Below are 288358 nucleotides of genomic sequence, written 5' to 3'. Positions count from 1 at the left end.
CAGGTATGTTATTGTATTGTATTGTGTATTGCAGTGTCTGTGGGGACATGGGGAGCCTAAAAAAGTGTTTCTGGTGACGGGTTCCCTTTAAGTTCAAAAACCAATTTGGCAACATTCTAATAATTCTAATAAGTAATGTAGCTCCAGGCATTGCCAGGGATAGTAAATAACTGCTCTTAGCTACAACAAAATAGAATGTGTTAACAAAAAATATTTTATATGCATCTATCTCTCTCTTACTGTCTCTCTCTATCTGACCATCTTTGTCTATCTGTCTCTGAATGATTGTCTCTTCCTGTCTCTGTAATCATTTTTGTCGTTTCTGAGTGTCCCCGTCTGTGTCTGTCTCCAATTGTCTCTGTCTCTCACTGCCTCTGTCTAACCATCTCTGCCTCTGACTGTCTCAGACTGTCTCGGTCTCCATCTGTCTCCGACTGTCTCTGACTCTGACTGTTTCTATCTCTGACTGTCTCTGACTGTCTCTGTCTGTCTCTGATTTTCTCTGTTTGTCTCTAATCATCTCTGTCTCCTGTTTTCTCTCTCTATATCTGTTTTTGTCTCTGACTGTAACTGCCTCTATATTTGTATATGGCTGTCACAGCTCGGAGCTGTGGCTAATAAGTGTGTTTTGGAAAGTGTAGGGTAGAAATTTGCTCAAAACCTAGTCTATGACGTTTCCTGAGTCACAGAGAGTGGCTGCACAAAATTTGGTTATTCCTTTAGATTCCTTTAGCAGACATATAAACATAAATAAATACCAATGCTAACTATGCTAACTGAACAAAAAAACAAATTAATAATATGATCATATATATATATAAAAAAGGCACCCTTCCCGCCTTTTTTGCTTTTTTATTTTTCCCTCCCCACCTTGAAAAATCCATAACTTTTTTATTTTTCCATGTAAAGAGCTGTGTGGGGGATTTTTTCTGTGTAACAAATTGCACTTCATGGTGGCAGTATTTAATATTTCATGCCATGTACTGGGAAGTGGGACAAAAATTCCAAATGCAGTGAAAATTGTAAAACAATGCATTTGCACCATGTCTACTTCATGTCTACTTTATTCTTTGGGTCAGTGCAATCAAGGGGATAATAAATTTGTATATGTTTTATAATGTTTTCATACATTTACAAAATGTAAAACCTGTACAAAAAAAAAATTCTTCATTTTCCCATACTTCGGTCTATGGAGCTGTTTGTGGTGTTATTTTTTGCAACTTTTGATGATGTTTTCAATACAATGATTTGTAGGACTATACGGCCTTTTGATCACTTTTTATTAAATGTTTTAGATTTTTCAAAATGGCAAAAAAGTGGTATTTTTTTATTTTGGGCACTATTTTCCTTTACGGGGTGAAACGCTGGGAATAACCGTTGTTTTATCTTGATAGATGGAACATTTTGGGATGCAGCGATACCATTACATAAACATGTTTATGATTATATTTATATCAGTTCGAAGGATTAAGGTCTTTTTATACAATTTTTTTCTACTTTTTAAATTTTTTTTTACCCTTAGATGGTCCCTAGATGGTCTGGTAGTTCCTACCATATACTACTGTATGGCATTTTTGCACAGTATCCATTATAATGAGCCACTGTAACAAATCTTCAGAAACTAGACGAAGACAACCGATGACATCACGGGGGGGGGGGGGGGAGCAATCGGATCCAAGATGGCAGTATCCACACGGCACCAGCTGCCTCCCGCAGTTTTGCAGGCACCGACTGCGGTTGTTACCGGTGTCACGGGTGCTCCCGTGCTCCTCCTTGTGCCCCCGCTGCTGCCTGGTCTCACTTACCTCTCCCGGCTCCTGCTCTTCCCCGGACTGCTGTGTGCACGCGTCCCCACCTCCTAGGGTGTGCGCAGCTCCTGCCGATAGTTTAAAGGGCCAGCACACCGCTAATTGGTGCACTGGCTGAACACCTCACCTTTAAGAATCCTGCCTCTTTGTTGTGCCTCACAGCCTAAAAGAAAGCTTCCTGGTGATTATTCCTGCGTTCCTGTGTATTCCTCCGTTCCTGTGTATTCCTGCGTATCCTGTGTGCTCCCGAGTCCAGTGTAGCCATGTTACCCGAGTTCCTCCGTGTTGCTGTGTTGCGTGTGTCTGTGTTCCCGTTCCCACCTGCCTGGACCTCCCGTTGCTGACCCCGGATTTGGACTTGACCTTGCATCTCTGCCGCCTGCCCTGACCCCAAGCTGGGACCTGACTACGAGACTGTCTTTTGCTAAGGTACCTCGACTGCCACCGCGGGCTGATCGCGCCTGGGAACGACCTGGTGGTATCCTGCTGCAGCAAGTCCAACCCGCTTTGCGGCGGGCTCTGATGAAAACCAGGTGCCACTTGGATTCCGGTCCCAGGTGTCGGCTAGTTCCATCTCCCGCGGTGGTCCAGAGGATCCACTGATCCTGACAGTAAGATCTGGCCATGGATCCCGCCGAGGCTCCTCCTCCCAGTCAGCCTTTTCTCGCCACCATCGTGATCCACCAGTCCCAGCAGATTGCAGCACAGCGGAATCAGCTAGAGCAAGTCACCGCCATGCTAGAACAGCTACTAGCTACTCCAACATCAGCAACAGTCTCCTGAAGCGGCTGCTGCGACTCCTGCTACCCCGGCTTATCTTCCTGCTGCTGAACCCAGGCTATGCCTCTCTTTGCCCGGCAAGTATGATGGAGATCCCAAGATGTCCAGGGGCATAACCCAGTGCTCCTTACACATAGAACTCATGTCGTCGCAGTTTGCCACAGAGCGGTCCAGGGTGGCATTTGTCCTCAGCCTTCTTTCCGGGAAAGCCCTAGCCTGGGCTACTCCGCTTTGGGACAGAGATGACCCGGTTATGTCTAGCCTCACCGCGTTTCTGTCAGAGTTCCGGTCAGACTTCGAGGAACCTGCACGAGCCTCCTCAGCGGAGTCTGCATTGTTGAACCTGCATCAGGGCAACTGTAAATCTGTGGGAGAGTACGCAGTTCAATTCCGCACCCTGGCTTCCGAACTTGCTTGGAACGATGCAGCCCTCATCGCTACATTTAAGAAAGGGCTCTCTGCGCAGGTCAAGGACGCACTGGCAGCTCGGGACCTTACATCTACCCTGAGTGGCCTCATCACCTTGGCCACTCGAATTGACGTTTGGTTTAAGGAGCGCGCTGAGGAACTACGCTCCGAGTATCCCCAAGGCTGTGTTAGACGTCTTCCTCGTCTGGCACCAGTCTTCCAAAGGCCGCTCCAGCCCCCGCCAGAATCTGCTGCTGAGGAACCCATGCAGGTTGACCGAACCCGGCTCACTCTACAAGAGCGTTCCAGACAACATCAGGAGAACTTGTGCATGTATTGTGCCAGCCCACAGCACTTTGTCGGGACTTGTCCTGTACGTCCACAACGCCTGGGAAACACCAGCACCTAGGCTTCTCAGCAGAAGCGTCCCTAGGTGTGAATAAAGCTTCTCCACGCCTGATTCTCCCCATGCTCCTCAGCATTGGCACCGGTACTCCGGTCCAGGTTTCCGCGTTCCTGGATTCAGGCTCCACAGCGAACTTTGTAGATGCTGCACTGGTCACCGGTGGTTCGTCTTGAGAAGCCCTTGTCCATTGCCTCAGTCAGTGGCCAGATTCTCTCCGTGCCCATCTGGTTTCGCACTGAACCCCTGCTCCTTCAAGTTGGTGCATTACATAAAGAGAGACTCTCCTTTTTTGTGCTGCCACAGTGCACTTCCACTCTCCTGCTGGGTCTCCCCTGGTTGCAGCATTATGCCCCTGTTCTGGACTGGTCTTCTGGGGAGATTCTCTGTTGGGGTCCGGATTGTTCCTCACGCTGCATGACGGTTCCACATCTGCTCCCTGTCAGGACAGCTACCTTGTCTCCCAAGCCTCTGGAGGGACTTCCAGCTCCGTACCGGGAGTTTGCAGATGTGTTTTCTAAAAAACAAACCGAGACCCTTCCTCCACATCGTCCCTATGATTGCCCCATTGACCTGCTGCCTGAATCTTCTCCACCACGGGGTCGGGTGTATCCGCTCTCGGTTACTGAGACTGCCGCTAAATCGGAATATGTTAAGGAAAATCTGCAAAGAGGTTTCATCCGCAAATCCTCCACGCTGGTTTCTTTTTTGTCACTGAAAAGGATGGCTCTCTCCGCCCCTGTATAGACTATCGCGGCCTTAACAAGGTCACCATTAAGAATCGCTATCCTCTGCCGCTTATCACGGAGCTATTTGATCGTCTGCGGGGTGCAAGAATTTTTTCCAAATTGGATCTTCGTGGGGCCTACAACCTCATCCGCATCAGGAAGCGTGACGAGTGGAAGACCGCCTTTAACACCCGTGATGGGCATTTTGAATATCTAGTTATGCCCTTCAGACTTTGTAATGCGCCAGCCATTTCCCAGGAATTTGTGAATGATATTTTCCGGTATTTATTGTACAGTTTACCTCGATGACATCCTTGTGTATTCTGCCGATCTAGAGTCCCACCAGTCTCATGTACGGCAAGTTCTCAGCCGCCTCAGGATGAACCACCTCTATGCCAAGCTGGAGAAGTGCCAATTTCATCAGAAGAGCCTTCCATTCCTCGGCTACATAATTTCTGATAAAGGTTTGCAGATGGATCCTGCCAAGTTATCTGCGGTTCTTCAGTGGCCGTGCCCAGTGGGACTGCGAGCTATACAAAGATTTCTGGGCTTTGCTAATTATTATAGACAATTTATCCCACATTTCTCATCTCTGGTCGCGCCTATGGTGGCGCTTACGAAAAAGGGTGCTAATCCCCGTGTCACCGTGGCCACCAGAGGCAGAAGAAGCCTTCACGAAAGTAAAAACTGCTTTTTCCTCCGCTTCAGTCCTTAACCAACCGGATGCTGAAAAGCTGTTCCTGGTGGAGGTTGATGCCTCCTCCGTGGGCGCTGGGGGAGTCCTTACCCAGAAGGGTCCCAGGGGACGAACACTCACTTGTGGTTTCTTCTCCAAAACCTTCTCCTACGCGGAGAGAAATTATTCCATTGGAGATCGGGAGCTTCTAGCCATCAAGCTGGCTTTGGAAGAGAGGTGTCATCTGCTGGAGGGAGCCCGATTTCCAGTCAGCATTTTCACGGACCACAAAAACCTTCAGTATCTACAGACGGCTCAGCGTTTGAATCCACGTCAAGCCCGGTGGTCCCTATTCTTTTCTCGCTTTGACTTCCGAATCCTTTTTCGTCCTGCAGAGAAAAACATCAAGGTCACATCAGAGGACTCTGCTCCGAGGCATATTGTTCCTCCAGAGAGACTTGTGCTTGCCGCGCCGGTGGACCTCCGGCAGCTGCCTCCCGGCAAGACTTATGTGCGACCTGGTCTCCGAAAGAGGATCCTGACCTGGGGACATTCTTCTCGTGTGGCTGGGCACCCTGGGGTGCAGCGCTCTGTGGCCTTAATTTCCCGATTCTACTGGTGGCCTGATTTGGTCAAGGATGTTCGGTATTTTGTGGGTTCCTGTGCCTCTTGTGCCCGCAACAAGCCCTCACGACTAAAACCTGCTGGTCTTCTGTTGCCGTTACCCGTGTCTACCAGCCCATGGTCTCATGTGGTTATGGACTTTACCGCCATCTTCTGGCAACACATTTATCTGGGTGGTGACTGACCGCTTTTCGAAGGTTTGCCTTCTGCTCCACGTCTCGCCAGCCTCTTCTTCCAGCATATTTTCCGGCTTCATGGTCTCCCTCGGCACATTGTCTTGGATCGAGGAGTTCAGTTTGTGTCCAAATTCTGGAGATCTCCGTGAAACCAGTTGCAGGTGAACTTGGACTTCTCTTCTGCCTATCACCCACAGACTAACGGCCAAGTGGAGAGGGTGAATCAGACTTTAGGTTGCTACCTCCGCCACTTCGTCTCTGCCCGTCAGGACGACTGGGCCTCTCTTCTACCATGGGCAGAGTTCTCTTACAATTCCCTGGACTCCACTTCTGCCGGTTTTGCTCCCTTTTTTATTAACTACGGACTGCATCCTCGGCCTCCTCTTCCGTTACCCATGTCTGCAGATGTTCCTGCTGTGGAGGACCTGGTACGTGATCTGAAAGCCATCTGGGAGCAAGTCCACACCTCATTGCTCCAAGCTACAGCCCAGACCAAGCGTCAAGCAGACAAAAGACGCCGACCATTTCCTGTTCTAGCTCTTGGTGACAGGGTCTGGCTGTCCGCCAAGTATGTTCGGCTGAAGATCCCGAGCTATAAATTGGGACCCGGGTCTTGGGTCCATTAGAAATTCTCAGCCGCATCAACCCGGTGGCTTAAAAGTTGCGTCTGCCTCCCAGCATGCGCATTCCTAACTCTTTCCACGTTTCTTTCCTTAAGCCAGTCATCTTCAACCGCTTCAACCGACAAATTACCCCTCCTCCGGCACCACAAGCTGATTCCACCGATGTCTTTGAGGTGAAAGAGATCCTGGATACTAAGACAGTGAGAGCATGGCTGGCGCTATGGCAAAGTGGGCAATCTCTTCTTTCAAATGAATCTTGAATTGTGTTTCTAGGTGCCATGGATCCAGAGATATTCAGGTTTAAAGTGAGAATATCAGGTGCCATTTTATATATAAAAATCACTCCCAACAGCAGTTTAACAGTTAATATCTCAGTTTTCCTGACACTTAGAAAACAAATTTAGATTCATATAAAAGAGGAGACTCTCTTATTTCATAGGAAAAAAGAATTGAGGTTCTATATGTCACAGAGCCAGAGATATAGCCCTCTGAAATGTAGCCACCCCCCCCCCCCCGCAAGATTCTTAGCCATCAGTCTACAGTACAGGGAGAATCCACTGGACACAGGAGCTGCTGCACCTCACAGATAATGGAAATATTCACTTTATATGTTACTTGATTACTTGTTAGCTTGGTTTATAGATATTTAGTTATTTATTTGGGTTACCATTGTGTAAGAGAGCATACAATAATATATCTGGGTGACGCTCAGTGAAATTTTCTGCAAAAATTTTCTGGTGCCCCTGTGGATTTAACGTTCCCTTTGCAGCATATTTTGGTGAATATAATGGTGTAGGGTCTGTATGATCTCCTCACATCTTACTGTTTTAAGAAAATATATTTTCTTTATATAAGTATTCTGGATTTGTACATATTTTAGAGGAAATTTTACATGTTAATTGCTAAATTCATTCACTGTGGGTATATCGAGAGTAAGATTAGTAATAAAACATAACTTTTATTCATATATACTGATAAAAAGATATAGAGACTACTAGGTTATATATGTGTTTAAAAGAAATTGGAGGTCAGACCCCGGCTTCTGATTAATGTATGTCGATACCTGTAGGGATCTGAGAGATGTAAATGGGAGGCTACAGTAGCTATATAGTGAGACGGAGACACTGGCCTGTACCCGTGCTATTAGGCACTCAAATCGCTAGGCTAGTCTGATAAGGTCTCTATCTAAAGCTAGCACTCCTCATGATATTGTTATGATCCGACGCGTTTCCTGATTTCATTCATCAGGGATCCGATATTAGATGTTATGATCAACAGGTATATCCACCATTTGTGGATGTGATTATGTGGTTGACCACATTATGGATAAGACACATATAGATGGCGTGTCCCCGCATAGATGTCAGCGGCAGCCGCCCGCGGGGAACGCCGGATATATGTTGTTTAAACCCCACCCCCTTCGTGACGTCACATCGCGGTCTCTGACCAATGCGGAGGCGCCTAGAAGACGGGCCCCCCTGCATCAGTACGTCCCCCTTGTGTCATTGGACAATACAGCCAATGGGAGAGGACCAAGCGCCCGCCCGCCCCCGATCATGTGACCGGAGGCGGGACGGAGCTCGGTCATGTGACCGTACGTCATCGGATGGTCCAGAAGGACAGCCCCGACCGCGCGGTGTAGGTTCCCATTGGCTGCTCGGGGCTGGGATGTAAACAAAGGTATGAGGCCGCGTATGCCCAGAAAGTTCGGGCAAAAGGGGTGAAGTATAGAATAACAAATAGGGGATAAAGAGTACGCTCGTCTTAGGGTGTACCTGGCCGGTAAGTATGACGTACACCTGTAAAAGCAGACATTGTATAAATAATGAGATAGGACGACGATACCTAGTGTGATGCACAAATCATCATCGGGTATTGAAATATTGGTGAAGCACAGAAAGGCATTCAAAAGTGAGAGAAGTAGCCCATATTACGTGGGAAGATGATTCAGTGGATACACAAGTGGTTAAACAGGAGAAAGAGTAGAAAGATAAACGGCGACAGAGGAACATCACAAGGGGAGACACCACACCCCTGAATATGCTATGATTCCTGCTGGTAAAGGGCGCTTTTGTCATAGAAAACTCACAAACGACAGGTTTTCATTAAGCCCCTTAGGGTCAACTGAGTCCAGGGTAAAGATCCATTTGGTCTCTTTTTGTTGAATTAGCCTGTCCCAGTTGCCCCCCCGTTTGGGTGGTCTCACTTTTTCTATGACTTGGAACCGTAGCAGTTTCGGATTGCTATTGTGACATGTGGCTAAGTGTCTAGCCACTGTGGTGTTCCGTTGGTTCCTGATGTCCCCGACGTGCTCTTGGATCCTAACTTTTATAGGGCGATGGGTTTTGCCCACATAGTTAAGGGGACATGGACATGTGAGCATGTATACAGCTCCCTCCGTCCTACAGTTCGAATAGTCCCGTATGGAAAACCTTCTCCCATTGGAGGTATTCCCTCCTTGGACCAGAGGGCACACATTACAGTTGCCACATTTAAAAGTCCCGGTCCTCTCTGAAAGCCACGTGCGGGGTGCTTTTGGCGGTTCCAGATGGCTATGTACAAGCCTATCACGCAAATTCTTTCCCCGACGGTAAGTGACTGACGGGAGAGGTGTAAGGACGTCTCTCAAGTCAGGATCCTGTCTTAGGATTCGCCAGTATTTTTCGAGGATCTTTTTTACAGAGTTTGCCTGTACGTCATAAGTGCCAATCACACGTAAAGTGTTATCTCCTTCCTGAGTTTTCGGGACTAGGAGCTCCTCACATCTCGAGGTCAAGGCATGTTGGAAGGCTTTTGTAACTGTCCTTCTAGGGAAGCCCCTCTGTATGAACCTGTCACTCAGATCTCTTGCTTGTGACAGGAAATCCTCCACATGGCTACAGTTGCGTCGAAGTCTGAGGAACTGTCCCTTTGGTATCCCTCTCTTGAGGGGAAAAGGGTGACAGCTTTCCCAGCGCAATAAGCTGTTGGTCGCCGTGTCCTTTCTATGTACTTTCGTCTGTAGACGACCGTCAATAGTCTTGGAGATGCGGATATCCAAAAACGCAATTGATTGTTCCTGGATTTCACTCGTAAATCTGAGGCCCAAGTCATTAACGTTGAGAGCCTGCACAAATTTTTCAAAGTTTGAGGGGGACGATGTCCATAAAATGAGCACGTCGTCAATATACCTAAGCCAGATGGAGATATGTGATGTCCATCTGGCTAATTCCTCTGAGAATACTATGCGGTCCTCCCACCAGCCGAGGTAGAGATTAGCGTAGCTGGGGGCCATTGGGCTCCCCATCGCTGTCCCCCTCAGCTGGTGGAAGAGTTTACCCTCGAAGAGGAAAAAATTCTTCTCCAGGATGAATTTGAGGAGAACCCCTACAAACTCATTGTGTCTATTGAATTGGTTGCCTCTTGTACTCAGGAAACCCTCCACTGCCTCACATCCCTTATCATGAGGGATGGAGGAGTAGAGAGCCTCCACGTCCAGACTGGCCAAATAGGTGTTCTCATCTACCGTAATCCCTTCAATCTGTTTGAGGACATCGGTAGTGTCACGGACGTAGGATGGAAGGCTCGTGACAAAGGGTCTCAAAATTTGGTCCACGTAGAGGCTGATGTTTTGCGTTAGGCTGTTAATCCCAGACACAATGGGTCGTCCCTTCAGGGGGGGAAACCCTTTATGGACTTTAGGCAATCCGTAAAAGGTTGCGGTGGTGGGAAATTTTGGAAGCAAAAACTCATGTTCTTGTTGGCTGATTAGATGATAATGTAGGGCCTCATCCAGGATCCCCTTGAGTTCCTTTAACCCCTTAAGGACGCAGCCATTTTGTAGCTTAAGGCTCAGCCCGATTTTTTGGATTCTGACCTGCGTCGCTTTATATGGTTATAACTTTTGAACACTGTTACTTATCAAAGCGATTCTGAGATTGTTTTTTCCCCACATGTTGTACTTCATTTTGGTGGTAAATTTTGGCAGATAAGTTTTGCGTTTATTTACAAAAAAAAGAAAATATGATAAATTTTTTGAAAAATTTGCCATTTTCGAAATTCTAAATCATTGCGTTTTCAGGCAGATAGATTTACCACCTAAATAAGTTGCTGAATAACATTTCCCATTTGTCTACTTTACATTTTCATAATTTCTGAAATGTTTGGATAATTTATTTTGATGTCACGCGGCTTACAAATAGAATATCGCTTTTCCGGATTTTCAGAATTGACTATTTTGGGGATAAATACAGTTTTGAATGAAATTTTACATATTTAGCATCAAAACTCCCTATATAATCTACCCATTTTCAAATCTGCACCCCTCAAGCTATCAGAAACAGCTTTTACGAAGATTGTTAACCCCTTGAGATCTTCATAGTAATTGAATCAAAATGGAGGTGAAATTTAGAATGGTCATATTGTTCCCTTATACGTTCATTTAGCACTAAAATTTACACATTTCCAAAATATAAAAAGAGAAAACCCACCATACAATTTGTTCTGCAATTTCTCCTGAGTGCAGCGACCCCCCACATGTGGCTGTGACTTGTTTTATGGGGGCACAGCGAGGTGCAGAAGGGAAGGAGGGCGCTGCAGCTGCCAGGATTTTAGTTTCCTCATTGGCCCCTTTTGAAGGCTATAAAATTTTCGCTTTTTCGTTATTGGGGCCATGTGACGGCATTTTTTTTGCGGGATGAGATGCTTTTTCCATTGTTACCATTTTGGGGTTGGTATCACCTATTGTTGAAAATTTAGGAACTTTTTTTGAGGGCAGGAGTAGAAAAGCATCAATTCTGTACTGGATTTTTTACTTTTTTTTTTTGGTGTTCACCGTATAGACTAATAATCATGTTATCTTTATTCTATGGCTCGATACAATTACGGGGATACCAGACATGAATATATTTTCTTACGTTTTACTAAATTTGTCAAACAAAACCCTAATGTGGGGAAAAATCTATCATTTATGTATTGCCATCTTCCAAGTGGCATAACATTGTTACTTTTTTGGCTACGGAGCTGGTTGATGGCTTGTTTTTTGCGGGACATGTTGTACTTTGCACCAGTATCATGTCTGAGTACATATGGTTTTTTGATCGCATTTTATAGCATTTTTTGTGGGATTGAAAAGGTAAAAATCATAATTTTTGGAGGGTTTATAACAGTTTTTTTTTACGGCGTTTATCGTGGGGGTTCAATAATGATTTACTTTTATTCTACGGGTTGTTACGGACGCGGTGATACTATATATGTGGGGTTTGTGTTATGATTTAGACTTTTTTTTGAGTTATATGTCTCTTTATATGTTTTGGGAGTTTGGGGCATTTTTAGTGATTTATGACTTTATTTTTTTATTGAATAACTTTTTTTTTTTTACTTTTTCACTTTTATACCATGGGACATGAAGAAGCAATCTTCTGATTGCTTCTTCATGATAATATTCTGCAATACTGATGTATTGCAGAGTATTATCAGTGTCAGCCTATACACTTGCATAGGCTGGCACTGTGCCAGTAAGATGACGTCACAGACACCATCTTACTGGCAATTCTTGCAAGTAACTCTGGGGTCCAGATCGGACCCCAGAGTTGCTATGGCAACGATCGGCGCCCCCCGAAAACGGTTCGGGGGGGGCGATCGTGGGGGAAAGACCCCCCAGATGCTTGTTAGATGCCGCGGTCGCGCTGACCGCGGCATTTAACGGGTTAAGCACCCGCGATCGGAGACAACTCCGATCGCGGGTGTTACACTGGGGTGCCGGCTATTAGTTACAGCCGACACCCCGTGTTTCCCGATGCCGGTTCGGCTCTGATCCAGAGCCGAGCCGCGATAAGCGCCGTGGCGGATATATCCGCCACTGAGCGCTAAGTCACTGCACTCCGTGGCGGATATATCCGCCACGGAGCGTGAAGGGGTTAAGTATTTTGCTGTGGGGTTAGATGCTAGGACTCGATATCCCTCATTGTCGTGAAGGATATTTACACACATGTTCACATAGTCCATCCTATCGAGGAGGACTATGTTACCCCCTTTATCCGAGGGTTTTATGATGACCTTATCGTTCCTTTCAAGGTTCAACAAGGCCATTCTTTCCTCGGAGCTCAAATTGTAAAAGGGGTCGTGTATCACTCCTTCAAGGTTTTTAGTTCCTCAACGACAAGGTCCACAAACACATCCACATTCCACAGCCAGGTTTTTTAGGCTTCTTTCTTTTAGGGACGTGAAAGGACCCAAGCCTGGTTCTCTCTCGGACTCTACAAATAGGTCCATCATAGTATCAAAATCCCCCAGATCAGATTCATCCACCCCCAACTCAATGCACCGCTTGAGGTCATTACATTTGAAGAACTTTCTCCATTTTAATTTTCTTGCAAATATATGCACATCCTTGACCCATGAAAATGAGTCAAAGCGTACTGATGGTACAATCGACAATCCTTTTTTAAGAAGGCACATCTCTGCTAAATCTAGAGGATGTGAGGACAGGTTGATGATACATTTATCACTATCCTTGTCGATATTCACTTTTTTGCTGCCGGTCCTTGATCCCCCCTCAGTAGGTATCCCGAAATCGGGGGGTTGTTGGCGCAAAAACCCCCCCGGTTACCCCTATTGGGCTCTCCACGACCTCTTGGTCTACCCCTTCTACCACCACGCTGAGTCCTCCCGAACCCCCTCGGCGATTGGGAGCTACCTGGGAACTCTGAGTCAGTGGTGTCACTTTCTGAGGTTGATATCTCTGTTGCTTTCTTCTGTGTGATTGGGACCTGGGCTTGTGACAGGAAGTCGTACGCTCTCCTGTCTTTAAACTCCTGCAGATCCCGTTGAAATTGAAAGTGTTTGCGTTCTTTTATTAGGGATGTAAACCTTTCAATCGACTGCTGTAAGGCCTTATCCTTCCTGTCAAAACCCGCAGAGTCCTTTAGTGTTCAAACGTTAGCTATTTCACTCTGCAGTAGTTCGTTTGTTTTATTGAAAGCCACTTTTTCTTCTTCTAAGAGAATGTTCATCAGGCGCAAGGAGGATGCAGTCACTTCCTCCTCCCACCTGCTCTTTATATTGGGGGTCTTAAGTCGTGGGCATACGCGGCCTCATACCTTTGTTTACATCCCAGCCCCGAGCAGCCAATGGGAACCTACACCACGCGGTCGGGGCGGTCCTTCTGGACCATCCGATGACGTACGGTCACATGACCGAGCTCCGTCCCGTCTCCGGTCACATGATCGGGGGCGGGCGGGCGCTTGGTCCTCTCCCATTGGCTGTATTGTTCAATGACACAAGGGGGACGTACTGATGCAGGGGGGCTCGTCTTCTAGGCGCCTCCGCATTGGTCAGAGACCGCGATGTGACGTCACAAAGGGGGTGGGGCTTAAACAACATATATCCGGCGTTCCCCGCGGGCGGCTGCCGCTGACATCTATGCGGGGACACGCCATCTATATGTGTCTTATCCATAATGTGGTCAACCACATAATCACATCCACAAATGGTGGATATACCTGTTGATCATAACATCTAATATCGGATCCCTGATGAATGAAATCAGGAAACGCGTCGGATCATAACAATATCATGAGGAGTGCTAGCTTTAGATAGAGACCTTATCAGACTAGCCTAGCGATTTGAGTGCCTAATAGCACGGGTACAGGCCGGTGTCTCCGTCTCACTATATAGCTACTGTAGCCTCCCATTTACATCTCTCAGATCCCTACAGGTATCGACATACATTAATCAGAAGCCGGGGTCTGACCTCCAATTTCTTTTAAACACATATATAACCTAGTAGTCTCTATCTTTTTATCAGTATATATGAATAAAAGTTAGGTTTTATTACTAATCTTACTCTCGATATACCCACAGTGAATAAGTTCCAATACAAGAGAGGTGAACAATCCTTATTTGTACACAGTGAATTAATTGCTAAATTCATTGCCTGGTTGTCTGCTTTCAATATTATATAGGATTTATGGTGGCTTTATGTTTTAATCTGTTTTATTGATATATTTTGCAGGTTGTGACCATCTTAAAATTTCTAGCTGAAAAGCAGATATCTAGTTAATTTCAGACTTAGTCATATTATGTGGATTTATTTATGTGAACATATCAATATGGGACATTTGTGAACTCTACAAATGTCCATCTATCACATTAAGGAGATGTGAAGGTAAATATTTTCTGTTTGGAGCACATTTTTTTGCATCAAAGTCAAAGTTTAGGTTTCAGTTTGTTTCAAAATTGCATGAAGGCGCTTATGTCTATAAACTCTTTAATGCAATTTTGAAAATGGGGCAAGTGTCTACTTTCAAAAATTATGTGGTTTGTTGGGTTTTTCTTTTAATTCTATTTGTTTAATTTTTAAACGTCAAAATTGTAAAAATTGCTCTGGTCAATAACAAGACAAATTATCCAGAAATGCTGGGCGGTAAGAGGGTTAATACCCCTTGGTTGAATTCCTGGGTGAAGTTGCATCTATCTGTCTAGTTATCATCTCCTACAATCTAACCATTTACATATCTCATTTTTTCTCTATTTATTAATCAATCTTCTATTTCTCTTCATCTTTCATATTTATCTTCTATCATAATATTTATAATTAATAATTCTTTATTTATAGAGAGCATACAGATTGCGCAGTGCTGCACAGAGTTTGCCAAATCAGTCCCTGTCCCCAATGGGGCCCACAATCTATTCAACCTACCAGTAATTTTTGGAGTGTGGGAGGAAACTGAAGGACCCAGAGGAAACCCACGCAAACACCATGAGAACATGCAAACTCTTTGCAGATGTTGACCAGCGCTGCAAGGCTGTATTGCTAACCACTGAGCCACCGTCCTGCCCATCAATCTCACTATCATATATCCATCTATAGAATTCTCCCATATTAGTTTGTTTTACCATACTAAAGGGAGCCTCTTACTGACTGTGACTGGTCATAAAATAGTTTCATTTTGGGGCCCCACTTTTAGTTTTGCCCAGGGCCCCACTTTGTCTAGAACCGGCCCTGAGTGAGAGGTAGGCGGTTGTTTCTAGTAGACTGGAAAGGATTTGGTCCTGAGGAGAGATCTTGGGAGCCTGAGGATAACATCCTGGACAAGAGCCTGCTCCAATGTTTTCTCAGGCCCAAGAAGAGAGGGAGGAGGCCGAAGGGGGGGTACTGTCACGGGTGCTCCCGCGACCCCTGTCTCGGATCGCGGGCGCATCCATGCTCCTCCTTGTGCCCACGCTGCTGCCTGGTCTCACTTACCTCTCCCGGCTCCTGCTCTTCCCCGGACTGCCGTGAGCGCGCGTCCCCGCCTTCTAGGGCGCGCGCGCGCGGCTCCTGGCGGAAATTTAAAGGGCCAGCGCACCGCTAATTGGTGCACTGGCTGAGAACCTCACCTTTAAGAATCCTGCCTCTTCCTGTGTTCCCTGCCGAATCTTTGTGCCTCACAGCCTAAGAGAAAGCTTCCTGGTGATTATTCCTGCGTTCCTGCGTGTTCCTCCATGTTGCTGTGTTGCGTGTGCCTGTGTTCCCGTTCCCACCTGCCTGGACCTCCTGTTGCTGACCCCAGATTTGGACTTGACCTCGCATCTCTGCCGTCTCCCCTGACCCCAAGCCTGGACCTGACTACGAGACTGTCTTCTGCTAAGGTACCTCGACCTCGGCTGCCACCAAGGGCTGGTCGCGCCTGGGAATGACCTGGTGGTATCCTGCCGCAGCAAGTCCAACCCGCTTTGCGGCGGGCTTCGGTGAAAACCAGGTGCCACTTGGATTCCGGTCCCAGGTGTCGGCTAGTTCCATCTCCCTCGGTGGTCCAGAGGATCCAATATGCAATATGCAGCAAACTCCCATCTTCTATGGAGAGGTGAGCCCTCTTCATAACCCTGCAACCAGCTAGTGATACAAATGCTACCATTCTCAAAGGTGAGGTTGTTATGAATACAAGCAGTTCTTAAGTTGGAACAGCTATACTTTATGATTGTTACTTCAGACAAAGTTTTCTTATTAACAAAACTATAACAGATACCTTACAGCTAATCATTGCAGCTCGGTTTATTTGTTCTTAACTCATTTATCACAACAAGTGCCCTCTATGGATGAAACGTGCAATGCATTTTTGGCTAAGGAAACTATCATTGTGATGCTGTAAGCATTAAACTGATTTAGGCTACATATCAGATGATTTTATATTAGTATCTTTATTAGTGCTTATTTTTCATTTTTATCAAAAAATTGCTATTGTTAACATATAGATAGGTAGATGCTGGTAATGATTGAGGCACATGACATTTTGGCAGGTAACTAACTGTGCTACTTTGATCAGATCAGAGGGGGTCTGACACTCAAGATCCCCCATTGACTAGTGCTCTAGTCACCTTCCTGCCCCATTCTCTGAGGCAGCTAGAGACAGTTGATTGATAAGGGTCATGAGTGTCAATATGATATTGATTTCCTGTCCTATGGATAGATGGAGGGTGAAAGATTTAACTTTTTTTAAACTTCATAATTATTTGGATTCATTGTTTGTAGGTGTAGTTTGCTATTTCTGTACATTTTGTACCAATTAACTATATGGTCTATGGTATTCACAAAGAAGCTCCAGATTTGAGAAACTAATGATAAGTGTGCTCCACAAGGGTATGTTTTCCTGTACATAGTAATAAGGTAAGTAAAAATAAATATGGAAATGACATTTGGTCAATTTCTAATTTTCTCACTTCAAAGCTTTGTATGCATAAAGGAGGAGAAGGTAAGATACAGGTAACACGATTCGAGTTCCCTGACAAATTCTTAATTCTGTTTGCTATGATTGATAGATGCTTAAATCTGTTTACCTTTTTTCCCCCCTTTTAATGTTTTTTATCAGGTCATTTTCCAATTACATAGTATCTTCCACCACATGGAGACTTTCCCTTCGTAATAGAAATGTATGTTTCCTGTGCTGTATTCTGAAAATTTCTACAATAAAATTTGTGTGACAATGAGGTGAATACAGCTGTGAGGGTTACAATTAATTCTATCTATAAACTATGACATCTCGGGATCAAATTTATGTTTAAGTTATGCAGCTGAGGAGGGGCCGATCTTTATTGCGGTTTCTGACTGTTTGGGTTTAATTGCACCTTGGCAATCTCCTCTTGCAGGTCTGCTCTGGTCCATCAATAGTAAATCCGCTGTGACTGAGAGAGCTCTGCTCCAAACATTTGAGGCAGAGACTTAAATGGGTTTACATAAATATCCTGCTCAGATTTAGTTCTGTCTTTGGCATCCAACTTCTCTTCTGTCTAGTGATTCTGTACTTTATTGCTTTGACTTGCCTTGATAACCATTCATTTACCTGTCTGTATTGTTTTTGTAGGGAAGATGTAGGGATGTTTTGCACTTTGGTGTAGGGAAGAACTGAAGTTGCTGGGCACCGTTTAGAGTGGATAGAGTAAGCAGGGCTTGTTTTGGGGGGGGGTCGGGGGGGGTTCAGAAGCACGGCCTACTGTATGTGTCTTTGATTCTGCCATTACCCTATTGCTATGAATGTAAGTAATAAAAGATGGTATCCAATTTGGAAGGCTGCACTACCTGATATGACCTTCTGCTATTGTGTTGTTATTTGATGTTATAACTGCTAAACAAATCTACATTATGAAAGTAGTAAGTTTTACCAAAAACAGAAATAGGACATAGAAGTCAGAAAACAAGCCAGTACTCATAGCAGTAGTCCGTTCATTTGCTTCTCAATACTGACATTCTCTGGATCAGAAACCAAAATTGTGTTAGTTTATATGCCAGTTATATGAACCTTGTTTAAAGGTGAATGCTCCCCAGTTTTCAGGATCTTAACCCATATCTGCTTACCCCTCTAGCACTGCTAGCAGGATACATGCAGTTAACCCTACATCTGATACAGCTATCTCCAGTGCCTGAGTGGGTATTAGGATAATTCTTACAGAACAACAGTCATTATTATTAATGACAATTAGGTGTAGATTTACCTTAAAAAATGGCAGCTGCATTCTTACGTTTAGTGTCATCACTTTTTTGTATGTCAAACAATATTTAGAAGTCGGTAGAACACTTTGTTTATTGAAGCAGTTTAATTCTCATGATAAGAATAAAGATAAATCTTCTAATTAAACCCTTCAGGAACAGCAAGATTTAAAGGATATTAAAAGACCTTCTTACTGCAAAGTAATTTAAGTGGAAAAGTTCAAGTGTAACTAATCCTCCTTGAAAGTTAAGCATAACATATAATGAGATGGAATAATCTGGTTTCAATTAGTGTACCTGTAAAATTAGACATTAGGTACAGTGAACTAGAGTAGGAGGAGGGGATTACAAGGAATTTGACCATTGTTTCATGGTCTTCTTTGCTATGGCTTCTTTGACTTCTTCACTATGGCGTTCAGTTAAAGGAGAAAAATCACTAAAAACGCCATTTTTTTTTCATGACCGAAATGCCCATGTTGTACATATGGGGAGACGGTGGCTTTTTAGGAAGAAAAATATAACAAAATGCTACCTTATTGTGACAGACTTCCAAAACATCTGTAATACAGTCTTCTAATGAAACATTTTGAATCATAGCTTATAAGTTTTGTTTTGCACATCGCTATTGGTTTTTAAAGGATTTTCCATCAGAATATGTCATTAATAACTGACAGATGTGGGGTTTTTCAATGGGATCTCAAACAGGAGCCAAAATGAAGAGGTGTTTGTGTATGTATCACATACATTTAACTTTGCTGTAATTGTACTGACTCCAAGAACACATACCATGAAATTTCAGTTTTTAACTATTCCCCTGGAAACACAAATTACCTGATTAAAAATGAAAACATAAAAAAAATAATCTCTAATAGAGCTGCATTGCATAAAGCAACTTAACTGACCATTGGCCCAGAGAATTTAGTAAACAATTAAAGGTGGACATTTACGAAAATCTAAGAATTCATCCAGTTTATCACATGGTTGATTTTGCGTAAATGTGTGTAGTTCAGTGATAGTATTGTGCAAAATACCAATCATGTAGGAAGCAGGGGTGGGAACCATTTTGTTTGGAGGACAACAAAAAGAGACCAGGTAAATCCCCTGAAAACTACCTAAAATAAATTTTTAATTGAAATACAATGCAAGGCAAGTTCAAGCCACAATTACCATGTAGCACATTGACTTAATTCTTACTGCCACTACATATCTTTGCATCCTTTACTAGGTTTTAAAAACACAGACAACCTATTGGTTGTCAGCTAGCTCACCCGAAACACCCAGCCTGGACATAATCTTGAAAGAGATAAAGGTTACTTAGCTCTGAGATATTATAAACAGGTTTTCTTTATTCACACATTAAAGTGGTTTTCCCATGAAAAAAAGTTAGGCCCTATCCACAGGACAGGGCTTAACTTGCTGATCAGTGGGGGTCTCAGTTCTGAGACTCCCACAAATCACAAAAATAAGGGGTCTGATGGGGTCCTACGTACCTCCATCGGACCCCTTGTCACCCTGTCAGACTAATGAAGAAAACAGCCGCGCATGACCGTTCTGCTCCATTAATCTCTGGTTAGCCATGTGTAAGATGTGGAGCGTGGAAATGCGTTGAAATCAAAATTTACACCACACCTGCTGTACATCTTTAATGTTGGAATAAAGAAGACCTGAAGATACTGATACCGGATAAAGAAGAGCGCCCAAGTGAATGCTGAGTTACCTTTATTTCTTCAAGGTGATTGGTCCTGTACTATCTGTTCCAGTTTAGTACCACCCACCTGACAGTAGAATCTATTTACCGTGTATACTCGAGTATAATCCGACCCAAGTATAACCTGGGAAAACCTATTGACCTGAGTATAAGCCGAGGGTGGGAAATGCATTGGTCACAGCCTCCCCAGTATATGGCCTGCCAGACCCTGCCCCATAATATATAGCCAGCACCTGCCACCCCAGTATATAGCCTGTCAGCCCATATCCCCCAGTATATAGCCAGCCCCCTTCCCCATATAGCGAGCCCCCTGCCCCAGTATATATCCACCCCCCTGCCCCAGTATAAAGCCAGCAAGGTGAGGCTTGATATATTTTTTTTTACTCAAGTATAACCCGAGTTTGGGTTTTCAGCAAATTTTTTTGTGCTGAAAAACTAGCCTTATACTTGAGTGTATATTGTAGCTGGTTTCATGCTGAACTTACTGGTTTCTCAGAAAGAGTGGGAGCTAGAGAAAAATGTTCAAGACATGTTTTTGGTCTTATAATAATATAAAAATATTTTCGGTAGACAATAAAGTTATGGTATTATTATATTATTGTATGACTTGTTTATAGAAAATAATGTTGTGTGGTGGTGATTTTTCATCAGTCTCAGGACATTCTAGATCAGTGCTGGCCATTTACCAGCAGCTCTGGCTGTGTACTAAATATGCAAGTTGTTTCATGTTCTGATAACAGTGGTAAAACAGATGCATTTGACAGAAAAAAGTGTTATTACACCTACGCTTGTCTACTTTATACCTTCATCCAGTGTAATTATTTGTCTGGTACAAGTATTCAGACAGAATATCAGAGAAACAGATAGCATTATAGCATTAGAGGGTTGAGATGATGTTTCATGGCTGTCATGCTAGAATTATCGCACCTGCAAAATGTATGAAGCTTCCAAGATGAATATCGGTGACAGCATGTTTTGTCATCATTCAGAAAGTGTGCTTAAGCTGTCAAATACCCCATATATATTCCACCCCTCGTGAAAGTCAAAAGGTACTTTTTTTTACTTCAAACTGTATTAATAAGTGACATGGATATTTCCATTAAATATATTTATAACATATCTATTGCTTTCTAGGCTTTAGCATGTTGTAATTGATATAACCAAAGTGTAAAAGTCAGCATATCATAATGTAACCTGTGAATTTGGTACACTAAACCACCCACAGATCCTCATGGACCAGTGGTTTTGTGTTTGCATGAAGAAACCAAACATTTATACTTTGTTCGGAAGGTTGTGCCTGGCGTATTACACCCTGTCTTCACTACGTAAGTGCTGTAGGTAATGCTCATGGAGCCAGTGTGTTATCCCAGCTTCTTTTGCAGCAACGTGAGAGGAGGTGCCAGCTAGGGATCTTCAATGTGCCTCATTGGACTTACATCTCGGTGAGTATAAATATTAGTGTTTTTTTTAATTGAGCCCATGGAAAGCATTCATACAGGTCGATGGGGACCCTAAACCATATGGACCTGTGGTTTAGGGTGCTAAATCAATTTAACATGTTCTCTTTAACAAAAATAGAAACACAACACTTTTGTGTTAAAGGAAACCTGCTTCAGATATAAAGATTAAATAAAGATTAAAAAGTGTGTAAACCGCGATACAGCGGTTTAGGACAATAACGAAAATAAGCTCCGGCACCAGGTTACCCTGAGCTGGTGCTCAGTATTTGCATCTTACACCTACCATTTCAAGTGGTAGGTTTCCTTTAAGGCAGACATTTATCATAGGTTTTTTTTTTCTTTTTATAGAGCCTTTTCCCACCACTCAGAAATAGTGGCATAAACATAGAACCACTGCTAGTGCCATGCCATGTATGCCAGATTTATGACTTGCAAATTAAAAATTAACATCACAAAATAATTGCATGATCACTCCCCTCCCCTCCTGGTGTATGTGCCGTGTATGTGTATGTTCACTCATCTTGTGATTATTTAGTGAGTATTTACAAAAATCCCTGCTACCGGTGAGAGATTTATTAGAGGGCCAAAGACACTTTCATAAATCTGGCGGGCATCGGATCTCCAGAGACAGACATTGAACTATCGCAGTGAGCGTTCCTAGTGATAAACAGCCCCCTGAGACTTTTTCTATGTTCATAAAATGCCCTTTCCTCTGTAAAATTGGGGATATTTACCAAGATCTGGTGCATTGTGCCAAGTCTTGTTCATCCTCTCAATGGTACATAATGCACCAGATATGCTTTGGGGCCAAGATGAATTGCGCCAGAACCTAGTATTTCACTATAATCTGTGCCAGGCCCCAGAGGATACATCCATTTAGCATCACTACCAGAGATACTGGGGCTCATTTACTAAGGGTCCGCCGGTTCCGATTTGCACCAAATTGGCCCGGGAATTTGGCACACGCGACCGGATTTTGGCGCATCGGAGCTGGCTTGCACGCAACAGAAACCGGGGTGCGGGCCATCGGACAACCCAAAGGATTTGGACAAACCGCGGAATTTAAAAACGCGATTGTGTCACAAGATCAAGCACTCACATGCACCGGCAAGAAGCAGGTGAACTCCGAAGCGACAGAATTCGGGCGCACGATCTTCATGAATCACGCTGGAACCAAATCCTCGTCGGACAATGCGCCGGGGATCGCGACAGGACCGGGTAAGTAAATCTGCCCCAATGTGTAACCACAAAGTCCCAGCAACTCCACATCCAGCATCTTCACCTCCTAGAACCTGTCAGAAGGTCCGCTGCTGCAACATTCAGTTTGTATAACCAATGAATTGCTGCAGAAACAGGGTGTCCTGTAGTTTGTTGTCAGAAACCAATATACCGTATATACTCGAGTATAAGGCGACCCGAATGTAAGCCTAGGCCCCTAATTTTACCACAAAAAACTAGGAAAACCTTTTGACTCGAGTATAAGCATATGGTGGAAATTGCATTGGTCACAGCCAGTATATAACTAGTCAGACCCCTACCCCCCTAGTATATAGCTATGCAGCCCCTGCCCTCAGTATATAGCCAGCCCCCTGCCCAATTATGCCCAGTGGAAATGTGAGTAATGACTTTTTTTCTTAAAGATCCCTGGAGTGACCTTTTATAGTAGCTGGCCTAAGGCACACTAGTCTCATCAGCAACTGGATATACTATCCCTGTGAGGTAGATGGATAATCTTAAAAAAGGAGCCAAATTTATGATAAATATTTGAGGGAAAAGGGCCTAGAAAAAAGTTGTAGATCTTTGAGTTTTGAGAACTTAGAAGTTGAGTTGATTTTATTAAAATTGTTTTAGCCTTGTAAACTAAATGTGGCATTAATTTTGTATTCATCGTTCATTCCTTTGCCCTTTTAATAATAATCAATTCCTCTCTTAGAATAACTGAAAACCCTTAGCAGGGGGCCCCATAGTACTGATGAGCTACTAAAAAAAATTAAGAAGAGGATGCGGTCCTGAGAATGCTGTTTTTACGATTTATTGTTGCATTACATCAATGAAATGGTCATATTCTAGACAGTATAGATAATACATAATAAGCATATACCACCAGACACTATGCATTTGCATTATCATTTGCTATGCTTTGAAGCTTTAGAATTACCCATGAACTTGTATAACATAAAGTGTGTCTTTGATAAACTGTTCTGTGATATAACTTAAGCTTCACAAGGATATAATGAACATTAAATTTGGATGAATAGTGCTCTATATATCTTCATTTATTCCAGATATTTCAAATTGTTCTATGAATTCCATGATATTTCAACTTACCAGAACAGTGAGTCACCAAACACTTCAACTGAACCTTTTCAGGGCATTATAAACATGTAGATTTTTAAAGATATTTATTGATTTTTAAAGATACTCTCGAAAACAAGGCTAGATGCAATTTTCAAGCACAAGCCATGAGTAAAGATGAGCGGCAAATGGACAACCCTAAGTGGGAAAATGGATGTCCTAACAACTAGCTATGATTAACCAGGGGTATTCTGAACCTGAGCAGGACTGAACCCAAATGCCGAACTTGAATGTTAGGACCTCTAGCCATGAATATTATTACTTTTCTGAAGTTTTGTGTCCCACTTTGCACTTTTAAAAATGACAACAGAAGGTGCAAGGACCAAAGTGAGCCAGGCCAGTAATGCCTCGCTCTGCCAGATTCATTATAGCTTGCTCCAAAAAACTGACATCATAGATTAACTCTATACCAACTCATGTGTAGATTGTGTTCAATTCTGGTATGTGACATGAAATGCAACAGAATTATTACAGATATAGATTACTGTACATAATAAAATGTCTTCATAGAGTTCACTCAAGTATTATAGTATGGGATAGTGTAGAATAATTTAATTATTCCATGTAGTAATTTTATCAAGTTTCTTAACTGTCGCATAATTTTATTCAAATAACGAAAGCAAGTTGAAGAATTCATGACGAGCTCATAATAGAATGTAACAAATTATTTCTGGAAAGTGCCACAATACAAGAAATAAATGCGCACAATCAGTCTGCCAGGGCCTCCTGCGGGTGACTTGTAAATACAAAGGAACAGCTGACACCGCCTGGCAGAATGTTGGCGAATTGCAGGACTCCTACTTCTACAGGATAGAACAATAAGATACAATGGGCTCCACGTGTATATACAGAATTTTCATTGCATTCTACAATTATAACACGCTACATGTGTATGTGATTGAAAACACTGTGACATTAATGTTGTGCTTCATAAACTTCCACTGGGCACCCTGCGGTTTTGCCAATATACTGGGATGGAATTTTCACAGTATGTGCACAACACGGTATCTTAGCATTAGAACTTGGTAGGATGTTGCTAAAATTAGGGAGTAAATTAAAGGTTGATTCAAAGTATTTGACCTGGCATTGTTGACATTTAAGATTGAAGCCATTAAAACAACTGGAAGAAAAAACCTTTTAAAATCAGGGAATAACAGTAGGGATGTTATTATGTGAATATTCATTGTCACCTCAATGGATTTTCTTTCTTTTTTTTAATCACTACTGAAAATGTTTTATCAGGAATTGATGTTGCAGATGTTTCTAAGAAACAATGTGATTTGTTGTACATTAAGCCTCTCCAAAACTGCGTTTGTTTCAGGCAGAGTAAATATTCCACTGTTCCACTATGTTTGATAAAGCTCACACCCTTTGTCTGAAGAAAATACAAACAAGACTTCATCATACCTGGAAGGAACACTGTGTCCTAGCCTGTGTATAAAACCATTTGCAAATAACTGCACCTGAGGAGAACAATGCAAATATATCTAGGATACTAGAAATATTGTTACCTATTAGTATACGTTGTTGTTGGCATTTTTTTTCCTAAAGAAGTTACAATGAAATACATTATTGGTGATACTATGTTTTGTGTTATGTACAAATAAAACTTCAGCAGTATAAACATAATTAACCCTTTCATTTCCAGTCACGATGGGGTGTATGGCGAGGGCTCACAGACCGAGCCCTCTCCATACACTGTGGAGTAAGCTGTATTACACAGCTGACACCCGGTAGTAACTGTCGTGTTCAGGGATGGCTTCAATCGCGGCAGTTAACCACTCAGTTGAATCCGACTGCGCCATCAGACAGCTCTGCTCCTGGGTGCCGCAATCTTTAAATGTCTGATACAGACTGTCATGTAGAAGTAATATATCTACAATATAATGTAATACACTTGTATTGTAGTATATTGTATAAGTGGCCAGACCCACTAGGTTACTTGAGCTATAATAATAAATATATATGTATATATATTGTGCATATATATATTGTGTGTTTCCCTAGAACACACAAAAAACAAATAAACAAATTAAAACTATAAACATATTAGGTGTGTCCCAAAATGTCAGATATATTAAATATAGTATCAAGGTATCAAAATAATTATTTCCCGCCAATGAACTCCATACTGGAAAGTGTTGATTGGTGCTGGCACTGATTGTTAGTAAAAAGTATTTAAAGAAGATCTGTCACCCTCAAAAATGGCACTCGGAGCTAAAACAAACGCAGCAGTGTCACACTGTTAGAAATGCTAACAAAACACTGCCCCTACAATCTGGAATCTTACATTGACCATCACTGAGTGATAGTGGTAAAACAGCCTTAAAACGGAGTAAGGCCACATTCACATGGCCGTACATTTATTTACTTGGAACGTATACATATGGCCGTCATATATACATTGTATATACGTCCCCCCACAGGCCGGTAATGGGGGCATGGCGCCATGCTGCTCCGTACTGTTCAGTACCCGGGAGAAATATAGGACTTGTCTTATCTTTCCCCGGAATACGGCATTGTGTGTCAACACCGATATGGAGAGGGGCGTGGGTGAGCAGTGAGCAGTGCTACGGTACGGTGGGTACATGTTCGTCCTAAAATTGTAAAGTAAGGGGTTAAAAATGATCTTTGTTTTGTAAACATCACTAGGGGATTGAAAATTGAGAATTTTATTTAATGGCAAACCCCTTTAAATTTAGTAATTGTGTGCCATTCATCCCCAAATCCCACAATATAATAGACAATAAAAGCTGGCAGCATCAAAAGAGGCATAACAGTAGTTACATTTTTATTGGTCCCCTAGCTGATACTTACCCCCTTTCTGTGGAAGGATTAAGTGTGGACTCTGCATTTTGGCCTAGTTTCTAGTACATAAAGAATGACAGTGAAATCTCTTGTGTCTTGTTGGTTACCAGAAATCATATTAACCTAATTTAACACCTTCTGAGCAGATTTTCTTTTTAATTATATCCTGATAAAGGGGCCCTTTATGTCTTAGTACAAAACTAAGTCATATAACAACCTTTCATGTGAGCTCCCATATTATTGGTTATAAATTCATTTCTAATCTATTGTGAAGTTAGAATTTTACTTCAGGTTCCTAAATGACATTTTCTTTTATAAATTCCCCACTGTTCATATATTCTTGATATGCACTTTTTTAAAAGCATTGTTGGAAATTTGACTATATTCCTGAGTATTATTAATATGATACTGATTGACAGAAAGTACATCTGCTAGAAGTCAGAAATTGGTTTTCTTTGTTTAATTTTAATTTTGTTCATTGTACAATACAGATTGTCTTAAATCTAGCAAAACACAAGATATCTCAAGAAATCATCTGAAGCTATTTTAGATAGTTGCACACGCTGGATAGCTTCACCTTGTATAGATGATTAATTGAGCATTTTATCCAGATTTGCAGAAATGAATTTGTCATTTAACTATTTGATTCTGCATTGCTTTAGATTTTTTTATGTTTTAGCTTTATCAGCAGTTCAATGCTAAATCAAACTCATGGCATTACTTTTGTAGAAGTGATTGCTGCTAACCTCTCCTCTTCCCCTCGATAAGGCTCCTATGTAATTTGACACTTCAGTGACCTTCTGTCCATCCTTCTAGATGGACAGAATTCAGAAAAAAGCTTTTACCCCTCAAAAGGAGGGGAGAAAAAGGACCAACTACGAGGATGCATATAAAACACAAAGTCTTTATTTATAGTACTTTACATAAAAGTTACAATAAAAACATGAAGTGGTGGTGTACAGAAAAATACGGAGCGATCCAATCTGGACAGGATGGGGTGATATGAGTTAGGAAAAGGAACAGCCTGGATGTGAAATAAGCCCAATAGATATGAAATGACTGTTGGTCAATAGTATTTGTAGAAAAAACCAAGTGGTAATTAACATAAAGGTAATATTTCATCTTACCAGGCGATGTGAGTGTTAGAGATTCACCTGTCCAGGGAGGATCGCGGTGACAGGTGAATCTCTAACACTCACATCGCCTGGTAAGATGAAATATTACCTTTATGTTAATTACCACTTGGTTTTTTCTACAAATACTATTGACCAACAGTCATTTCATATCTATTGGGCTTATTTCACATCCAGGCTGTTCCTTTTCCTAACTCATATCACCCCATCCTGTCCAGATTGGATCGCTCCGTATTTTTCTGTACACCACCACTTCATGTTTTTATTGTAACTTTTATGTAAAGTACTATAAATAAAGACTTTGTGTTTTATATGCATCCTCGTAGTTGGTCCTTTTTCTCCCCTCCTTTTGAGGGGTAAAAGCTTTTTTCTATATTGTTCATTCAGGACCACTGTGTTATTAGTGAGGGGCGACCGTACAGTGTGCCTTACAATTGGCCCCGGTATACACACTTTGGGGACTATTCCCCCAGAACCCCACTACCTGTATCCAACTCCCTATCAAAATGGACAGAATTCAGTAGAGATCAGGTAGTGAGGACTACCGGTAATACTAAGAGCCAGGAAGGTGGAGAAAGAAGCATTTTCTCAGATAAGATAAATTAAAATTTTTGGTTTGTTAACTTGTTTCTTCAAAGTTGGAACAATTTTCTAAAAACATTTCTTGACTGAATTTAAAAATCCATAATTTTGTTTTTATTAATGTACCTATTTCTTGTGGAATATGTTGTATTTTTAAATTGCAGCTATTGACATGAGACTGAGGTGGAAAGCCAAGTTGACCTCAAAATAAAGAAGGAGTAGGTCGGTGATGGAAACAGTTAACATCCACAGCAATAACCAGGCAGACTCAAAACCAGAGGAGGCCAAGAACAGCGAGGGGAAATCCATTAACACTGGCGTTTTTTAAAATCCCCCCCCCCAGCTAGCATTGCAGCGCCTGTGTCTACTAAGAGGCTTTAGCCCCTTAGTAGATACGGGCGCAAACTCCACCAGTTTGAACTTTTTGCTATAGTATCCGCCGGTTTTCCAGAAAATTACTATAGTAAATCCGAAGGGTTGGGTATTCACACATCTGCCCGCCTACCAATCACCTCACTCCCAGCCTGTCCCCCAACACACACAAAGTGGCGTGCGAGTGAGAGAGAGAAGTCAGGAAACTGACTGGAATTTGACCCATTTTATAATTTTCAGTACAAAATCTGTGACCAATGTATTTACCTGCTTAAAGCATGGCTAGTCTTCTAACTAAATCACTAGTGGAAAAGATGAGAAAATAAATGTGGATTGGTTAGGTCTCACCATAGTGTGACATTGGAACTGAAGAGAGGTAAAAAAAGATTGAATCCAATGTATAGTTCTGGTTACAGTTGTTGACAAGTTAAAGGCAGTCAGGGTACTTGGTTCTGAATGGAGGTAGGGTACTGGGTGACAGTAGGACACAGGAGTGCATTAACAGAGAAAATCTGGAACACACAGTTTACCGTTTAATATAAGGACTACCTTCTCATTATTGTGACCCGTAATCCTGTTAAAAAAGGGTAAACACTTTTCATCAGCATTTACATACAATTGGAGAAAAAGTAACATTGCTGTTGTTAATTGGTAATTCTAATAGGGGAACAAATGAAAACAAGTGCTAGAATATTTAGACATCTCTTTGGGGGATATAACAATCAGCTACTCCAAGTCCTTGTACGCCAGTGAGACCCAATAATCCTTTTCTTTTAATCCCTACAATGTAGGCAGCTATTTACACAATCAAGACCAATACATTTGAATCCATATGGGACATGTACACTAATCTACTAATTTAATAACTATGTAATTAGTCATTTTATATTCTTATTTATTCATCACTTGAGCTGAAAATTCTGCTTTTTTGAAATAAATTATATTTTGATTTTAATTATAAAAGTTATTTTAAAAGTCGATGTTCAGCAATAATCAAGTGTAGATTAAACATTATACATTTACTTGTGTCTAGTTCTTCGATTCTTTGGGTTCTTTGGGTTCTTAAAGGGAACCTGTCACATAACTTTAGAAATGTCACATAAGGGCTCTTAGTGGGCTTGGATAGGGGGTTAGTGTGGTGATAGGTTCCCTTTAACCCCTTGCCCTCAATGCTCTTTTTTCATTTTGCGTTTTCATTTTTACTCCCCAATGTCAAAACTATTTTTTATTTTGTGTGAACACAGCTGTATGAGTGTTTTTTTTCTTCATAAAAACTTTTCCTCCTAGTGACAGCATTTAATATTCCATGCCGTGTACTGGGAAGCTGGAAAAAAATTCCAAATATGGTGAAATTAGCAAAATAAAAAACAATTTACGGCATTTTCTTGTGTGCTCTCTTATTACAGCTTTCACTACATGCTCCAAATGACCCCCCCCCCCCTTTATCCTGTGGGTCGATAGGAAGAGGGCCATACCAAATTTATGTATGTTTCATTAGGTTTTAATAGATTTTTAAAAATTAAAACTTTTTGTATAAAAAATGATTTCACCCTCCAGTAAACTGAGCATTGTAAGGTGTAATTTTTTTTGTGGGATGCACTGACATTTTCATTACTTTAATTTTGCAAACTGTACTACCCAATGATCATTTTTTGTTAAAAATCTTATGTGGTGTTTCAATCATTTGGGCACTATTTTCAGTAACAGGGTTTAATTACTTTTATATTTTGATAGGTCTGGTATTTTGTAACATGGTAATACGTAAAATGTTTAGGATTTTTTACATTTTTTTTTAAACTTTTAGGTTTTCATTATTTTTACATTTTTTTTTACATTTTCTTTTTACTATATTTATAGACCCCCTATGGTACTTCAGCCCTGGGGGGTCTGATCCTTCCTATCTGTACTGCAGTACTACTACGGTAGATAGCAGTATATGAAGATTTTCATTCTGATCTGTAACAATGTACCTGTGGTTAGTAATAATTAATGTACTATACAGGGGTCAATTCCCACAAATACAAGTTTCTTATGTGTACTCAGGATAACAAAATAACACATTCTCTAATTCACTGTTATTAACAAAAATACAGCATTTCACAGATATAAGTCCAACCTGTCTCTATCAGTCCTGGTGTACACAATTTCAGTTGCCCCTAGACACGACCCTGTAACTTCTGAGTCACCAGGACATTATGAGCCGAGAGGGAGGCTGCAAATTACAAACTAATAGGAGATAAGTGATCCGGGGGAAGGGGGAGGCAGACACATATCTGTGAGATGTAGCAGAGACCACAGTGTAACAGTGTAAAAGTCTGTCAGCCTGTGTCTGTCAGACTCTGTGTAATTCTATGCATCTCTGATTTGTCAGAAGCCAGATAATACCCTGATAATGTAACCACATTGTCACCCCACAAAACTAGATGGGTCATAATGTGTCTGCTTAGAGAGTCCCCGCTTACACCCTGGGATTTTACACTGAGCAGCTAAGGGAGTGGTAAGAGCTAAAACAGCAATAAATGATCAGGTTAAAATGATCTTTATTGCATTAACATCACTAGGGGATTGTGAGAATTTTCTTTGGTGGGAAAACCGCTTTAAAACTATTTAAAAACAAAATTTCAGCTCAAATCTCTAGAGAATAGAAATGGTACTGCATGAGTTTCATTGCAGTAGTAGGAGCGCAGCTGTATACGAGGGTTACTGCCGGCCTCTGCTTGTAAACAGAAGCTGTAGACAAGCAAAAGCCGGCAGTGAAGGACACTGGACCAGGGGCAGAAGTAAGTATGAGTCTATGAAAAGGGATTATCCACTTTTTATAGTGTCTTGTTGTTATGAGGCCATCCAACTGTTCAGAAAGGGAAATAAAGCTGGAATTTCTAAATCTGATAATCTACTATATGTTTACTTTGGAAAGTGAGAGGATTATATTCTTGCAGAGTACCTGATATGGTGTGAAATGGAGTGGAAATGGACAAAAATAAAGGAAATTTTGTTGGCTTTCAAATTTTACATATGAGTAAATGACATATTGCAGATATACAATCTGGAGATGGAAGCAGTTTGTGATGCAGATTGCTTATGCTGCACATGGATAGGATTTGTCTAAATCTCACCACTTTGCTGCAGCTGTAAATCACAGCGGATTAGCTGCCAATGTATCTGCAAAGGCTAATCTATGGCAATTACATCATGTGAGACCCAGCCATGTACTGTCTCCTGAGATAGTTAATGCTATGGAACAACTTGCATTTCCTATATATAAATGTTTGTTATAGAATAAAAGTCTTCTTGGTTTATGTTAAAGCACAGGCATTTATGTAAAATGTCTATTAGAATAATTGATCAAGCAGCAGGACTGACAGTCTGCCTATTGTTCAGTAATGGATCATTAATCACAGCAATTAATATTCAGTAACACAGGAACATTTATTTAAGCCCCTGTGCCAGTTTTCTGTCAGACTTTGCAAGTTCTTTTCAGTGCAACTGCTTGCACATGTATTTAAGAAGTGTCTGCAAAACAAATGTGTGCACTATACCCGACAAATACATTTATCACAAAAGTGCAGTCTGTACTATGGGGCATATTTATCAGGCCCTGAAATAATTGTAAATGCTAGCTTATTGCTAGCACTTGCCATTATTAGCCCCAATCCGCCACCTTCACACTGGCCCTGCCTGGCGTAGGATAAACGCTTCGCAGCCTCCCGCCCCGATACATCAAGAGGTGGAAGCTGCGAATAGCACGAGCGCCAGCGTATGATAAATATGCCCCTATGTGTAGTTTGCCTGTGTTGTGTGCAAGGCTCGCCAGATTCATCAATTGTGTTGCACGTTCTTTATGAATCTGGCACCCCCTGTACTTCTCCAACAGAGTGCACAACTTTTTTTTGGTCCATCTTAAACATAAAGTGCACAACACACAGGGGGTCATTTACTAAGGACCTGATTCACATTTTTACTGCTGGTTAACCGAATTTTTCCGTTATGCACTGATTTTCCCTGTATTGCCCTGGGATTTTGGCGTACGCAATCGGATTGTGTCGCATCGGTGCCGGCAGGCACGCAACAGAAATCGGGCCGTGGCGGTACGAAAACCCGACGGATTCGGAAAAACCACCACATTTTTAAAAAAAAAGTGTCGCTGGACATGCGCTTACCTTCACTCGGCCCGGCTTGGTGTACTTCAGTGCATTTAGCGCAGCAGCGAAACCTGGTGGACATTGGAGGAACTACCTTAGTGAATCCCGGCCGGACCCGAATCCACCGCAGAGAACGCGCCACTGAATCGCGAATGGACCGGGTAAGTAAATCAGCCCCACAGACTTTGCATGTTAGATGTGGCGCACAGTCCGACTGTGTACCAGAGCGCCCATTTCAGTTGGGTATATAATGTGTCGGGGACACTTTATACATACATGTGCAAGCAGTTTGCGCTAAAAAGAATGTGCAAAAGTCAGACTGAAAACTGGCGCAGGGGCATCAATAAATGTGGCCCAAAATTCTGCACTGAAAGGGGTGATCTGGTGCAGGGTCAAATCGTGCAACACATTTATCATGCAGTGTCCGACAGAATTGTGTTGTACATATTGGCCCACATTTACCAAAAACAGTGCAAACTGCTCTGTGTCCAGTGTGCGCCAGATTCAGTAATTTTGGTGAACTATCATCATGAATATGGTGCCCCTACATTGCACTGGAAGTGTGCACCATTTTTTTTGTGCACTTTGTAAATGCGGCAGATTTGTGGTGCAGACAGAATTGTGGTGCATGGCCTGACTAAGAGGCAACACAATTCATGCGCAAGCAGTTTGCACATTCTTTCTAGAGTAAAGTCAGACAGAAAACTAATTCAAACACTTTGATAAATGTGGGCCTCCTATGTTAAAGGTGCACCAAAAAAAGTTTATGAATCTGGTGCCCTAGATAAATATGGGCCACAGGATATTTTATGCTGTTTTATTTTTATGAGGCCACGTTCATCATGGAAGAGTCTGTCAAAGATCAAGGACTCTAGCATGGGAAAAAGATCTTTATTCCACATATTCAACCACCCAATGGCAACAAACCCTAACAGTAGTCCATAACACTTTCTGTAGTGATGCCCACATAGAGGCAATAATTAAAACCCACATAATGTGGTACTTTACCCCAGCTAGACTAAGTAAAATATTCCCCTCTTCTCCTCCAGGATGCTGGCGTATTTGCAGACAAAGGGGAATCCTATTACACACTTTATGGTCATGTCCTAAAATCCAAGGGCTGTGGAGCCAAGCATTTGTCTTACTCCGAAATCTTTGCATAGAAAATATAGCTTTTTCTCCCGCAACAGCATTACTTCTAATGGACTCAAAGGAAACTCCACCCAAACACAGGACTATACTTGCCCACATATTCCTTGCCACCAAAATGGTACTCACAAGACATTGGAAAGAACCAGCCTACCCAGAGTTGGGAGAGGTGATCATTCAAGTCAACAGGATATGTAAGTATGAAAAAGCTATAGCTATCCAAACAAAGAAACTTAAAGCATTCCAATTGCAATGGCATACGTGGATACAGTGTCCATATTACCAAGAATGATATATGATACACAAATATCTTTAGGCCTTGTCATCTGTTTACTTGTTTTCTAAATTGTTTACTAAAGTTAATGTTATGTGTTAACAATAAGGGACCTTTTATGCCCCTAGGGTTAAATGAGAAATAAGCCGCCTAGGCTGCCCAGACTGCCCAGACTGCTCCTGCAGTCTTACTGGACTGAAACAAATGAAAAATAATACCAAACCAAGGAAAATGTGACTTGTAAATCCTTGCTGTATCTTGATTGTTGCTCATTTGTTATAATGTATGGTGGCCCATTAGGTCAAATTTTTTTCAAAAAAATTAAAAAGGACTAAAAATAGGCTGTATAGACTCCATAATAAAAACCTGACAATCACCAAGAGATCCATGAAGATCCTTGTGTCTATCATAGATTTTCATGTGTAAGTATATATATATTATTGAAGATCTATATGTGTCTGTTACATAGATGACAGGGGAAATTAGTGCTGGCCCTCTCGGAAATTAGACTCTGCAAATTCTGATTACAATGGATGGTTTGTGCAGTGGTTAAAAAAAGCAATTGTCAAATTAAAAGTTTGTGGGAAAAGTCAATTTGTGTTACAATCGTGCCACTTGTTCCCAGGCATGTGTATGAGATTTGGTCCTCATTGCTGGCTCATCTGCATTTATCAACCTTCATTTGTCATTTGACCACTACATCATAGGCTTGTTTTGGACCTTTGTGAAATGCAAAGGGATAGTGAGAACTAACATTAAACCTTCCAAACTGTTCCTGCCTTCTTGATAGTAGACCTAAATAATTGCCCCCAACTAGATGACACTCTCTGCACTTACTAATGTGATGGGGAAGGGAAAAGAAGAACAGCAAATGTCAGCAAGTCAAATAAATACCAGGATTGTAAATCAAAATCACTAACCAAGAAAATGTCCAAATCCACATGAAAAATCACAACTAGAAGAACGTGTAAATTCCTAAATATGAAATCCCCAGAAAGCCACAAACTTTAACAGTAGTCCTACCATCAGTGGCCATGCACATAGACAGGAACCAGGAAATTAACTGGCTCATGAGAAAGGTCTGGGAAAGAATTTATTCAACTAGTAATCAGCTGAAGACATAACAGCCTTGTTTTGTGTCATCAAATTCCAAAGTTTTAACTTTTTATTTCTCCCATTGACAGATAGATACTATACAAGGGTTTGATTTTTGCAAGACAAGTTGTAGCGTTAAATGCTTTGTAAAAGTTTTGCACAGTATGACGAACTCTTTTATCCCCTTAAGGACGCAGCCATTTTGTAGCTTAAAGGGGTATTCTCGTCTGGGCACTCGCGTTCAGTTTCACTAATCTTTCATATATAAACATTTCTTCAATTGGATGTTATTTAAAAAAATGTTCCTGTGTGGAGATAATTTCTCATAAATGTAGTCATACGGTCCCTTAGAAACCAGATGGCTTCCTCGGATACGACCACGTCACACTCTGGCAGCGGTGGCCAGACTTGGGCTATAGAGTCCTGCCTGACCACCTGGATTCAGCAATCACTACCACAGGTTGGCTGTGCAATATGTAGTAACTCCCAGACATTTTATATACAAAACCTTTTTGTTTATTTGTGCAATCCCTCCAGCAGAGGTGGTCGTATCCGAGGAAGCTCGTTTCTAAGGGACAAAATGACTACATTTATGAGAAATTATCTTCCCACAGGAACATTTTTTTAAATAACATCTAATTGAAGAAATGTTTATGTATGGCAGATAAATGAAACTGAATGTGACTGCCCAGATGAGAATACCCCTTTAAGGCTCAGCCCGATTTTTTGGATTCTGACATGCGTCGCTTTATATGGTTTTCAACACTGTTACTTATCAAAGTGATTCTGAGATTGTTTTTTCCTCACATGTTGTACTTCATCTTAGTGGTAAATTTTGGCGGAAAAGTTTTGCGTTAATTTACAAAAAAAAAGAAAAAATGATGAATTTTTTGAAGAATTTGCCATTTTCGAAATTCAAAATCATTGCGTTTTCAGGCAGATAGATTTACCACCTAAATAAGTTGCTGAATAACATTTCCCATTTGTCTACCTTAAATTTTAATAATTTTTGAAATGTCTGGATAATTTATTTTGATGTCACGCGGCTTACAAATCGAATATCGCTTTTCCGGATTTGCAGAATTGACTATTTTGGGGATAAATACAGTTTTGAATGAAATTTTACATATTTAGCATCAAAACCCCCTATATAATCAACCCATTTTCAAATCTGCACCCCTCAAGCTATCAGAAACAGCTTTTACGAAGATTGTTAACCCCTTGAGATCTTCATAGTAATTTGAATGGTCAAATTGTGCCGGTTATACGTTCATTTAGCCCTAAAACTTACACATTTCCAAAAGATAAAAGAAAAAACCCACCATACAATTTGTTGTATAATTTCTCCCGAGTACAGAGACCCCCCACATGTGCCATTACTTGTTTTATTGGCACACGGTAAGGTGCAGAAGGGAAGGAGCGCCCTGCAGCTTCCTGGATTTTAGTTTCCTCATTGGCCTCTTTTGTAGGCTATAAAATTTTCGCTTTTTCGTTATTGGGGCCTTGTGATAGCATTTTTTTTTTTGCAGTATGAGATGCTTTTTCCAGTGTTACCATTTTGGGGCTAGTATCCCCTATTGTTAAAATTTTGGAAAATTTTTTTGAGGGCAGGAGTAGAAAAGCATCAATTTTGTACTGGATTTTTTTTCCTTTTTTTTTTTCGTGTTCACTGTAAAGACTAATAATCATGTTATCTTTATTTTACGGGTTGATAGGATTATGGGAATACCATACATGAATATTTTTTCTTATGTTTTACTAAGTTTGTCAAATAAAAACCTAATGCGGGAAAAATCCATAATTTTTGTATTGCCGCCTTCTAAGTGGCAGAACATTGTTACTTTTTTTGGCTACGGAGCTAGTTGATGGCTTGTTTTTTTGTGGGATATGTTGTACTTTGCACCAGTATCATTCTGGAGTACATATGTTTTTTTGATCACTTTTTAAAGCATTTTTTGTGGGATTGAATAGGTAAAAATCATAATTTTTGGACGGTTTATAACTGTTTTTTTACGGCATTTATCGTGCGGGTTCAATAACTATTTACTATTATTCTAGGGGTTGTTATGGATGCAGTGATACTATATATGTGGGGTTTGTTTTATGATTTAGACTTTTTTTGCATTATATGTCTCTTTATATGTTTTCACTTTTTGGGCATTTATATTGATTTCTTTCTTTATTTTTTATTGAATAACTTTTTTTTTTTTTTTTTTTTTTACTTTTTCACTTTTTCCGTCATATGACATGAGCAAGCAATCATCTGATTGCTTGTTCATGATAATACTCTGCAATACTGATGTATTGTAGGGTATTAGCAGTGTCAGCCTATGCACATGCAGAGGCTGACACTCTGCCAGTAAGATGACGCTATGAAAATAGCTCCATTGAGGGGCTGAAACATCACACTTTTTATTTTGGGTGAATAAACACCTCTTCACTTCTGTATTATATAGTAAAACTCAAGATCAGTTACCGTAAGCGTGGACAAATCTGTACAAATCTGTACAAGGGCATGTGAGCATTGCAGCTTATCACTGGTCTCTGGTCTTGTTCCCTTCCTGCTAAAGCCGATGTAGTGGCCACATGTGCCTGTTCAGCCTGTTGAAGCAATGAAGCAATACATAAGCATAGGTAAGGGGGTTGATGGGGGAGAGGGAAAATGAGACAGGGGGCACTTAGATATTAGTAACCGTACCAGTAACATAACAACATTAACAATAACATGTTCCCGACGCAAGTAAGCAGACTGATGGTTTAATATTAATTGACAAAGAGGTGTCTGAATAAGTGTATCTGTAAAACCACAACTAGTTAATCATAACTGATATAAAAATGAGTCAAGAAGTCTGAGCAAAATAGGTGAGTTGGACATGTAGCAGTCACGCCATTTACCCCATGTGCAGAGGGTAATATGCGTTTTTCCATAAATGCATTGAACTGTACCCCTTATACCATTTTTAAGAGTGATGGTACACAACAAGATTTTAACTTTTTGGCTATGTGCACCATGGTTACTGGTATAATGTAAAATGTTAACATTTTATTTGCATTATTCAGCTGATCCAGGCCCAGAGAGAGAAGGGCAACTTGAGGGCCCTATTGAGGGGGAAAGAGGAGAATTTTTTTTCAGAAACATAAAAATGGAGTGAACCAATTGGGGCATGTGGCTCCATAATTTGGCTTAAGTGGAGGTGCACATTTTGGATAGATGGTTAGATACCACCTGTATAATAGTTTTCTAGAAAAGTGATTAATGTAGTGAGATGATATCGGTACACCTCCTTCCATTATTGAGTTGAGAATGGGCTCTGAAGTTCCCTCTCCCACTTGGAGACAAAGTCACAATTAACCCCCAGATCTAAGTTTTAAAAGAGCACCATAGATCCCTGAAATGGCTTTGCATTTTTTAAGAGAATCGCAAAACAAAGATTCTAGGAGATATTAATCCCTGAGTTGAAGATATTTAAAGAATTCTTTGTTAAGAATGTTACACTTGGTGAAGAGTTCGCTGAACGGAATTATAAAAGGGCCAACATGGAGTGAACCTAAGGTTAACAAACCCTTATGAATCTAAGAGGAAAAGTCTAAGTAAGGGATAATGGGGCCCCATTTACTTACCTGGTCCTTGCGCAATCCTCGAGGAGAGTTGTCCACTGGAATGCCCATCTGCCATGATTCATGAAGATTGTGCGCCCAATTTCCTGCATGTGTCGCTTTCCCGCTCATGTCCGGCGGAGTTCACCATCTTGCATGTAAGTGCATTGGATGCTCTGGTAAAAACCAAGTACCACTTAGACTCCGGTCACAGGTGTCAGCTTTTGTCATTGGCTGTTCCTGAAACCGCTAAAGGTTGCGTCAGAATAGCAAGAGGGACCCTGGCTCTCTGGCCCTTCCACACAAATGCATTCAAGATGTTCTGTAGGCGGGATAAAAAGGAATTGGGTATTACATGAGAAACATTTCTAAATAAATATAGCACTTTGGGGAGAATCATCATTTTAATTGTGGAGATGCATCCTATCCATGAGATGGGAATGTAGGAGGACCCTCTCAGCTCTTTTGAAAATTTGTCTAAAAGAGGATGAAAATTTGCCCCTACTAATCTGACAATCGGGTAGGTTAAAGTGATTCCTAGGAATAGCATGGATCCCTGCAACCAATGCAAGGGGTAGGTTTCCTTTAGAAGTGGAGAAGGAGATCCCCATATTCAAAATTAGAGTCATTGTTTGTAATAGCTTAAAGTACTAAAGAGATGTAAAATCGCAAATGTCCCAGATACTCCCCATCAGTGAGTTCTCTGGGTCAGTTAGTACTAGATCGTCCTCAAATAGGGCAATACGATTCTCCACAAATTCCCTACTTTTTAATTTGTCAAGTGTGTCAGGATTCAGGGGTAGTCGACCCATTGTACCACCGCTGACTATGACATAATCCAACACCTGGGAGCAGAGTCTAAGTGGCACCCAGTTTTTAACAGAGCTGCCGCAAAGCGGATTGGACTTGCTGTGGCCTCGAACCCCAGGTCGCTCCACAGGCCTGATTTTGTCCACGGTGGTGGCCAAGGAGAAGTACAGAGTCATAGCGCAGAATTGTAGGAGACAGGAAGGACAGGCAGCATGGGATTGTAGTCAGTAGCAGAGCAGAATGTCAGGGCTATGAGCAGAGAAGTGTAATCAGGAACAGAGCAGGGGTCACAACAGGAAATCAGGGCAAGGAACAAAGCTTTCTCAGTGGCATGGAAGCACAAAGATCCAGGTAACAACTGGCTGGAAGTTCCCAGTAACATAAAGGAATACAAAACAGATGCAAACTACAAACACAGGCAGATAACATAACACAGTCAAACAAACAGAGTCAAGATGGCATTAACCTCTTAACGCTCAGCGTCCGATATATCGGACGCTGAGCTCAGTGACTTAACGCTCAGCGTCCGATATATCGGACGCTGAGCCGATGCCGGTTCAGCTCAAGATTTGAGCCGAACCGACATCGGGAAACACGGGGTGCCGGCTGTGACTGATAGCCGGCACCCCAGTGTAACACCCGCGATCGGAGTTGTCTCTGATCGCGGGTGATTAACCCGTTAAATGCCGCGGTCATCGCGACCGTGGCATCTAACATGCATCTGGGGGGTCTTTCCCCCACGATCGCCCCCCCCCCCCCGAATCATTTTCGGGGGGCACCGATCATTGCTACGGTATCACTGGGGTCCGATCTGGACCCCAGTGTTACCTGCAGGAACTGCCGGTAAGATGGCGTCTATGACGTCATCTTACTGGCAGAGTGCCACCCTATGCAAGTGCATAGGCTGACACTGATAATGCCCTGCAATACATAAGTATTGCAGGGTATTATTATGAACAAGCAATCAGATTATTGCTTGTTCATTTCCCATGGTGGAAAAAGTGAAAAAGTAAAAAAAAAAATTATTCAATAAAAAAATAAAGTAATAAAATCACCAAAAATGCCCAAAAGCCCCAAAACATATAAAGAGACATATAACTGAAAAAAAAGTCTAAATCATAACACAAACCCCACATATATAGTATCACCGCGTCCGTAACAACCCGTAGAATAAAAATAAATAATTATTGAACCCGTACGATAAACGCCGTAAAAGAAAACTGTTATAAACCCTCCAAAAATTATGATTTTTACCTATTCAATCCCACAAAAAATGCTATAAAAAGTGATCAAAAAAACATATGTACTCTAGAATGATACTGGTGCAAAGTACAACGTGTCCCGTCTGTAGCCAAAAACTTAACAAAGTTATGCCACTTGGAAGATGGCAATACAAAAATGATAGATTTTTCCCCACAATAGGGTTTTATTTTACAAATTTAGTAAAACGCAAGAAAATATATTCGTGTCTGGTATCCCCATTATCGTATCGACCCATAGAATGAAGATAATATGATTATTAGTCTATACGGTGAACACCACAAAAAAAAAAGTAAAAAAAACAGTAGAGAATTGATGCTTTTCTACTCCTGCTCTCAAAAAGAAGTTCCTAAATTTTCAACAATAGGTGATACCAACCCCAAAAATGGTAACATTGGAAAAAGCATCTCATCCCGCAAAAAAAATGGCATCACATGGCCCTAATAGCGCAAAAGCGAAAATTTTACAGCCTTCAAAAGAGGCCAATGAGGAAAGTAAAATCCTGGCTGCTGTAGGGTGCTCCTTCCCTTCTGCGCCTCACTGTGTGCCCATAAAACAAGTCACGGCCACATGTGGGGGGTCTCTGTACTCGGGAGAAATTGTAGAACAAATTGTATGGTGGGTTTTGTATTTTTATCTTTTGGAAATGTGTAAATTTTAGGGCTAAATGAACGTACAACCGGCACAATTTGACTATTCTAAATTTCGCCTCCATTTTGATGTAATTACTATGAAGATCTCAAGGGGTTAACAATCTTCGTAAAATCTGTTTCTTATAGCTTGAGGGGTGCAGATTTGAAATTGGGTTGATTATATAGGGGGGTTTTGATGCTAAATATGTAAATTTTCATTCAAAACTGTATTTATCCCCAAAATAGTCAATTCTGAAAATCCGGAAAAGCGCTATTCGATTTGTAAGCCGCGTGACATCAAAATAAATTATCCAGACATTTCAAAAATGGTGAAAAAGTAGACAAATGGGAAATGTTATTCAGCAATTTATTTAGGTGGTAAATCTATCTGCCTGAAAACGCAATGATTTCAAATTTCAAAAATGGCAAATTTTTCTGAAAATTCATCATATTTTCTTTTTTTTTGTAAATAAACGCAAAACTTATCAGCCAAAATTTACCACTAAAATGAAGTACAACATGTGGGGAAAAAACAATCTCAGAATCGTTTTGATAAGTAACAGTGTTCAAAAGTTATAACCATATAAAGCGACGCATGTCAGAATCCAAAAAATGGGACTGAGCCTTAAGTTGTAAAATGGCTGCGTCCTTAAGGGGTTAAAGTACAAAAACAAAAACAGCAGGCAAGAGAATCATCAAGGAACAGACAAGTAGCAACAGGAGTCGGAGGAATAGTCAGAAGATACAACATCAGGCCCGAATAAATAGATAAGTGAGTGCATGGACGCTGCCCATTCAGCTGATTGGTTTGGGTGTCCATCACTCCGATTAGCAGCTGTTCCCCACCCCCAGTCTAGCTGTCAATCACATCCTCAAGCATAGTATAGCCCCGGGTGTGTGCACAAGAACACAACAGTTAGAATCTATGAATAGGGTTCTGACAGCTATGCATTCTATGTATTCATTGCTGTTTTTTGCTAAAATACATTACAATAAATGTTACATATATCTTTTACAGCGTGCTAGCTAGCAATTAGAAACAATCTGCTTACAATTAACTATGTTTTTTTTACAATTCCTGCATGATTGGTGCTATAAAAACAAAACATTAACTTTTCTATCCTTTTTATAAACATCTCAAAGAAACCCAAGTCAGTTAAAAGCCAACACAGCCAGGTCTGGTCACAGTATACTGTACTGTAACAGAATGCTATGTACCCTTACCATTAGCAGCCAGAAGAGAATTATCATCACATTCATTTGCTAATAAACACCTCTATAAAATGCTATTTTTATACATATGACTGTCACTAATATATCTGCTTAAAATGGTAAAGCATCTAAATGTCTGCCTTATTTCAACAGTCTCTAAATAGCCTTAGCTCCAATGTTTCAGCAATGATAGTAAAAAAAAGAGTTTATACTTACCTCACTTACCCTGCCACCCATGTATTCTAACAATGCCTATTGTTCACTGTACCAATCCTCTTCACTTAGATGTCTTAAATCTATGTTCATACTAAGTTAGACAAATTGGAAATGTAAATGTGTGAATAGAGACCTACAGGAACTGCCCCCACACAACGTTTGTGGTAAATTCTCCATGATTGGTGAAATATATCACATGACCTAAAGGGCAGGTAATTTAAAGGACACCTGTCATCAGGTCTGTGTCACTTGTCCTGTCACTACTACCTATTGGAGCAGCTCACAAGGATCCCATCCCAGCCTTTATCTAGTTATTTCATACATTATTCATTGTAAAATCATCTATTTTTATCATGTAAATGAGGCTGGTCACATGGTCAGAGGCAGTGATGTCACCCCTGTTACCCCTCCCCTCTCCTCCCCCTGCTCATGTCTGTGTGTAATGTATAGTAAAGCATGGCTAGTGTGTGTGCTGCATCTGCTGACATGCTGCATCCTCCTAATATACAGGGGAGAGACACAGACATCAGCTACACATGAATCTGACATGTTCTGCTGTAACATGGCTGCATGGAGCTGCTGTATCTCTCCTATACACACACACACATGCACACACAGGCTGCAGGGGGTGTGGCCACCAGCACCAGGAAGCACATCATTATGCAGCCTCACATCATTATACAGGTTGTCAGTCATGCACTGGGGGTGTGGCTGTGCCTCCCACTCATGAATAAGGTGGACAGCTTGAATATGCTAATGCTTCATTGGACATTTCACAGGTCATTTGCATACAGCTTTAGGACCTCATTGCTTAGGTTTACAGGCATGTAGAGGGACAATGAAGGGATAGAGGCACTGCTCTCTAATGGCAGTTTATGAAAATATATTTAGTTTAGGGGGGTTATTTTGCATGAGGGGTTCTCTTTAAAGACTGGCTGGTAGCAGAATATACCAAGCCATGAATAAGATGTTTTATCGACATGCTAGCTAGCTACAGTCTTAGACATTTGTTACTCTTAGTCCTTTGCCATCACATATGTGTATACTTTTTAAAAGCAAAATAAAGCTGGATGACTAATATTTTTATGATCCCTTTCGAAGCTGGAGGCGTTTTTGTTTTTTCATTCTGATTACCTGCAGCCAGACAGACTTAATAAAGCAGCCAGAATTTTTTATATGAACCCACCTAATACAGGGGTAGAATTCAGATAAATACTTTGAAGGAACTAATGGTCAAGGAATTGAGACTCTTGTGGGACTCGACAACACTCAAATTGTATGTGGACAAAAACATGGTTCAAAGGGACTGCGCATAAAAAAATTCCCAACCAACATTTTTAATCCTAAATTCCTTACTCAGTGGAACAGCATATTAACAGAATGTTCTATGAGATTAATGTCGTTGATTGTTGCACAAGAAGAAAAAGTAATGGGTCAATTACAGGTGGAAATAGAACAAGCTCATGAAGCAATTCAAGTTTTTCTACCTTTCCTACCTGTAACAAATTTCCCATTCTAAATAAAAAATGAAAAGACAATCTATCAAAAGTCAAAGAAGTATCACCCAAACAAATCAAATCAAATTTGAACAGGACACTCAAGACTATTTAACCAATCAGGTATACATCTGGAAAAAAAAACTACCTAATAAATAGTCGTAAAAAGAGAAAATCTATTTTAAAAAATAAACCAACACATATATACAACAAAACTTAAGGGTTAAGAGTCTCCATTGGAACAACATCGGATGATTTTTCAGACTCATCTAATTCACCTGAAAAGAACAAATCTCGAACAACGAAAGTAATAGCTAATGCAGAAACTCATACCCCGGGAAAAAAATGGCAATATTCAAAAAAATACACAGAAGATATCCAAAAAATAACCACTACGCAAGTACAAGTAAATGATTAACCTATTTTTAATTTGTCCAGTTATATTTTATCAAAAGCACAAACGGAACTGTTATCAAAGGGTTTGGCATATTCTCAATCAATTAATTTTGATGTTTACCAAACTATTTTGGATGTAAATACAGGCAGGCCCCCACTTAAGAATACCCCACTTACAGACAACGCCTAGTTACAAATGGACCTCTGGATGTTGGTAACTTACTGTACTTTAGCCTCAGGCTACAATAAACAGCTGTAACAGTTACCACAGGCGTCTGCAAGATTAAGATTTATTGTTAATCCTGGTTCTTATGGCAACCCAACATTTTTAAAATCCAGTTGTCACTGAGACCAAAAATATTTGGCTGGTGTTACAATTATAAAGTATTCAGTTCTGACTATAGAAATTCAACTTAAGAACAAACCTACAGAACCTATCCTGTACATAACTCGGGGACTGCCTGTACACTTGTAAGATCTATTATTTTACACAAACATTTTGCTACAGTAGAAAATAAAGAAGAATCGAGGCAGAACAAAAACCCAAGCCACCTCCGTGTGAGGCACATAATGTTAATACGTTCCAAGAATTGACCAATCTTACTATTTTGAGACAACTCCAAATTGAATTATCAGGAGAAAATACTAAAAATTTAAATATTGAATTTAGAAAAAAAATTAAGTGTTTAAATCTAAACCCAACCTATCCAATTCCGAGTGGAAAGCATTGAAAGACCTGAAGAATAATAAAGATTATGATACTCCCACCTGATAAAGATGGGGGAGTGGTGTATAAAAAGCTTAGAAATGACCCCACAAAAAGCTTTGCTACAGTTCTAACTAAAATTCTACAAGAAGGAGTACAACTAGGAGCAATCACAAAAAGAATAGCGGATTACCTCACTGTACAATGCCCAGTAGTTCCTATTTTTACTCTTTCCCAAAAACGCACAAAGATATATTTCTTCCATTACTAAGACCCATCATAGCCAGTATATGCTCTATCAGTGAAAGATTGGGGGATTGGGTCGACATGTACTTACAACCACTAGAAACTAAACTACTGGGATTCCTGAGAATCCATGTTTATTGGATGGAAGAGAATGGAAACCTGATGAAAACTGGCTAACGTGTGATGTAGTTGTACCCATCACTAAAACATGATATTGCATTACAATGTTTGCATGACCATTTGAATAACTACAGCAATTATGATAGTAACATCAAGAGATTTATTGCAATAGCCATAGCCGTAGGTTTTCTAACCGTATAAACTATGAAAATAATTGGTGATGCCAACTCCGTCTATTACTGATTGGGTCACTGCTGCTGGCAGTAATGTTCTAGGAAGGTATTGTCAGTCACTTTTTACACTGTCAAGTAAGGTAAGTATAGGCACTTTAATTTTTTAATTAATTTTTTAAATGCATTTAACACCCACTGCCACAAATTTTTGTGCAGCTCAAAAATCTGTTTTATATCGACTGTTAAGACAATCTCCCGAATAGATTAGAACTACGGTAAGAGTGTAGGTTTCATTATAAAATATTAGTAGCAGTTTGGGGACTAAAGATCTGAAGTGTGCCATGCCGTTTCAGGCATATGGGAGGGTATTTATCATGCCTTTTTAAAAAGTGGACATGAAGGGATGTGGAAGGGAGTGTGATCCTTAGCCCATCAAATTTGTGATAGCCTTTTCCCAGACTTGATAAATTACCCTATGGAGTTTTAAAGGCCAGACAGTGCTCTCTAGTAAAATGGCTATGCAAATGAGCTCTAAATTGTCCACATAAAGACAGCTTTCTTCCATTTAGATGACTAAATGCTACAGGATGCTAATGGAGAGATGATCTTATATCTTCAAATGCAATAAAACAGAAACAAAATTCTACTGAAATAATTTTTATTTATGAAGCATTGATCTTTCAGTCTGATTTGCATTTGTTTCCTTTTCCTAGATGTTGGGATACATCAGTAGTTTTAAGCTTGAGAATACAAGTATGTCATTTTACAGATGTTTTATAATTTACATGAGCTACATATTGTTCCCATGGAAACCAGTGAAATCTACAAACATTCTGTACTATGACCCTGTTGCATGTTTTATCTATGTATAACCATTTATTAAGGTTACCACCCATGACTAGGTCAGAACTAGCGATGAATACAGGGTCTACCTTATGAACCAAGTCCATTGTGTAAAACTGTCATTGTGTACTAAGGCTATTAAACATGTTCTAAGCAATTTAATTCTTTACTCATATTTACTTTCCAATTCTATTCCTAGAGTCAAATGAAAGATTATTCAGAAGCCACACGTGATACAGTAAAGTAGAGTACAGTAGGTTTCTCTACATGTAACCTGTCACAGTTTGTGAGGGTAGAGTCTCTTTGGAAAGAGTCTGGACCACTCCGGGGGATGGTATGAGACCCGAGGTGGCAGACTAGGTAACAAATGCAGGAAACAGTCACAACCTGAGATGACAGCAGGAATGCAGAGGAACACTGGTAACGCTGGTACGGACTGAGCAGGACCACCGGACACAGACCACAGGATACGGACCACCGGACATGGACCACAGGATATGGACCACTGGACACGGACCACAGGATACAGACCACCGGACGCGGATCACAGGATACACACAGGAGGCTTTCACTTCAGTGGGAAGACTTGAAGATCCGGCAGGGAGTGAAAGGATGCTAGCCCTTTAAGTTCTGAGAAATCAGCGTGCGCGTCCTAGCAGCGGGAGCGCGCGGCATGGAAGGCAGGAGGCGTGCAGCCTGCAAGCCGGAACCCGGAGTGCAGCCAGGAGCCAGGATAGGTAAGTCCGGGGATGGGGGAGACATGTCGCCATAGCGAGGAGCGCGGGTGTGCCCACGATCCGTGACATGGATCGCGTGGACACCCGTGACATAACCAATGCAAATTGTCTGCCATTTTCAGTTTAGAATTTCTTACATCCACAAATACAAGTTCACTATTTATTAATATCTGTGGACATCAATTATCATAACTGTCAAAGTTATTGTAAACATTGTAAAAGATGTTGGTTTGTATTACTATGTTATTTTAGTAAGGCTACACAATGTATGGCAAACCTACGGCCAGGACACGGGCATAGAATACTTTTGGCTGGAGAAACGGAGTGCTGCTCAACCCTCCCCTCTTCATAGCTAGGAGTGTGGCTTGGCTGTACATACAGGGAACGACAAAGCAAGCTCTATTTTTTTTGTCCTCCAATACGTCCATTTAAATGGATGTGGCTATATGCTATCAGTACCAAAACGGTACGCTATGGGTAGCATAAAGCAGAAAATTTCCAGTCATGCGCAAGGGGCCTAATACTGTAGTTTACTTCACAGTGGTGTGGAGGTGGCATATTGATGGAAGAGGTGAAACCAGGAATTTCAGGGCTTGTATGCCAGCTTTCAGGTGCCTGGATTAAAGTACCCCACTGTATATAACGTATATTACAAATTGTGCCCAAGTTGTCAATATTGTTTTGTCACCACCCTTATTTTCCAGAACAAAAGAGAGACAAAAGGGAGAAAAAGTAACAATGAACACTAATAATTAATCAAATCCAAGATTATTTTCTTTAACATAGCACACGTTAACATACATATACAGTATATGCAACGATTACAAGACACAGATATAAAAAGTGTCAAAAATACAGTTTACAGACAGGCAACATGTATAGACCAATAATGTCCAGTATGCCATTAGATTAAACACCATTAAACCTTCCTACTAGCAGTGAGCGGGCCCGAACGGGTCCACAGTTCAGGTCCATACTGAATTTGGCAAGTTCTGCACCCACGGATCCCGAGACTGAACAACTGCTGCTTTTCAGGATCTGTGTCTGTATTCTGGAAAAAGTGGTAGGCTGCTTGATTAACTGCTGAGCAGTTTATCAAGCAGCTTGCAGACCCTTAGCACCTGTAGGCATGTCCTTTGTAGGCATACTTGGCCTGGCTGGACATATGACTCTTTGCATTATAAGAGCTGGATTACATGTGCAGAGGCCATTAATCACAGGAGACAGAGCTAGCGAGAGGTTTCTGCTCTTCATAGGGTTAGACAGATAGGAAGTAACTTCTTGAAAACCAGCAATTGCTCTTTTCAGGTCACTGTTATTATTTTTGGACACTCCGAAGAACTGCATTAGGTTAGTCATAGGCTGCTAAAGTGTAAGGCTTTTCTTACTGCTTTTAGAGGATTATACATTAAGACCAGGCAGGATTATTAGCATTTACTGTATCATCCAGCGTGATCTTGAAGTACCTGTCTCTGTAGTTTTCAGCTCCAGACTATAAAGGTGCTCCTGTCAATTAATAGATTACACTAATACCAAGAGTGGAAAAGCTCTCCTGTCAGTAAATAGGAAGCGTCCAGTTAGCCTCCTCATTCAGTCAGTGTAGCCGCCACATGACCACTTTCAGCAAAGCCATGAGAAAATGGCAGCAGACCATGCTAAAACTCATCTGTCTGGGCAAAAGACCACACACCACCTGGGAGCTGTGCACTATGATCCAGGAGCAGCGAGATGAGTGGTTGCTGTTGCTGAACCTCAATCCTGGCAAGGTGGTGCTCTACAATGGCCAGAATCTTGTAGCAGCCAAGCCAGGCTGATGGCCACCCCATGTGCTCAAGTGGTGGTGGAAAGGTTCCAGGCCAACTAAAAGGAGCTGCCAAAGCTACTTCTTATAGTACATGCTGTGTGTTCACATTATCAGCTTTCCCATCGTGTGGCTGTTCATTGCTGCACTGCTTCTGATATGCCACCAATATGGTCAGCGCTGTCAGCTGTACCATCCCCATCTTTTGTCTGCTTGAAAAAGATCTTCAGGCCATGATGGGGGATTAAATGATGGCAGACAAAGAAGAAGAGGAAGAATAGGTGCAAGGCCAGTCATTGCTCACTGGTTGGAATCTTGGACCATTGGTCTGCTACTGGACTGTTCAGGCAGGGGACAGTTTTGGAGCAGGACGATGAGGAGGACGAGTTGTGCGACACCCAGAGCAGCTCAAAGGCATCCCTGGAGATTAGCTGGGAAGATGCAGAGAAGGAGGGAAGGAGACACTTCCCACTGAGGATAAGTAGTCTTTTTTCTGGGCAGCCTGGCCCACATGAGCCACTGTATGCTCCTATATGCCTAAGCATGGACAACTGAGTTGCTCAGCTACTAAACAGTGCTGAATACTGGGTGGCCACCCTGCTGGATATTGTAGTATCCTTCATTCTAACATTAAAGTGTGAGACTAAAATTAAGGAGTACAAATTCACTTTGGTACAGGCAGTATTGGTGAAGCCCTCTTCTGACTTTGAGGACTCAATAGCAGCATGAGAAGGAGAGGAAGTCGCCGATGCAGCAGGAAAATTTTGAGATGAAGAGAAAGATTGGCTTTTTAACCTCCACGCACATAGTACCAAGAGGCAGAATGTGATTCTCATGGTCCACACGTCTCCTGGTACTAAAGGATGGGTCCTCCCCACTGAAATTCTGGGTGGGAAAATTGGACAAATGTCCAGAGCTTGCCCTCTATGCAGTTCCTGTCCTGTCTTCAGCCGATGTGGACATCCTAACCTTTATTAAGATGAACTTTTCATAGATCTCAAGCAACTTGGTTTCGCCAGTGTCTGAATAAGTTCTGCTGTAAATTTTTATAATTCCACATTCATAGAACTCCAACTTAAAAATTTTCAATTCCACATTCCTGCAGCTTCAACTTAAAATTTTGACCTTCCATATTCCCGAAACATGAACTTGAAATTTTGACAATCTACACTTCCAGAATTTTAATGGCAGTGGAAGGAAGGATTTGTGGTTTTGCATTGTTTTGTTTCCCATTTTGGGATGGGCAACTTGTCTTGTTATTCCCTCCTTTTTTCTTCACTTTAGCCTTTACTACCTCTATTTTACAACCATTTTATCTTGTAAGTTCGGCCTGATGTCTGGGTCTCAAAGAAAACTTTTCCGCAAAATTCGAACAGACCTGCCCAACCCGTATTTCTACCAACCGCTTATCTCTACTCTACACCCCGCATGTAATTTTGGATTTTATTTATTATTGGGGAGATTGTTACCTTTTCTCCTCTAATCTCCCCTTACTGTTGTAAGTAGCGTTTACAGATAGTTACTCTTTGTAAACTGTGAACTCTCACCTTTTTGAGCCATTATTTCCCAGCACTGCCTTAACTTTCTTGGGGAAGGAGTTTCCCAGATTACTATTGTCATGTCCTCCATGACAACATCATAGAGCTGGTGGATGTATCTGATGTTGCCCTCTTCTACCTTCAATTGTAGGGTGCCCAAAGAGATGCTTAATGGGGTTTAGGTCTTGAGACAAGCTTGTCCAGTCCAGCACTTTTGCCTTTAGATTCTTCAGCAAGACAGTAGTTGTCTTGGAGATGTTTGGTTTTGTTATCATGGTGGAATACTGGTGCGGCCTAGTTCCCAAAGTTAGGAAATCATGTTCTGCTTATGTTAAATACTGTATAATAAAAGCTTGCTACAACATGAAAATGAAGTAATATGTCTGTATGAGGTAATGTTTAAGATTACAACTATTTAGTAGCACTTTAACGGAATATACTATCTGTTGGAAACCAGAATATTTTATAAAATGACAAGAATAAAATATGTTGCAGTTCAGTAAACACCTTCCAGAGAATTTGGTCTAATGATACCATTAGATAAAAGCATCTCTTATGTTGTAAGAATACTGAATGTTTGCATTCATCTCATTCTTAAATTATTTAAGGGAAGATGTGTAAGTAAACCACAGGTGTTTTTTCATGGTTTCAAACTATATGTTGTGGTCCTGGCAATTTACTTTGACAATATTCCTTTTTTATTTTTGATACTGCATAAAGAAGATTGTTATAGTTCAAGGACAATGGAGAATTCAATTCAGTCCAGATGGTGGCAACAATAACAAGAAAAAGAAAGAGCAGCGTGGTGACCTAAACAACACATTTTATATAGAAGATTTTTTTATGTAGCAATATTTCAAGACCATGCAGGATTTTCCGTAATATAAAAGAATAATCATTAAGAGACTCAGTAGTATAGAATCTGAAAAGTTTTATATCTTTCCTGCAAATATACACATATCACAAAAAATAGGTTTCAGTTTCGGAAAGTAAAAATATAGAGAAAATGACCTCCCCTAGAGTCAGAAACTGAGCATCCCCACACAATACACAATATGATCAGCCTATTGTTAGGCATCCCCACTAACAAAAGGATTGTCTAGAGGATACTTTATTTTTCTCTCGAGGTTCACAGTATTAATGTGAATACTCGGCATAGCTGCCTAACAGCTGTTGTCCTCATTGTAACAATACTCCATACACCCGTCACCTTAGTACAGTGATGGCGAACCTATGGCACTGGTGCCAGAGGTGGCACTCGGAGCCCTTTCTGTGGGCACTCAGGCCATCACCAGAGATGACTCCAGGTATCTTCCTGCAGTCCCAGACAGCCCAGGTCTTGCTGTGCACAGAGCTATATTAAAGTGACAGTGCTACCTGGGACTATTTTCTGCTTTATTGGTGTCCTCAGGAGCTGGTATCAATGAAAACTGTGACAGAGAAGGGAGTATAAATCACAAATTAAATTTCTGTGTTGGCACTTTGCGATAAATAAGTGGGTCTTTGTTGTAGTTTGGGCACTCGGTCTCTAAAAGGTTTGCCATCACTGCCTTAGTAGATCGGTAATTATAGCTTTTCCCATTCCTAGTCCATTAAAACAACAAATTTTTGGGGATACCAAGAATCAATCCTCCACTAATCTGTTATTTATAATCTATTCTAGAGGCAGGGTATAATTCTTTGTGAGATCCTACAAGCTCTACAATAATAAGTTTAGAATTATTAGACTAATGTTAAAATGAATTAGTTGCAATTAAAGATATCTATTAGTGTTTTCAATTGATAGAAATTATATTGATTTAATGATAAAATATCTGCCAGGTTATAAACATGATAATAGGATAAATACTGGAAAATATATGTTACTTTTCCCTGTGAGAATATAATCCTGCTATTTCTCAGGAACATAAATCTACATGAGCACTTGTGCGTCTTCCAGAGACTAGTCTGTAGCTTCTGTTCTCTGCGGTTGAAAAAAAAATTAAAAAAATAAGTAATTTTTGCTATATAAATAGGAATCAGTGTATGAGAATGTTTAAAAAGCCTGACAAGTGGTAAATGAATGTGCTATATGCTATTTTCTGCTTCTTATCCAGTTGTTTATATTATCTTTTACTTTTGCATCATTCATTGAAGATTGTGTAATTCTGTTTTAGTCCTTTATTAAAAAGATTTCTTGTTACTGGAAAACAAAAGCTAGATGAAAGTTAGATGTAGTAAATAAATGCCATAGGCATTACACAGCAATTCTGAGTGGCATGACATGGCATGAGGCAGGCAAAAATGTCTGACTTCTGCAGCAGTGTTAAGCAATGACTTCATTGTAACAGGGGATTTATCTTTTCATTGTAAACTAAATTTTTAGGCAGGCCCTTGGGACAGTTCTATGATTGTCTTCTGAGCTCCATTGCCCAGAAGAGAATAACCCCTTAAATGTTGCATCCTGAGCGTGCGGTCAAGCAAGCAATCGATAACCAGCAACCAGTGTCTTGTATTTAAAGTAAATCAACCTCACCTGAGCTCCTCTTCATTCCAATTACCGGGGCTAAGCTTGATACGCCGAGATCACCTAGACACGAAAGTTATAAAAAGCAACACGGAGCGCGGGGACAAGATGTCGGCACATCCTCACCATGCTGAGAGAGGGAGGTGATGTCACACGAGGAGAAAAAGCTTGACCCAAAAGCAAAATATGCACCTACAGATTGTATCCTAAAGCTTCATCTAATCTAAAACTTATCTAGTGCAGTACATTACATGCTATTAAAAAGGCATCTGTTAGGCCAGGCTGGAGGCAACCCTGGGGCCCTTCACTGGACCCTGGGTAGCCAGCAAAACTATCAGCACCCTGTGGCGTTTCCTCTGCAGCCGCTTTGTCACCGGGGTTCATGTTTGACCGTAGTGTAAAAGGAGTTAAACACTCAGAATAATGGTGTTTCCAATCCAGATTTTAGTGCAGTGTTATCTGCACCAGCAGGATGCAATGTCCTACAATCTTCTTCTGACAGGGGAACCATTGAAAGGCATTGTATTAGAAGAAGTATCCTTGATGGTCACCATAAAAATACAATATGGCAGTCATTAACGGGCTAATGAATTATAAAACAATACTGCTCCACACTAAATAATTTCCCCCTAATTGTGGTCACCCACATCATATAATGTTGCTTAATGTGGCACCAAAGTCCTCTAAATGTGCTTCTCATACTGCATGATAAAAAGAGAAAAATAAAACTTATCTGTAACCAAAATAGAATACCCAATATGCAGAATCTTCAAACCATCTTTCTTCAGAAAAGAGAACTACCCCTCATTTAGAGAAGGGAGGGGTAGTGAGCTTTCCTCACCCCTCCCCTCTCCATAGAAAGATGAGCGGGTTGGTCACGGTGCGGTGCCATAAACTTCTATTGTGGCCCTGGTCTGGCCGCATTTAGTGGAGCCAGATCACGATCACTATTACGTTCGTGTGAACGGGGCCTAAGTTAGTACATTTTAGCGTTTACTTTATAATACACAATGCAACACACTCTGAAAAATGTAGAGCTAAATATCGTAGGTGCCTATAAATAACAGGAAGAACTACAGATGTAAAAGCAAAAAAGTTGGCACTATATCCTAAAATATTTAATGCTACATTTAGTTTAGCAATTCTGTGTGAAAGATAGGTACATTTTTTTCTCTTTTTTCCCAACAGTGAGGAGTTAATAATTTAATGGCCTTTTCAATAGAAATTAAATTAACAAAATGGTGGTCTCTGACTTTTTCACAGAACTGTAGTTAACTATCTGAAATAAAATAAGGTATCTGGAGACCATAGATTTAGCCGACCAAACACTGTTGTGCTGTAGGAGATAACTGTTTAATGCATTTTAAAGCTGTTTATAAAGGATTATGAAATGACATCAACAGAACCTCGGGCCTTTTTATTTTATCGCCACTATATGTACAGAGCTATACATCGTAAATACAGGTAATTAAATGGAAGCAAGAGTTATAAAAAATCCAAGTGCCAATGTACACAGCAGGAAATCTTTGAAATATTGAACATTTTGCCGAATACCTTACTCTCATTAGCAATTTTGTATAACTGTATTTCCCTATGGTGAATTAGAAATATGTAGAATTGTACAAATTAAGACTATATATATATATTATTGCATGGATGTTACACATTGGAGGAAATGACTCGACAAATGCAGCAGTAAGCCATGGTATACAGAAAATGTAACATTTTGCTGAATACCTCACACTCATTAGCAATTTTGTATGACTGTATTTCCCTGTGGTGAATTTGAAATATGCAGAATTCTACAAATTAGGACTTTGTCAGACATGTCAGTTACTCATTACAGAGATTTACTCTAAAATTGCAGCAATAAGCCATGGTATACATAAAATGTGGACCTGGTTTTGTCAATGTATACCCATACTTTTTCTATGCAGATCTACCACTGACAATATCCAAATGTGTTCAAATAAAACCAACAGAGGGGCACATTTACTTACCCGTCCCGTTGAGGCTGCCGATCCAGAATGTCTGACGAGGATTTGGTGCTGCCGCAATTCACCTACAGCATGCACCTGATTTCTTGAATGTGTCGTTTCCCCGCTCAGGTCCGCCGGAGTTCACCATCTTCTTCCTGGTGTATGTGGGTGCTTATCTTGCGACACAATTTGAATTTTAAATTCCGCGGTTTGTCCGAATCAGTCGGGTTGTCTGATGGCTACACCCCCCTGATTTGTGTTGCATGAAAGCCGGCGACGAAATGCCACAATCTAATTGCGTGCGACACGATCCCCTGTGCAATTCAGCGCAGAACAGAAATAGTCGGGAAACCCGTCAGAATCGGGTAAATGTGCCCCATAGTGCTAAAATGAAAACATGAAGCTGTTCAGATCTCCTTTTCTGATACCTACATATGCTACTACACAGATAAATCTTAGATTAGCAGCACCTAGGTAATTTATAAAATCTTAAGTTTATTACAAGTTTTCTAAAAATTAGCAACTACTCACTAAGGAGCGAGATGCGTTATGTCTTCTTATTTGACACCGCTACTTTACTTTGTCAAAGAGATACATACAGATAGACAAAACGAGTGAACAAAATACGGCTAACAACAAAACAGGTATGTATATATGGGCACAAAAATGCTAGGTGGCAGATAATGTAATTGTGAAGAGTTTAACAGCCTCAGGTTGGCTGACATTATACCTTCAACTGATATATGTTGTTTCTTACCTTACCAGCATACGATACCCGAGGATGATGTAGGGCTGGGTGGGAGCCTATCGTCATTACAGACAGGAAGGTGTAGGGTTCTAAACAGTCTAACCCTATTACCCCATGACCCCATGACAGATAAATCTTAGTAGGAATCCATAAAAAAAGTTTGAAAAAAATCAAGAAATTGGCCGGCTTCTAACAGTGCATACAAGAATATGTGATGTGCAGCCGCACTTAAATATATATACCTCAAATACATCCATATGCCTCTGATGACACAGCGCCCATATAGGGGGGCTGTAGAAATGCGTCAGGCATAGGGTATATTAGGCAGAGCAGGCAGAACATTATGATCCGCAAAAGGATTTGATTGTAGCCTAGCTATTCTTCTTTTTTCAAATAGTGTTCCAGTGCAGTGTGCTTGGAATTGATGAGAGCGAGATCTTGCGAAACTGGTTATATCTAAATCTCGCTGATTGACACACATGCCCTGAACCGACTACTGTTTCATATTAGCACTTTAGTTCAGCGTGGGGGCAATATTGTGACAGTGGGATCCGATAGGATTCGATTATCCTGGGTCTCATTTTCCCCTATGCACACTGAAAGCCTGAACTGATTGTTTAGTGACTGAAGAGTGGCCCTTATTTTAATAGAGTATAATAAAATTTAATTTTAAGTGTTCTACTTCAGGCAGATATAACATGTACTCACATGAACACAAACCTTCTATCTGATTCAGAATTTTCCAATTTGCAGTGGTTGTACAATTACCAAATGTACCACATGATTTATTGTGCAGTTTATATACATTAATATATTGAAGCTTTCATTGCTTGCTATAGAAAGAAAGGGGGGTGTATATTAGGGCTTCTAGGCCACCCATTCTGTGCTATGGGTAAAGGGCATTTAGAAAAATAGTGGAAAGGAAAGGAAGATTCAATAGTTTCAGCTCCTTTTTATTGTTTGTGGTTATAAGCATCTATTACTAAAACCTTTCCCTTGTTTTTGTTCCACATTATAATTCTCTAGTCTGCAAATTATATATCCAGGGTTAGAAAATGATTGCTGGGTTCTTCAAGGGGTTGTCCACTTTAAACACATTCCAGCAAATAATTGATGTTATTATTATACAATTTATAGTATTAATAATAATAATAATAATAATAATATATAATAATAATATTATTATTATTATTATTATACAAGTTATACAATTTTCCAATGTACTTTATGCATCAATTCTTCACTGTTTTCTGTATGTCTTCTTGCTGTTGTGCAACAGGAAGCTTCATCGTTTACTTCCTTTAGATAGTCTATGATCATATGATATCACACAACTGCATGGCTCATTATATCACACAGTGTAATCGAAGCTGTGTGATGCTAACAAGCCATGCACCTTTGTGACATCACATGATCATGGACTAGTGTTTATCTACAGAAGTAATCAATAAAGCTTCTTATAGCATGACAGCAAGCAGAGATCTAGAAAACAGTGCGGAATTGATACAGAAAGTAAATTGGAAAATTGTACAACTTTTCATTCCACAAACAATATCAATTATTTGCTGGAACGTGCTTAAAGTGGAAATCCCTTTAAACAAATAAACAGTGCCATATAACCATCCAATGGTTGTATGTGGTATTGCAGCTTAGTAAAATAAATTTGAGATGTCAAAACTAACCCATAGACAGATACAGTGCTGCTGTTAAAAGAAGAGACTCATATTATAATTGACAAAATAACATCGAACATGGCTAGAAATATGGTTGAGGTTACTATGTAGTGTGCAGAAGAAAAGACCCCAACCTGTGGATTTCACCATTCCTAAATTCCTGCTACAGTTTAGCTGTAGCTGCATCTAGCTGAAGGGTTTGATGAACTCACATTGCTTGTCCCAGGTAAAGTGATATTTTGTTCTTCTGTGCTAATAAATAAGACCTATGAGGAATATATATATATATATATATATATATATATATATATATATATACACATATATATATATATACACTCACCGGCCACTTTATTAGGGCATGTAGACATGGTCAAGACAATCTCCTGCAGTTCAAACCGAGCATCAGTATGGGGAAGAAAGGTGATTTGAGTGCCTTTGAACGTGGCATGGTTTTTGGTGCCAGAAGGGCTGGTCTGAGTATTTCAGAAACTGCTGATCTACTGGGATTTTCACGCACAACCATCTCTAGGGTTTACAGAGAATGGTCCGAAAAAGAAAAAACATCCAGTGAGCGGCAGTTCTGTGGGCGGAAATCCCTTGTTGATGCCAGAAGTCAGAGGAGAATGGGCAGACTGGTTTGAGCTGATAGAAAGGCAACAGTGACTCAAATCGCCACCCGTTACAACCAAGGTAGGCAGAAGAGCATCTCTGAATGCACAGTACGTCGAACTTTGAGGCAGATGGGCTACAGCAGCAGAAGACCACACCGGGTGCCACTCCTTTCAGCTAAGAACAGGAAACTGAGGCTACAATTTGCACAAGCTCATCGAAATTGGACAGTAGAAGATTGGAAAAACGTTGCTTGATCTGATGAGTCTCGATTTCTGCTGCGACAATAGGATGGGGACCACAATGTACCCAACATCTGATGGCTACTTTCAGCAGGATAATGCGCCATGTCATAAAGCTGGAATCATCTCAGACTGGTTTCTTGAACATGACAATGAGTTCACTGTACTCAAATGGCCTCCACAGTCACCAGATCTCAATCCAATAGAGCATCTTTGGGATGTGGTGGAACGGGAGATTCGCATCATGGATGTACAGCTGACAAATCTGCGGCAACTGTGTGATGCCATCATGTCAATATGGACCAAAATCTCTGAGGAATGCTTCCAGCACCTTGTTGAATCTATGCCACGAAGAATTGAGGCAGTTCTGAAGGCAAAAGGGGGTCCAACCCGTTACTAGCATGGTGTACCTAATAAAGTGGCCAGTGAGTGTATATGTATGTATGTATGTATATATATATTTTATTGCTGTAGAAAACCTACAAATTCAATGTGAAATTTATGTGGATGACCCCTTTATAGTAATACACCCGTTGTCAAAAACCAATCAATGTTATTATGTGTCCCTGGGGTTGTATTGTAATTTTTATAGAATTCTGTCTTCCATATTACAGTTGTTTCATTTGTTTACTCCTTTTACTAACATAATAAAAAACAAGCTACCTGCTAAATAATCCAGTCTTCTGCACTGGTCATCGTTAATATTGATGCGTAGAACTTATATATCTTCTAGCGAAACGGCGCTTTTTTTTATCATGGTGGAATAAAGAAACACTTGTTTAAGGAGTGCTGCTTCGCTACTGTATTTTTCTTGTGAACTTTTGATGCGTCTGGATCAGCCGCTTTTGAAAAGCCATGATTGACCTATACAAGAGCTGCTCCAATTTTCTCTCATTTTTCTATATCTTATAGCAAATAAAGTCTACTTTAGAATTTATTCTAACAGCACATATCACACTATTATATATATACATACATAACATAGACTCCAAACCTCAGTCTACCCACATTTATAGAAAATATTGGGGGATTAACACTTAAAAACAAGGTACAGAAGTCAATTTTAACCCCTTAAGGACGCAGCCATTTTACAGCTTAAGGCTCAGCCCGATTTTTTGGATTCTGACTTGCTTCGCTTTATATGGTTATAACTTTTGAACACTGTTACTTATCAAAACGATTCTGAGATTGTTTTTTCCCCACATGTTGTACTTCATTTTAGTGGTAAATGTTGGCTGATAAGTTTTGCGTTTATTTACAAAAAAAAGAAAATATGATAAATTTTTTGAAAAATTTGCCATTTTCGAAATTCTAAATCATTGCGTTTTCAGGCAGATAGATTTACCACCTAAATAAGTTGCTGAATAACATTTCCCATTTGTCTACTTTACATTTTCATAATTTCTGAAATGTCTGGATAATTTATTTTGATGTCACGCGGCTTACAAATAGAATATCGCTTTTCCGGATTTTCAGAATTGACTATTTTGGGGATAAATACAGTTTTGAATGAAATTTTACATATTTAGCATCAAACCCCCCTATATAATCTACCCATTTTCAAATCTGCACCCCTCAATCTATCAGAAACAGCTTTTACGAAGATTGTTAACCCCTTGAGATCTTCATAGTAATTGAATCAAAATGGAGGTGAAATTTAGAATGGTCATATTGTTCCCTTATACGTTCATTTAGCACTAAAATTTACACATTTCCAAAATATAAAAAGAGAAAACCCACCATACAATTTGTTCTGCAATTTCTCCTGAGTACAAAGACCCCCCACATGTGGCTGTGACTTGTTTTATGGGCGCACAGCGAGACGCAGAAGGGAAGGAGAGCCCTGCAGCTGCCAGGATTTTAGTTTCCTCATTGGCCCCTTTTGAAGGCTATAAAATTTTCGCTTTTTCGTTATTGGGGCCATGTGACGGCATTTTTTTTGCGGGATGAGATGCTTTTTCCATTGTTACCATTTTGGGGTTGGTATCACCTATTGTTGAAAATTTAGGAACTTTTTTTGAGGGCAGGAGTAGAAAAGCATCAATTCTGTACTGGATTTTTGACTTTTTTTTTTTTGGTGTTCACCGTATAGACTAATAATCATGTTAGCTTTATTCTATGGGTTGATACGATTACGGGGATACCAGACATGAATATATTTTCTTACGTTTTACTAAATTTGTCAAACAAAACCCTAATGTGGGGAAAAATCTATAATTTTTGTATTGCCGTCTTCCAAGTGGCATAACTTTGTTACGTTTTTGGCTACGGAGCTGGTTGATGGCTTGTTTTTTGCGGGACATGTTGTACTTTGCACCAGTATCATGTCTAAGTACATATGGTTTTTTGGTCGCATTTTATAGCATTTTTTGTGGGATTGAAAAGGTAAAAATCATAATTTTTGGAGGGTTTATAACAGTTTTTTTTTACGGCGTTTATCGTGGGGGTTCAATAATGATTTACTTTTATTCTACGGGTTGTTACGGACGCGGTGATACTATATATGTGGGGTTTGTGTTATGATTTAGACTTTTTTTTTTAGTTATATGTCTCTTTATATGTTTTGGGGGTTTGGGGCATTTTTAGTGATTTATGGCTTTATTTTTTTATTGAATAACTTTTTTTTTTTACTTTTTTACTTTTATACCATGGTACATGAACAAGAAATCCTCTGATTGCTTGTTCATGATAATATTCTGCAATACTCATGTATTGCAGAGTATTATCAGTGTCAGCCTATACACTTGCATAGGCTGGCACTTTGCCAGTAAGATGACGTCACAGACGCCATCTTACTGGCAATTCTTGCTAGTAACTCTGGGGTCCAGATCGGACCCCAGAGTTACTATAGCAACGATCGGCGCCCCCCGAAAACGGTTCGGGGGGGCCGATCGTGGGGGAAAGACACCCCAGATGCTTGTTAGATGCCGCGGTCGCGCTGACCGCGGCATCTAAAGGGTTAAGCACCCGCGATCGGAGACAACTCCGATCGCGGGTGTTACACTGGGGTGCCGGCTATTAGTTACAGCCGGCACCCCGTGTTTCCCGATGCCGGTTCGGCTCTGATCCAGAGCCGAGCCGGCATAGGCGCAGTGGCGGATATATCCGCCACTGAGCGCTAAGTCACTGCGCTCCGTGGCGGATATATCCGCCGCGGAGCGTGAAGGGGTTAAATCTCTTGTGACAAAATAAATTATATGTTGTTAGTAAATAGGACATAATTATCATCAAGGTGGATTTCAACATATAATAAAGGTTGGTTTATCATTGCAACTTCACTAACAAACATAAAAAATGATTGGAATACTAATGAAGCCACTTATGCGTATGTATATTGAATATCAGTGTCTGAGCTGGGTGAATATTTCCATTCATTATAAATTTATTTTGGTTATATCTGCAACTGGATTGGGTTCAATGTGCAATTGCCAGAAATAGTTTTGCAATAGCAGTGAAATAGTTCTCAGAGGTGCTAAGCACTTGCTGCTTTCCTTCCCACTGTCATCCAGTTAATCCCAAACCATCTCAATTCCAATGATATAGTGCTTCATTGCACTTCTTTTTAGTCAAATAGCCCGTACATAGGCTGCAGGTATGTTTGAAGTCCTTGCCCTGTTTATTGTGAAAACCATCAAGGATTTATCTTTTCTGCTTCTCACAAAGACATAGTAGTTGGAGCCACTGAAGACTGAAGAATAGATTTCTACTGGTTCATTGTCCTTTTTTTGTGTCTCTTGGCCCAAACAATACTCCTGTTGTTGTTGTTATTCTTCAGTAGTGGCAGCAATTTGACCGTATAAACCTGCTTATTGTGATCTCCTTTGAACAGTTGATATTAATTTACTAATTTACAGTTAATTTACTTTTCTGATGAACCTAGCTTTTGCTAAAAACTTCTTTCACTTTTTTTTGGATTGACAAATAAATTTCTTAAAGTAATAATGGACTGTTGTTTCTATTAACTTGAGTAGGGAGTTGAGAGTTTCATTTTGAATTGATGATCTCAAACACATTATTGATCTCAAATTATTTGATCTTATTGTACAATCACTAATTGGTTTATATACATTACATTAAGACAAATACGAAAACTATAGTGATCCAGATACAAGTGGTCGGAGAACCCTGCCCGTGAGGACTCACAATCTATATGGATGGATAGATGGAGACACGAGGTGAAGGAGCAGAACGGCGTAGTTATTGTGCATTGTACGCAATGCTAAACAGATTGGTTTTCAGAGTGCGGTAGAAGGATTGGAAGGTGGAGGGACAATCTGATACATTTTGGTTGAGCATTCCAGAGTATGGGGGTTCATGGCTGAATTCCTGGAGACAGTTGTAGGAAGAGCGGATGGTAATAGAGTGAAGCGATCATGTGTGGAATGGAAATTACGTGTAGGATGGTATTGGCTGATGAGTTCAGAGATATATGGAGGGGACAGCTTGTGGAAGGCTTTCTAAGTCATGGTTAGTATTTTAAATTGAATTCTCTGTGCAATGGGTAGGTAACCAGTGGAGAGACTGGCAGAGAGGAGAGGCACAAGAGAAACGAGGAGACAGGTGGATAAGCCTGGCTTCCTTGATTTTTTTCACTAATGCCTTACTGAACCAATTTTTTCAAAGGGCTTTTTCACACTTTTTTTCCACTCATCCAATGTTGTTGATGAGCACAAAAGTACAGGGCTCAAAATATTTTTCCACTGACCAAATAACTTCAGTGAAATATCACAGATGTGAAAAAAATGCCCTAACCTGAAAATGTCAATTCACCGTAAAATATCAAGAGAGTTCAAAGCTTTCATCAAAGTGAAATGAACTGCAGTCATTTGTAACTAAAATATCAAACTTATTTAAAAAAATTGTTTGCTATTTTATGGAAAATGTGTTTCTTTGCACTTAATATATTTTCAATATACGTTTATAATGTAGAAGAAAAAAAAATGGAATGAAAAAGTGTTCTTCATATGTCTAATGGGTCCATAGAATATGGTTGGGAAAAGGTATTCCAAAACATTGCCACGTGCTAGACCAGTAATGGCGAACCTTTTGGGGATCGAGTGCCCAAACGACAAACGAAATCCACTTATTTACCATGAAGTGCCAACATGGCATTCTCGCGGTAACTTATTGCTACCAGTTCTTCAACATCTTTCAATCATATCAGCCCCTTGAAGCCACCAATACAGTTGAAAGAAAGAGGGCAAATTCAGCCCATAATTGTAGCTTCTTTCCAGGGTATATCTAGGTTATTGGTGGTTTCTCTGTAGCAGTATTTTGTATATTGTATCTTGTTCTATGATTCATAACTGATGTTTTACCAATTGGCCTCTTTCAGCATTCACAAGCAATTCTTGCTTCTTTTATCAATATCTTTACAGTATCTTATATATTGCCTTCCTGAGCAGAATTTGATTTCACAGAAAACTATTCATGCTTTCTGATAAGAGATGGCAAGTTGTATCGATCAAGAGATAATGTAAGTTCTAGACTGGTTCTTGGTAAGGATATTAATTTTGCATATCTAAAACTGTTATTGATTGCAGTATTTAAGTGGTTAAAGATTGATTTTGATCAGCTTAATATAGGAAGTAAGATGCAGTTTTATGAATGAGCATACATAAGGTGTAACAAAGATAAAAACATTAAATAATATAACAATAGGGGTTTCCTTACAAATACACGTCTCTGAAAAACCTAGCTCAGAAGCTAATATTACATGAAACACTGTTCACATTTAAAGGGGTATTCTCACAAAGAAAAGTTTATCATATGTACTCAGAATAACAAAATAACACATTCTCTAATTCACTGTTATTAACGACCCTGCAACCATCTTGCCTGATGCTTAAAGGAGCTTGTCTCTCTGTCTCTGCTTTCTGCACCCTAACACCACCCCCCTTCATTTCAGGACAGAGCTCTTACTGACACATACACTGACGTCCTAACGGCAGCAGCATGAGAAGTACTACAAGCTACGGGTACTTCTGCATCTGTCTCATCTCTCTTTCTATGTGTCGGATACTAGTACAATGTTCAGAAGGTAAATGAAAGTGTATATACACCTTGTACCCTGATAATCTAACCACATTTTCTGCTCACAGAACTAGATGGGTCGTAATGTCTCTGCTTAGAGAGTTCCCGCCCACACTCTGGAATTTTGCATCGACCATCACTGAGTGATAGAAGCTAAAACAGCAATAAAACTGAGCAAAATTGTGAAGTAAAGGGTTAAATATTTTCTTTATTGTGTTAACATCACAAGGGGGTTGAGATTTGTGAATTTATCTATACTTTGAGTTTTTGTCCTGTTTCTACAACATAAAGACCCCCCCCCCATAGGACATTTTGTGAATGAAGTGAGGTACAACACAATTTCATGTTCCACTACTGATTCTAGAATTGTGTGTAGAAAAGTGAAATTTACAAATGACCTTGCCTATCTGACATAAGCCAAACACATTCGTAGTGAATATTTCTTGAATATAATGGTTTTACAAGAAAAACTGGTCACCTTGCACATGGAAACACTACTTGTCTAAGAAATGGGAATAACTAATATGGTTATTGATTTTTTGCTACTTCAAGTACACATTTTGAAATTAAGTAATCGTTCTAATAATGTATTTTAGAGATTTGAGTACCGTATTTTTCGGACTATAAGGCACACAAAAAATCCTTTGATTCTCTCAGAAATCAAAGGTGCGCCTTTTATATGAACCGCACTTACAGACAACAACTGCCTTGAGATATGCACAGGTCTGCCACCTGCTGGTCATTCATCCTTATAATCAGGTGCGCCTTATAATCAGGTGCACCCTATATATGAACCTAGACATTTTAGCAGGCATTTAGTGAAGGTGCGCCTTATAATCCGGTGCGCCTTATAGTCCGAAAATACGGTACTGTAAAATAAAGAAAGCAAAGGGGTGTAACTGGTGATTGGGGCCCAGCCATATAAACATGACCATCAAAGGATGAAATTGCGACGTGGCCGCTCAAACACAGTGCATCCCAAGAATAGTAAGCACATAAAAATTGCCATAAATTGCCAGCAAGGACCTTATATTTAGACAGAAGTAAGTACAGGTACAGTCCTACATGTAACAGTAATTCAGATGTGCTAACCACCACAAGGAGACAAGTATGGGAACTGTAATGAGATTTTCTAGAATTCTGCAAGAAAAAGATAATTGTGGAGGAAATGCTGTGCACTTAATGTTGTACATCCTTCATCCCACACTACTGTGTATCAGCTAGTTTGTGCTGCTGGGCTCCACTGACACTTTGGTCTCCAGAACAGCCGCTACTCCTGCCCTTATCAACGGACCTGTTAAACAGACCAAGTTGAACAGACCACTAGTGATGAGCGGATCTGAAATTCTTTTTGGACCCCTAACCGAAACGGCACATGAGTAACACCTGCTATTGCTGATCATAGATGTTAACTGTTTAATTTCCACCAGCCGCCACCATCTCCGGGATAACACACTCACCCAGTAATGGCCACCACAAGTTGTTAGTTCACTGGTTCATCTGGGGGAAGTTCTATTTAATTCAAAATACAATGGGTCAATCATATTTTCTATTCCTCCTGGTCTCTGTTCCTAGTCTTCTGGTAACACAATGCGTATGCTTGGTAATTGCAGGCCAACTATGCTCAAGATCTCTAACTTTGCAAGTTTGGCCTTTGCCATCCTTCACGTCTATTGGAACCTTTTTGTTCTGCAGACAGAATGCTTCTTTTTGAGCTAAACTCTATGCTGTCCTCTCTTTTCAGCATCACAGAACACAGGTGAACACCATACTACATAACATCTCTTCAGTATCAGGTTCTACATGGTACTGTGTGCTTACTACCACGCCCACCTCAGGTGCCCCAATTCTTTCAAGGGAGTTCATCTACAGAATCCGGCCCGTCCACTGCTGCACACGTGCTACTGCCTGAACTCCTGTTGTAGCGGTCTTACGTCTGTGGTTAGGATTGAGCACACCACTGTAGGGGAAGTCAAGCACCGGAGGAGGTGTTTATAAGTAGTTTTTTGGTTTTTAAGTTAATTTTTTTGTATCCCTGGACAAACCCCTTTAATTCATTGCTTTTATATACCACTGTGACAAATGCAATTTTTTAGAACATTGGTAGCCATTAACTTATACCCCTGTTGTTCGCAACAAAGTTTGCATCAGTTTACTATTTTCTATTTTTATACAGATTTTGAGAATCATTTTCATAATGAAATGTGATAATTAGAGATTTATATTTGCACGCCTTGGTGCTTTTTGTTAGTACCATAGGATCTACAGTGCTAAGAAAGAAATGTTATACATTAACAAAAACTTGGCACAAAAGGTTCTTAAAACATTGTGCAAAGAGAATTTACTACCATTGCTGCAAGGACATTAAAATTCATTGTACTTTATAAATAATTGCCAGCTACTACTGCAAATGTGCAACATTGTCCAAATATTAGTTTTTTGTATATATTTATTGGCTTACTGTTACAGTATTATTCAAAGCTACAGGTTTCATTGGGAGATATCTATTTACGATTTTAAAGAAGATTTTGGTTTTGTAATGTACATTATTAATAAATACATTTAGTATAAAGTTTTTACTATATGTTGACTGTATTTCATGTATTAGAAAAGTTTATATTCACAGACTGTACAAGCTTTCTATTTAAAGCACTACAGGATAAATCTGTTGGTCCGAAACTGAATAACATATGTATTTCAGATCAATCACCATTCCTGAGTAAATGTCACACTCATTGTAAAAGCGTGAAAATAACACTGTATCACCTCAAAAGTCAATAAAATATGGAGGGGATAGCATTCAATGTAACAACATACAAGCCTTAAATAGCAATATTGCTTTTGCTCATAGCTCCTTTCTGACAGCTACCTGAATGATAGAATCTGAAGGCAGCTGTTAGATTTCTTTGACTTATGCTTGCATTATAGTATTAGCTGGTAATCTTTTCGATTACGGTAAGTTATACTTTATAATAATTCTATCCATATGGCACTATGCACGACTTTCTTAATGCTTTACCTAATACATGGCATTTCTTTCTTAGTAGTTTAGATTCATCACTTTAGGAAAATAGGATTAGGACAGTATTGTTTAAACATGCAAAACCCTATAAAATATAAAAATATATAGTATATCAACGTCCACAAAAGACAGGGGAATTGCAAATCCAGTGCATAAATATCTAGTATAAATGGGGCGCCATCTGCTTAAAGAGTTTGTCTTTTTGCGGCAGGAAATTTTCTTTAGAACAGCTTTTATGGTAGACACCAGGCCTACAATGAATAACGTCGAAGATTAAAGGAAACCTACCATTTTATTTCATGCATTATGAAGCAAACATACCTTGAGAATGCTGTAGCTACACTGATGCAGGAACATATCATGGTTAATCCCTGAGCTGAGTGGTTTTGTTGATAAAACAGATATAACATTATGATAATGGAGCTCTGTCCCTTCTATGGCTCTTCAGCACTAGCTTCCATGCTTCTCCTAGCATGTGAACTTTTCTTGTCAAGAAGACGATGCAATCACTCTTCTTCCTGCCAGACAGAATAATCAATTGTTGCACCATCCCCCAGCTGCTGTGTATGAGTGCTCCAGTTCAGGTTGATTAGTCATGCTTAACTAACCTTCATTTGTAATTACAAGCTCAGTGTTGATCAAGGCAGCCATACTGATCCAGCTTTCCCAAGGTCCTGGATGTTATAATTTTCAGGAAAACCACTCAGCTCAAGTATTAACCAAGATATGATCCTGCATCAGTGAAGCTACAGCATTCTCAAGTTATATTTGCTTAATAATGGATCAAATCAAATGGTAGGTTTCCTTTGACTTAGAATTAGAATGTTTATTTTAACACCTCTGTTGCATTGCCCTCTGTTTATGGTATACAGCAGAGGAGGTGTTAATTGTACATTTGTGCAGGGATGTAACTACAGTATTACAGGACTGATTCTAGCTTTTTTGCGCCCTGAGGTGAAAACTGAAATGCTGCTTACCCCCCTCCCCTCCCCCCTCCAAAAAAAGAGCCTAGCCCTGATCTCCTCCTGTATTCATCCCACTGAATTTAAATTTGCAACTTTAAAAAAGCATCTAGAACCTGCTTAAAGTTTGCTGACAACATTATTAATAACATCCTCACAAAGTGCCTACACAGGCTGACGGTGCCTCACCTACTAGTATCAGTCAGTGACACCGACATTAGTGACATCGGTAACTTACAGGTGATGATCTGCTCCATCAGGAAGAGGACTTCCATTACAATTTCTCCCCTCCATGTCAATCACTAGTGAATTCATGGTCAGATGTCTTTAGCTCCATGCAGAATCTCCGCACTGTACCCATAAAAATATAGCAATCACTTACAATATGTCACCTGGATAACAACACTTTTCTCCTAAGTACTACATATCCCAAACTAAACAATTTAATATACAGCCCCTAATAATTTAATTATTAGCTAATTATTAACTAGTTATTAACTAATATATAAAACACCACCCTAATGAACTTATATACAGCCCTCCCCGTTATTATATATTATATACATAATCCCATATACAGCCTCCCTGTACTTAAAATTCCTTAGATGGAACCGCCAACTTTAAAGGGGTTTTCCCACAAAGGAAAGTTAGGCACTATCCACAGGATAGGGCCTAACTTGCTGTTCAATGGGGGTCCCAGTGCTGAGACCCCGCAGATTGCGAAAAGGAGGGGTCCGTCGGATTAATGGAGCAGACGGCATCACCGTTCTGCTCCATTAATCTCTATGGAGCTGACGGAGATCAGTAAGTGCGGCATATGGCAATTTTCGTCAGCTCCATAGAGATTAATGGAGCAGAGCGGTCAGCTCCATTAATCTGACGGAGCAACGAGGGGTCTGACGGACCTCTCCTTTTTTGCGATCAGCAGGATCTCACCACTGAGACCCCCATTTATCAGCAAATTAGGCCCTATCCCGCAAGTTAGGACCTATCTGTCTGTAGTTTTTAGAGTAAGTCTCTACATGCTGCTTGCTAGCAGGAAGTACCTGTGTCTGAACTGCTCTTTCAATGCAGAGGGGAGGGGCATGAGGCAGAGAGCACTTAATCGTGCAGACAAGAGAAGCTATTCATGAGAATAATCTGACTATAGTCAGAAGATTAATGGTTGTATCCAGGGACAACCAAAATTGTAAACATCAGTACTGATGGAGACAGGTTGGAATTATATCTTTGAAATGCAGTATTTATTTTAATAACAGTATATTAAAGAATGTGTTATTTTGTTATCCTCTCATCTTCATGGGAATACCCCTTTAATGAAGAATGTACCAAAGTTTTCTGAAGATAAAGGTAAGTTTAACTCATCTGGGGCGGCCTGCTGACTTTAGTTGTCTCTGCAGTTTTCACGCTAGCCACAGGAACAGGACCCAGCCTCTGCATGTCAGAGACACCCAGAGACCCTAGGGTGAAGGGAGATGCGGTTTGTTACCACTTCTCCTTCCTCCGCTCCTCACAGCACCCCACATGACCCCCGGGTCTAAAGGAGTTAAACATAGCCGCTGGGTCTAGGTAGACCCATTATGGCTCTGATCAGAATCCCCAGTCACAGGTGGTCATTTCCCTTGTAACTGAGGCTCTTACAGATGCAAGGGAAAACTTGTAAAACAGAAAAACGGGTTTAAGTGGTTAAAATTTGAATATAGGCCACTGAAACATGGTGACTATAGTTATATATTGCTTAGAGGTAGGAGACTTGTTTTACAATGATAAATATTTGTCAGTTAAATTATAGATTTCTAGAAAGATAAACAGAAAAATTGCACAATTCTGGAGAAGATGTTCCAAAATTGGTATTGTGTAACAATGGCTACTTTTCTGTTCTGCTTATTCGTATTCTTCTCTGTTGAAGACTGACTTATGGCCTGTATATGGTCTGTATATTGGACTCTGACCTTTGTCATTTGGATTCTTTAGAAAAGCTCAGAAAGCTTTCAGAGGTCCGTCCACTTCAGACAAAGGCTAAAAATTAACTCTTTACATACCTAGAGTATATTTCCCTTAATAATTCATCTGAGGAGATTAATTTATCCAGTGACTGTAAATTATAATAATACAAATCATAGGGGACATATACAAATATAATATTGCATTACAAAGTACGAATAGTCATATGGAACAATAGGAGTGAAGGCCCCGCTCGCAAGAGCTTACAGTCTATGAGGATGAAGGGGGTGACACAATAGACTTCTTTACCTGTTAGCGGAGTAAAGCACAGAAAGCTGATTCACATAAATAACTTAAATACAGAAGAAAGATGGGGGACAAAGGAATTTCTTTAAATCATATTACAAAGTTCATTTGCACTTTTCATTTATACAAATTTGTCAAATGTTTATTTTAGATAATTTGCTTAAAAAAACATGTCAGGACTAATTTTTAAAGAGAACCCGTCAGGCAAAATAACCCCCCTAATCTAAATATATTTTCATAAACTGCCATTAGAAAGCATTGCCTCTATCCCTTCATTGTCCCTCTACATGCCTGTAAACCTAAGCAATGAGGTCCTAAAGCTGTATGCAAATGACCTGTGAAATGTCCAATGATGAGTCATCATCATATTCAAGCTGTCCAGCTTATTCATGAGTGGGAGGCACAGCCACACCCCCAGTGCTTGACTGACAGCTGCTCCATGTAATAACTGCTCCATGTGCTTGCTGGTGGCCACGCCTCCTGCGGCCTGTGTGTGCATGTGTGTGTGTATGTGAAAGATACAACAGCTCCAGGATGCAGCCATGTTATAGCAGAACATGTCAGGTACTTGTGTAGCTGATGTCTGTGTCTCTGTGTATCAAGAGGATGCAGCATGTCAGCAGATGCAGCACACACACCAGCAATGCTTTACTATACATTACACACAGACATGAGCAGGGGGAGGAGAGGGGAGGGGTAACAGGGGTGACATCATTGCCTCTGACCATGTGACCTGCCTCATTTACATAATAAAGAAAAGATGATTTTACAATGATTAATGTATGAGATGACTAGAGTAAGGCTGTGATGGGATCCTTGTGAGCTGCTCCAATAGGTAGAGGTGACAGGACTAGTGACACAGAGCTGATGACAGGTGTCCTTTAAGAGTATGTAATGAAGTAATCCCAACGTGCCCTTAGGAAACTATACATTTGTCAGTAGCAAGTTGTGCAAGTTGATGTAACCACCATCCAGTTAGAGGTAGACTAAGGTATGTGTAAGATGCCTATCCCGGACTGACTCCTCTACATTGTGTGATTCATTTGAAAATGTTAGTGTTAATAATATATATGATCAGGAAGCAGAAAGTGGAAAGAACGGCTGAAAATCTTAATAACCTAATTCTTTTCAAAACCTGAAAGCAACCATGTGCGATAATTGTTTCATGGGCAGAGGTGAGCTGAGGAGATTGGGCATCTAGGGAGAATTAGACACTTGATAGACAACTCTCTTTTTGCAAGACATTCTAAGATGTAGCTTAGGAACTGCATTAACTGCAACTCAGTTGGTCTTCTAAAATTTGTCTTTTAGAGGGGTAATTGTGTATATCCACATCCAAGTTGAGTGACTCGCAGTAAACAATACTTCCCAAAGTAAGCAATATATGTCCTGATGTTCTATAGAGATTCCAAGATGGTGCTTATAAATTGTCACCTCACTGCATTTGTGACCTTCATGGATTTTCAATTAGAATACAGTATAGAATATATATACTATGAAAAAAAATCTGAAAGGCTTAGAAAAAGAATGGCTTGTATTGTATTTCATACATTTTTGTTGAAGCATTTTTAAAAATCTAATATTTTATTTCTATTGTATTAAATATCTACTTATGAATTTCCTTTACAGGCAAATTTAAGCTTAAACTGCTGCGAAGCCTACAATTCATATATTTAAACACCTACATAAAAAAGCCAGACTTCAACAAAGCAATATATATAGCAATCATTGAACATATAGGGGCACATTTACTAAGGGCTAAGATTTTAGTTGGACTTTGTACATTCTTTCTAGTGCAAACTGCTTGCACAGTTTTGTGGCGTAGATGCAATAGGAATCATGTGACACAAATTAGGGGTCGCTCCGGTGCCCAGTCGGACCGTGCGCCAGATTTAACATGCAAGTCCGACGATGAGAGCGGTTTTACGTCCGATTTTCGGCCTTTGCATCATAGCCCAGACCTGGCATAAACACGCAGGATCAGAAAAACACAAATCCCAGGTGTTTATCCCTTCACATGCCATGTATTCCCCCTGCATTGGACTGCCTGGTGAGCTTACCGCAGGATCCGATTCTTCCTGCTGCGGCCCCAGGGTACAGCGTTTTCCCTGAGGCTGGGGGGTCCTCTGTTCGTTAGGTTCTGCCTCCTGGTCTTGTCTGATAAATCCAGCTGTATGATAGCCTGAAGCATTAGCTTCCGTCATTGATAAGAATGCTTTTCTTTCAGCTTGGAGAACATTATTTTAGATAAGAATGGATCCTCCTTTATGTTAGTTATGGCTGGATTTTAATTTTCTCTATAGGTACTCTTTTATTACAAATGTCAATTATTGATGTGTTGGGGGTTATGTATAGCATTTTTATATGCGGCATATGTTGTTGTATCAATTTACATATATACCTTTCATAGTAAGCTGATTTAGTGGCATACTGGACATAGGTAACATGGTGATATGTAGTTTATGAAAGGTGTATATACCTCTTATACATTTTTATAGTGACATTTTGCCACATTACATTTTGGCGGTGGCGGCATGTTCCCTTCCCCTTCCTCTTTTTAATTCAATACATTTTATAGATTATATGCTATATACATATGAGCAGGCCCGGCGTCAGCACCCGGCTGACCCGGGCAAGTGCCGGGGCCCCAGAGCTTCAAAGGGGCCCACCCACCACGGTCTATTACTTTCCCGGGGGCCGATCCCACTACCTCCCCTGAATGTAGGCCGCATAGGAGGTGGGCGGAGAGGTAGTGGGACGGGCCCCCTGCCCTACCCACCTCACATGTGACCTGCCCCAAGCTACCCACCTCTCCTGTGAAGCAGCGAGTCCCGCGCCTCGCTTCAGGCCCGGCCTTCGCGCTCCGAGTCCTGCCGGCCTACACACCTCGCGTCCGGGCTGCACAACTCGTGCCTGGCCGGCCTGTGTGCCTCATGTCCGGCCTGGCCCGTCCGTGTGCTGTCCACCTTCTCCTGTGCAGTCTCCTTCCTGAGCTTGCCACCACGTTCCCACCAGGGTGAGTATAATTGCAACATATGTAAATACATGTATATGTGTTTGTGTGTAAATGTGCTGTATATGTGTTTTTTTGTGTATATATGCTGTATATTTGTGCTTATATGTGTATATATGCTGTATATCTGTGCATATGTTCTTTATACTGGATGTGTGTGTATATATGCTGTATATCTGTGCATATGTTCTTTATACTGGATGGGTGTGTATAAATGCTATATGTCTGTGCGTATGTGTTGTATATACTGGATGGGTGTGTATACATGCTGTATATCTGTGTGTATGTGTTGTATATACTGGATGGGTGTGTATACATGCTGTATATCTGTGCGTATGTGTTGTATATACTGGATGGGTGTGTATATATGCTGTATGTCTGTGCGTATGTTTTGTATATACTGGATGCATGTGTATAAATGCTGTATGTCTGTGCGTATGTGTTGTATATACTGGATGGGTGTGTATACATGCTGTATATCTGTGTGTATGTGTTGTGTGTATATATTGGATGTGTAGAGTTCACTGTTAAGGGGCCCACTGAGGCTCTATCGCCCCGGGGCCCACTGAAACCTGGAGCCAGCCCTGCATATGAGGAACTGCTGAACACATAGCTTGTTCTTTTACATATGAGGAACATGTGATGCACAGCACTTTATCTCACTCCACTTTCAACTAGCACTTTTAATTTATTGTTTTTCACTATCCACAATCTTTTTTAATATTTAATCCATGTATCAACAGATGGTCCTTTGTAGGTTTATTAACTATTATACCTACTTGTGAGTACATGTCATTTATTTTAATCATGTCATTATGTCACTGTTATTTATTCACTGTCACAATGTATTTTATATATGTATCATTGTCCTATTGTATATGAATTATTGTCATATTATCGGTATTACATTAATTGCTGTTTATCGATAGTGACACACTGTATATCAGCAAGATGTAACATCTTTTATGCTAACACTAACAGAATTGTTGCCTGTTTCTATGGTGACAGGTGTACCCCTTTGAGAATATTCATCCACCTCTTATGTGGGTTGATGCTGTGCACATGTGCGGACTGGCCTCCCTTCTCCGACATCTGGATCTCGCTGTAAAGTGTGTGTCACGGGTGGTCCTGCGACGCATATTGCAGGCTCACCCCTGCTTCTCTGCCCCCGACAGTGCTTCGCCATCGCTGCTTACCTCTCCAGGCTTGCTCCCTTCCGCTTGCGCGCGCCCCTGGATGCTAGGGCGCGCGGCAGCTTCTCAAAATTTAAAGGGCAAGCGTGCCATTAGTTGGCGCTGGCCATTTCGCAAATGTGTACTTAAGCCTGCCTCTTCCTGCACGCCTCTGCCGGATCTTCGTGCCTAGCGCCCTAGAGAAAGCTTTTCTGATGCCCTGTGCTCTTTCTGTGAATTCCCGTTGTGACCCTGGTTCCGTTTCTGACATCGCTTCTTTGCCGCCTGCCCTGACCTGTTGCTGCATCTCCGACTCCGATCCTGTGCTGCATGTCCTGACCTCCTGCCTGTCCCTGACTACGAGATTGCCTGCCGTTTCTGTACCTCGACCTTGGCTGCCACTGCGGACACGTCACGCCTGTGGAACGACCTGGTGGTACCACCCCGCAGCAAGGTCAACCCGCTTTGCGGCGGGCTCTGGTGAAAACCGGGTACCACTTAGACTCCGGTCCCAGGTAGTGACTTGTGCCATCGTCCGCAGTGGTTCAGAGGATCCACAACCTCTAAGCCTGAGTGTGTATCCTGATGTAATGTGTGGTGTGCTTGTGATGTGATGTGCTTGGATCACATGACCGGAGTGATTTGGTGGACGGGCCATTATTTCTTATACACAATAGGTGAGAAAAACTCACCTAGTAGTCCCGGGCATACCCTGTCTTGTATGATTATCTCTTCTACTAGGCTCCTCCTGGCCTGCATTCTCTACATACTCTGTTGTAAGAAACTAGAAGAAATTGAGATAATATTTTCTAGAATACCAGCACGGCAATATTAGGCAATAGGGCATAGGTGACATTAGAACCCAGCCCCTTGCAACACCATGTGGCATACTGATGCAAGTGCCTGGGAACACCATTGCTAAAGGGCCCACTGAGGCCAGCGGGAGACTTCAACTCTGGGGAGAGATGAGGGGGTATGGGGAGAGCTATGTAACTTATCTATATTACTTTTTTATTACAGAGTAACAAGGAAAGGCGGTGAAGGGCTACAATATCAAGAGGCGCTGGGAACTGCAATATCAGAGGAAGATGGGGGCCTCAATATCAAATGGAACTGCTGCCACAATATTAGGGGAAGATGGGGGCCACAATATCAAATGGAACTGGGACCACAATATCAGGAGGTGTTGTGGGTCACAATTTCAGTCGGGCTGCAATGTATAGAGGAGATGTAAGGGCACACCTTCAGGGGGCCAGTTTATGAGTGGGTCACAATATGAGGTTGCGATGTGAGGGGAACACAATGTGCAAAGGGAGATGGAGGGGGTACACTGTGAGGGAGCCCCAATATGAGTGGGAGCTGTAAGAGTCAGAGGAGATGGGGGCATAATGTAAGAGGTGCCACAATGTGAGATGCAGTTAGGAGAGGGCACAATGTGATAGGAGATGGGGCACCACTTTATGTGGGGTGGGCTAAGGGCAAAAATAATGTCATCATATTTCAGTGAAGGAGGCAAACTTAGGCTTTGTTGAACAGAGTCCTACTTAAACCTAGAGCTGGCATTAGGTCAAAATATGTGAGTGTTGGTTCATTCACTAGTTTGGGCTGCTGTGACTTCTTAATTCGTAGTCCTCCATTTTTATGCAAAACACCCTTAATTATCTAACTATACATACATATATATATATATATATATATATATATATATATATATATATACATATATATATATATATATATATATATATATATACATATATATATATATATATATATATTAAGTAAGGTTCAAGTCCGCACAGTTAAAGCTCCTCAGAAGGAGGGGTGCAGCGCCCCCAAAGCTCCTGGCCAGGTCCTTGCATGGGTATACAAATAGGGAAAAAGCGGGCAGCACTCCAAAGTTCAGATCAAACGTTGGTGATTTTTATTGGAACAAGTGACGAAGCTTCGGTGTAATACACCTTTCTCAACCCTGAACTTTGGAGTTCTGCCCGCTTTTTCCCTATTTATATATATATATATATATATATATATATATATGTAAAGCTGTGTGTGTATGTTCATTAAAGGAATCTGCACCATGTTTATAATCTCCAAATTTTGCACAGCCGCTGCCTGTGACTCAGGGAACATTATAGATTAGATTTTGAGTAAAAAAAACTTGCTTTCCAAAGTACATTTATTAACCATCATATACAGGAGCCATTGTCTGCTGACAGCTGGGGCAGTTAGAATCTGAGCCACAAGCGGCTGCTATTTGGCCACAGGTGATTAATATGAGCTCTTAGCTTTGATTGGTTACTATATGCAAGACAGAGTATAAGACAGCTTATGTGTGAGGTTATATGGATAGAGAGACATAGACAGAGAGACAATCAGACACAGAGAGACAGTCACAGACAGTCACAGACAGTCAGAGATAGACCATCAGAGACAGGTTGAGACAGTCAGAGAGAGAGAGAGAGACAGTCAGAGAGAGAGAAATAGATACATTTAAAACATTTTTGTTAACCCATTCTATTTTGTTATAGCCAAGATTAATTACCTTATATACTCGAGTATAAGCCTAGTTTTTCAGCACAAAAAATGTGCTGAAAAACCCAAACTCAGCTTATACTCGAGTCAAAAAAATAAATATATCTAAACTCACCTTTCCGGCGACCCCTGTATATCTTCTGTGCAATCTGTCCTGCAGCGGCGGCAGGCTATATACACTGGGGCAGGGTCTGTCAGGCTATATACACTGGGGCAAGGTCTGGCAGGCTATATACACTGGGGCAGGGTCTGGCAGGCTATATACACTGGGGCAGGGTCTGGCATGCTATATACACTGGGGCAGGGTCTGGCAGGCTATGTACACTGGGGCAGGGGCTGGCAGGCTATATACACTGGGGCAGGGGCTGGCAGGCTATATACACTGGGGCAGGGTCTGGCAGGCTATATACACTGGGGCAGGGTCTGGCAGGCTATATACACTGGGGCAGGGTCTGGCAGGTTATATACACTGGGGTAGGGTCTGGCAGGCTATATACACTGGGGCAGGGTCTGGCAGGCTATATACACTGGGGCAGGGTCTGGCAGGCTATATACACTGGGGCAGGGGCTCGCTGGCTATATACACTGGGGCAGGGGCTGGCTGGCTATATACACTGGGGCAGGGGCTGGCTGTCTATATACTGGGGAGGCTGTGACCAATGCATTTCCCACCCTCGGCTTATACTCGAGTCAATAGGTTTTCCCAGTATTTTGTGGTAAAATTAGGGGCCTCGGCTTATACTCGGGTCGGCTTATACTCGGGTATATACGGTATTTCCTATCCCAGGCAACACCAGGAGCTACAGATAGTATAATACCAGCTGCCTGTTTACATAATGAAATTGCTTCGGGTTTAGAGCTATCGGAGAAATTATCACAAAAATATTTCTCTTATATTGCAAAACCTACCCCTTTGCTATCATCACGTCATTAGCCAATATTCTGAAAAGAAGTTTCACCAAACTTGAATTCTGTTTTATTATCAGTTCCAGCTTAAAGGGTTTTTATCAAAAGGAATTGATGAGAAAATTGCTTTGAATGGCAAAGGTCACCATACATTTGAATAAAGTCAGAAGTAAATGGACCATTGGTTTTGTTTTAGCACATAAAAAGCTTTCTATAAAACACACTAATATAAGTATACCTGGAAGCCAAGATTCTCTGAACAAGATTCAACCTCTACCATATGTTTCCACAAATCTTTTGCAGCAGAATTCGCAGAAGAGGTTTGAACCACGGTTTTCCAATGTTGGCTGTGGCTCATCACATAGAATTAACCTTATAGAAAAAAATGCCATATAAACATTCTGTAAATAAGCGCAGTCTCTTGCCACTTAACAAGCACACTGATAACACATCCTCTACATCTTACACTTTTATAGAGTCCTCCAGATTGAAAAGACACTACGATAGTTTTCCATGAAGCCACACTTAAGTGTGATGACCCTGGAGCATTGCAGTGATACATTTTATATTGTTCTGGTAACCTGTTACATGAGGGGTTAGGACACATCCTTTAATCACTAAGAATCTGTTACATGCACTTACACCACCGCTAATAGTCTGTGCTCAAGTCAATTTACAACTTTCACAGACCTGACCATAAGTAAGGTAAATCTTTCTTCATATTATTCTGGTATTCGCCCAATCTCCTCCCCCTCACTTCTCCCTCTCTTCTCTTTTCTTCTCTCATTCACTTTGCTATGTGCATGCAGTAGGGTCAGAAAGGAGACAAGGAATAAGGAGCAATTAAAGAGGTAGCTGAACAAACAGAACCAGAGGAGGCTAGAGAGGGAGGGGGCAGATTGCTGTGTGAGCTCTTGGTGCTGCAGCCAGAAATACTGGATACTAAATCCACCAAACGATCTGCCTTCTAAACAAGGAAGACAGCCTATCTTCTACTCAGTCCCCACTGCCTGACAAATATGCTACCAGGATTCCTTATCTATCTAGCTTGGATTATTGGAATGAACTGTAAGTAAATTTTACTATATTATGTATCATAAATAATTTCTTCTCCATTGCAAATCATATCTATCTGATTCACTCATTATTTCGGTTCTAAAAATCAACTTAAATGTTGCTATAACATAAGAAATAAGCCTAGTTTTACACATTGGAATGTATGTGAAGAAGGGATGAAGCAATTACATAGAGAGAGTAGGAGTAGATTTGCAGATAATTGTGTTACATGGCTCTCTGGCTCCTTTGATCAGTAGCAATGTTTCGGAGGTTGAAAAGTAAAGTATATCTCACAGCTGTTTGTTGAAGTGATATACTATTTTTTACTGTGGAAATGAATGAAAGAGGCTTAGTTCAGTTGCAAATCATGTATTACCATTTAAGTGAAAAGTGAAGCTCCTATAAATGGGATAGATAATCGTATATGGAATATTTATTGCCATTTGACTCTATGAACTTGTACTTTCTAGGTTTTCTATTAGGTGTTTGTCTTTTATGAGCAGTGATCTTTTGCTGATCCAGGAGATTACTTTCATGAATGCCTTGTTGGAAGTCGGCTCCTCACTAGAAATATAGGGTTTATTGTCATGTGTGAAAGTAATACTCAACTGACAGACAACTGACGACTGAAATGATAAATGATGTTGTGTATAATAATCAATATCGCCAATTCACTATAATATTTGACCTTATACATCCACCCCCATAACTACTTTAGTCAAGCTCAGTGGTGAAGAATAATGAATTGTTTCTTTTTATAAATTTATGTTTAACTCAACTACATGACATACAGTTGGGTTTAATAGGCTATATAAAGAAGTTTGTTTCTGGTCCTAGTACTGTCCCCACACTGTTATGGGGGCTTTAAATCTTCATTTGTGACTTGTTGTGAACCTTGACATGAATATCAGTTCATTTGTGAACATAAAGTATTTGAATGCATTCACTGAGAATGGAAACAGCTTGGGATAAGATGTTGAAGCCTCATCATTAAATTTACTCAACAAGGTAACATCACTCTTCTGAGAAGAACAGGGACAGTCACACAAGACTACCACACCTGACTTAGCTATAAGATCTGCTTGGTGGTAATAGTAGGTAAGGTAAAGCCAGAAAAGCCAAATGTGTATTTATAGTACTGTAGTTAAAGTTTTTTTTTTAATATTTAAAAATGCTTTCTAAAATCACATTATGTTATACAAGTGGCATTAGCCTTATACTGCTTCATTGTTTCAGCTTACTTTTTGGCATGAACATTTAATGCAGGTTTGCTTGAATCTAATTACAAACCTAATGCCATGGAATAGAAATGTACAAACTTTGTTCTGCTTGTAAAAAGAGACAAGTGACTACGTAATGTTCTTCAAAAGTTTTATGTTAAAAAAATGTTTAAATTCATTTTTAAGTTTTCTTTAGAATTTTGTCACAAATATTCAAGTTGGCTACTAAGCAGAATAATAGTCCTGACACTTCCTTTTGTATAGTGATCGCTTCTATTACTCATTTAGTCATCATAATAGCCAGAGTGACAGTATATATATGTGTATATATATATATATATATATATATATATATATATATATATATACTCTTTACACAATCTAGCTATAAGAACTGAACAAGCATTTTGTTCAGTATTCAGCTACAATAATTGTAAGCATAAACAGGAGTGGAATCTAAAGATAGAAAGTATCATTAAAAATGTTTTTAAATTTCTGTGTTTTGGACCTGCTTTTGGTTTCCAAATACTGATACAAAGTACTGCCTAAACACTGAACATAGGAAAATCACATATAACTCTGTCTTAGAAGTTAATGTCAGGTTTCTATGGTGGAATTAGCACCCACATTTCATGTGCAGAAGTTAGAATTTAAAATCACAAAACCAAAAAGTTTGATTTTAACCAGTATAAAACAGGTGATCGGGTCCTTTAAAAGCTGTAGGCAATTTTAATTTAGCCTTCCTCATATCATACGATAGCCATATCTACTCCCTCAATTATAATGCATATTTTTGTTAAATGGCCATTTGTTCTTGAAGCCAGTCCAATCCGCTCTAATATGACGTGATCATTACCACGCTGCTAAATTATACACAGACAGAACATGGGTGCTTGTCTTTTCATTGATATAAGCTGCTTACTCCAAACGATTGCCAAGCAATGGTGCTAAAACTGATTTTCTTAGTATTAAAAACAAAATGTTCTATCTTTTGTAAAAGAAGGAATGATGGGGGTAAAACATTATGTAAAAACATATCTAGAAGTCTAACAGTACATTATGATTTTAGCAAAGGTAAAATAATACACATGAGTGTGGAAGAAAACAGAAAACCACCATGAATTAAGTGAAGGAGAAGGGAAAGCAAGCACCAAGTCACTCTTGAGGCTGGCAATACCAGAAGTAACTAGTTCTATTTTATTTTTTGATATTGATGACCTATACCTAATATAAGTTTTTAGATCCAACATACAGCACTTCCATGATAAGCTGACATTAGCAGAAGAAAACAAAGTACAGATTAGGCAATACATGGTATAGTGGGTGACATTAGTAACTACAGCTTGGCTAACATTCAAGTGGGCAAAAGATACTATGTAAATTTTGAAATCCTGGAAAACCTATTTAATCTATATATACCTATACACACTCTTTCTCTTAGATGTCAAATTGGGCAGAGTTATAATGTGTTTTAAGTAAAATGGGTCATTGAAGCATTTTGTTTCCATCTGTTCAATGCTTCATGCATTTGAGGAAAAGAAATAACATAAACAAAACATTATAATAAAGAAGTTCATAGGATTAAGGCAAGACTAGAAAGTTACACATAACATTTGAAAGCCAATCAATAATGCGGAGGTGTGAGGTGTTAAAATTATATGTGAGTATTTAAGGAACTTACAGTGCTAGTGTCAAGTATGTATAGTGTCAAATCATTACATATGCCAGATCTCCATGAAAAAGGTAGCAATTTTTACAGCTTTTAAAAGAATGTCTTATTGAGTTTTTCAGCAAACAAAACTTATGCTAGGGGCCAGCAATACAATCAAATAATACTCATTTTTGCTACTCCAGTACTGTAGTTCCTGGTCCTCTATAAACTGCACTTCCTAGATGGTTCAAAACACAATAGGGGGGGGGGGCATCAAAACACAATAGGGGGGCATTTATTATCGCCTTTCAAACGGATAACTGGTAGAATTTTTTTTCCTTGCTGCACCTCTTGGGCCTTATTTATGAAGTGTCAGCACCACAATTTTGGTGGTTTTCCGGCACTCACGACTAGTTTTTTGGGGGGCCACAAAATTGTGGCACTGCATGTGAATGTGTCACTTGTTTTGTGTTGCAGTTTTAGACCAACAAAATTAGAGCAGCTAATAGCTGCTTGAATTTAGAGTCAGTTCTTCACCTTTTGGTTTGTGCACCAAATCTTTAATCCCAAATCATAAAGACCCCCCAATGTGGGAGGTGTATCAGTAAGCATACACCAGAAAGCTGGAGTAAGTTGCACCTGAAATGCATCACATTTACCATCTTCATGCTGTTTTCCTACTTGTCTGTGTAACGGGTCACACAGACAATGGAACTAAAAGTCTCTATGGGAAGAGTCCGAAGGGAGGAGTCTGTGGACCAGTGGACCCTCTGGACCACCGCAGGAGATGGTATGAGGCCTGCGGTGGCAGCCAAGGTACAGGGAAGTGCAGGAAACAGTCCAAGCCTGGGATGACAGCAGCAACACAGAGGAACACTGGTAACGCTGGCATGGACTGCAGACACCGCTAGACTGGAATCCTGGGAGGCACAGCAGGAAGCACGGAGGCAAACTGAAGACTTGACACAGGATGGCAGGAGCACACAGAGGTACCCTGGTAACGCTGGAGACAGGACACACCAGGAGCGTATGGGAATGCTGGAGACACACAGGAACACAGGAAAGCGTCTGGAAATGCTAATGGGCTTTCTCTTCCACAGGAACGGCTTAGGGAAGCCTGGCATGGAAACCATAGGAGATCCTAGGAGAAGATCCGGAAGCGAGTGAAGGGAGGTGCCAGATTATAAGGGCAAGCTGGATTAGCAGGAGCCAATCAGGAGGACTCTGGCCCTTTAAGGCTTGAGAAGTCCGCGTGCGCCCTCTAGTGGTGAGAGCGTGCGACTGCAGGCAAGAAGGAGTGCGGCCTACACGCCGGGAGCTGGAGCACAGACAGGAGCCAGGAGAGGTAAGTGAGGGCAGGGAGACGGGAACCGGCAGGCAGCGGAGCACGGGTGTACCGTGGGTGGGTTTCCTACGGTCCTCTGGTTTCCTCCCACACTCCAAAACATACTGGTAGGTTGTTAGATTGTGAGCCCCATTGGGGACAGGGACTGATTTGGCAAGCTCTCTGCAGCGCTGTGTAATAAAGAAATTATTATTATTATTATTATTATTAAGCCAAATAGCCCAAATTTACCTTACTGGGTAATCATGACTAGAGCTCATTAGGTGAAAATTGTGTTTATTATACATCAGACGCAGACATAATGTTATGGTCAATGGTCATAGATATAAACATAAGGAATTCTTCTAGTCAAATATTAAAGGACATCTACCACCAGGATAAAGGATTGCAAAACGAGCACATTGACATAATGGTGTGTACCCCCTTTGGCATGATCCACTCTCCTTTAAGCCCTTAAGCTTCATGTGCTCTTGTTAAGAAAAAAGGCTTGTTAAGAAAAAAGGCTTTAAAAATTATGTTAATGGAACTGAGGGGTTAATGGAGGTGTTAATGGAGCCTGTAGCCCCTCTGACTCATTTGCATAATTTTAAATGCCTTTTTTTTAAACCCAGGGCATAAGAAGCTAAAAGAAGAGCAGATCCTGCCAGAGGGGGCACACACCAGTATGTCAGTGTCCTTGGTTTACAATCTTTCATCCTGGTGCTAGAAGTTCTCTAAGGGGTCCAAAACAGAGGTTCCAATTGAAGCCTCCAGTGTAGATTTGCATAGAGGATTAATTCTATTTTATTTTGTATAATTATTTTGTATAATCTTTTTGGCATAATTTGTATAATCTAACTTGTTTCATAACTATGCATTTTCTTAAGCTGACCATGCACACCAGGTAGCTGTTTATGGCTGGTTGCTGGGAAGGAGGGCTCTTGAGAATCTCAAAGGCTGCGGAAAAAGGGGAAGTAAATGGGACAAAAATGCAACAGACTAAAGTGGAGCAATATAACATCAAATTCTACTCACAATATAGGAGTGACTCTCACATTTTGTCTGATATAAATAGGCATTTCAGACTTTTCATCATATAAGGATCTTACCTGATGAAGGCTCTGCTACAGAACCAAAATGCTTTGTAAAGAAATAAAAAGAGGTTTTAATACAGAACTGCATCCGGTGTATACAGAACATTCTTGTAGACAAGTTCCAGTTTTGTGTGGTTACCAGATAGCTGTTGCCAATCACTTTTGAGCTATGCCACTTGTTCAGCCAAAAGTTTTTATTTTTTCAACATCTCTAGCCTTTTACTCCCAAATCCATATATTTCCATGGCAACAAGTCTAGCAGCACTTTATCTCCCTCCAGAACAAAAGGATCAGAGGAATTGGAATTTATGAGCCCAATCTCTATCCCTCCCTGACAGTGGATGTAGGAAAGCCCCATTCACATTAGATGGCAAGTTGAACTGGCAGAAATGAAAAACAATGGGTTCATCCAAGATAATGGAATGTGTATGACTAGCTTTAGTGCTCAAAAGCACAGTCCATGTCTCAGTAACTAACTACTACTTGTTCTTAGATGGATATCCTCAACAGGGAATGTGGACCACTGAGTCATGAGAAGCAGAGCAGATGCATCCAGGAGTAGTCATAGCACGACGACAGCTTATTAGACTCTCTGCCATCTGTACCAACTAGTGCTTACTGTATTTCCAGGGACCTGGTGGATGAACTAATTGGTCACCACAGCTACACTAGAATATCAACCTTTGAAGCAATGAGAGTTTTATAGTACAGTATAATTTAGAAGTCCACATAAAATGGGCATTGTATATTCATATACACAAAAAGAGCTAATTATTTATTATTTATATATATATATATATATATATATATATATATATATATATATATATAGTGCACATTTGCATACTATTTTTCATTATATTGTAGGACACTGTACTGAGTGGACATCAAAGCTGCACATGTACAGTGGTGTAAAGTATTGGCACCCCTGCAATTCTGTCAGATAATACTCGTTTTCACCCAGAAAATTATTGCAATCACATATTCTTTTGCATTAATATCTTCATTTATTTAGCTTGCAATGAAACAACACAAAAAAGAATGGAAAGAAAATCAAATCATTGATCATTTTATACAAAACTCCAAAAATGGGCTGGACAAAAGTATTGGCACCCTCAGCCTAATACTTGGTAGCACAACCTTTAGACAAAATAACTGCTTCCGGTAACCATCAATGAGTTTCTTACAATGCTCTACTGGAATTTTAGACCATTCTTGTTTGGCAAACTGCTCCAGGTCCCTGATATTTGAAGGCGCCTTCTTCAAACTTCTGAGATCTCTCCACAGGTGTTCTATGGGATTCAGGTCTGGACTCATTGATGGCCATTTTACCAGTCTCCAGTGCTTTCTCTCAAACCATTTTCTAGTGCTTTTTGAAGTGTGTTTTGGGTCATTTTCCTGCTGGAAGACCCCTGACCTCTGAGGGAGACCCAGCTTTCTCACACCTACATTATGCTGCAAACTTTGTTGGTAGTCTTCAGACTTAATGCCATAATGCCATGCACACAATCAAGCAGTCCAGTGCCAGAGGCAGCAAAGCAACCCCAAAACATTGGGAACCTGGGCCATGTTTGACTATAGGGACCGTGGTCTTTTCTTTGAGGGCCTCTTTTTTTCCTGTAAACTCTATGTTGATGCCTTTTCCCAAAAAGCTCTACTTTTGTCTCATCTGACCAGAGAACATTCCCCCAAAATGTATTAGACTTTCTCAGGTAAGTTTTGGCAAACTCCAGCCTGGCTTTTTTATGTTTCTCTGTAAGAAGTGGGGTCTTCCTGGGTATCCTACCATACAGTCCCTTTTCATTCAGACGCCGACGGATATTACGGGTTGACACTGTTGTACCCTCGGACTGCAGGGCAGCTTGAACTTGTTTGGATGATAGTCGAGGTTCTTTATCCACCATCCGCACAATCTTGCGTTGAAATCTCTCATCAATATTTCTTTTCTATCCACTTCTAGGGAGTGCCATGGCTTTACACTTCTTGATGACACTTGGCACGGTAGACACAGGAACATTCAGGTCTTTGGAGATGTACTTGTAGCCTTGAGATTGCTCATGTTTCTTCACAATTTTGATTCTCAAGTCCTCAGACAGTTCTTTGGTCTTCTTTCTTTTCTCCGGGCTCAATGTGGTACAAACAAGGGCACAGGACAGAGGTTGAGTCAACTTTAATCCATTTCAACTGGCTGCAAGTGTGATTTAGTTATTGCCACCACCTGTTAGGTGCCACAGGTAAGTTACAGGGGCTGTTAATTACACAAATTAGAGAAGCATCACATGATTTTTCAAACAGTGCCAATACTTTTGTCCACCCCCCTGTTTGGTGTGGATTTATATACAATTTGGCTTATTGACAATTTCTTTGTGCTTTTGCATTGATGACAAATTAAATGAAGATAATAATTCCAAAGAATTTCAGATTGCAATAATTTTTTGGAAAAAGCTGAGTATTATCTGACAGAATTGGCCACCACTGTAAAAGTGTCATAGTGATAATTTCTGTACATATCACGTTTACAACCATAGGTCCACATGACAGAATATCAGGTCATGGCAAAGTGTAGTTATTCACAATAACAAGGCCGAACTAAAATCATATTTTAATTTAGATATGGGTAGCTATATGAGGTATTTATAAGAAAACCTTTACTTCAGGTTAAGAGCAGGAGGGTGGAGGGTGGTTTCCCAATTTTTTACATTTTTGGTGAGGCAGCGAATGTGATTTGTGAGGTATTTTTGCATGGTGATCCTTTCATAAAGTATATCAGGTGCCAGGTGATCAGTAATTTACTCCTCACATGAGTAGTTCTTCCTGCATCTAGTGTGTGAGAATTTACAACTCCTGTAGTTGTCAAAAAATAACAAAATATACTTACTCACTCTGTGTCCCTGACCTCTGGGACCTCCATCTGAGCGATGATGCTCCAACTGAATGAAATTTCATCACTTATCCATTTATTGGCTAACTTGCTGGTATGCCAGCTGCAGGGTCCTTTAAAGAGACCAGTCACTAGATCCCAAAATGAATAAAGAGGTAAGTAAGCATATGTTGTTCATTTTGACATCTACAGGACTTAAAAAAGGAATTAGAAAATGATTAATATTTGGGAGGTCAAGTGCTATGGAATGAATTCTCCTATTTTATTCAACTAATCTTTACCTATTATCAACGGTATGAGATAAATGTTCTCGAGATTTGTGTATATGCCCTCTGTGATTCTTTAAAGGCTATTCTTCCCATATACCGATATACATGTACATGTACAATTATCATGGCCAAGTATGCATGTGTTTTCAATGAGGAAAAGGGAAACAGCGAGAGCCATAATGCCCCATACACATAATTGTCTGGTCCAATCAACTTTCTTCTCATGTGCATTGGAGTCTTGCCCCAAATAACTATACTTTGGTAAAATAACATTTATTATGTTATATTTAAGTGTTACTGTTAAACTTATGAAGCCAAAGCACATTCATATATCAATTATCCTGCTCTTTTCATTGACAATCATCAAGGTTTTCCCATGGCCTTCAATAGCATCTAAAACAGGTAATAACTTAAGATTTTACACAGCTTGAAGACTAAATACGACAATGATAGTCATATACAACCTAGAGCAGAGCTTCTGGAGACCCATGATAAAACCTTTGATAAACACACACCACTTAAGCTTAAGGCTGGAATGCCTTTTATTCCCCTAATACCTTCAGAACAGAGATTATTATATTATATAGTAATCTACAGTGAAAAGAAAGAATGAAGGACACCGGCCAATACAAATACACAGGATATTTTAATCTATGAAATAGAATAGGCAGAGGCAGAGACACTTCTGTAAGCATTTTCTACATTCCTAGATAGATGAGAATAAAAATGTACAAGTGATGCATAGTGTGGGGGCAATTTACTAAGATTTCTATGTACAGATTATTGCATTTTATGCATATTTTGTATTACAATATATATATATATATATATATATATATATATATATATATATATATATACACACACATATATATAAATATTCATATTGATTCAGATTATCGGCTTGGCAAACACTTTGAAAAAGCTATATCAAGCACAAAATTGATAAAGTGGGACAATGGTACAGATCCTGGAAGACAATAATGCAATTTACATTCATTTTGCCTCACACGTTAGATTTCCATAGTTCATTTTAATGGATGTGTCAGATAAGCTAGAGACACCATTGTTTCATGATATATTGGAGTATGGTCTTTGTGCTGGACCGTGTGCTCTTGAAAAATAGGGAGTAGAGTACTTAATCTTAACCTAATTCCTTTATTTGTGTGTACATCTATCCGCTACAAACCTATAACACTATTTCTGGGAAATTTATTAGGGTTTATGGTAAGTGTAGCCGTGATACTCTATCACAATTTACATAGAACTGATGAAGCATTCTGCATTTACAATGATAATCAGGAAATGAAAAATACTTCATAAAGTCTACAGGAACTTCTGAGCTTTTTACAAGTTTTTCGTTTGCTTTTGGTTATTGATGGAAAATAGGATTTACGTCACTTTGTACTTTGTGTAGCCGAGGAGGAATCAATACAATCAAAACTGAGAACTGACCTCCTCACATTCTCAACAAAGTGATTTGTATTAGTTTCTGTATTATAGCTGACAGTTTTCTCGGTGAACAGTTTATTTAACAATATGTGAAAAACCAAGAAATGCCAGAAACAAGTTTATATTATACTAAAATCTATTCAACACATAAAGAGACAAATGATTGTTAGGATACTTTGGAAGAACTTGAACAATAAGGCAACATTTATGTCAGGTTTTTGTTTATGCTGAGTGTATATGTCAGGAAAGCTCCTGGCTGTGTGCATACATTGACATATACTGGCAGATGGATGCATTCTTTTTGCACAGTATACATTGTATTCTGAAGGAAACTTAGGATGGAAAGATGCAGCAAGCTTCATCTGCTGAGAGACATACACACTCAATAAAGACTTAAGAGTCTATGATGGTATTGCATCCATGCCCCGACTTCCGCTGAGCATACATTCACAGAGGTATATGGGACCCTCCTATTCAGGTGCAAGCACGGTGGCGCACATGGTGCGCGGACCATGGTGCGGGGAAGCTAGTTCAGATATAAAGATTAATAAAGTGTTAAAACTCTTTAAAAACGTTTAAAAACATAACAAAGATAAGTGCCGGCACCAGCTCACCCTGAGCTGGTGCACGGCATGTGCTGCTTAGAAGCCCTATCCGAAGTGGTAGGTTTTAACAACACAAAAATATTGTGAGCATCAATGCCTTCAGTACAAATAACTAATAGTAAACCAAGTGGAACATTTCAGGAGAGATGATTTTGTATTGTGCTAATGCTTGCCATGTAGTCATGTACTTATAAATAATATGTCCTCATTAATGAAGTTCTTTTTCTGTGAACATCTAATGGCTGAGCTTCTTTTTGCCTTTTAATGATAAAGTGAAAGTATCATGAAAAGCCATTGTAAAAATGACAGTAAATTAGGAAATCTAATGTTAAGTGGTTGTCTAGTGACAATTGGCACTTGTATTGCCATCATCAGCACCAGTGCAGTGCCTGGTTAGATAGCAGACTACTCCTTGGTAGCCAGGGTAGGCGGCATTTTTAAGTAGCTGTTATAGGTGACTGAATGGGTAGCACTTCTGCCTTGCAGTGCTGGCATCCTGGGTTATAGTCCCACCCAGGTCAACATCTGCAAAGAGTTTGTATGTTCTCTCTTGGTGTTTGCATGGGTTTCCTACAGGTACTCCAGTTTCCTCCCACACTCCAAAAAATACTGGTAGGTTGTTTAGATTGTGAGCCCCATGGGGCCTGGGTTTGTCATGCATTGTGCAGCGCTGCATAATCTGTGTGCACTATATAAATAAAATTATTATTAATATGTATATCACATGATGATCAGTCCAATTCATAAGTGGACATCTTCGGTTCACCAGAACATTAAGTTTTCCTCTACTGAGGCAATGGGATATTTGTGTAGAAACAGTGCATAGACCTATTACCATATTTATGGATACTTTAAGCCATGTTCTACAACAAGGGTCGATTCACATTGGCGTGCATATTGCCAGTTGGCTGCGCATCTGTTGCTTTTTCTCTGTTTTGCTTCCATTTTTGTCCGTATTACGTGATGCCGTTTTTACACATACACAAACAAGAAAGCAGAAGGTGTTTAGCAAAGTTGCCTGCTGCATTTAAATTGATGCGATGTTAAACAGTTAACGCTTATAAAGAATTTATTTTTCCCCTAAATCCATTCCTCATCAAATCCCTTACCTTCCTTGGTTGAACTTGATGGACATGTTTCTTTTTTTTCAACCATATAAACTATGTAACTATGTAACACCTGTAATCGGTGCTAGGATTCGGAAGAGGTTTTCAAGTTCAGCCATTTCTGCTTTTGCGTCATCATTTTTTACTCCACACATTCCTAAAGAATTAGGGCTTGTTTTCCTCAATACAAAATGTTTTGCATAGTGGCACTATTTACTATTCCATGCACTGTACTGGGAAGCTGTAAAAAAAATCCAAATTAGGTGCAACTGTGGTTGCAATTGTGCCGCCCAAATAGCACATCCCCTCATTTTTGTTGGCTATCACAAAGCCATGGTATTTCTGAAATTTTAATACCATAAAAAAATTTAAAACTTTTGAAGATTTTTTTTTTTTGTCATGCTCCATTTTGACACACATAACTTTTTACACTTTGAGGTACATGAAGTGTATTGGATATTTTTTTTTTTTCTCGATCAACTGATGTTTTCATTGACACCATTTTGGATACAGAAGACAATTACTGTATTAATGATATATGGGTGGAAAAATGGCTAAAAAACTTTGATTTTACATTTAGATGTTGGCATCCACAAACAACTGTAATAGATCTGGAATTTTGGATGTGGATGTTCCTATTTCCTACAAAAGTAGGGGCAACTGCAGATATGCAGAAATATACTGCGTCATACACAAGGTCTTTATTACCCAATAAAATAGTGTGCAGTTATCAACAAGTTAAGATCGTCTTGACTAATTATTAAACTACTAAATCTGCCCCTGCCCCTGGATTTATGAGTAAGTGTCCCTGGTTTACCATGCTTAATTTTAAGGGTAGATTTCCTTTAGAGGCACCCCCTTTAATATGTATATTTGAGAGGCTTCTCATATGCAAAGCCCATATATAAGCTGTACAATTTCAATGATATTCCTACTTAGACATGAAGAATAAAGATAATCTACATTGTAGAAATATATGTTAATTATGTAGAACAATTATAGATAAAGATTCAATAAAAACATTTTACATTCTCCAATGTTAAGGTTACCACGATAATTCCTACATTTTAGTGATCATTAGTCTATTACCTGTGACACAGCAATTTTCTCAAATTTATTACACAATTCTCCAAAATGGGTCTCCTGGGGACAATTTTTATTTGACCTCTGACATTGTTGTAGCTACATTACAGAGTTCAACTGTATTAAAACAAGGCCCTAAGCATGAAACGCTTTAATAATGTATTCAATAACATGGCATGCAACACAGATATTCCAATGACCTGAAAACGGCTGTAAATTTCTGTAGTCATGGTGAAATTACAATTATTATGGCAGGAGAAATAATACCTTTGGATGTTTGTTTGGGTTGGCATGCTGACATGTTTTTGTGAAATCAAACACTACAGGCTAGAGTTCAAGACGTAGTGTGATTTTATTCAATGGCCAAGTACATACAATAAAACAAACATAAAGGAACAGCTCTGTAGCTATTCGCACATATCGTATGGATGCCAGAAAAAGACTTATCCAAGATGGTTTGCATGATAAACAGTAAAAAAAATCTATATAATGCACTAAATAGACAAATGTAATGCAACAATTATACTTGTTGGAGGTATTTTAGTATTACTATTTGTCTTTGACTTGGTTGTCTATGTTCCATTCCATTTTTGTTTTATCTGAATTAAAAGTAAGTCTATGCATTAGTTTTTTTTGTTTGTCACATAATATTGCTTTTTTGCGCACATGTCCCTCTGAAAGGCAATTGGTTTTGATAAATTTGGTAGTGGATATTGTCCTATTTCTACGTAAAACATAAATGCATAAAAGCATGACATAAGCAAAGACAAAATAAGGAATTTGGGGCAAACCAGGTCCACGTCAAAATCCCTTTGAAATGGTTTATTTCATTTGTGGCAATGAAAAGGCGCAACAAATCTGTGTAAAAACCCACTTGCGTTAAAACAACGCCAAACATAGACAAAAATACTAATGATAAATTACCCCCATTGACTTTTATATGACTTTTTTTAATGCATCAACAGATTGATAATTTACCATTTTTCTATATGTATTACACTTGCAGAATTATCCTACTTAACCTAATTGGCACACAAATTTGATAATTTTTGGAAGCATAGACATAATATACCTCCAAGAAGTATATACCTAAGTAAATACCTTATATAATTAGAAGGGAGCACATTAAACGTTTGCTTATAGGATAAAATGAGTCAAAACATTGCATCTTAATTAGACTGAAGACGCATGTAGAAAGCGTCTGAATCATATTACCTTCACACATCATGTTCTAATAATTAAGAACTTTTGTAGCGCCAGTTGCCAAGTGTTGTCACTTAGTGGTTACTATGGCTTAAAATATCAATGTGAGGCTGATTTGTGTGTCATGGGCTTGTGAATGCAGGTCTGTCAATGTGTTCTTTTCAATGATAGCAGAATAGAGAACATATTTTTACAGACAACCAGTGAGTCTTTATAGGCGTAACATCTTTATGCCCAGACATATCCTTTCTTTTAATTCACAACAAAATGGGGGTCATTCATGTTTGTTCTGGACATTCGTGCATGTCTTTTTTTGTCCAGGTTTTGGATTTGTTTCATTAATCTTAGGCAGCTTAGTCTGTAGGGTTTTTTACCTCTATGTTTTTTTAAAACATCACACAAAAGTTGCAAATTCTTCTGCAATCCCATCTAAACTTGTGCCTGCTCAGGACTGGAGTTGCTTTGTGCCAAAGTTACAACTTTGTACCATGATTTGCGTACCCTTACTTTTTCATTCTTCCACATCTTGATTTTAAAAATATATCCGGTGCAACAATGAAAAATTCTGACAAGTGGAAAAGTCACAAATTTAGGCGCATATACAATATATAAATTATATATTTCTAAAAAATCCAAATATAAGAAAGAGAAAAAGAATAGCATAAGATGAAAGATATGTTTATGTAGTTTATATATGAATATGTTTATATTGTTTGTCTGTATAGGCAAAAAAAAACATGAAAAAACTAATTATGACTAAGATATAGACCAGTTAACCAATCAATTTTATTTTTATTATTCTTAGTGAGAAGCAGATTTTAGATATTTCTTATTGCAGGAAAGTAAAGATAAAAGTGTCATAATTTACATACAGTACTTTGTTACAAAGTGGTGTGAGAGGTGTTTAAAGTGTGCAGTTTTAGGTACAAGACTGGTTTGGTTTCATGAATGTTTGATGTACATGAAAAAAGACTTTTCATGAATGTTAATATGGCAAACTAAATGAGCCCAGGGACCATTAGGACCATAGTAAAACGTAGTACACTTTAGTAACATTTTAAGATATTGATTGACCATAAACTTCTTTTCATGGGACTACACTTGGGAATAATACATGCTTTAGGTTCTTTTATAGAAGCCAATAACAATGGGAGTAATTTATCTTAGCATTTTCTCCTTTTTTTCTCTTATTTTTGCGACTTTTTATAGCACATTTTATATATTTGTGTCTAACTTTGCGACTTTTCCACTTGCCTAGCAAAGTTTTCCAGTGTTTTTTTGGTGCTTATTCAAAAGTTTTTTTTTTATATGCTAAATGTGTTCAATATTGTTCATGTTTGTGTAATTTGGCACAAGTCCTTTGATCAAAAAGCCACAATTTGCACCTTTGTGCCCTTTTTACCACCTTTACCACCTTTTACCCCACCATTTGCACCAACAAATGGTGCAATTCAAACAAGTACTTCAGTCCTGCTAAGGCAAATAGGAGAAACCGAACAGAAAACAACAATTTTGTACAACCTGTTGAATAGGAGCAAAAAAGACACAAAGGGGCATATTTATCATACAACGGCACCTGTGTATCGGTGAAGGCACATATGAAAAGTCGCTGACAGCAGCCAGTGCACCGGCGTGGGGACAGTGACGCCCTGCGCAGGTCCACTCCCACTCAGGCCCCTTCACGCCCCACTGACGGGAAGGTGGCGGAGAGGGCAAAATAATAACAAGTGCTAGCAATAGGCTAGCATTTGCGATTATTTCTGGGCCTCTACAACCCTGACGTGGCACAGAGGCCCTGATAAATATGCCCCAAAAAGCTTAAAAAGGAAATGGAGAGAAAAGAAAGAAAAACAACTTTGATAAATGACCCCCAAGATATTATAAACTGAAACTCTACCCTTTTCACCCACTAAGAATAATACATTATGGAAATGTATACCAGATTCTCACCACAGACCAACCAAAATATACCCTAAAGTACAGGCAGTCCCTAGGTTACGTACAAAATAGGTTCTGTAGGTTTGTTCTTAAGTTGAATTTGTATGTAAACTATATATTTTATCATTTTAACCCCAGCCAAAAATGTTTTTGATCTTTTTGACAATTGGATCTTAAAACTTTTGGGTTGCTATAAGGACCAATATTAACTATTAATATTCATTGCAAACACCTTTGATAACTGTTACAGCTGATCATTGTAGCCAGAGACTAAAGTACAGGAAATTACAAATATCCAGAGGGCTGTGTGTAAATAGGGGTCATCTGTAAGCCGGGTGTTCTTAAGTCGGAGACTGCCTGTATGTCAAGGTACAATTTTATATCTTCCATAAAAATGCTTTGCATAAAAAAAATAGCTGTCATAGACACTAAAAATCAAAATACGTTAATGAATACCCCACTAGTGCAGTCAACTAACTTGTCCTGCACTCTTTCTATTGATTTGTATGGGATACATAGAATTGCCAAAAGATGGTCCTATTCACTAAAGAGCAGATCAGACCCCAGCAAACAGACGTGAACCACTATCCTGTGTCTTTAATGAGAAGGACCCATTACATAAGTTTTTCAAGTATAACAACATGCAAAATATCCAGGTCCCAGCAACGTGCACATTCAGCTGCTCACTCGCGCACGCAGAATATATCATCTTGAGTCCATAAATAATTTTATCACTCAACTGTTTAAGGCTTGAGTGTAGCGTTACCGTGCATGCACAACATCGGCATCTGCCATGTTAGATGAAATAGAAACACAAGTGATGTATATACATTAGAACAAATGTGTTTGTATTGATGAGGCAGTCATCCAAAGTACTGGGAATATATTAATATTATTCCTGTTACTTCTAATAGAATAGTGATGGAAAACAATCTATAACTCATTTGCATGCACGTGCGTGACAGATCATAAACAATACAAAATAATATCCTCTACGTGCCTGGAAAAAAACAAAAAAATTAAACAAACAATCCCTTGAATGTCTGCATACATGAAAAATTATTAAAAAGGAAAATTATCAGCATTTTTTAAGTTAAAAGCTGTTAAATATGACATGCACCAATGTTTAAAGCACCTAATATCCCAATAATACTGTATAGCTAGATAATATTATCAGAAAAGCATAATAAAAATAAAAATCTAATAACAGCATCCAAGTAATTTTCCACATGTATGTGCGAATATCCCAATATTCCTGGGGTCACCGAATCTGGATTATATAAACTGATACAGAGTAAACAAATCCAATTTGTCAAATAAATCCTAGCATAATGGGTGACTAAAACAGAATGGGGGGGGTAAGTAATTTTGCTGCTAAGCTCATTTTCCCCTTATTTTTTGGATCAATAATGTCATGATATGTTATGCCTTTTATGTCACTTTTCTTTTTATTATTGATAAAAGACTTATGCCACCCAAGCAATGGGCTTGCATTGCATAATTACAGGACATCTATCATCAAAATCCATAAATTAAAAATCCATACATTCATAAAAAAATAAAATCCATACATAAAAAACTCTGGATAAAACATTACAATGATTCAGTAAAAATATGCAAGACCTAATTGCATTAACCCTTTCCGCCATATGATATAATAGCACTCTATGGTGGGAGGTGCGTTCCCGCATTATGAAGTACTATTACGTCAGGCTTCTGGCACGGGCTCCTGAACGGAGCCGGCACTGGAAGCTGTGGGTGTCAGCTGTATATTACAGCTGATACCTGCCTCTGACAGATTCCTCCAATCGCAGGTGTCAACACATTACATTGAATGTCAGGTCACCCATTAGTGAGAATGGGAACCCTGTTCTCTGGATAACTGTGGGGGCCATGGCAGCCAGACAATCACCAATCGGCTTGTTACCGCTATCCAGTAGATAACGTGCAAAGTGGGTACAACCCCTTTAACAAATGTGTTAAAAGACATGTTGGGAACAATTGTAAAAATAGAATATAACATTCCTAGAAACCTTTCTTGGTTCACAGAGAAACTCACCCTACCTTGTATCACAACAGAGAAATGTTCCTATATTCCATGAATTAAAAAAAAAAGCTTTCTACTTTTTTTCTTGGGAGAATATTCTTTAAGAAATGGGCTGTACATTATGTTCAGATTCATGTGTGGGAGGAGAGTAAATTAAATCAGTAGATAAAGTTTTCCTCAGGGAAGGCCTTTTGGACTGATATGGGAACCACATAGTCTGGAAGCTGCTGTCTGCTATTACTTTAATTTAGTTAACCATTGATTTCTATAATATTCATGACATCATAACCATTTTATTTGATTAAAAATAACACCCTTTCGATCCTGTAGCTTGTTTCTCTAAAAAGTGACAAATAGCTACACATAGACATACATTGTTTTTTATCCTCAATTACTCCCTCTGGATTTCTTGAAACATCTTTGCTTCTTTGAGACGACATTAAAATTGTTAAACAGCTGGAAACATGTTTTAATGGAAATCTGCAGAGAAGTGATATTGGCTTTAGCATTTCAAAGGGAAGTGTTAGCTGGTGAGTTAGTTTTTTGCTTTTTCGTATATTTTGTAAGTAAAGGCATCTCAAAAGATTCTGTGTAATCTTCTTTCCTTGAGAATGTACCTGCATTTAGGAACAAGGTGAAACTATAACACTTAAATGACCAATAAAATTTGAAAAACTTGCCAGAAATCAGTAGATCACGTGAATGTGAGAAACTATGTGATATATATCGTCTCCGCTTATATGGTTCTCTCCCTTCTCTACTAAACTGACATTAACCCCTTCCTGCATATATACTATTGCTGTGTTGCACAGCAACTATTAAGTCCATGGATATGGCACCCGATTCTTTGCTGTGGCAATCAGTGATAATTCTAACTGTGGGTGTCAACCCCTTACATTCTGTGGTCAAGCATGACCTTGCTATGTAAGGGGTTCCTTTCCACTCACAATGTTTCCACAGACCCAGAGTTTGATCAAGGACCCCTGGGCTGACCGATGCCAATGCCTACTAGTGGAAGCTCATGCGTTAGCAAGAGCTGACAGCTTCTCTACACTCTTGTACACCAGCATTGCAATGTATTAGCTTGAACAAGTGTTCACACAATCATTTGTTCAAGTACAACAGTGTGAAAAATGTAAACAAAATCTTAAAAAAAAAACATACTTGGTATTACCACGTTCACAATGATCTATACAGAACATCTGGACTAATACTGGATCCACATAGTGATTGCTGTAAGAAAAAATTTAAATCTGACAAATAATTATGATTTTTCATCTCATCCCTTCACAACGAAAGTTATTAGAATTGATCAAATAGATATGTGCCCCAACATGGTACCATTGAAAGGAACAACTCTTCTTGCAAAAAATAAGCCCTCAACCAACTATGTCAACAAAAAATAAAAATATCTGAAATATGGAGAATCAAACCAAATAAGGATTATTTCCAATTTTGGTTTTATTCATAAAACGTAGGCACATTTTAAAACAAAAAATGAGTTATCACCGTGATCATAGTAAACTATGTAATAAAGATTACATATTATTTTTATGGTACTGTGAACGGCCAAAAAGTCAAAAACATGAATTGATGATTTTCTATTTTTCCACTCACAAAGAGTTAAAAATTAATATTGACACCCGAAATGAAGTACAGGTGAAATGAAGTGTTCTACTTAAGAACACTCGACTTACATACGACCCATAGTTACAAACGGACCACTGGATATTGGTAATTTATTGTACTTTAGTCCTCGGCTACAATAAACATCTATAACAGTTATCACAGGTGTCTGTAATGAAGCTTTATTATTAATCCTGATTCTTATGACAACCCAACATTTTTAAAATCCAATTGTCACAGAGACCAAAAAAAGTTCTGTCTGGGATTACAATGATAAAATATACAGTTCCGACTTACATACAAATTCAACTTAAGAACAAACCTACAGACCCTATCTTGTATGTAACCCGGGGACTGCCTGTAACTGAAAGTGCATCATATTAAGAAAAATATAAACCTTATTATCTCCACAATTGCTTGTATGATGTGTACGACGTCTGCACTGGTGCTCCTTTTCTTCATGCCCAGTTGTGTTTACCACCACATACGGTGTAATGGCAAATTGCACCTCCATTTTGTATTAACCTCTGTGAAACGCTTAGAGGGCTAACAAACTTTCTAAACATTGGTTTACATAAATTGAGAGTGCAGTTTCTAAATTGTAGTAGTTTAATAGTTTAATACTCCTCTCCATGTCTCCATGCAGGCATGCTGTGATTTCATTTGGTCAGATATATGCATGGTGTACAATTGATAATGTGAGGAGGCTAAAGAACCTGTGATGATGTCAGACCCAGGAGGGCATCTCCTCCTCTATAGATATCCCTTAAAAACAGGTAAAATAAAGTTGATTATATGGGGATCTGAGGGAAACAATTTGATGGCGCTATATAAATAAAGATTATTATTATTTTTACATATTTTTAGCCAAAAGAAGGGTGTCCGTTAATTCATAGGGCTTTATAGGAACCTGCCATTAGCTGTATTTGTGAAAAATGTGGTGACAGGATCCCTTTAAGTGTGGCTCTTTCATATAGCAATAAATTTGGTTGTCCGGCTCCACCCATACACTTTGGAGACATGTGGGTCATCTTTATCATTTCTTACATGATGCTGCTGCTCTTAAGGAAATTAGTAACATTTTCTCCATGTTTTCTCAGAGTAGCTGGTCCTCACCCACTATTTTATGGATTGCTGTGTAATAGATACAGAGACAAGGCAAAATACATGGCAAATAATAGACAAAAATGTGGTGATGTATCTTTGTTTGTGGCATTATTTTGGCCCATCCTTCTTTTGCACCTAAACATACGCCGATTTGATATAGAAATTTAGAAATGTCAGAAATTGTTTTGTCAAATTCACCATTGCCTTAACATATTTACATATAGTTAAATACTGTAGTTAGTATGATTGAAAAAAGACATATGTCTATCAAGTTCGACCAAGGAAGGAAAAAGAAGGGATTGGTTGAGAAAGGGATGTAAGGGAACACAATTCTATATCATTTAACAGTCAATATTATTTTCATGTTAGAAAACATCTAGACCCTTCTTGAAACTCTCTGTTGTCCCTACTGTGACCAGCGCCTGAGGCAGGCTATTCCACAGATTAACAGTTCTCACAGTAAAGATTAAACCTCTGGTGATTAAACCTTGTTTTCTCTAGACAGAGACAGTGCTCCCTTGTCTTTTGATTTGATTTAACCAATATATGGACCATTTATATATCTAAACAAATTAATCTTTTTTGTGACTGAATAAATCTAGTTGTTTTAATCTTTCCTCATAACTGAGATGCTCCATACCCCTTATTTTTGTTGCTCTTCATTGTAGTCTCTCCATGTTTAGGGCATCCTGTTTATGGTCTGGTGAGAACAACTTAATGGAATATTCCAGGTGAGGCTGAACCAATGCCTTGTACAGTGATAATATTACACCCCTATCCCAAGAGTCCATGCCACTTTTGATAAATGACAAGATCTTGAGATTGTAAGCTGTTACTGTTCTATGATCTACCAGGACACCCAGGTCCTTCTCAACAAAGGACTCTCCAAGATTTACTCCCCTGAAGATATATGTTGCATGTGGATTATTAGCCGCCAGGTACATAACCTTACATTTATCCACATTGAACCTCATTTGCCAAGTGGATGACCAAACACTCAGTGCTATTAATTCGAACCTCTATATCATGATAAATATATTAAATAATAGTGGGCCCTGAACCTTGTGCTACACCACATATAACTGGTGACCATTCTGAGTAGTAATTGTTGACCACAACCCTCTGAATATGATCCATTAACTAATTTTGAATCCAATTGCAACCGATTGCTGCCAAACCAGTAGACCTTATTTTACCCCCCAGGCATCTATGAAAGATAGTGTCAAATACCTTTGCAAGTCCAAGAACACAATATTTACAGAAGCTCTGTCCAGACATTTGCTCACCTCTTCATAAAAGCAGATCAGGTTTATCTAACAACTATCCTTAGTACACCCATTCTGGCTATTACTTTTTTACCATGTGATGTGACATACTCCTGTAGACTTTGAGTAACCTTCCAATTTTTTCCCCACAATGGAAGTTAAGCTTACAGGCCTATAATTGTTTGCTGTAGATCTAGAAACCTTTTAAGTATAGGCACCACATTCACATTGTGCGTGTCACTTGGCACCGTACCAGTCATTAGGGAATCTCTGAAGATTTTAAACAGGAGCACCCCAATAACAGAACTAAGTTCTTTAAAAATTGCATTCACAATTATGTACTTCAAGAATTTGGGGGGATTTTGTATTATAATGCCCTGTAACAAAATAGCATTGAACTTTGGACATTTGTGGACATTTCAATATTTCCCCTATGCAAACTCAGCAGTACTTTATTTTATATCATGGGTTAACTTGCATTAATCTATAGTGTTTTGTTATGTACATTCTAGCATTATTACTGTATCTGTATAGACTTGTAGAAAGGGTTCATGAATACTGAGAGACATTTCTGACTGAGTATTTCTATCTCTCAGAAACCAGTAATTCCCCTCAGGTTGTTTTTTAGAAGAAAAGAGCAGACTTGTTTACCAGACAAGCAGACAACTTGATCTTTAGAAGGACAGGTGCTGTCTGGAAACTTGTTTACACTTTAGAACTTTAGAATATTTTGGGGACTTAATGTACATCTATTGGAAAATGCCTTGTCATTGTTTTTGTGTTAAAATGCAACCACTTCTCCCCTAGTAGAAAGTATGTAAGGAGAACATCCTCAGCCCTTAGTGTCTTACAGTTAGGGAACCAAGCTTGGAGAAGAAGACTGACAGTCTACCTGAGAAACCAGAAGAAGAAGCTGAGATGGGGATACCCTGCCATTGACCCTGGGCTCCTAGGTTGTGACCACAGTACCAGCCTTATGAGAAAGCGAGGGACAGCTAGCGCAGGCATTTGCTCAGCACTAATCCTTCTTCGGCCAGGGATTGGATTGAAAAAGTCAGCCCTTTGATTTGCTTGTATTGGTTTTAATCTGAATCTTTAGAAGGACAGGTGCTTTATGGAAACTTGTTTACACTTTAGAACTCTATAATATTATGGGGACTTAATGTACGTCTATAGGAAAATGCCTGGTCATTGTTCTTGTGTTAAAATGCAGCCACTCCTTCCCTGGTAGGAAGCAGGTAAGGAGAGCAGTCCCAGTCCTTAGTGTCTTGCAGTTAGGGAACAGAGCTTGGAGAAGAAGACTGCCAGTCTACCTGAAAAACCAGAAGAAGAAGCTGAGATGGGGATACTCTGCCATTGACCCTGGGCTCTTAGCCTGTGACCAAGGCACCGGCCTTATGAGAAAGAGAGGGCCAGCCAGCCCAGGCCTTTGCTCTGCACTAACCCTTCTTCAGCCAGGGATGAGATTGGAGAAGTGAGACCTTTGATTTGCTTGTATTGCTTTGAATCTGAATTTCCTAAGTAAAGAAGAAAACTGTTGACCAGAGACCCTGACTCTCTGGACTTCTTTCGCATTGGGGTGCACCATCACTAACCATCCCTCCCGGAGAGCAACTGATCTATTGCCTTGACCAGATTTATCATTTCTGTTTCGGAGCACAGTTTGTCTCAAACTTACTCCAGTGCCCCGCTGGCATATGTGTTGCGAGTTTTTATGTATTTTGCGTTTTTTTTGTTTGTTTTTTTAAAGTGTGTATAGCATAAGAAGACTGGGGTAATGTATCATTAGATGGTCTCCTTGTGAGTTTTATTACTGTCTTTGGAGCATTGTTGCCCTCAGATTTATTAAAGTGGCTGTGGCCCTTGGATAAATCTGTTTGCAGGGATTTTATGCTTGTTGTTCGTGACATTCAAATACAAAGTTGCCGCAAATTCACTGCTTAGGGTTGGGGAGTCATTTTGCAACACATGAATTCAGTTCTTTTGTGACAAATAGGCTAAACCAGTTTAATGAATTTGCCTCGAACAGGGTCAGTGTCAAAGTCGCTTTGAAGTGGCATATGTAATTTGGTCCAATGGAAAGTATCAAAACAGCAACTGTACAACAACACCACCAAAACAACGCCACATATAAACAAAAAAAGAAAATGATACATCATCCCCACTTTAAACAGATTTATTAAAGGGCCAAAGCCACTTTAATAAATCTGACCGGTAGCGGAGATCCAAAGATAAACATGGAATTGTCCCTACCTAATGATAAATTACCCCCAAAGAGTGTAAATATAGAGACTTTAATGTGAATGTTGACCTTCATACAGAGCTCCAAATATGTTGCTTAGGCATAGACAACAAATGATTCAGTTTTGTCTCCCTGCATTACTGAAGGGCACTTGTGGATGATTTACTGTAAATGTTTTCCTTTTATTCAGAGTATTGCATAAAAATATATCCTGAGTTCTTATGGAGTGATATAATGGTGTTACTGTATTTGACTGTGTACTGGAATAGTTAGAAAAAGATATAACATACACGGGGGGGGGGGATGTGCTAAACATTCAGCAGGTATCTTACACCAGCTGTTATGAGTGTGTTTGGGCTATTTTAGATGATTTGTGTGTATCAGATTTATCATAGGGGTTCAGACATCTTCAGACAACTTTGGTTTTTATTCCACATATTATACATGCTACTTTATTTCCTGTTCTTAAATTCTTGTACCTCTAGAGGAGTGAATATTAACCCTGTATCCTTTCAAAAATTCATACTTCATACCAAGGGCATAACTTGAGGGGGTGTGCAAGAGGCTAGGGGGCCCATAAGGTGTCACTTTCCCATATAAGAAGACTAGTACTATACCGTACATCACAGTTGGCGGCCTGGCATTAGCCCCCATGAGCTTCGAGTAATGCCATGCTTCATACATATTCTTGTCTTTAAAATCCCAATTTGTGTTTTTTTAATCCCCTCCTGAAAGAGTTAATAAGATTCATTCAATAGCTTATAGAAAAGATATATTGCAAAATAAAATAAAAAAGTTACATCTTTTAGAACAGGATATTTATAAACAGAAAAAATTGCTCTTTCCTAAAGGCCAAACTCCTTTAGGGGTTTATACAGAAGATTGAGCCCATGTAACATGTGTGTAGGAGTTGTTTTTGTATTAAGAATATATCTATTGTATCCTAGAGGCATGTTCTACTCTGAATGATACACTTATCAAATATCATATATCAAGAGTACCAAGGACTAAAGCAGTGGAAAAAAAACTGCATACTTTCTGAATAATGTCTAGAAATGTATAGATTAAATTACAGGAAAATGAGACATCTAAAATTACTAAGTCTTTCTTTTACACTTATGTTTTAAATACTTCAGATTTTTCAAGATAAACTTTCTCTATATAATTATCATGACTATCATTTCTTCCAGCAAAGTGAAGACCCTGTAACTACAGACATAAAGATGTCACAGCTGCTTCCCTGATATAATAATATGTAAATGAGATGTAAACATTTTCCATGAGAGAATGTGACCGTCTAGATGTTTTTCCTTCTAGTAAGGTTCTGATAGTGATGTAAGGCCACATTTAAATTAATGTATGCCCTCCTGGCGCTGGAGAGCGGGGGTTGACCCCTCCCCCCTCCATAGAGAAGTTCGGTGCATGACCATGCACACAGGGAAAGATAGGACATATGCCCCCCTTACGTTCATGTAAATGCAGTCTTAATGCTGTGTTTCTGTTAATTGATATCATATCATTTTTGCCCTTATTTCAGCCTTAGCACTGCACACAATTAAATCTGTGGCAAAACCTTGCAAACCCAATAGAACCTACTATCTATTAAGACTGTCACTTTGTGCGTCAATCTTAATGATCAGAGCATCTATGATCCAGTGCGCCATGTGTCAGAATTAATATGAAGTTTCGATGAAGTGATTTTGCGTTAGCACTTGCTTAGCAGAATGCAAATCTACACCAGGTCAGGGCTGTATATAGCTTGCATGTATCCTTTGCCAGTTTTTTGTTAGAATACATGTTAGGCTTAGTTAACACTACAGTTCAGATTTACGTTTGTAACATCTGCCTAAAAAAGTAAGAAACTGAAATTGAACAGATATGTTATATTCCCATTGAAGTCAATGCAATTTTTAATGCCATCCGTTGTCATCTGTTAGACAGTCAATGGTTTTTCTTCCATTTTTTTTGGACGGAAAAATTGACAGAGTTTGAAGTACTTTTTTTCAATAAAAAAAACTGATAACTAATGGATGATGCCTTACTGATCATAATGGATGAAATAAAAGGACATCTACCACCAAGGTAAAGGAATGTAAACCAAGCACACTGACCTACTTTCAGTGTGTCCCTTCTGGCAGGATCTGCTCTTCTTTGAGCTTGTTATGCCCTTGCTCTTAGCAGTGGCAGTGGCTTCTCCTGGAGGGGGATCCTCTGGTGCTTATCTTCTGCTGCCCGGCTGTAATTCTGGCCAGTATTCCTCCTCAGAAACTTATGTGGTCATCCTGCTACACAGGAATACTTCTCTGTCCTGTCTCTTCCTCTCTTACTGCTTTTCTATCCTACTACACAGGGATACTTCTCTGTCCTGTCTCTTCCTCTCTTACTGCTTTTCTATCCTGCTACACAGGTACACTTCTCTGTCCTGTTTCTCCCCCTCTTACTGTTTTTCTATCCTGCTACATGGGGACACCTCTCTGTACTGTCTGCAATCTCCCCTACAGACTTCTTTTCTATTTTGCTTTGAGCTGCTGCTTTTGCAGATAGTTTGCAGGTAGCATCTGGCTGTGCTCTAATGTACCATACAGAGGATATAAAAAGATAGATAAATAGATAGATAGATAGATAGATAGATAGATAGATAGATAGATAGACAGATATATAAGCTATAGCTTGATGTTTTGAAAATTAAAGTAAAATATTTGTACTGTTAATGGAAACTGTCATCCTTAATGTTCAGTGGTATTACTGTTTATTTACCATACGTAATATTTTTGTAACAGAGGAAAATAAACGGAAATCCTGACAGTAGTATAAACTTAACTTTACAGTAAATATGGCTGACAAATACTGTTTAGTAAATGTATGCCATTCTGACCTGCCTTGTTCTTTTTAAATAAGTGTTGCAAAAAGGCCGTAACGTGAACCCTAAAATTATAATCCTAGAACTCTCTTACTTAAAGCACCTTTAACATCAGATTCACTGATGTTAGACTGCCCTAACTTTTTGGCTCTGTTCTATAGGTGCTGGAATAGTTTTTCTTATGTTCGGGAAAGGTAGCATTCTTCAAAAAAGATTTTATAATAATATGCAAAGAGCCAGAGGCCCTACTGCTTATGTGACTGGTCCGACTAATAATATATGCACACCCTCACCCAGAATTTTAATCAGGTTCCGCTCACTGATCTGCAGACAGCCAAGGACTTGTCTGCACGTCCCGTGATCATACTTTCATTGCGCTAGTCTCTAGCCGACTGCTCAAGCAAAGTATGATCGCACATGCGCAAGACTTAAAGACAGACGGGTGACATCGCCATCTGCCTTCGGCAGGCAGGGCCTGACTAATATTTATAGTAGGGGCATAAATCTGATGAAAGATGTCCTTTAATCCACCAATGTAAATATAATATCACAGTGTTTTCCTTGTGGATGTTTTTTTAGATAAATGTGTTTTTTTTGTGACATCAAAATACATGTATTTATAGGATTCTCAAAATAGCAATCCATTTAGAAAACAGTGTTCTCTCTAGAGAGCAATTTAAGAGGGAATACAGATATTTAAAGAGGTCAGTTTTCTGTTTATAATCCATCTTGACGGTTTTAATAGTTGTAAATGGTATAAATGCAATTTGTGAACTATCCCCGGATGGACAAATGTAAAAATAGATATATGGAAAAGTACATTTTATGTGTATGATTAATCTAAAATGGTGTATAGGGCAGAAATAAGCATTATTGCCGAGATGCTAAATGCATCTAATAGATACAAAACTGAGAGTACTTGAAGGTATTTACACATCAAATATCAATACCAGAAATCTAAAGAAGACCTTTATTAATATTATGAAGATGTTTCTAAAATGCCATCAGGTTACAATGACCGTAGGTCTCAATATTCTCCATTATTCTACATTTCATTGTAACATAAACCACATTCAATATCAGCACAGCATCACACTGCAGGCAAGTAGTATGTGGTTATGAGAGGTGTCTTGGTGTCTCTTTGAATTAGAATTACAAGTAGATACCCTACACTGCTGTTGAATTTTACAACCTGTTGTATAGTGCTCTCTTCAAATACATGTACTGTTACAGTTACCTCTATTATCTAGATTTATATTAAATGTACTTAATGTACTGCTATATACCTCAACATAATGTACTACTATATACAGTACATTGTACTGTATGTTCGATAATATTTTTCAGAGTAGTGAACAATTTATCAACACAACATATACTGTACATTGCTCATTTTTTGCTGTGATAAATGTGTATAGTCTCATGTTTGTAACTTTTTTCTGTTAACCAACAAAAAATATGGAACAGATTAAAAGAGGGATGCCCATTCATATTTGCCAGCTGGGATATTTCACATAGAAAAATAAGTACACTTTTGAAAAAGCCACACTACCTCCTCTCCCCTGTAAGTTCTTTCATGTCTGAATTAAGGATGAACCATGAACATGAGTGCCGTGCCATTCATTTTCATACTACTGTGCACTATTGTGGTTGTTTGGAGCATACAGCATAACCGTAAGGCCACATTAACTTTGCCTCCCACAAGCCGGGGGAATTTATTATTGACTTTCAAACAGATTTTTTTTCCCTTGCTGCACCTCTTTTGGGCGCAAAATTGTGGTGCTGCTGGTGAATCCGACACTTTCTGCCGCTTTTCTGACTCATTTTGTGGTGCAATTTTTTGCACACAATTAGAGCAGTTAAAGGCTGGTCTAGGAAGTTCTATTTCCCCCGTCGTGAATGGGGAGAACGAAACCTTATTGTTTGGCGCCAAATCATTAATCCATTGCGCCACAAACTTACATCCAACTGAAAATTACTATCACAACAGATTGGGATCATCATTTTAAACTTACCTAGTTTTCTTCTTATTGTCATAACCATAATACTAACTTCTTGCTATATTTCTTGCTTCCTCATCTGCCATAGCTTAACAAGCTGTATGACCCTATTAGTCTGTATTAGATCAATAAGCACAGCTGTATTCCGGGTAATAAAAATGTATTAAACACAGTAAATGTCAGCAAAGTGTTAACATGGTAATAAATAATGGCAAAATTGATGAGAACCTAACAATTTAAGATAGGTGATTCTTATTCATGGGATTTTTATGATAGTAGCTATTCTGTCCTTGAACAATGTGGATCATTTATAGACAGCTGTAAAGCCGAAACTAAATTAGATATATGGAGCTCTGGGTCTGATCCGAATACTAGGCAAAAATATAACATGGACATTTAATATATAATGTCAAAAGAGAGGATATGGCTTTCAATCTATGTTCTAGTTCATCCCAAAGGTTTTTTTTCGGAGATGAGGTCAGGGCTTGTGTGGAGCAATCCAATTCTTCGCCATGAAACTTGCTCAGTCATGAATGTATGGTTCATGCTTTGTGCACTAGAACACAAAAGGGTCTTCCCGTCTCCTGCATCCAGTGCTTGGCATAGTGTTTAGTGGTGGAAGGCCTGGAATACCATGTCAGCTCCCAGCGCACATTATTGAGCTGATGTTATTAGAACAGTAAGTTTGAAATTCTGACGTAAGGGAATCATCAGAACATTGAAGACTTTTTTGCGCTATGCACTTCTGCAATTGTGGTACTTAATGTGGTCCCCATTTTAAGGATTCTTCACAGGGGAAAAAATGTAATGAATTCACTTGTTTCAATGATAGCATCCTGCATGGCTAAGCTAGCATGTGTTCTGATGGGGAGTTACAGGGGAGTTGCACCCCTGTAGCAAGAACCAGAAAAACAAAAGGATTAGGTATATTAAAATCCAACATTCTGATCTTTCAGTCTTCATACATCAGTCATTTGAAGAGACACAGAAATCCGCTATGCACATTAGATGATAGGCCATTAAAGGGGTTGGCTGTTTACAGGAAATTCTAAAAGTGTAATTATAAGAGCCTAAAAGGGTCACCAATATTATACTTAAAGGGGTTTTTCCCATGGGATAGTTCCTCATTTGCTGATCAGCAGGGATCTCAGTGCTGAGACCCCCACAGATCGCAAGAACGAGGGGTCTGACCAACCCCTCCCGGCACCTCAGACTTATGGAGCAGATGGCCGTTCTGCTCCATTAATCTCTCGCCCTCAGCAAAAATGTAGCACTCAAGAAAACAAGGAAAAAAAAGAATTTATTGCCCTTAAACCAACATATACGAAAATTCAGGTTCATGAACCTGATGAAGCGCTTGGTACAAGCTCGAAACACGTTGTTCTAAATATACTTTTTTATCCTTTTGGAACTTTTATAAAAAAAAAAAAAAATTTAAAGAAAATTCCAAGCTGACTGGGCCTGGGCCACTTTCAAGTGTTCGAACTTGGATGAACACCATACATGGGTGTCATAGACATGGATCTTCTGGAATCTGCCTATCCAACAATGGAGGTTAACAACTGGTGCTTTTGGAAAAGAGAAATGAGGAGATATTCCTATGATAAACCCTTTGGTTACTCTTACAAGTAGGTCAGTGTGTTCCTTGTGGGCACAAAGAAATTAAAACTTGCTACATACTGATATTCAGTTCACATACTGTAAAGTACAGGCAGTCCCCGGGTTACATACAAGATAGGGTTTGTAGGTTTGTTCTTAAGTTGAGTTTGTATGTAAGTCGGAATTGTATAATTTATAATTGTAACCCCGGACAGAATATTATTGGTCTCTGTGACAATTGGATTTTAAAAATGTTGGGTTGTCATAAGAATCACTATTAACACTAAAGCTTCATTACAGACACCTGATAACTGTTACAGCTGATTATTGTAGCCTAGGACTAAAGTACAATAAATTACCAATATCCAGAGGTCCGTTTGTAACTAGGGGTCGTATGTAAGTCGAGTGTTCTTAAGTAGGGGACCGCCTGTACTATAAAGAAATACCAGGGGGAAAAATGCATTAAATAAAATGTGTTCTTATTCTTTTAATAATTCTGATCAGGTCAGTGAATGACAAAACAAAAAGTCAGGAATGAAATCCAAATGGAGGACGGATGTTTTTGTCCAAACTGTCATTTTTTCATTTTCTAAAATTGTACAGGTTGAAATAAAATCTAAAAAAACTGACCCACCGCTTAAATTTTTTTAAACCATAATTGTATTGGTCTATTGGAAGTGTAATGTGGGCTTGCAGGCTTCTAGAAAGTGTGATTAGTGACCACTAGAGATGAGCGCACAATCCAGACATTTATCACCACTAGCTTTTTGCCATGATGACCACCAATTCGGCAAGATGAATGGGTTGTGCGGTCGAACCTGAGCTCAAACAATGGGTCCTCTCATCTCTAGTGACCACACGACAGCTCCACTGTGTCTGCAACATCAATGATAACAATATTACTGATAGATGACCGGGGCCAGGACCATCACTTGGTATAAACAGGTAAAAACCAGCACCCATAGTTTCTGGGGGCCCAACTTGACTGAGGTAAAAAAGAATATCATATATATTTTTAGTGGCATACCACCAATGGTGGCAAACTATACGGGGGCTATAGAGCCGGTTAAAAATAGTTTTTCCGATCCTTATTTCGGAGAAATCAGTGATATTCGTTTCAGCACTTATTAGGTGGGTGGTGGTACATGCTCTCTGCTTCAGCTCAGGACCTCCCACCTGACAGTTAGGAGCCTAATAAGCTGGGGCTAAAATCTGGGGCTAAAATTAACATCACTAATTGCTTGGGAAAAGTGGTGCTGAAATCAGTGGCATGGCACCTACTTTGGGATGCAAAGAATTCAATGTGGTATTAAAAGGTCCTCTTTAATGTTAGTGAATAATTATCTGCAAAACAAAGGTTAACATTTAAATGAATACGCTATGCATAGCTAGTGGGTAAGGTTTTTTTTTTAAGTATAGATTCGCTTATCCTGGTTTTCATTTTTTTGGGAAATTGCTTGTCATGGTTATGGCAGAGTACACTATAGGAAGGCAGCTGATCTCATGAGCAGGCGAATTTGGGAGTTAAATGAAAAATATTACATCTAAAATAGATCTGAAAGTATAGAAACAAGAAACATAACAATAGGAGAATAAGAATAATAACAATAAAATAATTTCAACCGCTTCTCGTACATAAAGGGAATACACAGTTTTGACCATACAAAGCTGCAGACAGTGTTAGGTAGTCCTGGAGAACTGTGAAACCATATCTTTGTATGTGTTGTTAGAATCAGCAGGATTGTGAGAAATGCATTTATATTCTAGGACTGCAGCTGGACTTGGAGTGTTCTGTTGTACTGATGTGGTAGGTCATTTCACTGAACACAGCAAACCCAACCCCTCTGCCATGAGTCACTGCTGTAGCAATAACAGTTACTCAAGGGGAAGTGGCTGTGCTGCGTTCATTGAAAAGATCTCACACAAACAGGATTGTGCCTATAGCATCAGTTACCAATGGGTATTCTCAGGAGGAGAAATGTTTGGTTTTTTTAGCTTTGAAAATGTATTTAATCTAATCCTAGACCAGATAACCACTATAGACTGAGAGTAAGTCATAAACTAGAGGATAAATCATCACCAACCTCGACTGGGGTTAATGGAGGGAATGTGAAATTCCCTTTCTAAATGTCTTTAAGAGTTGGACCATAGGGGGGGTCATATTATATAATGGTTCTGACACAGAGTTTCATGGACTATTAGAGTAAGAAGAGTTGAAGTGGTTGCACAAGGGGTTATAGTGCATTGTAGTGAGGAATAATGGGATAAATTCTATAAGAATGGGGGTACATTTGGTAATAGTCATTAGGAGTGGGATGTCATCTATGTCATCACAATCAATAAATATCGATGAGAGATAATTGTCTAGTGTATATAAGCTTTTAATGGGAGTGTGTCCAACCCTATTGAGCTAAATATACATCCCTACACACGAGCACACCAGACTGCTCTATGTCCAGTTACGATCCTTGAATATAAATTTTCACTGTGCTGCTGCTACTAACAACAGGTCTGGTTACACAGATCTCCAGGGCTTCTAAAAAACACTATCTGCAGATTTATATGGTGAAACTGCTGTCAGATTCCCTTTAAGCCATTTCCCTTCAGCTATCAGAGCATTATAAACCATTTGTCACACATTCCATATTTATCACTATTTACATTTACAAATATTTAGCAGGTAACAGAGGGAACTCTTTTTATTTGGAGGGACAGATAATTGTAGGCAGCTGTAACTGGTCCCTAACTTATTACATCTTATCTGCCATCTGAGGATTTCTTTTCTCATGTATTTTGCAGCTGTTCTTGCATCCTGTTCTACGACACAATTTCCCACAGTACTATGTCAAGCGGACATGAGACTTAATCCAGCATCATATATCAAAGTCTCCTTTTTCCCTTTGGACATGTTGTCTTACAAATTTAAAAAACAAACTTTGTTAGTAATTCAGGTGGTGGAAGATTTATTAAACTTTGTTCTTTAGTGGAAATGCAGAAACATAAATCTATAATTATACATTTACAGCCACAGCACAGATGCCTATGATCAGGAATCCCACAAAACATGTAGAGATATCGAATACTCATTGAGATTTGCATGCAACTGAACTACATTTTGGCCATTTTAGCTCATACTATTTATGGACCTATTGCATTACCTACCATTGTAAAGAGGGGGAATGGGATAAATTGTGTTAGAATTTTAAGAATTTTAGCATGGTTTGACTTTTTGTAATTTTCACATGCCACCTTGCTACACTGTTCCCCAGGGTAAAAACATAAAAATCATGATAACCTGATTTGGTTTTTATGGTTAAATGGAACCTGTCACCAGGAGACACATTTTTAACACCCCCCATTAATCATGTGACTACGTCACCTCCAAGCCATGTTGGTATGGAGAGAGTGAAGAGGGGGCGTGAAGGAAGGGGCTGCTGGTGGAGCTTTCCTGCCCCCAGACTGATGAATTGAGCCCTCTTCAGGCCTGAATGTTCACTGATTTTCATGGAAAACTGTGGCACGACGTCCCATGCCTGGTCTTGCAATAGAGTTTCTGAAACATTACTTCCACTTTTTTTGTTGCACACAGAAAGAAATTATTTATTTTTTTGAAAGCAGAATGTTCTAAGTGTCACTTGAAGTGGTACAAAAGGGTTCTATCACAGATGGTATATGACTTGTTAATTGGTACAAAGGTATAATAGTTGAGTTACTCAGGTACACAGCTTAGTGGTTTACAGTATGTCAAAGTTTATGGGCAAAAGCTCTTAAACAAAAGAACAGCTCTCGTGAGGCTTTATGGCTTACCCCTAAGATGACTGACTGCTGTTACCTAAATCTTCTGAATCATCTACCCCCACAGATCAAAGGGAGGCTGCCCCTACCATCACCAGGCATACACTGTATACTGTGGGGCACATTTACTAAGGGTCCAAAGAGCGCATTTTCGTGGGGTTTCCTGCCTTTTTACCATTTTGCCCTGATTTGTCCTGGGTTTTTGGCGTACGTGATTGGATTGTGGCGCATCGGCTTGCATGCGACACAAATCGGGGGGCATGGACGTCGGACAACCTGACTGATTCACAAAAACCGCAGAATTTAAAAACGGAATTGTGTCGCAAGATCAGCACTCACATGCACCGGAAACAAGAAGTTGAACTCCGGTGGACCTCAGGGGGGAAGCGACGGATGCAGGAAATTGGGCGCACAAGCTATGTGAATCGTGGAAGATCCGAATCCTCGTCGGACAATGCACAGCGAGGATCGCGACAGTAAGGATAAGTAAATGTGCCCCTGTATGTCTGTTTTTTCAGACCAGAATGGTTGACTGCTAGTATCTGATTTTTCAATGCCACTGTTATTAGGGAGGCTACTCCTATCACCGCAAGGAATATAAGTGACATCTGTATGTATGTATGAAGATAGCGTGATCCCACTTGCAAATTTTACAGAGCAATGTCTATTTTAACAGTTCAAATGCACAGCAGACACGCAACTTCCTTGCTTGATACAGTACTTTGTATAAAGGAAATCTACCAGCAAAATCCATAAAGATAAACCAGAGACACTTACTCATGGATCCATGGCCTCCCTCCTTCTAGAATCAACATATATATGTTGATGATGCATATAAAATTCTCATGAGCCTAAAGGGTGTTACTAGAGCCCCTTCATACTGCAGATTCACAGGCTGTTACAGTGTCAGAAGACTTCCCTATCCAAATGTGTGCTGAAACTTCCTGCATTGCAGTGAGATTATATCAGACAGTGGGTGGGAGAAGATAAGAGGAAGCAGAGGGGAAGGTGGAGAAAGCAAAACAGATGGGCTCTTCCCCAGAGCCCTTCAGGCTCCTAAGCATAATTTTTTGATTATAGAAGGAAGGAGGCCATGTATAACACATATAAGAGGATTACCACAGTGTCCCTGTTTTCTCATGTTTGATCTTGATGGTAGTTTTCCATTAATGCAGATACTAAAAAGTATCAGAATTTTAGTATCAGGTATTTTTTCACTGTATAAAATTAACATTAGATGTTTAAAGTATACCTTTGTTCAATATGACGTCATTATAATAACTGAAGCACTGCAGGAGCCCAGTTTTGCCTTTCTAAAGTGACCCTGTATAGAACCATTCACAATCTACATAAAGAATATTGCAAATGCATTTCCTGAATCTCCCATTCTGCCTTTCTCTTGCCTATTATTTCAATAAATTAAAATGCTTTCATACTTTATGCTAATTGAGAATAATAGCCGCAAGGTTTGAGAGTTACTTGCACACCTGAGAATAGAGATATGTGGTAGGTGAACTCTAAGTGCCTGAATTATCCACTCACACAGCAGGAACATGCAGTATGTCATAAGGATAACCAGAACTCCCATAAAACAATGTAGTCATTTTGCCATTTAAGAGCCGAGCTGGATTATTGATGTATTATTTTTATAAAACCCAACTACCGGTATTTTATCTATATAAAAAAATTACCAATGAACGTTTTTTTAGGGGAATTTTTTTTCTTATTTTAAATAAAAGGCATTACAGTAAATGAAAAATTGGCCACCAGATTCACCTGTAATATATTAATGGTATAGAACTAAACTATTAATGATCATGACACATCTTGATAATTTCGAATGTGCCAGTGTTGATAAATAACCCCCCATATAGTATATATACATAATATACAGGGCGGAATTTATCATATGCCCATGCTTCAGCCTATGATAGCAGTACTCTCCCCGTGTCCTGGTTGATACACCTCTTGATGTATTTGCAGGGCGAAACTACACCAGGTCCAACCTAGCGTTGTGTTGCGTACAAACCTTTGAACAGATGTTTGCAGGTTTTTGAAAAGTACACAGGTGAGAGGCAGGATTGCACCGTACCCCTCACTCTGCTGGTGACCGCACCCCTATACATCCCCTAAACGCCCACATGGCAAGGAGGTGGCATAATAGCAAATTCTTGCAGTGTATGTCACCTTTCCAATGCACTCATCGGCACACATTATGATGTCAGCAAGCAGCTGATGTCATGGTATATGCGGGGGCTCCACACAGGGACCCGAGTCGAAGCTTCAGAAGATAGAAGAGGAACTGCAGGGGGCGTTGGTGAGGTGAGTACAGAGTTTTTTTTTTTAATAGGCTGAGCATAGGGGATTGCTGGCTATATACGAAGGAGGAGGCAGGCACTGGCTATATAGAAGGGGCAGGCACTGGCAATATACTAGGGGGCCAAGGCTGCTGACAATATACTAAGGGGCAGGGGGCTAGCTCTTTACTAGGGGGAAGGGGCTGGCAAATACTAGGGGGTATGGGCTGCTGGCTATACACTAGGGGGCAGGTATTGGCTGTCTACTGGGCGGCTTCTGGCTATATACTGGGTGTAGGCTGTGACCAATGCATTTCCCACCCTAGGCTTGTAATTGAGTTACTAGGTTTTCCCAGTTATTTGTGTTAAAATTAGGTACCTCTGCTTATTCACGGTCAGCTTATACTCGAGTACATACAGTATGTATGGGATGTTTCAGTCAACAAAGTGACCCTCTTCAGACACGGATTGCAGATCCATAAAAGGAGTTGAATAATAGCAGAGTTTGGGGGTTCAGAGACCACAGGAGAGAATATAAAATCTAAAATATTACATATTTAATTAAATAGGTTTGTAATTGTTAATTATTACACGCTGTGCTATCTTGTATTGTTCTCTGTTAAAAAGACGATAAGCTTCTTCTAACCACTATCACAAATTTATGGTCAGTTGTGCCAAATCTACATGGTACTGTTAATTGAACTCCTTGGCTTGCTTCTTGTGTACATTAGTCTCAATATACTGCTGTCTTCTATGATATATGTTCAGTTCACCTTGGATAATAGAGGTTGCCTTCTGTAACTCTTTTCTTCTCTTTTTTCTGGTTCTCTTTTCATACTTCCAGCATCTAGATTTCTTCCCACGCCAGCAGCAGTATGGCAGTTACCATCACCTACCCCATACTTTGTCTATGAGGTTAGCTTATTAGAAGCTGGAAGCTATGGCAGTAAATATCCTTATAACATTTACAGCTGCTCCTTCTGCATAATACTTTCTCTGCCTACCTGAAGGATTTCATTCACATTCACTAACCTAGTTATGAGGTTATAGGTATAGCAAGGCCATACATGCACCACCAGCTAGTAGATTTATGAGTAGAGATGAGCGAACACTAAAATGCTCGGGTACTCGTTATTCGAGACGAACTTTTCCCGATGCTCGAGTGCTCGTCTCGAATAACGAACCCCATTGAAGTCAATGGGAGACTCGAGCATTTTTCAAGGGGACCAAGGCTCTGCACAGGGAAGCTTGGCCAAACACCTGGGAACCTCAGAAAAGGATGGAAACACCACGGAAATGGACAGGAAACAGCAGGGGCAGCATGCATGGATGCCTCTGAGGCTGCTTAATCGCACCATTATGCCGAAATTATGGGCAACAGCATGGCCATGACAGAGTGACAGAATGAAGCTAGATAGCATGTAAAACATCCAATAATTGACCCTGACACTATAGGGGACGGCATGCAGAGGCAGAGGCAGCGGCAGCAGGCTAGAGAGTGGCATGGCGACATACCCTAATTGGACTCAGGCTTCAAACCAATGGGTGTCAGAGAGGAACCAAAGGAGGTGAGCAAGAAGCGCTCAAATAATATCGGTACATGATAAAAGTTTGCCAGTATATTTTGTGGATTACACAGCAGGGTGGCGACAAAGTTAACATGGAAGCCATGAAAACAACCCAAAATTCTGCCTGACACAGCTCGTTTGATAAGGGGACCATGTATGCTTACAGTTCATGCCAGTCGCTGCACTGGCTGCCAGTCTCCTTTCGAATACAGTTTAAAATAATAATAACCCTCATCCATAAAGCTCTGTATAATGCTGCACCCCCCTACCTCTCCTCTCTTATCTCAGTCTATCGCCCAACCCGTGCTCTTAGATCCGCCAGTGATCTTAGATTAACCTCTACCCTAGTGCGGACCTCCCACTCGCGTCTCCAAGACTTCTCTAGAGCTGCACCAATTCTATGGAATGCTCTGCCCTGGACTATCAGACTAATACCTAACCTCCAAAGTTTCAAACGTGCTCTTAAAACCCATTTCTTTAGGCAAGCCTATAACACTCATTAACTGCATGAAGTTTTAACTCTTCTACTAACCCGTCCTGTGTCGTCCTCCCATCTGTTATCCAGCAACCAACAGGCACCAGACTTCTCTGCAGTCCCATTCACCCTGGACCTGGTATATAAGATGACGGCTGAGTGGTTCAAGCGACAGCAATTCCATTTATTATATTTTTTTCTATTCCCTAAGAAGAATGGCTTGACCATTAAATATTCTTTTACCTCGTGTTACCCCATCATCTTCATAAACCGTAAGCTCTGGCGAGCAGGGACCTCACTCCTGTTGTTCCATACAAATGTTGTGCTCTGTTACATTACATTTGTATTTGTTTCCTATGATTTGTAAAGCGCTACAGAATATGATGACGCTATATAAATAAAGATTATTATTATTATTATTATGGAGGCAGTGAACTAGTAGTAGATTAAAGGTGCTGCAACTATGTTAGTTGGATCTTGGGATGGAGCTGGCGCTCTGCAGCCAGGCGAGCTTTTGCCAATCCAAGCCCCTGTCTCTAGGCTACTCCCCAAACAGCACTTCTAAGAACCTTTTGTATAAGATCAAGTGTAGTAGCGTTCTTATAAGTTTAGGATATGGCGGGTGAGGGGAATGTAAACAGATGCGCAAGAAGCGCTGAAATAATATCCCTAAATGGTAAAAGTTTGCAAGTATATTTTGTGGATTACACAGCAGGGTGGCGACAAAGTTAACAACTTTGATGTGGAATGCCCTGTAATAGCTCTTGGGCGGTGTGCCTTTTATCGCCTAGGCTCAGCAGTTTCAGCACCGCCTGCTGTCGCTTAGCGACGGCACTGCTGCTGTGCCTAGAGCTACCGACTGATGGCGCCATGCCCACGGATGGTAATTCGGAGGAGGAGGAGGTGGAGGAGGGGTGGGAGGAGGTATAGTAGGCCTTTGAGACCTGGACCGAGGTAGGCCCCGCAATTCTCTGCGTCGGCAGTATATGACCAGCCCCAGGGTCAGACTCGGTCCCAGCCTGCACCAAGTTAAGTGTAGTAGCGTTCTTATAAGTTTGGGATATGGCGGGTGAGGGGAATGTAAACAGATGCGCAAGAAGCGCATGATGCGCATGGAGCTGGCGCTCCGCTGCCAGGCGAGCTTTCGCCAATTCAAGCCCCTGTCTCTAGGCTACTCCCCAAACAGCACTTCTAAGAACCTTTTGTATAAGATCAAGTGTAGTAGCGTTCTTATAAGTTTAGGATATGCCGGGTGAGGGGAATGTAAACAGATGCGCAAGAAGCGCATGATGCGCATGGAGCTGGCGCTCCGCTGCCAGGCGAGCTTTCGCCAATTCAAGCCCCTGTCTCTAGGCTACTCCCCAAACAGCACTTCTAAGAACCTTTTGTATAAGATCAAGTGTAGTAGCGTTCTTATAAGTTTAGGATATGCCGGGTGAGGGGAATGTAAACAGATGCGCAAGAAGCGCATGATGCGCATGGAGCTGGCGCTCCGCTGCCAGGCGAGCTTTCGCCAATTCAAGCCCCTGTCTCTAGGCTACTCCCCAAACAGCACTTCTAAGAACCTTTTGTATAAGATCAAGTGTAGTAGCGTTCTTATAAGTTTAGGATATGCCGGGTGAGGGGAATGTAAACAGATGCGCAAGAAGCGCATGATGCGCATGGAGCTGGCGCTCCACTGCCAGGCGAGCTTTCGCCAATTCAAGCCCCTGTCTCTAGGCTACTCCCCAAACAGCACTTCTAAGAACCTTTTGTATAAGATCAAGTGTAGTAGCGTTCTTATAAGTTTAGGATATGCCGGGTGAGGGGAATGTAAACAGATGCGCAAGAAGCGCTGAAATAATATCCCTAAATGGTAAAAGTTTGCCAGTATATTTTGTGGATAACACAGCAGGGTGGCGACAAAGTTAACAACTTTGATGTGGAATCCATGAAAACAACCCAAATTTCTGCCTGACACACCTCGTTTGATAAAGGGACGATGTATGGAGGCAGCTATATGGACGACTTTTGGAGGTAGCAATGGAGACAACGTGTGGAGGCTGCTATGGAGACAATTTAATTTGGATAGTGCCTGTATGTGGCAGTCCCAAACATTTTTCAAACCAGAGGAGCAGGTAGGTGGCCCTCCAGTAAAATGGAATAGATTGAGTGCCTGTATGTGGCAGTCCCAAAAATGTTTCAAACCAGAGGAGCAGGTAGGTGGCCCTGCAGTAAAATGGAATAGATTGAGTGCCTGTATGTGGCAGTCCCAAAAATTTTTCAAACCAGAGGAGCAGGTAGGTGGCCCTCCAGTAAAATGGAATAGATTGAGTGCCTGTATGTGGCAGTCCCAAAAATGTTTCAAACCAGAGGAGCAGGTAGGTGGCCCTGCAGTAAAATGGAATAGATTGAGTGCCTGTATGTGGCACTCACAAAAATTGTTTCAAACAGAGGACCGGGTAGGTGGCCCTCCAGAAAAATTAAATGCATGAAGTACTATAGCAAGAGCCAGTGGGCCCTGTCAAAAAATAGCCATTTTCCTCTGCTTTACTGTACAAAGAGGAGGAGAAGGAGGAAAATGAGGAGGAGGAGGAGTGGATCAATTATTCAGGTTGAGCTTCCTTCACCTGGTGGAGATTGGAAATTCTGAGAAATCCAGCCTTTATTCATTTTAATAAGCGTCAGCCTGTCAGCGCTGTCAGTCGACAGGCGTGTACGCTTATCGGTGATGATGCCACCAGCTGCACTGAAAACCCGCTCGGACAAGACGCTAGCGGCAGGGCAGGCAAGAACCTCCAAGGCGTACAGCGCCAGTTCGTGCCACATGTCCAGCTTTGAAACCCAGTAGTTGTAGGGAGCTGTGTGATCATTTAGGACGATGGTATGGTCAGCTACGTACTCCCTCACCATCTTTCTGTAAAGATCAGCCCTACTCTGCCGAGACTGGGGACAGGTGACAGTGTCTTGCTGGGGTGACATAAAGCTGGCAAAAGCCTTGTAAAGCGTACCCTTGCCAGTGCTGGACAAGCTGCCTGCTCGCCTACTCTCCCTCGCTACTTGTCCCGCAGAACTACGCACTCTGCCGCTAGCGCTGTCAGAAGGGAAATACTGTTTCAGCTTGTGCACCAGGGCCTGCTGGTATTCATGCATTCTCACACTCCTTTCCTCTGCAGGGATGAGAGTGGAAAGATTTTGCTTGTACCGTGGGTCCAGGAGAGTGAACACCCAGTAATCGGTGCTGGAATAAATTCTTTGAACGCGAGGGTCACGGGATAGGCAGCCTAGCATGAAATCTGCCATATGCGCCAGAGTACCAACGCGTAAGAATTCACTCCCCTCACTGGCCTGACTGTCCATTTCCTCCTCCTCCAACTCCTCCAACTCCTCTTCTTCTGCCCATACACGCTGAACAGTAAAGGACTCAACAATGGTCCCCTCTTGTGTCTCACCAACATTCTCCTCCTCTTCCTCCTCATCCTCCTCCACCTCCACCTCCTCCGATATGCGCTGAGAAACAGACCTGAGGGTGCTTTGGCTATCAACAAGGGAATATTCTTCCCCTGTCTCTTGTGACGAGCGCAAAGCTTCCGACTTCATGCTGACCAGAGAGTTTTTCAACAGGCCAAGCAGCGGGATGGTGAGGCTGATGATGGCGGCATCGCCACTGACCATCTGTGTTGACTCCTCAAAGTTACTCAGCACCTGACAGATATCAGACATCCACGTCCACTCCTCATTGTAGACTTGAGGAAGCTGACTGACCTGACTACCAGTTCTGGTGGAAGTTGACATCTGGCAGTCTACAATCGCTCTGCGCTGCTGGTAAACTCTGGATAACATGGTCAGTGTTGAATTCCACCTCGTGGGCACGTCGCACAACAGTCGGTGAGCGGGCAGTTGGAGGCGGCGCTGCGCTGCCCTGAGAGTGGCAGCATCTGGGCTGGACTTCCTGAAATGCGCACAGATGCGGCGCACCTTCGTGAGCAAATCAGACAGATTGGGGTATGTCTTGAGGAAACGCTGAACTATCAGATTTAACACATGGGCCAGGCATGGCACATGTGTCAGTCTGCCGAGTTGCAGAGCCGCCACCAGGTTACGGCCGTTGTCACACACAACCATTCCCGGCTTGAGGTTCAGCGGTGCCAGCCACAGATCAGTCTGCGCCGTGATGCCCTGTAATAGCTCTTGGGCGGTGTGCCTTTTGTCGCCTAGGCTCAGCAGTTTGAGCACCGCCTGCTGTCGCTTAGCGACGGCACTGCTGCTGTGCCTAGAGCTACCGACTGATGGCGCCGTGCCCACGGATGGTAGTTCGGAGGAGGAGGTGGAGGAGGGGTGGGAGGAGGAGGAGGCATAGTAGGCCTGAAACACCTGGACCGAGGTAGGCCCCGCAATCCTCGGCGTCGGCAGTATATGAGCAGCCCCAGTGTCAGACTCGGTCCCAGCCTCCACCAAGTTAACCCAATGTGCCGTCAGCGATATATAGTGGCCCTGCCCGGCAGCACTCGTCCACGTGTCCGTGGTCAGGTGGACCTTGTCAGAAACGGCGTTGGTCAGGGCACGGATGATGTTGTCTGACACGTGCTGGTGCAGGGCTGGGACGGCACATCGGGAAAAGTAGTGGCGGCTGGGGACCGAATACCGAGGGGCGGCCGCCGCCATGAGGTTGCGAAAGGCCTCGGTCTCTACTAGCCTATAGGGCAGCATCTCCAGGCTAAGCAATCTGGAGATGTGCACATTAAGGGCTTGGGCGTGCGGGTGGGTTGCACTATATTTGCGTTTCCGCTCCAGCGTCTGGGGTATGGAGAGCTGAACGCTGGTGGATGCTGTGGAGGATCGTGGAGGCGACGATGGGGTTTTTGTGGCAGGGTCCTGGGCAGGGGGCTGACTAGCAGCTGACACAGGGGAAGGAGCAGTGGTGTGCACGGCCGGAGGTGAACGGGCTTGTTGCCACTGAGTGGGGTGTTTAGCATTCATATGCCTGCGCATACTGGTGGTAGTTAAGCTAGTAGTGGTGGAACCCCTGCTGAGCCTGGTTTGGCAAATGTTGCACACCACAGTCCGTCGGTCATCCGGTGTTTCCTTAAAGAACCTCCAGACTTCTGAAGATCTAGCCCTCGCCGCAGGAGCCCTCGCCACGGGAGCTTCACTAGTTGACACATTTGGCGCTGATGCACCAGCTCTGGCCCTGCCTCTCCGTCTGGCCCCACCACTGCCTCTTCCAACCTGTTCTGGTCGAGGACTCTCCTCCGTCTCAGAAGCACTGTGTTCACCCGGCCTCTCAACCCAGCTTGGGTCTGTCACCTCATCATCCTCCGATCCCTCAGTCTGCTCCCCCCTCGGACTTCCTGCCCTGACAACAACTTCCCCACTGTCTGACAACCGTGTCTCCTCATCGTCGGACACCTCTTTACACACTTCCACTACGTCAAGAAGGTCATCATCACCCACAGACTGTGACTGTTGGAAAACCTGGGCATCGGAAAATTGCTCAGCAGCAACCGGACAAGTGGTTTGTGACTGTGGGAAGGGTCCAGAAAACAGTTCCTCAGAGTATGCCGGTTCAAATGCCAAATTTTCCTGGGAGGGGGCAGACTGGGGGGGAGGAGGCTGAGGTGCAGGAGCTGGAGGAGTGGCAATTTCGGTGACATGGGTGGACTGCGTGGAAGACTGACTGGTGGTGGACAAATTGCTCGAAGCATTGTCAGCAATCCACGACATCACCTGTTCGCACTGTTCTGGCCTCAACAGTGCTCTACCACGAGTCCCAGTAACTTCAGACATGAACCTAGGGAGTGTAGCTCTGCGGCGTTCCCCTGCTCCCTCATCAGCAGGTGGTGTCTCACCCCGCCCAGGACCACGGCCTCTGACCCCTGCAGTAGTTGGACGCCCACGTCCCCGCCCTCGTCCTCTACCCCTAGCCCTCGGGTTAAACATTTTTAAAATGAGAGTTATAACTTTATTTTTTTTTTTACTTTTTTTTGTTTTTTTTTTGTGTTTTTTTTTTTTTTTGTGTTTTTTGTTTTTTTTTGAGTTTTTAAAACCAAACAATGCTATCCTATTGCTATGGCTATTTTCTAGCCAAGTATCAAAGCACACTACTATGCCAGATGAGATGACACTGAGTTAGTGCCTAACTGAAATCCAACCCCTACTAAATTTTCCCACTTCGGTCTTTGCTATGGATATGTGCGTCACTAAGCGCAGAACACAGCGGTCGCAAGTCTCACTACAAATTGCTCAGAATTGGCTAGTACATGCACTGCAGAAAGTACAGCCACCAGCAGATCAACCAGAAATCAAATATATAGAACGCTACTGTATGCGTAAGTAAGCTCTTTGTATTCTCCTATGGCTATTTTCTAGCCAAGTATCAAAGCACACTACTATGCCAGATGAGATGACACTGAGTTAGTGCCTAATTGAAATCCAACCCCTACTAAATTTTCCCACTTCGGTCTTTGCTATGGATATGTGCGTCACTAAGCGCAGAACACAGCGGTCGCAAGTCTCACTACAAATTGCTCAGAATTGGCTAGTACATGCACTGCAGAAAGTACAGCCACCAGCAGATCAACCAGAAATCAAATATATAGAACGCTACTGTATGCGTAAGTAAGCTCTTTGTATTCTCCTATGGCTATTTTCTAGCCAAGTATCAAAGCACACTACTATGCCAGATGAGATGACACTGAGTTAGTGCCTAATTGAAATCCAACCCCTACTAAATTTTCCCACTTCGGTCTTTGCTATGGATATGTGTGCCACTAAGAGCTAAACACAACGGTAGCAAGTCCCCCTGCTAATTCCTCACAAAATGGTACTAGATGCAAATTAAAATAAAAAAAGTAGAACGTTATTGTAGCCCTAAGAAGGGCTGTTGGGTTCTTTGAGAATCACTCCTGCCTAACAGTAAGCTAATAGAACACCCTAACGCTTTCCCTGACCAGCAGCAGCTCTCTCCCTAGCGGCATCCAGACACAGAATGATCCGAGCAGCGCGGGCAGCGGCTAGTCTATCCCAGGGTCACCTGATCTGGCCAGCCAACCACTGCTATCGACGTGTAAGGGTACCACGTCATGCTGGGTGGAGTGCAGAGTCTCCTGGCTTGTGATTGGCTCTGTTTCTGGCCGCCAAAAAGCAAAACGGCGGGAGCTGCCATTTTCTCGAGCGGGCGAAGTATTCGTCCGAGCAACGAGCAGTTTCGAGTACCCTAATGCTCGACCGAGCATCAAGCTCGGACGAGCATGTTCGCTCATCTCTATTTATGAGATATGTTTGACAAATAACATTATGTCAGCACTAACAAGCATTTAATGTTTAGGAAGAAAATTTACAAGCTGCATGAATTACACAGTTTCCTTGTAGTCATGTATGCTACTGTCTGTTTCAATTTTTTCATGAAAATTATTTAAAATTGGACAGTGTCAGGGTAATGGTTATAGTGGGATAAAAATGGTGACTGGGGCACATCTAATGGAAATGTGTATTATGGCACTGTGGGTGGCTTGGACCATAAGCATATGTACAGACATTTGTCTTCATTAAAATGTACATAGACAAAGGGTTAATGTTAGATTGTGGGCTAACTGTAGTACTTACATTAGGCTGTGAATTGAATTACTGCAATGCTTATTGAGGACTGACTGCAGAGCTAACACTAACTGTGGAGTGCCTGTACAAAATACAGTTTTATTGTGGAACAAGACAAGGACCCGGGCCAGATGAATATCAAAACTGAATCATAGAACCACAAGATGCACTACCCCAAACAAATATGTACTTCCTATTTGTATGCAGTGTGTCATTTTTTCGGGGCCTGGAGCCAGCCGGCGCCCAGAATACCGGATGTCACAGTGCTTGGTATGGGGACCGGAGGGCTGTCCTACAGCCTGGCAGGTTTCCAGCAGGTGGTGTATGCAGGAAATATGGAGGGAGAGGCTGATGTACTGGTTCTCCCTGGGGCTACCCCTGAGTGTCTGTAATATAAGTCCCTGGGTAATGGATGGGGAACCCCATGGTGGTGACAGCCATATCCAGGAATCAGACGGAGGCAACGTTGTGCAAATCAACTCACGGTTCTTTATTGAACAACAGGTAGCAGGCAACGGGCCTAAACGGACAACAGCATATTCTGGTACTGTAGTGGTCGTGGAGAGTGGTCCTCATGAATTGTGCACCAAACTGTGGAAGCTGCAGCTCTGGATTAGAGTCTTCTGACTCTGGTCCTGGGGATTGGATTCTGTGTCAGTACTGAAGGTGTACTGAACACTGTCTCTCTCTTCACTCTGTCTCTGCAGATTGGACTGCTGCTACGTGGAAAGACCATGAGGTCAGGACCATGTTCTCCCACTACACAGGGGTTTAATACTCCCCCTGGTCAGGTGGTACAGCCACATAATTGGATAACACCTTCCACCCATTTAACTATTGCCTGTTCAGGCAGAATCTACAGCTGCTATTACATAATGACAAGGTTCCAGAACCTTCATAAAGGGTTCGTGACTCCCTCCATCAGCTCCTAAACTAGAGAGAGCACTATTTGCAACTACCAGCCTGCCTATGTATTGGCAGGGGTGTTGCAGTATCAATGTATAAGATAATAGGGTAAGCATCTGCAGACAAAGAGTGAGGAAATAGAATATCAAAAAACAGAAATTCAATAATAGAGTCACCATACAACATACAAGTGCAAAGTCTAGGATATAGATGTGTCTGTAGCAAAAAAACCTAATTAGTTTATGCCTATCAACTGTTGTCTGAGGCTGAAACCTCATGGTGTATTCACCGGCTATGCTGCACGGCAGAACAAACTGCAGGTCAGACCTGGTGTTAATTTTTTTTCATTGGTGAATGTTCACAGTTTTTTTGGAAGTGCGCTAGAATACCGTGTTCCAGGCTCACTATGCCAGCAGCTACGCTCCTTCACCCCCACATGGCGTAGAGGTGGCGTAGTCACATAATAAATTGCAATTTGTTGTGCAAACCAGAAAACTGGAGTAGAAGCATTGATAATATAGTACATATTATAAGGAATGAAAAGAAATACAGTATAGACATGTAGAAATATAAAAACTATAAAAAAAAGGTTGATAAATCTTTGCATGATACTTACAGGTATATGTACACAAGTATCTATGTCTTGGTGACTGAGAACCTGAGCCCCATTCATATATCTACTAGGAGCAACATCCTCAGGGGAGGTTATACTAGACTGTAGACTGACGGCAGTAGATTTCAGACTGTTTTTAGTGCTAAAACTATACTTTGTACTCACCGCGGTGATTATACTAGCCAGTGGAATGACTGATGGTAGTGATTGTACTAGACTGAGTACTGAGATTGGTGACAGTCATTACACTAAACTGTGGACTGGTTTCAGTGCTATCACTACAGTTTGTGTTTGTGATAACATTACAAGAACATTGGGGCAGATTTATCAAGTGTCTGAAAGTCAGAATATTTCCAGTTGCCCATGGCAACCAATCACAGCTCAGCTTTCATTTTAGCAGTGCTCATGAATATTTTAAAGGGGAGATGTGATTGGTTGCCATGGGCAACTGGAAATATTCTGACTTTCAGACACTTTGATAAATCTGCCCCACTGTATTCCTTATGACAATGAATGCAATAAAGAAATGTCAGTTATTTGTACCTTACTGGCTGATCCTCAGCATTGGATTATTAATCTTCATCTCTAATTCCATCATTCATCATCACTGTTCATTAACCACAATGTGCTGCAAGCCTTTCTTGTAGGGATGTATTGCTCAAGGTTGTATACTATAAATCCAATCCCCATTTTACGGTGTAATTTAAAGGGGCTCAAGAAGACTCAAAAAATTATCTCCTCTGCCCCTAATCATGTGTGAAACTGTATGTAAATCAGAGCTTGTAGGTAAACATTTCACATTCCCTTTAATAATAGAGAATTATGGTTGTACGCTTTTTTGTTTGCAATATAACTGACATATGATATGTTTACTCTGGATTGTACCTAATTAATTTTTGTCACACTCCTGTTTTTTGTTTACTTTACTTATAAATTACAATGTCAGGAGAGGGAATATTTTCTGCCCCTTGCTTATATCAAAGAACTGAAGTCTGCAACCAACCTGCTGATTTACAGGTGGTAATCCTTAAAGAGTACTGTTAGGAAAGCACAAGGGCATAACATGATTCAGGAGTAAGACTACAGAAATAACTATACTGAATCACAAAAAATAACTAAAAAGAAACAAAATATTAAGCCTGTGTCCACCTCCTATTTCATTATATTCACTAGGACAGAACATGTCTAAACTCCAGACCGGTTGCACACGTGAGAGTTTGTCTTGTAAAACTTGCTTCCTATGTATGTTGGATTAACTCTTAGCAGCTGGACTGGACTGACATGTTGGGGCTTATTTATCATACGCCACTGCTCTGGCACAGCCCAATACATCAAGAGGCCCCAGCGAGTCCTGCGCTGTGCTTATCTCTACACCAGGCCATGTCTGCCATAGAAATAAATGCATGTGAAAATGTGCCAGCTGCAGAGAGTGCGCAGGTGTGGGGACAGTAATACTGAATTAGGGCCACGATCTTAGAGTAATTGTTATATATTGCCTGAGTAGAACTCTTAATAACAATTTTATTCTCATAAAGTTAAAACAAAGTGGGTCTTGTCACACAACAATGCCGGGAGGTTGGACTGATGATGTGTGTTTTGCAAAAGCTGCTCACATTAGAAACTACTAAATGATATATGCATCCCTGAGTAAACATCCTAATATACAATAAAGAAGAAAAACATCAGAGACAGCACACAGAATAGCCTAGTACCTAGATGACACCCCAAATCCAGCAGAGATAGTGTTAACTTGAGACAGGTGTCAAAGCATGTACAATCAAGTGGAGGATTGCATGGGTAATTTATACTTGATGCCTAGTTACAACTACCTATTCGAAACAGCTGGCTAATGCCTAAATTTGAGAAAAGTGGGACTAAACATAATCGGGGGAATTCATTGAATGGAATTTTAAACTGTGCCAGTTTTGTCTGAAATGGCGGAGTTTCCTGGTGTAGTTCCCACTGGTTTCCTGCTCCCCTCGTACCCGTCCAACAGCCTGCCAAGACATGCCCAAAATAGCTTGCAGGTTCAGATAAGCCAAGAAACAGGCAGGGAGGGGGAGTTTTATGTGCCTTCTCTGCCAAAAAGCTGGCAGAGGACGCATAATGAATCTCCCCCAATATCTTTTAGATGTATAAGAATAAAATATTATTAGGTTCTTCTCAGGCAGTATTTATCTATGTTTTATAAACAATGGTGATCCTATCAGGGCTAGACAACATTTCTGCAGCTAGAGGGAAAATTTGAGTAGCAGCCACCCATCCCCCATAAAAAATCTGCAAATATATTGCACTTATAAATATATACTTGCAGTGTACAAAAGGTACACATCAATATATACCTGCAATGAATGTGTTGCAAATACTGTACACCACACACTTGAATAGATACCAGAAATGAATATACTCTCAATACAAATATATCAGCAGTGAATAAATGACACAGGAATGTACTGCTTAAACCAGTAGCCACTGCTGCCTTCTATTTCAGTGCTAGCACAGTCTGTTATGGTCATTATCCTTATGACAATTCTTCTCCAGCAGGTTAAAAATTGTGCAGGCTTAATCTTCTGCCCAGGCTTCTAGTGAAGAATGCAGCAGTGGAACAACATTATTGTACCACCTGCTTCATAGACAGTCATGTAGAATTGATTATTTGCAGAGGTGGCTAGCGCCAGGGGCATTAGCTTCACTGCAGTCCTCAGGGATACACAATCTGCTGCGGAGGCAAGTTGCTCAACTCATATCTTCGCAGAGTAGACAGAACACAAATTTAACTTTAGAAGAAGTCAGGAACTCCAACTGATTCTTTATAAAGTTCACAATCACAGCAGGTACATAATATCAAGGGTACATTTTCATGCAGGTCTTCAAATGCGGTATAGCTTATTATGTGTGAACAGTGTCCCACCACAGGGGGAAACATGCCAGAGATTCCATCAGCGCAAGAACTCGTACCAAACTGATATTAACAACAGAAGGAAAGATCTCTCAGTGGCTGCACATTTCTCCAGAGTGGAATACACCATGAAGGATTTGTGGATTACAGTTTCAAAGCACTGAAAGAAAGGAAATAATGGGAGTAGAAATTAATGCAGAGAACACCTCAAGAACACCTCAAAAGTGGTCTTAATACTCATGCCAGCTTCATGACCCTCTATCTCTGACCTGGAGGCCACAAACTAGATAACAGTTAGAGTTCACTTGTTACACCTCTCGTCTCTTTTCAGCCTGTTTATTACCATCCTGTTGCAAATAAGATTTCTCTGTATATATCATTCTGTTGAAGAGAACTAATATTCTTGAAAGCTCACCACCAAATATACCCAGCTATCACTTGATTTCTTCATTCTACTTCTCCTCTCTATGGCTAACATGGTACAAATCTACACTACCAAGATATCAGACAGATGGGGAAAGAGAAAGCAGCCTGATCCTCAATAATATTTTGGACCAATTGGTCCTTTGTACTTTTTATTGTCAGGCTAAGAGGTAGTAGATCCTCTGAACCACTCCGGACGATGACACAAGCCCAGTGGCGTAACTAGAAGCTGATGGGCCCCAGTGCAAAGTCTGTGCCAGGTCCCCGTCTGTAATGTTTATAGTAATAGTCTTCTCATATGGGAAAGTGACACCATAAGGGCCCCCTAAACCTCTTGAGCCAGGGTGCGATTGAAACCTCTGCACCCCCTCAAGTTACACCCCTGCACAAGCCACTACCAGGGACCGGAGTCTAAGTGGCACCCGGTTTTCAGCAGGGCCCACCGCAAAGCGGGTTGGACTTGCTGTGGCGTCATTTCACAGGCATGACTTGTCCGCAGTGGCAGGCAATCTCGCAGTCGGGGACAGTCAGGAGGTCAGGACAGGCAGATAGAAGTCAAAGACATGGCAACACATCAGGGCGGGCGGAAAAGGGGCAAAGTCAAAAACGGAACCGGGGTCACAATGGGAAATCACAGAAATAGTGCAAGGCATCAAACACAGCTTTCTCTAAGGCACAAGGCACAAAGATCCGGCAGGGTTTGCAGGAAGAGGCAGGCTTATATAGAATTTTGAGGAAATGACCAGCGCCAATTAATGCCATGTTAGCCCTTTAAATTTAGAGAAGTCGGTGCGCCCTAGGAGTCGGAGCCACGCGCGCACAGTGGACGGGAGCAAGACAGGAGCCGGAACAGGTGAGCTGTGCGGGCAATGCAGTGGTGGGGGCAGAGGAGCACGGTTGAGTCCGCAACCTGCGACAGCCGTGACAGTACCCCCCCCCCCCCTTTGGCCTCCCCCCCTTCCTGGGCTGGAGGAATCTCTTCAGGAGATCACGGTCCAAGATATTGTACTTCCAAGACCTATCTTGCAGCCCGAACCCCTTCCAGTCAACCCAGAAGAACCGCTTCCCCCTTACAGTCTTCTTGTCAAGGATCTCCTTTACCTCATAGTTGTCAGTGGAGTCCGTCACTGGAGCGTACCACAGGTACCACCCGTGACACTATAGTTATAATCAAAGAATGCAGGAAAAGTGATATAGCACAGGATGGAAATGATTCTAGACAAAATGAACTAAAAGTTCTATACATTACTGAATCAACTTTTCACGAAAAGGCCACTGAAAAGTTGGGATGCTCCGCAAGTTCTTTGCACCTTTATTCTAAGTATAAGCTGTGGAGGGTATTGCACCTCTTACATTTACATAGAAGATAAAAAAAAGAAGGGCACAGATTCAAATCGCCCAAAGATTTAACATAAGTGGCTCATTTTAAAGATAAACCCCAAAACCTCCAATATTTTCCTTCCTGTTCTAGGTACCCTCAAAATTGTTATTTTAATTAATTAGAATAAACCTCAAAATCAAAACCTTTAAAAGGCAATTTGAAAACACATATCTATAAAATAAGCCTTTATCCTCAACAGTTTCTACCCTTGAATAACCTCTACCATCTTTCCTTATATTTTAAGCCCTCATAGACAGGGTCCTCCCTCCCAGTGTAACAGTTCCGTCATTTTGTTCATGTTTATTGTACTAAATGTATGTATGTAAATCTTTTTTTACATGCATAATTGCATGTGATTATAATTAATAATACTGTAAATTCTATGCTCATTAATCATTACCATGGAAACAACATTGATTATTATATCCATTCAGTGCAAAATCCTGGAACAACAATGTATGTAGTTGCCTGTTTGTTTTTGTTACTTACAATAAATCAGATTTCATACAATTCCCAAGCAGTGTATTATGGTGATCTCATACTGTATTTTGTGATGAGGACAAATAATTTTTTTATTTTTGTAGTAGAAGTGTTTGTTCTGAGCTGATGTTGAAATTTCCACTATTGACACTGATGCTTTATACAAGGGGCCCAGCCATCAAAAGTATATACAATTGGTGTTGGTTGGGTAGGGATTTAAGTTAAGAAAATAACAATGTTCTATTTGTCAAGGTTTCCATTCATTTGGTATATGTATAAAGAAATGCAAGACAATACTTGTAAGTATCTGCTTTAATAAAGTTTATCTGATTTAAAAAAAAAAAAAAAGAAATTGTGTTGTTCATCATGAACATATCAGACTATTGATTTGTGCAAAATATGGTTTTAAAAAAAAAGGTTAGGTAGGCTTTAAATCAATGGTAGCCATTCAAATTAAATGTCAAATATAATATTGGAAAAATTCAATGTTTAAAATATGTCAACATTAACAGAAAACTACCACTTGCATGGTAGTCATTTAAACTAATTATAGTTACTGCTCAGCGTCCTTCTCCAGATGCTGGCACATATCTTCATTAGGCTTGACGAGCCATGGAACAAAGATAAACAATTTTTATGGTAAAACCCCTAAACCAAAATTAATAATTTTAATTTTTCAATCTTCAATCTATTTATCAATCAATCAATCAATCAAATTTTATCAATAAAAATTAATAAAATCTCATCAAACACTGTGGCACTTTTTGTCTTTTAATTCATTTAATGAAATTTATTCATTTTTGGAATATATGTATTGTCTAAAAAAAAAATTAACATTTTTAAATTCCACCTCCATTTTTATTTAACCCCTGTGAATCACCGAAAAGGTTAACAAACTTCTTAAGGTTAGTTTTATCAAGTGGTGTAGTCTCTATTATGGGGTAATTTATAGTTTTTCACATAAAAATGTGAAAAAATGCACTCAATGGCCCACATTTACTAAAAACAGTGTATTCTGTACTATGTGCAGTTTGCCTGTGTAGTGTGCAGGGGGCACCAGATTCATGATTGGTTGCACCCATTCTTCATGTGTCGTGTGTCCTCTGCACTGTTCTGACATTTGTTTTTTTTTGGTGCAACTTTAACATGGGGCATGCAACATACTTCTGTCAGACTCTGCATAATAATCATGATAATAATCTATTATTAGATTATTATTAATAATCTATTATTATTAAATGTGGTGCACGGTCTGACTGAGCACCTGAACCCCCATTTCAGTGCAGAATTTTTTTTGGGTATAGTGAGGCTGTGACACAAATGAGTCTCGGACACTTCTTAAATACATGTGCAAGCAGTTTGCACATAAAAGAACATAAGGCCGAAAAAAAACTGGCAAAGGGGCTTTACTAAATCTGGGCATATATTCTCAGCCTCCTAACATCTTAAAAACATGAGAGGATGCAGACATTTGGAAAATGTTGGTTATGAAGGTATTTGGGTGCTATGACTATCTGCCTGAAAACAGAATGTAAAACTTTGAAAAAAAAAAGCAAATTTTTGCCAAATTTCAGGTTTTTTCCTAACTAAACGCAAAAGATATCATCATAATTTTTAATCTAATTTGAAGTGCAATGTGTGACGAGGAACTATAGCGTTCCAACGATTCTAAAAATGTGGGTTGGTCCTGAAGGGGGTAACATGTAACATATAAGTGGTAGATTTCATAACTATTTAGAAATTGAAACAATTACACTTTGTATACATTGGATTTATCTAGCTTTCATAATTGTCATATCTATTAATGCAAAAAATCACTTACAGAACATGTGATTAACAACAATTAATCATTGTAGCGAAGACATTCAGCATGTTATGCTATTCTGCTTCAGTAGCTCAAATTGTTTCTAATACAAACCCAGTCCACTGTGCAAGAGAATATTAATGGCTGTTATTTTGTTTGTGAAATTTTAAATGCAAATTTGTATAATGCTTGCGATGTTATGAAATATTATATATATACACTCACCGGCCACTTTATTAGGTACACCTGTCCAACTGCTCGTTAACACTTAATTTCTAATCAGCCAATCACATGGCGGCAACTCAGTGTATTTAGGCATGTAGACATGGTCAAGACAATCTCCTGCAGTTCAAACCGAGCATCAGTATGGGGAAATAAGGTGATTTGAGTGCCTTTGAACGTGGCACGGTTGTTGGTGCCAGAAGGTCTGAGTATTTCAGAAACTGCTGATCTACTGGGATTTTCATGCACAATCATCTCTAGGGTTTACAGAGAATGGTCCGAAAAAGAAAAAACATCCAGTGAGCTGCAGATGTGGGCGGAAATGCCTTGTTGATGCCAGAGGTCAGAGGAGAATGGGCAGACTGGTTCGAGCTGATAGAAAGGCAACAGTGACTCAAATCGCCACCCGTTACAACCAAGGTAGGCAGAAGAGCATCTCTGAACGCACAGTACGTCGAACTTTGAGGCAGATGGGCTACAGCAGCAGAAGACCACACCGGCTGCCACTCCTTTCAGCTAAGAACAGGAAACTGAGGCTACAATTTGCACAAGCTACTCGATATTGGACAGTAGAAGATTGGAAAAACGTTGCCTGGTCTGATGAGTCTCGATTTCTGCTGCGACATTCGGATGGTAGGGTCAGAATTTGCCGTCAACAACATGAAAGCATGGATCCATCCTGCCTTGTATCAATGGTTCAGGCTGGTGGTGGTGGTGTCATGGTGTGGGGAATATTTTCTTGGCACTCTTTGGGCCCCTTAGTACCAATTGAGCATCGTTGTAACGCCACAGCCTACCTGAGTATTGTTGCTGACCATGTCCATCCCTTTATGACCACAATGTACCCAACATCTGATGACTACTTTCAGCAGGATACTGCGCCATGTCATAAAGCTGGAATCATCTCAGACTGGTTTCTTGAACATGATAATGAGTTCACTGTACTCAAATGGCCTCCACAGTCACCAGATCTCAATCCAATAGAGCATCTTTGGGATGTGGTGGAACGGGAGATTCGCATCCGACAAATGTCGGATGTGCAGCCGACAAATCTGCGGCAACTATGTGATGCCATCATGTCAATATGGACCAAAATCTCTGAGGAATGCTTCCAGCACCTTGTTGAATCTATGCCACGAAGAATTGAGGCAGTTCTGAAGGCAAAAGGGGGTCCAACCTGTTACTAGCATGGTGTACCTAATAAAGTGGCCGGTGAGTGTATATATATATATATATATATATATATATATATATATATATATATATATATAGGAAAAAAAGTCTTTTTGCTGCACAGTGTGAACAAGCCCCAGTGTGTGGGGGGGGGCAAAACAAGGCTGTGATTTATAATACCTCTCTGCCCTCTCTGGCCATCCTTAAAAACATCCATAGATTACAATTTTTCTGCTGTTAATGTTTGTTATTATTTATATTACCAATAATTGGACAGTGGCAAGTTTGCCAGTGAAAGATTTTGTAAATCTTTCAAACAATGTTGGTATGGCAGGTTTGTATTAAATCCCAGAGAAAATGTCACAGAGACTACAGGCTGTCATAGCAATGGATCGCCGTCCACTTGATGACCTAATAGGGGGGTTACAATCTTACCCAAGATGGTGGCTTTAAAGGGAACCTATCACCACATTTGCCTATATACAGCCAGTGACAGGTCCCTATAGAGCTCTAATAACTGACACCCTTCTTTTAGCTAAAAATAGTCTCTCTAGCGGGAGACCCCGCTCTACTTATTACTCCCAGCGCTGCAGCAGTCATAGCACTGCACTTCTCCTCTACACCTCTTATACCTAGCAATCCGTGCCTGATGAAGGTCTGAATTAAGACCGAAACGTTGCATAAATTGTTATTTGGATTGCTCTTCTCGATCAAATCTGAACAAAAAATAAAATAAGATTTTCTGATTTCACAAAAAGGAGTGCCAAGTTTTTCTTCATTGATGAACACGGTTTGGTAACCTACTTGTGCACCCATCAAGCTCTAAAGACTTCAAGTGACGTGTATTCTTTGCACAGTCAGAATAAGGGGGCATGGTTTACTGTCGGCTTGAGAGAGAGAAGAGTCACAAACACCAGACATGAGTCACAAAAGCTCATTTGCATATCAGAAAAATGTTTGTAATTAAGGTACAGTGCCCCAATGGCAGATAATATAGGTGATATGGGAAGGACTTGTAACCCTTTATCAGCAGACATTGTTAGTCAGGGTGGTCAAAATCTAGTGAAAGGTCCTCTTTAAAACAGTTGACTTCCCTAATCGGTTCCAGCACTGACCATGGGTTTTAGGGGAAAAAATGGCTAGAAGGTTGGAGGAGTGTTTAAACTAGAGACTTGGGGGGAGGGCAACTACACTTGTGCAGGGCAAATAGACAGTGTACATAGAGAGCTGGGAAGAGTCATAGTCCATGGGGGAGGAAGGGGGGCTGGAATGAGATTGGGGAATAAGGACAAAAGGAATACGGACAGGGAAAACCATATAAAGTGTATGTACACAAATGCCAGAAGCCTCACAAACAAAAGGGAGGAACTGGAACTCTTGATGTTGGAGCGGAAATATGATATAGTGGGTATCAGCGAGACATGGCTGGACAGTAGCTATGACTGGGCTGTTACTATAGATGGTTATAGTCTTTTTAGAAAGGATCGTATAAATAAAAAAGGTGGAGGGGTTTGTTTATATGTGAATTCTTGCCTCAAGCCCGTCCTGCGAGATGACATCAGTAACGCAAATGTGGAGTCCCTATGGGTTGAGATAAGGGGAGGGAAAAAGAATAATAAAATATTACTAGGGGTTTGTTATAAGGCTCCAAATATAATGGAGGCAGCAGAGGAAATGCTGATAAGTGAAATGGATGCGGCTTCAAAGCATGGTGAAGTACTTATCATGGGAGACTTCAATTACCCAGATATCGACTGGGGGGCAGAAACCTGCAGGTCCTTCAGAGGCAGCAGGTTCTTGTCAACAACAAAAGACAATTACCTGTCGCAACTAGTCCTGGAGCCAACAAGAAGGGGGGCACTGCTGGACCTTATTCTGACCAACAGACCTGATAGGGTATCAAAACTACAGGTTGGGGGGAACCTGGGGAATAGTGATCATAATATCATTGATTTTGTATTACGCTTTACTAAGAGCGTTAGTGAAGGGGCAACCAACACTCTAAACTTCAGGAGGGCAAATTTTCAGCAACTAAGGGAAGACCTTAAAGGCATAGACTGGGATAATGTTCTCAAAGACAAAAGCCCCCCCCCCCAAAATGGGACTTTTTCTCATATATTCTGAAAAAGTCCTGTGAGAAACACATACCTTATGGGAAAAAACATAAAAGGAACAAGAAAAACCCTATGTGGCTAACTAGTCTTGTAAGGAAAGCAATAAGCGAGAAAGATAAAGCGTTTAAGGTGCTAAAACGTGAAGGTAGCGATGAGGCATTACAGGATTATAGAGAGAAAAATAAATCCTGTAAAAAGCAGATAAAGGCCGCAAAAATAGAGACTGAAAGAAATATTGCCAGGGAGAGCAAAAATAACCCCAAATTATTTTTCAAGTATATAAATGATAAGAAACTAAAAACAGAGAGTGTGGGTCCCCTTAGAAATAACATGGGGGTCATGGTGGAAGGAGATGAGGAAAGGGCCAATCTACTGAATGTCGCCTTCTCAACTGTCTTTACCCAGGAAAATCCCCTGGTGGAAGACACAATGAGGAATAATGTAAATTCTTTTTATATGTCAACAGTTTAACCCAGGAAGAGGTACGGCGCCGCCTCGCAACCACTAAGATAGATAAATCACCTGGGCCAGATGGCATACACCCCCGGGTTCTGCATGAATTATGTACGGTGATAGACAAACCGTTATTTTTAATATTTGAAGATTCACTGAGGACTGGTTATGTTCCACAGGACTGGCGCATAGCAAATGTGGTACCAATATACAAAAAAGGATCAAATAGTGATCCTGGAAACTACAGACCCGTGAGTCTAACTGCTGTGGTGGGGAAAATATTTGAGGGGTTTATTAGAGATGCTATCCTGGAGTATCTCACTGTGCACAACCTTATAACCCAGCGTCAGCATGGGTTTATGAGAAATCGGTCCTGTCAGACTAATCTGATTGGTTTCTACGAGGAGGTAAGTTCAAGACTGGATCTGGGGGACGCTGTAGATGTTGTATATTTGGACTTTTCAAAGGCATTTGACACCGTGCCACATAAAAGGTTGGTATATAAAATGAGACTGCTGGGAATAGGAGAAAATCTGTGTATTTGGGTAAGTAATTGGCTTAGTGATAGAAAACAGAGGGTGGTCATTAATGGCACATTCTCAGATTGGGTTGATGTTACCAGTGGAGTGCCACAGGGGTCAGTATTGGGGCCACTTCTTTTTAATATTTTTATTAATGACCTTGTAGTGGGTTTACACAGTCAAGTTTCAATATTTGCAGATGATACTAAGCTGTGTAAAGTAATAAATACTGAGGTCGATAGTTTAGCATTACAGAGGGATTTGTGGAAGCTTGAGGGATGGGCAGAGAAATGGTTGATGAGGTTTAATGTAGATAAATGTAAAGTTATGCACTTGGGCCATGGAAACAAAAAGTATAATTATGTTCTAAACGGTCAATTACTTAGTAAAACTGAAGCTGAAAAGGACTTGGGGGTATTGGTGGATGGTAAACTTCATTTTAGTGACCAGAGCCAGGCGGCTGCTGCTAAAGCAAATAAAATAATGGGATGTATCAAGAGAGGAATAGATTTTCATGATAAAGAAATAGTTTTGCCCTTATACAAATCCCTGGTCAGACCACACATGGAATATTGTGTACAGTTTTGGGCACCAGTGTATAAAAAGGATATAGTAGAGCTGGAACGGGTGCAGAGGAGAGCAACCAGGATTATTAGGGGAATGGGGGAACTAGGATACACTGACAGATTAAAAAATTTGGGATTATTCAGTTTAGAAAAAAGACGGCTGAGGGGAGACCTCATTACAATGTACAAATACCTGAACGGACAGTACAAGGATCTCTCCAAAGATCTTTTTATACCTCGGCCTGTGACCAGGACAAGGGGGCATCCTCTACGCCTAGAGGAGAGGCGATTTTACCATCACCATAGACAAAGGTTCTTTACTGTACGAGCAGTGAGACTATGGAACTCTCTGCCGCAGGAGGTTGTTATGGCGGACTCTATGTACATGTTCAAGAGAGGCCTGGATGACTTTCTGGAGAGAAAAAATATCACGGGTTATGGGGATAAAACATTTATTTAATTCTTAAAGGTTGGACTTGATGGACTTGCGTCTCCTTCCAGCCTTATATACTATGATACTATGATGGGTGTTAGCAGCAAGTGTTTGCTGCATAATACAGCACACACACAATGTATGGAGAGGGTTCTTCCATCTCCTGACTATTACATTATGGGTTGTTAAGGTGTTAAAACTAGGGTAATGGAATTAAGTTAATTGAGAAACAATAATATTTGTGATGTCTTTTTATTTTCAAGTTGTATTTTATTGCTAATAAATCCCTTACTGTTTTCTATGGGTTACTGTCCATTCTGGGCTGTGTTCTTTAGTAGCCACCACAGTGCATTTGCTTTGTTTTCATCTTGGCTATGTCCTCAGTACTAATAGGTGCACACTAAATAGCACTATTGGGCTACATTCAACTCTATATTCTAGTTGACATCTTTCCAGTGTGTAGACATGTCCTGAAATACTGGCACAGGAGGAGTTTCAAGTGGCACCAATAGGACTAATAGCTTAGTAAAAAGATTTTTTTGTAACACATTGTCAATGTAAATTAAATTCAGCGATTGCATGCAACTTTTAGGATGTACAGGCGGTCCCCTACTTAAGAACACTCGACTTACATACGACCCCTGGATATTGGTAATTTATTGTACTTTAGTCCTAGGCTACAATGATCAGCTCTAAGAGTTATCTAAGGTGTCTGTAATGAAGCTTTAGTGTTAATCCTGATTCTTATGACAATCCAACATTTTTAAAATCCAATTGTCACAGAGACCAAAAAAGTTCTGGCTAGGATTACAATGATAAAATATACAGTTCCGAATTACATACAAATTCAACTTAAGAACAAACCTACAGACCCTATCTTGTATGTAACCCGGGGACTGTCTGTATATAACTTTTATCTAGTGTTCACCTGCCTCATCTTATATGTGTATTTTTCTTTGAATTTTGTGATCTGACTATGTATGTAACAAAAGAGATTGAATATTGTAGGAAAGGTTGAAAAGAAAAACTTTCAAAATTTCTTCCTGTGAATGTTTACTGTAGTCAGACAGTAGGTGTTCTTCTTAAGGAGACAATGCCAATTAAGGCCACCTTAAAGACATGTGGAGACTTAAAGCCATAGATGCTCCACTAGGGAATTCTGGGAAGAATGCAAATAAGTTTTCCAAGGTGTTAAATGGAAAACAATACCTCCTTTTGCTACCTTGAAAGGCAGCCCCCTTAACATCAAGTATGACCTACAAGAAGTCTAAAACCATGATGTGGGATTAAGCCAAACCAGTATATCTACTTGGTGACAGTGGAAGGGGTAGATACTGGAAGTGTGATGTGTGTTAGCAGGCTTGTAGAAACCAATCACCAGTACCTAAGTTGTAAAATAGCAGACAATGATAATAATTTATAGTTACAGATGGAAAGATCCGCAGGACAAACTGTAGATGGTGTACATGAATATTTAAAGGATTTGCCCACAAACAAAATTCTCAAATTATTGTTTACACAATAAAGATGATTTTTAACTCCTTATTTTACAATTTTACTCAGTTGTATTGCTGTTTTAGCTCCTATCACTCAGTGATGTTCAGTGTAAAATTAGAAAGAGAGATAAGACAGATCAGAAATTAGATCCATGAGATGCATATTGCACACAATGACACAGTCTGCTCTATCACACTATCCCCCTCCCTGGATATGGAATTTTTCTGTCAGTAGCTTGTAGCACTCCATCCGCTGTTGCTGTTGTTTGCCACCAGGAAGTCAGTGTGTGTGTATCAGTGTGAGCTCCTCTTGGAATGCAGGGGAAGGGGACGCTGCAGGTAGCAGAGAAGAGCTCAGCTACACAGCGTCAGGCAAGATGGCTGCCGACCCTAAAGCCAGAAGATACAGGGTCAGAAATCAGGGGCAACTGAAATTGTGTACACCAGGACTGATAGAGACATGTTGGAATTATATCTGTGAAATGCTGTATTTTTGTTAATAACAGTTAAATAGAAAATGTGTTATTTGGTTATCCTGCATATATTTAAGAAACTTGTCTTTGTGGGAATACCCCTTTAATATTGTGTAAAAATAGTTTTTCACAGGACCTCAGCATTAGGTTGTTTTAGTGTATTTATGCTGCTCATTTTTCCAACATATCACTAGAAGTATTATAATCATATATTCACAGGCTGCAGATTTTGCCTTACCATCAAGTGTGAGTTTCAGGAAGCCTAATAGGTAGTAAATAGTGGCAAGATACAGGACGGGGAGGAAGCGCTAATAGTGTAACATCATTGAGACTAGATGTAAATGTGGGGGTGGAAGTGTGCTCAACGTCTGTGGTTGTGCTGGGATAGGCACAACGCTATTTTCAACTCCAAAGGGGTATTTACTGGTGCTGCCGTCAGATAGAGATCTCCTGTGCAAAGGATAATGTTTGTAGTTGTGGTCTAATTAAATGCGCACTCAGAAGTGAAAACTAGATTTTTATCGAATATCAGGTCTTAATGTCACAACGCGTTTCGGGGTAGAGTACTCCTTTCTTAAGTGTAAGACAACTGATGCCAAGGATAAAGATTAAATGGCTTTTGGGCCATCCCAGGATCTTCTGAGTGTGCCATTCAATTAGACCACAACTACAAACATCAGGATGCCTAATGAGCCTTTAAAGCCTTTAAAGCCAACGAGTATATCTATTCCAGAAGGAACAGATTCCCACCTGTAGTCAGCACTGCTTCAACCTAGTTGCATCTACAGCGTAGGAACCTGGTTTGATGCATACACTAATGAATAGGATTCAATTTGCATGGACCAACATTATATGCGTCCAGTTATTTCTCAAGAAAGAACATGCATAAGATAAATAGGACAGCAGTACAATTTTCAGCAATTGTGAACTTCTGTACTAAACAGTACTAAAAAGTTGCATTTTGGGCTCTGAAACATTTGAAAATTATAACATTTACATTTTTGATGTTAAAAAGAAACAATTCAAACTGAATATGTAATACTGTATATTCTGAAGATGGTAAAGTAATATATTATCTATTTCATTCATTTTAGTTTCGCATAATGAACATTTCCAGATGGTTTTTAACTAGAAGAAGAAGCTCCCTAAAGATATTCTTCACAGTAATGTTAATGTATGTTTAACTTGAGCAGTGCTATAAATTAGATTATTATTCCATCCTAGATTGGAGAAACCTCAAAGAGTTGACATCAGATTTTCTGCTGTGATGTACATATTCATAATAGGTTCAGAATAGGGAAAGATAAAATGACTCTTGTCTCTGAAAGTGCATCATCTTATCAGGGTACAATATACGAGTTATGTAAGCCTTAATGTATTTCAAAATTGTAGTTATTTTAACTGTATCTACAAGGCTAACAGAACTTTGATTTTTAATGAATTTGGTATATATAATCTGCAAGATTATGTCCGAACATTCAATTATTTTCTATTTTCCCCAACATCATAAATTACTTCTCGGGTCAACTTAATAATTTGTTGCAACATTTTTTCACTTTTAAAATCCTTTCATATAAAAATATTGGAAGCAGAACTTTCTAAAAAGATTCTATGAATATAGGCGCTATGTAGCACAGAAGTTATATAAACCGAAGATTACTCATGTAAGTGAAGAAAATGTCAAGAAAACCATGTCTAATTTTAATCCTCTATACTTTCCATAATGTCAAACTATTAGTGACTCATCCAAGTTGTTTTAGCTCAGCTATTGAAACCAAATGAACAATGAATATGAGTATTATGAAGCTGAAAGTGAAGAAAATGTATTTACCGTGTTTTTCGGACTATAAGGTGCACATAAAATCCTTTGATTTTCTCAGAAATCAAAGGTGCGCCTTATAGTCTAGTGCGCCTTATATATGAACCGTACTTACAGACAACAGCTGCCTTGAACTCTGCACACGTCTGCCACCTGCTGGTGATTCATCCTTATAATCAGGTGCGCCTTATAATCTGGAGCGCTATATATATGAACCTAGACATTTTAGCAGGCATCTATTGATGGTGCGTCTTATAATCCGGTGCGCCTTATAGTCCGAAAAATACTGTATGTATTGGATAGGTTCGCTATTAATGCAATAGGATGAAATCACACAAACTGTTTTTGTGGCATTATTTGATGCTGTTTAATGTCAATGGTGGATATAGAAAAGTTGAAGGAAAGGTTTATACCTAATAAGGATAAGCTGATAAGTGCCAGTTTGTTTCATGTTTTATGAGCAGATTTACATGGCTTCCTATGAGCAGACAGTGAGGGAGATATATTAAAGTTTTGGTGAATAGAGTATAAGACTTAACAGTCTTATTCTGCACCAGGTAAATCATGCTAGATGAGGTATCTGGAGTAGTTTAGAACTGTGGGCATGCTGTGGTAACGGGTCTTGGTATGGTGACTGGAGGGCTGACCTACAGGCAGGCAGGTCTCCAGCAGATGGTGTGTGCAAGAAATATGAAGGGAGTCTGATGCAACCTCTGAGGTGTCTGTAGGATGAATCCCTGGGTGATTGATGGGGAAGCCTGTGGTGGTAAGTAGTCATATCCAGGGATCAGACGGAGGCAACATTGTGCAAATCAACTTACAGTTCTTTATTGAACAGCAGATTCTTAAGCTGGAAGAGTCATGGAGAGCCGATCCACTGGATGGTAACACGCTGCCTGGTAGAAGGTTCAAACTGGGCAGGTGCAGATGGAACTGAGTCCGGGTGGTGGATCTTTGTTTTGGGCTTAAGTCTCCGGACTTGACCTGGGTGCTAGACAGTAGACCTGAGGCACCTGGAATTAGGACGCTGGCTGTGGCAGACAGACCATGAGGTTTGGTTCTGTCTGCAGACTCTATACAAGGACAGACTTACCATGTTTTTCTGCCCAGCAGGGGTTTATATACTCCCTAGTCAGGTGGTAGCATCTCTCCAATCAGCTTCCAGCTTGTAATGCAAGAACATAATTGGACAGTCACATATCACAGTGTTAACTGTTGCCTTTCCAGGCAGTGGAAATACAGAATAACTCAGTATTCCAAGACCTAGAAACTTCTAGAGAGGTGATCAATCTCCCTAACAGCTCCTGACATGGAGAGGGCGCTATTCATAACTACCACCTTGCCTATGCGTTGCATAACCAGCAGCAAGTGCTCCAAAAAAAATAACAATTAAAGCATAAATTATTGTCCTCACTACTTGGCTCAATATCATTAACACTTTTGTGACCAAAGGTTTGATACCTCAATGTCAATGTCTGGGAAACACAAACTTTCTGCCAACAAAGTCTGCCTTTGTAGGCATTTAGAGACTTACAAACTATGATGCTCCACTGGGGAATTAGGGGACAATGCAAATATTATAAGTTCTGTCTCCCTGCAGCTCTTTCTCTGTTCTGCCTGTGGCTGACAAGCTTGATGGGGGAACACTTTAAAAGGTTATATCTTGGTATAGTACCTTTAATAAGATATCTGAGTTGTGTTTCCAGGTGTTACAGAACTGGAGATATAAATTCAACTTTAATAGTGGGAATCTCTGATTGTGTGGTACTTACAATCCAGATTTCATACTTTTGTGTTTCTAGGTGCAACAGTTCTGAAAATATAAACATTTTAAGTGGACCACTGTCTAGACCACTGTGTAAAAATCTTGTATCATCACTGGGTATGTGATGTGCAAATAGAACTTGTATAACCATGTGGGAGTTATGAAGGGGTTAAGGTCTGGCAGTGAATCTCCCCACTCTCCAACTCAACCAGGAACAACTAGGCCAAATGTATATACAGTATATGAAAATGGTGTCAGGAGAAATACCTTTGGGTTGATTGATGGTTCAGTTGACAATAGTCAAATTTGTAGACTCCTCTTCAACATAATAATATATACAGAGCACAAAATGCTACAGCGCAGTGCCTGCACATTACCGCATGTTTAAACATGCATTAGTCATCCACTACCATTAACAATAGTATATAATAGACAGTTTATAAAGTATATGAGCATACAGTATATATAGTATGTCCATCCCTACGGTACACTACCACAGTCACAATAGATCAGTACTTCTATGTACTTGCTTCCGCAAAAAAGTACAATATACTTTTACACCATTCCTATATACTCTTTTACTTAGACATACTGTGCCACAGCTGGCATCCGCACCGAGTGGCTCTTAAGACAGAGATCACCATTATATTGATACCTTTTAACCAGGTCTTGTATCTGTGTTGCTGATCCCCTGACGAGTCACAGCATGAGAAGCGTAGGCTTGATGTAAGGCTTATAGGGACACAGTCAATATACAAGTAACAAAGTTTTATCCTTTCATTTTGTTGTTTAACTCTTTTTTTTTTATCTGCAGTTTCTTGCGACTCTATCCGAAGGGAAGGAAAGATTAAATACATGACTAGATCAGGTTAAACAAACTGTATATCTGTGCTGGTGGAATTATGCCATTTAGGAATCATAATCGCTGGGGGTCATCTTAGGTTTTGTTGTTTTTTTCTTTTGTTTTTCTTCTTTGTTTGCTACTTTTGCACATTTGTTTTTTTTGTGCCTTTTTGTGCTTATGTCATAAGTCTGCCTCAAGTTTGTATTATTTAGCTTAGATGAACAGATGTGGTTGTTTGTGTTTACACCAAAAAAAGCACAAAACTATTCAAGCTCAACCTTGGCGTCAGCATGTTTATTTCACATAAGGAGGAAGGGCTACATTTTAACTGTTGGTGATTGGCTTGCGTATAGTCTATACCCTTATGTATGCTTTGAATGAGTGCTGCATTGAACTTTGTGGGACTTCTTTGATACCATAGATACTGCATCTTATTGTCTATTTTTGTATGTACTAAACTGGACCGTATTTTTACATATTTTGCCTAATTTTAAATACTATGATATGAGTTTAGTTTTTATTTCTAACAAAGTAAGGTAACTCTCTCTTAGCGGATACAAAGCTTCTGACGAAGCCAGGAGGCGCCTGATTGATGTAGGGCTGAGCGCCTCTTGCTCATTAGCATATTTTTTAAAGTTCATTTTTGGGTGTAACAGACATTCAAGAACATAAGAAAACCGGTACCATTGATGAGCATGACATTGGTGATAGCCTACCCCCAGTAAATCTGCACAAGTTGTACACACTGCAGACAGCAACTTCTGTGTCCTCCCCTGTGCAATGTTTGTTCACCTTCTTCATACACCTGGGTGTTATTTGCAACATTTTTAAAAGAGAACATGCACTTTTTTAAACAAACAGTAACATAACAGTAATAAAATATCAACATTGAGCATTGAGAAAAAAAACATTCAAGAAATCTACCATCAAATAATGATAAACTAGGGACACTTACTCATAGATCCAAGCCCCGTAACTGTGGTCATCTTCTTATATTTGTTATCCATGGCCTCTTTCCTTCTAAAATCAGTGTTTATCTCCCCCTTGCTTACTCATCACTTGTACAGTGAGACAGTGTAACAGTCTGTAAAGCCAGGTAGGAGGCCATGGTTAACATAAATAAGACTATTACCACAGTCACGGTAGCTGGATAAGTAAGTGTCCCTGTTTTATCATGTTTGATTTTGATGGTAGATTTCTTTCAGGATAAATTGGACACAAAAAAACTCAAAAAAGAAAAAAAAACATCCAAAATAGAGAACATGTAAAAATAAATATAATATACTAATCTGAGCGCAGATATGAGTGTGAATTTGAATATTGATAACAAGAAGAATAATATATATGAATGTGCAATATGATGTCCCATGATGTTGCTTATGGAAACAATTTTTGCTTAAATGCTACTTTAGGATATGTGGATTTATGGAAGAAAAATATCCATCTCTATATAGTCATCTCTATATGTGTCATGAATTGTTTGGTCCCACTATGTCATCATTGGAGGTTTCACGAGTGGGATCACCAAACCTTTATCTTCTCAACATGGTATCAGTTTTAAAGAAAGGTGTACCCAAAAGGGGTTTCTGCTTTTACAAAACTGGGTACGTATAAAACCCTAATAGGTCGAAAAATTTGGCCTTAGTCGCCAGCAGCCACAGGACACGTGGCCCCTAGGCTGCAGGACTTGGGACTTCTGGTTGTGTCTTGTGTGGTTTCCGGCAGATGCAGTCATGACTGTCTGATACACAGATCATTATTAATAGATGAGTAGATGAAGGAAGTTAGATGTGATAAAGCTTACCTATCACATATCATCAATTTAACTTACTGTATCTACAAATTCAGTTAAAAGTTCACGTATAAACTATATATGAAGTTGGACATTATTGAGATTTGTGAGTCTTGTTGAGATAAGTCATGAACTGTTTTGGTTTATTGCATGGTAAAAAAAAACCTGTTACAGTATTAATGTTCTATAATATATGTGAAGTTTGTATTTTACAGGAATATAAGTACTTTTGTCTTTTATTTTAGTTGCTTATTCGGAAAGTGAGAATTCAGAAAACACTTGCCCTCTTGGATTCTTCCCTTGTGGTAATATTACAAAGTGCCTTCCACAGTTTATGCACTGCAATGGAGTGGATGAGTGTGGAAATCAAGCAGATGAAGATAATTGTGGTAGGTTCAGAGTTAATTTTCTACTTCATGCATTCCACTTGTATGTGTCTCTAAGTGAATGGGCTGTCTCTGTATCTTGTATTGTGTTTGCGCCATGCTTAAGCATACAGATTTTGGAATGAAGAGAACTTCTTGGAATTAGAAAGTGCTTTATAGGAGGTGGTCTATGCAATAGCTTAATAAGGAATATTCAAATACATTGTTCATGTTGGAAAAAGGAAAACTATACATCCAGTGCTACCTCTCCCTCTACATCAATGTCTGGCTTTCAAGAAGCCTAGCGACATGACTAAGGATAGTGACCAAACCTTTATCAACAGGAATATAATCCCAGCTAGACAGTGCTGCTCCAATGTAAAAGACAAACAAGGAAACTGGTTTGGTTGGGTGAGAGGCCATTGATATGGGTCAGGAAGGTATCCTATTTATACATGACACCTTTTCAGGCATACAGTCTTGAGCAATTTGCATGTTCCTTACCCAGAATTTCCAGCTGAGAATACATTTCCTTTGAGGCTTTCTGTACCCAAAAAGGTGGCCTTTAAAGGCAATCTCCATTAGGGGAATAAACTCCTTCTGGGCCTTAAATAGCTTTACACATTTGAAGACCTAAAAAGGAAGAACATGACCAGTAGTGGATTATAATATAGGTATAATATAATATACGATCTCCTTGGTCTATGATACAGGAGGGAATGTGGGATGCTCTACCTCTGTTTGCTAATGCTTGGGAAAGGGACCTTCAAAAGTCCTTCCAACATGAGCAATGGCAAAAAGCTCTCATCTTAACTCATAAAGCTACAGTTTCTTGCCACCTTCAAGAACTAAATTACAAAATCGTGTCTCAGCGGTACAGAATCCCTACCAAACTGCATAAAATGGTGTCATCCTTGTGCTGGCAGCGTGAAGACACAGAGGAAAACATGCTACACATATCTCCCCCGATATTTAACCTCTGAAGGGAGATTTTCAACCTATATAATGACATATGCCCACCAGGAATCCATCCCTCACCTTAATTGGCATTACTTTTAATGTTTCCTGGGACTATCCCTAAATTCAAAAAGAGTCTGCTTCGACACTTCCTTATGGCAGCGAGGCAGATAACCCCAAGGTTGTGGAGAGCCCCTGTCCCCCCTACTAAGGCACAGTGGGTGGAGGCACTCAGTGTAATACTGTATCTGGAGGAGCTGAAGGCTAGTGATGAAGGCAAACACAATCTTTTTCATAACACTTGGAGCCCCTGGCTCACTTTCAAAACCCTTCCGGCCATGGAAACTTGGCTAATAGCTAGTGACTGTACAACTGGTGTGTTATTGCTTGCCCTACCCTCTTCTCCTAAAACATTATCCCCCCTTTCCTGTTCCCTATGTTGTCTTGTGCCACTGTGTCGTTCACATTAAGTTAATTGTGTTATTGTTCAAGGTCCTTCATGGACTGTTTTAGTTTCTTGATTTGTATGTTCCAGAACATCTGACATTATAATGCACTTGATGTTGCCAATCTAATCATCACACATACCGGAGCTCATTTACATGATATGATTGTCATAACTCACCACGTTTGTTAAAGTGCATATCTTAATAAAATTATTATTGAACCATAAAAGAATGGCAATGAAATTTTAGTAAAAAATTTGTACTGTAGACACAACCCATACTATCAGTTCTGAATGTATCTGTCATTTATTAATTCCAAAAAATAATCATTTACAGTTAACTGATTTAGAAACAGCTGCAAGATGTGAAATGTGGTGACATTAGTAGCTTTCAAGTGCCAGGTAAACTGATACGATAATGACATCAATCCAGAATATTCTATCCCTTCCCTTATCGTTCATAGCCAGCCTCTCTCTGATTTATGTTTCAAAACAAAATGCGCCCCTGTAACAAAAAGACAGATGCCTTATTAAGAAAAAGGGAAAGAATCTCACTGTCTGACAACCAACTACTGAAGACTTAAAAAAATTAAGTGCTGCATTTTTTCAGAAGAAATGTAATTTGTGCTGAAAGTTTCCATATTCTGCAGAATTGTGATGTGAGTAGAAATCAGGAAATAAAACTCCTACAATGCAGGTAAGATCACAGGAGAGTTTAAAGGGCCTGTCGTTCACATTGCTCATAGCAATTCTCCACATCTATTGGGACTTCGAAAAGGGAACCCAAACAATATAATAAGTAATAATCTGCAGACAAAGCATCTTTTACATTGAGACAGTTCTAGACAAAGTACATATGATTAAACATGTGACAAATTTGTTGAAATGTTGTACCAACAGCAGAGTGAACTGCATTTAGTCAGTGTGATATTCTGTATATTTTGGATGTTGTCCGTGTCATACAGATCATGCAGACAGGTTTATAACTTTTCTTTTTCATTATTAAAAGGGCTTTCCGGGAATGGAATATTGATAATCCATCCATTGGAAAGATCATCAATATCAGATCAGTGGTTGTCTGCTGCAATAAAGGTTGGAGCCAGAAGTACTGTTCCATTCCCTGTGTAGTAGCTAGGAACTGCAGCTACAACTCCAGTTTACTTTAATAATACAGACAAGAACAAGCTCTATCAGTCAGTGACAGGTGTATATTCCCTCTATACACCGACCAATACAATAAATCATACAATGTGGTGAGAGACCAGTTCTAAACAGGGATTTTCAGGCAATGAAGATAATACAGAAGTGATCCAATATAGTCACAGGCAGATTACAAATGACAGCTAAGGCTGCATTCACACAGCCGTATGGGGGGTGTATATATAGGGACGACGTATACACAAGGAAAAATACATCCCCCATAGGATGTAATGGGCATACGGCGTGGCACTTGTGCTACACGGTACCATTCCATATCAGGGTAAAATATAGGATATGTCCTATCTTTCCCCGGAATATGGCGCCATGCCCCATGTTTCTCTGTGGAGAGGGGTGGAGGTGAGCAGCGCTTCCTCCTCTCTCCGACACTGACGTGTGCCTGCCGTGCTATGGTACAGCGGGCACACGTTAATGTGAATGTAGCCTAACTCAGCAATTCATAGGTGAATTCTTTTCTGTTTTTCTTTATGCAATTTTCCACTTTTTTATCTTAGTAGTGGACAAAATGGGGCTCATTTACTAAGGGCCCCACGGACCGCACTTTCATCGGACATCCCGACGATTTACACTTTGCGCTGCTGGGACAGGGATTTAAAAGGGGTTTTTGGCACACACAATCGGATTTTTAGCCTTGATCCCCTGAGGATGCCACGGCATGTGGCGAAACATGTCGGGGGGGCTAGTCTGTTTTAATTCAGAGACGGACAGCTAGGCAACCTAGGGTGAAATACAAATAAAAAGAAAAAACATAGCTAGCTAGCAACTGGCATCACCGCAGTATTGAATATCTAGACTACTAGACAGAGGACATTGGCATGATATACATAGCACCATGGGGTTGATACCTTTGTAACACTGGAGGGCTAGATCTGTGATCCCAAGGGCAGTATGTCTGGACATCAGTTTATACTTAGCCGTGACAGTCCAACACATAAGTGGGTCGTAGTAACCTAGAGTGAATTGAACTCAATAAATAAATATGGATCCCCTCTATAGTGTGAAATACAGTTATGGTGCCGTATTCCTATGTTCGGTGACTATGTACACTGCCGGTTCCCTATATCTATCCGGAGATGATGTATACTGTTCGATAGTCCTGATCACCCCACTATGGTGAAAGCTGCTGTCCTCTGCCTTCTGTAAAATTTTAAAACACAACATTGGATGAAGCCTTATCCATCTTTTAAATAAATATCAATAAAAGTTACTTTTTAGTGACCAAGGGGTTCATGTGTCCCAATTGGACAATTTTTTTTCGGTTTACATTTGATCTAAACCCAGTAACAATGTGGTCTACATTAAAAAAAAACTTTTCAAGTTGTTTTGCATGCAATCGGATTTTGGCATCAGGGGGGCGGGCTGTCAGACGATCCAACGGATTTGGACAAACTGCAGAATTTAACTTCAAAATTGTGTCGCACGCCAAGCACTTAGATGCACCAGGAGGAAGATGGTGAACTCCGGTGGACCTGACCGGGGAAGTGACAGATGCAGGAAATCGGGTGCACAATCTTAGTAAATCGCGGCACAGTGCATTTTGGACGGACAATGCACTTTTGGGATCTCCAAGGGACCAGATATGTGCCCCAATATGTCAACTGCAGGAGCAAACAATGACAAAAGGGTAGTAAGAGGTTCAAGACAGAGGTCCGGTAGCAGAAGAAAATCAGTAAAACTAACAGAACAAATGTGTATGAAGCCAGACAGATAAGGTCATGCTCATCTGTAACTATCCTTAGCATTAACGTTTTCAATGCTGCCATTTTTAGGAGTTTGAAACCTTTTGATCACTTTTATCAAATTTTTTATATTTTTCAAAATGGCAGAAGTCCCATTTGCGACCTTGGGCGCTATTTTTGTTACATGGTCAAACACAGTGAAAAACTGTTCTTATATTTTGATAGATCGGGCATTTTCAAACGCAACAATACCTAATGTGTTTAGGATTTTTCCTGTTTATTTATATTTATATGACTACTAAGGAAAGGGGGGTGATTTGAATTTTTAGTTTTTTTTAATAAAATGTTCTTTTTTACTTTTTTTATTTTTACTATTTTTCAGACCCCTTACAGTACTTTAACCCTTGTTTGTCTGATTGATCCTACCATATACTGCCACACTACAGTATGGCAGTATATGGGGATTTTGCAAACCATCTATTACAGTGTGCACATTGTAATTGATAGCCCAAAACATTATAGCCTCGGATCTTTGTGTGACCTGAGGCTGCCATGGCAACGGATCGCCGCTCCCTGATGACGTCACCTTTGCCGATCAAAGGGTTAACACCCACGTCAGGTTAGTGACGTGTGTTTGCTCCAGTGTGCAGTGTCACGGGTGGTCTCGCGACCCACATCGCGGGTCGCGGGCTCATCCGCGCCGCCAGCGCATCTCACCCGTCCCGGCTCCTGGCTCGCTCCCCTCCGCTGTGGTGCCCTAGCAGTCGGGGACGCGCGCAGCACCTTCTCCAAATTTAAAGGGCCAGCGCGCCATTAATTGGCGCTGGCCATATTGCCCAATTCTTCATAAGCCTGCCTCTTCCTGTTACCCTTGCCGGATCTTTGTGCCTTATAGCCTTAGCGAAAGCTTCCAAGCGATTATTCCTGCGTTCCTGTGTATTCCTGCGTTCCTGTGTATTCCTGTGTGATCCCGCTCCTGTATCCTGTGTTACCCGAGTTCCTCCGTGTTGCTGTGTTCCGTGTGCCTGTGTTCCCGTTCCCACCTGCCTGGACCTCCCGTTGCTGACCTTGGACTTGGACTTGACGTTGCATCTCTGCTGCCTGCCCTGAACCTGTGCCTGGACCTGACTATGAGACTGTCATCCGCTAAGGTACCTCGACCTCGGCTGCCACCGCGGGCTGGTCGCACCTGTGGAAGGCCCTAGTGGTATCCTGCCGCAGCAAGTCCAACCCGCTTTGCGGCGGGCTCTGGTGAAAACCAGGTGCCGCTTGGGCTCCGGTCCCAGGTGTTGGCTAGTTCCATCTCCCGCGGTGGTCCAGAGGATCCACTGATCCTGACATGCAGCAAGCACCCGTTGACTATGAAGAGGGCTCAGCCCGTATCAAAGGACAATATAATTCTTAATTTGTAACTAAACACAATTTCATAAATCAATAGTGCAGATAAAGACTTAACTGTTTACAGACACAAAAAATATACAGAATAGCATGTTGGATTGTAACCTAACTGAAATAACCTATTGGTTTTACTTAACACCAGTATTCTTCTTGGTAAAATCACTTAATGTATTCTTGTAAATAACATTACATTTTGAGCCCTGTTCAAAAATAAATTGAAGGAAATAAAATAGTAATAAATTAGCTCAAACTTGCACTACGACATAGATAGTATCGCTGAAAAAAGAGCAAAAGGATAACAACAAACAGCTCCATCAAATCACAACATGAAATGAAAAAGGACGTCATTCCTGGAAACCCTGCCTGATGGAGAGATAGCATATGGCATGGGAATGCAGCTTCTTTATCACACTTTACAATAAAAGCACTGATATGTAAAATATTGTTTGATAATGTCTGCTAAGTCAATGCAAAGATATTTTCAAACAAGCCTTGCCGCAGACTTCTATAGTTTTCTAATAATTGAACATTAACTTGTGCATCATTTCAACCGATAACATTAACACCTTGTCACTGAGGCCCTTTTTTCTTTTTGCATCTCCATTGTTTGCTCCCATCCTTCCATAACATTTTAACATAGACGAGGGCTTGTTTGTCGCAGAACAAATTGTACTTCCTTTCGTCTGTATCTAATATCCCATACAATGTACCATGAAGCTGGAAAAAATTCCAAATTCCATTTTCTTGTGGGCTGTTTTTACGGATTTCAATGTGCGGTTAAAATGAAAAAATCTCTTTGTTTTTCCGCCATATTCTGACAAATAATTTTTTCATACTTTTGTGTACATATCTGTGTTCAGACATTTGGACATTCTTTACCATAATGAGGCCCAACACAGAGAGTAATCATTTTTGATAGAGGCATTTTGGGACACAGGGAAACAACATATTGATAAGAATAAAAATTAATAATTCCTTTATTTATGCAGCGCTGCACAGAGCTTGCCGAATCATTTATGAGGTGGTTATGTTTGTTTAATGTTTCTTTGGTTTTATTTTCTTTTTACCTTTTTTTTTTTTTTTATATATTTTTTTTGGCCCCCTAAATTACTGGAACCCTTATTGATTTGATAGCTCATAAAATATAATTCTGTTTTAATAGTTTTTATTGATTTAACAGATTAAAAGCTCAAACATCCAGTACATTATAGCACATATTAATGAACAAAAATACGAGCATGCATCTTAAGTCTTACATTTCAATTACCAGACACTACATGTTATCTTAGGAGTTATGCACATATTCTGGTTTGTCCGCAAGAGTTCAATACTCTTCTATAATATTATATTCAATATAATTCAATACTACTTTGTAGTATTCAATACTACTGTTTAATTCAGATCACTCTGGTACAGGCCAGGGAGTCTCGGGGAGTAGTCATGCCAACAGCATTTATGTTCCAAAGGCAGCTTTGTCCACGGCACTAAAATAGTTAACACATGTGATTGGTGTATAATACAGCAAACGCCCAACATGTATGGTGAGGGCTCAGCTTGTTGTTAAGGTGTTTACGTTGACCTGTCATCTCACCTGACATGTCTACTTTAGCAGAGGTGTACCTTACAACATATATGATATGGGGCAAGATTTCATCGTGTGTACCTCTAACGATTCATATTATATATAATTTTTATAATATTATAAATTATATTACATACTACATGGTAATAGTAACAAACCTAACAATTATATATAAAATTGCCCTCCTCATGAATTATTTTATACATTTTATAGTACCCTACATTCTACAAGGATAGGTGGGAGACTAGATACATATTGGTTATCAAAAGCTATAAAGAAAAAAAAACTTTATTATTTTCCTTAGAATGAAAATACAAAATTAAGTTCTGTCTTATTGTTGGAGTTAAAAATAGTTCTGTATAATAGGGTTGACGTAACTATTCTCCATCCAATAATGTCGTTTTATTACAGTGTTAACTGTAAACATTGTCACTTCGTATCTTTGTATTATCTAAAGATGTTTCCTCTTCTTTATAGGAGGAATATATATATACAGGCGGTCCCCTACTTAAGGACACCCGACTTACAGACAACCCATAGTTACAGACAGACCCCTCTGACCTCTGGTGAAGCTTTCTGAATGCTTTGCTATAGTCCCAGATTGCAATAATCAGCTGTAAGGTGTCTGTAATGAAGCTTTATTGATAATCCTTGGTCCCATTACAGCAAAAAATGTTTAAACTCCAATTGTCACTGGGGCCCAAATTTTTTTTGTCTGGATCTACAATTATAAAATATACAGTTTCGACTTACATACAAATTCAACTTAAGAACAAACCTCCAGACCCTATCTTGTATGTAACCCGGGGACTGCCTGTATATATAAATGACAGGTTTAGGAGAGACAAGCGCCTCTCACTATGGCTGAATAATCAAGGCTTTATTGAGCCCATAAAAGGATTTTGAGTAATAAAAAATATTTTATTACTTGCCGAGTTTATGTCATTGTAGAAGCCAGCAGCAGACAGATGTACTGATACTAAGCAGAAGGAGAATATAAATCTTTTGGGATATTTAGTTCAATCCAGAATCCAGATTTTGTCCTTACGTAATCTCAAGTGAGGTAAACTGATATGCGTACTTTCCTAGTGATCTAAGGAAGCAATGTCACTAAAATTTAGAGCCGAACAGTAGGTTGATATTTGATCCCTCATTGTTCTAATCTATAAAGGAGAGGTGGTCTAGAGTAAATAAGTGGTAAAAATTGAATCACCTGGTTAGAGAAACGGAAAAGTATTTATGATTTTCATTTATTATTAGCTGTGGATTCTGGTGTAAATAACGGTTCTTAGTTATAACAAAATAGAATCAGTTAACAAAAACATATTTTATATCTATGTATCTATTTCTCCATGTCTGTCTTACACTTTCCCTGCCTGTCTCTCACTCACTCTCCTTGCCTGACTCTCTGTCTCTTACTCACTCTCCCTGCCTGTCTCTCTGTCTATCACTCACTCTCCCTGCATGTCTCTCACAAACTCTCCCTTCCTATCTATCTCCCTTCCTACCTGTCTCTCTCACTCTCCCTGACTGTCTCTCTGCCTGTCTCTTACTCTCCCTGTCTGTCTCTCTGTCACTCACTCACGCTTCCTGTCTGTCTCTATGTCACTCATTCTCTTGCCTGTCTCTCTGTCACTCACTCACTTGCAGGTCTCTCTGTTACTCACTCACTCTCCCTGCCTGTCTTTCTCTCTCACTTGCTCACTACCCTTGCCTGTCTCTATCCCTATCCATCTTACCTCACAGATAAGCTGTCTTATACTCATTGCCTATAGTAACCAATCGAAGTTTAGAGCTCATATTAATGACCAATCACGGCTCAGCTTCTTACTGCCACAGCAGCAGCAGCAGCAGACCATGGGGCTCAGTTACTAAGGGTCCGCGGACCACATTTTCATTGGGTTTACGGCCGATTTCCGTTTTGCTCTGCATTTAACAGGGGATTTTGGCACACGTGATCGGATTTTACCACATCGGCGACCGGCTTGCACACGACACAAATGGGAGGGCAGGCCGCCAGACAATCCAACGGATTCGGACTGCCCGCGGGATTAAACATTTGAATTGTGTCACAAGACACACACTTAAAAGCACCAGGAAGTAGAAGGTGAACTCCGGCGGACCTCAGCGGGGAAGCGATGGATGCAGGAACACGTGCATGAGCCACGTGAATCACACCGGACTTCATCTTCATCGGACTGTCCGAATCGGGGATCGCGAAAGGACCAGGTAAGTAAGTTTGTCTCAATGGCTCCTGTATATGGTGATTAATAAGTGTATTTTGGAAAGTGGGGGGTGAAAAGTATGGGTCTCAAAACCAAATCTATGACATTCCCTGAGTCACAGAGAGTGGCTGTGCAAAATTTGGTGATTGTTAACATGACGGTTCAGTGATAGATTTTTCTTTAGTGGTTAATACATATGGGAATAGGGTGAATCAGAAAGTTTCATTAACAACAAATGGAGCGATTGTGGTGGCTGACTGCATGAATTGTAGATCTTCTCCTATTTAACTGACATCAAATATAAAGTTCTACCTTCCACATTTATTCAGGCCCTACAGGTAAATTCTACTGCTGCTATAAGCTGCTCCAGACTACATGTGTTTCATCTTCTCAGTTGGATTTAGTGCATGTAGCAATAAACAGGCCATGCTGTGCGGGTGTCCATCTGTAATCCCTTGCTAGTACAGCCCTAAAGAAAAATTGGAGTGGGCCAGTAAGTATAACTCATTTATTTTTTTAAGCAGTTATGTCTCCTACTGTTTGCAACAGAAGTGTCTATACCTCCATGGATAGTGGACCCACTCTACCACTGCAGACGATGACGTAAGCCAACACCTGGGAGTGGAGTCTAAGTGGTACCCGGTTTTCACCAAAGCCTGCCGCAAAGTGGGTTGGACTTGCTGCGGCATGGTACCACCAGGTCGCTCCACAGGCAAGACTTTGTCCGTTGTGGTGGCCAAGGCGGGGTGCAGCATTGTGAGGCAGAGACAAAGTCAACGACAGACTTGAGGTCAGGACAGGAAGCAGGGGATTGGAGCGAATTCAGGTACGGAATCAAGGTCACAATGGGAAATCAAAATAAATGCAGAGGACATAGGACACAAGCTTTCTCTAAGGCACAACGCACGAAGATCCGGCGGGGCATAAAATAAGAGGTTGGCTATTTATTAAGTACCAGGTGGCCAGCGCTAATTAGGGGTTTGCTGGCCCTTTAAATTTTACAGAGCCGCATGAGCGCCCTAGGAGGCGGGAAGGAAGAGCCGTGGGAGACACCTCTGGAGCATGGAGGGGTAAGTGAGACTGCACCCTACAATGGCACACGGAGGCGCATACGACCCGAGACATCAAGCGCTGGGGCACCCGTGACAGTTAAGATCCCATTAGACCTGCAGAAGTGTAATACAAGTAGCAGAATCACATGCAATTCTAATTGTAAAAGTTATCCACTTCATTTATACAAATACCATTGTACAAGAAATACTTCTCTTTTATCAGTAATACCTGGCTGTGATGACATTCTAAACCTAAGACCTGACTTATATGTCTTGACAAATCACTGCTGTTGCATGGCAGTCATACAGACAATTTTACAGAGTCTTTTTGAGGCTAATAGAAAAAAATAAAGCATTATTTTAAAATAAACTGCTGTTTTTTGAGGATATATATGGTATTGGTCAATTAGTTGCAAATTACTTCATATATTTATAATATACATATTTTCATACAGTATCAAGAAATATTAATGTATGTCAATACATAATGTAGTGCATTACTTAAAACTCACCAAACGCAAATGGATGGTGCCAAAACACATAATATAGAAATATACATAAAATGAATAACAGCACATCCGTGCCATTGCTTCTTTTCATATCCTGTTTTCTATTTTTCACATTCTTTTCGGTTTTGTACAAATTCCTCAATTAGATGCGTGTGTTCTTGCCAGGTGTTGGTACAATGTTCTACTCTGGTGAATAAATACAATAGACTGTTCATGTACCCATCAGTCCAGTTTCTTTGCAGCATTCATGTCTTTTTAACCCTACAAACCTACACGTAAAATGAACAAACATGTTTCATTCTACTATTTTAATAAAATAGTCTTTTATTTTTAAATATTACTCCCATTTTTTCACATCCATTATTACATGTTCCCTGCTCCTCCATGTGATGGAGGCTGTCAGGTTGTTACCATATACATCCTGTATGTGCACTGTGTAGTGTTCAGTGGATTTATTTGTGGGAACCTAAATGCATTTAATGCTAAATTACTTTGAGAGAGAACACAAGGCATCCTTGGATCTGTGGGCAGGTTGAATTGGAGTCAACTTCATGGCATAGCCAGGTAGTTAGTCGTTAGTCTCCGCCCACTTCACCTCTGGTAAGAAAGATTTTTGTCAAATACTTGAACAGAAAATGCCATAGCTTTGGAAAGAAAAGTCCAAGCACCACAATATAAGCATTGTTCTGTTTGTTTTTAAAGTGTGGATCACATATGAGAATTTGATAAAATAATTATAACTTTACAGTTACACTTTAAAAGGATTTCTTTAGCAATGTGTGTATAAAAAAGTCCAGTAACTGGTGCTTCTGATTCTGATCTATATCAAGATTTCCCCTAGCCACAGGACAGTAAGATGGGTTATCCTGAATTTATGACGTTATCCCCCATCCACAAGATGATTATTGTGGGTCCATTGGGTGGAACTACCACTGATCACAATAAGAGGACCCCCAGCAATCCGGAGAACAGAGGTCCTGTAACTAATGTTTGCTGAAGGTTAGCCATCTGTAATTTACCAGTGGTTCAACTTCGTGGTAGAGAAAAGGAACAAGATGAAGCGCTAACTCAAAGCGCGAAACGATTCGTCCCTGGTGATAGAAGGCATCCTCCTTCGCTACCCTCCCCTGTTGTGTATGCCGAATTTTAAAATGGATTAATAAAAGTGAAGAATTTTACTAAAGGTGGTGAGTGCCAACTTTTGTTCCTTTTCTCTACCACGAAGTTGTATACTAATGACCTGTTACTGCAGTTAGAGCACCACACCGAAATCTGTATTCCTACATTTTTGTCTCCATGCAAGCTATACGCTGAGGTTTTGTCTCCTCTGACGATACAGAAGTTACTACAATAGTGCCCTCGAGCACCCTCTCGACTATAATCTCTTACCAGTGGTTCACCTTCAACCACTGGTGCAACCTCCTCTGATCAAAATGGTTGCACCAGAGGACTAGTAAAAGCAAGATTACATGGAAAGGAACTGCCTGCATAATCCCCTTGGCTTCAGACTCCTAACAAACAGCTAGCAATGCTGCAGATTCATAATCATCAGAATGACTATTTTTTGCTGCAGTTTCTGATGCAGAAATTAACCTCTGCAATGCCCCTCTACTGCAGCACAAACTCAGCATAAAACCACAAGAAACTAGCTGTTTCCTGATCTCGGCTTTTTTGACACTTGTGTTGGGGTTCTCGGCAGACCCTCTGCTGTAAAGTGTGTGTTGGGCACAGTGGGGAGGCATTTATCAGGGCTTGCGCACCAGTTTTCTTAGTCTATTAGTGCACTACCAGCAATTTATTTCTTCCTTCAAGACACGTCTACAGCAAATAAGCATAGGGGGGTAAGAAGAGCGTCTGCCAGGGGCCTGATGTAGAAATGTATGCCAGTGCAGCCAGTTTCCAGATACATTAGATACGTTAGCCTCCTGATATATCTGGCATGGTGGAGGGGCAGATTTTTATTCACAGGCTGGAGCAAGATGTGCTAGTGTATAATAACTTATCCCCAATCTGTAGACTTAAAGGGGTACTCCCATGGAAACAAGATTCTTAACCCCTTAAGGACGCAGGGTATTTTCGCTAATTTCTCGCTCTCCATCTTCAAAAATCCATAACTTTTTCATTTTTCCGTGTATAGAGCTGTTTGAGGGCTTATTTTGTGCGTAAAAAATGTTACTTTCCCATGATGTTATTTATTATTCCATGCCATGTAGTGGGAAGCCGCAAAAAAATTCCAAATGTGGAGAAATTGAAAAAAACTGCATGTGCGTCATGTTCTTGTGGGCTCAGTTTTTACGACTTTCACTCTGCGCTCCAAGTAACACGTCTACTTTATTCTTTGGTTTGGTACAATCGCGGTGATACCAAATTTATACAGGTTTTATTGCGTTTTAATACATTTTCAAAAATTAAACGAATATGTACAAAAAAGAAAAAAAAATTTTTGTCATCTTCTGACGCGAATAACTTTTTCATACTTTGGCGCACGGAGCTGTGTGAGGAGTGATTTTTTGCGAAATGAGCCGACGTTCTCATTGCTACCATTTTGAGGACTGAGCGACATTTTGATCATTTTTTATTACATTTTTTATGTCACCTAAAAAGGTGTAAAAGTTGCGTTTTGGACATTTGGGTGCCATTTGCCGTTCCGGAGGTCACCGCCGTCAATTACCGTTTTTATATTTTGATGGATCAGGCATTTTGGGACGCGGCGATACCTAATGTGTCTGTGATTTTTACTTTTTATTATATTTTATATCAGTTCTAGGGAAAGGGGGGTGATTTGAACTTTTAATATTTTATTATTTTTTTACATTTTTTAAACTTTTTTTTTCTTTTTTTCCCCACTATTTCTTAGACCCTCTAGGGTACATTAACCCTAGATGGTCTGATCGCTCCTGCCATATACTGCAATACTACTGTATCGCAGTACATGGCATTTCTGCTCACTATACATTACAATGAGCCACAGGCTCATTGTAATGCATGTGCAGAAGCCATGTATCCTCGGGTCAAACGAAGACCCGAGGCTACCATGGCAACCGATCGCCGCCCCCCGATGACGTTCGGGGGAGCGGCGATCGGAGGTAAGATGGCGGCGCCCATGCGCCGCCAAATTTAAAGTGCTGCCGGCGACTTTGCCGGCGGCAAAGAAAAGGTTAACACCCGCGATCGGTGCCAGCACCGACCGCGGGTGATAGCGATGGGTCTTTGCTGCGATATGCAGCAAAGCCCATCTCTGTATGAAGAAGGCTCAGTCCGTGAGCCTTCTTCATACAACCTTCACAGCTCCATGGCGGATATATCCGTCACGGAGCGTGAAGGGGTTAAATATACTCAGGATAACAAAATAACAGAATCTCTAATTTGCTGTTATTAACTAAAATACAACATTGCACAGATATAATTCCAACCTGTCTCTATTAGTTCTGGTAAACACAATTTCAGTTGCCCCGGCTTAGGGTTGGGCAGGACAGATTCTTCTCATGAATAGATTCTCCTGTCTCACACTGCAGTATCTCTGCATCGCTTCCTAGACCAGCTCACACACAGATAGCTGAGCTAGCAAGAGAGCTGAGAGTGTTATTGTGAGTTATATGCATCTTATGGATCTCATCACCTTTCATCTCTGATCTGTTTCATCTCTCTATTTCTATGTGTCAGATACTAGTGAATGTTCAGAAGCTAAATGAAAGTGTAAATAAACTAGATGAACTAGATGGATCATAATGTGTCTGCTTAGAGAGTCCCCGTCCACACCCTGGAATTTTACACTGACTGAGTGATAGGAGCTAAAACAGCAATAAAACAAAGTAAAATTGTAAAGTCAAGGGGTAAAAAATCTTTTTATTGTAGATACATCACTAGGGGGTTAAAATTTGAGAACTTTCTTTCATCCGCAAACCTCTTTAATGAGCACAGGCAAACAGAACCCATCAGACACTATCAACCAAATGTTATGGTCTAAACAAGTACTTTCACATATGTATCAAGATGTGATGAGCCTATGGAGTCAACCCTGCTAAATCTGTGTTACATTTATACTGGAGTATTCAGAGAATGCAGAAAGAGAAAAGTAAGAATGATACAGCACCTGCAAATGACACAAACTTCTAATTATTTGATTAAATCAGCCGGCACAATTCAACGCAGGCCCCAACTGATAACAGAATGTTCCTCTAGGTCACATGCTAGCACACTTTATCTTTTACTATTCAATTCTATCCAAGAAATGGGAAATTAAAGAAACATCACCATGAAAATACAGTCCAATCTTCTAACAGCAAACCATTGAGCAGGAAGAGCTCAGCATTTTTTCATAAAAACTCCTTCACATTTTGGCATTAAGAGCCACTCACTCTTGTCATGGGGACTAGGGGCCAATGGACTTCAAACCCCTTAAATATTAATATTATATTTTACAGAATCTTTTCCCTCGTGTGAAAGAGCTCAAGAGAGACAGACCACTATTTATAATCTGCTCCACTCCTCCTGCTCTATTACGTGCTGTCTGACAACAGGGCACTTTGTGGAATCTAACCTGCTCTGTCTGCTCTATAACATACTGTTTACTGATAGGTCACTATATACAACATGTTCCCATGCTGCCCATAGATCAGATTGCATTTCATGGCTGTAAGTTCCCTTCAACATTTTTACAGTTTCAATGTTCATGTCATTCAAAAAGTGATAAAATATAACTAAATAATGTGTTCCAAATTCATGGTTGTCTCCATGGCGAATCTCACATCAGCTCAGATAACTGGGCGTGAATAACCAATTATTGGTTTGACCTCCTGTTAATCATCTTTAATACATAATCTGTGACATTCACACACTTGGCTTCAGGAGCTCTAATTATATTTTACTGAAAAAAGAATTGTTAGAGCTGACATCACAATGGGCTGTCTCCACATATACAGGAAATCACTCCAAGCTCTTATCTATGGAGAAGCCCTGGGGCATATGATATCAGGAGCTTGTTTGCGTTAAGAACACCATGTTCTTCTAGAGATAAGTACAAGAATACAGCATATATCTTCTAGTGCCCAGATTATGTCAGGGTCCACATCCCTTCAGTGTTGTTCGGAACTACTGAAGTTTCACCCAATTATATTCATTACACAAGAAAAAGCTTATATCACTAGAATTGACAAAAGACAAAGGCTGCCATCATGAAATTGTATTCTTTCATTTACATTAACTTGTGTGTAGATGTGGGGGTGTCACTCCAATGGACTGGACCAGGTATGTGGCCACTCCGGCTGGCAGGACGGGGCACTTGTATTTATTAGTTGCTGGACTGAACTGGACAGGACTGTTCTAGTTAAAACATTAAACATTTAAAGGGGTTTTCCAAGCAAAAAGTTAAACTGGGACAAACGAATGACATGAAAGACACTTTGCTTTTGTAATGTAAGCAATTCTGCGCAATTTCCAGCTTCTCTGGTGGGTCATGTGATCTCTCCTGACCCTGATTGCATCCTGTGATTTCTGCCTCTTAGTTTCTTTAAATTGAATGCAGGGGCTGACATATCCAGCTCCCGCTTATAGGAGGAGATTTATCAAAAGACTGTCAAGGGAAAGCAGTGCACAGTTAGTTAGACAGGTTTATGGCACCCTTTTCTGATATGAACAAGACCATGATAGATGGTGCAGTGTACAACTAGATATTCTTTCATAATGATAAATCTAGTGCAGTTTAAGAATGTCTAGTCATAAACTGCACCATCTATTATGGTCTAGTTCAGAAAATTGTACAAAAATTTTCCCACATCCCTTTTGCCATACTAGTTGGAAAAGTGCCTAAACTGTCTAAAATCCCTAGGCAACTTGCCCACCTTATTGTCCAGTTTTCTTTGCTGATATACTTCCATTTGGCTTACGTTTTGGATCCATCTATCTATTTTTAATTGACAAATTGCATCCATCTGTCAACTACTGTTTCAACTGACCCATTGTGGCACATGTATCATAGTTTTTCTGCTGCCACTTTTTCAAGTTTCCTGAAGTTGGCCTACTTAATCATTGCAATGTATCTGAAGTCCCAAATAGTAGGCGCAAAAGTAAGCCTAGGTTTATGATGCTCTGTTTTGCAACTTATTAGGCGCAAGAATGGGACAATATCAGTGCCCAAAAGTCACACAAGTTGAACAAGTTTAAAATGGTTTCTTAGGATACATGAAAGCCTCATAATACTTTGTAGATTTCAACTCCTTGCTTATGAATCTACAATTGGGGCCTTACAATACTTTTAGGGGGGTTTTGGAGTCAGAACGCCAACAAAATAGGTAGGTATTAGACAATTGGCCTAACATATCGTAATGGTGTTTGGTAGGAGACCACTGGGAGAAGACATGATATTATTAGCAAATATGTCCCCAACCTTGATGCATGTATTGCCATGCCCATCTCACATGATAAAGGATTGGAATTAGGTAGATATTCAAAAATAGCATACCAGCAACCACTCAGGGTCAGACTCCAGAGAAAGTCAGTCCACTTTGCAGAGCTGCCCAGGATTTCATTGGTTCTCTTACAGGGATCTCTCTGCCAATCTAATTAGTAAGAGGTCTGTTTTTCTTCATTTTATTTAACAGTTTTGCTTTTACATATGTCTATTTATTTCATAATTTTTTTCTAACCTGCAAGCATTGTGCCTTTGCATAGTAAACAGTCATTTAATATGTTTGCTGTGTGTTGCTCTATACAGTCCTAAATCTTTGGTATGAGGTCAATTTCTGTTGAGCCGTGTTGCCCTGTGAGAGTGTGTGTGCTAGCAGTAGCTTGCGTTCTGCTTTAAGACATGTGTGTCCAGGTGAAATGTACAGTAACATACAAAAATGCAAAGCACAAAATAGGAAACCAGCTCACTTTAGGGACTTTAACCTATCAACTGCTAAGACCTTCATGGTGGTAAGCTAGAAATGAGTTTTTCATGAGAATAAGACACCATCCATGTTTGAACTTCCAAATAGTACATCCAACATACACTTTTCATAACAAATCAAATAGATGACGTGACTTGTATTATAGTTCAAATATGTATAAATAGAACAAGATTGATTACTGCTGTAAGAAGAATAAAACACATTCTTTAAAAATATATTGGCAAAAATTGCAACAACTATGGCCACATTTGACCAGGTGGGTCCACAATTTTTACTTCCGATAAAAACGTTAGCTACAAACGAGCTACAAACAGTAATGCCTTGTGTGGAAACAAAGACACATTGCTGATCTAAGATGTTGCTGACATAAGGATCTTTAATTTCAGAAAGAAAAGATGATTCTTAATAATGGAGACAATCTCCACATAATCATAACTATATGTTTTACTAAATACAACCCCAGTCTGGGCACAAGCATTAACCCTATTTCTATTTTTGAGTAATCTTCTCAGGATATACAGACAGTCCCCGTGTTACGTACAAGATAGATTCTGTAGGTTCGTTTTTAAATTGAATTTGTATGTAAGTCGGAACTGTATACTTTATCATTGTAACCCGAGTCAAATTTTTTTTGGTCTCTGTAACAATGGATTTTTAAATGTTGGATTGTCATGAGAACCAGGATTAACAATAAATCTTAAATTGCAGACATCTTTGATAACTGTTATAGCTGTTTATTGTAGCCTAAGGCTTAAGTACAGTAAATTACCAACATCCAGAGATCTGTTTGTAACTAGGGGTCGTCTGTACGTCGGGTGTTCTTAAGTAGGGGACCGTCTGTACTAGATTTTTAGCTTTGGTTAGTGTATGAATATTGTATCTACGTTTAGATAGTCTGTAGTCTGTAATATTATATTCTATCATATATGATGTATCATCTTAGCAACAACGTTTTGTTGGAACTTATTCTCCACCTCAAGATTTCGGATAATGTATATATATATATACATATTATATATATTATTTTTCAGTTTTGAGCAACTATTTATGGATTTTTGTACTTTTAATTTCCTGTTTGTTGCTGTTCATTGTGCCTGTCCCCCACACCTCTTCCTTGGTGTGAGGATTTGTAGGTCCGTCCCTTGGCCCTTTTATCTTTATATGTTTTGTGAATATCTTTACATGAACAGCCATCCGAAATTATTGCCAGCTCTACCATATTTCATCTGCACAAACTTTAAACTTTTGGTATAAAGTCTGAATTTTTGTTGGCCACACTGGAGAGCAATTTTTTTTTACACATATTTCTCTGCTGCTGATCACTGAAGCGGCGCGGCCTACATCTCTCTGTGCCTGAGTCCTGCCTTTTCCAACTGCTTTTCCAGTCTGTGAAAAACCGGTGAGCTGGTTTTCTACCTTGTGCTTAGCAAAAATGTACGTTACTGTACAGTTCACCTTGACACACATGTCTTAAAGCAGAACACAAGCTACTGCTAGCACACACACACTCACAGGGTAACATGGCTTAACGGTAATCTTTTGGAATAAAGTCTGGATTTTTATTGGTCACAATGCAATTTTAATTTTGTGTATTTTTTTAACTGTACAGTACTTAGAAGAATGTGTAACTGGGTGTATATGTAAGTTGCTGGTGTAGGCATTCTGCAGGCTATAATCAAAAAGTGGTTGCAGCGAAAAATTAGTGTATAGAAGAAGCGTGATTTTATCATTGAGTGTCGTTTTCATGACAGATGTCTATTTTTTATAGGGTTCTCCTAACTCTGCCTTAACAGCATATTCTTTATATGGAAAAAATTGAATAATTTTACATTCTTCTGTGTCTGGCAACTACTTTGTCCCCTCTCCCAGTAGATTCCAGCAAAGAAGCCGAATGTGTATGTTTATGGGGGCAATGGCTGGTATAATTATTAGCAAACACATTTTTTACCTAAGCTATTTGCATGTATTGCAAACTTGACATGTGAGCATCTTCGTTGTTTTGGATACAAAAACTATCACATATGGTTGTCATAAAGACATACAAATAATAAACCATTTAAGACATATTAATCTGGCTGTCCTCCTTTGTGCTTGGGGGATATTTAATAGACACAACATTGAATCTGCTCCTATTCTGAAAATATAAAAGTAAATGTAGCATATGACTCTGTATCCTAAGGCAAAACACCACATGTTCTCAGTCTTAAATTGTATCAGAACAGTCTGGGCACTGTGTCTGAGTATATAATCTTTGATGTAGGAAATGTTTACAATTTAAACAAAAATTAAATTGAAAGTGAAATGCAGTAGAGCAGAGTATTATAGAAACAGCAGAAGGAGCAAGTGGTGAGGGACTACCGGCACTTTCAAATCCCCTTAGGTGCTTCCTATTATTAAAGGAAATCTACCACTAGCTAGTAGACGTGTTAAACTTCAAATACTTACCTATGCTCCTCTTGATGCTGATTGAGGCAGGGTCCTTCTCTAAACTTTACAGTAACAAGATGTTTGGTGCTCCGAGCTGCTAATTATGCACGCCTCCTGCGTGACATCACCTCCTTCTCCAACATCTTGTCCCATGCTCGTTCTGGGCTGCTTAATATAAGTTTCTTTTTTAGGTGATCCTGGCATGTCAAGCTTATAGAAGGACACCACCGGCATCAACATCAAGAGGAGCGTAGGTAAGTATTTGTAGTCTAATATGTCTACCAACTATAACTTGCAAAGATGTAAGACGCCAGTAGTCAACTAAGTAATAAGTCATTGAGCCAATGGTTTTTCATTTCAAGACATAAAAATAATCAGGTTGTGTTTTTGCCTACCCACAAGCCTTTGCCAACCGCTGAGGAATTGACCAACGTTTGTTGCCAGGCAGGGACAAGTCCTGTTACATTGGCTGCAATGACTCTCCAGGAAAATCCAGGCAAGATTATAGTGAGTGCCTGAATTTTCTTCAACTGGTTGGCGGAAAAATTAAGAAGGCCCAATTATAGAAGCATATATAACAACAATAAATCACAGCCAAGGTTGTTAGCTACAATTCTCTACACTGCTTTACAGCTCACTATACTGGCAGCTAGGAGTCTATAAGAGGATGCTAGGTCTGCCAATTGTTTGTTGGTATTGAAGCCGGTCTTAAACCCCTGAGGGCATAGGAAATATGAGGGTAAATTGCTCCTTGCACACTGTAACAGCCTGTGAATCTGCAGCATGGAGGGGTTCTGGGAACTGCCCCTGTGGCCCTTCAGGCTTATTAGCATAATTTTAGGAGTAGATTTTAGAAGGAAGGAGGCCATGGATAACAAATATAAGAAGATTACCACAGTCACAGTGCCTGGATCTATGAGTAAGTAACCCTGGTTTTTTAATGTTTGATTTTGATGGTAGATTTCTGGAAGATCCTACCGCGATCACACTTGCCCTTGTACCTCATCCCGAGTTGCGGTATTGAGCTGTCAGCGGTAGTATTGCTATTAGTTTCCTTTAAGATACATGTGCCCCAATTTTATTTTGGCTGCACAGTGAAAGCAATAAAAAACAAAACTCATAAGTAAAGAGCATGACTTTGTTTTCCACATTTTTCTCAGGGCTCTGTACCAAATTTTAAAAAATGCTTTGATTTTTGAAAGACAGTATAAAACATGAAACGTCAAGAAGAAAATTGTCTGTTTTTTTTTGTTTGTTTCTGCATTTCCGTGTGTAGTGTCCCTTTAAGCTGTAGCTTAACATATTTTTGACATAAATCATTCTAATTTTGCTACAAAATACATAATAACCTAAATAATTATGATTTCCATTACCTGCTGATGGCAGCATCTGGACAAAAACATTTTCCACCATAGATAATGAAAACTATTTATATACAGCAACATAACAAAAACAGACAAATGTGATCTGCCTCATATTTCACTATGTGACAGGTTCAGGGGTCAAGGAGATGAATTTCTTGTTATGGACATGAGTATATGTATATGTCGACTTTAAAGACAATCATGAAATGAGACTGGTGATACTCATGACATGTAAGATTGATGAAATGCTGCTCATTGTAAATGTAATTCCAGTAGGGTTCATTTCCAGACTCCCCTTTACAAGGTGTCTGGATGCTGGTAAAATGAGAATAATTAAATAAGTAAATGAAATTGTTGTCCTAAAATAGCAAAAAAATGATTTCTGTTGACATACAGCAAAAGTGGCAAAACCGACAATCAATCAAAACAAGGAAGATATGTTTATTGTACATTGGTTTAACCTTTTCTTATTTGCTTATTTCAGAATTAAGTTTTCAGGTTTGCATTGCCAAAGCTACATTAAACCTTTTTATACACTCATCTTATTTTATCATTTTCAGTTTAAGTTATGGGGACAAAAATTATATGAAGATATTTTTTATTGCATTTGGTATGCTTTCGGTTAAACATTTTTCTATTTTTTTACTTATTGTGCTTCTAAGTACTTTTTTCCCTTAAAACTATATTGTAATACTTCTCCTCTCGATAAGTGCAAATTGCAATCATGCTACAAAAAGGTTATAGCTTTGTCCAGCCGCACAATTTTTTTCAGTAAAAGCCAGAAGTAAAACTAAAAGGAAATTAAGGTAAAGACATTCAGTTTGAAGCTATTGTAATCTCTAAAATTTGATTAAATAGTTTCATGTTAAAAGCTGTATTAATGCTGCTAGGACTCCTGGAGAAAGTCAGTCATGTCTTCATTCACCAACACTCTGCTGATAGGGAGTAAATTCTGCGTGCTTTTATCTCGAGCATGCCTTTCTCATGTATGTGAAGACACCAAACAGTAAAGACCATTGGGAAACCAGACACAAGAGGAACAGGGAGAAGTATCACTTTTAAATGTTAGGGCCCTATGTTTAGTGCAACCGGCTGCTCGAAGTACGACGGGGTACAACAGATAGATCATGACTGTTTACCAGAGATAATTTTTCATACTAACTTCTTTCCTTGTTCTCATTTATCCTGTAAGATTCTTATCACAGTTGTTCTTGCTTTTCCAATATTTCTAGGAGACAACAATGGGTGGTCTCAGCAGCTTGACAAGCACTTTGAGAAGCAGTACGAGAAGTTTGGTGTCAATATCTATGATTCGGAGATGAAGGAGGCAGAGTGCTGTAAGTGGGCATTTAATTATACCGAAAATAACTGGAAGTAGTTTATGTTCAGACATCTATTGTCTTGTGCTTCTGTTAACATTTTGGGACAGTATGGTGGAGAAATCAGCCTGCAAACCTTTTTATATTTTTGTTTTATTTAGAGAAACAATAGGAAAGTATTATACATTGTTTTGCCTAACACAGATCCTGAATTACTTCTTTTATTACATAGCTCCCTAGCTTGGGGCTAGTGTCAAACCAGTGCTCTAGTGTAAAACTGATTAAACAGATTATGGTTTATTTAATTATGTGTGTGTTCCTAAACTATGAAAGAAAATGTGCCAAAATTTGACTAAAGACATGCCAAAAGTAAGTCACTGAATGTTAGTATTTCCGACCATTTATGGTGCACAGGAGCCTCGAGATGTGCCATAGCTAATAATGCTCTATCACCTTAGGGCAGTGGTGGCGAACCTATGGCACGGGTGCCAGAGGTGGCACTCAGACTGCTCTCAGTGGGCACTCAACTCTGGGGCAACAGCCTAACAAGACAGGCATTAAAGGCCTCCGTGATGAAACCCCATGGATCACAAAAACGGGGGGTCCAATGTATGCGCATGGTCTGTGAAGCTGACAGACATTGATGAGCGCCATACTTGGTAATCTCTGTCAACTCTATAGAGTTGACCGGAGCAGCCCGGTCATCCACGACGGCTGCTCCGGCCATCTAAGTGGACGCCCATTCTAGTGATCTGTGGGGGTATCCTGGTCTACCTAAGACTGCAGGAAGAGAGAGAAGTTGTGAACAGGGTCAGATTATCATTGGACCTCTTGCTTTGGGCCCCATAAAAATCCTCACTCAGGGGGCTCCCAAGAGAAGCTCCAAAATTTCCCCTTTTGCTTTCAGCAATATTGGGGTTCTCAGGACCTTAAGAAGAAGGGAAAAAGTTACAGCCTGAATTGCCGCATTGGCACTTTGCAATAAATAAGCAGGTTTTGGGTTGCAGTTTGGGCACCCGGACTATCAAAGGTTCGCCATCACTGCCTTAGGGCCTCATCACCTTTGGAAAACAAGTACAGTTGAGTATTGACAATAAATTGTCAGTTCAAGTGAACTCTGATTGCAAAACTCTCAAAGCAAGTGTTGAATGCTTCAGACAAGTGATATTTTAAAGACAGTAAAAACAGCCATGTTTTCATGCTGCTGCTAATGCAAAAATGTGGCAACACTGGAATATAGTGATAAGGTACCTAAAGTTTGGGTTAATGCTGTCTGTGAGTAACAGCTCTAATGTAAAGGTTGAAACACATCCATAATACGGTTGGTCTAAAAAATCGGACTCACTACACCTCAGTTAACTGTCATGTCATTTTTGAGCCATTTATTTTTATTGTTTCTTTTTCTTCTTATAAAAGAAAACCTTCCTTCAATGTTCACCATGGTCAGTTTTTCTGCAGTTTTGTCATAGTTATAACCTGATTCCAGATCTTTTTTTTTTAAGAGTCCACCAAACACTCCAGCCCTAACCAGAGTAACAACAAAACTGTGGTTCTTTGCAATGTAAAAAAAGGGTTGCAAATTCACTAAGTAGTTCACTCCCCAAATGCTAGATGCAACAAAATCTAAGATACATATGACTAGAGAAAAATCAGGAAAGAAACCAGATGCATGTACGCTATTGTCTTTCTTTGTTTTTCTGTTTTAGAAAAACTATTATTACTAATATGGACATTGTAATATATGACTCTAATACTTAACTTACAAAAAAGTATAAAGCCATGTTTTGCTGATAATGGTTCGAGCTACTTATAGAAAAAGTTCTACTCATTAGGACAAAACAGTTTGAATTGTATTGTTCCCTGCTAAGATTCTCTGTTAAAATGAGAAAGATTCAGGTCTCCAATTTAAGATGCTGCACTGCTAATAAGAGTACACGACTGGGCTGAGAATAATAGGTCATTGTTGATGTTCTTTGCCTTTTTAAGCACTACACAATAATACATTATGCAGATTATGTTGGTGAGAAATCTGTTTTAGTCATTTCTATATGCCAATTTCCATAACCTTATCAAAGCAACTTTTTAAAATAACACATTATTTTGTGATTATTTGTAAGTAGTACTACTACCAGCACTTGGTAACATACTTACCGTACCATACAATGCTTAACATACTTGAAAAAGGGTGTCTGATTTAAGGTAAGAAGGAAATTGGTTGTTTTAAAGAGGACCTTTCACCACCCACAACTTTTTAAATCTAACATCCGAGAATGTGGGGCTTGCACACTAATTCAGTGCACTTTGAATTATATTCCTGGCCTCCACCGTTAATGAGATATGAGCGCCATTCTGTGACCATTCAATGTACCCGATCGTTAGAGAGGAGGTGCTGCAGCAGGGGTGGGGGCGTGTGTGTATGCTAATCTTTTCTGAGACAGTCCAATCAGTGGCGGATGGTGTCAGAGAAGATTTTCCTTAGGTCCCTGCTATAGCACCTCCTCTCTGATGATCCGGTACATTGAATGGTCTTAGAATGGTACTCATATCTCGGTAACAGTGGGTGCTAGGAATACAATTCAAAGTGCCCCTGAATCAGTGTGCAATCCCCTACATAGGATTAGGGAAATACAGTTTAGGGTTTAGAATGTCACTAGGATCCTACCATCAGATCTATATTAGAAGGTAGATTTCTGATGGTAGGTTTGTCTTTAAAACAATGCAAATTACCCCCCTTTCCCTGGAATACACAAGATAATAAACAAAGATAATCTTAAAATAATAGATATCTTCACATCCCAAAATACATGATATATTAAAATATAATTATTAAAAAAAAATTAAATCATTTATAAAAAGTCTGAATCAATGCTTTTGCACACATATGTCTTTAAGAGAGGTGGCAACTAAAAGAAAGGGAGAGCAAATATTAAATTCTACTGTTTCCCCAATATTGTGATGTATTTGACTGTTGGGATTGAACATCTCACATCTAAATCAAGGAACTCCACAATATGTGTGAGATAAATATTATTTTAGGGATTTTTTTCACTGGTGGAATGCTATTAGACTTTCGTATCCTATCACACTGTTGTGTTATGTCTAAATACAAAATAGAGCCCTTTAAAATAAATATGAGATAAAACTTTGATTTCCCCAAAATATTGATTTGTTCCACTAGGTGTGGGTGTGTGAAAGGAATGCTTGATGACGAGTATCGGTATGTTTCTGAAATAGTTGAATTATTAATAATGCCTTAGCTTCAGTTTTGGAATACATTATAACATCCAAGTACTGTCAATGCATCAAATACAATAGAACAGTAAAGCTCACAGTGATAAGCAGTATGTTTGTTTTGATGGACAGCTAGCAAGACAACAAAGAGCATACGTTCCATTTAAAGCTTATGTTCTCCTTTTAACAGCATTTTGTAGTTTATGCATAAAATCAGTCTACATAGAGAGATGAGAAAGTGTGTGAATGCATAAGATGATTTATTGAATACTAATAAATAAAAACTACTGCATATTGAGATAACAGAACAGATTACTTATTGGACACGAATGCTCCTAGGAACAAAATTGGCCCAGGTGGGATTGATAACTCGCAACCAACAATAAGCAAATGCCTGTATGCATCTCTTATACAGCATACCACTTTGTTGCTACAAGGGATGTCCCTAGGTGATGTACAAGATAGGTTCTGTAGGTTTGTTCTTAAATTGAGTTTGTACGTAAGTTGGAACTGTATATTTTAGAATTGTAACCCAGGCTGGAATTTTTTAAGTCTCTGTGACAATTGAATTTAAAAAATGTTGGGTTGTCCTAAGAACCAGAATTAACAAAAAAAAAGCTTAATTGCAGACACCTTTGACTAATACAGCTGATTATTCTAGACTGGGGCTAAAGTACACTAAATTACCAACATCCAGAGGGCCGATTGTAACTAGGGGTCGTCTGTAAGATGGGTGTTCTTAGTAGGGGACTGCCTGTACTTCATGAACTATTAGTGATTGTGGTTTAAGTTGTGGAAATACTTTTTCTCATTTTTATTCACTTACAGTCACAAACTTAGATGCATTTAATTTATACTTTGTAAAAGTTTATGGTTTCGTAAGTTAAAAAAGGGAGGCATGGACATGTATGCAGCCTTCTTTGAATCAAGACATTATCAACCACCTTCAGCTGCCATGACAGCTGCAAGTATGGTGGGATATATTTTTTCCAGCTTTGCACATCTAGTGGCTGGAATTTTGTGCCTTCATCTTTGCAGCATAGCTCTAGCTAGTCAGATTGATCGGAGAGCATTTGTGAAATGCAATTTGCAACTTGGGATGCAGATTCCTAATGGGAGTTAGTATGGGTTTTACTGGGCCTTTATAACACCTGAATAGGTTTTAATTTAAACCATTCCATTTGTAACTTTGGCTTTATGTTTAGGGTTGTTGGCCTTCTGGAAGGTGAACCTACACCCCAATCTCAAGCAGGGGTTTAACTAGGAGAGGCACGGCCCACAGCAGACTTCTGAATAGGGCCCTCTTTGCCACTTAAAAGATAAACATATTTGTATACTCACACATGCGAGTGACAATTACACATTTATTCACTTGCGCACATATAGAGCATATACACACATACAGTGCCATATACAAATGTACAGCATATATGCACACATACTGTATAATAAAGATTAAACACACCATATACTGTATACATGTACATCACATATGTTATATACATAATATTCTGTACAATGAGCAGCATAATATGTATATAATGGTGCACATCCTCCACAGATTGGATTATGGGGACCCTTGACACTGTGGGGCCCCATAGCAGTTGCTATCACTGTAATTATGCCCCTGGTCTCAAGTTTTTTTATGTCTATAACAGGATTTACAGAATTGTCCTGCATTTAGCTGTATCCAACTTTACATCAACTCTGACCAACTTCCGGGTCCCTACTAAGAAAAGCATCCACACTCCGTGATACTACCTCCATGCTTCATGGTGGCGATACTGTGTTCAGGCTGATGTACAATGTTAGCTTTCCTCCAAACACAGAAGCTGACAGTTTTGCGAACAAGCCATAACACTTGTAGTTTGTAGGGACACAGCAAGTATATAGAAAAAGGAACAATGGTCAAATTAGACAAAAATGTAACTTTTTGGCATAAATATCAATATGCCCTTGATATCAATAAACTTCTAACCCCTTAGCGCTCTGCGCCGTAGCTGTACTGCGCTGAGTCCCGCGAATAGCGCTCAGCGCAGTACAGCTACTGCGCAGAGACGATGCCGGTTCAGCGCTGTATAGCAGCCGAACCGGCATCGTTAGCCGCGGGATTTCAACGGTAATCTACCGTTGACATCCCCGGCTAACACCCGCGGTCGGAGTGGGCTCCGATCGCGGGTGTTTAACCCGTTAAATGCCGCGGTCAACGCGACCGCGGCATTTAACATGCCTTCTGGGGGTCTTTACATCACAATCGGCCCCCCCGCACCGTTTTCGGGGGGGCCGATTGCTGTTTTGGCACCTCTGGGGTCCGATCGGGACCCCAGAGAAGCCTGGAGGGTTTACCTTTAAGATGGCGTCTGTGACGTCATCTTAAAGGCAAAGTGTCAGCCTATGCATCTGCATAGGCTGGCACTGATAATACCCTGCAATACATTAGTATTGCAGAGTATTATCAAGAACAAGCAATCAGATGATTGCTTGTTCATATCCCATGGTGGATCATGTAAAAAATGTAAAAAAAAAATGTTTTTCAATAAAAAATTACTTTATAAATCACTAAAAATGCCCATAAGCCCCAAAACATATAAAGAGACATATAACACTCAAAAAAGTCTAAATCATAACACAAACCCCACATATATAGTATCATCGCGTCCATAATAATCCATAGAATAAAACTAAATAACTATTGAACCCATATGATGAACGCCGTAAAAAAAAAACGTTAAAAACCCGCCAAAAATTATGATTTTTACCTATTATATCCCACTAAAAATGCAATAAAAAGTGATCAACAAAACATATGTACTCCAGAATGATATTGTTGCAAAGAACAACATGTCCCGCAAAAAACAAGCCATCAACCAGCTCTGTAGCCAAAAACGTAACAATGTTATGCCACTTGGAAGACGGCGATGCAAAAATGATAGATTTTTCCCCACATTAGGGTTTTATTTGGCAAATTTAGTAAAACATAGGAAAAAATATTCATGTCTGGTATCCCCGTAATCGTATCGACCCATAGAATAAAGATAACATGATTATTAGTCTATACGGTGAACACAAAAAAAAAAAAAAAAAGTAAAAAATCCAGTACAGAATTGATGCTTTTCTACTCATGACCTCAAAAAAAGTTCCAAAATTTTCAACAATAGGTGATACCAACCCCAAAATGGTAACACTGGAAAAAGCATCTCGTCCCGCAAAAAAAATGCTGTCACATGGCCCAAATAACGGAAAAGCGAAAATGTTATAGCCTTCAAAAGGGGGCAACCAGAAAACTAAAATCCTGGCAGCTGCAGGGTGCTCCTTCCCTTCTGCGCCTTGCTGTGCCCCCATAACACAAGTAATGTCCACATGTGGGGGGTCGCTGCACTCAGGAGAAATTGTAGAACAAATTTTATGGTGAGTTTTCACTTTTTATCTTTTGGAAATGTGTAAATTTTAGGGTTAGATGAACGTATAACCGACAAAATTTGACCATTCTAAATTTCACCGCCATTTTGATTCAATTACTATGAAGATCTCAAGGGGTTAACAATCTTTGTAAATGCTGTTTCTGATAGTTTGAGGAGTGCAGATTTGAAAATGGCCTGGTTACATGGGGGGTTTTGTTGCTAAATATGTAAAATTTGATTTCAAACAGTATTTATCCCCAAAATAGTCAATTCCGAAAATACGGAAAATCGCTATTCGATTTGTAGGCCGCGTGACGTCAAAATAAATTATCCAAACATTTCAAAAATTATGAAAATGTAAAGTAGACAAATGGGAAATGTTATTCTGCAAGTTATTTAGGTGTTAAATCTATCTGCCTGAAAACGCGGTGGTTTTGAATTTCGAAAATGGCAAATTTTTCTAAAAATTCATCATTTTTTTCTTTTTTTTGTAAATAAACGCAAAACGTATCAGCCAAAATTTACCACTAAAATGAAGTACAACATGTGGGGAAAAAACAATATCAGAATCGCTTTGATAAGTAACAGTGTTCAAAAGTTATAACCATATAAAGAGACGCAGGTCAAATTTCAAAAAAAAGTTGCGAGCCTTAACCTGCAAACAGGCTGCGTCCTTAAGGGGCTAAAGTTTGTGACTGAAACGTTTCAAATAAGGAAATGCATTATGAATGTTTTCGCAACCCTAGAGCTTTGGTTGTGATATTTTAGTGTTGTTTTTATCAAATTACACCACAGAGATGGCATTCTTGGGCAACTTTTATGATTATGTTTCTCCCCACCCACCCCATAATTCTCCCAATTTAATACCAAAAGAGGCACAAATCGAAACACACCACATAAAATAAAAAGCGTCATGCATGCTTTAAAATGCAAACATCCTTATGACAGGTTAAAACTATGTGGAGGAGAATATCAAGGCAGCTTTATTCAGAAGCATCTTCAGGGACAAATAGGTTTCTGTTATCTGGCAATGATCCAATGTAATCATCTGATATTTTCTCATATGTCCCTATTGTCACTTCCTGATAAAATCTGATTCTGGGTGTCAATTTTAGAACATAGTTTTGTATTGAATAGATTTTAATTTCATTATCTTGATATCTGTGATAAATACATAGAAGGAGATTGTTACTTATGTTCTCTTCTTACAGCGACAGAAAACTGTAACATTTGTTAAGAGCACTGTGAACAGAATGTTCTTGTAAATGTCCATTAATAATGACAAAAGTGCAATTAAGTACAGTACACTGAAAACAGCATGGAGAGAACGAATCCATGAACATTATTTGTAACAGACATGTAGGGATTGTAACCAAGAAAGAGCACAATAACGCCTCCAACAAATCTTTGTTTTCACTTACACTGTGTAATTTATATAACATTTTACATAATTCTTTGGTCATTTGGAAAATAACATATTAGTGTTCCCTCTGCAGTGACATTAAAAAGTAAAACCTAACCGCAATAATTACGAACAGTAGAATGACAAGAAGAAAAGTGTCCGACTATTTACACAGACGTTACATGAACAATAATTTGTGGTGTAATTATCCAGAACTCTTTAGGAAATGTTGTTATATAAACCTTCTATACCCTTGGCAGTGGGAAAAATTAAAAACTATAATAAAGCTGTTCATTATTAATGTAGTCAATCAGGTAAATATTGTGTATATTAGATATCAAAACACAGATGGGGAGTTTATAAAGGCTTGTCCTAGCATAAAAGCCTTGAATAAATCACATTTGTAACTTTACTCCACCTCTACACCAAGTAGGATGGAAGGTGCCCCAGAGTAGGCCAGGCTGTGGAGTGGGGCAGGTGCACTACACACTGGCACATTAGCCATTACCCATTAAATTGAACCTTTTTGGGAAGTCTACTACCTCCCCATGATCATTAACAAATACTGGCACTGTGTTTGACCACATAACACTGATCCCAAACATACCGTTTGCATGTTCATCCATAGGACAGGGGGACCAATTATCTCTCGCAATTTGAAGAATATTTTAAAACATTCGGTGAAGGAAACACCTAGCATGAAGATGGCATTGCTGGGTGTTTTAAAGTGTTTCAAAAGGGGGAATCACATATAATAATTTGGTAAAATCACTATAACTTTACAGTTATGATTTGTGCTGTTCGCCCTTTTCTTTCCAAAGTTATGGCATTTTTTGTTTTGAAAGTGTTTGACAAAAATCTTTCTCACCAGAGGTGAAGTGGGCGGAGACTAATATCTGTCAGTCTATGCCCTCAAGCTGAGGCCAGTTATCCAACAGATCCCATGTTCCTTGTATTCTATCTCAAAGTAATTTAGCAGTAAATACATTTAGTTTTCCACAAGTAAATCCACTGTACGCTGCACAGTGCACATAGAGGATGTATATGGCGACAGTCTGGCAGCTTCCATCACATGGAAGAGGGAACATGTAATAAGTGGTAAAAATAATTAGTACATGCAGTCTATGTATGTGCTGTGTAAGCACTAAGAGTTAATAGCTTATCTGCACAGAGCTGATACTGTCCATGACAAGGTGGGGGAAGGGAGCAGCATGAGGTGCAGAGACAGAGAGAGAAAGTTCTGTAGAATCACAGACTGGGATGGAGAGACTGATAGGGAAAAGGAGAGACCTTTTACCTCACTATTCCATGTAGAAGACATCTGTATGCACAGTCTTGGACACATCCAACTCTGCTGCATTCACTGTCACATGACCTCCTCCTCTGTGAACAGTGAGCAGAAGCTCCTACCCTCCCATGAAACTGACTGAGAAACAAAGTATAAAAAAGCACAATCTCCAGAGCTTATCAGCACATGGAGAGGAAGCAGCCAAAAAACTGCTGCAAAGAGGTAACAAAGATAACAGGCAGTCGTTTTACATACCAAGAGCTATTGATTTGTGGAAAAAAAAACCTTTACAGTTACCCTTTAAAGAAAAACAACATGGTCACAGAACCAGTCCTACAACTCAGATGTGTGACGAGGAGCAGAATGTCACCTCACTATGCCAACCTGTTCATGGCCAAACTAGAGGAGGAGTTTTTTACAAGCTGCACCACTAAACCTATAGCACTTCTACAACATTGACAACTTGCTCATTATCTGGTCAGGATCTGAAAATGATCTGTCATTCCACAGAAATTTCAATTAATTCCATCCAACCATAAAATATACACGGACCTTCTCAAAATCCAAAATACATTTCCTAGACATAACCATTTACATGAAGAATAATACCATCTAAGCCTCAATCTATCATACTGTACACCCACAGGTCATCTAGCAATATCTATAGAAGGACAGCAAATATTCCCAGAATAACCTCTCCTTGCTTACAAACAACCACCAAACATGAGAAGTTTCCTGGTCAGAAGTCCCCTATCAATACCAACAGAGATGGACAACTTTCCCAGCAACAACAAAGAATGAAAGACTTGTGCTCACGTTCTGTTATCAAGCACAGTTCACATCCCAGACCCACAACAGGACAGTACCTGTCCCATTCTCCTGTACATCTTCCAATGTTGTATATATGATACTGTGCACAAGGTGTTCCAATAATAATATATACATTGGGGAAACTCAACAAAAACCTCAGGATGAATTCACACATGGAACTATTGACAAGAATATGGAGACACTTGTAAAAAAAAAAACTTGGAAAAAAACTTCTCTGGATAAGGCACAGTATGAAAGATCTAATCTGAAAGATCACTTCAAGAATGTCAGACAGAGAAAAATCTGGGAATTCGAGGTGATGATAACCTCTCATCACTGACACAGGGATTTAGTATTGCACCTGGGTTTATGGCCAATCACCCCTATTGCCCTTCATTGTGTAACAAAAACTTTAGTATTATTTCCTCAGTTTATCTTAATGATGTGTAACTACATGACTTAAATGTTGTGTTTTTCTACACAACCTAGCCTGATGAAGGGACCTGTGTGCCCTAAAAGCTTCCAAAAAATTTTTTTTTTTCTTAGGTATCCTTCCTTAAGCACTTTTTTTTACAGAAAAGCATTTAACATCACAAATTTTTTTACAAACTTTGGATATGAGACTTTTCAAACTTCATTTGTGGAAACTGAATTTTTCCACAGTCTTTACCACATTCCGAATAAAAGGTCTATTAAATGTAGGGTTCTATAGTAAATGATGCCTGGAACAGTTCTGAGACATTTGGTAAGTAATAACAGATTTTACTGTACAATACTTTAACAACCTAGACTGTACCATTGTTTCACATAAAATGCCCTTGTTGCTAGTGACAAGTCGAAGAGACTATTTGTGAAGTCCTTTGGGAGCGGAGTATAGCTAGGTGACCTTTATGCAACTCTGCCAATCTCTTTCTATTTCATTTTATCCAGTACTTGGGGAAGTTCCAGCTCAGTGTTTGTGCCGTGGATTAGAACTTGACTGTGATGGAGCCAAGTTACGGAGTGTCCCTTCTGTCTCCTCCAATGTGACCATGTTGTGAGTAAAGCATGACAGTCTCTTTATACAAACAAAAAAAACAATATACAATTCTATTTCATATACAAATTTTTGTTTTTATGCAAACTGTTTATATTTTATAAAGATTAAATTCAGAAGTCTATAGATTGTTTATACAATATGCAAATATGATTCTAAGTATATAAATTGCAGAAACATTGGGGGGGATTTAACAAAGTGTCTCAGGTTCCGCCAGTCTCTAGCTGGAAAACACTAGTCTTTATCACTGGGATGATGAATTCTGGTGCAGTAAAAGAATGTAGTTTCCTATTTTAGACCTACTTGTAGTTGGTCTAAACTGTGTGCCTGAATTTTAGGTGCACGGACGATTTCCTGCAAGGCACGTCCCTTTCCCGTAAGGCCACTCCCATTTCTCTGAAGGCCAAGTTGGAAAAGTGCCCAAAAAAGGTCTAAAAGCCTTGATAACTGTGGTTAATTTTGGTGCAAAACCACCAGAATTGTGGCACAAGTGCGTTTATAAATCCCTCCCATTATATGTGCGGTTTAAGTAAAATAAGGATGATCTGAAAGTGATCATATGTTTGTAAGCCAGAGATTCACATAATGACTAAAACACAAGTAGGCTAAAAAATAACCATTCTTACCTAAAACTGAAAGAGCCAGTGTAACAGTATAATACATTACATTACATGAATTAGTGATACTGATATCTTGAATGTTCTGCCTCTTCTTCAAAAAAAATGTATCTCTGACACAACAGTAAATATTGTCCCATCCTGGTGATACCAGAGACAGTGTCCTGTAAGCACTCACACTGCTCTTGAGATAACCATACATTTTACAGGCAATATTTAAAATGTGAGATGGATTTGAACGTTCCACCAGCATAGTGTAGGCTGCTTCATCTATTTCCAGGCATACTGTTTCTGTTTCCCAGCAAACTGCCCTGCTAGGGAAAACTATATTTTTATATTTATGCATATGAGCTTCTTGGCGCAGGAGCATGCACCAGCACTTGATCTCAACCTTCTGAACTTTATTTCTACATGAGATGTTAATACATGTGTAGAGGGTCGTAACCAGGTATTTATCAGAAACATAACAAGAGGAAAACAGCTGCACTAGCACACAGACCTGGCCACTGGAGGACAATTAAACTTTTTTTCACTAAAACTGAAGATTTATGAAGCAAACATACCTTGAGAACACTGTAGTGACACTGATGTAGGATCATATCTTGTTAAATCCCTGAACTGAGTGGTTTTTCAGAAAAAACATTCATAAAATTATGATAATGAGGTTCTGTCACCCCTGTGGCTGCCCACACCCTCACTATGCACTGCTCCAGCCTTGTCCTGCCCAACATAAGCCGAGAATACTCATCTCTGTGTTGTCCCTGACAGGCAGAAGTAATCAATCACTGCACCATCCCCCAGCTGCTGTGTATGAGTCATCCAGCTCAGGTTGATTTGTCCTGTCTGGACAGTTCAGGCAGCTCTTTTATGCACAGAAGAGAGTCTGCACCCAGCTTTCCCAAGGTCCTGAATTTTATAATTTTTTTAGCAAAACCTCTCAGTTCAGGGATTGAACAATATATGATTCTGCATCAGTGTAGCTACAGCATTCTCAAGGTATGTTTGGTTCACAATATATAAAATAAATGGTAGATTTCCTTTAAAAGGTACCTTACATATTGCTGTCCTAGTTGCTTATTTACCTCACTAATTTGTGAGGTGACAGACTTCCTTTTAATAAATTTAATGCTACCATACAAAGTAAGTGCTAACAAATTTCTGCCAATACTGTACCCCTGATGTTATTAAACTGTTATCAGACTACAGAGTGCTTACACCAAAAATGTGTTTCAGCATAGATACTGTTGGAGATTTATTATGCCTTCTTTCCCGTTTTTTTGAGCAGAAGATATGAAAATCCCCTGTTCCCTGTTAGTTTCGGGGCTTTTCCGCCCTGTGAGTGGTGTGAACACCATGGCCCACGAGCAGAGACTGTGGCTGAAATCTCCACCGGGTAAGACTTGGTCTAAACAGGCCTGACCTGGCGGAGATTGCGTCCGCATCTACTAAAAGGCAGGAGCCTTAGTAGATCCGTTCGGTGTGGGGAATTTTAAGACTTGTGTAGCATGTATATGAGCATGACCAATTTGTCACAGCGTATATATATATATATATATATATATATATATATATATATATATATATAGCTACTATTGTTATAGCTTTAACTAATCACAACAATTGATTGTTACTGTGAAGTAAGAGTGGCTTGAAAACTTAAAAAAACATTTATCATTTTCAGGTCATTGCAGCATAACTTATTGAAGAAACTTGGCCCTGATACGTTTTACCAGTACCCGGACTTACGTAAATTGTAAGTATGTTTTTCTATTTCACTTGCTTTGATATCACTCTCAACTTCTGTCTCAGCACTGTTGATTTATTAAATACTGTGAAGTCAAACCTCTACAAAGCACCGGCAGCCTCTCACGTAGACCACTCTATTTTGTGTTCTTTCCAGTCCAGGACCAGTCATGTAAAAGAGCTTTAAAACTCATATTTCCCAATGAATAATAATGTGGAGCATCTTTACTTACGGCTTTATGTTTTACCTATCCTATTCTCTCTTGAGGGGTATATTAGGGGTATAGGGCAGATTTAACATATTAAAGCTATGGTCCATGAGAACCGGTGGGTAGTTTATTGTCCCATATTGTCCTTACAGGTTCCATTTAAACAGTCAATACTAAAACTTATGTGTCAGCAGATGTAACGGGTCCACTTTAAGATGACCATGATGTGACATGTAATCTTTTTTATCTGTATGTTATATATTTACTTGAGTGATTTGTTAAATGTGGAACAATTTTGTATTTAAATTTTCCTCTTTTAATATATATCCATGAATGGTACTTATTCTCTATTCCTTTATTATGCAGGGCATATTGTGTAGTTTGAAGAAAAATTTAATGCGCATTTTAATGACCATTAACAAAATGTTTCCCAATTAGTAATGCTCCCGCTCAGTTAATGATTTAGGATGACTCAGTTGTTTTTTCTCCTGGCCTTTGCAAAGTCTTATTTTAAATTCTTGTAATCTTCATTATTCTTCAGAGAGTGTCAGTAAGTACATTTCAGTGCATTTAGGGGACGCATGCTTACAGAAGGCAAAAGCTAAAATGTAATTTGTCCATGCGAGAAACTATAACCAAAATACAGTTTCAGTATAGAATAAATACTGTAAAAATATGTAAAAGCTGCAGTGTTACATAACAGAAACAAGGCTCCAGAATTCTCTAGCTACACAGTAGTCCCATACTGCAATTTGACGTATCATTTTATTAACCCTTTCATGTGCGATGGTTAATGGTATCTAAATGTTTAGGTAAGCTTTTATACTCTTCTTTCAACGGTGATTGGAACAGCTTCATAATTTGCATAATTTGATACTCCATTTTAAAATGACAGCAGAACTGTTTCTATGTGCCATTTTGATCATTGTTTAATTCAGTTTTTGGGAGGAAGTAAAAAAAGGAAGCATTTTTTTAAATGTTTTTTTTTTCAGGGAAATTTTGGAACTTAAAGCTGTTTTAAAAGTTTGTTTTAATATTTTTCCAAAGTTTGTGTGTCAGTTGATTAACTGACAGACATCCTATTAGATGGCTGATTCTTGGCATGGACTGCATGTATGTATGATAAATGCGTCATGTGTTGCATTAATGCCTAGCCATACGTTTACACCGTTGGTCAAAAAGGTTATATATTTCAATTTTCAAGTCTGCCCTGCCACTACAGCTGTCATAATTGCCTGTCAGATTTCCAATAGATAGTGACAGCATTTAATGACAGGCAACACTATATCTTATACACTGAGATAAGACTGTACATAGGGCTATAATGCATCACCTAATGGAGACTTTTTGAAAATACGGTAGCAAGTTATTAATAAAGCTTTTAAGACTGCTTATGGCTCTGCATTGTTTGTAGGAAACCTATCATCAGGAAGGTCATATTTATATGACAGGTTCCAATAGCCCCTGGCATGTTGATTCTAAAAATGCCTTTGTCACACATCTGAATAGTTCCAATGCTTTTTAATAGGTTTTTTAACCCCTTTGTGACAGATGGTCAGGGGAGGATAAAGACTGCCATGGGCCCTGGGCTGTATTAATATTATAGCCCAATACAATTCTGGAATTCACTTCCTACATATGGTACTAAAATCAAGCTTCTTGGGGAATGAGAATGCATCCCTTCTACCTGCTTTCAATCTGTGGTTTTAGAACCTTTGGAGGACCTTCAAAGGTCCTGAAATGTCTCTTGTGTACATGTATATTGGATATATAACTACAAATATCAATGGGTGCATGTACTTCTGCAATTATGCAAACTGTAAGCTAAGTCTTTCCTGCAGCTTTTTCTACATTCTGCCTTCAGAATGTAGTTCTGCCTGTTTGTGTAAGGAAAAGTTATCAATATACATTATTACATTATAAACATTAAAAATTATTACAATATACCAGCCAGCCCCCAGTAGTATACAGCCTGCTAGCCCCCTGCAGTATTTTCAGCCAGTTCCCTGTAGTATACAGCCAGCCCCCAGTTATATACAGCCTTCCAGCCCTGAGTAATATACAGCCTGCCAGCCCCCATGTAGTATACAGCCAGTTCCCTGTAGTATACAGCCTGCCATCCCCCTATAATATAAAGCCTATCAGCCCTCTGTTTTATACAGCCTGCCAGCCCCCTGTAGTTTACTGTACTGTAAAAAAAAATAAACTCAGTACTCACCATTCTGACGGCCCGGGCAACTCCGCTTCTATCTTCATGTTCGGGGCAGGTCCATCTCCAAGTTGCGGTCCTGGCGCCGGCCTGATGAAATTTTCAGCATAAAAATGGCTTATACTCGAGTATATACGGTACTATCTGTATCAATTCCTCATGGGTTTCTAGATCTCTGCTTGCTGACCTTCTATAGAAAACTTCTATCCTTGCTTCCACTGCATAGAAATCTGTCCATGGTGATGTGATGGACAGGCAGCTGCACGGTTCTTTATTATCTCAGAGAGTAATCAGAGCTGTGTGATAATAATGGTTTGTGCACATGCTTGTCCATGACATCACCATGGACAGATTATATCCACTTGAAATAAAGATAGAAGCTTTTTATGGAATGACAGCAAGCATAGATATAGAAAACCGAGAGTAATTGATACAAAAAGTATATTGGAAAATTGGGTAACTTTTCCTTACACATACCATATCAAATATTTACTGAAAGTGGATGCAACATCCCCCACCAGGGCCTAGCCTTTTATTGGTGGCCGGGGCCCTGAATACTGGAGTGGCTGGCTAGTGCGGCCTAGGGCGTGCTGATGTCATGGTGCTAGGTATTGGGACTGAAGGGCTGACCTACAGCCTGAAAGGTCTCCAGCAGGTGGAGTGTGCAAGAAATAAGGAGGGAAAGGCTGATGTACTGGTTTCTCCCTGGGGCAACCCCTGAGTCTCTGTAGAATGAGCCTTTGGGTAATGGATGGGGAAGCCCATGGTGGTAAGCAGCCGTCTCCAGGGATCAGATGGAGGTAATGTTGTGCAAATCAACTTGCAGTTCTTCATTGAACAACAGGCAATGGCCAAAACACGATTAACAGCAGATTCTGATTGCTGGGGTGGTCATGGAGAGTGGCCGCAGTAAAGGTGCACACAGACTGATAGTAGATGCAGGCTGGACCGGTTCAGGTGGAACTGCGTCCAAGTGGTGGAAGCTGTAGCTCTGGGCTTGAGTCTCCAGATTCGCCCTAAGTGCCAGGCAGTAGGCCTGAGGCACTGAAAGTTCCTGGGATTGATTTATGTGGCAGCACTGGCATGTGCTGCTCACTATGTATATTTCTGACTAACTGAACAGACCATGTGCTCTCAGCCAGCAGGGGTTTTTATACTCCCCCTGGTCAGGTGGTAGCACCTCTCCAATCATACTCCAGCTGACATAAAAGCCACATCAATGGATGATTACACACACCAGTTAACTGTTGCCCTTCCAGGCAGTATCTATAGCTGCAATTACCAATGCCCAGGTTCTAGAACTTTCCTAGAGGGTTTGCGACTCCCCCTAACAGCTCCTGACCTGGAGAGGGCGCTATTTGCAATTACCAGCCTGCCTATGCGTTGCCAGGGGTGTTGCATGGACAACCCCTGTAACCTTTCCAGGAAAAAAAAGCTTCCAAATACATAAACATACATAAATATAGTGAACAGTATGTAGGGCAGTTTAATTCTGGTAGATTTAGCTAAATAAATCTTTTTTCTCATAATGGTTTCCTGAAAAAAATGAAAAGCAACGCTCCTCTAAATCCAAAACCTCTCAGTATTTTACAAGTTCACTGACATAGAAGTATACTTCAGTTTCTTGATGTTATCTTTGCACTGGTAATGATTGATTCTTTTTTTTTACACTCTCTTTGCTTCAAGCTTTGACAACAAAGGTCTGTAAATAACTCTCTGTACACCTTTGTCAATCAATAAGAACTATTACAGCTTACACATCTTCATTACCACCCACTCCACCTCCTCTGCCTATAAGAAATTGAAGCAGTTACAGTTAAACAAAGTGGGTGCATGTTAACATGTTTAAAAGCTAATGGCATTTATTTCAAGGCAAGTTTTAGAGGGTAGATGTGCCATGCTCAACTGAAAGTGAATTTGTGTTGGATTGTGGCCAATATTCTGTGGTGTACTTAGGCAATAGGCACAATTGATTAATGTTGCATCACAAATGGTGCAAATACACAGCAGCTCTTAACAACATCATATCCAACTCCTGGATAAGACTGCAGCTATGGATGTGACTGGAGTATCACATATGATGTGAGCAGTGCAATTGAAAACATATTACTACACACATAGGCTGCCTTAAAAATGATAACGGCAGATTGATACTCCAGTCACAGCAAGAGCATTGTAACTGAGAACATATTGGGGCAGATTTATAAAAAACGTCCTAAGGTTAGACAGGGCAGAGTTAGACTAGACAGTCTTATTCTGCACCAGATTCATAAAAGTGTCTAATGCTGGATGATAAATCTGTCCTAGTATAAGGCTGTCTAGTCATACTTTGCACCTCTTATTAGTTGGCTTACTTTACGCCATACATCAAGAGGCTTCCGCCTCTATTCTATTCTATTCTCGTCTCTGATGCAAGCATAGTGATAAACTTTCCAAGGTACTGAAAAAAGATTGTACTCGCTTCTCCCTACTCAGTAGTCCATGCGCATTATAAAAGTGAGTTTGTCCAGAAACATTTCAAAGGGGGGTGCAGAGGGGCTGAGCCAGGTCTTGAGGAGTCTTTGCGACCTGCTGCTGCCACTGCTGTCAGCAATCGCAGAAACTTTTGGTGCCACGCTGAGTTTCTGTATCCACAAACCCACAGATTTCCCACAGTGGGTCTCCAGGGACATAATTCGTTAGATGTTTGGTAGTAAAGGCCATAATTAAGTTCCAGAAGGGTTGGATGACCGGACAATCCAACAAGAAGTGATAAAGGCTGGCGCCCTCACCATGGCACCGCCAGAATGGGGTTGTTTCATATATGCCTATGTGAAACCCTCTAACAGTCGTGATGTAAGAGCAGTGCCACAGCTGGAGGCACATCTCCTGGAAGCATGACAAAGGCACAGACCTGTATACATTAGGGAGCTGCAATGGGGTGATATAAGATTCTCCTGTTGCCACTTAGTCAGGGAGGCTAATGAAGTAGCATAGTCTGGTGGAAGGAGCATATAATTTTGTGAGATTTATTTGTAAGGGGCATGAGCCCTACTCAACTAGGCATGACAGATGAGAAAGCCGACAGCATTCTCTCAGTGGTTTGCCACTTGAAAGGGAAATTTACTGTCCAAATGAGTCTCGCCAAACCTCTTAGCAAAAGCACATCCATTTTGTCTAGATTTAAGGAATACCCAGACAGTCTCCACACCCTCAGTATGTCCTCCAATAGGGATTGCAAGCATGTTTTGGGATCAGAGACCGCAAGCAATAGGTCATCCGCAAAAGACGATCTCCATAGTGCCTACATTGTCCCTGAAGCTAGGCGTGGGATGTAGGTGGTAAAGCAGGGGGTCTAATGATAAGAGGGGAGAGATTGGGCATCTCTGTCTTGTCCCCCTAAAAATATCTATCTGCGGGGTGTTTCGCCCGTTGACCGTGATTCCAGTGTGGGAGCCTGTGTTTAAGAGGTCAACTAAGTTAAAAGAATTTTTTAGAATCAGCAACACATAGGTTATTGGAACCGGTCATGAGTTAAAAATGACATTTCTGTTGACAGGTTTACTTTAATTTCTTACACACTACTTCTGCATTTTACCCTTGTTATTGTTAACGACATGGTGGTACAGGCAGTTCCCAGGTTACATACAAGATAGGGTCTGTAGGTTTGTTCTTAAGTTGAGTTTGTATGTAAGTCGGAACCGTATACGTTATTATTGTAACCCTAGTCAAAATTTTTTGACACTAAAGCTTCATTACAGACGCCATTAATAACTGTTATAGCTTTTTATTGTAGCCTAGGACTAAAGTACAGTAAATTACTAAAATCCAGAGGTCCGTTTGCAACTAGGGGTCGTCTGTAAGTCAGGTGTTCTTAAGTAGGGGACCGCCTGTATTTGTTTATTCCATTGTTTTTTACTGCATTGAACCATTCATTTTAAGGAGCATATACTTTTGCTTTTACTGTATAAAATACAAATATACAAAATTAGGTTTTACTCAAATTTTCATAATACACTCCTACCCATTGCACAGCAAATTCAATTTAAAATACTAACCATGACTACAAAGTCGTCCACAACCTGTCCCCTCCATATATCTCTGAATTCATCAGTCAATACCGTCCCACACGTAATCTCCGTTCCTCACTGGACCTCTAGCTTCACTCTATTACTGTCCTCTCTTCTCACAACCACATCCAGGACTTCTCACGTGCAACTCCCATACTCTGGAACTCTCTACCAAAATGTGTCAGACTGGCCCCAACTTTCCAGACCTTCAAATGTAACCTGAAAACCCACCTGTTCAGGTTCATTAACTGCACTGCTCTGCTCCTTCAGCTCATGTTTCCATCTCCCCCCCCCCCTTATAGATTGTGAGTAGAGATGAGCGAACACTAAAATGCTCGGGTACTCGTTATTGGAGACGAACTTTTCCCGATGCTCGAGTGCTCGTCTCGAATAACGAACCCCATTGTAGTCAATGGGAGACTCGAGCATTTTTCAAGGGGACCAAGGCTCTGCACAGGGAAGCTTGGCCAAACACCTGGGAACCTCAGAAAAGGATGGAAACACCACGGAAATGGACAGGAAACAGCAGGGGCAGCATGCATGGATGCCTCTGAGGCTGCATAATCGCACCATTATGCCAAAATTATGGGCAACAGCATGGCCATGACAGAGTGACAGAATGAAGCTAGATAGCATCTAAAACATCCAATAATTGACCCTGACACTATAGGGGACGGCATGCAGAGGCAGCGGCAGCAGGCTAGAGAGTGTCATGGCGACATACCCTAAATGGACTCAGGCTTCAAACCAATGGGTGGCAGAGAGGAACCAAAGGAGGTGAGCAAGAAGCGCTCAAATAATATCGGTACATGATAAAAGTTTGCCAGTATATTTTGTGGATTACACAGCAGGGTGGCGACAAAGTTAACATGGAAGCCATGAAAACAACCCAAAATTCTGCCTGACACAGCTCGTTTGATAAGGGGACCATGTATGGAGGCAGTGAACTAGTAGTAGATTAAAGGTGCTGCAGTTAAAACTATGTTAGTTGGATCTTGGCATGGAGCTGGCGCTCCGCTGCCAGGCGAGCTTTCGCCAATCCAAGCCCCTGTCTATAGGCTACTCCCCAAACAGCACTTCTAAGAACCTTTTGTATAAGATCAAGTGTAGTAGCGTTCTTATAAGTTTAGGATATGGCGGGTGAGGGGAATGTAAACAGATGCGCAAGAAGCGCTGAAATAATATCCCTAAATGGTAAAAGTTTGCAAGTATATTTTGGGGATTACACAGCAGGGTGGCGACAAAGTTAACAACTTTGATGTGGAATGCCCTGTAATAGCTCTTGGGCGGTGTGCCTTTTATCGCCTAGGCTCAGCAGTTTCAGCACCGCCTGCTGTCGCTTAGCGACGGCACTGCTGCTGTGCCTAGAGCTACCGACTGATGGCGCCATGCCCACGGATGGTAATTCGGAGGAGGAGGAGGTGGAGGAGGGGTGGGAGGAGGTATAGTAGGCCTTTGAGACCTGGACCGAGGTAGGCCCCGCAATTCTCTGCGTCGGCAGTATATGACCAGCCCCAGGGTCAGACTCGGTCCCAGCCTGCACCAAGTTAAGTGTAGTAGCGTTCTTATAAGTTTGGGATATGGCGGGTGAGGGGAATGTAAACAGATGCGCAAGAAGCGCATGATGCGCATGGAGCTGGCGTTCCGCTGCCAGGCGAGCTTTCGCCAATCCAAGCCCCTATCTCTAGGCTACTCCCCAAACAGCACTTCTAAGAACCTTTTGTATAAGATCAAGTGTAGTAGCGTTCTTATAAGTTTAGGATATGCCGGGTGAGGGGAATGTAAACAGATGCGCAAGAAGCGCTGAAATAATATCCCTAAATGGTAAAAGTTTGCCAGTATATTTTGTGGATAACACAGCAGGGTGGCGACAAAGTTAACAACTTTGATGTGGAATCCATGAAAACAACCCAAATTTCTGCCTGACACACCTCGTTTGATAAAGGGACGATGTATGGAGGCAGCTATATGGACGACTTTTGGAGGTAGCAATGGAGACAACGTGTGGAGGCTGCTATGGAGACAATTTAATTTGGATAGTGCCTGTATGTGGCAGTCCCAAACATTTTTCAAACCAGAGGAGCAGGTAGGTGGCCCTCCAGTAAAATGGGATAGATTGAGTGCCTGTATGTGGCAGTCCCAAAAATGTTTCAAACCAGAGGAGCAGGTAGGTGGCCCTCCAGTAAAATGGAATAGATTGAGTGCCTGTATGTGGCAGTCCCAAAAATTGTTCAAACCAGAGGAGCAGGTAGGTGGCCCTGCAGTAAAATGGAATAGATTGAGTGCCTGTATGTGGCAGTCCCAAAAATTGTTCAAACCAGAGGAGCAGGTAGGTGGCCCTGCAGTAAAATGGAATACATTGAGTGCCTGTATGTGGCAGTCCCAAAAATGTTTCAAACCAGAGGAGCAGGTAGGTGGCCCTCCAGTAAAATGGAATAGATTGAGTGCCTGTATGTGGCAGTCCCAAAAATTGTTCAAACCAGAGGAGCAGGTAGGTGGCCCTGCAGTAAAATGGAATAGATTGAGTGCCTGTATGTGGCAGTCCCAAAAAATTTTTAAAACAGAGGACCGGGTAGGTGGCCCTCCAGAAAAATGGAATAGATTGAGTGCCTGTATGTGGCACTCACAAAAATTGTTTCAAACAGAGGACCGGGTAGGTGGCCCTCCAGAAAAATTAAATGCATGAAGTACTATAGCAAGAGCCAGTGGGCCCTGTCAAAAAATAGCCATTTTCCTCTGCTTTACTGTACAAAGAGGAGGAGAAGGAGGAAAATGAGGAGGAGGAGGAGGAGTGGATCAATTATTCAGGTTGAGCTTCCTTCACCTGGTGGAGATTGGAAATTCTGAGAAATCCAGCCTTTATTCATTTTAATAAGCGTCAGCCTGTCAGCGCTGTCAGTCGACAGGCGTGTACGCTTATCGGTGATGATGCCACCAGCTGCACTGAAAACCCGCTCGGACAAGACGCTAGCGGCAGGGCAGGCAAGAACCTCCAAGGCGTACAGCGCCAGTTCGTGCCACATGTCCAGCTTTGAAACCCAGTAGTTGTAGGGAGCTGTGTGATCATTTAGGACGATGGTATGGTCAGCTACGTACTCCCTCACCATCTTTCTGTAAAGATCAGCCCTACTCTGCCGAGACTGGGGACAGGTGACAGTGTCTTGCTGGGGTGACATAAAGCTGGCAAAAGCCTTGTAAAGCGTACCCTTGCCAGTGCTGGACAAGCTGCCTGCTCGCCTACTCTCCCTCGCTACTTGTCCCGCAGAACTACGCACTCTGCCGCTAGCGCTGTCAGAAGGGAAATACTGTTTCAGCTTGTGCACCAGGGCCTGCTGGTATTCATGCATTCTCACACTCCTTTCCTCTCCAGGGATGAGAGTGGGAAGATTTTGCTTGTACCGTGGGTCCAGGAGAGTGAACACCCAGTAATCGGTGCTGGAATAAATTCTTTGAACGCGAGGGTCACGGGATAGGCAGCCTAGCATGAAATCTGCCATATGCGCCAGAGTACCAACGCGTAAGAATTCACTCCCCTCACTGGCCTGACTGTCCATTTCCTCCTCCTCCAACTCCTCCAACTCCTCTTCTTCTGCCCATACACGCTGAACAGTGAAGGACTCAACAATGGTCCCCTCTTGTGTCTCGCCAACATTCTCCTCCTCTTCCTCCTCATCCTCCTCCACCTCCACCTCCTCCGATATGCGCTGAGAAACAGACCTCAGGGTGCTTTGGCTATCAACAAGGGAATATTCTTCCCCCGTCTCTTGTGACGAGCGCAAAGCTTCCGACTTCATGCTGACCAGAGAGTTTTTCAACAGGCCAAGCAGCGGGATGGTGAGGCTGATGATGGCGGCATCGCCACTGACCATCTGTGTTGACTCCTCAAAGTTACTCAGCACCTGACAGATATCAGACATCCACGTCCACTCCTCATTGTAGACTTGAGGAAGCTGACTGACCTGACTACCAGTTCTGGTGGAAGTTGACATCTGGCAGTCTACAATCGCTCTGCGCTGCTGGTAAACTCTGGATAACATGGTCAGTGTTGAATTCCACCTCGTGGGCACGTCGCACAACAGTCGGTGAGCGGGCAGTTGGAGGCGGCGCTGCGCTGCCCTGAGAGTGGCAGCATCTGGGCTGGACTTCCTGAAATGCGCACAGATGCGGCGCACCTTCGTGAGCAAATCAGACAGATTGGGGTATGTCTTGAGGAAACGCTGCACTATCAGATTTAACACATGGGCCAGGCATGGCACATGTGTCAGTCTGCCGAGTTGCAGAGCCGCCACCAGGTTACGGCCGTTGTCACACACAACCATTCCCGGCTTGAGGTTCAGCGGTGCCAGCCACAGATCAGTCTGCGCCGTGATGCCCTGTAATAGCTCTTGGGCGGTGTGCCTTTTGTCGCCTAGGCTCAGCAGTTTGAGCACCGCCTGCTGTCGCTTAGCGACGGCACTGCTGCTGTGCCTAGAGCTACCGACTGATGGCGCCGTGCCCACGGATGGTAGTTCGGAGGAGGAGGTGGAGGAGGGGTGGGAGGAGGAGGAGGCATAGTAGGCCTGAAACACCTGGACCGAGGTAGGCCCCGCAATCCTCGGCGTCGGCAGTATATGAGCAGCCCCAGGGTCAGACTCGGTCCCAGCCTCCACCAAGTTAACCCAATGTGCCGTCAGCGATATATAGTGGCCCTGCCCGGCAGCACTCGTCCACGTGTCCGTGGTCAGGTGGACCTTGTCAGAAACGGCGTTGGTCAGGGCACGGATGATGTTGTCTGACACGTGCTGGTGCAGGGCTGGGACGGCACATCGGGAAAAGTAGTGGCGGCTGGGGACCGAATACCGAGGGGCGGCCGCCGCCATGAGGTTGCGAAAGGCCTCGGTCTCTACTAGCCTATAGGGCAGCATCTCCAGGCTAAGCAATCTGGAGATGTGCACATTAAGGGCTTGGGCGTGCGGGTGGGTTGCACTATATTTGCGTTTCCGCTCCAGCGTCTGGGGTATGGAGAGCTGAACGCTGGTGGATGCTGTGGAGGATCGTGGAGGCGACGATGGGGTTTTTGTGCCAGGGTCCTGGGCAGGGGGCTGACTAGCAGCTGACACAGGGGAAGGAGCAGTGGTGTGCACGGCCGGAGGTGAACGGGCTTGTTGCCACTGAGTGGGGTGCTTAGCATTCATATGCCTGCGCATACTGGTGGTAGTTAAGCTAGTAGTGGTGGAACCCCTGCTGAGCCTGGTTTGGCAAATGTTGCACACCACAGTCCGTCGGTCATCCGGTGTTTCCTTAAAGAACCTCCACACTTCTGAAGATCTAGCCCTCGCCGCAAGAGCCCTCACCACGGGAGCTTCACTAGTTGACAGTGGCGCTGATGCACCAGCTCTGGCCCTGCCTCTCCGTCTGGCCCCACCACTGCCTCTTCCAACCTGTTCAGGTCGAGGACTCTCCTCCGTCTCAGAAGCACTGTGTTCACCCGGCCTCTCAACCCAGCTTGGGTCTGTCACCTCATCATCCTCCGATCCCTCAGTCTGCTCCCCCCTCGGACTTCCTGCCCTGACAACAACTTCCCCACTGTCTGACAACCGTGTCTCCTCATCGTCGGACACCTCTTTACACACTTCCACTATGTCAAGAAGGTCATCATCACCCACAGACTGTGACTGGTGGAAAACCTGGGCATCGGAAAATTGCTCAGCAGCAACCGGACAAGTGGTTTGTGACTGTGGGAAGGGTCCAGAAAACAGTTCCTCAGAGTATGCCGGTTCAAATGCCAAATTTTCCTGGGAGGGGGCAGACTGGGGGGGAGGAGGCTGAGGTGCAGGAGCTGGAGGAGTGGGGATTTCGGTGACATGGGTGGACTGCGTGGAAGACTGACTGGTGGTGGACAAATTGCTCGAAGCATTGTCAGCAATCCACGACATCACCTGTTCGCACTGTTCTGGCCTCAACAGTGCTCTACCACGAGTCCCAGTAACTTCAGACATGAACCTAGGGAGTGTAGCTCTGCGGCGTTCCCCTGCTCCCTCATCAGCAGGTGGTGTCTCACCCCGCCCAGGACCACAGCCTCTGACCCCTGCAGTAGTTGGACGCCCACGTCCCCGCCCTCGTCCTCTACCCCTAGCCCTCGGGTTAAACATTTTTAAAATGAGAGTTATAACTTTTTTTTTTTTTTACTTCTTTTTGTTTTTTTTGGTGTTTTTTTGTGTTTTTTTTTTTTTTTTTGTGTTTTTTGTTTTTTTTTGAGTTTTTAAAACCAAACAATCCTATCCTATTGCTATGGCTATTTTCTAGCCAAGTATCAAAGGAAGCACACTACTATGCCAGATGAGATGACACAGAGTTATTGCCTAATAGAAATCCAACCCCTACTGAATTTTGCCACTTCGGCCTTTGCTATGGATATGTGCGCCACTAAGCGCAGAACACAGCGGTCGCAAGTCTCACTACAAATTGCTCAGAATTGGCAAGTACATGCACTGCAGAAACTACAGCCACCAGCAGATCAACCAGAAATCAAATATATAGAACGCTACTGTAGGCTTCAAGAAGCTGTTTGTATTCTCCTCTGGCTATTTTCTAGCCAAGTATCAAAGGAAGCACACTACTATGCCAGATGAGATGACACTGAGTTATTGCCTAATAGAAATCCAACCCCTACTGAATTTTGCCACTTCGGCCTTTGCTATGGATATGTGCGCCACTAAGCGCAGAACACAGCGGTCGCAAGTCTCACTACAAATTGCTCAGAATTGGCAAGTACATGCACTGCAGAAACTACAGCCACCAGCAGATCAACCAGAAATCAAATATATAGAACGCTACTGTAGGCTTCAAGAAGCTGTTTGTATTCTCCTCTGGCTATTTTCTAGCCAAGTATCAAAGGAAGCACACTACTATGCCAGATGAGATGACACTGAGTTATTGCCTAATAGAAATCCAACCCCTACTGAATTTTGCCACTTCGGCCTTTGCTATGGATATGTGCGCCACTAAGCGCAGAACACAGCGGTCGCAAGTCTCACTACAAATTGCTCAGAATTGGCAAGTACATGCACTGCAGAAACTACAGCCACCAGCAGATCAACCAGAAATCAAATATATAGAACGCTACTGTAGGCTTCAAGAAGCTGTTTGTATTCTCCTATGGCTATTTTCTAGCCAAGTATCAAAGGAAGCACACTACTATGCCAGATGAGATGACACTGAGTTATTGCCTAATAGAAATCCAACCCCTACTGAATTTTGCCACTTCGGCCTTTGCTATGGATATGTGCGCCACTAAGCGCAGAACACAGCGGTCGCAAGTCTCACTACAAATTGCTCAGAATTGGCAAGTACATGCACTGCAGAAACTACAGCCACCAGCAGATCAACCAGAAATCAAATATATAGAACGCTACTGTAGGCTTCAAGAAGCTGTTTGTATTCTCCTATGGCTATTTTCTAGCCAAGTATCAAAGGAAGCACACTACTATGCCAGATGAGATGACACTGAGTTATTGCCTAATAGAAATCCAACCCCTACTGAATTTTGCCACTTCGGCCTTTGCTATGGATATGTGCGCCACTAAGCGCAGAACACAGCGGTCGCAAGTCTCACTACAAATTGCTCAGAATTGGCAAGTACATGCACTGCAGAAACTACAGCCACTAGCAGATCAACCAGAAATCAAATATATAGAACGCTACTGTAGGCTTCAAGAAGCTGTTTGTATTCTCCTATGGCTATTTTCTAGCCAAGTATCAAAGGAAGCACACTACTATGCCAGATGAGATGACACTGAGTTATTGCCTAATAGAAATCCAACCCCTACTGAATTTTGCCACTTCGGCCTTTGCTATGGATATGTGCGCCACTAAGCGCAGAACACAGCGGTCGCAAGTCTCACTACAAATTGCTCAGAATTGGCAAGTACATGCACTGCAGAAACTACAGCCACCAGCAGATCAACCAGAAATCAAATATATAGAACGCTACTGTAGGCTTCAAGAAGCTGTTTGTATTCTCCTATGGCTATTTTCTAGCCAAGTATCAAAGGAAGCACACTACTATGCCAGATGAGATGACACTGAGTTATTGCCTAATAGAAATCCAACCCCTACTGAATTTTCCCACTTCGGTCTTTGCTATGGATATGTGTGCCACTAAGAGCTAAACACAACGGTAGCAAGTCCCCCTGCTAATTCCTCACAAAATGGTAAAAGATGCAAATTAAAATAAAAAAAAGTAGAACGTTATTGTAGCCCTAAGAAGGGCTGTTGGGTTCTTTGAGAATCACTCCTGCCTAACAGTAAGCTAATAGAACACCCTAACGCTTTCCCTGACCAGCAGCAGCTCTCTCCCTAGCGGCATCCAGAGACAGAATGATCCGAGCAGCGCGGCCAGCGGCTAGTCTATCCCAGGGTCACCTGATCTGGCCAGCCAACCACTGCTATCGACGTGTAAGGGTACCACGTCATGCTGGGTGGAGTGCAGAGTCTCCTGGCTTGTGATTGGCTCTGTTTCTGGCCGCCAAAAAGCAAAACGGCGGGAGCTGCCATTTTCTCGAGCGGGCGAAGTATTCGTCCGAGTAACGAGCAGTTTCGAGTACCCTAATGCTCGACCGAGCATCAAGCTCGGACGAGCATGTTCGCTCATCTCTAATTGTGAGACCTCAAGGGCAGGGTCCTCCTCCTACTTGGATAAAAACTGTCAGGAAAAAGGGAAAGGTATTCTCCAGCAAATTAATTAAAAACATAAGAGTTTTATTCCATAATCGATTTAAAAAACATGATAGTGTAGACAATGTCAGAAAATAGTTGACGCGTTTCGGACAGGACACCGTCCTTAGTTGTAACCAGTCGAAAAAATCAGTCCATGTGATGTGATGGACATGTATGTGCACAAACCGTTATTATCAGGGATCAATAGGAGTTGTGTGATATTAATGGCTCTTGCACCAGCGTTCCCATCACATCACATGGACAGAATTCTATCCACTGGAAGTAAAAATAGAAGCTTTTATAGCAGGACAGCAAGCAGAGACCTAGACAATCGTGAGGAATTGATACAGGAAGTATATTGGAAAATTGTATAATTCTTCCTTTCGCAAATCATATCAAATATTTGCTGAAAGTGGACAACCCCTTTAATGGTCCTGTATAAATAAATAATAATAACTAGTTGCACAAAATTCTAAAGTCCCCACACGGAATGTTGAGACATAAAAACACCTAACCCAAAACTGTACGTAGGTCAGTACATTTATCCTCATACTAACCTTACAAAGAAAAACACAAATGAACATTGTCAGAATTGTTTTTTTTTTTTTGTCAATTCACTTATGTCCCGATGGAGTAAAGAAAATAAATATGGAGAATAAATAATATGTGACCCTGTAAAAATTGTTTGTGGAACATATTGGCGCAGATTTACTTACCCGGTCCCGTCGTGATCCCGTGGTGCGTTGTCCGACGTGGATTCGGGTCCAGTGCAATTCAATGCGCGGAGGTCCGCTGGAGTTCACCTGCGTCTTCCTGGTGCATGTGAGTGCTTGATCTTGCGACACAAAACCTTTTTTAAATTCTGCGGATTGTCCGAATCTGTCGGGTTGTCCTGGTCACGCCCTCTACCCCCCCCCCCCCCCCCATTTCTGTCACGTGCTAGCCGGGACCAATGCGCCAAAATCCGATCGTGTGTGCCAAAATCCCGTGGCAATTCGGCACAAAATGGAAATTTTTCGGGAAGCCCAACGAAAGTGCGGCGTTTGGACCCTTAGTAAATGAGCCCCATTGTTTAGGATTTTTTGCTTATCTTTAAAAATGTTTCTATGTCCCCATCTATATTTATTAAAATAACAATATCCTACAGTTTGTACTTTGAAGGACAGAAGTAATACATTTCAATATCTTATTTTAATAAGTACAAGGGAAATTGGTAAAACATCCTATTTAAAAATTCAGATTGTCCTGGAAAAAAGAAGCCAGACTGACAAAAACATAAAACTTACTCTCTCAGCATGCAGAATTGTACCAAAAAATGTGCAAGAAATACATAGGTGTCATAAACTGTATTAAGGTATGTAGTATAATATGTATAGATCATTTAATATGTATGATATGTTTTGCTGGTTTATAAATACTTCACACTATGTAAGAAATCGTTGTATAATCTGTAGCACCATCTAGTGTTCTGCAACATATGAACAGCTGCTATATTTTATAACAGCATGTCCTCTTTTAATAGGTATCTTCAGCATAACAGGATTAAAACCATATCAGTGAATGCATTCAGAGGACTCCACAACTTAACAAAGCTGTATGTATCTGACTTATATTAGTGATGTATAGAAACATTTCTTACCCAGTCATTGTAAATGGATGTTTTTTGTGTTTTTTTTAGTTACTTAAGTCACAATTTAATAACAACACTTAAGCCCGGAGTATTCCAAGACCTTCATACCCTGGAATGGTTGTAAGTTCTTTTACTTTCATGTCAAAATCTTACTTTTTCCAGATGTTCAGACGCTTTGGAAACATTTGAATGTTTTTCTAATACAGACCACTGCCGTGGTCTGTTCTTACCTGTAGACCAGGTAACAGCAGGGATGTATTTATACAGGCAATCTATAATCCTTTATGTAAATAAGTCATGTTTCACCTTTGATATTTTTTCCCACCTAATTAACATGACCTTTCCTGTGCCTCCATGCCTATGTACCTCTTCATATGTTAATACGATGACCCCCTATTTCCTACTACTAAACTGTATTACTGCCCAAGCTACGAAGGATTTTCAGCTCATCTTCCCATTGAATTTATTGCCAGGTGTGAAGGGAAACGGCACGGGCCACCTTGCTGCTCAGGCATAAAGTATTCCATGGAAAGATATATATGTTTGTCATGATTAAGGGCATGACATTCCGCCAGAAACGCGTTGACACTTTTGAATTGTCTAATGGTGTACTGTTGAATAAAGATGTGTGAAACTGGATTCTAAGGCTGGACCGTGACCTTTTTCCACGGATTACTGCCCAAGCTCCCTTCCCTATATCTTTCTGTCCAAAAAAAAATGTTTATGTCCCCACTTATGTAGACCTCTTCTCTACATGTCCTCACTTCTTTACATCATGATACTTCAGCAACCTCCCTTCTATATGCTAAACCCCAACTCCTACCGTTTATGACACATGTTAGTCTGTGTAGAAGGTATGGTCAGGGAGCCAACATTTTTAATAATGAAAAAAAATATATATATATTTTCTACTACATTGGATGCCGACCCAACAATTCGATACACTACGCTGAGGACCTCCAATATTAGTAGCAAATATGATCCACATATAACCAAACATTTAGTTGATGCAACTAAGACTAATCTATTGACAGTCAATGGATTTGATGCCCATTATCACTTATTGGTGTTATTTTTATGCTATGCATGCCAATGTTTTCCAAATGTATAGCACCATGGAATTAATGCTGCTCCATAAATAAGTAATAGTAATAACGTGATCTTCTGGAAATTTTAGAACTTTGAATTGTAGTGTAAATCTACTTTATATTATTGATATCTTTATTGTCAGATTGAATGTACTATATGTCATTTTACAACAGAGTCATTGAAAACAACAAAATAAGTCGGATCTCTCCTCAAATATTCCAAGGATTAAATTCACTCATACTGTTGTAAGTGACACCTTTATATACTTTGATGTTAAAAATTGTCAAAATTTTTGTCACCATGCCACACATGCAGGAAAAAAGTAGACAATTTAGTTACTATTAGGTTTTTTACAAATGAAAAAATATTTGTGTGCTTTCCCTTTGACCTAATACAAATAGCAAAAGTCATTAATTGAGGAAGAGATGCTAAGGGATATATAATTGGGGGAACTTATCACCGCGTTGTCTAATCTTCTTGTGCTACTTTTTAGCTCTGTTGTGGCTCAGTTAAGACATGGGGCACATTTACTAAGAGTGGTGCGAACTGAACTTAATCCGGTTTGTCTGTGTAAAGTGCAGGGTGCACAATATTCATGAAGAACGGGCACCAGAATTCATGAATCAGGTGCCCCATGCACTGCCCCGAAGGAGTTTACCAACTTTTTTGTAGCGCATCTTTAACATAGGGAGTGCGACAGACGAAACGCCCCCTAATGTGTCTAGCATGATCCCGAGTACAGCTGCGCCACAAAAGGGTCGCAGGCGACCCAATTGTGGTGCAGACACTTCATAAATACCTGTGCAAGCAGTTTGCACCTAAAAGAACGTGACGTAAAAAGTCTGCCACAAAACTGGGGTAAAGTTCTTAGTAAATGTGCCCCAATGTGTTAATAAATCAGCATCCATCTTTCTATCCCACACTGGCTGAAAGTTCAAGACTAGTCAAAAATTGACAGGTTCCCATCAACCTAATGAAAGGTTTCAATAGCTTAAAAATCATATATATTTAAAAACAATATATTTTTCTCAAAAATTTTTTGAGTGCAATAAAACTTTTCCAAACACAGCAGCCACTAAAGGATTAGCCCTAAAAAGGGCTACGATGGCATTTATTAGCTGAACCTACCACTGGATCTACCTTAATAAATAGATCCAAGATGGTAGGGTTTTTTTAAAGATTTTTGGGAGAAAAAAAGGTGTGGTTTATGGCTGTTGTAAGCTATAGGAACATTTAAGTTAAAAAACTGATGACAGGTTGTTGTTGTAATATAAATATACCAGTGTCTTTAACAAAGGGTTTGCACTATGATTATAATTTTCATATTATGAAAGTAGAAACAGATTAGCCAAGATTCAAGATAAAAAAAAAAATCAATGTTTGTTCTCTTATGTAATTGTATGTGTTAGAACAAATTTTGTCAACAGTTTCTTGGTGGGTTGGGATCAAAGGTGAATTGTGAGCTTTCTTTGCTTATAAAACATTATATTGTTGATAAAACACTGAAAAGAATTATGATACGCTGTGGACATTTCTGCAAATAATGTTTAGTAATATAACCATTATGAAGCATTTTTTATAAATCCTACTAATAAATTGACAAGTGGGTCTCACTTTTCCTTTTTTCAAAGTTGTATACCTTACATAGTTTGTCAACACTGACTGGACAAGGTCAGACACACAATCAAATGGTAACCTCCAGCTTTCAATTAATTCATAGATTAACAATAAATAAATAATAAAGAAATTACACAAAAGTTTTATGAAATTATGCTTTAGTACACTGGAAAGTACAATGTTTACAGAAACATTTGTGCCATTAGAACATATTATACATCCTAGTAGAGAGCTAGTCTAGTCTCTTTCGCAGTTTCATGATTTTTTCCACTGACAACGGGTCAGTGAAAATACAAGCCAATGTGAAAACACCAATATAAACAAATGGCTTTGTGAAGAACCCGTGGAAATCACTGAACCATAGACGTCAATGTGAAAGAGCCCTAAAGTGCAGTAAAACAGTAATGTCATGTTTTACACCAGTTGTACACTAGTTGTAAGTGTTAGAATTAAAATTAAAGTATTTAAATAGCTTGTCTACTTTCAGAAAATCAATATAGTATGTGTAATCAGGTTCAGCTCCAGGTTTAAGTAGACCCCTTATTGGGCCCCTTTTCAGTAAACTCAGGTCCCATCGACACACTTCCTCTCCCTAGTAGCCACACTGTCCCTTTCACAGTAGCCACACTGCCCCCCCACCTCTCCCGCAGTACCCATGCTGTCCTCATCCCCTCTCCCATTAGCCACACTGTCCCAACTACTCTGGGGGAAAAAACATTTACTCACCTTTCCTTGCTCCCCCTTCTTTCTGCAGCAGGAGGGCTGATAACAAGAGGAGCCAGAAGGTGATCATTAGTACCACTGTCTTAAAGCGACGCTGGTTTAATTGATCCAGGGGGGGCAAATAAAAAATTTCCTACCAAAGTGGGCCCCTTTAGCATCCCTGGGTTAGACTTGTCCAGGTAAACCTGCATGTAATGAAAAGTTATACAATTTTCTAATATATCTTCTGTATTAATTCCTCCCAGTTTACTAGATCTGTTTGACAAGATTTATCAGAAAACTTCTTTCATTGTTGCCAGTGCATAGAAACCTGTCCATGTCATAAGATGTCACACAGGCGCACGGCTCATTACATTTACAACACAGTAATCAGAGTTATGAGCTCTGCACCTGTGATACATCACATGACTGTGGACCATTTTTTATCCACAGGAAATAAGCAATGAAGCAATAAGCAAGTAGAGATCTAGAAAAACTAATTGATACAGAAGATTGACATAGAAAGTATATAGGAAAAGCGTATAACTTTACTTTACAAAAACTATATCAATTATTTGCAGAAAGTGGACATCCCCTTTAAAGACACATAAATGACTTGAGGAAATGGTTGGTCAAAGAACTTGTGTTCCATCTTTTGCTTGGCCAAGTATCTATTTTACATTCATTAAAAAAGCAGGTAACATTGAATGGTTTACTTTTTTTTCCAGGGTCATGTTGAATAATTTCTTGGGTCGATTGCCAGACAAACCTCTTTGTCAGTACATGCCAAAACTTAACTGGTTGTAAGTATATTTTATGGATGGTAAAAAGGAAACTATTCCACAAATCATAACTGACATCCACTCATCTTAAGCTAAGAAATTTACAAAGACTATTGACAGCTAGTGGTATAAAAGATATGTTTATGTAATTTATTTGGGTGCTGACTTAAACGATTACTTATTCAATGGGGTCATTTATCTTTAGCCAGGCCATATGTGCACGTCTTTTTTTTTTGCTATTCCTAGGCTTTAGACTTGTTTTACTTATCTTAGAGGATGATATATCAGGCATGTGTGTCTGTTGGATCCTTGCACCTTTCTTTTTTTAAAAGTCTTAAAGGGGTATTCTCATCTGGACATTCACATTCAGTTTCATTAATCTGCTATATATAAACATTTATTCAATTGGATGTTATTAAAAAAACTGACCTGTGTGAAGATAATTTATCATAAATGTGGTCCCTTAGAAAGAAGACTGTGGTAATGAACAAGATGCTTTTATTGTAATGTCACGATATTTTGTGCCTACAGCACACACTGTACTGTATCCTACATGTGTTATTTTAAAAAATAAAAAACAGAATTACAAAAAAAAAGAAGAAACAAGACTGTCCTTGGATACGGCCACCTCTGCTAGAGTGATTGCACAAAAAAACAAAAGGTTTTTGTATATGAAATGTCTGGGAGTTACTGCATATTCTACAGCTGTCCTGTGGTAATGATTGCTGAATCCAGGTGGTCGGGCAGGACTCAGTATCCAAGTAAGCGATCCCGTTTTTAAGGGACAACATGCCAACATTTATGAGAAATTATCTTTAAACAGGTACAAATTTTTAATTGAAGAAACATCCAATTTGAAGAAATGTTTACATATGGAAAATGGAATAAATTCAATGTGAATGCCCAGATGTGAATACCCCTTTAAATTAATCTGTAACCCTCTTCAGGACTGGAGTTTATTTGCATTTATTGCACCATTTTACTGCCATTTGGGCCTTTCTCATACCTACACATCCGGTTTATAAATATATCAGATGCATCACTGAAAAATTCTTGTCTGTCTTTGCTAGGCAAGTAGAAGTCACAAATTTATCACAAATATGCAAATGCACCAGAAAAAGTCACAATTATAAGAGTAAAAAAAGAAAAAAGCCTAGGATAAATGACTCCCAATGATTTATATTATTCCAAAGCTTTATTGCCCCACAGTCTAAAGCTATTAAACTATGCCTATGGCCTGTGGAACACCGGCAGATTTTGTCAGACCCTCATTTTTTATTAAAATCCCTAGCACCGTGTAGGGCCCTGATTGGCTAACAAAGGATATCTTTTTATTCCATGAAAGGGTAGGTGCCCTATTATTTTTTTCTGGTTATGCTGTAGGTTGAGTATAGTGTATGTATGCTGCAATGTTTTATTTTACCTTCTGGTAATAGTTTCCCGTTTAAATGTGATAGAATCTGTCCACTTAGTATAGCCTGCTCCTTCTCTTAGGTTTTCCTTCTCTTACATTGCTAGGTTCGGATGAGTCTACTTTCCTGTTCTCTTTATACAGATCCAGTGCCTGACTATGTCCCTTGTAACAGAGAGCACTCTCCTGCACTCATTTTGTCAATGTTGTGATGAGAGTGATTCATGACAGGGGGATGGACAACTTCTAAGTGTCAGATGATTGGTGCGCTGGGAGTGCACCCGCAGAATCATGGGTGCTAAAGGGCAGCCTATGTGATGTGCTGTGTACTGGCAGATGTCATTTTCCCCACCCCTGCATTTTGAAAATGAAAACTTTTCTGAGGAGCTCAGAGAGGAGGCTGCTGTGGGGCCAAATAGGTAGGAAATAGGTAGAGGAGTGCAATCCCCTCCCTGTGGGACAGGAAAGGGTTGTCTAGGGCACTTACCCTTTAAACTCACCAGATGGTGTGCTCATTATTGCCTGGTGCATGCAATGGATTACAAAAGCCATTGTATGTACACCTACGATTTACCGATTTTGTTTTTGGTTACCCTCATTTGTGGGGTCGATGGAATGAGAAATGGGAGCCTAAGCAGTGATGCAACTGAAGGAATCAGGGACCCCTATTCATATGTTAATGTAACATGACACTTTATATGAAATAGTTTAATCAAATACATATGCTTATAACACTCATTTTCTGATTTTTTGATGTGTGTTGTTTGTCTTATCCTGTTTATTATAATTTATCTCATAGAGATTTCGAAGGCAATTACATTCCCTCTTTAAAGAATACAACATTCAGTTCATGTGCTACATTAACTGTTCTGTAAGTATTTGTTTTGGCTTTACATTAAGACATGGATTAAATAATTAAACAGAATGTATAAATGCATACAGTGTCATAAAATATAGTCAAATTCGTTTTCACTTAAGTTTTATTAGTATTTCCATGCAAACTTTTCAATACTGATATATTTATCTAAAGGGAAGATACAACAATTGCATGATATGTTGTATAAATTATATTTTAAGAAACTCATCTCCACCTCTCATCCACATGTGTCATCCTAGGGAATTATATTCTATTCCAGTTATAAAAAGAAAGTAATAATATACAGTATCTCCCAAAACAGTGCTGTGGGCAGTGGTAAGATCCTTTGATTTTAAAAATATCAAGAGGCATTTACAAAAGGGTGGGCTATTGCTTTAATTTTTCTCATCAAGGAATTTGATAAATAAAAGAACCTAATTTATCCATAAATGTATTCATTATGGATTCTTTACGGAATCCCGCTTCCCTACTTTCCAGGTGAATGTACTTCTCTACTAGGAATTGAAGGCAGCATTAAAAATACATCTAAATAATTATTTTGGTAAATGAAGAGCAATGTCGAAGCAAAATTGTCAAGCAAGATAGTTGAATTGTGTAGGAGACACCAGTGTAAAAATAAGACATAAAACTGACTTGAAAGAAAAGTGGACTCATTTACCTACCCAGCTAGTCAACGTGCAGTTACATTCAGTCCAGCAGAAGACAATTGGAGCAGATATGATGGCTAAGCTTCCTATGTTTGTCATGTTGCTCCCTTGGTAAGCCCATAGTAACCCTGTCAAAATATTAACCTCTGTCATTACCCATATCATAATTCTTTAATTTATTCTGATACTAAAATGAACTGTCTACAAGGAGATATCATTCTGTTTTGAAAAAAATTGCTGGCACGTCAAAGTATATAGCAGTTAATGCTCTATTTTCCATACAAAGCACATAATCAGCACATACTAGGCTGAAATCCTATTATTTTACATAATGAAGGCTAAGATTTTAGCAATGGATTTGCCTTCTTAGATAATCCTTCAATATGTAAGGGCTCTGCATAAACTGTATTTTGCATACATTTTATATTTAGGAACTAAGTATATTTATCCCATTAGATGACTGTCAGTCCACTTCTTCTTTTTCCTATTTAACAGATGAAGCTGTAACCTCAAATGTAAAGCATAGATTCATTTATTCTTGTTGGTTTTCACACAACAGACATTGCATAAGAAATGTGCGATCACGGGTGTGGACAAGACCACTATAAGAACCTTTTCCCCTTCCCTATACTATGTCTGCCACATTGAAAAGTATATTCACATTTTTTCAAGTATCCCTCAGTGGAGCATCAATGGCTACAAGTCCATACATAAACATAGAGAAAGATGACGGCACTCACCGGTTCCAAAAGCAGGAAAAGCGTCCTTTATTGGTGGGGAAGCATGCAGGGGGGTAAACAGACAGGTTCCGGCAACGGGGCCGTTTCACGCACTGTGGTGCTTTCTCAAGCGGCTTCAGTGCGTGAAACGGCCCCGTATGATTTTTCATCATACAAACATTAATTTGCTGCAATGGGAACACCCATTCAAATTTCTTCCTCATCACACCCTTCCCTTTCCTTCCTTTGTTGAACATGATGGCCATTTTTAAACCCTATTAACTATGAAACTACTGTATATATATAGCAAGTAACATGCCACAAAAGTAACAGTAGTTCTAGGATAGCAATGTGAGTCACTGTAACACATTTCTATCTTGAACAGTCCTGTTCTTGGGCTTTATTTGTTGGCTAAATCATTGGTTCCACCTTCAGGAATACACCGATTGGGATTTTTCCCAATTTCACTGTATTTGGAATGCTTTTATTTACAGCTTTCCATTACACTGTACATAAAATTAAATGGTGGCACTACAAATTACAATTTGTACCTATGATAAATAGCTCTCCTTTATCTCTGTAAATGAGGGGGGGGGGGTTAGTGGCATACATAACTAGGAAAGGCAGGGCCCCATAACGGATATCTGAACGGGTCCCACTTACCCCTTAAGAAATATACATACAGTATATACACTCCATATGTACACACATACATACACTACCATATACATAGACATACAGAATATACACATCACATATGCAAACACATTTAGAGCATATACACGAATACATACATATAGCATATTCGCACCAAATACCACAGTTGTCGGGGCTTCCTGACACTGTGGGCCCCATAGCAGCTGCTATGGCTGCTACCCCTGTAGTTACACCCCTGGGGGAGGGAGTTATCTCTTTTATGAGATGATGAGTAAAAACTGGAATTGCAAAAAAAACAGGAGGTTTGCTGTGTTAAAGGGGTATTCCAATTTCAGTAAATAAATGTTATTGTTTGTATAATGAAAAGTTATACAGTTTTGCCAATATACTTTCTGAATTAATTCCTCATGGTTTTCTAGATCCCTGCTTGCTGTCAATCTATAGAAAGCTTAATTGTTTACTTCCAGCGGACAGAAATGTGACCATGGTCACGCAGGTGCTAGGCTTGTTATATCACACAGCTCTGACAATACAATTACAGCAAGCAGAGATCTAACTGCTGAGGAAAACTATAACTATGAGGAATTGATACAGAAAGTATATTGAAGAAATTTATAATTGTTCATCTTGCAAACAATAACATTCATTTGCCCAGGGGCGTTGCTAGGGTGGAAAAACATCCGGGGCATGGGCCCCAATGCATGTGTATCAGACTTTTAGTAATGCCCCCCCTGTACATAACCCCCTCACATGTGCTTGTGCCAATAACAACTTTACTGACAGTGTATACAGCTACAGAAACCACAGGAGAAATCCCTACTTTTTCCCTCCAGTGACTGCAGGTGACGTCTCCTCCATCTTCTCTATTAGACATCACCACATCTTATGTTCCTCATTGTCCCTACATCTTGGACAGTGTTATCTGGCTGCTGCCCCCAACAATCTCCCCCAAATACTGTAAGGCTTGCATTTAAACACCAGGAGCTTGTTACCCATCACACTGGTCTCACTAGAAACGCAAATGAGATCAAACTGAGGCCTATTCTAGTGCCACGTGTGAACACGCCCCAAGAAATGTACCCCACACAGCCCCCCAGTAACGTGCCCCACACAGCCACAAATCAATGACCCCCATACATCTACCACCCCCAAAATGTTCCCCACACAGCTACCCTCAGTAGCTAATGTGCCCCCACACAGCTACCCTCAGTAGCTAATGTGCCCCCACACAGCTACCCTCAGTAGCTAATGTGCCCCCACACAGCCCCCCCCCAGTAGCTAATGTCCCACACACAGCCCCCCCAGTAGCTAATGTCCCCCACACAGCTACCCCCAGTAGCTAATGTCCCCCACACAGCTACCCCCAGTAGCTAATGTCCCCCACACAGCCCACCCAGTAGCTAATGTCCCCCACACAGCTACCCTCAGTAGCTAATGTGCCCCCACACAGCCCCCCCAGTAGCTAATGTCCCCCACACAGCCACCCTCAGTAGCTAATGTGCCCCCACACAGCCACCCTCAGTAGCTGTGTCCCCACACAGCCCCCCCAATAGCTAATGTCCCCCACACAGCCCCCCCAGTAGCTAATGTGCCCCCACACAGCCCCCCCAGTAGCTAATGTGCCCCCACACAGCCCCCCCAGTAGCTAATGTGCCCCCACACAGCCCCCCCAGTAGCTAATGTGCCCCCACACAGCCCCCCCAGTAGCTAATGTCCCCCACACAGCTACCCTCAGTAGCTAATGTGCCCCCACACAGCCACCCTCAGTAGCTAATGTGCCCCCACACAGCCACCCTCAGTAGCTAATGTGCCCCCACACAGCCCCCCCAGTAACTAATGTCCCCCACACAGCCCCCCCAGTAGCTAATGTCCCCCACACAGCCCCCCCCCCCCAGTAGCTAATGTCCCCCACACAGCCCCCCCAGTAGCTAATGTCCCCCACACAGCCCCCCCCCCCCAGTAAGTAATGTCCCCCACACAGCCCCCACAGTAGCTAATGTCCCCCACACAGCCCCCCCCAGTAGCTAATGTCCCACTTACCTCAATGATGCAGGTCTATGTGTTCACTGTGTGTTTCCCCGGCAGGTCATGTGACCATCCATGACATCATCACAGGTCCTTCAGAGCATTATTCCTCCAGAGGCTGCAGCCCCTGCTGGGGAAAACAGTGACTGCACTCCTTCTCATCACGATCTGTGGAGATCGTGATGAGAGAGAGGAGAATGCGCAGGGGAGATCCGGGGCTCCAGCCGGCACGAGCCCCGGATCTTTTGACCTAGCGACGCCCCTGCATTTGCCGAAATGAGAAAACTCTTTTAAGGAGGTAAATAAGGACCAAAATTGACATGTGCTGTTCCACAGAATAAATGAAGATATCAACATTCCACATTTTAACTTAATGATTCACTTACTTAGAATGAGCTGCATGAATTTTCCTTATTGTTGAATCTCACTGCACTTACAAGTAGATTATTTTCTAAATAGAAATATCGAAGCATTGAATTTTCAGGTTAATAATGTCAGACAGTTTTTTTAATACAACTGTAGATAGAGATTGTTTGAATTATAATCCTTTGTTTTGTAGAGTTTTGCGAAAGAATAGAATCCTGACAATAGGTGATAACACCTTTTCATCACTCTCTAGACTGGATGAGCTGTAAGTATTGCTTGCCTACATTGCCCACTAGCAGGACCGGCGTCAGCACTGGGCATACCTGGGCAAGTGCCAGGGCCCAGAGCTGCTATGGCGGGCCCATATAAGGCTGTACATAAGAAATCAACAGTGGGTGAGGGGGCTGTATCTAATAAATCCACAGTGGGTTAGGGGGCTGTATCTAATGAATCCATAGGGGTAAAGGGGGCTTTTTTTTTTATAAAATAACCATGAGGGGGCTGATTGGTTAACTAGGGAATATTTTAGGGAACAGGAGACTGATTTAGTTTCTGAATTTTTAATGTTGCCACGTCAGTTCACTGCAAAGGGGTCAACTGAGGCTCTGTCATCCAGGGGCCTTCTGAAACCTGGAGCAGACCCTGTCCACTAGCGTGACAAAAAGAGATGTATGGGAAAGTGTACCATGCAGAGACCTGTTTATGTGACTTTTTGTTGTTATGGAAAGATTCTCTTCTATTCACAAAACCCTCCTTTTGAGAAACCCTTTTGAGAAACTGATTTATACAAATTCTAAAATACATAAGTAAAGGGGGAGGGGTGAGGCAATATATTTTTTATTTGTATTTTTAATATTTGTTACTATTTTAATTCATGTTTTTTATGCCAAACTTGAAAGTTTGAACCTGGTATAACTTTATTAATACATTGCATAAGATTGTATTGCCCATTGTATTACATTTCGTATTGTGCAATGCTATACCTGTCAGTTTCACACTGACAGCCAGTCAGTTAGACTAGTACCTAATGGACTTCCATAGGTGGATAACCCAGATAACCCTCATCAACTATGTTGTGGAGGTGCGGTGGGCAAAATGACTGGATCAGTGTGCTGCTGACAACATGAAGGATCTCCATGTAAATATATTTATCATTAAACTTTAAAGAGGACCTGTCACCCAAAAATGACCCCCACAAAATGTGCCCCCCCACTCCTCACCCCAGCCCCTTTCTCCCCAAACAGTTTTTAAAAAAATGTATTTGTGTTAAATTGCTTTAAAGCGATACAACCTCTTACTAAATAAGAGGTCGGATTCTCCTATCTTGTGCCCAGGCAGTCGGCCTTATTCATTAGGGGGGCGGCCGACACACCCCCTCCACGCCCCCTATCTTCAGAGACCTGTAGGAGAAGCCAGCAGGATCGCATGTATTGTGTAATCACTGCCGGCTGTGACCGCAAACTTTCTCCTATACATTGCTGGGGCGGCCGCGCCAGGCCTATTTACAGCGCCGCATCTGGGGAGAAAGGGGCTGGGGTGAGGAGTAGAGGAATCCACTATCTTTAAAACCTTCAAGCTTTGATTATGCAAAAGAGGATTCTTTATACAACATGTCCAATACACTAAGGCCCTATACTAAATAAAAGTTGCAATTTATATAGTAAACCAACACCTTTCGAGCAGTTTGCTTTGTCAAGCAGCCTGAGTAGGTATCTTTTGGTGTTTGGATTTAAATATATCAGTCTCCATTATTTGTAAGAAAGGGTCCCTTGATGGACATTGGAATGTTACTCTTGGAGATATTCATATTATGCACCAACATTCTGGATCATGAATACTTTTATCCTGGTCAATGATGGTCCTCTTTTGTGATGAAAGTGGACTTCAGCAACACAACGATATAAACACACTGAAGTGTTGTGCCTATCTCAAGAACAATGCCCAAAAGTGAGTTCTCTGATTCCTCGGCTGCCCCTCGGGCTCTGCCGCATACATCAAGAGGCTGGCCGTGCTCCCCTTCACACCTCCCCGTGGTGTGGAGGTGGTGGAAAGGGAAAAATTAATCGCATTTGTGATTATTTCAGGACTTCAATACCACTTTTGTGGCATAGAAGTCTTGATAGATACCCCCAATGTGTCCTAAGAACACTACTAAGTCTCTATTGTTAGATGTAAATATTATACAATTGGAAAACAAAGTAAATAATATATTTGTATTAAATCAGTTTACTAAATGCATCATTTTTATTTTGACAGAGACTTGGCTAACAACAGAATCGAAGCATTTTCTCCAACTTTACTTAAGGACATGAAGGAATTATCCCAACTGTAAGGCTATGAGGTTTTTGATATTACGGTATATATTATCAATATAACATAATCATAGTAAACACTGTAATCTCTAAATATACTAAATATACTTAATGCATAAGTGGAAGCAATAGGACAATAAGATTTCCTTATGTGATTAATGAATTATCAATTAATTGTTCTGTATCTTGGTGAGGAAACTGGGTGTTAAGGAGAATCTTCTAGTTTTAAAAAACATTGGACTAAAATCTTTATGGCACAAGCTTCGAAGAAAAATAACTCCAAAGTTCACCTATTAAATATTCCAAAAAATCATATTAAAAAAATGAGTAAAAAGTTTCCCTATTCCGAGCCTATATAAATAAAGAAATATGTCTCGAAATGTTGTTAATAATATGTAAATAATATGTTAAAATAATTGATTAAGATAATAATTGATCCAGAGGAAAACTGTAACTCTTAGGTTATAGGGCCCATAAACCTGGGTGTATGTACTTTATATGTAGTTGTCTTGCCGCAATTGTCATATAATTGTCCCAGTTGTGATCTTAAAATAGTGTATTCTTCTACCAAATCTGTTCAATATCTCTAAATATATCTAAAATGAATATTCCTATTGGATCAATCCGCTGGACTGCAGTTTCACAGTTTTGCACAAGTTTGTATTGTCCTGGTATTATGTCTTTTTATATATAGACAGATCTACAGTCGTATATATAAAGTTTTAGCCAAAATGGCAATTTTCATAAACATCTAATTTTAGATGGATAGATTTTGTCTGTGAAATATATATTGGTGGACAGTAATGGATAGTGATTGACAGAGGTGGATAATGGCACTTGCAATACATGGCTACCTGTTGTCCGTGGACTGTGGTGGAAAATGGTGGACAGGGGTTGGCACTCACTAATTTCAATGCAAGGCTTGCCATTGCCCTAAGGATTTGAAATTCACACTTCTGCTGGTTCAGCATCCCGAGTAACTTGCCTGTCTCTGCTCATGCCAGCAGCTTGGTAGAAGGATTTTAGTGCATGCATATATATAAAAAATGGATCATCAAAGTAATATAAATCCCAATTTGGAATGGATGCAGGCAAGAATGGGTTCAAACGCACCATCTCCCTTATTCAAGGGTGCCAAAAACTTCCAAATCAAATTTCAAATTCAAATATTTTCTTCAAATATTTTATGCCCTAGACATTTTACTTTCTCCTTTTTAATACAATTGGTGTTTGCGGAGTTAAGGTCTTGCATAAATTAGCAAATTTTTAACAAAAGTAGCTAAAATGTCTCCAAAACATAGCAAACAGCTCTAAGCTCGTTCCTATGCCTGGTAGGGGGCACATGTGGACATGTGCCAAAATTTGCAACTTTTTTGTGATTGTTTTAAAAAGTCCCAACTTAACATATGAAATCGGGTGATAACTCAGGGAACGCTGCAGAAAACTAGACAAAGGCGATCTTTAAAAGGAAGACTGTCTGGGGCACAAAAAAAGTCACATTAAAAGTTGCAAAAAGGAAAGAAAATACCAAGCCAAAAATTAAAAACATGTGCCCCCAAAACAACATGAGAGTAGAAATCTACAAATGAAATCAGTTACACCCGCCTTTTACCTTTATATACAGGAACATTTCCTACAACCCTTTACAGAAGATCCAACCGGACCAGTTTGATTATGTCCTTACACTAAAATCCTTGTAAGTATTTCAATAAAAATTGTGCATTTAAAATATTAAGCAAATGTTTTATGTTCTTAAATATGTTACTAAAGGGGTGTTCCAATTTCAGCAAGTAATTGATATTTTTTAAATAATTTAAAGTTATGGAAATTTACAATATACTTTCTGTATCAATTCCTTGGTTTTCTTTTATACCATAGAATGTTTCTTTCTTTACTTCAAGTGGACCGAAATCTGACCATGGTCACACAAGTGCCGCGTTATCACACAGAGAATAATCAGAGCTGTGTGATATAAAGAGCTGTGTACTTGTGTGACATAACATGACTATGGATAGATTACTGTCCACTGGAAGTGAACATAGAAGCTTTTTATAGAATGACAGCAAGAAGAGATCTAGAAAACCGCGAGGAATTGAAGTATATTGGAAAATTGTATAATTTTTCATCATACAAACAGTAACATTAATTTGGCGAAGTGGAAATAGACTGCTCTCATAAATCCCATGGCAATAAGGTAGAAGGTGTGTGTGGTAAAAGGGTATTTAGTGTCATATTAGATATCTGCGACCAAGTGAGACAGCACCCTCTGCGCTCCCGTGTGTATGGAAAAAGACTACTAACAAGTGCATTATTATTTTATGCTTTAGAAGTCTTGAGGGAATAGAAATTCCAAATATTCAAAGAAGAATGTTTATGCCGCTCAGAAATCTCACACACATGTAAGTAATGTTCTTTTATTATTTCATGGCATACTTATTTATTAAAAGTATCTAAAAGTTAGCCAGTGTAAAGTTAGAGAGACAGTGGTATTAGTGTTATAATCCTAAATGGTACATTTTTGGCCAACTAAAGCAAGATTATAAACTAATCCTCTGTTTTGCAAAGTTACTCCCCTTTGTCACATGAGTAATAAAGAGTCTAAATATTTTCTGAAATTCTTGAAAAGCATTACAATAGCCATGGGACCGTTTGTAGGTGCACATTATGACAAATTTTGGTTCCAAACCAATTCATATAAATGGACCCAGTATGTGCTTACCATCCTACAAAGGATGTTTTCGAATATTGTCTCATCTCTTAGGAAAGGATAGATAATGAGTACAGCAACATATTATTAAATAGTGTTTGCTTGTTGGTCAGCTGATCAGTAGCACAATTAGGAAATTATTAGGAATGAACATTCACAGTAATAATTGTGGTCAATAATTGCAGTCATATTATTCATTTTTTTTATACATAGACATACCTTTCTTGTTTCTAAGCCATCTATCATTTTAGAGAAAACTTACTTTCTCTATGCAAATGAGCTTACCGATGCACCACAGGTAATGACTGTGCCTTCTGGTGCACCCTCTCTATTAATTCTACAATAACTTTTTAGAAGAGGTGTCAGTCACTTTGTTAAGAAATGCTGCTGGTGGCTGGTGCTGGGCAGCATAGAAAGTAGAAAACAGTTGCTCTGGCAGAGACAGACCCATTTATGGTACACAAAGAAGCTCACTGCATAAATCTTAACAGAATATTCTTTAAATCTCTATAAACCAATAAACTCTAATAAGAGGCTAAACACATTGGGGGATTTATAAAGCCACCTTGTGTAATGTGTGGCAAAAACTGCCTCCTGACACATTTATAAAGGCTTTTACACCATTTTCCCCTTTTCCAACTTGTCCACCTAGCCTTATGGAAAGGGGCATGGTGGACAGGTTAAAGGGTTGTTTCTCGTAAAAAATAACCATTGCGCCAAAAAATTACACAGTTAAAAGCAGGTCTAAAATATGTAGAACCCAACAGCACTGTCTGACAGATTAATAAATTCCCCCAAATGTGTTCAAATTACACCTGAGACAAATTTAAAATATTGGGGCACATGTATTATATATATTTTGCTTCTATTTTTCTTATTTATTTTTCCAATTTTTTAGGGTGCAGTGGTGAATTTGTATCTTAATTCGTAGTGGATTACGACTTGTGTGCAAGTCACACTTTTTGAAAAAATCACAAATTTAGGTGCAAATCCTTTACAGTCCCCCATTGGTGCAAAAAAAAAGTAGTTTGAATGAAAAGGTGTATTTTGTGTAACAACAATTTTGAGATATTTTTCAATGATTCACACACTCGCCTCCCACTGTTTCTGATTGACCATGATGAAAAGCCATTTGTTTTCTTCCACTCTTTTAATAAATGTAGCAGATTGTGTTTTTTCCTATCAGTCTTTTCTTGTGTTTATAACTTTTTTTAATGTCCGCAGATATTTTAAGAAATTTCAGTACTGTGGCTTTGCCCCTCATGTGCGAAACTGCAAGCCAAACACAGATGGCATTTCTTCACTGGAGAATTTGCTTGCCAGTATAGTACAGCGAGTGTTTGTGTGGGTTGTTTCTGTGGCTACCTGCTTTGGGAACATTTTTGTCATCTGCACCCGGCCATACATCAGATCTGAGAATAAACTCCATGCTATGTGCATCATTTCCCTTTGTTGTAAGTAAATATTATGTTAAATGCACAATCATTAGAAAGCCTACTATATTACATTCCTATTCCTATATTACTGTGTATTACTGTATATTATGTTCTTCAGATAAATATAAAAAGTGGGAGAAATGTTTATATAGATCAGAGATCTTGCAGCGTAATTATGCTTGTAGTTTTCCAGTGAGTACAGTAAAAGATACAGGAAAAAGATATATATGGGGAAGAATTTATCACTCCCATGTTGTTCCATTGCTTGATGTAAACCTTGTCCCTTCTGTCGCACCAGATATATAAAGCATCTAGAGCAGTGATGGCTAACCTATGGCACTGGTGCCAGAGGTGGCACTCGGAGCCCTTTCCCTGGGCACTCAGGCCATCACCAGAGATGACTCCAGGTATCTTCCTGCAGTCCCAGACAGCCCAGGACTTGCTGTGCACAGAGCTATTTTGAAGTGACAGCTCTACCTGGGACTATTTTCTGCTTTATTGGTGTCCTCAGGTGCTGCTATCAATGAAAACTATGACAAAGAAGGGAGTATAAATCGCAAATTAAATTTCTGTGTTGGCACTTTGCGATAAATAAGCGGTGTCTTTGTTGTAGTTTGGGCACTCGGTCTCTAAAAGGTTTGCCATCACTGATCTAGAGGCTCCGGCTTTTTAATATATTTGCAGGATATCTGAGGAACGCCCTGCGCCAGCACACACAACAGCCAGGAAATGCCCCTTAACTTAATGCCCTTATCTAATTTAGCTTATCTCCTTCTCCCTCTGCTCAATGCTCAATAACGGTTACAGAGCAGGGGTAGAAAACGCTAACATAGAAGTCAAAAGGGTCCGATCCGTCTCAAGGAAACAGCAAGTGGCTAAGTGGTCAAAGCCAGAATTGCAGGATATTTGTAGTTGGTTGTAGTATTCTTGCACACTTGTATTAGGCCCCTCTTACACTTGCATTTTTCACACTCTTGTTATGCGCCTGCTTTTGATGCGCAGAACTTGCATTGCACTCTGACCCATTGTAATCAATGGGTTTTTTCTGACTTTTTTTCACACACAAACGCACTTTTTTTTATTAACACTTGTTTAAATCTCAGCATGCTCTACTTTTGCAGGTCAAATGGGTGAAAAATGCACCATACAAGTCTATGGAGATGCATCAAAGAACGCATTGCATTCTGAGACACATGCAAGTCCAATGCAAGTGCACTGCATTTTTAACTGATCAATTGCCATAGAAAAGATAGACCACAGTCCTAGGTACTTTTCACGTGCGTTATCAGCGCATGAAAAGCGCATTGAAAAGACCAAAAAAAAGCATGTGAAAAACTGAGACACTAAACAAACGCTGACTGAAAACTGATTGAACTCTGATGAAAAATGTCAAATTTTCACAGACCAAACCCTCATTGCTCTCTGCAACACAAGTGTGAAAGAGGCCTTAATCACAGATATTGAATATTGAATATTTCTTTAAATGCAGTAGATCATTTTACTCACATATATTTTAATATTATTCCACATTTCTAATGACCATTATCCATCATTTACATTCCCTTTGTTTGTAATGTAGGTGCTGATTGCCTGATGGGAATATACTTATTTGTTATTGGATACTACGATGTGAAATACAGAGGTGAATACAACAAGAACGCCCAGGCCTGGATGGACAGTACACAGTGCCGGCTGGTTGGATCATTAGCCATACTTTCCACAGAAGTCTCAGTTTTACTTCTTACCTATCTGACTTTGGAAAAATACATTTGCATAGTGTACCCCTTTAGGTGTCTGAAACCTGGAAAATGCAGGACGATAACGACTTTAATACTTATATGGATTATTGGTTTTATTATAGCCTTTATACCTCTCAGCAATGAAGATATTTTTCATAACTATTATGGAACAAATGGGGTCTGCTTCCCCCTACATTCAGAACAACCAGAAAGTGCTGCAGCTCAGATATACTCAGTAATTATCTTCCTCGGTAAGCCACTTGTATATTAATAATTCTCACACATAAAGCATATGAATATATAGATATTCTGTACTTTTAATCTGCTGATATTCTTGTTATTAAAGAAGTTTCCATGGAATCTGTTAAACCCCCTAGGGGCCCAGTTCAGGAATAGGGACAAGAAAAGAAAGAATACTTACTCTGCTCCAGCTGCTGCTCCCCACTTACTTTTTCAGCAACGCGGCTGGTTAGAAGTGCTTAGCGTTATGGGAAACACTTTGGTAAATGAGAACACTTCCCAGACGACGTGAGATCACTGACGTGAACCATGTTGTCCCTAGGTCCGAGGAGCCCACTCATTGACCAAAGCTGGTCTTGTGAGCATGACACAATAGGTCCCCTTGCCTACTCGACAAAGACCCTGAATGTCAGCCCACAACTGCGCAATGTTCTGCCAGGGTCAGCAAGTTGAGCAAGAGGATATGTCAGAGACAGAATTGTAGTCAAAGAAATAGACAGAGGTACAAAGTGAAGAAAACACTAGAAAGAAATGCAGTAAAGAATCAGGGAGCAAAACTTGGTCAGGACATATATCAGAAGTCAGGCATCTCAAATCCAGTTTAGGCCATGTAACCGAGCTATTGTAGGTGAACCAAAATCAGCGGCAAAGAAATCAAGCTCCAAGGATAGCTTTATAGCTGGCTAATAAGATAGTAGAGAGGCAGCTAAGCAAATCACTTACGGTTTAAACCCTCTACATCGAAGACCAAGGAATCTCTCAGTTTAAAGAACACAATTTAACTTGCTATGGTTTTTTAGATTAAGAGTACAGAAAATTGTATGATTTGGTAGTGAGATGGAAGAATTATTTTACGTATAAAATGGCGTCACTAGATGATTGTAATTGAATCTTTTTAAATGACTGGATAGAAAATATCCGATTTCCTGAATGTTTTGTTTTGGCTTTAACTACCCATAATCACCATCATTGTTACACTGATAATAGCAGATAACAATATGCAGAAAATTCCATGCTGGAGGAGGAGGATTTCAGGAAATAAAAAGCAGCAGTTGATATAAAATGGTTAAAATGAGAAGAGCAGCTGCTAAGCAAATATCCTAATGTCCATTTCATACATTATAGTAATTTCTAGAAATAATGTTCTTTTTAACACCTATAGCTTAAAATAAAACAGAGATATTAGGGAGCCCAAATACCTCACATGTAAGGTGGGGAACCTTTAACATATTGGGAATCATTTACTAAGAGTCACACTGCTCACTTTTGTCGGACTTTGCACCTTTTTTGGGGATTGCCTGGCTTGGACAGGTATTTAACAGGTGTCTGCGCTGGCTTCCATGCAACACAAATTGGGGGGCGTGCCATTGGACTTTCAAATTGTGTCGCAAGACAATGCACTTACATGCACCACTTAAAAGATGGTGACCTGAGCACAGAAAGCAACACATGCAGGATATCGGGTGCACGATCTTAGTGAATCGTGGCAGAGTGCATGATCATCGGACAACGCACTTTGAGTGAACACCAGCGGATGAAGTAAATGTGCCCCATTCTGTATTGTGTTTTAGGAGCTAAGGACCCTTCATGGTAATATACAACTCTGATGAAATGCTTTGTTTCTCTAAACGAAATATCTATACACTGCCTGTATAGGAAATGTTAAAAATGGATCTTTATAAAAAAAATATAAATCTGCATCATTAATTAAAACATCCAACAGGCATTGGCCAGCTATAAACAAACAAAGGTACCTCTAAGGTATAGGGAACACTATATAGTATTGTGAAATCCTGGATGAAGATTATTGTCAATCTTTATTTAGTCCAATACTGAATGCTCTCATGTCATCTCCAATGATAGAAGGTCAACCCTATCTCCCAGTTTGGCATGCCTCTAGTTTATGAGGCTAAATCCCAATGTTACTGTCTTGTTAGGATATAGGATTAGCTCTTGACTATATACTTTATATCTGATAACAAGTGAAATCCATGATTTACAGCTAGCGCGTTTCTGCATCATTTCATTACTTTGTAATGATGCTTCCTCAGAGGTGATGACTTTTACATATACATTAGTGTAATCCTGTTGCAGATTAAACTGGCATAATTTCTCCTGGGGTTTTAAATGCCTGGGATTTTAAATCCATATCTCCTCCCCTTTAGAGGGAGGAAGTTATTACATATTTGCAGTATACTACCCGATATACACTGGCAGATAATAGCTATTGATCAACCCCCTGATCACTCCTATCCATAAGGAGCACATCATAATGATCTGCCTACCAGGGGCATGGTCACATCAAGGATCGTCACATGCATATTCCAGTGACATCGGACCACTCATTGGGGCAGGATATGCTCCCGGTTAGACAAACCAGAAGTCAGTTTGGTTACCGTTGGGACGCATTCATGCATCTCATTTGGCAATATTTGTAGGGTAAGTATGGACACTCATGATTGCTCACTGTAGGGGAGTTTCTGGGACAGGGTTCTACCCCCTCCCAATTCCAAAGAGTCCGATTACAATAATTACTACAATTCGGGTAAGGATAAGGACAAACGAAAACCAACCTACTAGATATTGATGGCCATCCAATGATTAGGTATATAGATAGGATAGGTGGTTGGTTGCATACACAGGAAGCTACAGATTCATGTGGGAACCAAAACATTATATGCAACATGCATAGGGCACATAATCATTAAGGTCTTGTTTTTAACATTTGTGATCCATCATTAATGTTAGTTTTTAATGTTTGTGACCCAGGCAGGGTATAGATAAATAGTCACACCCCCTTCACACGCCTCTATGCCCATTTAGCATGGAGGTGGTGTAAGAGGGGAAATAGGCGCAATTCCTGGATAAAATTGTGCCTATTCCACGGCTTGTACAACAGATTTCAGATGTAGAAGCCCTAATAAATGTAGCCGTTGTCTACTACGGAAAGGCAGTGATGTTTTGCTTACTAAACTAGCCTTTATTGTGTATACTACGGTGCTAGAATATCCACAAGACTAAATTTGGACCTTCATCAAATGATCCCTTTTAAATGTTTACTCTAAGAAGGATCATGGGTAACATTTTGCTGTAAATATTTTGCTGTGCACTTTTATAGTTAGAGCTTTCTGCCTGTGCCAAAATGATAAGGGGGTCATAGCTGTGTTCTCCATCAGAACGAGCTCAGTGCTTCCTGCGCTTCTTCTGAAGGCTTAGCAGCTTCACTTCTGTAGTCAAGGTAAAGCCATAATCTTTTGAGTAGCTTTAAAAGAAAATTATTGATCAGGATCTGGATTCCTTATCAGAGCTCTCTCTGGAAAATTTCCCTACAGTCTGATAGTCCTAGGGTAGGATTATATGTTGTCGGAGATAACTTAAAAGTATTCATATGTTGCACAGAGATCACATAAGAAGGTGAGAAATTAACTGCTGGTTTATCAGGAGAGTGCAGGTAGCTCAATGCCTTCTATCATTAGCAAAGAACTTCCATCAAGACATTTATTGCAATACACTTCATGAATATTTTGAAGTAGGTAAATTTACCATCAACTATGTCATTGTACTAGTTTATACCTGGCATCTGTTCATTTCATCTAGCACTGGACTTAGACAGGGTCATCGATTCACAGATAATTCTGCAGGACATACTAGGACCTTGATTTCTGTAGTGTAATGGATAAAAGTGGTTGTCAAACAGCTAAGGCAGATTATTAATTTTGGAGAAATGTATGTGAATGTATCTCATATCATATCATTAATAATAACTCAATGTAATTTTTCAACAGAATTTTTAATATTACCGTAACAAAAAGTGTTTGTTGTTCCCACAGGTGTGAATTTGGCAGCATTTGTCATCATTGTGTTTTCCTACAGCAGTATGTTCTATAGTATCCACCAAACAGCAATTATGGCGACAGAAATCCACAACCACATCAAGAAAGAAATGACCTTGGCAAAGAGGTTCTTCTTCATTGTCTTCACAGACGCCCTATGTTGGATTCCGATTTTTGTACTAAAACTTTTGTCCTTGCTTCAAGTTGAGATTCCAGGTAGGTTTCTTTTCTGGGTGATGTGGGACTAGCTGAGTACTGAATTGCCCACATTCATCATATTCATCATACCACAGAGGGGAAGTCATTAACTATTGCTTGATGTTCGCTGAATATCTAGAAATAACCTCAAGTGGATTTATTTTCAATCTCTAGCAAAAGTTGGTACATGTGTCTCATTATTATTATTAACAGATTTTCCAGGTTTATGAAATTGACTAATCTTCTGATTTGGAAATAAGGGAAATAAGCTGCAGTAGCACAGCACAGCCACTGCAGAGTTCACAGAGCCATCAGTGCTGATCAGTGGGTCTCCCCCACCTATCTGAATTTAATGATCTAATAGGTCCTAAATATCAGCCTGAAAAACTTGTATTACAATGAACCATCTGATGCAGATAATTTGTTATCCTTGCTTTTTCATCATCATGATAAAGCAAGACCTAAAATGCCAGAAAAAGGAATCCTTACTTAAGGTGAAATAAAGCTAAATTAATTTGGGGCATTTGAATAAATAAGAAGACATTACCCATCAAATGTTTCGACTTGCAAGGTCAAAACATTTTGGAAATAACTCAATAATTCGGGCAATTATAGCATAACACTTACACTTAAACGAAAGAGCAAGCAAAAGAGTTGTTTATAATTTTAGAATAAGTCGTGCATTGGAGGTCGTTGGAGATCTGGCATGGGCCCACACACATCAGCTATTATTAGCAGAGTGTACAGAGTCAGAAGCAGCTCTCCATGAGCAAGACAGCAGCCGATCTGCGCAATTACAGCTCCGCTCCCATTTCTTCAGCATGGGAACGGAGACACTGGGGTTTATTTACTATGGGTTCGTGGCCGCACTTTCGTCTGATTTTCCGAGGTTTCGGGGATTGCACGGCTGTGACAAGTATTTAGAGGGGGATTGTGCACGCGATCGGATTTTGGCACAGCTGCGCTGGCTTTCTTGCGGCACAAATCTGACTGATTCGGACTGAGCTCAGGATTTAACATTCAAATTGTGTCACAATCCAATGCACTTACATGCACCAGAAAGAAGAAGGTGAACTCCGTCAGACCTGGGTGGAGAAGCGACACATGCAGGATATTAGGCACACGATCTTAGTGAGTCGCGGCAGAGTGCATGATCGTCGGACAATGCACTGCAAACTCCTCCGGACGGGTAAGTAAATGTTCCCTACTGTACGCTCAATGCATTATCACAGGAGTTAACATTTTAAATGCTGCTGGTGTTCAAATTTATGAGGTGTGCACTTGCGGGCACTTACAAGCCAGTTAAGCTGTGCACTGCCATTTTTAAGAGGATTGGCGTCATGGGTAGTGACGGTCCTCCACAAAATAAGAATGTGCATGGCCTCATCAATTTAAATGCCTTTGCAAAGTCTCAGGAGGCAATTGAATCGAAAGTGGCTTTGCCGCAGGTTTTAATAAGGGTGTGGTTCAGGTTCAGTACCCGCACCCAAACAGATTTTTAAGAACTTTTTTCTGGTGCCGCTAATAACTACTTCTTGACAGCCCATTTAACAACATTTTTCTCTAGTTAAGTTTTCCCAATATTCTTTTATTCATTGTCTCAGTTTACCGTCAGTATTGGAAGCCTTTGTGTGCATCACATCTGTGACTCAGTTTAGTCCTCTGTGTTCTGCCATCCCCCAGCTGTTCCATGTGATTTTGCAGATGTGAAATAAGCAGCAGTTTATCTTAGTTGGGAATAGAACAATTCCATGAGGTGTTTGAAGCGGTTGCCAGTACACAACAAATCAAGAAGCACAAACAAAAATAAAACACCTGTTTGATGTGATGCTTAACTCCTTAGTGACTGGCCTCATTTGGCCCTAGATGACCAAAAGCATCTTTTGTATTTTTTTGCATGTTTCTTATTATTCGATCAAAGTAACAGTGTACTGTATGTATATGAGGGCATTTTGGAATAGATGTAACTTTTAATGGCACCATTTTGCGTTACATGTATATAAGTGATAATCTTTAACACTTTGGAGAAATTATTTAAAAAAGCACAAATACTGCCATTGTCCACCACACCGCATATATTACAAGATAGCTTTATTGTATGTGCCATAACAAGCGTACAAAGACCCATATCATTTTTATTTTCCCATGGATGAAGCTACAGCAAAGACTTGTTTTTGATTTATGCCTCAAGTTGTAGTTCTTATTGTCAGCGTTCTTTAAGATACAAAATAGACTTTTTTGAGCACGTTTCATTTCACCATTTGGGAGGTGCATGGTCCAAGAATGTCAATTGTTGAATTTTTATAGGATTTTTTTTACCATGTTGCCATTGAAGTAAAGTATTTATATAGGAAAATGGAGAAGTGTAGCGGCTGAACCTGGGATTTTTTTCAGGGACCCAGGTAGTTTCTGAACTAGAGCAGTAGTGACCAATGAGAGGTATTGTTTATCTATTTTAGAAACTTGTTTAGTTCTTTTTATTTCTCAAGAAAACCCCTTTAATTGAATGGAGAAGACTTATTGCTTCAAGGCTATAAAGCGACTTCTTTCTGTCAGAAAGTTAATTGCTGCATTTAATGGGCAATTTGATTTTAAGAAAAATGTATATATAATTGAACAGTTATCACAAATGGGATTTAGGTTAGGAAATGACACTTTGTACCCTCTCATTTATCAATGTCAAATCTGAAATTCTAATTTAAAGCTTTTAAGTAATTTTATTAAATGACTTTATGACTTCACTGCTTATATTTAAGCTGCCATAGCTAATCGCTAATCCTGAAAATTCTATGACTATTAAAGAGATAAGTGGTGATGGAATGAATTGTGTCTTATGATGTGTTTTATCATGAAAGCTTCCAGGTGGGATAAGTTAATATTTTAATGTGGACAACTATGCATAATATGGCCTGTTTTTCCAAGATAATATGTTAATATTCCTGCTATCTAAGAAGATCAGTTGGCAGATACAAATGCTTCTTACATGAGCTTGAGAATGATGTGTCAATGTATCAGAATCAGCGTAGCGGCTGAACCAAGTCACTACCGCTAAGTTCCTATTCAAATGATTGGGAGCTGATCTGCAGCAACCTGGAAGCTGTCTGTCTTTATTTATATAGCACCATCATATTCCACAGCTCTTTACAAATCATCGGGGACATATACAAACAAAAAACAGAGTACAAACAGTCATATGGAACAATAGGAGTGAGGGCTTTGCTCACAAGAGATTACAGTCTATGAGGATGAGATGACACAAGAGCGTACAGTCTATTAGGATGAAGGGTGACACAAGAGGTATAACAGTTTGTATAATGGTCCAGCCATTCTTTATAAGGGAATGGAATAAGATAATTTAATAAATAAAAATGCTGCTGCTTGAAGCAGTCATCAGACGCCATCTTATATACAAAGTCCAAAATTAATGGGACTGTAGAGAAACCTGTAGGATTGTATCTATTTGGTGTTTGCAGGAGGACACAGGATGAGTTAGCAAAACGAGAATTGAAATTTCATGCAGTTAGGAAGTGCAATAGGCTTGTCTAAAGAGATGGCTTTTAATAGCATGTTTGACACTTTGGTGGTTGGGTATTAGTCTGATATCCGGGGCAGGGAATTCCAGAGAATTCAAGCAGCTCGAGAGAAGTCCTGAAGATGAGGTCCAAGTTTATCAGCTGCTTAGAAAACCCGATCTGTGGGGCCGCTGGGTTTGGACCCCCACAAATATAATATTGAGGGTCCATTCTATAAAAACCTCTTGTCCCCAAACATTATATTACATCAAAATGCTATATAGGCAGATATATTTATATTTTTACTTATTGAGATGTTAACTTGCATAAAGAATATGTCACATATTGACATTGAACAATGGAAGCCTAATAAGCTTGTTGGGCATACAGCTAAGCCATTCAACGTTCCAATACACAGGCACATCCAGTCTGACCAAGCAGGCTCGTTGTTTTTCAGTGGATAGTACTGAGCAGGCTGCTCTCAAACAACATTTGGTGGTGCCATTTTTCCTTTGAGAAATTTGGCACTTTGTAGGAGAGTCGGAAAACCCCTTACACAATAGATGCTCCACATGCCCCACTAAGTCATTTGTTTCAGACAGTAATCTAAAATATATGGCCAAACTCATCCATTAAACATCATCAAGATCATCAAATTATTGCTTTCATTTTTAACATAGATTTGTTCAACAAAACTAACAGAGAACTAACAAAACACATATTATTTTATCAGTTCACAGATTAAAATAAAAAGCAGCACCAAACTGATCAGGGGCACAGCAATGAAACTTGGTATACCTCTTTGATGGACAGGAGTTTTTGGTTGATGCTCATACATGAAGCTGTAAGGAGTAATAGATTTCTTATTGTGTCCTCCAGGTTCCATCAGTTCTTGGGTGGTGATCTTCATACTGCCAATAAACAGTGCTTTGAATCCTATCTTGTACACTATAACAACTAGACCATTTAAGGAAATGATTGGTCAGATTTGGAACAACTACAAGCAACGACGTTCTGTTGGGAACAAAAGCAGACCAAAGGTCTACTCACCATCCTTTTTCTGGGTGGAGATGTGGCCTCTACAAGACATTTCTCCAGAAATGATGAGACCTGGTCTTTATACAGACTCTGAAGCATCAGTAGCTACCCATGCAACAAGACTGAGCTATACATAGTAGCAGGCAACAGGAACAACTTTGTATTATTTTTTTAAAATACAAAAAAGCGGGTAAGTGGCCCAAGGAAACAATGAATCTGTCTTCGGAGCTCCCTACTACTGACTGGGGCTCAGCAATGAAACAGATGACAGTATGTTACTGTTTGGACTCCTGGCTCATGAATTATCTATAATAAGTACAATGTGGACAGTTTTTTTAGATTTTTGTATCACCATTATAATAATAATAATGTTATCTATGGGCCATCCCTTCGACTGGAAAATGGACTGGTACTGAAGCCTGCGTATTCACAGCACATTCATTTTTTCCACAAACCCTGCGTGGGCAGTATGTGTTTGCTTTTGAAAGAGAAAGAGATATTATGGAATAAAGATGTACGAAAATGTGATTTGGACATTGGGGGTGGGGGTGCAAAATAAAAAGAATTTTGCCCATTAAATTAGTGGAAAGTCTTCACTCTTTGTAGAGCACAATCCTTCATTTATCAGATCCACAGCAATTTAAAAGAAAAAAAAATCTGTGATAATTACACTAAAATAACTTTTGCATTGATAATACAATTAATGAACAAAGATATCAAATGTAAGAAGATTACAAGAGTCACGGTGCCTGGATTTATTGTTAAGTGTCCCTGGTTTATCATGATGGATTTTAATGGTAGATTTCCATTAAGCCAAGCCGCCCTTGGTGTGTAACACTCTCTGCCCCATCTCCTCTACCACATCTAGCAGTGCCAGTAGCTAAAAAAACTAAATGTTATTTGTTATAAATTGCTCTATTGTACAGAGGAGAGAGTTAAATCAATATCTATATCTACATAGTAGCTATGCTGTGTGAGTGGTGGCCTTAGGCTGCGTCCTCATTAAAGGTGTTTGCCCATTAAAGAAAGTTCTCAAATTATAACCCCTAGTAATGTTAACTTATATAACCCCTTACTTTATAATTTTATTGCTGTTTTAGCTCCTATCACTTCGTGATGGTCAGCCATAATACAAACTTCATACTTTTCTGCTATATGAATATAGTAACGGTCCCCCAACAATACCCAATATAGTGAAATAGGCCTCACAGTAGCCAGTATAATTACAGTGCCTCCACAATAGAAAATATATCAACATGGGTCTCACTGTAGCCAAATTATAGCCACAGTGGGCAAGTCACAGTGCCACCCCACAGTAGCCAATATACAGGCGGTCCCCTACTTAAGAACACTCGACTTACATAAGACCCCTAGTTACAAACGGACCTCTGGATATTGGTAATTTATTGTACTTTAGTCCTAGGCTACAATGATCAGCTGTAACAGTTATCAAATGTGTCTGTAATGAAGCTTTAGTGTTAATATTCATTCTTATGACAACCCAACATTTTTAAAATGCAATTGTCACAGAGACCAAAAAAGTTCTGGCTGGGATTACAATGATAAAATATACAGTTCCGACTTACATACAAACTCAACTTAAGAACAAACCTACAGACCCTATCTTGTATGTAACCCGTGGACTGCCTGTAGTCACATTTCCCCTTACAGCGGCAAACACAATATTCCCTGCACTGGCACATGACACAACTTTAAAAGGACATCTACCAACAGGTTTACTCATGGTAGATGTCCACTTACATACTCGTCCTTTAATCAAGGGGATGGTAACGTCTTTGATAGCTTCAGGGACACCTAGATTAGTTTAAAACATGTCTTTATGGGAAGAGCCGCAGGCGCTCCAGCTACATCCCCAAAGCATCTATAGGCTCCACCATATGATTATTTAAGCGCACACTCCCCACTATGTATTTTGCTGCCTGGTTCCGCCTGTTGATCATGAAATTGCTCTGTCTGCAAGAGGGACCGGCGGGAACTGCAGTGAAGTAGAGTGGGGAGCATGCATAAATAATCATATGCTAGAGTCAAGAGGCTCTCTGGTGAGGTGATGTAGTTGGAGCACTTGTGGCTCAACTACATAGTTTTTACACTAATCCAGATGTCCCCAAAGCTAGCAAAGACATTGCAATTCTCTAGATTAAAGGACAAGCATGTACCTTTGAATATGTACCATCAGTAATCCGGATGGTAGATGTCCTTTAAGGAGGTCCTCAACAGTATTCTGCCACAGGCTATAGTAAATTCCACAGCCCAAGATATATATTAAAACACTTTTGTATTTTAACTTCTTATAGCTTAAAAACATAGGCCCCATATGAGAATTTTCAAACTAGTATGGATTCTAGGAATACCAAATGTTGGAGACCCTAAATCTCCAAATTCCAATGTTTTTAGTAGTGTATACTAATCAGCATTGGCAGTATGACTGGTCTGCAGTAAACTACAAGGCAGTTTTCTTTTAAAGACACCATTAACTTTTTAAATTAGTACCATTTCTTCTGTGGGATCGAAGCTTGATTGTATGGACTTAACACCGTTTGGGGATGGGAGACCAAGTAGCAGAGTAATACATGATACAAGGAACCGTTGCGAAACCTCTGGACAACAGAGGTTTGGTTAAAACACATTCTCACTATGCAGTACAGGGATGATGCTTGGAGTCTTGTCCTCAGAACAGTGTTTGGTCCATGAAATGCAGGCACTATATGGGCCATGTTTCACAGACCAAGCACATATGTGCGTTTTAGCAGCTACACGTATTCACGTTCAATCTGTGAACTTAGAGCAGGGGTCCCCAAACTTTTTACATAGGGGGCCGTTCACATACCCTCTCAGACCATTGGAGGGCCGGACTAAAGTTTAAAAAGAAGAAAAAAAAATTCTTCTGTACACTGCACATATCTTATTTTGTGGACGGACGGAGGCTCCTGCCCTACTGCCGGATAAAAACGGTCCACGGGCCCCCTGACCTAGAGTATCCTTGAAGGTAGCAAAAGCTACTGAGCAGGAACACCACACGAAACACCCATTTTACAGAATATTAATATTTCCTTCCAAAAGAATTTACTATAAGAACTGTCTATTCATTTAGTACCTTAAGAGAGATTTTTACGACAATCATATTCTGAAAACAAATCTATCCCTCGGAGCCATATCCAGGCTTATTTATGTTAAGTCACTTTGGTGGATGCAAGCTATTTGTTGACTGATCCCATTTGGCGAAGGGGGGGGTGGATTTGGGCCAATGCCCATCTGAAATTGTGTCTATGCAATCCTAAAATAAATAAAGTAGAAAAGCATGTTTTATTCCATAAGCTTTGTAGTGAATACTACAAGTAGAACAATTAGCATCTTCTACATAGATGAAGTAACACTGTACAATGTAAAAGTGCACTGTTCTTAGTAACATAGTTTCCGAATTGGGCTAAACAGATGTAAAAAACGTCCATAAGCTAAATATTGATAGTGTAGCTGAAGAACCGCAGTTTCTTGTTTGATAAAGCATTTTTGTAAAGGACCTTCCTCTACAAAGTGATTTAAGGTGAAATATTGGGTTGTAATGCCTGATATCCCTCCTTCAGAAGGTCTCTCCAAGCTTTCAGGAAGCGGGCATTTTCTTTCCATTTGGCAGCTAGTTCTTCCACTTGAGATGATACAGCAGACGTTGCTTCCAGAAGCTTTGTCAGTGAAAAGGCGGCCTGCAAAAGAAATAAGAGGTATAAAGTACTCAAGTCAGAAACAGCAAATAACTGCACACCGACTGCCACAATCAGGAACAGCCAGAGGTCGCACTAACATTTTTCCAGAAGGGTAATAATACTCCTTTCAACATTTTTGAGGAGGATTTTTAGCCAAGAAGGAGTATGAAATTTTCAGTAATACATATAAATAACTCCTATGAAATCACAGCAACCTCCATGAAGGAGTAGAAATCCATGGAAGCATGCTGTGATCGTGCCATGTGATCAGACACATACATGGGGTAAGCAATGCAAACGTAAATGGGTAAAGGACCTTAGATGACATCTCCCTGGTCACATGACATGCTGAGAAGAGGCTTGAGACATGGGGAGTAGATGGGAGGGAGCGGCCAAGAATGACACACCCCCTATGATGCCAGTTATATATAACAGTTGATTTAAGGGGATGTAAGGGAAACAATATTTGGTTAAAAAAGGGTGTCAGTTTGTTAATAGGTTTCTCTGGGAACCTGTCACTAGATGCATTTGTGAAAATGTGGTGACAGGTCTCCAAAGGGGTATTCCTACGAAGACAAGTTTCTCAGGATGCCAAAATTCATGGTTATTAACAAAAATGCAGCATTTCACAAATATAAGTCCAACCTGTCTCCCCTCGTTCTCCCTAGACACGACCCTGTAACTTCTGACTTTGGGTCAGGCCGCCATCTTGGATTTCTGTGTAAGATCGTGCAGATGAGATTTGTCACGCTCTGCTCTGTGCCTGTAGCCACACCCCCTGAACGGAGCTCAGAGACTCTCATATCCTGCTAGGAGATCGTGAGCAGAGAGAGGCTGCAAACTACAAGGAGATAAGTGACCTGGGGCAAGGGGGAGGCAGGCACATATCTGTGAGATGTAGCAGAGCTAAAAGTGTAACAGTGTAAAAGTCTGTCAGCCTCTGTGTAATCTCATGCACTCATCTCTCTTTCCACGTGTCAGTACAATGTCAGTAGCCAGATGAAAGTGTATAAACACCTGTGCCCCGATAATCTAACCACATTGTCACCCCACAGAACTAGAAATTATGTGTCTGCTTAGAGAGTCCCCGTCCCATGCCGTAGCCAGACGGGCACACATGAGAAAATAGTAGCGGCATGGCCGTCAATACAGCAGGCTCTATCTTTTAGAGGCCAAGTCTTGGTACGGTGAGCGCTTGTTGTGCCATAGCCATCTATGAAGGACATGTGTTTGGCCGCAAGCTTGCGGCCGTACATACGTCCCCCTGACTGTCGAGTCTGTGAGCCCTTAGACAGTCTTCATAGGAGAGCAATCTGATCAGTGGGGGCTGAATGCTTGATCCGGCTAATAAATTATCATACAAGTAAAAAAACACTATTTCTCTCACAAATTAATGGAGTGGCAGGTTAAGCATTAATCCTGCTCCATTGACTGTTTATGTGTGGGCCACACTGTGCCAAGCCCATTGCTCACCTATCACCACCACTGTCAGAGGATCACACAAGTGCCGGAGATACTCAGAACTGTGGAGGTCAATATCCAAAACTATCAAAGTAACGAATGGGGCAAGTAGAATGCATGCTTGAACTAAATCTCCATTCATTCGCGAGAACTGGACGCAGCTTTTGTTCCCCACTAATCAGATTACTATCCTGTAGTAAACTTCCCATACTTTCTTCTCTCCTGCATTCTGTTCAAGCATGAGTCTCCTGGTTGCTGTTTGCAGACAGAGGCTGCAGGAAATGTTGATAGCAAATGGCCGCTGAAGCCTCATATTTACCTCCAGTAAACACCTGAGGCCAGCAGCAGACGTCACATGCCAAAGACAACGCCACCTGAGGTATACACCTGAAGCCAGTAGTAGACTGCAGCAGGCCTAGAGCTAGAAGCAGCTGCTAATTACCAAGGGAATATGCCATTGTGGCACATTTTAAAAAAAATATATAGAATAAAGTTATATGAAATAATAAAAATGAAAAAAAAAGCCTCACATATGCTTCTGAATCTTTAGTAAAAGGAACCTGTCGCCATTTTCTCTAAAGACAGGTTGCAAAAGCCCATTGCACCTGCTTTGTATATATACCTTTCTGCCGCCTCTAAGCATTCTCATTACAATATGATGCATTTCACTTACCTGCCAGAATCATGTGCCAAGTCCCAGTGGGGCGTTGATTTAGATGCATAAAAAAAAAAAAACACAACAACAAGGATTCTGGCAGGGAGCCTGGTAAGTTAAGTAAGCTCAGAAAAAGGACAAATGCATCTTTGCAATGTCAGTGTGCTGGGTGTTTGCAACCTTTCTAGTGAAAATGAGGTCCCTGGTGACAGGTTTCCTTTAAAACATTCCCTAATGGGGAATTACCTAGCCTAATATGTGGAAAACAGGTGCAAATAGCACAACCCCACTTGGAGGATAACCCCTTGACCTCTGTAGGGACAGGAATCATAGAAGTTAATTACCCCACCCCCTGCATCTACACTCCAGTGACTACCAAATAACTACAACAGCAGCGGATGTAACCCAATTGATTGCATGTTCAATCACATACAAATAACAGGTAATATAGTACAGCAACAGTACATATTGTGGGAATATATATGGCCAGTCATGGTGGTCTAATGGAAACCGAATTAACAGTGAGAATAATTCTTATTTTCCATTGCGTCCCCCATGACGGCCCCACTTGGAGACATAACAAATTATTCACAATTTAGGGAGGGACAACAGCTTGTAACACTTTTCTACCAAAGGCTAATTCTTTTGTGTTTTGTATGTCTAGCCTACAGTGCTTTATGAAGGTGAGCTGACTAGACCACGTTGCTTCTCTACATATCTCTTTCATAGAAGCTCCTCTTTTCTGAGGCCATGAAGCTGCCATAGCCCTAGTAGAGTGAGCTCCAACTGTCCCTTCGCCACCTTTCATTCACTTACAGGTAATAAAGAAGAATTCTCCTGACGTCCAAGGAGTGCCATTTCTTTTCATGCGTTGAATTCAGATTCTGACAAAACAGAGGCAAGTTTATTTCTTGGCTCAGATGGAAACTTGAGGAAACCTTTGGGACAACATTTTTATCAAACATTAAAGTAACCCTGTCTTCAGACACCTTCAGGTAAGGTTCTTTAGTGGAAAGTGCCTGTATTTCTCCCAGGCACCTGCATGCTGTTATAGCAATAAGAAAGGTTAATTTTAATGTTAGTTCCCGGATGTTTTTAAAGGCAAAGTCTAAAGGCTCAAATGGAGGACGAGTTAGGAAGTTTCAGACAATAGATAAATCCCAACTAGGGATAGCCGGGGAATCTTTCACCACGTTTTTCACAAATACAGGTAGTGGCAGGTTCCTATAGAGGCCTAGTAACTATAGAACCCCCTGCTTTTAGCTAAAAGTAGTTTCCCTCAGATCCACATAAAGTCAGAGTTATACTCTTGCCTGGTATCTATGCATCTATGGAGCGAGTCGAAGGGGTGAGGCCTAATGTCATGTGACCTGGGTGACATCAAAGGTCCTTAAGCTACTTAATATTGTTGGATTTTAAGCCCTTGTCAAAGCCTGCTTGAAGGAAGTCTAACAGCTGGGAAATATAAGGGGAATGTTGGTCAGGCCCACAAAATGACACAAACTTTTCCAGATGCCAGAGTAAGTAAGCATAGCTAACAGGTTTACGACTTGCCTTTAACCCCTTAACGCTGAAGCCACTTTTCACCTTCCTGACACGGAAGGTGTCACTACAAGTGGTTATAACTTCGGAACGCTTTAACATATCCAAGTGATTTTAAAATTGTTTTCTCGTGACACTTTGTACTTCATGTTAGTTGAAAAATTTTGGTGGTATGTTTTGCATTTATTTATGAGAAAATCAGATATTTTGTGAAAATTTGGAAAAATTCTTGATTTTCGAACTTCAAAATGTTCTACTTTTTCCATACATAGTCATAACCGCAAAAAACGTAATAACTAACATTCACTAAATGTCTACTTTATGTGGACATGTTTTTTGTGCATCCTCTTATTTTTGTAGGATGTTATGGGCCTTTGAACGTTAGGTGCGATTTTTCACATTTGCATAAAAAACGCAAAATCCTGCTATTGAGGGACCTGCTCAGGTTTCAAGTCACTTTGAGAGGCCTAAATAAAAGAAAACCCCATAAATTACCCCATTATAGAAACTACACTCCTCAACGTACATAAAACAACTTTTATGAAGTTTGTTAACCCTTTAATTGTTTTACAAGGGTTAAAACAAAACCGGATGCAGTTTTGAAAGTATAATTTTTTTGGCTAAATTAATGTGTTTTTCAAAAAAAATGTACAAATTCTCAATGGATAAAATACCAAAACGCTACACAAAATTTGATACCCAATCTCTTCCGTATATAATAATACCCCATATGTGGTGGTAACCTGCTGTATGGGCACACGCCAGGGCATCGAAGGGAAGCTGCACCATTCAGAGCAGATTATGCATTGTCACTTTTTACTGGCTATACAATCTTTATTTTTTTGGCAATTTGGACATATAAGGGCTTATTGCTTATTATTAGCTTATTGATGAGATTTTATTAACTCTTAAATGTATGGGTAAAAAGAAAATTGTCAATTTTGGTTTACTTTCTTTTCGTATTTTTTGGGGGTCGTACACTAAAAATATTATATTATCTTTATTCTATAGATCACTACGATTACGGTGATACCTCATTTATATAGTTTTTCATTTATTTTTACAATTTTACTGGATAAAAACTAATATACAGGAAATCTCATTTGTTTTTGCATCGCCATCTTTTCGGAGACGTAACTTTAATATTTTTTGGTTGACAGAGCTGGTTTAGGACTCATTTTTTACGTGTTGAGTTGTTCTTTTCAGTGGTACCATTTTTGCGCACATAACTTTTTTTGATCACTTTTTAGAACATTTTTGTGTAGAGATTTTATGAAAAATGTACATTTTTGGCAAGTTTTTCGGGTTTTGTTTATACGGCGTTCAATAATATTTCTGAGTTATTGTACGGATTGTTACGGACGCGGCGATACCAAATATGTGGGGTTTTTTGGCAATTTTGTGGGTTTTTTTCACTTTATTGCATGTGTATAGGGAATATTTGTGTTTAGGGGACTTTAAAGGGAACCTACCACCACAAATCTACCTATAAAGGTAGATTGGGTGGTAGGTGGATCAATGGGACGTGAGGATAGCCCTTTTAAGGGCTAATCCTCACGTCCCTGCACTTTTTTAATAACTTTAATGTGGTATTTATTCAAATTTACTTATGCGGCTACCGGGGCGTGGAGTAGCCGCATATGAGATTACATGAGGCGGCTACTCCACGCCCCGGTAGCCATTTTACCCCTCCTACTCACCCATCTTCGGCGCGCAGCTCCGCGTAGCTGCGCGCCCTCGTCCGGCGATCCTGCCGTCTGCGCATGCGCAGAAGAGCAGGCCCGCGCCTGCGCGGTCACAACTCCGAAACAGGCGCGGGCCTGCTCTTCTGCGCATGCGCAGACGGCAGGATCGCCGGACGAGGGCGCGCAGCTACGCGGAGCTGCGCGCCGAAGATGGGTGAGTAGGAGGGGTAAAATGGCTACCGGGGCGTGGAGTAGCCGCCTCATGTAATCTCATATGCGGCTACTCCACGCCCCGGTAGCCGCATAAGTAAATTTGAATAAATACCACATTAAAGTTATTAAAAAAGTGCAGGGACGTGAGGATTAGCCCTTAAAGGGCTATCCTCACGTCCAATTGACCCACCTACCACCCAATCTACCTTTATAGGTAGATTTGTGGTGGTAGGTGCCCTTTAAAGGACACCTGTCATCAGGTCGGTGTCACTTGTCCTGTCACCTCTTCCTGTTGGAGCAGCTCACAAGGATCCCATCCCAGCCTTTATCTAGTTATTTCATACATTATCCATTGTAAAATCATCTATTTTTTATCATGTAAATGAGGCTGGTCACATGGTCAGAGGCAGTGATGTCACCCCTGTTACCCCTCCCCTCTCCTCCCCCTGCTCATGTCTGTGTGTAATGTATAGTAAAGCATGGCTAGTGTGAGTGCTGCATCTGCTGACATGCTGCATCCTCCTAATATACAGGTGAGAGACACAGACATCAGCTACACATGAATCTGACATGTTCTGCTGTAACATGGCTGCAGCCTGGAGCTGCTGTATCTCTCCTAAACACACACACACATGCACACACAGGCTGCAGGGGGCGCCAGCACCAGGAAACACATCATTATACAGCCTCACATCATTATACAGGCTGTCAGTCATGCACTGGGGGTGTGGCTGTGCCTCCCACTCATGAATAGAGTGGACAGCTTGAATATGCTAATGCTTCATTGGACATTTCACAGGTCATTTGCATACAGCTTTAGGACCTCATTGCTTAGGTTTACAGGCATGTAGAGGGACAATGAAGGGATAGAGGCAATGCTCTCTAATGGCAGTCTATGAAAATATATTTAGTTTAGGGGGGTTATTTTGCATGACGGGTTCTCTTTAACTTTATTTAATTAATTATTTTAATTAAAAAAAATTTTTATGTAATGTTTTTAACATTTTTTATTAACTTTTACAGGTTAGCTTGAACAAGTGATCCACTGATCACTTGTTCAAGCTCTTCTTCACATTACACAGTGTAACACAGCAGCCGGAGGAGGATAGCGCAGCCCCGGACACCAGCAGTCCTTGGGCTGCGATCGGAGCATCTTCTCAAATGCCCCTTGCACGCCACGGTCAGCGCGACCGCGGCGTGTCAGGGGTTAACACCCGCTATCGGAGAAATCTCTGATCGCGGGTGTTAGAGGCAGGTGTCGGCTATAATATATAGCTGACACCTGCAGCTTCTGGCGCCGGCTCAGTTCAGGAGCCGGTGCCAGAAGCATGACGTAATAGTACTGCATTTTGCGGGAACGCACCTCCCGCAATGCAGTACTATTACGTCAAATGTCGGGAAGGGGTTAAGGTAGATATGACCTTGTGAGACAGTCCTTTGGCTTTTAGCAACTTCCTCCCAGGATCCAGGCCGACAACTGGAGAGCCTGGGGATTCGGATGAAATACTGGTCCTTGAAACAGTAAATCTGAGCAGGGAGGAAGGAGAAACGGTTCTTCTAAGGACATTTTTATCAGTGATGGGAACCACATTTTCTCCGGCCAGAAGGGAACGATTAGGATCCCCTTTGCCTTTTCCCCCTCGAATCTTCTGCACCACCTTTGAGATTATGGGAATTGGTGGGAAGGCATAAATTAGTGGCGCGTCCCAATGTATGATCCAGCCTAAATGTTGGAGAGTAGAAATCGTAAGGTCTCTGTGTTGGATCAACTCTTGCTCCGATCTTGCGACAATCAAGTGATCGTCCAGGTATGGTATTAGGACTACTCTTTTGGTCCTTAAATAGGCCACTATTTCGATGACAATTTTGGAAAAGGTCCTTGGAGCCAACGAGATCCCGAAAGGAAGGGCTTTGTATTGGAAACTGTATCTTTCCCTCTGGGGTGAGAATCACAAACCTGAGAAATTTTTTGGAAGGCATCCTTCAAAACGATTGTGCACATGAATACTTCTGGATGGATTTTAGTGATTGCCGAACCTACTGACGCCATTTTGAACTTGATGTATAGGATATATTGATTTAGGTTTCTCAGGTTGCAGATCATTCTGAATGAACCGTTGGGTTTTCTTAAAGAACGGAGAATAGTGACCTTCCTCTGCCTGCGTTGTTGGAACTGGGATGACATCCATACTTAAATTTTTGAATTTCTTACCACAAATTGGAGAGTAAGTTCTGCTGTTTCTTGGCAAGAATGAATTTTTGGGGAGGAAGTGATGTCGGTTCTAGCCTGTATCCGTCTTCCAGCAATGTCAGAATCCAAGGATTCTGTGTACTTTTTTGTGCCCCTTCTTTCACGCATCTGCAACAAAGGTGGCTGCTGATTTGAGCGTGGGGATGTATTCTAAAAGTACATCTCTTGGTGTCCCATCCTTGATATGGTTTTCTAGCTCCAGAAAAAAGGGTGCAATGTTGGACTTCAAGTTCCACATGTCCGATTCTCATCGTTTCTTTAGCAAACTATCTGGCTTACAGTCCATGGGATCCTTAAGCTGAATAGCATCCTTAAAGGGAAGATCCATCTTCTTTGCAATTTTAGTAACTTGGACATCACTTTAGGGAAGGAGTTCCATGTTTTTGTCTCATCAAAGGACAGTCAGTGTTTGAACTCTCTTGATAGCGATATTATATTTTCCGGTTCTCTCCATTCTGCAAGAATGAAATCTTTTACAAGTTTTATTCATGGGGAAGACATGATTTTAGAAACCCGAAAAGTTCATTCTGAATGGATTTTGGCTCTTCTATGTCCTCAATTTCCAGAGTGTCTCTCATAGCCTTTAGTAATGGTTCTAGATCCTCTGATACAAACAAGTATCTTGACTACATTTTTATTGCCGATTTTGACGGGACGGGACCAAATCTAATGAATCTGACCTAACCCACTTCTGATTCTGCCTTATTTGTTAGGGCTCTTGGGGCATGAGGCTAGCTATGGAAGAAGCTAATGAACATTAGGTTTTACCTTTAATAAAGGTTCTTATTTCGTCCATCAAAAAGGATTTCTCCTCCCTTAACAGGTTGTCAATACAGTCCTTGCAAACTGCTTTTTTATAGTCATTAGATAACTTATTAAAGCACATATTGCATCTAGGGGAGGTGACTTTTCTCTCCCCTGTGTCCTTTGGAGTCTGATCTTTTGGATCCTTAGGTTTCTCCTTCTCTTTAGGTTCAAGAGGTATAGTCGGGGGTTCCACTGAAGCAGCCTCCATGATGTACGAGTCAGCGTTGCCAATGATTATACACAGCTGCTATATTATATACATGCAGTTACATACATTATGCATACAGTTAGCATAATTCCATATATAGAGCATAACCCTCCTTCCGTAGGAATATCAAGTCTCATACTTGCCTTGGACACACAGAATCGTGAGGTAAGGCACAATATCAAAGGTGGCCAAAGGTACACTCTGTAAAATATATAGTATTTTCTAAAATAAAATATTTTCTAAAATACATAGTAATTTCTAAGATGCCGCAGTTTTTATGAAAGGTAACCACTCCAATCGGTATAGGCTTATCCTTGAGCGCCGAGCATTCAGAATCATTAGACCTCAGATCATAGTGCGTCCCCAACATGGATTCTATTAAACTTATCGCTCCACGCTCCTGCGACTCCACACATCATTTTGCGCCGCCGGAAGTTGTAATTCCCGGCCGCAACAGTGTGTTGCCGCTTTTGTTAAAGTCTAGGTGTCGTTAGCCTTGCGGGGCAGCGGAAAGGGCTTGAACTATCGGCCCACAAGGAAGGGTCGTCAGCACCGATTGCTGTCCTGGACTTGGGGGTAAGAGGAACTATCCTTGCACCACGCACGCCAGAAAACACAAGGCATGATAAGTTCCCCCCACTGACTCCAGGAGGAGGACCTTGTAATAAATGACTATTAGCTGCTGTACTTATGCTTTATACACAAAGCATGTGCAGGTTGGGATGTACGGTGGGCCCATTCAGTAGTATGAGTGGAATACAGTAACCCCACAGATGCCAGGGAGCAAAAGGGCATCATAGTAAACTACACAAACAAGGCCATGTCGGGCCTACACACAGACCATACGTGCCATCCAGAACACGTCCATGTGCATAAGACCAAACAAAAAAAGGCAAGACTTAATAATGAAACAACTAATTACGGAGATATCACAAGTATAAAAGAAAGCTGCTAGAGCAACAAAAAAATAAATAAATAAATAATAGAAAAGCTAAAGGACCCGAAGGAATGTGAACTGACCAAGAAGAATCCTGTCTGCTACATTGTACACCAGTATAATAGACTGCAGACAGTATGTGTAGCTGAGGTCTATATAATGCTGCAATGCGGTCCTTCTGCATTATGGGAAATAGTCATTTCTCTAGGAGTTATGGGGGAATCACCAATTCCCTATGAGGTTGCTGAATAGTATAACTGTTCTGGACCTCACCACTAAGGTGCGCATAGGCCCTTCCCAGTACAGGCAGTCCCCTACTTAAGAACACCCGACTTACAGACGAATCCTAGTTACAAACGGACCTCTGGTAATTGGTCATTTACTGTACTTTAGCCCTAGGCTACAATAATCAGCTATAACAGTTATCACAGGTGTCTGCAATTAAACTTTATTGCTAATCCTGTTTCTGAAGACAATCCAACACTTTTAAAATCCAATTGTCACAGAGACCAAAAAACATTTGGCTGGGGTTACAATTATAAAGTAAATGGTTCCGACTTGCCTACAAATTCAACTTAAGAACAAATCTACAGAACCTATCTTGTAAGTAACCCGGGGACTGCCTGTAATGGGACATATCTCCTGTGGAGCCGCTACACCCCATGACTGGTGAGGTCCCTGAGCGTTAGGGAATGTAGTGACAATCCTCCTTACATCATCTATCTGCAGCTCCACCTCTTCCAGCATCTCCTGCGGGTCGCTCTGCACCGGCTGTGCCATGGCCCGGAACCTATGAATATGACACCGATGTCGCGGACTTCAAAACAGGCGCGGAGCAGAGCCAGGTGTCCTGCCACAGCCAATCACAGAGAAGAATTTTTCTCACCAATAGAAGACGTTTTCTCACCGTACAGTTTTTTTTTTCTTTTCTGAACTAACTTTATTCAAACGGAATGTTCGGATGACAAATAAAGTGACAGACGCTGGTTTGTTTGCTTTCTCATAGACTAGCGGTAGAGGGCGCTATGTATAATCATTACAGCTGTGATCTACGTCTCTGCTGTTACTGAATGACAAGACTTGCACTACATTTCCCGGCGGCCTTTGCGCTCTGTTTGCGCAGGCGTAGTTCGTGATTTTGTGGACTGAGCTGTAGTACGCAGTTCAGACCAGAGAGTAAACTGGGAGCCGCAGCCCCAGGATAGTCATCACGATGTTATCCGTCTGCAAGTGTACAATACAAGGTAAGCGGGTGATTGATGTGTTGTTTCCTTCTTAGCAGCTGTCATTGCATAAAACTGCAGGGGCTGAAGCACTACAACTCCCAGCATGCAACCTCACCCTCTGCCTGGCATGCTGGGACGTGAAGTGTCATGCTTGTGACCCTCTGTAATGCATGTGTGCGGGGGGCCATTTGTCAGCACCGGTGACCTGAGTGCAGGGGTCAGTGCCGTAGACTAGGACTGGGATATCACTACACAGGAGTTGTCCTTGTAGTCCTGTCTCATATATAACATTGCTGCTGCTCAGTACTGCCCCTAGCGGCCACGCTGGAGATGTAGGGGAAAGGTCACAACACATAACATGCACGTGCAGTCACACTGTACACACTCTGCGGTACCGGAATGCTTATCCTGGCTGTGGGCCTCACCTAGTAGATGTATATATGTGTCTGTATCATGGGAGTAGTAGTTGCACAACTGTGCATCCTGCAATACAGAAACAAGCAAACTGACACCTAAACCCCATCCACAGCATGTCCTTAAGTGCCCTTTGTCTTAAAGGGGTATTTCCATCATCTGTGCACACACCTAATACTGCTCTTTGCTGAGGGATTTTTTCATGCATACACATATGTAAGACCTGAAACTCTCATCATGCTCTACTTTTGTCACATGCGTGCAGAATGCCCTATACAGCACAAGTGTTTGGGGGCACATCAAGAAAACGCCTCACATGCTAGTAAGTGCAAATGCATTTTTCACTGATCTATTGCCATAGAAAAGATAGAATACAGACGTCGGCCTAACCCCTTCCCACTTGCGTTTTGGATGCATTTAAAACACAACAAAAACGCCATGGGGGAACCTGCCGGGAACAAGCCGCCGGTGTTTTGCGTTAATTTAACGTGAAACACCGGCGGCTCGTACCCGATCGCAGGCGTTTCCATAGAAACGCCGATGCGATCGGGCCGAGGCCCGCCCCGGTGGGCGCGACTTTGTCTGCGTTTGCATTTGCAAGCGCAGACAAAGCGCCCTGTGTGGCGCTGGCCTTAGCGCTTTGATTCCTTTTTGTAACAGACTCAAAGCAGACTGGGTTGGCAATCAGCGCCTGGTGTCTTGAATTTCCACAATACAAGACGCTGTTTGGGCTCCACTGTGATGAATCTGAAGACAAGAATATATGCAGTTATGTAGTGGAAAACTAAATGCAAATGTGAAAATAACTTTTGTGTCACCAGAGCTTCCTTTAACAAAATATAGTTAAAATGCCAACACAAATTTAAAGTTCCTTTTTTAGGAAAGTGCTTTTATGCTGGGAAACATCTTAAATATATTGGATTCCAAAATTATCTACAGCTTACAGACATTGTCGTTATTTTAGAGAAGGCAGTAAAAAAATCCTCCATGAAGAATCCTTGTGTTTCAGCGGTCACCTACTGATTACCTTTTCTGAAGGACATTGGTAGGAAAGGACTTGCCCTCTGTATTTACATATGAGATTGATTAGAGTGACTTCTACTTTATGGTTGTGTTCACAGTGGAACAATGCAAAGGGGCTCCACAGATCTTATAAGGTCTGTTTTTATGGATTCTGCAATGGAGCTTTTGGAGTGGTTTTGAGTCCACTGTCTAACATGACTTCTCTTCTCATTGTCCTTATGATGCATGATTAAATTAAATTGTAGTCACTGGTTTGGTGCCTGGTTTCTTTTCATTAGTGTCAAAGGCTGAACTTTAGAACAGATGTAAGTGTAGATGACGTCACTAAGGGCAGCCATACAAGTACACGGTCTCTGATTCTGACTCGAAAATCCTACAATCTTTCAGTGATGGGATAATTTTCCAGTTTTTTTTTTTTTTTTATAGACAACAATTGTCATTCTAGACCAGTGATGGCGAACCTTTTAGCAGCCGAGTGCCCAAAAAGCAACCCAAACCCCCCCTTATATATAGCGAGGTGCCAACCAAAAATTAAAGCAGTAACTTATTGCTTACTGTTCTTCAACAACTAACCCTAATCACATTGACCTCCTGAGGACAGCAACACAGTAGAAAGATGGAAAATTTGCTCATCTTAGCTTCTTTCCAGTGTCCCTCTGTACACAGAGAATCGTGGTACCAGCAGGGGATCCTCCAAAAATAATTTGGCCCTGTCTAATTCTCCCTCTTTCTACAGTCCCAAGTAGCGAAGTAAGTATGAATATATGACTGAAAGCCGCATCTTTTAAGTTGCTTAGAACTTCAGGAAGATTCTTTGAGTCCTGTCTGTTGTTCTGGGGCGATGGCCCGGGTGCCCACAGAAAGAGCTCTGAGTGCCGCCTCTGGCACCAGTGCCATAGGTTCGCCACCACTGTTCTAGACAGTTGAAATGCTTTTTAGAACAATTCTTATGCTATTCTGTTACAATAGATCTCTAGATGGATTACCAGAAAGTAAATGACAAATGAACTCTTCATGAGCCATACCCAGTTACAGTGAATGGTGCATTTGGAGGCAGGAAAAGCTTGACTTCAGTGTTAAACTCTGTGCCTAAGGCAGTGTGCTCACCCCCACCCCTCTCAATAGGGATGTATGGCCCACGGCGCCATAATACGGGAAAAGATAGGACATGTCCTATCTTTTCCCGGGGTATGGAGCGGTACGGTGCTGTAGGCGCCGTGCGCCCATTGCCGTCTATGGGGGATGTATATCGGCCGTATATATGTCCCCCATGCGGCAGTGTGAATGTAGCCTTAAGTTGATTTTCTGGATGATGCCACCACACCATAACATGAAAGAAACATGATCTAGAAGCTGTTCAGCTGCTTGATAACATACTGGTAGTGGTTTATTTGGCCAATTTCTGATGATTGGTTAGCTTTAAATAGAAGCCACAAGACATAAAGTATTAGACATAGCATTTTCACTCTTTTTAAAGTCTATCTAATAAAATGAGATGCTAATTTGTGCATATATAACGTGTATATATACTTGCTTAATAATATGTATGTACACAAGAATGCTGCCTACATGAAGTGCAGCTTTCCTAAAAGAAACAAAGCCCCATACAGTTATATCGAATAAACTATTATAGCTGCTGCAATTAAATAAAACAAATGACTGTAGCCCTGGTGTCCACACTAGGGATTAACAATGTTCTGTTTCAAAATGACATGTTTTTTTTTCCTACAACAGCACAACAATGCTTACATTACCTGAAACCACTGCAGACGTACGTACCAGCCTTCTGCTCCAGAAGATGGTCATCCTCCTCTGTACCACGGATCACCACACATTATACCATCCACCCCCGTGACAAGGACAACAGATGGGAAGGTATTGACTGTAGTTATACTAGAGTAAGGTCTCATTCACACAAACAATGGGGGACATTTATCATACGCCAGCACACATTCACTGGTGTATGATAAAATCCCTGCCGCATTACCAGATACATCACACAGTGGGGTCGTTGCGTGTGAATACAATTCTGTACCAGGCCCTGGCTGGCTTCTAATTTCACCATAGACTGCAAACTTTCACTTATGAAAGTCTTCCACCCCCCCCTGTAAGCCCCCATACGCTCACTTGGCTTTGAGGTGGCTTAGAGGGTGGGAATAATAAAAAAAAAAAATAATCGTGGTTTGCAAGTAATTCTGTTTATTTCAGGGCTTGTATCCCAAAAACATTGTACAAGTCATCATAAAGGTTCCACAAATGTTTTTGTCTGTGTGTTGATCCAACAGATAGCCCATGGATTTATTAGTTCCTAAAGGGTTTATTCGTTCCTTCTTTATTGCTGTCATCGGCATATGCCAATGACGCACAGATGTGTTGTTCGGAGCCTGTGATATGCACACATATGTGTACACAAGGCCTAAAATTGTAAATTCCTATTATTGAAATGTGCCTATGTAATGCACATCTGCATCTCATGTGTAATATATTTGTATGTCCGTATTACTAACTTGGTGCTGACTATATCATTTATGTATAATTCTTTGGACTCTCACACTAAGCACTGTGTAGTCTTGTATGTGGCCTTGTATTTGTAGGTAATAATTACTAAGGTCTAATTACTAAGGTATGTATTCCATGTATTGCATGTTCCACTTTATATACATAGTTTATTAAATTTAGACACCTAACCTTCTTTGATTATCTAGAGACACTTTACATTTCACCTTAGGTGTCAGCATGGAGAGGTTTGCAGAAGAAGCTGATGTGGTGGTAGTTGGTGGTGGTCCTGCAGGTCTCTCGGCAGCCATACGGTTAAAGCAGCTTGCGGCAGAGAGTGGTAAGGAGCTGCGGGTTTGCTTGGTGGAAAAGGCATCCCAAATCGGGGCTCACATCCTTTCTGGGGCCTGTCTGGAGCCAAGAGCCCTGGAGGAACTATTCCCTGACTGGAAGGAGCGAGGGGTAGGTACATATGTGGTGTGCTTATGCCAGCAAATAAACAGAAAATAATGCAATGTGTCCAGAACATCCACGGAGGACTTAGATGAAGATTAAAAAGATGATAAATTGTATCAAGCCAGGAGATATAAATAGCATGGTAAATAGAATGTATTTATTTTCCCTATATAATATTTCTAATAATTATGCCCCCTTTACAAAAAAGGTCCAGCAGTACACCCTTTTATGATAAGATGGTAAACTTGGTACTCTCCTCCAGCGATCACCCGGTCATCTTGTCACCACATCTTCCGTCTTCCGGGCAGTGCCGGCAGATGCAAGTCTCTGCTCACTGCCCTCATGCACAAACTATGACGTGGTGTGTCACATGATGTCACACCGCGCGTGCGTACATGCAGAGCATGGGGTGGATAAGACACACAGGGTGAGAGGAGGAAGCGGGAGTTGAGTTGTAATATTTTTATATATATACCCAAGTATAAGTCAGATATAATAATAATTTTACGCTCCGGATCTGAATTTTTGCTTACATTTAGAATTATAACCATTAAGACACTGAAACGTAACAGATGCCAACCATGTTGTGTTAATAATTTAAATGTAAAGTTACATCACTTTTTTCTGAATTCTAGCTCATTACCAGCCTTTCAGCAATTGTGTGTTTTTGTTTGTCTTTTTTAAATCCTTCATAACATTATTTTACCATATGTCTTTAAAATACCCCACAATAAGATGGACTCTCAGGCTGATATTTCTTTATTTTGCCAAATACATTGCACACAATTTTGATCTCACAGGCCCCACTGCACACAAAGGTGACTGGCGATAAGTTTGGAATCCTGACGGAAAAATATAGAATACCGGTGCCCATAATCCCTGGTAAGTGTGTTACAAAGTGTACGTGTGTTAGTAACCGTCCCTGTGGACTCTGGAGTAAATATTTCATGACGTCTGGCCCACCGCTGTAGGCAGGGCTGTGAAAATCTATGGCTGAACAAAGTCCACATAGGTCACTTTGGTTTTCATTTTTAAGCAAAGTTCAGGTGTGGCTGTAAATGACTCCAACATCCCTTGATAGGGTCTAATAGTGCAGAGTAGCTTTAGTCATATTTGTTCTATCTCAGCTTCCATTCTTACTGTAAAGTATGTGCTTTTTTTGTCTCACGTTGTTAGAAATTAATATTAAAGGGATTTTCAAGGCTAGAAGTGTTCATAAAATTGCTTAGCATGTGACACAGATCAGCTGCTCTTGGCAGTGCATAAAGAATGAAATGGAAAGTAGTGTTTTTATTTATTGTATATATGAATAACATTTATTGTTCCTATATAAATGTCACATATCTAACAGTGAGTGTTACTTTATTGATATTACATATGCTTACTGCAGAAACTAATTTACTTATTATTTATGTGTATTTAGGACTTCCTATGAATAATCATGGCAACTATATAGTAAGGCTTGGACACCTAGTCAGCTGGCTTGGTGAGCAGGCAGAGGCTCTTGGCGTGGAAATTTACCCTGGATATGCAGCAGCGGAGGTAAGTTGCTTGTTAATTTTACCTTCTGTATTTTGCTTCTTGTAGTAGCATCTGTTGTAGTTGCCGCCTTATAACGTCCAAGTCTATAGATGGATTTACTCCGTCAATTTTATGTTTTCAGGTACTTTTTCATGAAGATGGCAGTGTTAAAGGAATAGCCACTAATGATGTTGGCATTCACAAAGATGGCTCTCCAAAGGTAATGTGGAAAAACGTATATCACAGAAATAACTTTCTCTTGTTTTGTTTTCTTATATAACTATGCAGGCATGTAATGTTTTGTGAATATTATTGTATGACCGTATTCTGTCTTTCAGTACAAAGCAATGACATTCTACTTTTGCTTCGTTCCTGTAGTCCACATTTGAGCGAGGCCTGGAACTGCATGCCAAAGTGACCATCTTTGGAGAGGGCTGCCATGGGCATCTTGCCAAACAGTTGTACAAGACATTCAATCTTAGAGAGAACTGCCAATCACAGACCTATGCAATTGGGCTCAAGGAGGTAAAGACGTGGGGTCTCTCCATTTTTATCTGTCTGCTATAGGAAAGTGTAGTCATCATTGAAATTCTGATAGAATTTGAGCTAGGAAAATTTTATTATCTTCTGCTGTTATGTACCTCTGGGAACAAAACAATTGTAGTTGTAAAAGATATTGAACCACTTGAAACCGTTGCTTATGTTCATAGCTCATATCTTAGTATTGTATTATTGGTTTGGTTATTGCAGATAGCTTGATGAACTGACACTTCTTTTTTTTTTTCCTTTTTTCTACTCAGCTATGGCTTATTGATGAGAAAAAGTGGAAGCCGGGGCTTGTAGAACACACTGTGGGTTGGCCTTTGGACAGACATACCTATGGTGGATCATTCCTTTATCACTTGAATGAGGGAGAACCACTTATAGCTCTTGGTTTTGTGGTAAGTTTAAAGCTTGTTGGTCTGCCAAATTGGTTCTGTACGTTTGTGGGATTACCTGACCAGAAATTCCTGAACTTCTGCTCATGTCGGTTCCGTTCTGTGATTTTTAGTTTGGTCCAGTAAATCCCACAAAAGCGCAGTGCGAGTTTGTCTGAGCAAACTCACTCGGGGGCAACAGGCTGAAGAACAATGTTTTAAAGTTATATACTATGGAACACCGTAGATATTTATTTGTCACCATTTGCCACCGCTGTGTAAGGCTCCCATCCATAAATATGACATTTACATAATGGCTTGTTGTTTTATTGCAGGTTGGTTTAGATTATCAAAACCCATACCTGAACCCATTCAGAGAGTTTCAGAGATGGAAACATCACCCCAGTGTGTCCCCTACTCTGGAAGGTGGATCCCGAATTGCTTATGGAGCCCGTGCTCTTAATGAAGGTGGTTTCCAGGTATAGCTAACCTATTTTCTTGTATTTTCACATACTGCTCTACTGTATCACATTATGTATTAGAGCACACTTAAAATCCACATTTGTGCATCTAAAAGATTTGGAATCAAAATAGCTTTTGATATTGAGACATTATCACTGTTTAGCATCTGGAATTTCTTTGTTCCCAGTCCCTGCCAAAGCTCACGTTCCCTGGAGGTGTTTTGGTTGGATGCAGCCCTGGCTTTATGAACGTGCCCAAGATTAAAGGGACTCACACAGCCATGAAAAGTGGTATGCTGGCAGCAGAATCCATCTTCAAGCAGCTTACTGATGAAAACCTCCAGTCAAGTACTCAAGGTATTTAGGACATCATATATGTCACATCATCAATTTTCTACAGATCATTCAGCTTTCAGAACCGTTTTGAACACACCATATCAATTTATTTCTCTCTCTTCTGGGTTTCTAGGTCTTCATGTTCCAGAATATGAAGAAAACTTACAAAAATCTTGGGTTTGGAAAGAGCTGTATAGTGTGAGGAACATAAGACCTTCCTGTCATGGACCCCTGGGATTTTATGGCGGCATATTATACACTGGTATTTTCTACTGGATTCTTAGGGGAATGGAGCCTTGGACATTAAAGCATAAAGGTAACTGTATGTTACTATTTACTACTGTATTTACCAACATATCAACCATACTGAATTAATCTGAATAAGATTTCACATATAAACCTACTAATCCCATTCAATATTACAGATTTTTCAGGTAAGGCTCACACAAGTATCAAATTATTTTCAATTCTGAATGTTTGAAGCTCTGACTAGTCCAAACCTCAAACTGGGTTGACATATAACACATGATTCATTTTATTGGCAACTGCAGCATTGATCCTAATGAAAAGAAGTGAAGTTGCCCATTGATAAAATCCAATTCCATCTGTTTTTTTCACTGCCAATTTTCTTCACTGAGCTTCATTGGATCTTCCAATAGAGCAATGACCCTGAGGATACCTCAAAGTCCAAAAACAATTCCATTAGCTCAGTGCAACTTATCTAATTATCTCCCAAAATGCTACTTTTAAAAGGACACTATCACCAGCTTTTGCATCACTTAGCTACAGCTCCCTCAAGTAAGGTATAAAATGTCCTTTTTTTTTCAGAATTACCTCTTTTATGTAAAATTTCACTTGTAAGAATTTCTTACAAAATTAGAAGAAAAGAGTCAAGGATTGCCTGCGAAAGGTTACTTTCTGCCTTCAGTCATGGTTAGAAATGGGAGGGGAGGTATGACTCCAGTAGCCCATTTCTTTGAGTTCTATACTAGCTAGTACCATGCTTATGTTTTTAAATAATACATGACTCATTTACATATGACTTTGAAGGTTTTTTTGAAGGGGCAAAATTTGACATAAAAGAAGCAATGCTTCTTTCATGCCCTGTCTGAGAATGCTAGTAGTTTAATGGGGAGAAATCTGGTCACAAAGTCCCTATAATTTAGTTATTCAACCCCTTCATGACAAACATCTTTAGTATATTTGCAGCTCCTCTGTATATTTGTTAAAAATAAATAAATCTTTATACCGGGCCATCATATTCTGCAGCGCTTATTAGATCTTGGGATACTGTATATACTCGAGTATAAGCTGAGGTACATAATTTTGCCACAAACTGGGAAAAAGTATTGACTCGAGTATAAGCCTAAGGTGAAAAATGCAGCAACTACTCTTTTTAAGAGAATGTCACCTTCTCAGCTCTGTTCCGCCAGTGTGGGGAGAGGCATGTCAATGCTCTCTTCCTGCACGCCACGCACACATCATGAGGCGGCATCTCGTCGCCTGATGACGTCACGCCGCGTGTGCATGTGGGCAGAGAGCATGCACATGCCACGAGAAGAGGGCGCTGTTGGTGAGTAATATATATATATAGATAGGTGTCTGTGATGAAGCTTTATTCATAATCCTTGGTCCCATTACAGCAAAAAATGTTTAAACTCCAATTGTCACTGGGGCCAAAAATGTTTTTGTCTGGATCTACAATTATAAAAAAAATATACAGTATCGACTTGCATACAAATTTAACTTAAGAACAAACATCCGGACTCTATCTTGTACGTAACCTGGAGACTGCCTCTTTCTTTTCTTTTCTTTCTTTCTCAGCACCACAAAAATTGTGCTGAAAAATGTGCCTTATACTCGAGTATATATGTTACATAAACAAAATAAAACACAATCAAAACATACTGGAGTATTATGAAATAATAGAAGTCAATTTGTCATATTTGGTCATTCAGACCCAAGAATATAAATGAATGAAAGTAAGGAGGCTGTGGCCACCACAACAGAATCTTACAGGACTTCTAAAGCCCTAATTCTTTGCCACCTATTAGAGACTGAAACCTGTCACTCAGCACCTGAAAAAAAGCATGGTGTACAGACCATTTCCCCATATTCTGGATACGGGGGCGAAGCTTAGCCATTGGTGCTATTGGCCGCTGGCTTTTGTACACTGTTGTCTAGCCTGGGCTGCGACTGCTGAGCTTATCAGGGGATTGATGTATGTCAGACCTCTCCATTGACACCTGCTTGCAAAAATTTCTCCAGTCGTATGATTTTGGCAAATTGCTGGATCCCTTTCACTATATTTTGTTGTATTGTTCCTCAGAATGCACTTTCCAGAACGTTTCATTTTTTTTCCCATTTAGGTTTGGATAGTAACCAGCTAAAACCAGCAAAGGACTGTACGCCCATTGAATACCCTAAACCTGATGGCAAGATTAGTTTTGACCTGCTCTCATCAGTGGCTCTAAGTGGTACTAACCATGATCATGACCAGCCAGCGCATCTGACCTTGCGCGATGACAGTATACCAGTCAACAGGAACCTTGCTCTATACGATGGCCCAGAGCAGAGATTCTGTCCTGCAGGTAAGTGACTCATCTAGAAACCTCACACCATGGTCCATCAGACCTAAAGCTTCTGGTACATAGCCCTTAAACATATGAACAGAAGGCAACTTCATAGATATAAAATATAATCTGATAAAAGATTGAGGGCAATTCCTGTTATTGTAATGTGTCTTATCATAGACTGTGACATGATTTATCTACATAAGTATTCTTCATTGAGTGTCTTTGGCTGTGATAATACATAACAGATGTTTTTTTCAGTGTAGGGTTTAAAATATAATGTTGTGTCTTGCTATCAATTTTATGTAGTCTACTATTGACTCTTACTAGGGAAGAGATGTTTATTTAGGCACAACTTGCTGCATACAGCATACATAACCGCTCATCTTTATGCAACCCCATGACTATTGCAAAAAAGTCCATGTATATTAAGCAACCATTATGAGTTGGTTCATCTTGCCCCTTTGATTTATTTGGGAGTTGATTTAGCGCTGATCTTTAACTGACTGAACGCAGTTACAGTAAACAGAATAGCTCTATCTACATCAGTTCAGCGTTTCCTCATTTCATCCAAGTGCTGTCCATCTTTGACAGTATTTGCTGTATTCATCAGTTTTTTTGATGCTTCTGAAAAACTGATGGAAATTGGAGGCAAAACTGACATTAAAACCTAACTTGCTTAACAGGATTTGATAGAACATCATTGGGGTTCACTGATGATAGTTAGTTTCTGCAACAATCATGTGATACCACCATGTATCATTTATGTCTAATTTATGTATATTCAATTGCTAGTTAAGACATTTTGTTTTTCTCTCCAAATTAGCTGAATGTTTGCAGTGCACTAACTTGCATTTAACGCGGGCACTGCTGTTTAGCCAGAAGGGACTTCTCTTATCATCCAATCCAACCAGTACACAAAGCGATTTCCACAGACTGAGCACTGTCATGTGCAGCTAGGCCAAAACCTTATCCAGTGCTGCACCAGCACTTGATGTTGGCTGAGCCATATATTAAAGGGAACTTGTCACCCCTGTTTGCAAAAATTAAATCGTGGGTAGGTTCCCATAGAGCCCCTATAGCAGTGGTGGCTAACCTATGGCACTGGTGGCAGAGGTGGCACTCAGAGCCCTTTCTGTGGGCACTCAGGCCATCACCAGAGATGACTCCAGGTATCTTCCTGCAGTCACAGACAGCCCAGGACTTGCTGTGCACAGAGCTATTTTAAAGTGACAGCTCTACCTATTTTCTGCTTATTGGTGTCCTCAGGGTGCTGGTATTAATGAAAACTGTGACAGAGAAGGGAGTATAAATCACAAATTAAATTTCTGTGTTGGCACTTTGCGATAAATAAGCGGGTCTTTGTTGTAGTTTGGGCACTCGGTCTCTAAAAGGTTCGCCATCACTGCCCTATAGCATAAACTTTTTTCACATTAAAAAAATCTCTGCTTAGAAAAGGATAAAATTAACATTAATTCTCCGTCTGGTAACCAAGCCGACAATCTAGCGAGTCGAAGGGGGCGTTGTCCATACGCATGAGTCTGGCGTCTTCCTCTCACCTCCGTAGGAAATCCACACCTTTTTTCCCTTCCCTTCGTCATCCGGCTTTCATGCGCAGTGTGGCCGTCTCATTGCGCAGCTTTACTGCTTGGATTTGTTTTTTGCTTAGTGTTGCCAAGTAGGAAGCCACGCATGCACAGTGAGTCGGCTGGCAGTGTAGACGACCCCTCCGACCCTTACTGTGCAAGGCAGCCAGATGACGTAGGGAAAGGAGGTGTGTTTTTCATTAATTTCATTTAATTTCATTAATGTTCATTTTATCCTTTTCTGAGCAGAGATTTTTTTTATGTGAAGAACAGGTGCCCCTGGGGGCTCTCTATGGGAACCTGCAACTACATTTTTGCAAACAGCGGTGACAGGTTCCCTTTAACGCATGGCTCCAGCCCAGTGGCGTACCTAGGAGAGGCTGGGCCCCACAGCAGATTTCTGCATGGGGCCCTCTTCACCTTAAAAAATATATATACATATTTGGCGCCAGTTGGCATATTCATGAGAATTCACAATTATGTCACTGCTTCTATGCCAGGAAATTGGCATAGAAACTGTGATAAATCTCCCCCATATAGAATTTATGTACATAATATACTTATACATAAAATATATACAAACCCTATATATACACATACATACAGTTTAAACACACCATATACACACATACTGCATAAACATACACGTAGCATAGAAATCATGCATATAGTATATATACAGCATATACAGACACACATACAGTATATACACACAATACATCATTTACACACACATATACATACACTCATACAGTTAATACACATCATACATCATTTACACACATACATACACTCATACAGTAAATACACATCATACATCATTTACACACACAGATACACATACAGCATATTCACATCATACATCATTTACACATATAGTATATACACCTCATACATCATTTATACACAGATACAGACACACATACAGTATATACACATTATACATCATTTACACACACAGATACAGACACACATACAGTATATACACATCATACATCATTTACACACACTTATACAGATACACATACAGCATATACACATCATACATCATTTACACACACAGATACCGATACACATACAGCATATACACATCATACATCATTTACACACACAGATACAGACACACAAATATACTTACCAGAAGATGTTTCCTCTCTGCAGCCTCCTCCGATTATAGTTTGTGCTGCTCACTCTGCTCCTCACTCCCCGGGAGCCCATAGTTCTCTGGACGGCCTGTGTTGCATGCTGTCTCCCTAGGGCTGCTGCTTCCTCAAGGCCCCAGAGGCTCAGCAGCACAGTGTCCATACAGTACAGCAGGGAGCAGCCCGGGCATCGCTGCTGCTGTATGAGCACTGGCAGGGAGAACAGTACTATAGGGAGGAAATGAGCCGGCTGCAGGAACTCACGGGGAATTAGAGCGTACGGACTGCCGGACCTGTGCCAATGTATGTGGCCGGGCAGGGACCATAATCCACCTCTGCCTGAGGCTAGAGGTGGCGCACTCCCTTCTCCTCTCTGTAGTGCATCCCAAAGTGAAGTTGCGGCAGAGTCAGGCGCGGGAGCGCTACAGCTGCTACTGCTGTAGTTACGCCACTGCTCCAGCCTCTTGATATATATCAAAGTGGGCACATACTTGTGAGTCCATCACAGGTCCTGCCAGGTGTAGAAGTGCACAGCCTATAGCTAGTGCTTTCCCGCCCAAGTGGTCTACAGGGGGATTTCATTACAATTTCTGACTTTGCGCCAGGAACTGTATTTAAGTCACGGCTTGTATGCTGGTATATACAATGATAAGTCCTCCCCCTTTAGTTTTAATTGAAATAAAGCTTTAGTATTATGCAGATGAAAGATGTTGTATTGCCATTTTCTTCTAGCTGTCCAATGTGTCTGAATGGACTCTTGTTCTCTTTTTCAGGTGTTTATGAGTATGTTCCTCTGGAATCGGGTGAAGGGTCTCGGTTACAAATCAATGCTCAGAACTGTGTGCACTGCAAGACCTGTGATATTAAAGACCCCAGTCAGAATATCAATTGGGTTGTGCCAGAAGGTGGTGGTGGTCCTGCTTACAATGGAATGTGAGCCGTCCTTAGGAGCAGTATTTTTTTCTTTTTGTTCAGTGACTGACTGGTACCAGTGGTACTGACACCAGAAAGTTATTATTGGGCTTTAATTGAATGTGAGCGTGGGGCTGTGGAGTTCCACTATAGCTTGTGGGATTACACTAACACACTAATGTAGAACCAGGCATCTGATTTCTGCTTTGGAAAATGGTTTATTGCGCCAGTGAATCGCCTTATTGTATCTGGTTGAATTGAAGACAACTGTGAGGCATGCTCAACATCCACCATGGACAATGCCTTATTTATACATATAATGTATAAAAAAATCTTTGTATGTTCCACATTTTTATGTGAAAAAGAACAGACCTTTTTACAAAACTTGTTTTCTTTGTGTTCTGTTTAGAATTTACGAGAGATCTATCCATTTAAAAAAGATCTGTCACCAGAATTGTATCCACAACACCAGTAATACCTGCTGGCAAAGGGTTAAAAGTCCTCCCCATATCAACTAAAATGATCTACCACTGAGGCACTGTACATTAGTTACAGCCATTTTTTGGATATGCAAATGAGTAGTCTTGAGTCAACCTCTGAAGAGAAGAGTCACACTTCCTCCTGGGCTGCCAGTGAACCTGCCTCTGTGACAGCTCTGTGCCTCTTCAAATCTCCAGAAAATAAATCCTCTTCCTGTCCCTCTCACTGGGTGGTGTTTTTAACATTGAGCACTGTGTGGAAACTGCAGGTCTCCTCACCATTTCATGCACCCCATGATGGGTGGAACAAAGTGGCTGTGAGCAGCACCAGCCTAGACAATGGCATAAAAAGTTTGGGGAAAGATTTTACTGGTGGGATGCCCTGCACTGCACTTTTCAACAAAGGTACAGTGAGGGGTGGGGGCAGGTGAATAAGGTTTATTGTGCCTGTTCTTGATGACAGGTTCTCCTTTATGCAATGATGGCATATTGCTTGAGTATACCACCTTAAAAATGAACAATATGTGATTAATAACAAATCATCTAGGCACATTACAGATTTGTATAAAAATCTGTGACTTATTCCTATCCATTAAAGTTAGCCGGGGTTCCATGGAAAATGGAATTTTGGCACTGTCACTTAAAACTTCTGTCTTTATTAATTCATCTAAAACTTCATTAATTCCACACCGCACTACTCCGTACCTGGGGAAAAGATAGGACATGTCCCATCTTTCCCTGGAATATGGCGCCCTGTGCCATGTTTCTCTATGGAGGGGGGAGGGGACTAGCAGCGCTTACCCCCCTCCTCTTCCAGGTGCTGGTGTGTGGTGGTTTTAGTCCCACGACTGCATACTGTGTGTGTATATTTATATATGTCTATGAAAGCTTATCTATTAGTCAGAATGGGGGATTATATTTTGTGGAGTGACGCAGAAGCAGCAAATCGGACCACTGCTGCTGCCATGGAACATTCTCCAATCAGTACAACGCTGTATGAGGTCCCCTGCTGTGTGCCAGCATCTTGCTCTTAGTGTATTTTGAGGCTGCCCGAAGCAGTGTCCATTTAAACTCCATGCCATATTTTTGGTAGGTGAAGCAATTTACTATTCTTCTCAACCCACATTGTCCATGAAAACACACACGTACGTATACACACACACCATGGAGCCAGCGGTAACATCTGTGGTTGGTGCTCACAGATTTGCCACAAGCAAATTTGTAATAAAAAGTGCTCAAAAGATCATACAGTCCCTAAAATGGTAACACTGAAAAAAAACCGCTCTGTATACCAAAGTATAAACACTTATCCTACTGCTGTCTAATTTTATTGGTATCTATTTTTATTTTAACAGTACCTGTGACATTTCCAACCCTAGGCTTATACTCGAGTCAATGTTTTCCCCATTTCGTGGGTACCTCGACTTGTATTTGGGTCAGCTTCTACGGTAATTGTGCCAAGATTCCATTTTCCATGTTTTGAAGTTTCCTGCAGCAGTTCAGATTAAAATCCAGCTGCCGTGAATGTGTCAGTGGGAGAACAGTGTTTGACTTTTGATTAATTCAGCTACTACTTATGGAGAAAATAGTTTTTCACTTGTGGGGACTGGTGGAAACAGCTGAGTGCAGTGCTCAGCCATCCCTTAAAATTGAATGGAGCAGCAGGACAAATATGCTCACTGAGGGTCCCAGCGGTTATGGTGTATACTCGCACTACGTTTAACCCATGCGTTTCAAAACCTAATGCAACAGCTGAAGATTTGCCTAATTGATAACATTTGCATTTACAAAATGCGACCCATAACGCAATGTTAACACATGCAATCATTTTGGAAATGCAACTGTTATCAATTAAATTAGGCAAATCTCTTCAGCCTCTCACCTAGATACTCCCTCTGTGTATAACACTACTTTCACACTGCCATGTGCTTGCCCGGGCGAGCACACAGCAGTGTGCTGGCAGCGTTACCCCTCTTTTTCCCCCGGTGGCACAAATGTGAGGTCACCATACAGCAGTTGGGCGCATTACAAACGGGCCCAAGGGATCTAATCTAAAACCTGCAAAACTAGTAAGCAATGAAGAGTCTAGCATGACCTACTCTAAAGAAATCCCATCTGCAACTGTTATATCAACTTCTACAGACCATGAGGCAGTGCTTTTTTTTTTGTAGTGAGAAACTGATTCAATGCAATGTGTAGATTTCCACTTGTAGGAGCAGTAGCCTTGGTCAAATTCAGCAGAGCAGGCAGCTAGGTGAAAGAGTTACACAGACTCTACCGTGACAAAAGTTTGATATTTTTAGGTTTAATGAAAACTATTAAAGCTTCTTGATTTTTGCATTAAGGAAGCAAATAAACAAAAAAGAAAAACCAAAAACACTTCATTCAATGGTGGTTACAGCCTTTAAGTGTATGACAAGCAGAAAACAGATGAATGACAGTAAACAGTTTTAATCTAAGGTTATGAAAGATGCGACATGAAGCGATCACACAGGATAACTGCTCCTCCTGTGATACACAGAAAATATGCTTGTGCGAATGGCGGACCAAGAATACACAGCTCAGTGACAGTGTTATCAGATAATGGTAGTTTATCCTAATATCTGCTACAGTGCAAGGCAATGATTTTACTAGAAAGACAGTTGTTTGGGTATGCCCATACTTTTAGCTTTGTAGCCCTAGCCTTAAGAAATACAATACTGCTTTCACTGCTGGAGACAGAAGCCTATCCACAAAAAAAAGATAAAAAAATTACACTGCACATCCCACTAGTTGCATAGTTCATGCAGTGTCACATGGGACAAAAAAAATTTAAAAATAACTAAATAAAAAATTGTAAACGTTCAAAAATACTTAGGTGAAATCACACCTGGGTTCAAAAACTTTTTTTTTTCCTTTTTTGGTTTAATATCAGACAGAAGTTTGTTCTGCAGTTTTTCTTTGCGCCCAGATGTTCTTGTCAGGATACTGCAGGCCAACTTTAATGTAAACATTCAGGCAAACATCTTTGCATAGACCGCCTTCTCCTTTTCCTTCTGTTCTTTAATCCTCTGCTTGACTCGGAGGATCTCGCTGCTGATAGCTAAGAAAAGAGATGATGTGAGCACAGGACATAGCAGCCATTACAGTAACATTTCCCAACTGGTGTATATGAAGGATAAACAAGACATCTATCTGAAAGCCATCAACACCAGCGTCCATAAACACAGGGTCACATTTCCAGTGTAACCAAAAGGAACATCAAGTTACTGATCTACATGTTTAATAGACGACAAGTTGTGTACACGGCCTGTTAAAGGGATTTTTCCACAAATAATAAAATATCTGTAGGAGGCCCCATGCACATGACTGTACGGGGCCTGTGGTCCGTGGATCAGGTGTTTTTTTTTTTTTTTTTTTTTACTACTAACAGGTTTAAAGAGGTTAAAGTTGATAACAAACCTCTAACACCTAAAAGGAAATCTACCATCAAAATCAAGCATTGATTAACCAGGGACACTTACTCATAGATCCAGGTACTGTGACTATGGTGAGCTTCTTAATTCTAAATAATATTAATCTTAATTACTGAATGATCCTGAAGGGCTCTGGTGGGAGTTTCCAAAACCCCTTTATGCTCTAGCATCAAAGGCTGTTACAATGAGAAGAGCAGGGTCTCCCCTTCTATATTACACTGGCAGAGGGAGGATGAGACATGATCTGTTCAGTTTAACAGCATGTGAAACTGCATCACTGAGGGGCTCTGGTAACACCCCCAGAGTAGTTTTGGTTCAGTGGCATAATTTTAAAAGTTGATTTTAAAAGGAAGGTGACCATGGATGACAAATATAAGAATATTACCACAGTCACAGCATCTAGTATCATAGTATATAAGGCTGGAAAAAGACGCAAGTCCATCAAGTCCAACCTTTAAGAATTAAATAAATGTTTTATCCCAATAAACCGTGATATTCTTTCTCTCCAGAAAAGCATCCAGGCCTCTCTTGAACATGTACATAGAGTCCGCCATAACAACCTCCTGCGCCAGAGAGTTCCACAGTCTCACTGCTCTTACAGTAAAGAACCTTTGTCTATGGTGATGGTAAAATCGCCTCTCCTCTAGGCGTAGAGGATGCCCCCTTGTCCTGGTCACAGGCCTAGGTATAAAAAGATCTTTGGAGAGATCCTTGTACTGTCCGTTCAGGTATTTGAACATTGTAATGAGGTCTCCTCTCAGTCGTCTTTTTTCTAAACTGAATAATCCCAAATTTTGTAATCTGTCATTGTATTCTAATCCCCCCATTCCCCTAATAATCCTGGTTGCTCTCCTCTGCACCCGTTCCAGCTCTATTATATCCTTTTTATACACTGGTGCCCAAAACTGTACACAATATTCCATGTGTGGTCTGACCAGCGATTTGTATAAGGGCAAAACTATGTCTTTATCATGAGAATCTATTCCTCTCTTGATACATCCCATTATTTTATTTGCTTTAGCAGCAGCCGCCTGGCTCTGGACACTAAAATTAAGTTTACCATCCACCAATACCCCCAAGTCCTTTTCAGCTCCAGTTTTACCAAGTAATTGACCGTTTAGAACATAATTATACTTTGTTTCCATGGCCCAAGTGCATAACTTTACATTTATCTACATTAAACCTCATCAACCATTTCTCTGCCCATCCCTCAAGCTTCCACAAATCCCTCTGTAATGCTAAACTATCGACCTCAGTATTTATTACTTTACACAGCTTAGTATCATCTGCAAATATTAAAACTTGACTGTGTAAACCCACTACAAGGTCATTAATAAAAATATTAAAAAGAAGTGGCCCCAATAATGACCCATGTGGCACTCCACTAGTAACCTCAACCCAATCTGAGAATGTGCCATTAATGACCACCCTCTGTTTTCTATCACTAAGCCAATTACTTACCCAGATACACAGATTTTCTCCTATTCCCAGCAGTCTCATTTTATGTACCAACCTTTTATGTGGTACGGTGTCAAATGCCTTTGAAAAGTCCAGATATACAACATCCACAGCCTCCCCCAGATCCAGTCTTGAACTTACCTCCTCGTAGAAACCAATCAGCTTAGTCTGACAGGACCGATCTCTCATAAACCCATGCTGACGCTGGGTTATAAGGTTGTGCACAGAGAGATACTCGAGGATAGCATCTCTAACAAACCCCTCAAATATTTTCCCCACCACATCTGGATCTATGAGTAACTGTCCCTGGTTTTTCATGATGGATTTTGTTGGTAGATTTCCTTTAAAAACAAAACACTTTTCCATGCTCACCTACCAACTTTTTTTCTCTTTTTTATCTGACAGTCTTATGGGCTTTTTTTTTTTACTGCAAGAGTTTTATTTTCCCAATAAATACATTTTTAGGGTAAAAAAAAAAAAATCATGATAAAAGTTATTTACTCTATATACAAGATATTTTCAGAACAATTTTTGTGGGTAAAAAGCCCCACTCTGCTTATATTCGGTTAAAAAAAAAAAAAAAGTTAAGTGTTCACCCTACAGCGCTGACCCCTGGCATCCTCTTTCTCCAGCACCGGCAGATGCACGTCTATGCGATCTGCCAGCACAGAAACTATGACATGGCAGTGTTGCCACTTGCTGGGGTCATAGTTTATGTGGTTGCAGATCACATAGACGTGCATCTGCCTGAGCGGGAAGAGGATGCCAGGGGTCAGCACCGGAGGGTGGCTACAAAGTTTATTTTTTGAAGTGGGCACTGCTGGACATTTTATTGTTGAAGGGAGACTACTGGACATTTTATTAGAGTGTAGCAGCTGCATTTCCCACCCTAGGCATGTACTCCAGTCAATACATTTTCACAGTTTTTTTGTGGTTAAATTATACTCGAGTATAAATGGTGTTCTTTCCTTTGGGGTAGCAGCAATAAAACTGCTATTCTGCTAAAGGCACCATACAGTGTCCCTGGGAATCATTTCTCAAAGTATTTTGCCTCTCGGTCCTCATTTTGGCCCATAGCAACCATTGTTTCCAGCTCTCAAAAAAAACTACAATCAGCAAGATGGAGGGACAGGACCTGCCTCCTGTCACATCACAAGCACACGCTACTTACCAATGAGACCATATCTATCTAATAGCTATGTATCCATCTCGTATCTATATCTTCTATCTAATATATTTCTATACATTTATGTATATCCTATATCATGTCTATCTATATCTATCATTCTACATATGCATCTACCTAAGTAAAACTCCAGCACAGCACATGATGGGACAGCTTGAAGATTTGGAGTCTCTCCTGCCATTTCCTGCTGTGGAGTGTGAGGTGAAGGTGGTTTGGGGGGGGGGGGGGGGGTCTCTGATCTCTATGCATCTTGTGTCTGTGTGGATTATTTGTTTACATACAAGCGTAGGGAAAGCTGAGGGAGAGAATTGTAGTTGTTTGGTTACTACATTAGTTAGGGCTTCTCTCTGCGCATGACTGACTGCTGGAGCAGCGAGACATGAGCTAAGTCAGCTGTGAGCAGAGGACAGGTGGGCGTGTCTCTAGCTCCGTAGTCAACTCCTCTGTGACATTAAAACCACCCCCTTTCCCTAGAACTGATATAAATATCAGTAAAATCATGTTACTGTGTCCTAAAATGTTTGAATAAAATTGAAACAATAAAGTAGACATGTTATTTGGGGTGCACAATTAAAGCTGTAAAATCCAAGCCCACAAGAAAATGACACAAATGCATTTTTACACCAATTTCACTGCATTTGGAAAATTTTTCCCACTTCCCAGTACATGGCGTGGAATATTAAATACAGTCACTATGAAGTGCAATTTGTTATGCAGAAAGCAGGCCCTCACACAGCTCTGTACATGGAAAAATAAAAAAAAAAAAGGTTTTTTTTTTTTAAAGTGGGGAGTGCAAAATGAAAACGCAAAAACAAAGAATGGCCTGGTCCTTAAGTGGATAAGAATTGTGCATTGCAGGATTAGATACGATTTCTTTTATAGTATGCAGCAACACCAGGATTTACCGCCAAAACCTTTCCATAGGGATTGATTTACCTTTGTCCTCAGGTGCCAGTTCATGGGCCTTTTTAAGGTCCTCCTAAGAAAAGAAAAAAAAAAGAATAAATTACTATATTCTCCATAAGACATGGTAGGTTTTAGGACTACCAACATGAATGAACTCTTTACCAGTGCTTGTTCATAATCCTTCAAACCCTGCCAGCCCTGGGCCTGTCTGTAAAGTGCTTTTGTATTAGATGGATCAATTTCAAGTGCCTATTAAAAATAAATAAATAAAAAAAATAAAATTAGCATTTGGTAAATAGTGTTTTTGTATGTGTTGGCATACTTGGCTATGACCTTACCTCATGGCAGCTCTCAATTGCTGCCCTAAAGTCAGACACCTTCAGTTTACAAGCAGCTATATTCAGGTTGCAGCTTACAGCAATTGGATTTAACTTTTCAATGTTATCATCGCCAGTGACATCTTTACAGCTTTCCACGTATCTGGAAAATGTCAAAATTATTCATATTAAAAAAAAAAAAAAAAAAAGTGTTAAAAAACAATTCTTTTTGAGGTAGAACTACCCCTAATACTTTGTAAATATTTTGATAACTGAACATGCGGAAATGTAGTCCGGTCAGGCAATGGGATAGAACCAAATTACTTAAAGGTTGTCTCAAGTATATAAGTTATCCCCCTACAAGTAGGTTAGACAATAACTAGCCATTTGATGCGGGTCTGACTTCTGGGATCCAAAGGAGAATGAGAATCCTGTACTAACTTAATGGTGGAGCTGCAGTCCAAGAATAAGCCCTGCCAGTTCGGTCATTCCCATACATTAACATGGAGTCTCCGGATGCATGCTCATTCTCCTTTAGTAAGAATTGTTTGGGGTCCAGATCTTGTGGGGGTCTCAGCAGTCAGACCCTCACTGAACAGCTAGTTATCCCCTATCCTGTGGTGTAAACTAGGAGCCATCCTTTAATCTTTAGTATGACCCCCTTCCCACCACCAGACTAAATAGGAGTGCCAAGCCAGTACACTATTTTCGCCACTCCTATAGGGCACTGAAAACTATTTAGCCATGGTGTGGGAAGGGGATCAGTAGACCGCCATTCCCAATCTAGGTGCAGATCCCAGAGGGAGGACCCACACTCATCACGTATTTATGACGTATCCTGTGAATGGCTGTGGACAGACTACACAAAACAGAACTATAAAAATTATTAAATTCTCTTTAAATGTCTTTTGGATTCCTGATCTCAGCATTTCGGCGAGGAGTGAACAACAGTTATTGGTCCAAGGCCCATATAATCAATCCGCGTCAGTAACCAGCACCCTATGTACAGCAACAACAGTACAGCTCAAAATGCCACCCCAGAAATTATAAATTCCACCGTGCAGCAATAAATAACCCCCCCCCCCAGCAACCAAATACAGCACTCAGAGCAGGCAATAATACTGGAGAACCCCCAGAGCAGACAGAAAAATAAATCCTTTCCTGACACCTCTTCTCCCTGCCCCACACTGCAACTTCTCTCCTCCATGTGCTGCTCTGCTTGGTGTCCCATGCTGGTTGTATGTGGCGCCATCAGGACCCAGAGCAGAGCTGTGCCAGGAGCAGGTGTGGACCCGGGAGCAGTACAGTACAAATACAGAGGCCACAAAATACAACCAGTGTCAGGAGCCAGGACCAGTGAGGACTCACCGCTACCCGGCCGTCTTCACCAATTAACGCTTAAAGGGTGTTTTTTCCACAAAGGCAAATTAGGGCCTAACTTGCTGATCAGTAGGGGTCTGAGACCGCCGCAGATCGTGAGAAAGAGGTCTGACCGACCCCTCGCCGCTCCTCAGACTAATGGAGCAGATGGCCTTGCATGACCGTTCTGCTCCATTAATCTCTGGAGCTGACAGAGATTGCTTAGTGCCACAATTTAACACCGATTACTGGGGTAGGGCTAGGGAGCTGCTTACTTTAGAGGTATTATTCCTTATGGAAGTGCTCATTGGACCATCAGCAGGGTGCAGACACCAACTTACAGCTTGACGGGCCAAATACAGACTGTTGGCATGGGCTGAGCATGCTCTTCTAGGCTTTTAGTTTAGATGAACGTGCGCTGTATTTTATGCAGTGAAGCTCCGCAGCTACAAATCAGAAGCATTGGAAAGAAATTCCTGCACTAATGTTAAGTACTGCTAGAGTGATCGGGAAAACCGTACTGTGGAGTCGGGATCTGAAACCATTTGGGTAGAGCTGGAGTTGAAGTTAGGGAAATTGAGGATTTGATTCTGTGGATATGACAAACAGAAGATTCGAATACCCTTTTAACTATGCATTTTACTTTCAGGTCTTAAAGGTAATCCCCTTTTAACCCATCCTTAGGATAGTTAGGTTGATAATAATAATTCCTTTATTTATATAGCGCACAGATTACGCAACTTGCCACATCAGTCCCTGTCCCCATGGGGTTAACAATCTAATCAACCTACCAGTATGTTTTGGAGTGTGGGAGGAAACCCACGTAAATACGGAGAGAACATACCAACACTTTTGCAGATGTTGACCTGGATAGGACTTGAACCCAGGACCCCAGCACTGCAGGGCTGTAGTGCCAACCACTGCGCAACCGTGCTGCCCCAAACGTCACGTTAAATCAACAACTGACATACCAAAGCAGAACAGTTTATTTTACACATCTAAACTTACCTCAAAGCCTTGTTGTACTTTTTTATTGCCATATCCCAATTCTGAGATTTGAACAAATTATTCCCAATATTCTTGACATCTTCGGCTATACTGACAATCTTTTCAACCTATCAAAGAAAATATTTACACATTTAATCAATATAAGCCTGTGTCTCTTCACGGTCATGTCCGAAAGCCCTCTAAAGTATAGTAGACAGAAACATACATCATTTAATTCAACATCAGAGTCTTCTGGGAAGTCTGGATGGGTGTCTCCAGAGCCATCTAGAGGTGGCATGACCCATTCATCGCCATCTTTTATCTCCCCACATTCTGTTATTACGCACAACTATATGGAAAAAGAAAAAATGTTGAACACATAGAAGCTGGATTTCAAGTTATTACAATTTCTTTAGCTATAAATTGCCAAACACAGAAGTTACTAAATTATCTCTCACTTTTTCCCCATTTATATGTTTTGCTATATTTTTTTAATGAATTTACGTATAACTGAATGAGGAAAGTCTTTTCGGCTCTACAATAGAATTCTTGGCCTCCTCTCCTTTGGGCCTAGTTGTAATTTTATCTGCAGGTCCCAGAGGTGGGATCTAGAAGTGTCAGGTGTTTATAATATACATGGCTGAGATAATAGTATGCAGTCGGCCATCTTAAAGCCATTTGAATTATTCTATACGAACATACACAACATTTACCTTAGAAGGCTTCTCTCCCTTAACTTCAACATTTTCCAACATTTTCACAATGCCATTTCCTTTGAGAACCTGTCCAAATACCACATGTTTCCCATCTAAATGGGGTGTAGGGACAGTCGTGATGAAGAACTGAGAACCGTTAGTGTTGGGTCCGGCATTGGCCATGCTGAGCAGACCTTCCTTGTCATGCTGTTAAGGGTGGAAAAAAAGAAAGAAAAAAAGGGATTTTATACTGTACATAACATACATTAAGTGACATCTCTTGGGTCTCACTTTTCTTCTTTGTAAATACAAACATAGGACCTTCCGTTTAGCATCAGCATCAATTACTACCGACTTATGCATGGAATGCTTCTTTTTTTAATGGAGGCAAACAGAAAGGCAATTCAGACACTGGACTTTGTTTTCTGTCACCGTATGGGATAATTTTTATATTTTGATATATGGGACATGGTAATAAGCAACATGTTTATGATTTTATTTAATTATGTGGTTCTAGCGACAGCTAGGTTATTAGACCAGTTGTGAAAAGGGGTTAAATTCATAGTTGGGAATGTTGCAGATGAAAATCCAATTCCATTTAGTATTGTAAGCAATAAATGATCAGTGAAAGTCTGATGCCCACCAATCAGTTCACCCATGCCAACAGACCATCCCATACATTATGCAAAGTAGCATTTGCTACTATCCTGAGTTTCAAGTATCGGGGGGTAGTCTTGGAGTCCACTGCCCAAAGTTTCCAAGGTCAAACGGTTTGATAGTCAATAGAAGATATAAAAACCCTTCCTTAAAACAAAAAAAAAAACCACACACACACTGCAAATACCTTGTAATGAAAGTTTTCATCTTCAAATTTTTCTCCATATATACTTTCACCACCGGTTCCATTTTGGTTGGAGAAGTCCCCACCCTGGATCATAAACTTCTTAATGACTAAGAAAAAAAATTATAGAAAAATAAACAATAGGAGCAAAAAAAAAAAAAAAGTACATCTATGCAGATCCAAGACTCAAATTTAAAACCTAACTCCATTAACATCTGAAATGTACACAATGCAATGGTTTTTACCTAGTCTGCAAATATTTGCCTTAAGTGTCAATACTTACTTCTATGAAAAGGACATCCTTTGAAGTGAAGAGGCTTGCCAGTCGTCTGTCCTAAACCTTTTTCACCAGTGCACAGTGCTCGGAAGTTTTCTGCGGTTTTTGGAACCACATCAGCAAATAACTCTAGAACAACTCGTCCAACTGCAATGAAAAAAAGCAAAATGTGACAATCCAGTAGAGGTGTGGGCTACTGTACATGATACAGTGATACACTGAACTAGCTTTGAAAAGCTGCATAAAATACAGTACAAGTAATACCAGCGGTAACCTACAATTTCCATCCTGCCACAAAGTTAAAAATAAATTGGGAGGGGCTCTTTGCATTTACTCTGAACTTAGACAGTAACTTGGGCAGTTTTTGAGTATACCGTACAATAAAGTGAAAGCAACCCCACGCGTCACAGATACTTCCACATTCATCTCACACATTGATGTGTCGGCTCTACCAGCCTGACTTAGGTTCCCTTCTCTAAAAACGTTGCATTTATGTAAGCTCTTATGCTGAGCGCTGGACCACTGGCAGCTATAGGTCCACAAAGGCAGATGAGAGAGGAAGAAAATGTTCAAAACATTTGGGGTGGGAGAGTAAGAAAGATCACACAGAACTGGGGAAACATCCCGAACATCATCCCATATTTTCACCTACTCCCAGTTTCAGGACACTGAAATACAAGATATGAGTTTTACCTAATATGAATGACATTGTAAGGGTTCTGATTAACTGCGTCATATGTTCAATTTTTGTGAACACTCTTTATCCTTCAATCTATCAGAAAAAAAATGACATATCTGAGCCCATTGCTCTTCTTTTCTGCTTCTATTACATAACACAACATTAGAAAGCCTAAAGAACCTTAGCCTCATAGTGCCAAAATGCAAGACAGTGTGGGCATGCACTTCTACACCAAGCTAGATTATGCCAGGCTTCATCCATTGCTTCACTGACTCATTACTTCGCTGTCTAGAGATAAGCGGACCTGCCGTGTTACCAGAACAGTCATTCCGGCAAAGGAACGCCCCTAGCAGCTAGCCATGATTGGCCACGGGGACTCCCTGGGGGCTGGGTCAGGTGGCTGAACCCAAATGGGAATAGCAGGACATCTAAGGCCCTATTCACATCTGTGACTGGGCTTACAGTTTCTTCCTCCGCTTAAGAAGGGTGTAACAGAAGCTGAATGTAAGTTCTTCTGTACGTCACCCTATAACGGACCCTGGATTACATGACCTTTATTAACAGCAGAAACAAAAGGAACCTGCGGTATACAAGGGTCCTAAAGCCAAAGCACCTGCAGTCACTTATGTGTACAGGATTGTTTGTGGAACATCTATAGATGAGGACCACATTTGATTGTTTGCAACAAGTTGACTACCCCACGGGTACAACCAGTAGAGGCGCTGTTACTGAGAGAGGGGCAACGTTATGATGCCTCCAGAGCTGCTGTTCCTATAAGTGTAACAGTAATGAGGTCAGTCTTGTTTATCACACAGGAGGGAGCACTGGGATACTACAGCTTGGAGCAGGGGTGACCACACAGCAGGCTATGGCCGCTCACATGACTGAAGCACTAGGTGCGGGCACAACTTCACCCATTCGTGTGCTGCCAGGAGGCGCCGCTACTCACCCTGCTCGCCCCCCACCTCCACATCGAAAAACACCCGCGGATTGTCCGGGTTGGACGGTCTGTTTGTTGGAGCCGGGTGAGACATGTTCTTCTTGCGGACAATTTCCTATAACTGTTCACCGGCTTCTCACACCTGAGCACACTTCCGCTGCGGCGGGGGCGGGACTTCCGCCGCTCAAGTTCCCGCCCCTTGTAGTTCTGGATGCTTCTAGTAGTGTGCGCCGCGCGAGCGCCCCCTGCTGTAAGAGAGCGGTATAGCAGTGGTGTCTGGCGCTGTACGTGATGCTACACGAGGCTGGGTGTACTTCGCATGGCAGCTGCGGGTGGGCATGTGTCGTTCCCGGTCACACAACATGGAGTAGCTGGCAACTACTCAATCTGTAAGATTTGGGTGGCACGTGTGATATGTCCAGTTATAATGGCCATAATCGGTGCCAGCCTTAAAGGGGTGTTCCAGCATTTTTATATTCAATAATATCAACCTTCTTCATATCCATTTAGGACTGAACTACAATAGTGGCCACAGCCTGAAGCGACAGGAGTGTGTGGCACGTCCCATGTTAAAGGTGCACCAAAAAAAGTTGGTGCACTTTGTCTCGGCAGTGCAGGAAGCACTAGATTCATGAATAGCGGGCGCCAGAAATCATGAATCTGACGCCCCCTGTTTGCACTGTTTTTAGTAAATGTGCCCCATGTGTCTTCAGTAACTTGTTGCACATCACCATATGGCACCCCTGCACAATATCACTCACTAAGGCTGCATTCACACGGATGTATGAGGGATGTATATATGACGGCAAATTAGCGGCTTGTTATAAGTCCCTCACAACGTGTGCTCACTGTGCTGTAGCCGCAACTTTGGCAGTAAGAACAGGCACGCGGCTCTATTTTCTATTGAGGGGGAGCAGTAAGCAGCGTTCATCTCTCCTCTCCAGCTTGGACCTCCCCTTTATTCTTTGGGTTGATGCAGTCACGGGGGATACCAAATTTATATAGGTTTTATAATGTTTTCATACATTTACAAAACCTCCTGTACAAAAATACTTTTGATGACATTTTCAATGTTACCATTTTTAGGACTGTACGGCCTTTGAGCACTTTTTATTGAATTTTTTTATATTTAGCAAAATGGCAAAAAAGTGGCATTTTCGACTTTGGGCCCTCTTTTCCATTAAGGGGTTAAACACCCGGAATAGCCATTATTATATTTTGATAGATCGGACATTTTGGGACGTAGCAATACCTAACCTGTTTATGATTTCTACTGTTTATGTTTCTCAGTTCTAGTGATGGGGAGTGATTTGAATTTTTAGGTTTTACTTATTTTTATTTATTTTTTTTACTATTTTTCAGACCTCTTAGGGTAAAAATTCCTTGATTAATCTCCAGTAATAGTTAGCAAATCCCACAATTCTCTGAATCGCCTTTGGACCTGTGGGTGCAGGACAATTCTGGACCTTGCTTGGATCCCTCTTAATGTCTGAGTCTGACCTTCCTATATCCCAGGAACTGAAGGGTGGGTTCATAGTATAGAAGACTGGAAAAAGACTCAAGTTCAACAAGACCTTTAAGAATTAAACAAATGTTTATTCCCTATAACCGGTCATATTTTTGGTCTCCAGAAAGGCATCTAGGCCTCTCTTGAACACGTACATAGAGTCCACCATAAGTCTCACTGCTCTTATAGTAAAGAACCTTTGTCTATGTTGTTGCCTCTCCTCTAGAGCATTCCCCCTTGTCCTGGTCACAGACCTAGATATAAAAAGATCTTGTGCCATTAATGACGACCCTCTGTTTTTTACCCAAATACTGATTACCCAATGCACAGATTTTCCCCTAGTCCCAGCAGTGTCATTTTATGTACCAACCTTTTATGCGGCACTGTGTCATATGCCTTGGAAAAGTCCAGATCTACAAAATCCACAGCGTCCCCCAGATCCAGTCTGGAACGTACCTCCTCATAGAAGCCAATCAGATTAGTCTGACAGGACCGATCTCTCATAAACCCATGCTCACACTGGGTTATAAGGTTGTGCACAGTGAGATACTCCAGGATAGCATCTCTAAAACAAAACTGTCAAATATTTGCCTCACAACAGAAGTTAGACTCAAGCGTCTATTGTTTCCAGAATCACTCTCCGTTTTTAGTTTTTTATCATTTATATACTTGAAAAATTATTTGGGATTATTTTTGCTCTCCTTGGCAATATTTCTCTGTCTCTATTTTTGCAGCCTTCATTTACTTTTTACTTCCCCCTGTTGTCAGTGACTCGTTAGATGGCTGTTGCGAAGTACATATCGTCTTCACTGAGGAGCTGACTAAGGAGGGAGAGACACCCCCCTCTCCTCTCTGCTCTCAGCTGACTTACCTCATAGCATAGTCCTCCGGCAGTCATTCATGTGCTGCCAGGAGCACTAACTAATGTAGTTACCAAACAACTACACTTATCTCTCCCTCAGCTTTTCCTAAACTTGTATATAAACAAATAAGCCACACAGACACAAGATGCAGAGCAATCACAGACCCCCCCCCCTCACACTCCACAGCAGGAAATGGCAGGAGAGACTCCCCAATTCTTCAAGCTGTCCCATCATGTGCTATGCTGGAGTTTTATTTAGATAAATAGATATTAGATAGACAGATATGAGATAGATAGAATATACATAGGTAGAAATGAGCTTGATAGATTGATGATTGTAGTTCTTTTCAGAGCTGGAAACCATGGTTGCTATGGACCAAAAAAGTTACTAAATGAGGACTAAAGGCAAAATACTTTGCTATCCTGCTTTAACTAGGTCCTGAAGTTTTCTGTCTTTTTAGGGCAAGTTTCACTTGGTGACCAGAACCCACACAATACAGATGATTTTTCATGTGGTTCTCTCCCATCTGGTAAGAGTTAGTCTTGTCCTAACTGCTTAGGCTCTTCTGTGGACACTGAGACGTCTGGACCTCTGTTTCTCAATGGCGCATTCTCTAAGGTCCACTAACATAGAGAGATGAGGTCATCCAGAGAAGGTGGAAGTTCCCAAGAGCATAACTCATCTTTGACTGGGTCTGGCAACCCTTCCCAGAAGACTGACACAAGAGACTCTTGGCAAAAGGCATTGCAGGAATACAGTTGCTGAAGACAACCGGCCAGGCTCATCGGAGATCTTTCAGAAGGTCTCCAGAAAGGCCTGATAATTGTATCACAGTGAAACATTTTGTTCCCATAGAGGAGAGGAGCAAATGGATGAGATCTAATACTGAAGCAAAGTCTAATGATTCAGGAAACAGACGTGTATCCCATCCCACAGATGAGATCACATAACCACAGGAGGAAGTTGCAGGATATGACTGCAATGCTGAGAACCAGCCACCAGAGGGCGTATAGCAAGTAATCTGCATACTTACCAATAGAGGGAGTCAGAATGCATGAATAATCGGTGCAGAATCGTGACAGACCTGGAGAAAGGACCATATTAAACTCCCCACCAGCAACACTATGAGGCACTATGTACTGCAAAACCTCCTTATTAAACAGGAGTGGTACATAAAGGTCCACCAGAACTATGTGGATCCTATTAATTGAGCAATGGATGTATATAAAATGGCCCCAAATATTACTTCTAAATAATTTATACTCCTTAACTCACAAGTATTTGTGCTGTGCTCAGTTTTCCAGCTATAAGGTTCTTCCCTTATTCATTTAGAATTTCAGAACACATATCAGGAGCACGTATACCAACAATATGTTCTTCCAACATTACATATACTCGCAACATTTCATCTGTCTCTAGACACTGTAGACGAATTCACAATGGGGACACGTCACAGTTAACAGTCCCACCTGTTGAAAGAATAACCCACCCTAAAAGAGGCAGAGATTGGATTAAAGCCCTCCGTAATAGAGAGGCTTTCTAGATACTTACCATGAAAACCAGAACTCCCCAAGGTCTAAATCTTAAAAATGATTTAATGTAGGTGTACTAATGTTTTCACATGTTATATTTTGTACCCATATCTCTGTGTTCTATGCTCCTCTTTTGTTTACGACCGTACGTAATCAATGACGTGTATATCTACCACTTCTGTTTTCCTATATAACTAATAAACTACCGCCTTATTTATTGTAGACTATGAATAAGAACTTGCTATAGTTCGAAACGCGTTAGTCCTTCTCTTGCCATGGTACCTGGTTTAACTTTTTTAAGAAAAATAAAATAAATGTGAAGTTTTAATTCACGAACGATTCGTCTGCATACCTGTCTGGTTGCTGGATTCACGGTTTTCTTCATTATATCTAGCCGGTCTAAGACATCATGTAAGGAGGTAACAGGGGCTGATTCTGCCTCCTCCTGGCCCCGATGCTTCGGCTGCTCTCTAGCTATAAGGTACTTGACCAGGAGGAGACGGAACAGCAAAATCTGGGACTGTCCCGTCGAATCTGGGTAGATTGGGAGGTATGGTTTTGCTCTGAGGCCCCCATTCTAATAGAAGTCCACCATACTTCTGAAATCCTTAATCTGGACCTGGATAAAACTGGTGATAATTTAATATTCACTATCTTACATATATGTGAACAGAATCTAAAACACCTCTTCATGGGTCTTCTTTTGACCCGAGACTATCTGGCATCTGCAGATTCGTTACAATGAGCCAGTGGCTCATTGTAATGAATGTGCTGCAAAAATGCCATATATTGCAATACAGAAGTATTGCAGTATATGTTAGGAGCGATCTGACTATCTAGGAATAATGTTCCCTAGATGGTCTAAGAAATAGTGAAAAAAAAAAAAAAAAAAGTTTAAAAAATAAAAAAAATTAATAGAATATTAAAAGTTCAAATCACCCCCCTTTCCCTAGAACGGATATAAAACATAATAAACAGTAAAAATCACAAACATATTAGGTATCGCCGCGTCCCAAAATGCCCGATCTATCAAAATATAAAAACGGTTACAGCCGGCGGTGACCTCCGAGGCGCGAGGAGGTCACATAACATAAAAAATGATCAAAATGTCGCACAGACCTCAAAATGGTAGCAATGAAAACGTCGCCTCATTTCGCAAAAAATGACCCCACACACATCTCCGTGCGCCAAAGTATGAAAAAGTTATTAGCGTCAGAAAATGGCAAAAAAATGTTTTTCTTTTTTGTACACATTCGTTTTTGAAAATGTATTAAAACACAATAAAACCTATATAAATTTGTTATCACCGCGATCGCACCGAACCAAAGAATAAAGTGGGCGTGTTATTTGGAGCGAAGAGTGAAGGTCGTAAAAACTGAGCCCACAAGAACGTGACGTGCGTTTTTTTTTTTTCAATGTTTCCACATTTGGAATTTTTTTTCAGCTTCGCAGTACACGGCATGTTAAAAAAAAAATAACATTACGGGAAAGTAAAATTTGTTACGCACAAAATAAGCCCTCACACAGGTCTATACACGTAAAAATGAAAAAGTTATGGATTTTTGAAGTTGGAGAGCGAGAAATGAGCCGAAAAACCCTGCGTCCTTAAGGGGTTAATATATCCACCATTGTAGTATGATATGGAACTCTGAATCTAGCATATGAGAACAAGCACAAAATTGTGTGTGTTCAAACATTACATATTATTCAGTCAGTCATGCCTTAAAATAATGTATCTCCAATTTTTGTTTTGATTAAAGGAAATCTACTATCAAAATCAACATGATAAACCAGAAACACTTACCCATATATACTCGAGAATAAGCTGACCCGAGTATAAGCCGAGGCCCATAATTTTACCACCAAAAACTGGGAAAACCTATTGACTTGAGTATAAACCGAGGGTGAGAAATGCATTGGTCACAGCCCCCCCCCCAGTATATAGCCAGCAAGCCCACAGTAGTATATAGCCAGCCAGCCCCCAGTAGTATATAGCCAGCATGCCCCCTGTAGTATACAGCCAACCTGCCCCCTCTAGTATACAGCCACCTCCCAGTAGTATATAGCAAGCCATCCCCCAATAGTATACAGCCAGCCCCTTGTAGTATACAGCCAACCTGCCCTCAGTAGTATACAGCCAGCTTGACCCTGTAGTATACAGCCAGCTCCCTATAGTTTACAGCCTGCCAGCCCCCTGTGGTATACAGCCAGCCCCAGTAGTATACAGCCAGCCCCCTGTAGTATACAGCCTGCCCAGCCCCCTGTAGTATACAGCCAGCCTGCCCCCTGTAGTATCCATCCAGTCTCCCCGCGGCTTCTGTAACAACCGGCAGAGAGGCGGCCATGCTCCCTGCCGGCAGGCGCATACTATGACGCAGCCTCTGCTGACGTCATAGTATGTGCCAGCCTGTAGAAAACCAGGCCGCACCTATGCCGGGTGTTATCGAAGACAGAAGAGGAGCCGCGCCGACATCGGGGAGCTACAATGAGCATCAGGGCCGTCGGAGGGTGAGCATATAAGTTTATTTTTTTATTGACTCGTGTATAAGCCAAGGTGAGGTTTTTCAGCACATTTTTTGTGATGAAAAACTCGGCTTATACATGAGTATATATGGTCCTCATAGGCCAAGGCACAGTGACTGTGGTAATCTTTTTATATTTGTTGTCTATGGACTGCTTCCTTCTAAAGTCAACTTTTAAAATTACACCAATGAACCTGAAGGGCTCCTGGGGATGTTACCAGAGCCCCTCTGTGATGTAGCTTTACAGGCTGTTACACTATCTCCCCCTTCCCCTTCTCCCTTATTACTTCCCTCTACTTGATGTGATCTCACTGCAGCAGAGGAAGTTTCAGCAAACAGTGGGAGGAGAGAAGTGCTCGTTGTACAATCTGCAGTATGTAGGAGCAGTAAGTCCAACCTGCTTTGCGGCAGGGTCTGGTGAAAACCGGGTGCCACCTAGACTCAGCCCCCGGGTGATGGCTTACATCATTGTCTGTGGTGGTCCAGTCCAGCCACAGACCACGCCTAGGTTCCACTACCTGATGTATCCGATCTCACCACCATTGTGGCCCAGCAGTCCCTGCAGATTGCTGTTCAGGGTCAACAACTTGATCAGCTGGCCACCATCATGCAGCAGCTATTGGCAGCAGCAACAACATCCAGCTCATGTGGCACACTCCACTACCACGGCTTCATCATCCTTTGTAGAACCCAGACTGCGTCTGTCCATGCCCTCTAAGTATGACGGATACCCCAAGTTGTGTAGTGGGTTCATCACACAGTGCTCTCTATACATTGAGCTGATGCCTTCACAGTTTATCTCTAAACAATCTAAGGTGGCTTTCATGATCAGCCTCCTCTCCAGGAAAGCCCTGGCATAGCCCACCTCTCTCTGGGACAGGAATGACCCGGTCACAGCTAACATCTCCTTCTTCCTCTATGAATCCCGCTTAGTCTTCAAGGAACCAGCCGGGGCGTCTTCCGTCCAACTGAATCTATGCCAAGAGGACTCCTCAGTTGGTGACTACACAGTTTGATTCCGTACTTTAACTTCCGAGCTGGACTGGAATGAGGCTGCCTTGCTCGCTACCTTTAAAAAAGGACTATCTAGTCAGATCTTAGACGCTTTGTCTGCATGGAAACTGCCGTCTTCCCTGAGCGGCCTGATCGCTCTGGCCACTCGAATTGACATCCCGTTCTCGGAACGCTCAGAGCAGCAGCGAGCTGAACAAGAGCAAGTCAGAGTCCAACATGTACCCTGCTTGGCTCCAGTCTCCCAGCATCACTTTCCTGTGGTTCGCCTTAATGCCGCTGGTTATCTCCTCTGTCAGTGGGCAGTTTCTCTGTGATTCAAGCCAGTTTCACACCGAACCTCTATCTCTGCAAGCTTGGACAAATAAGGAGAGCCTGACATTCTTTGTGTCCACATCCTCCGTATTATTGGGCCTTCCTTGGTTGCAGCAACACGCTCCTGTCCTCAACTGGCAGTCTAGGGAGATTTTTCACTGGGGTCCTGGAAGCCAGTCTCACTGCCTCATGGCTCTCTAGCCGGTCTCCTCCATGTCAGCCTCTGGAGGGTCTTCCCGCTGCTTACGTAGACTATGCTGATGTCTTCTCATAGAAGCAAGTGGAGATTATGCCACCTCACCATTGCTACGACTGCCCTATAGAGCTGCCCACGGGCACATCACCTCCGCGAGGTCGAGTTTACCCACTCTGCGTGCCCAAGACCACGGCTATGTCAGCTTACATCAAGGAAAATTTGCAAAAGGGTTTTATTTGCAAGTCTTCTCCTGCCGATGCAGGATTCTTTTTTGTGGCTAAGAAAGACGGTTCTCTTCCCCCTGCATTCACTACCGTGGACTTATGGTGAAGAACTGTTATCCTTTACCCCTATTCACAGAACTCTTCGACCACCTCTGTGGAGCCAAATTCCTCACTATATTGGACCTCTGGGGAGCTTATAATCTCATCTGTATCTTTGAAGGCGATGAGTGCAAGACTGCCTTCAATACTCGGGATGGGCACTTCGAATATCTGGTTATGCCTTTTAGACTGTGCAATGCGCCTTTAGTGTTTCAGGAATTTGTCAACAACATTTTCAAAGACTTGCTTTATGTCGTTGTTTACTTGGACGATATCCTGGTGTTCTCTTCTGATATGGTGTCTCATCTGGTCCACATACGACAAGTTCTCAGGTGCCAATCACCTATATGCCAAACATGAGAAGTGCCAGTTCCACCAGAAGAGCCTTCCGTTCTGATATATTATCTCTGACAGGGGTCTACAGATGGATCCTACCAAGTTGTCTGTGATACTCCAGTGGCCTCGCCAAGTGGGATACAGAGATTCCTTGGCTTCACTTATTATTACTGGCAATTTATACTACATTTCTCCTAGTCTAGTGTCTCCCATTGTGCCATTGACAAAAAAAGACGCTAATACTAAGCTCTGGCCTCCTGCGGCTGAAGAAGCATTCTCTAAGCTGAAGTCCTCCTTTATCTCTCCCTCTGTATTAAGTTCGGGCCGGAGGAGAGGACAACATTCTGGACCGTGGACTGTTGAAGAGGTTCCTCCAGACCAAGAAGAGGGCAAGGCCGAAGGCGGGAGGGGTATTATCCCAGGTTCCCCTGCGTCCCATGTGCCTCCCTGTGCCCCCGGAGCTCTGCATATTCACTTGCCGTGCTCCAGCGACGGTCTCCTTGCTCGGGCGTATGCGTCATCCACTGCGTCTAAGATTTAAAGGGCTGCTTTCCCAGATAAATTCCCGGCCTCTTCCTATGCCCCCTCCCGGATCTTTGTGTCTTAGAGAAAGGTTGCTCCTGATATCCCTTGCATTTACAGTGATTTCTCAATGTGACTTTAGCTACATTCCTGACTTCATTCCTTTGCTGCTAGCCCGGACCTTCTGCTATGTCCTGACTCTGATCCTGTGCTGCCTGTCCTGACCTTCTGCCTGACCACAACTCCGTGCCTGCCTTCTGATTCTGTACCTTGCCTAGGCCACCGCTATGAACAAAGTCATTCCTATGGAGCTACCTGGTGGTACCGAGCGGGCTCTGGTGAAAACTGGGTGCCACTTCGACTCCACTCCCAGGTGTCGGCTTACGTCATCATCCATGGTAGTCCACAGGGGTGACTACCCCGGGTTCCTGAAAGGCTTATACTCGAGGCAATAGGTTTTTTTGTGTAAAAATTAGGTACCTCGGCTTATACTCGGGTCGGCTTATACTCTAGTATATACAGTAAATAAAATATGACATCATCAGTTACCAGTATTGGAGGCGATGATAGCATTTTTTGTGATTTGCACTGCTATGTTTCCTCACCTCGTGTCTCCATCTACCCTCACATATACATTGTGAGCCCTCACAGGCAGGGTCCGACTTCTACTTGTCCCAGATCTCTGTATAGTAATTTTTGTATTTTGTACTTGCATTTGTTCACCTCTTAATGTAATGTATGTGAACTCCTTATTGAATGTACTGATCCATGGAATTAATGATTTTTTAGAAATAATAAAAGAGGTTGTATCTTCTATTGTTATACTATCTGTGACTTAAATGAGGTGACAAGTGTCAGTCCAGTTGGCAGATGGAAAATATAGGATGCAGGATATAGTACTTTGTATTGAATATAAATATGTAGTAGCAGTGTCTGCAAACAGGTAGCTCTCCATGTGCTGTAAGAAGTTTCACATGCAGCAGCATATTGCAGATACATGTATGAACTTCCATCAGTAAAATACCAAAAAAAGATTATGATGTTCTCCCAAGGACACTAACATTTCTATGCAGTTTTGAGGCCAACACTAAATTTGGATCATAGAGAATGAACCTTTAAAGAACCTTTACAGAATTCCAAATAGAAAACGTTTTATGTTGATATGTTAATAAGCAGCAGGTGCTCCGGTTATTTAACCGCAGCGGCTCTCCCATCGGATCATATATACATGCGCTCCCCCCACTCTGGTTGCGCCCGTTTATCGTGACGTTGCACTGTCTGTCGGGAGGAATTTCGTACCATGCATATATAATCAGATGGCAGAGCCAAGATGTAGCCGGAGCTGCTCATTTACATATTATTATAAAGACATTTTCTACCCTAATTCGAAGGTTCCTAAGGATAATAAAGAAGTTTCCATCCCCTTGAAAAAATGACAAGCAGGTAACTTTGGACATCTACCATCAGTAAACTTGATGGTAGATGTCCTTTAAGGTGCGCTAGCTCGGGGCCGGGCCTCAGCTTGAATGCATGTGATCGGTAACCAGCACCCACTGTCTTGCATTTAAATACAAGACCTGATGCTGGTTACCTATAGAAGGCTTTTTCTCTAGAAACACATATGGTATTGAACCATGGCCCACCCCCGTGCACAAGTGTTACATTTGTAAACGCAATGCTAGCAGTACATGTGACTGCACACTTAGATTGGTGTTAAATGTTTTCAGTCTTAAAATTCCCTCTGCCTCCAGCCTCTTTGCCACAAAGTCTGCCAGGTTGGACCTAAAACCAAGTGTGATCTGGTAGAGTTTTTTGCAATATTCTTCAACGGTTTTCTGGTGGTGACAACTGTATATCACGCCCTCCATGTTGTATGGAGCTGGGTAAGGTGGCATTCTTTCCAGCATGTTGACAGTTTCAAAGAACTTTTTGATTATTTTTTATATACACTTTTAAGGCAGGCAAAATGGCAACAAATTGCAATTTGGACATTTTCTTCCATTATGGCATTCCCAACATGCCACGTACATAATTGTAAACATTCAGACATAGATCAGAGCTGACACTTAGAAAGGACGGCACTCCGCTTCTTCAGTTGTGGTGCACGAGGACGGGCGAAGGTTCCGCCAAGTAACGTAAGCGAAAGTATCCCAGCACTCACGATAAATTCCAATTTTTCTTATGCAATCAATTTATTTAGCACAATTTTTAAACAGAACGCGTTTCGGCTTACAAAGCCTTTATCAACTACTAAATGTACATGCTATCGACTTTATTTATATAGTGTGAATAGGTCCCTTGTTGTTGACGTCACATCCTCGGTAAATCCAAATCGAGGTGTGATACCGTCAGGAGGCGTAGCTTCATTTCACCAGACGTTTCTACGGATGGGAACAGAGTAATAAAGAAAAATAATAGTAATAAAGGATAACAGTTTATATAAAACTAAACCAAAATCATAACCTCGTAACATCGAAATCACGATTTAACCCCTGGGGTTCCAAGGTATTCAGCGTATAGATCCAAAATGCTTCTCTGCGTAATAAAAGTTGTTTAATATTACCTCCTCGTCTCGGTTGCTCAATTTTTTCTATTACCATGAATTTGAGTTGTGCAATAGTGTGTCCACATTTATGGAAGTGTGAGGGAATGGGTTGGAAAATGTCTTTACACCGAATTGTAGACTTGTGCTTACCAATGCGCTCAGATATGCACTGCATAGTTTCTCCAATATAAAAGTAGCCACAAGGGCATCTGATCAAGTACACTACATTGGCAGAGTTGCATGTGAAAAAACCTTTTACTTTGAACGGATGGCCTGATCGAGGGTGATAGAATGTATCACCTCTCATTATATTGGAACATTGTGCACAATTTAAACAGGGAAATGTCCCATTCTTTCTAGACGCCAGAAAGGTTTGCCGTGGGACCCTTGATATACTGCCAATATCTGCCTTAACTAATTTCATGCGCAAATTAGGCGCCTTTTTGTTACAGATCAATGGTGGATTTTTAAATTCCTCTATATCAGGGAATGAGTTACCTAAAACTTTCCAATGCTTCCTCACAATCGCATCAACCCTCCAGTTAAGAGGGTGGAAACGATGCGAGAACACAATCCTTTTATCGGTATCAGATTTATTTCTGCGGGGTGCATCCATACATGATTTCGCTTGTTCCAGAACCCTATCAGGATAGCCCCGTTGTTTAAATCTTTGTTCCATCTCCTTCACTCTAATTTTCCTCAATTCTGCATCAGTCACAATCCTGTTAATCCTCTGGAACTGTGATTTCGGTATGGATTTTTTGGTGGAATAGGGGTGACTACTTTTGTAATGGAGTATACTATTTCTGTCCGTCTCTTTTCGGTACAGGTCAGTTGTCAAAAAACCTTCAGTATCTTTTATCAATAGTGTATCAAGAAAACTCACTTGAGTCAAGTCAGAGGTGGTAGTAAATCGTAATTCATCTCTTCTTGAATTAAGGAAAGAAATAAACTCATCAAGAGCCTCACGTGGCCCCGCCCATATGCAAACAATATCGTCGATAAAACGACGCCATAACTTAACGTGTTTCTGATACAAATGATGAGAATAGACATAGTCTTCTTCAAACATCGCCATGTAGCAGTTTGCATAGGGCGGGGCCACGTTCGACCCCATGGCGGTTCCGCATTGCTGCAAAAAGAAATTATCCTGAAATAAAAAATAGTTATCCTTTAGTACTACTGTGAGGATGTCAATTAGGAATTCCCTTTGTTCGATAGACAGCCTAGAATCACCCAAAAGTAACCTCTTCGTAGCCTCAATCCCCTTGTCATGCTCTATCGACGTATAAAGACTCACAACGTCTATTGTCACTAAAATATCGTCCTTCCCTACCTGTTTGATGTCCTTAATCAAAGATAAAAAGGCTGCAGTGTCCAATAGGAATGCAGGTGTTTTCATGACCAATGGTGTCAACACTTTCTCTAGGACCTTAGCCAGGGGGGTAAAGACTGAGTCAGTGGATGCCACTATGGGCCTTCCCGGGGGGTCTACAAGGGTTTTATGCACCTTAGGCAATATATATAGTAATGGTGTTACAGGGTCATGATTGATCAAAAATTTTGCAAGTCTCTCATCAATGGTACCCTTCTGTTTGTGGCCATCGACCAATCGGATAATTTTGGATTTAATCTGGGAGGTCGGGTTCCCAGGTAATGGTAAGTATGTTTTAGTGTCAGAGAGTTGCCGTTGGATTTCTTTGACATAGGCGGATCGGTCTAAAACCACGATCGATCCGCCTTTGTCAGCCGGTTTTATTATTAAATCTTTATCAGACATCAATGACTCCAGAGCTTTAAATTCATCACGGCTAAGGTTACGATTCACTGTAAATTCACCTAATTTCATATGGTTGAATAAAGCATCAACATCTCTTTTGACAAGACCAATATATGTCTCAGCCGGATGAGATTTTTTAGGAGGAGAGAAAGAGCTCTTTAGATTTAAACCAAGATTGTCAAGACTTAATACATTAACATCATTAACCTCAGTCTGAGGTTTTTGCAACATAACAGAATCATGAAAAAACATCTTAAGTCTAACATTTCTAAACAGTCTCTGTAAGTCCAACTCCATCGCAAAATAGTCAAAATGTCCAGTAGGACTATAAGAGAGCCCTTTTTGCAACAAGTTCATCTGCACATGATCCAAAATTTTAGAAGAAATATTAATTACTAACGATTGTTCACTACCTGGGCCCTCGTCAGTATCGGATCCGGGGCAGTGACGGTGGTGACGACCCCCTCGTCTTGTCTTCCTGGAGGTTCTCCGGTCTGTTCCCTCGGAAAAGGGGAACGACGTGTACGATATCTGCCACTTCTGTCGCTGCTTGAGCTGGAGTAACGTCGACCTCCTCGCGTGCCAGGTCTTCCCACAAAGCCCGAGGTATCTCGCCATTTATAGACTTTATTGAGCCTGTAATCTTCCGAATCACGGAAAAATTTTTTCTTTTTAATCTCTTGGGTATCTGTACGATATTTATTTATATAGGTATCAACCGATTCCTTGAGGTTAGTGAATTCACTTGCATTTAAACAGTCTTTCAATTGTTGTTCAATAGATTCAGTTTTAACTTTTAATGCATCAAGTTCTTGTTTAATTCTGGCAATAGTCAGAACAATAATGTCCATAGAACACTTATTGATGATCTTCTCAAAATTATCACGAAATTCCTTATCTTCTGAAAACATAGAGGGTTGTAGTCTCACACGTAATCCCCTTGGAATACGGCCAACCTTATAATATTCAGCCAGGGTCACGGCATGCAATTCATAGGCCACAAGTTTCCTCTGTTCTCTTTCCCAATCTCTCCGTTTGTACTCACTCTGAGGGATGTTGAGGAACTCCGTTGACGAAGTTATCTGAGAGATAATTCTCGATGCTTCATCATCCGAAAATGATAAAGTCGTTGCAGACATTTAGAGTTATCGCAGGTGCACGATCCAACAGAACAGAATCCAACACTTAGAAAGGACGGCACTCCGCTTCTTCAGTTGTGGTGCACGAGGACGGGCGAAGGTTCCGCCAAGTAACGTAAGCGAAAGTATCCCAGCACTCACGATAAATTCCAATTTTTCTTATGCAATCAATTTATTTAGCACAATTTTTAAACAGAACGCGTTTCGGCTTACAAAGCCTTTATCAACTACTAAATGTACATGCTATCGACTTTATTTATATAGTGTGAATAGGTCCCTTGTTGTTGACGTCACATCCTCGGTAAATCCAAATCGAGGATAATTTCTTTTTGCAGCAATGCGGAACCGCCATGGGGTCGAACGTGGCCCCGCCCTATGCAAACTGCTACATGGCGATGTTTGAAGAAGACTATGTCTATTCTCATCATTTGTATCAGAAACACGTTAAGTTATGGCGTCGTTTTATCGACGATATTGTTTGCATATGGGCGGGGCCACGTGAGGCTCTTGATGAGTTTATTTCTTTCCTTAATTCAAGAAGAGATGAATTACGATTTACTACCACCTCTGACTTGACTCAAGTGAGTTTTCTTGATACACTATTGATAAAAGATACTGAAGGTTTTTTGACAACTGACCTGTACCGAAAAGAGACGGACAGAAATAGTATACTCCATTACAAAAGTAGTCACCCCTATTCCACCAAAAAATCCATACCGAAATCACAGTTCCAGAGGATTAACAGGATTGTGACTGATGCAGAATTGAGGAAAATTAGAGTGAAGGAGATGGAACAAAGATTTAATCAACGGGGCTATCCTGATAGGGTTCTGGAACAAGCGAAATCATGTATGGATGCACCCCGCAGAAATAAATCTGATACCGATAAAAGGATTGTGTTCTCGCATCGTTTCCACCCTCTTAACTGGAGGGTTGATGCGATTGTGAGGAAGCATTGGAAAGTTTTAGGTAACTCATTCCCTGATATAGAGGAATTTAAAAATCCACCATTGATCTGTAACAAAAAGGCGCCTAATTTGCGCATGAAATTAGTTAAGGCAGATATTGGCAGTATATCAAGGGTCCCACGGCAAACCTTTCTGGCGTCTAGAAAGAATGGGACATTTCCCTCTTTAAATTGTGCACAATGTTCCAATATAATGAGAGGTGATACATTCTATCACCCTCGATCAGGCCATCCGTTCAAAGTAAAAGGTTTTTTCACATGCAACTCTGCCAATGTAGTGTACTTGATCAGATGCCCTTGTGGCTACTTTTATATTGGAGAAACTATGCAGCGCATATCTGAGCGCATTGGTAAGCACAAGTCTACAATTCGGTGTAAAGACATTTTCCAACCCATTCCCTCACACTTCCATAAATGTGGACACACTATTGCACAACTCAAATTCATGGTAATAGAAAAAATTGAGCAACCGAGACGAGGAGGTAATATTAAACAACTTTTATTACGCAGAGAAGCATTTTGGATCTATACGCTGAATACCTTGGAACCCCAGGGGTTAAATCGTGATTTCGATGTTACGAGGTTATGATTTTGGTTTAGTTTTATATAAACTGTTATCCTTTATTACTATTATTTTTCTTTATTACTCTGTTCCCATCCGTAGAAACGTCTGGTGAAATGAAGCTACGCCTCCTGACGGTATCACACCTCGATTTGGATTTACCGAGGATGTGACGTCAACAACAAGGGACCTATTCACACTATATAAATAAAGTCGATAGCATGTACATTTAGTAGTTGATAAAGGCTTTGTAAGCCGAA

At 40.5% G+C, this 288358-nt stretch overlaps 4 protein-coding genes across 4 annotated transcripts; 2 read left to right on the top strand and 2 right to left on the bottom strand.

Annotated features, from left to right (window-relative positions):
* The first annotated feature begins 79491 nt into the window (after positions 1–79491).
* On the top strand, positions 79492–230395 carry RXFP1 (relaxin family peptide receptor 1). Its single transcript, XM_072120607.1, has 18 exons — positions 79492–79752; positions 148445–148588; positions 171543–171647; positions 182692–182797; positions 185096–185167; positions 201844–201915; positions 202000–202071; positions 203214–203285; positions 206088–206162; positions 208352–208423; positions 213037–213108; positions 215100–215171; positions 216780–216851; positions 217483–217554; positions 219087–219316; positions 220878–221288; positions 225108–225326; positions 229700–230395. Exons 1-18 carry the CDS (start codon positions 79704–79706, stop codon positions 229993–229995), a joined length of 2283 nt encoding a protein of 760 aa, XP_071976708.1. The 5' UTR covers positions 79492–79703; the 3' UTR covers positions 229996–230395.
* A 2758-nt stretch (positions 230396–233153) lies between these two features.
* C1H4orf46 (chromosome 1 C4orf46 homolog) lies at positions 233154–244224 on the bottom strand. The gene is made up of 2 exons (XM_072120596.1): positions 244051–244224; positions 233154–233577 (listed from the first exon to the last, which is right to left on the bottom strand). The coding sequence occupies exons 1-2, from the start codon at positions 244114–244116 to the stop codon at positions 233416–233418; spliced, it is 228 nt and encodes a 75-aa protein (XP_071976697.1). The 5' UTR covers positions 244117–244224; the 3' UTR covers positions 233154–233415.
* Positions 244225–244420: 196 nt separating this feature from the next.
* ETFDH (electron transfer flavoprotein dehydrogenase) lies at positions 244421–258783 on the top strand. Its single transcript, XM_072120585.1, has 13 exons — positions 244421–244580; positions 247734–247874; positions 248728–248957; positions 249752–249833; positions 250375–250493; positions 250615–250692; positions 250851–250997; positions 251273–251413; positions 251725–251868; positions 252039–252207; positions 252320–252502; positions 254556–254777; positions 258261–258783. The coding sequence occupies exons 1-13, from the start codon at positions 244550–244552 to the stop codon at positions 258422–258424; spliced, it is 1851 nt and encodes a 616-aa protein (XP_071976686.1). The 5' UTR covers positions 244421–244549; the 3' UTR covers positions 258425–258783.
* Positions 258784–261163: 2380 nt separating this feature from the next.
* Positions 261164–272223, bottom strand: PPID (peptidylprolyl isomerase D). The gene is made up of 10 exons (XM_072120572.1): positions 271988–272223; positions 270366–270506; positions 270086–270192; positions 269260–269448; positions 268773–268895; positions 268568–268674; positions 266222–266363; positions 266046–266132; positions 265914–265956; positions 261164–261960 (listed from the first exon to the last, which is right to left on the bottom strand). The coding sequence occupies exons 1-10, from the start codon at positions 272070–272072 to the stop codon at positions 261872–261874; spliced, it is 1113 nt and encodes a 370-aa protein (XP_071976673.1). The 5' UTR covers positions 272073–272223; the 3' UTR covers positions 261164–261871.
* Between the last annotated feature and the right edge of the window lie 16135 nt (positions 272224–288358).

Source organism: Engystomops pustulosus, chromosome 1, assembly GCF_040894005.1.
Source record: "Engystomops pustulosus chromosome 1, aEngPut4.maternal, whole genome shotgun sequence".
Lineage (NCBI taxonomy): Eukaryota > Metazoa > Chordata > Amphibia > Anura > Leptodactylidae > Engystomops > Engystomops pustulosus.
The sequence above is the reverse complement of the archived record's forward strand: the minus strand, read 5'-3'. Positions and strand labels throughout refer to the sequence as shown.

What these genes read in the sequence shown, in the direction of transcription:
- PPID (XM_072120572.1), bottom strand. Translation starts at nt 272,072, where the DNA reads ATGTCTCACCCGGCTCCAACAAACAGACCGTCCAACCCGGACAATCCG. An exon ending in ATGAAAACTTTCATTACAAG is followed by an intron (nt 269,449 to 270,085) that starts GTATTTGCAGTG and finishes CACCCTTAACAG; the next exon opens with CATGACAAGGAAGGTCTGCT. An exon ending in AAGTACAACAAGGCTTTGAG is followed by an intron (nt 266,364 to 268,567) that starts GTAAGTTTAGAT and finishes GACATTTTCCAG; the next exon opens with ATACGTGGAAAGCTGTAAAG.
- C1H4orf46 (XM_072120596.1), bottom strand. Translation starts at nt 244,116, where the DNA reads ATGGCACAGCCGGTGCAGAGCGACCCGCAGGAGATGCTGGAAGAGGTG. An exon ending in TGGAGCTGCAGATAGATGAT is followed by an intron (nt 233,578 to 244,050) that starts GTAAGGAGGATT and finishes TTTCTTTTGCAG; the next exon opens with GCCGCCTTTTCACTGACAAA.
- ETFDH (XM_072120585.1), top strand. Translation starts at nt 244,550, where the DNA reads ATGTTATCCGTCTGCAAGTGTACAATACAAG. An exon ending in CTGGATATGCAGCAGCGGAG is followed by an intron (nt 250,494 to 250,614) that starts GTAAGTTGCTTG and finishes TTATGTTTTCAG; the next exon opens with GTACTTTTTCATGAAGATGG. An exon ending in TTGGACATTAAAGCATAAAG is followed by an intron (nt 252,503 to 254,555) that starts GTAACTGTATGT and finishes TTTCCCATTTAG; the next exon opens with GTTTGGATAGTAACCAGCTA.
- RXFP1 (XM_072120607.1), top strand. Translation starts at nt 79,704, where the DNA reads ATGCTACCAGGATTCCTTATCTATCTAGCTTGGATTATTGGAATGAAC. An exon ending in CTCAGAAATCTCACACACAT is followed by an intron (nt 217,555 to 219,086) that starts GTAAGTAATGTT and finishes TAATGTCCGCAG; the next exon opens with ATATTTTAAGAAATTTCAGT. An exon ending in GTGCATCATTTCCCTTTGTT is followed by an intron (nt 219,317 to 220,877) that starts GTAAGTAAATAT and finishes TTTGTAATGTAG; the next exon opens with GTGCTGATTGCCTGATGGGA.